At 43.9% G+C, this 288,358-nt stretch overlaps 6 protein-coding genes and 1 non-coding gene across 10 annotated transcripts; 2 read left to right on the top strand and 5 right to left on the bottom strand.

Annotated features, from left to right (window-relative positions):
* Positions 1 to 49,588: 49,588 nt before the first annotated feature.
* Positions 49,589 to 49,778, bottom strand: LOC134400973 (U2 spliceosomal RNA). Its single transcript, XR_010025610.1, has one exon. It is a non-coding gene; the product is annotated as a U2 spliceosomal RNA (small nuclear RNA).
* Positions 49,779 to 95,002: 45,224 nt separating this feature from the next.
* Positions 95,003 to 149,713, top strand: ACO1 (aconitase 1). The gene is made up of 21 exons (XM_063129199.1): positions 95,003 to 95,120; positions 112,998 to 113,115; positions 114,128 to 114,296; positions 119,974 to 120,111; positions 121,841 to 121,910; positions 123,096 to 123,279; positions 125,448 to 125,587; positions 127,703 to 127,874; positions 128,759 to 128,859; positions 131,055 to 131,171; positions 132,286 to 132,445; positions 134,532 to 134,667; positions 136,941 to 137,025; positions 138,709 to 138,865; positions 139,207 to 139,331; positions 140,344 to 140,448; positions 142,753 to 142,895; positions 145,248 to 145,395; positions 147,516 to 147,638; positions 148,319 to 148,504; positions 148,950 to 149,713. Exons 2-21 carry the CDS (start codon positions 113,019 to 113,021, stop codon positions 149,061 to 149,063), a joined length of 2,670 nt encoding a protein of 889 aa, XP_062985269.1. The 5' UTR covers positions 95,003 to 95,120; positions 112,998 to 113,018; the 3' UTR covers positions 149,064 to 149,713.
* Positions 149,714 to 151,573: 1,860 nt separating this feature from the next.
* Positions 151,574 to 219,474, bottom strand: RIGI (RNA sensor RIG-I). 3 transcript variants are annotated; one of them, XM_063129197.1, is made up of 19 exons: positions 180,490 to 180,540; positions 180,194 to 180,404; positions 176,692 to 176,820; positions 173,110 to 173,288; positions 171,283 to 171,433; positions 170,385 to 170,513; positions 169,231 to 169,338; positions 168,861 to 169,014; positions 166,986 to 167,244; positions 164,794 to 164,956; positions 163,841 to 163,942; positions 163,393 to 163,550; positions 162,627 to 162,762; positions 159,941 to 160,089; positions 159,099 to 159,189; positions 158,184 to 158,354; positions 156,433 to 156,584; positions 154,208 to 154,354; positions 151,574 to 152,308 (listed from the first exon to the last, which is right to left on the bottom strand). In XM_063129197.1, exons 2-19 carry the CDS (start codon positions 180,297 to 180,299, stop codon positions 152,009 to 152,011), a joined length of 2,784 nt encoding a protein of 927 aa, XP_062985267.1. In that variant the 5' UTR covers positions 180,300 to 180,404; positions 180,490 to 180,540; the 3' UTR covers positions 151,574 to 152,008. The 3 variants fall into 3 exon arrangements, with proteins under 3 accessions (XP_062985267.1, XP_062985268.1, XP_062985266.1); XM_063129198.1 differs by lacking the exons at positions 171,283 to 171,433; positions 173,110 to 173,288; positions 176,692 to 176,820; positions 180,194 to 180,404; positions 180,490 to 180,540 and adding exons at positions 201,710 to 201,860; positions 202,672 to 202,850; positions 203,348 to 203,476; positions 219,163 to 219,462; XM_063129196.1 differs by lacking the exons at positions 151,574 to 152,308; positions 154,208 to 154,354; positions 156,433 to 156,584; ... (14 more) ...; positions 180,194 to 180,404; positions 180,490 to 180,540 and adding exons at positions 184,501 to 184,926; positions 186,299 to 186,445; positions 187,593 to 187,744; ... (13 more) ...; positions 203,348 to 203,476; positions 219,163 to 219,474.
* Positions 219,475 to 223,609: 4,135 nt separating this feature from the next.
* Positions 223,610 to 229,840, bottom strand: TOPORS (TOP1 binding arginine/serine rich protein, E3 ubiquitin ligase). Its single transcript, XM_063129195.1, has 2 exons — positions 229,764 to 229,840; positions 223,610 to 227,459 (listed from the first exon to the last, which is right to left on the bottom strand). Exons 1-2 carry the CDS (start codon positions 229,833 to 229,835, stop codon positions 224,529 to 224,531), a joined length of 3,003 nt encoding a protein of 1,000 aa, XP_062985265.1. The 5' UTR covers positions 229,836 to 229,840; the 3' UTR covers positions 223,610 to 224,528.
* A 2,539-nt stretch (positions 229,841 to 232,379) lies between these two features.
* On the top strand, positions 232,380 to 234,719 carry SMIM27 (small integral membrane protein 27). The gene is made up of 2 exons (XM_063128539.1): positions 232,380 to 232,442; positions 234,143 to 234,719. The coding sequence occupies exons 1-2, from the start codon at positions 232,398 to 232,400 to the stop codon at positions 234,251 to 234,253; spliced, it is 156 nt and encodes a 51-aa protein (XP_062984609.1). The 5' UTR covers positions 232,380 to 232,397; the 3' UTR covers positions 234,254 to 234,719.
* Positions 234,720 to 235,479: 760 nt separating this feature from the next.
* Positions 235,480 to 247,602, bottom strand: NDUFB6 (NADH:ubiquinone oxidoreductase subunit B6). Of its 2 annotated transcripts, XM_063128537.1 has the most exons (4): positions 247,366 to 247,602; positions 245,555 to 245,647; positions 236,403 to 236,447; positions 235,480 to 235,880 (listed from the first exon to the last, which is right to left on the bottom strand). In XM_063128537.1, the coding sequence occupies exons 1-4, from the start codon at positions 247,600 to 247,602 to the stop codon at positions 235,815 to 235,817; spliced, it is 441 nt and encodes a 146-aa protein (XP_062984607.1). In that variant the 3' UTR covers positions 235,480 to 235,814. The 2 variants fall into 2 exon arrangements, with proteins under 2 accessions (XP_062984607.1, XP_062984608.1); XM_063128538.1 differs by lacking the exon at positions 245,555 to 245,647.
* Positions 247,603 to 254,622: 7,020 nt separating this feature from the next.
* LOC134400401 (SUN domain-containing protein 3-like) lies at positions 254,623 to 277,095 on the bottom strand. Its single transcript, XM_063128732.1, has 13 exons — positions 276,941 to 277,095; positions 274,994 to 275,091; positions 274,376 to 274,480; positions 270,338 to 270,422; positions 269,296 to 269,366; positions 266,319 to 266,374; positions 264,306 to 264,346; positions 263,559 to 263,718; positions 262,204 to 262,288; positions 260,218 to 260,333; positions 258,482 to 258,649; positions 257,152 to 257,241; positions 254,623 to 254,766 (listed from the first exon to the last, which is right to left on the bottom strand). The coding sequence occupies exons 1-13, from the start codon at positions 277,054 to 277,056 to the stop codon at positions 254,623 to 254,625; spliced, it is 1,335 nt and encodes a 444-aa protein (XP_062984802.1). The 5' UTR covers positions 277,057 to 277,095.
* Positions 277,096 to 288,358: the final 11,263 nt, after the last annotated feature.

Below are 288,358 nucleotides of genomic sequence, written 5' to 3'. Positions count from 1 at the left end.
AATTAATCATTACATTTCTCCATAGGCATAATTATATCCATGCTCTTCCATTCCCCCCTTCGACTAACCTCCACATACACACAAAGAATTCTTATGCATGTTTTTAAAGACCAATTAACATCCCGAGGGTGCTATGATTAAAGGCAACATAAACAGATTTACCCAAATAAATAAATAAACCAAATGAGAAAGTGAATGGAAACTTGTTTGGCTAGATCCAAAACGGCTTTCCTTTTCGTTTCCGTAGTTTGAAAACTCCAGTGGATTAGTGCTCTGAGCGTGGCACAAAAGCTGTCGAGTGTGCAAACGAGCATGGTCCCACCGGGTCTTACAGCAGTAAATAATTGAAAATTGGGGACATAAATCAGAAAGGAACATTATACATGACAGACAGAAGGATGAAAGCAAGCCACTAGACAGCTGAGACATGCTCTACACTTTTGTGACCCTGGGGTCTCCTGATAGGAGTCAGAAATATTCCCAAGGATGTCACTTCAGTGGTAAATGATGTGGATCTCACATGAGATGTATACAGCCCCAGAACAACCCTTGTCTCTATACACTAACTCCTAGAGACTTTGAGTTGACTCAGAAGTGTCAATGAATGATTGATATCACTTTTAAGGGTGATTCAGTGGATGGATGCTAATGGATCACCTTGATGCTCCAAGGTGACCCCATGCCACTTTGGAAACATTAGGATGCTGAAACATGGATAAACCATTCCATTCATTTTCTGAATCAGCTTCCTAATATTTGCAAAGGTCTTGTTGTGTTTCTTGACCATTCGGCTTTATAGCTGTGAGGAAGTTTCCAAAGTTTGTGGAGGTCAGATGAAGCATTCCCCCACAGCTCTGACACCATGACAGGAGTCAGAGCATGGTGGATGAGAGGGACTCAATAGTGTTGTATTTCAAACCCATTCTCCTCATGGGTGATGGCCAAAGAAATGTTTGCTGGCTCAATCTGAACTCCCTCCCATCTAGCCCTATATGAAGCTCCAGCAGATGATGAACAGGATTAGGACTAGTACTTCCACTTGTGTCTACTGTTTGATCCTTAGATATAGAGAACGAATGTAGTGCCTAAAAGTAGGAGGTAGGAAGGTCCTAATTCACATTTCACTTCACATCAACTCACTAGGGGCTTTTTCACATGACCTTAGCAATGCGGAAGCCACATGGCCCAGAAGCCCCAAATAACATAGGAGGCATCTATGGCCTAGTTCCTTCCCACTCCCGTTGCTGGAAAGGTTGATGCTGGTTTGAGAAGGAGCTCCATGTGGACTCCTTGTGTCTGGCACATCTGCTTCTGACATTATTGAGCACCACGGGGAGGTCACATGGGGATGGGTGAATTTCATACAAATCCCAAACCAATAAAGATTAGTAAGATATGGCAGTTTATTTATTTATTTATTTATTTATTTATTTATTTATTTATTACATTTCTATACCACCCAATAGCCAGAGCTCTGTGGGCGGTTCACAAAAATTAAAAACATTCAAAGTATAAAACAACAGTATAAAACCTTAATATAAAATACAATATAAAAGCTCAACCAGATAAAAACAGCAGCAATGCAAAATTACAAATTTAAAACACCAAGTTAAAATTTATTTATAGACTGTTAAAATGCCGGGAGAATAAAAAGGTCTTCACCTGGCGTCTAAAAGCATATAACGTAGGTGCCAAGCGAACCTCCTTAGGGAGCTCATTCCACAGCCGGGGTGCCACAGCAGAGAAGGCCCTCCTCCTGGTAACCACCTGCCTCACTTCCTTTGGCAGGGGCTCACGGAGAAGGACCCCTGAGGATGACCTTAGGGTCCGGGCAGGTACATATGGGAGGAGGCGTTCCTTCAGATAGCCTGGCCCCAAGCCGTTTAGGGCTTTAAATGTTAATACCAGCACTTTGAATTGGGCCCGGATTCTTTAACACTCAGTCGTTGTTACTTTTAATTCCCGTCCTTCAATACTTTTGCTTTGGAGAACTTCTGTTAAACAACGCCGGTTATGGACAGAGCTTTCCTATTGTGGCACCACAGCACATCTAGCATCTCAGCAGAGATTGTTCATCATGCAATAACGTTGTTTCAGTGGACCATATGAACTGCCCGTGAGATGGATAAGGATACTGGATATAATTCACCTAGAACCAAACTACAATGTGAAACTCCCTGACCCAGAACGAAGTCCTTTATCTTCTGCAAAACCACATTGAAGTGACTGAAAACAAAGCGAAAGTACATCAAAATTTGGGGTGGGGCAGGAATGTCAATCCTTAGTTTGATGCAATTAAAGTACTTGGATTTACATGAGAAATTTCCCTACAGATGCCAGGAGCACTTCAAATAAATGATTGTGAACTGATCGGGTTTTTGATCCATGTGGTGCTTGTGTGGCTTCTTGAAAACATGCACTTTGTGTACCTTTTTTAAAGGAATGAAACATTATTCTTGAAGTAAGATCTGAAAGGCTTTCAAGTCCTTGCACCTCTGTATTCACATGCCAGCTGGTCATCATCCTGTGTGTAGAGCTGCATGGCATCCCTTCACACACTACATGCTTACCATCTGGCTGGCCATGATGAGAAAACAAGATTTGGGACTGAACCAGCCTTCCCTAACAGGGCTCTCCCCAGATTTGGTGGACTACAACTCTCGTCAGACTCTGCAAGTATGTTGGCTGGGGCTGATGGGAGTTCTAATACAGCACATCTGGAGGATGCCCACTTGGGAAACGTTGGACTAAATTGACACCTGGTCTGAGCACACAAGGCTCAATACAATGCTATTTTCTTACTGTGGCAAACACCAGTGGAACCCAATAGCTGTGGAGAAACGCTACCAAGGCTGAGTCATTTACACCCAAGACTAAGAGCAGTGTTGCCAGGCCAGAGGCAGATCCAGAACACAGCATTTATTTTTGGTAATTAACTGCTCTTTTAGGATTTTTGTTATTGGGCTGTCCAGCCTAACTTAATTTTCCTAGTACCCTTTTCTCTTCTTTTGGTATCCTGCAACACAGGGGCATATTCCACAGAGCCCTGGCTGTTACTTCAAGGAAACAGCAAAATGCCATTTAAGCCTGAAAAGGCAGAAATAAAAGGGAGCCACAGCAAAGGAGATAAACAAAGAGATTCCCAGGAGATCCTCACTTGGAAAAAGAGAAAATCTACCAATGAACTCTCCTTCCCAGGAGCCCTAACATAACTCCAGGGAAGTTATCGTGATCACTCACTCCAGTTTATTGAAAACCTCCTGAGAATATCTGTAGGTGGTTTTTGTTTTCGTTTTTCTGAATTCCTACGTTAAACATACCAACCATGAAAATATACGAGAAGATGAATGGTGGTAAGCCTGGTGCACTAGAGCAAGAAAAGTAAATTTGCTTGTCCTTCTTCCACGCTCTCTTCTCAGCAGTATTTTCCTCAGATTAAGAATTTGGGAGGTTCAAGCTTGTTTGGGATCAATTTATGCAGTTGTTGGATATGGTTTCGGGGTTGCAGGGGAGAGGCTTCCAGATGGTTGCAATGTGTCCGTCTTAGAAGGTAACCCCAATGAGGAAATCCTCCTTCACCACTGAGCTATTTAAGAGATTAAGGCCACAATCTTATGCATGTTTAGACAGGAAAAGCCATACAACTCCCAGCATTCCATGACTTTTTTCCTGTCTAAACATGCATAAGATTGTGCCCTAAGAAACCTTGATACGTTCAGCCCCTAGCTGTGGGAATCAGGCAGTCCTCAGCAAAGCAGGCAGTGGTGTCACTGCCCTCCACCCCGAGCATATCCAAGTAGGGCTGGTTTGGAGCAGGGTTATAGTTTGGAAGGGCTGTAGCAAAGTGGTAGAGGACTTGCTTTGCATGCAGAAGGTCCCAGGTTCAATCCAGAGTACCTCCAGGAAGGGCTGCTTGAAACACCTGGACAGCCACAGCCAGTCAGTGATGACAATACTGGACTAGATGGATCAATGGCCTGGCTCTGTACCAGGCAGCTTCCTAAGTTCCTATCATTACTGTAAGTGGAGTATTGCTAGCACATTTTAATACACATTAATCTGCTGCATCGTTGTATAGTGTTACTGGAATTTTACTGCTTTAAATTTCAGCCTAGCTGAAAGCTAAAGCACCAATCAAATGCACACTGAGAGGAGGAAAGTGAACATTGCATTGCGTTGCACCGCACTGTTGAGCAACACGCCAATTAGAGGGTATAGAAAGTAAATACATTGTTGTCCTCAATTCAGTGGCTTTTTCATTCATATCATGCATGAGAAATCAACTGTTGTGCTCTTTGGGAAATGTTTCTTTCCATTAGCATCTGAATCAATACGTGGTTTTAGCCATGGCGAACTGAAAGCGAATTCATTCTAATACAGAACATGTGGCTTTCTCTGAATATCCCAATAACAATAATGGACGGATAATGTTGTTCTCTTCCTTGAGCATCACCATATAGAAGATCCGTATTTATTTGCAAAACATACTCCAGTGTGAGCCAAATGTAACAAATAATCCTGTTTTCCCTCTGTGTTTAGTGACAGCCCATTTCCCAAAATATAAAGATTGGTTGAAAGGGGCCCACTGGGCTATTCTATTTATCAATAAGAGCCAAACTAGCTGTGATGTTAATCACATGACTGGTCCTTGCATGCTTGTTTTTTTCTTTACCAAATAGCAGCCAGGGGAGGAGGGCAGGTCTGAATTTGGACCATGGTGAGGACAAAGGGTTAGAATGAGTGCTGTGCCAAAGCATTTCCCCAACATTTTCCCCCCAATCACCCTCATTCAATCTGATAGAAAAGAAACTGCTTTGGGGGGGATATAAACTTTGGATAAATTCTCATGGTTTGGATTCGGGATACTAGTGCTTCTTTTACTTAGGAGGTGGTCAAGGAGTGTGCATGAGTGTCCTGTCATTTATTGCACAATCATCTCTCTAGCAACCTATAGCCTCTTTGGCATCCCTGACTTCAATTAAAGCCCAGGGGAAGCCATCATGAAGTCACTGATGTGTTGGTTATCAACTTTAAAGCCCTACATGGTTTGGGTCCAGGTTACCTGTGGGATCATCTGCTCCCATACAATCCACCATACACACTCAGGTCCTCTGGGAAGGGTTTACTCCAGTCAGCCACAACTAGGCTGGCAACTGTTACCCAGAGGACCTTTTCTTCTGCCACCCCCAGACTGTGGAATGGCCTGCCGGAGAAGATTCATCAGCTTAAAGCACTCGCAGAGATTAAGACAGCTGTAAAGACTAGTCTCTTCCAGCAAACCTACCCAGATGAATTTTAAACCTAAGAATTTTAAGATGCTGTGATTGTTATTTTAATATTATATGGTTTTATATGCTCTTTTAACTAATTCTATGTATTATATTGTGTTTGGTGTTGTTCCCCGCCTCAGTCCAGAGGGAGAGGTGGGTAATAAATAAATTTATTATTCCTCTCATAGGGCTTTTTTCAGATCAGGAAGTGTAGGCAGCCTGGGAGGCTGCAGAGCAATGGAGAGATGGGTAATAGAAAGGGAGAAAAAAACAGCACCATCGGCCACCTTGTAGTGATTATTAGGTAAACTTAAAAACATCACAGAAAGAAATTATAAAGCACCCTGAGAATGAGGCAGAGCAAAGGAAGCCTCTTTAATTGGGGAAGAAAACTTTCAGGAAAGTGAAGGCCAGATTTAAGCAGGGCACTAGCTCCACCTCTTCCCTGGAGCTGAACACAGCATGTGTGCACACCCCACACACTCCTTTATTGAAACAGATGGGGGCCAAGCTGCCCACACCATTAATGCTGTTGCTACTTGCAGTGGCAGCACACATACACACAAAACAACCATACAAAACTTTATCAAGAAAGAAGCTGTGCTACATCCCCTGCCAATGGCAAAATGCCTGTTGACAAGTTCTCTTCCCCATTGAGAAATTTGTTGACATTCCCTTCCCAGTTTCTCTGCCCACAAATAGGATATGGAATTTTGAGAGGCTATTGGTTCGCAGCTCTAGTTAAATCCACCCTCCACCCACCTTGAAATCCCAGTCCGGTTCCACACACAACCCTGATGCCCATGGTTGGTGTGTACGTTTTTTTTTAAGGGGAAAAAAGGGTGCAAAGGCAAACCCACATCATGAACATTGCAACTAGTTTGGCCCTGAAGTATAGCAGTGTTGAGATCTTCTGTCAACAAGCATTTGCCACGGATGCCTAGGGCCATAGCTAGACCTAAGGTTTATCCCTGGATCGTCCGGGGTCAAACCCGTTCATCTAGGTGACACACAGGGGATCCAGTGCTCAGGCGGGGGCGAACCCTGGATGATCCCAGGATAAACCTTAGGTCTAGCTGTGGCCTAGGTCTCCAGGATGAGCAAGGGTACCACAAGTGGTGAAGGCAGTGGAAGTTTTTCTTTCTTCTACATTAGAATTGTTAAGATCTCAGGTTCTGCCCATCCCATATATGAAGAACGAGAATGAAATTTTCACCCATCTGCAGCAGTCAAATTCAATAGGTTCAGTTTCTCCCAGCATGCCGAGGAGCATTCACTACCTGCCTGCCATATGAGGAACCTGTTGTGTGGGGGGAAGGGGATGGTCATAACCCTAACTCAGTACCACAAACATGGTGGAATACATGGGGATTCAAACACAGACTTTTAAATGCTAAGCACTGAAAGCCTTGGGCCTGGGTGGATTAATCTGTCAGTTTCAGCTTCTTCCACATTCAAATTTCAAATTCTTTCTGTTCTGTTTTTGAAGAAATTTGCAGATTTGGGTAAATTACCAAAATCCAACAAAATTCTCACACATCCCTAATTTATGACACACCAACACAGGTATGGAGAAGGGATAGGTCACAGGCCTGGCCATGGCACAGGTGAAAGCTGAATTCCTGCCTGTGGCATACTTGCAAAAAGGTTGAGCCTCTCCTGGTCGGTCTTCTCTGTCAAAGGTTCATGGGAGACAGTCATCCTCACTTGCTGTCACCCAAACATGCTATCTTTGGAACCACCTTTTTCATAGCCACCTCAGTGTTAAAGACAGGTAGATAATAATAATAATAATAATAATAATAATAATAATAATAATAATAATAATAATAATGTATTTCTTACCAAACTCTCTGTTTGGATCGAGGCAGGGAACAACAATAAGTATAAAATACATAAAACTGAATAAAAAACATAGTATACATTATTAAAACATCCTAAAAACATCCTAAACGTACCTCAATCAAAATTACCAGTAAAAATCTCACCCCACTTTCACAGGCCCATGTGCAGTCTTCAAAACAGGGGCACCTACAGCAATTTCTCATTGGGGCGGGAGGAAATTGTCAAATGTTTTCACGGCAGGATGCTTACCTGGGTAAGTAGCTCCCAAAACAGTGGGTTTTTTTATTGCCCAGTTTTTAAACTTACTTTGGCCAACTCTAAAAGCCACAACAACGCTTCTATCAGTGGCCCGGTGTTCACCTCCCACCCAATGCCACAATAGGAATGCTACATCAGGACATGGCATTGTTCCAAACAAGGGTGAGCTTCACTGCTGTGAAAGCAAGTAATCCAGGTAAGGCTCCTGCCCCTGGAAAGTTTTGGCCATTTTCTTCCAACCACACACATATATATATATATATATATATATATATATATATATATCTCCCAGTACCCCCTTCCCACCTTCACCATTTTCTCCAGCCTATACTACCTTCCCCATTCTTTGGAGAAAGAAAAGCTGAGGCAACAACTTCAGCTGAGCTCTCATTCGGAATACGAATTTCCCCAGTGCATAATTCCCAGCCGTCTTGAGAATCAAGCACCATTTATCCCAAAAGACCTTCTCCAGCTCAGAATATAAAACAAGGTTCTGTGCAACGTTTAGCAGAACAGGCCCTCAAAGGCAGCTGGAGTGTGTAGGCATATACACAAAGGGGATTTGTTGTTGGCGTTAGTTTAAGTGAAACCTTTACTTTCACGGATTGCTGTACTACAACGCCAGCTGTAGAAGTTCTTTAATGTTTAGGCCGTAGTCTTGAAGAAAGTCTATTTGCTGTTTCAAGGCCACCCAACTAAGCTTCTGCCAGCAGCTGAGAGGGCTAAAACCAGTTCTGTGGGCACCTGCCCCATGTGGTGAGCTTTGGGAACTGCAACTTGGGACATCTTGCTGTCAGGGAACTATTTTCAGGGTCTGGACTAGATCTGCCCCCTGAGGTTGACCTTTGGGCCCTCCTGGGCAAGAAGGGCTGTAAAATCCTTCTTCTTTGGACTGGGAGCAGACTTGAATGATAAGCAAGGGGGGCACTTTTAAATCGCACAAAAGGAGGACATCAATTTGCATGAAATATGCAAGTGCTAATTTATATGTAAATTTAGAAACAATTATTATAATTTGCATAGAAATACATAATATCTCACCATGGTGGGAAAGACTGTGACTAGGTAACAGGCTGTTACCAGTTAACAGGAAAGAACATTTAATTAACAATAAGTAAGGTTATGCAGTTACAAAGCTTATGGTTTCATCAGGTTCAATGCTTGTTTGTTTCACACAGTTTCATTTGCAATCCTACCTCCTCTAACCCTCTAAACTACACTCTCGCCTTCCAATTACTGTTCCCAAAATGATAACAGCCATTGTTTCTACACTCTCACTAGACTAGGGTGGCCATATGAAAAGGAGGACAAGGCTCCTGTATCTTTAACAGTTGTATTGAAAAAGGAATTTCAGCAGGTGTTGTTTGTATATATGGAGAACCTGGAGAAATTCCCTCTTCATCACAACAGTTAAAGCTGCAGGTGCCTTGCCCTCTTTTAAATCTGGTGACTCTAGTATAGCTCCTGCAGCTTTAACTGTTGTGATGAAGAGGAAATTTCACCAGGTTCTCCATATATACAAATGACACCTGCTGAAATTCCCTTTTCTATGCAACTGTTAAAGATACAGGAGCCCTGTCCTCCTTGTACAGACAATCGGAAGGGTACATGTGAAAGCTGAGATACTAGACAGGCAGGCAGGCAAGCAGTGTTCCGAGTTGGTTCAGCTGTTCAGGCTGCAAAGCCAGTTTTGGTTTCTACTGTTAAAACTACCGTTCTGTTTTGCTGTGTCTGCCATGAATTGCTCTAGTCACACTTTAGCATAAATGCAAATGCAGGCTGTAACCCATCATGTTTTATTTTAGAAGAGTCATGGAAATGAATGAAAGGGAAATTGCTGTAAATTAAATGTCCCTGTCTCTTCGGGCATGAGTTGGAGGCTCTGATTTATTCCTGCTAAGGTTAAGAACAGTAGCAGTAACAAAACAACAACAACATTTATTTGGAGGCACTATTCACTAGGAACTGACAATTAAAAGAGGAAGTTATTTTTTAAAATATTGTCACCACAAATCCTGGGTCTTTCTTGCCACAGATGCTACTGACTAAGAGAAAGGAAGATACATGCAACATTCCAGGTTGTTTTAAAGATTTACAACACAGTCCTGTGCATGTTTACTCAGAAGTATGTCCCACTATATTCAATGGATCTTACTCCCAGGAAAGTGTGCTTTAGGATTGCAGCCTGAGTGCTAGTTCACACAAACAACAGAGGTAGTAAAACTGTTCTTGGACTGTACTATGTCAGTCTGCAAGTGAGCGAACACATGACAGAAAGCTTTTTTATATATAAAACATTCCCCCCCCCCCGCTGCACAAAAAATGTGATACCTTAGACAAGAGGTCCAGATGTATAAATTGTTGTTAAGATATGAGACGGAAGATGATTCTATGATTCTATGCTTTAGGGTGGATTCTTGCATTGAGCAGGGGGTTGGACTTGATGGCCTTGTAGGCCCCTTCCAACTCTGCTATTCTATGATTATATGATTCTATGAACAAGTAAAAGATTGTATGATAAAAATGGGCACAAAATTTTGGACATAACATCTTAATGGATGAATAGGAAAATATGTGGGGAAAGGGTTTAAAATGTACATTATGTGCAAAACTTAAAGAGAATTTCTATAAGATGATGTATAGATGGTATATGTCACCTGTAAAAATAGCTAAAATGTTTAAAGGGGCTTCAAGAAATTGTTGGAAATGTAAAAAAGAAGAAGGAACTTTTTATCATCTTTGGTGGATTTGTAAAAAAGCCAAGGGACATTTTGAACTCAAATACATTCCTTAATCCAAAAAATATTAAAGACAAACATAGAAATGAAACCAGAAGCTTTCTTACTTGGACTAATGGACAAACAAATAAAAGAGAAGGGAGGAACTTTATTTTTGTATATGACAACGGCAGCAAGATTGCTATACGCACAGAACTGGAAGAATGAAACAATACCAACAGTGGATGAATGGATGTTGAAGATGTTGGAATTTGCAGAGATGGCAAAACTTACAGTGATAATGAGAGAAAGGACATTATGTTTATGCTGGAATGGAAACCTTTGATAGAACATCTGAAAGAGATAGAGAAAAATGATGTATATGTTTGTGGATTTTAGTATTAAGATGGGGAAAGGAGGAAAGAAAGAGGAATTAGAGAGAAATGAAGTACAACTCTGTGAATCCAATGTATGAGACTCAGATAAATTATAAGAAAGAACTGAATTTGATTGATATATAAATGGTAATTAAGAAATTAGTGGTAATTTTTGGCATGAAGAGAGCTTTAAAAAATGTACTTTAACCTTACTCTTAAATGTTTTTAGTGTAATTGTAGTTGTTTTATGTATACCTTTGTATGTATTATATGTGATGTTTGTGTAGGTGCTGTTAAAAATAAATAAGATCATAAAAGGGGGGAGGAGAAGAGGTCCAGCCTATGCTTCTACATGATATTTTAATGGAATTGTTTTATATGTTATTGTAAAGCGCCTCGATGCCAGAAATGGTGAGGCAGCCCGATAAAAATGCTTTAAATAAATAAGTAATAAATAAATATGTTAATGTTGTCGTGGGGTGGGGGTACCCAGGGAGAAATGTCCAACTCTATGCACCCCACCTTCCAGGTTTGAGATGGTGACATCTATGAACACTTTTGCCACCTTATCAGCTGTTTGTGTGAACTTCAATTAAATCTTTAATAACAGAAATATGATTGGGGTACGACTAAATTGGGGTATAAGTAAATCTTTAATAACAGAAAGATGCCTTGAGTTCCTAGTAGTGATTGACTCTAGCGCTGCATCACCTAGGTGGCTTTCCTACGCTCTACTCACTAGGGCTGTGCACTGACCCCCTACAACCTGCTTCAAAGGCTGGTTTGGAGCTTTTGAATCAGCCCCGATCTGCCTTGGTCTGATTCAGATCTAATCTGACCCACTTCAGATCCAGATACAAATTGTGTCTTGGACATCCAAAATCATATGGATATCCATTTTCCCAGGCCCCCACAAAGCAGGAGGCTGACAGACCTAGGAATGTCGTGGGCACCCAACTGGGAGTCCATCAGACTTTCCCCTCCCCAACTCAACCCCATGAACCCGAAATGGTCCTTTATGGCCGCCGTTGTGCACAACATTAGATCTATAAAAAAAATACCAAGCCCACATCTTCATAAAAATGGTGGCTCACATGGAGGAGCGGGTGGCTGCCTATGCCAAACCAAAGTGAGTCCGTCCAGCCCTATCAGGGCCTCTAAGTCATCTGGATCAGTCCAAATACTCCAAAACATTTTGGATCAATCCGACCTGCTTTGGACTGCTTCGGACTGATCTGGACCCAATTTTGAATTGGAACTGCAACCAAAATGGCACATGGCCCCACAACTCCGGCTATTGGGCAGTATAGAAATGTAATAAATAAATAAATAAATAAATAAACTCTCATTCTAGCCTTCGCGTGATACAAATGAAATGAATAGGGCGGGGATGCTGGTGAGGCATTATTCAGATGCCCTTGCCCGCTAAAGTGAGGCAACGGGTGGGCGAACAGATTATTTTTGCAATTCTCTGAACACCACCTTAAAGGTCATCTCGCCTCATTTCCCATGTTCGATTGTGCTTTGTTTTTGTTTCATTTGAATGGGGAAAGTGTGCATTTCAAAAGGGGGAAATGCACATTTTTAAAAAATGCATGCTGCCAAATGTGTGCTTTCCCCCAAGAATGAAGCATGAAAATGTGCATTTTTTTAAAGTGCACATTTTTCTAATGCAAAGACAAGTTTGGGAATTCAAAGAACATGTGGTTCTGCTCGTGTTCACATTCCAGATTGCCAATGGGACAGGTTCGCGTGATTCGCAAGCATAAACAAAATTCTCATACATATCTAAGGGGGGCAGATGGTAACCGGGGTACAGGCCTGGGTTTCTATGGATGCACCTGTCTAAAGAGGCAGACACACCCTGTTTCAGTATGCCTGGTGCCTACACATAAGGCTTTAGGGCATCAGGAACAACTATTTTTGTTTACCCAAGCATTTCATCTAGTTTGTATGGGTTTCATTGCTTCTGTTTTCAACATGTTTTAAGCTGTCCTTATAACTGGATTTTATTTGATTCATAACCTTCTGTGCTGTCATTTTAGTTGACCGACAATACAAGTCCGTGCAGATTCTACTCAAAACCCTGTACACACTGACCCGGGAGTAAGCCCCACTGAATTCAGTGAGACTGAATTCCAAGTAAACATGCACTTTTTTATTTGCTGTTGTGCTGGCTTTATTTAACTCGCTTGATTCATTTGATTTTATTGATCTTTATTACCATTTTATTGTTATTTCTGTTATACACTGGTTCAAACATGAGGATTTGGAGTACAAATCTATTAAATTAAAAAAAGGGAAAGTACACTATGGTTAAGAAACGCCATCCTCTGCCTGGTCTTTCTTAATCATAGATGGTCTTTCTTAACACTGCTGCAACCACGACCAATTCTCCACGTTGGAAACAGTGTTCAGAAAGGATGCCAAAGTTCCTTTTAAATAATCATTTAAAAAGTCACTGGGACTCAAGGACACTTAGCAATTTTCATGACCTGATTTTTAAAATGAAAACAACACTGCTGGTCCACTTTCCTAATTGTCAGCAGCAGCATATATACTTCACAGTCCTCCGACTCCTCCCATTCTCTCAAACCAATCCAGACGCTCCACACAAATATCCAATCAGTACTCTCCTTCCATCCAGCACTCACTCACCCTCTATAGCCTTATACTTACCATTCTGCTATACATACACAGTAAGTACCTTCTTTAAACTTTTCAAACATTCAACATCACAGGCAGCCATTTGTTTTTGACTCAGTGGAGTTCTGCATCATGTACAACTTGATTTGCATTTGTGAGCCAAGCTCTAGGCTTTTTTTTTTGCAAGTTCTGCAATTTGCACCAATTTCTGAGCAATTGGTGCAAATTCAGCCATAATTTGCACACATGCGGATGTAATTTGCACAAATTGTTCAGAAATTTGCACAAATTGCAGAATCTGCAGGGAGGAAATGTGCAAAATGACTGGGCAATCCATGAACTTGCCCAACTCATATCAGATTAAGTTGGACACTGCAGCAGGAACTGGAATGAAGCAAGAACCAAGGGCTGAACTGAAGAAAATTCATTGAACTCCATTCCCCAAAGGCATTCTCCAACATCCCTCAAATTGCTCCAAACTAAACCTTTGCACAGCCTGGGAAGGACCCTTATATCTCAAGGATCATCTCTTCCACATATGAGTCCCCTCACTTGTTATGATCCAAGTCGCAGGCTTTGTCTATGCCTGGCCTGTCATCATGGCAAGTAACAATGGCAACAGCTTGGAGTCCAGCAGTCACATTGGATAAGCCAAAGATGTGTAGGAAAGCCATAGGTTAGGACAGTTACCTCTTTGCTTTCTTTTTGCCAGGGCTGCATAACCATTTTTCTTTCTTTTTTCTTCTCTTGGTTGAATCTTACTCAGGCCATTCAGTTTGAGTACTTGGATTTTGCTGATGCTGTTTCTGTTTTAATAGTGTTTTCTAGCATTGGCTCATAAACTGCTTTGAGCAACTAGAGGAGTGAGATGCATAATGTGTCACATCAGTTATGAAAGGAGCATTCATGTACAAATGAAACTGCTCCCAACCCGGCTTCCAAATACATACACAGATCAACCAAGAAAGAAACACATGCTTACATGAATATCTGGGCAAGAAAATGCGTAGTTTAATATGCACCCTTTAGCCATAAGAGGCACCTGCATTTTGTACTCAGGTATTTGACACCAAGTACAAAAGGCCACTTCAGAATAATCCCATACTAATCCTGAAGATTTCCTTCTGACATAGATGCAGTTTGTAATTAATACAAAAGCTAAAAAAGCACTTGCTAGCAAGCCCAATATTTTAACTCTGCCTTTACTTATTGAGCCCTTGTTTTTAATTTACAATAAAGACCTGTTATGCATTGGAGTTGATTGAAAATTAATTGCATAGAGATACGGTACTTGAAGAATTAAGGCTGAGTATAGTTGAGATTCATTTAATGTATTATCATAGGTTACTCTAATTTTTGTTTCTGTTATGTTCTTACTTTACACTGTTTCATAATAATGAATTCAAATGGAAATTAATCAAAGATAGTTGCAAAAACAAAGGATACTACTCGACATTGATGCTGGTTTTAGAGCAAGGGTAGGCAACTGATGTTTGACTGCAATGCCCATTAGCCCTGGCTAGTATAGCCAATAGTGAGGGATGTTGGGAATTGCATTCCAACATCTGGATGGCCATACATTGCCCACCCCACTTTTCAAAGGGCTTTACACAGTATCTCAGTAATCATTTCTTACAACAACCTTGTAAGGTAGATTAGTATTATTTTCCCCGTATTTTCTTGGTCACCTTCACCTTCCCTGTGAAGGTGACCAAGAGTGCCTTGCCTAATGCTACCTAATGAGTTCAAGGCAGAAGTGACATTTAAACCCAAAACTTTTCAGTTCATGCCTCACCAATGCAATCCTGTATTACTATTCCAAAGCAATTTATATTCCAAAGTAAGTCCAATAGAGTTCAGTGGCAGTTGCTTCTAGAAAACTGGGAGCTTAACTAGACCTAAAGTTTATCCCGGGATTGTCCCAGGGTCGTCCCTGCCTGCTCCCGGGATATCCTGTGTGTCATTTACATGAACAGGGACGATCCCGGCATAAACCTTAGGTCTAGCTAAGGCCTAGGTATAGAACTGCAGCGTCAGTCTCTTCACCATTGCTCCTAGAGTGGCCTTCTGTCCTACTATACAGATGAGTGTCCTCTATTTGCAGTCATCTTCTCTACTAGCTTGGCCAGTGATTAGGCATGCCGGAAGTTGAAGTTCAAAACATCTGTAGATCTACTTCCTGCTTGTCCCTGCTCTATAGAGCTTCAGCTATTGGGCGGTATAAAAATGAAATAAATAAATTAATATCTGAAGGACTTTTCAATCCAAGTCAGGTTTAGAGATAAAGAACCATAAGACAGGAGAGTAAGGAGGGACCTTGAGTTGCCCATCAAACACTGTCTTCCCCATGACGGAGAGATGTATTTGTATTTACATGATAATATTATCACTTTTTTCTAATTTTAAATCTGTACATAAAGATTGGCACATGCAAAGTAATGCAAATCTGTGTCCTCTTTTATTTTTGTATGTGAATTTAACCCTGTAAACCTAAGAATACTGCTGTAAAAGAGTCTCCTTAGAACATCTGTAGGGGGATAGCCTTGTGGTTTTTAAATCAGTATTGGAATGCTATGTTTATTAACTTTGAAATCTGTGCCTTGATAGTAGCCCACAGGGATGAACAGACCTCCCACTTCTCTAACCTTGAATATAGAATTTATGATCAGCTTTAAACTTACGTTCAGTGCACAGCCATAGTTCTTATGTGCTGTGTTCTCTTATCAGCTAAACTGCAGCCTTTCACCCCCAAGTCATCTTCCTGTTTTCTGTGTCTTTGCGACATGGCTGCCTTTTCTTCCCCACTAACACAAAACAAAGGGGGTGGTTTGCTATTGGTAAGATGGATTCTATTCCCTACTTCATGTCCTATCCACTTAATTGTAAACCAGATGCTGATTGAAAAATCACTCCTTGCTAGTGAAGTTTACAAAATTGTATGAGGAAGAGAAGACGAGGCTAAACTGAATGTTCCAGAGACAGACATTAAAGTCAGGTGAAGTCATAAGAACGTAAGAGCCATGCTGGATCGGACCAAGGTCCATCTAATCCCACACTTTAGCGGCCAACCAAATCAGCCTATGGAAGAATCATAGAATAGCAGAGTTGGAAGGGGCCCACAAGGCCATCGAGTCCAACCCCCTGCTCAATGCAGGAATCCACCCTACAGCATACTTGACAGATGGTTGTCCAGCTGCTCTTGAAGGCCTCTAGTGTGGGAGAGCCCACAACCTCCCTAGGTAACTGATTCCATTGTCGTACCATTGTTCCAAGGTACTGAACTAGGTGCAAGAGGAGAATCCAATCAAAGTGACGTTCATGCATTCCACAGTTGTGACCCGTAGTGCGTTACACGTGAACCTGTTGTGAAGCCTGTTGTACAACCCAATGTGCAGCCTGTTGCGCAACTGATTGCACAGCCCATTGTGCAACCATGGGCATGTCTAGACGAGGGGGGTTGAGGGGGACGATCTCACAATTTTATGATCATGGGATCGTCCCCCTCATCTACACACAACACATGATGTCACGGCCACCATTTTGGATTTTTTTGTTTTAAAGGAAAAGAGCACACAAGTGCTCAAATGAAACGATGAGGTATTTTTTAAAAAAAACTCATGCTCCCCCCACCCCACCACCAATGGGGTGCCCCGTTCCTAGCTCCTTGCAGTTACTCACGAGGAGCCAGGGGGAAACGCAATGGTGGGCAACACCTCCCATGGTCTCAGGATCATCCCGAGACCTTGGGAAAAAGCAGGATGGAAGGGTAGGGTGATATCCCAGGGAAAGGGAGAAATCATCCTTCCCTGTTCCCATGATGCCCTGTACATCACGTGGATGCACAGGGATGATCCCGGGGCGATCCCCGGGATATCGCCCTGTCTAGCCATGCTCCATGTTTGCAATGAAAGATTTGGCAGGACTCCACTACTGCTATTTGTTTTTGCAAAATTACACCATTGGATACTACTGTTTGAGTCCAAGCTTTATGACTGAACAAGTCACCAGGAAACATGGGCAACTATCTGGGGTGCCAAAATCTCAGGAGTGCCTTCCCCAGCAATGCACATTTTTCAAAGACAAATAGACAGACACACACGCACAGAAAGAGAGAGAGAGAGCAGCTGTCTGCAATTTTACAGGAGGCAGCTTAGCAGTTCTTATTGTGTGCGACATCCCATCCATTCCAGGCATACAGAGGGGGCTTTTTTTTAGACAAGGCTGTTTAACCTGCTGTTTCTGGTTTCCTTTCAGAATTTAGATCAGAGCTCTACATTAAATTATTTGCTTTCCTACCTTTCCATACGTTCTCCTACATAACCTCTAGGTGGCACTGTGGTATAGCAGAATAACACAACTACACTGGTGAAGACTGGTGTTTTGTTTTCCCTTGCCCACTCCAACCCCCCCTCCTCTCTGAAAGTGCTCTTTAAAAACAGAAGTGAAACTAGAGCATCACTCCTCATCTAATGCAACTGTAAACAACTGTGAGTGAGGAATGCTGAGTGCACAATGAAAGTCACATTGAGAAAAGTTCACAGTCAAAAGTAAGAGTTGAATGAATCTGTCAATTTCAATTTCTCATTTGAACAGGTGGTATATATGCACTACTTTCAAGTAGATAAATATATGGATTGGTCTGTTTTTCTTGAAACTTATGCGTAATTTCCCAGCCTTTTTTTTAAAAAAAGAATATTGTACTTGATGGAATATTGATATTTTTTTATGGTTGTAATTTTCTGTTCTTTTTTCATTTTTCTTTTCACTATTTGTTTTCTCTCTATTTTTAATTTTTCCAGTCTTGAATTCAGTTCAGCCTGAATGTTGAGAATTTTTCTGTTCATAAGTTCATTTCATTGTGAATTTTGAGGATTTTTTAAATTTTGCATGGAAAAAATGCATTTATGTGCTCATTTAGAGAAATGCATTTTGTATAGAATTTTCCCTAATACACAGTTTTGCAAGCAATTTTTCTACTAGAATGCATTGCTAAATGTTACATTCACTCATGTATGCATTTCTGTATGCATTTTTTCTTCAGGACTCCATTGTAAAGTGCAGAGAAGTGTGAACTTCAAGAGATATTTGAGTTTCAGTATGTGTAGTGGTTTGCAAGTGTGAAATTAGGTAAGTTCACACAAAAGTTCACCATTGCAAACCATTTGTTCACTTCCCTGGCTCTCTGCCTATCAAGCAAGCACATGGTAGCAATGATAAGAAAGAAAATGAGGAGCAATAGCAAACAGATAGTGACAATGGTGGTGAGAAAGTAGACTCATTGGCCCCGTTCAGAAGACACCTTAAACCACGCCTTTAACCATGGTGGTTAAGCCAGAAAGCCAGGCCATTTTCAAAAGACACCTTAAACCATGACTTTAACCATGGTGAATAAGGCTTTTTGCCTCAGAGCTTCATCCCACGTACCTGCTTCCCTCGGATTATCCCCGTAGCGCTAAGCTTTCGCCATTGTTGTTTTTGCAACCAGGTGACACCGATCCTTTGCAAACCAGGAAGTGAGTTTAAGGGGGAAATGTAAAAAAAATCATTAAAAATCAACAGATGACCCAATTCAATTCAAACTTGGTATGCTTAAAGCTCTCTCGAATACGTATTAATGTGCCAATTTTGGCATCTTTATCTTTAACGCTTACGCAGATGTAAGTATTTGTTTAAAATCCTGCTCCACCGCCCCAGCGGCAGCTCAGAAGATACGTTCAGAAAGTAGGGGCTAAATACAGCGAATCTTTTGGCTTTGAAGCACAATTAAGGCAGGATGCATGGGAGTACTTCACAATCAAAGCAGATTCCTTTGCATACAATTCACAGTGATTGCAGAGTATAACGCTGGTGTGATAAAGCTCTTAGTCACCATGGTTAAAGCCATGGTTTAAGGTATCTTCTGAACGAGGCCAATGAGGTAGTGGGCCCACTGAGGGAGTCTTACCCAAACGCCCTCCAAAACCTGGAGCTGGCACTGACCACACCTAGCATATAGGCTGGGGTGGTATCAACAAGCAGGTGGACTGACTAAGGTTGGTTCCAAGCCCTCTCTGCCCCACCAAATTCATTCAAGCATTAATCCCTAAACATCGTGTCCATTTTTTTAACACACTTGACGTCTGGATGTCTGTTATTCCTCCACCCCTGCCTTCTCACCCACACATCAGCTCTGCGCCTCCTGTGCAAATCCAGCTCCATGCTGAAGTCTGAGGAGCTGCAATCCAGGGGCACATTTATTTGTGGGAACTTTTCAGTGTTTATTCTCTGAGCTTATAATGTGGCACTCTCAAATACTCGACAAGAGGCTGGCTGTTTTAGATATTGTTTCACCTCGGCTTTATCCACCAAATAAGACACAGGCGGGCTCATTGTATCTTAAAGCTTTGCCTCTTTTCTGTGTGTGTGTGTGTGTGTGTGTGTGTGTGTGTGTGTGTGTGTGTTTTAAAAAATCAGCAGAAAAACAAATTTAAACCCAGAGCCCCTGAGGTGGTTGAAAGATGGAGGGGGGGTGGATTTTCTATTTTCACTGGAGAAACGATGCCATCTTGTGGAGTCAGGCCATACTAGCTGCTCAGAGGCAGAGGAGGGGGGGTTGGAATTTAAGCATCCGCTGTTTTTGTTTCTTTTTCGTAGGGAGAAGCCAGCTTGCCTTCCTGCTCGATGGATGCCGGATCAATGAGGCCCAGCTGACCTTGCCTGCCTTAAAAACTAAATGCAGAGCGGTGGAAATAAATGTTGGCACATCAGTAGATTTGAACCTTGACAGCACACAAGCTTTATTTAATTTGATCAGCTCACACGAGAGGTTTTAAATTGCCTTCAGCAAAGACACTCTGCCATTCACTCGTTTTCTTGATTTTATTTTTTTGAAGGCTAATGTTATACAGGGAGGGGGGAAAGAAGCTAAGTAGGTTTTATGTGTTTAAATGAAATGAAGCGGAATCTCCGGTGACCAAATGAAAAAGGAAGAGGGATTTGATCATCTTATCCTTGAATTAGCTTCTGCAAAGTTCTTTTGAGTTGGATTATTCATCTCTTGGAAGAAGGAAAAAAGCACACATACAACGAGAGAAGACATGACATTTTCTCACTTTGTAATGTTGAGGCATAGGAGGGCTGCTGCAAACCACTTCTGGACATGAAACACTAGCGCAGCCCTTCCTGACCTCATGCCCAGCATGCTGGGAGTTGTAGTCCAACACATCTGGAGGGCACCCAGTTGGAAGAGGCTATGCTAGGGCCACATAGTGAGGCATAGTGGCTGGGGTACAAATCAGGAAGTCCCTGGTTCAAATCTCACTTCTGCAGTTGATGAACTTGCTCTGTGGTTTTAGGCAAGCTACTCACTCTCAGCCTCAGTTCCTTCAGCTGAACTATGGAAAATGCTAACAGGTGACCCTCTGCTGTGGGTTTGGGAGGGTTCCTTTCTGGCTGCAAATGATGGGAGCTGCAAGCCAATACATCTGCAGGTCTTCAGGATGGGAAAGACAGCCCTTAGGTGAACCAGAATCTCTCTTTCCAGATTGCAGATCTGGGACTTGCTCCATTCCACTCATATTCATAAAACTTCTTTCTTTTTCTTTTTTAAGGAGGGTCAAGTAATAGGCAACCTGACTTGTTGCCTCTCTCTCTCTCTCTCTCTCACACACACACACACAAACACACACACACACACACACACACACACTTAGATGGGTACAAATTCCAAAATTTCTGTCTTGAACAAGCATGTATCTGAAATTAAGGCAAGAGCTTTGTAAAAGAATAGCCATTGCTCTTTTATTCTGTTGACGCTGATACTGCCTGTAATGCTCTGAAAAGAGATAGTTCTGCCTACAGGGGAAACAATTTACAGGTAATGAGGAAAATACCATTGTCATATGTTAATAGCTAGACATGTCATGAATCATCTAGTATGCACGGCATTCTCCTTAGCCTGGTTAATTGTCTTTTTCTCAGAAAGGCTACAACCCAAAAGCCTTTTAAGCCAATTTGTCTTGGAAAACATGTCTTTCTTAGATCATGTTGTGAGTTTGTCTGTCTTCATCATTGTGAATGATCTTGAAAACGGCCTTGAAAAGAAAGCATAATGTTTCTTAATGGCTGTGGATGGTGCCCTGAATGGGTAAATTGTTTCATGGATCAGGTCCAAGAAAAATGCTTGGCTGGTGTGTGTGTGTGTGTGTGTGTGTGTGTGTGTGTGTGTGTGTGTGTGTGTGTGAGAGAGAGAGAGAGAGAGAGAGAGAGAGAGAGAGGGAGAGAGAGGGAGAGAGAGAGAGAGAAATTCTCCCTTTGCACATAGTTCAAAACCTAGTTTCCACTAGGGCAACATTGTTTGTGCAAATGTAGTGACATGGTTTGAAACTGCCCATAATATGCACCCATATCGGATACTGCCCACAATATGTACCCATTTTGGGTACTTCCCATAATATGCACCCAGCCCAAGGAGTTTGCAATCTAAAGCAACCGTCTCCCAATCTGTTGTCCTTCAGATGTTTTGGACTTCATTTTTATCAGCCTGGAGGACACCGGGTTGAGGACACAGGATCTAAAGTTTTACAGGGAAGCTGAAGTATGTGAATGCCTTTTCTATGTGGAGCTCCCTACCCAGAATATGGCAGGTTCAAAACCAGCAACCAGATCAAGGACGAAAAGGCAAGGAAGCTTAATGACACCTACAAGGCCCATCCACCCCACATTCCTCCGTTTCAGCCAAGTTGTGTCCCCTGTAACCTTCTACAACAATATCTGAGGGAGCTATTACAAAGGGTAAATAAGCCAAGCCTCATCTGTTCCCAGGTTCATTTACATCTAGAGCCCTTTCAAGAGGGGGGAGGGATGATCACAGGATTTCTAGGTTCCGAGATCATCCCTCACAGGGCACACATGAGGGAAGTTTCCCAGGAGTAAAGGAGAGCCGTTGCGGGAGGGCGTGTGCCCCGTGATGGCACTTCCGAAAATGTATCGGGAGAAGTGGGCATGACTAGACAGATCGGTACGGGGCACAGAATTTCTTTTTTTAATACCTCCTCCAAGATGTGCACCAGTGCAGACACACAGAAACTCAGAGGGGGATAGGTACTGTGTCAAAGATGCGCTCCTGCGCATTGATATGTTTGTGTTAAAAAAAATACACACGGTCCGCACCAAAATATGCCAATAGCCAATAAAAAAAATGTGCGGAAATGGTGGCCGCCCCCTCCCTTCCACATGTGAAACCGCTGGACACGCCCCTGACAGTGGGTTGGCTGTTCGCCGAGCCAGGAGCTCAAGGCAAACAGCAGTGGCTTCAGGAATCGGGGGCACACCAGCTGCAGACTTCAGGATCATAGCGAGAGAGCTGGGAAAATCATGGCAAAAGCAGTCTGTGATATTCCTGAATAACTGAGCGTTTGTCCCTAGGTCATCGCGGGAGTAGGAAAACATCATGTGGGGCAGTAGGGACGACCTCGATATTATTCCGGCATCATGCCGAGCGTTGCTAACGGTTGTTCTCCCTTTCCACATATTGCTAGTTCAGTATATCTGCCCAACTGTGCTTTGAGCTGCCTTGCGGAAGCAATAGCCCTCCTCCTCCCTCCTGTGCGAACAGAGTGAAGAGGGAATACGCCGAAGAACAGCATTAAGTTATAACAGCAACTGGTGTTCATAAAATTATGCAAATACAAAGGGAAGGAGGCAAAAACCTTCCAAAACAATGTGATCAAAAACACACCGGAGAACAAGAGCGTTAAGTTGTGCTTGTCTCTAAAATATTTAAGCTGAAATGAACTTACGGAGACCTGGGAGATTATCCAGAGAAAGTGAAATAAACATAATGATTGCTCGCTAATTGTGTCATTTATGTTTAGAGCACTTTTACTTCGTTGTTGGGATTTTTTAAAGACTCCTGATCTCATATGCATTTAGCCTCCACTGTCATTTTAATCAGCTCTTTTCAGAATTTGATTGCCGCTCCTTCGAAATTTTGCTTAGTCTGGTAGGATAATTATTACAAGGCACCAGAGAACACAGGCAGGGTTTGCTGTCTCAGACCTACCTGGGAAATAGGAAGAGGAGTTCCAAGCAACTGCTTTATTTATAGAATACAATCAGATCACAGACTTTAGCCTTTTACTCCAAAGAATCCCCGCTGATTTTGGTAGAACTACTATAGATGAAGGGCTTGAGCACACACTACATTTAGCCTCTTGGTTGTTGCTCCAACAGGTAACTTCTGCATGGGACTTTAGCCAAGTTGGATCCACTAAGTGCAGCACCCTAACTGGAACACTACTTTATCCTACCTAAGATGTAGGGCTGCACACGGATCCCCCAATTCGACTGGGGGTGATTCGGGCCCAGGCCAACCCACTTCAGATCTGGATCCGAAGCAAAATCCAGACACCCAAAGTGGGTTGGCCTTTGTGGGTTCCTTGACACCCACTGAGCAGGCCAACCAGGAGTCAAATACAGTATACAATAATGTATTCATTAAAACCATACAATTTTTACAGAAGTATCCATCTAAACGATTACCTAAAGGACAAAAAAATATCCTCCATCCAGCACTGGAGGGAACAATAAAAATAACCATGAAGCCAGGTGATTAAACTACCCAATTGTCTGTGAAAAGAGATAAGTGTTTGCCTGGTTCCTGAAAGATGACAAAGTGGGCACCAGGCAAGCTTCCCTGGGGAAAGCATTCCTTAATCGTGGGATGGGGGCCATCAGCAAAAGAATGTATTACTGTCTATACCTCTAGCATAATATGGGGCAGGTGGCAGGTTAAACTCACTTCCCCAGGGAAAATAAATCAAAAAGACCATAACTGCTGCAATCCATCAAAATGTACAACCTGATTCTTCCAAGTAAAGAAGGCACCAAAATCCAACTTTGGAGGGATGTTTTTTCTTGGGACCCTGGCAGGGAGGAAAGGTTAAAATTCCCCTACCTTCCTGCCACAGTTCTGATCCTGAAAACACACACACACACCAACAGCTGCTGTTAAAGATACATACAACATGTAAAGATACATGCAACATGAGAGCTCCGACTATTGGGCGGTATAGAAATGTAATAAATAAACAAACAAACAAACAAACAAACATTAAACCCTGACTTTAATCTCGGATGTAATTCATCCCTAATGTAGCCAGCTTTTTGGAACTCATAAGTCAGTAGAATATAGAAGTGATCTTCTCTCTTTGGTGTCCATTTACCATTCTCTTCCATTACTGAGACCTGTTTGCAGCTTTCTTTTTTAAAAGCTACTTTCTGCTAAAACCTAATTGCAAAGTAAAAAAAAACTGGAGCATTCAGGAAAGAAAGCAAAGCAGGCTGCTCTGTGTGAGTCGAACACGTGTCTTGCCGGTGTTTCAGGCCAGGTTTCTTGAAAACCTGATCCCAGCGGCAGGTACTTTGCTGCTTTAGATGTCTGAGCTTTAAATGCTGTCCAGCCATTTATGACTGCTACCTGCTTTGCTGGACCAGGGGATTTCTGTTTTGAAGCATGTGGGAGAGCTATGGGATTCTTCCAGAATGGGGCAGAGGAGAACCAGGACAAAGGATGCCACGGCTCTGATATGGAAAGCAGTGCTTTGCTACCACAGGCTTATAGGATTACTGTTCCTAGAGGGCCTTCTCACAGAGCTGTGCTTGGCTGCAGAGATAACAGAATTAAGAGTGGGGGGGTGATGGGGAGTAACTAGCATATCTTTGCACTGCTATGTCTATAAAGAGGCTGAATTTCCCTGTTCGGTTGGAGGCTATCAAATGGTGATTCATTATACCCCCCCCAAAAAAAATGTTTTGAAGACCAAATGCATGATTTAACAATGTAACTGTAAGGTGGATTTTCAGGTGCAAATTCCATTGTGGAAGTTTTACAGGCTACGTTGTTTTTTGTTTGTTTTGATTTTTTATCTAGTAGTAGTCTTTGAGAAAGGAAATGGAGGAGCAGTCCCTGTGTTGCAGTTCAGGTGACCAGCATGTGGAGAAAGGTCGTTCTGTGATTTAGTCGCTATGTGGCGTGATCACACGATGCTGCCGTTTGGCCTGACCTGAAGCTAAGGACGCGGGAGAAATGTGTTGGGTTCATCAATTTGGATGAGCTCATTCAATTGGCAGCTCCCAGAACCAAATGCTGATGCAAATGCAGTTTGCAGTCACAAATCCACATGTTGTGAAGCTTGCAATCTGCTTCATGCACCCCAAAAAAAGTGTTCGAAAAATAAGTACGCTTGAAAAACAAACATGAAATGTGCATACTTTGGGGGAAATGCACGCAAACGCACTTCAATTAATGGCAGAAAAAGGTGTACTTTCCAAAAATGTGCACCCAAAATGCACGCAACAGACAGCGTCCGATCAGACATTAGCGCTAACATAAATTGCATTGCGCTAGCAATGATCACAATGCAAATAGGGTTAGCTGGCAGGTTGAAATTTCTAGGGAAACCCTTCATGGTTTCTAGGGAAATTTCTAGGGAAACTTTATTAACATTGTGCTAGAGGTCCCTTATGCTAGTGCAATGTAATATCGTTGATGTCTGATCGGATATTTTGCAAAAATTCACATGGAAATATTTCAAATTTCCATGTGAGAAATGGCGGGGGGGAGCTTACATATCTGAGTCAGAATGAGCTTCGATGCAGAAATGAGCTTCGAGATGGTTTGCACATCCCTCACCATAGATTCCTCTTGTTCATCCCTGTTCTTTTAAGGCAATGAAGCCAAGGGCCCCCAATTTCAATGCAACTCTGATTTTCAGTTCTGCTAGTAATCCTATGAGTGTGTACACAGAAGTTGATCCCACCAAGCTCATTGGGGATTACTCCCAGGTAAATGTCTAGAGAATTGCAGCCTAAATTGAGCACAATTGCCACTCCAATGGCCAGTAGATGGCAAATCGGGTTTGTTTGTACCATTAAGATGTAGAACAGTGTCCCTAGCAGCGTTTATAGAGCATCAAGGCCAATGACAACGTTTAGGTCAGTACTGGAAGTGTAGGCCTTGTGTCATTCCAGCCTTTTTCTTAGCTCTATGAATGAAGCATTACAAATGTCATTAACCTGTCCACTATATGCAGCTTTAAAAATCTGTAAAAAATACCATATATATTGATAGTGCTGCTGTTGTTGTTGTTGATGGTGTTGATTTGTGATCCACTGGCAAGCATCGCATACCAAGTGCATGTGTGACTATATAGCTTCTAATTTTAACATCAACCCTTCTTCGTGTGTGTGTGTGTGTGTGTGTGTGTGTGTGTGTGTGTCTACACCAGACAGTTATCCTGCAGTTGGCTCGAGATCATCCCTGTGCATCCAAATGATACACAGGTGATCCAGGGGTCAACTAGGGACAAGCTTCAGTTGTCCCGGGATAACTGGGACTGGGTTTTTCATGGTTTTTCCCGCAGTCCTAGGACAACCCCAAGGTCTGCAGGTGGTGTAGCACTTGGTCCCAGGGTTGTCCCTCCTCCCAGCAAGTAGCGGGGCTTACCAAATGAGCATGAAACTCTGCCGGGGGGGGGGGAGTCTGTGTCCATCGGGGGTGACGGGGGAGCATTTTTGCCATCCCTGGGATGGCTCTTGGCGGCTTTTGGAACCAAATTTGCAGGGGGGTTGTTGTTGTTTTAAAAAACTTACTTTTGGTGCAGGGTCATGCCAGAGCCATTGTGCAACGTCTCCTCCCTTTTAAAAAACAACAATGCTGCACCAGAACGTCCCTCTTCAGTTCCGGGATGACATGCTGGCATTTGGACCCTGGTGGATGATCACGGAAGCTGGAAAGCCTGAGATCCTCCCCCCACCCATCCCGGAAGGCCTGCAGGTGTAGATTAGGCCTCAGTCTCTGTCTCTCCCTCTCTCTCTCTCTTTCTCATTCTCTGTCTTTTGCATGCTAGCCCAAATTTTTAAAAAATAAACCATTGTGCCTATATTTGCGATGGACCATGCCTTGGGTATTCACACTAAACCCTTTATCCTTCTGCATTAGCTTAGTGAATACTGAATAGTTGGCAGATGTGAGCATGGATTATTCCTTCGGGCTCTTGTGGAGGATGGATAAGTGTGTGTGTGAGGGGGGACACTTGAAATTGTGTGTGTGTACAATATAAGACAAATTAAGATTCCCAGAACGATTTCAATTTCTGCACTTGCCAGGGCTTTGTGTTGAAATGTTCAGCTTTGGCGTTATCTCAGCAAAGGCATTCATGTCCTTGTCATGCTGTGCCTGCATGTGTATAGCACCCATACACTAGCATGTGTGGCCCTATCAAGTTGTGCGTTCAGTATGAAGCCATTCTTCTTGGCTAGAGGGCAAGTGACATCCAAAGTCCTAAATCTAACTAGAAATTTTATTCCTTTACAGACTGAATCCATGATAGATTTCCATGACAGATATCTGGGCAGCTCCGATCAAAGCAAAGCATAAAAGCCTGGTGAGCCAGTTAGTCATGTAGTATGGGAAATTCATGATGCAGGTCGATAGAGCTTTGCATACCAAAAATACAGCCAACATAGGTAGGTTCCAAAGCCAATTGCCATCTGTTTAACTTCACTAAATACAAAGCACAATGATCATATAGCAGGGGCGGAATGAGGGGAGCATTTTCAGGGGAAGAAGGCAAGACTGAGAAAGGTGTAGATGTTCAACAGAGGAAATTTGCTCAAACCTGCCACGTTTATAATGATATAAAAAAATAGTTGCGACTCTAGGATCAGATCCATACATTGTATCAAATCATTACAATTCCATCACGGTAATTCTATACCCTCTTGTGCATTTATACCTCATAGGACACCCAATGACATTTGTTGTGGTATTTTGGATAATAAAAAAGCAGGAAATAACACTATGAAAGCGGTATATGGGATGTGTAATGTGCCCCAACAGTTATCAGTGCACTTCGATACTGCTATTTTGGTGTCTGTACTAGCCCAGGTGTCTATTCTATTCCTTGCTTTGTATTCGCTTCCCTTCCTACTCACCTGAAAGACCATCAGTGATCTCACAGCAGCAATTTGATCAGATATATATTCACAGGGTCAGTCCCATAGAACTCACTGAGATCACTGAGATCAAGGTCTGCTTCTTACTCTCAGCCAAGGCAAGCCATTGCTGAGGGAGGCCACAGTTTGCGTCTGAACAACCAGACCACCTGGTTTTCTGCTGCCTACCTGATTTCTGTTTCCTGACTGCCATCTGCAGGGCTGGCATCAAGGATATGCATGGTTGGGCACCTGTCAAGAGCCCACACCCCAGCAGAGGCCAACTGAGAAGAACCCCCTCCTCTTCACCACTGCAGCCTGCAGGCTCATCTGCCTCTCTCTCTGGTCCAGTGGTGGTGGTGATGAGAAGAAGGAGCAGCAGATGCTCACTGACTCTGCCATTCAAGTGAAGAAGTGGTAGCAATGATGAGAAAAAGGGCGAGGATGAAGAGCAGCTGGTGGCAATGGTGGTGAGAAGGCAGCTTCACTGAAGGAAGTGGCCCACTGAGGACATCTTGCCCAAGGACCCTCAAAAACTTGGCACAGTGGTCCCCTCCTTTCTTTCCACCTGATATCTATCTGCCACTCTGCCCCAAAGTACTTCCCCATCCTTAGACCTGAGCACACCTATACAACAACCATGAGACATATTTTTAAATAGAAATTTCCCCTAGATCAAACATGATAGTAGAGATAAAGCAGTGAATGGAATTTCAGTTTTACACTTTCACATTTCATGAGTTTTGGCTTTGCCCTCACGCAGCCATGTCAACCAAAGGCCGTTTGGTTTTGGTTGGTCGTTTTGTTATTTACAGCCGCTTGGGTTTATTTAGGACCCTCACAAAACTTCTGAAGTACCACAGCAAGCAACGAACCAAAAGGAACGGTTTCACTCATCAACTGCTAGGCTATATTGGCACAAGGAAATGGTAAGGAAGCCTTGTGACGCCGCTTTCAAAATAAAATGCCTCATTTGTATTCGCCTTTGCATCAGACGGAAGTGTGAACGGCATCACCATAAATTTATAAAGGACAGTTTTAAAGCCATCAGTAATCGAATTTGCAAAATAAAGCTGGGGAGAAGATATGAAGGAGAAAGTGTAAAACCATCCGTCCTGCTCAAGATAAACCTCAGACTGTCCAAAGCTCCGTTAATTATAGGAGAGACTCACTGATATTGTTTGTTGGACGTTGCTGCCTGGAGGAATAGAAAAAGAGGGGCTGCTCCTTTATTAGCAGTGGGTCCCCCTCAAAGCCAACACGCTGAAGGTCACTAGAAAGAAATTAACGGATCAAGCATCAAGCCTAGACCTCGGAGACCAGAGTTCAAATTCTCGCTTCCTTGCAGGCTGACTGGGTGGCCCTGTTTAAATCACCATCTCAGCTTTAATTCCCAGATCTGTAGGACAGGAATGTTAATAACCTGCCTCATAGGATGGCTTGTGAGGATGAGTGAAATAAAGGTTGGAAAACGTTGTGCATACAAAACAGCTGAGTTCCACTGAGTAACAGGAGTCTAGCCTGTTAGGTACACTTCTGGCTTCAGTCTACCAATTGCATAGGCCTTAGGACCATCTAGAGACAGGTGAGAAATCGGTTCCACCAGGGTTTTCTTTTCATTTACAAATTTACGCAATTGGCAGGTGTGAGCCGACAGAAGGTTGCATCCTAAAATCTCCATTTTTGCAAGCTTCCCAATGCAGCTCATCATGGGGATAATGCACACAAAAAAGTGCAGATTAGGGAAACGTGCACACAAAATGTATGTATTTTAGAAATGTGCACACAGAGCAGTAACGGATGATCCCGAGACCGCAGAACGTATGTGCGGGTGTCGTGGTTTATCCCAGTTCCTCATGGTTACTCATGAAAAGCTGGGACCCAGACATGGGGCGCAGAGCTCCTCAGGAGCTCTGTGCCCATCGGGGGTGGGGTGGGGGAGCAGGGAAATTAATTTAAAATTTAAAAAACTCACCTTTTGCGCACAACCGTTCGTGCACTCTTTTTTTTTTTAACAAAAAAAATGGCGGCTGCAACATCCTCTCCCTCCGAGGTCATTGCACGCCACTTGTAAACAGAGGGCAAGATCTCACAATAAAAATATCGTGAGATCTTCACCCCTTCGTAGCGCTAGACCAGGTAGGTCTAGCTGAGAACAGAGAGTGCAGTGGATAGAACAGAAGAGAGCTTTGGGCATTATCCAATTGGCATTAGAAAGGAACACAAACTCTGTTTCTAATGTCTTTGTTCATAGTCTGGATTTCCACTTTATTTTCTAGCAACTTTATTCAGAGAGTAAAACAATAATGAGACATCTACAAAATATTTGACATATTTGTATTCCTTAAAACGTTCCTCCTGCTTTTTTTCCCTTTCTTTCAAAATAGTGTGCTCAGTTATTGCTATTTCATTACACCAAACATCCGGTAACCTTAGCATATCTGTCTGACCATGCTGGGTTTTAATGGAATCTTGTCTATGTAAACACAAGTTGGAAGGTGTCCAGAACATCAAATCCACATTGCTAAGCTACTTACACGGACACGCTCTGGGTTCCTCCCCACCCTTGGGCTGAAATAACAGTGTTCTGGTAATAGCTCACATTTGCTTACCTAGTTTTGAAGATATGCTTTGTTCACATTGTGGTCAACCTCATTTCTTTTAATGGAGTCCTTCATCAATATCATTACAATTCCCTCAGGCTTTCATCAGAGCAAATAACAGTCTGGATCAGGACAATCAAAATCCTTATAACTTTGGGAAGTTGCCAGAGTTAATCGCTTTGGCATCAGCCAAGGTCATCAATTCTTCAGACAACTTTTGCCTGAAGCAAGATTGGGCAACCTCTGCCCTCTAGACAATTTGGCCTTCAATTCCCATGATCCTTCACCATTGTCTATTCTGGCTAGGGCTGATGGGAATTGCAAGCCAAACATGTGGAGGCCCACAAGTTGCCCACAATGTCTTATTTATGTTTGAAATTAGGGGACATGTGAACAAATCGGGACTTTATTCTTCAGAACATTTGCCTGTGAGTGGAGTGGGTGGGTCCATCAGTGGCTAATAGCCATGATGGCTAAATGGAACCTCCATGTTCAAAGCAGAATATCTCTGAACACCAGGTGCAGTGCACAAACAATGCAGTATTGTCTCCTTCAAGTCTGCATGCACTGCTGGAAACAGGAAACCAGACTAGATAGATCCTAGGTCTGATGCAGCAGACCTCTTTGAATGTTCTCAAGAAATAAGAATATTGGATCCAGTGCAGAACTGAAGTACCAGACATTGTACATCAGGGGTGTCAAACAGCTTTCTGCCCAAGAACCGAATTCAATTTTGGAGGAGCTTTGAGGTGCTGCATTTACTCCCCAACCTCTTCCTCATCTTGTTTGAGAATATCCCAGGGGCTCTTGCCAGTAGCCCCTGGTGGCAGGTGTGCCCTCAGCAAGAGCCCAGTTTTGGCCTGCAGTACTGAGCCCATCCCTGCTCTGTTTTGCATTCCCCTCCCTTTATCTCTTGGCCATGTCAGAGCATGACCAAGAGACACCCTGGTTTTAGAAGTGTGATTCTTTTCCATATAGCTCATGTGGGAAAATGAATAACGTTGCCTTAAAGCCTTTGACTCACATGCCTGAAATAATATTTTGGAAGGGGAAGATGTGCTGTGATATTTGGCATTTCTAGAGGGGAGGCAGATTGTCATTCCCCCCTCCCCAAAAATAGGAACTCCACACACACATCCTCTTGGCCTTTCCTTGCCCTCCTGATCTGCCTGCTCGCTGGCTTCCTGACCTCCATCTATGAGTAAAGAGCTGATTAAGCCTCACTTTTGATGGCTTTTTTTTTTTTTAGCCACGTGGAAAAGAGACGGCAAGCAAGTATTGATCTTGAGAGACTCTGACCCAGACGCAGGCAGGCTGAGCAGAATATAATTGTGCCATCAACTAATACTGGGCTGATTTATGCTCTTGAAAAGTCTATTCATTTCAGTGATCTTTTAAAGATCTGTCTGAAAAAGTACTTAAGGAGCCATATGAAATACCTTCCCGCCAACATCCTAGAGAATGCGTCCACCAGTAATTTCCCCCATTTTGTCCTGTTCAACAATTACAGGCTAAAAATACCCAAAGTAGAATGAATGGTCTTTGGGGAGAAGTGTGTGTGTGGTGGTGGGTCTTTCATTAACCTTCCATTTTGGGAACAAGGAGGAGAAATTGTTCGGCTATGGATCTCAGTGTATAACTGGACTTCCCCAGTCACTGAAGTATCTGAAGCATTAGACCATTGGTCTACCTAGCCCAGTGCTGTTTCTTCATCCTGGCAGTAGTAGCTCATCACAGTCTCAGGTGAGGGTCTTTCCCAACCTTGCTATATGAAATCCTTTTCATTTGACAGGCAACCTCAGGACTGTGGGCCAAACCCAGCCCTCCTACAATCCCAAACTGACCCTACAGGGTTCCCCAGAAGATCATGCCTCCTTTCCCTTGATCGCTGATCACTTTGGGTGGTTTTTCAGTTTTTGCACAATTTTTCCCCATTCTAAAAAGTTGAAATGCCCCTTAGGGCTGAGGAAGAACTTTAAGGTACAATATGGTGGCATTTAAAATATTTTGCGCCTGCCTCTTTTGCATTTGGCCCCACCCACCACTGGAATGTGGGCCCCAAGGGCTTTAGTTTGGCCCTCAGGCTGAAATAGGTTCTGCAGCAGCCCTGACACAGACTAAACCTGGGCCTTCCTCCATGCAAGTCCTGTGCTCTAGCACTGAGTTGCGTTCCCATGTTATGAGCAGTTTCCCCACAAGGCCTTTCCCTAGAGCAGCTTTCTCCAACCTGGTGCCTTCCAGATGTTTTGGACTACAACTCCCATAACTCCTAGCCACACCTTGGCCATGCTGGCTGGGGATGATGGGAGTTATAGTCAAATACATCTGGAAGGCACTGAGTTGGGGGAGGCTATGACCTGGAGAGTTATTTGCAAACAGGCCATTTTCCTACCCTAAGTGAAAATGAATCCCCTCTCTATCCCTACGTCTTGTTGTCTACAAGAAGCAGTTCAGATGTGTTTCCTCCTCAAGGATTTCCTGCCATAGAAGCCTCTTTTCTCCTGTTCCATAGAGCTGAATGGAGGGGCCTTCAATTGGGGATGATGATGATGATGATGATGATGATGATGATGATGATAATGATGATGGGGTGCACCTACCTCTACCTCAGAATCCAGGACAATGGAGTGTGAGAAGTGGCTCCTACTCCCCCTTAGAGGACTTTCTCAGTGGCATACCTCTTTCCCCTTTTCATACTAGTAAAACAGACACTTTTATTCCATTCACTTGTATGGCGCAAGGAAAAGGGGGCAGAAATGTGAACAAAGAACAAACAAAAACAGGGAGGTGCGCAGTTTTCTCCAGATCTCAGCCCCTATTCAAGTCTGGGATAATGCTGTGAGGCAAGAGGGGGCTCCTCTACTCAGTCTTCCCAGAACCACTAACATTCGGCCACCCAGGCAGCTGCTTATACTTCCTATCAAGTTGGGCCAGCCATGATTGGAGAAGCGAGGTTTGAACTCCAAGGTTCCTGGGCATTTAGGACCAGTTTCCCTGTGTTGTGCATCTTCCTGGGCATTCCTCCCCCATGGCAATACCTACTATTGTACTCATTTTGGGGTTTAGACTACAGAGACCAGGTCAAAACACAACAAAGCTTTCTGAATTACCTTTGGGCCAGGGCACTATCTCTCCCTTCCCCCCCCCCTTCTCTCTCTCTCTGGCCTTAGCTAGACCTACCTGCTATCCCGTGATAGAGGAGGGAAGATCTCGCATTGTGTTTAATGCGAAATCTCTCCTCTGTCTACATGTGACAACCTCAGCAGTAGAGGCGTTACGTCCACCATTTTTATTTTTAAAAGGATCAGCAGCACACGAACGCTCGTGTGTTAAAGGTAAGTGTTTTTTTTAAATTTAAATTATTTCTCCCACTCCCCCCATCCTACCCCCAATGGGCGCGGTGCTCCTGAGAAGTGCTGCGCCCCATGTGCGGCTCCCGGCTCTGCGTGAGGAATCGTGCAAAGCCGGGTCAACCCACAGCAACAGGCCACACATTCCACGGTCTCAGGGTCAGCCCGGGACCACGGAAAAACCGTGGCCAAAGTGGAGGGCAAGATCCTGGGGCAAGGAAGGGATCATCCCTCCCTGATCCCAGGATCCCCTGTGCATTATGTGGACGCACAGGGACGATCCCGGGGTTCATCCCAGGATAAAGCCCCGTCTAGCTATGGCCTCTGTGTGTGTGTGTGTGTGTGTGATCTACCTCACAGGGCTGTTGTGACAATTTTGTTGCATTAACAAAACCTTTACATGCCATTATGAGACCATAATGTAGAAAAGTAGGCTGTACAATATATTACTTACTTACTCAGTTAATTCATTAATTGAAACAAAGGGGGATGGTGTAGTGCCAAGTGTTCCTTGAAGGAAGGCTGGAATAAAAAAAAAACTAAGATAGTATGTTTTTGCTCACTCTCACTGTCCTCCTGCAATTACAGAACCAGGCTAATAGCAGAAGCTAGCTGTGTGGCTGAATTATAAACTAGGTAGAGTGAGCAAAAGAGACCTTCCAGTGCACACGCGCACACACACACACACACTTTTGTCATTGCTACTTGTTTGTTCACTGACATCCCTATCCTTGCAGTCACCCTTCACTTCTACCCCCATATTCCCCAGCAACTGTAGATCCTCCCCACTCCCACCCCCACCCAAACAGAGCAAATAGAGAATCAATATCAGACAACAGACAATGATCTCCTTTCACTCTTCTAGCCCTGGGTGAGCTAGAATATTATTACATGGTAATGGAGATGCTGGACAAATAAGAGAGTAAAGTCAGCAGTGAGGGGCAAATTGGTTTGTTAGGGACAGGCCATTGATCACGCCTGTTAAGACTGTTCCTGAGACAAGGTACCCATTTCAGCCTGTTCTTGGGAGGGAGGATTCAGTCTGTGATATGATAGATGAAAGGGATATTGTTGCCGATCTTCTCAATGTAGTCCTTGCATCCGTCTTCACTTGAGTGACACTGAATAGGCAGCTGTAAAGCTGCGGAGCTGCACCGAAATGATTCTTTGGAGGTGACAGATCAGAAACCTAAGACAAGTTGAAATGTCCACCAAACAGGCTGAGGGTAGATGGATGAATGGTGCTTGGTCATTAAGGTGGGAGGGCGTTCATCTGAAGCGACTCAAATATGAATGAAACTGTAGGATCCAAGAACTGTATATTTGAGAGGGACTCTGTTGCTTATTGACTTCTATTTCCTACTCCTAATTAGGAATGGATGAGAATTTCAGTTCAGTTCATTTTTTATAAGAACTTACCACACACACACACACACACAAAACACATACATTGTTTTCATATTTGGGACGGAAAGGATTTGAAATTTAAATGATTCAAATGTGAGAGAAACATGGACACATAAATCCATCCAGGCCGAGGGCTTTCAGTGCTTAGCTCTTAAAAATCTGGTTTTGAATCACTTCTATTAGAATTGAATTAGGGGTGCCACTTCTCTCTTCTTCTTTTTTTTACCATCTCTTCATCTTTAAGAGCCGTAGGGCAACCAGATACAACTTTGTTTTCTCCATAGGAATAACTCCAGCTATTGAATTTGCCCTGTCCAGATAGGTGAGAATTTCATTTCAGTTAGTTTTCAATAATATTTTTGTTTTATTTGACACATTTCTTCATATTCAGGATGGAAACAGAGGTCTGAAAACTTTGAATGGGAGAAAAGCTGAAACTGACCATTCCATCCATGCCTATGTCAGAATTTCCTGAATAACTAGGATGTGCAAATCAGCAAAACTCAAGCTTGCCAAAGCTCCCTGAATTCCATCTTGACGCTCATTCCAGCTTGACTCTGTGGGTTCATCTACACTAAGCAGGTTATTGCACTATGAAAGCGGTATATAAAAGGCAGGAGCCACACTACTGCTTTGTAGCGGTATTGAAGTGCACTGCAGGATCTACACTACTGCTTTATAGTGGTACTGAAGTGCACTAACAACTGTTGGGACCCAAGATACATCTACACCAAGCAGGATATAACACTATGAAAGTGGTATGAAATCGGTATATGGTCTGTGTCAGTGGGCCCCAACAGTTGTCAGTGCACTTCAATACCACTATAAAGCAGTAGTATGGCTCCTGCCTTTCATATACCGCTTTCATACCACTTTCATAGTGCAATATCCTGCTTGGTGTAGATGAGCCCTGTATCAGTTTGAGAGCTTCTTCTTTTTTTAATGAAAATCCATGTGTATTTTCCCAAATGTATGCATCAGTTGTGCACATCTTTGAAATGTACACATTCTTCTCCCATTGATGAAACCGTATTTGAGTGCAGTTTGCAAAAGTATGCATTTTTCATGCACATTTTTGAAATGGATTTGAAAGTCCATCAAACACGTTTGCGGGGGTGGGGGACAATGAATCACATCGCAAGCTCAGAAATGTACAGGCTTCAACCACAGTCCCTGTTCAGAAGATGCAAACTGGATAAATCCTGATCAAAAATAAGCTGAAATTTCTTATACATTATATGTATAGTTGAAGCAGACCTGCGTAAAATGTAACCCACCAAGCCTGACACATTCCACACAAGCAAATGGATGGAGGCTTATCGGGAGATTGATAGGTGTCCTGGTTTTGCTGCACACTGGAGTGGGGGGAGGTTTCTTAAGGGCTTGGTGAGATCCACCGTCATTGAAGCATAATGCCTTTAACAGCTTAACCATAACCAGAAATGCAATGCATGCCACTCCTGCCAGGAAAAAGTGGTGAAACAGACAACTCCCTTACACCATTACTGTACATTAGAACAAAGATTGAGAAATGCCCTTCATGTTCCTTGCTCCCTGGATAGAGTCACCAACATCCACATTTTAACACCCTTAGTCTGAACAAGCAGAAAATTCAACCTTACAGTATCTTAAGGAGGACAGACAGAGCCCCTTTCTAATAACTCATTAGTGTTAGGCAGTGCAGTCAGCTGAAACAGAGCACATCCAAGGGCTTAATCATTTCAGGTTCCCAAGTCACGCTGTTTTATTATGGATCCAGGTAAAAGATGTCAGAGGAATAAGAAGTGTCTCTGAAAATAAGCAAGTCGTGGTGTTTGGCTGGTGATGTACAGTCTTCTCCAATCAAATGCCCCCCCAGAAGTTTGGGACTGATGGGATTTGAAGTTCTAAACGCCTAGAGGGCACCGAAACGGGGAAAGCTAGTGCTTTATACTTAGCCTAACTTATTTCTTGTAACTTGCATCTGAAGGTGGAATCCTCTTCAGCGTGCTGCTGGCAGGGCCCTGCCCACAAGGAGGCCAGCACAGTTTTTCCTAGAATGAGGACAAAAGACCTATTAGGCGCAAATAAATTTGTAAGTCTTGGAAAACAGGGGGGAGGGGCTGACAGCAAAAAAAGGGGGACACCGGTCAATGTTGTGAGTCACAGTCAGCAGGGGGTGTTAAGAAAAGGGCAATTAAAGCTAGCAATGCGTTCTTTAAGGCGAGAAATGAAGGTGGTGGATGGATTTTCCTCATCAGACGTTCATTGTGGATTCAGAGGAAACAAATACCGTGTCTACATCAGGGGTAGACAAGTTACTTGGCCCTGAGGGCTACATCGAGCGTATGCTGAGGTGTTGAGGGCTGTACATGATTGTGTGCACACGAACACCCGTTCACATACAACTCTTCCATTGCAATTTTTACCAACAGGCAAGGAAAGACCTATTATGTCCTATTATGCAACGTCTCCCTGGACGCTCCCCTGAGTCACTCCTGATTAGTCTACTTCAGGGCTCCAGTAAATCTACCACTGAGCAGGTGGCCAAATTCCTGAATTTGGCCATCCGCACCAGATCTCTTATGGATGTTGATTGTGCTTAAATCCACAGATTAGCAATTTTATTATCTATATATCCCTCCCTTTTTCACTATGCTAGGCCCCAATAACCCAATTCTGTTCCCTTTTCAGAAAACAACAAATAACAATCTAGTATCTTTAGTGGTTTTGTAACACTCCCCCTTCTTTTTTTATCCCTACTTTGTACTGTTTTATATAATGGTGTATCTTCTTGTTTTATATTGGTCTGTTGACTGTAAATAAAGAAATACAATACAATACAACTCATATCGCAATCAAGACCCTGCCCCTTTGCAATGCACAAATATGGTCTGCTTACTAAGACCAATTAAAATTTGAGGGCCTACCCCAATAATAGATAACAAATGACATCTAATTTCTCCCCAGGAAATGATAACAAAGTCCGAGAGCTTTGGATAGACTCCCAGGGCTTCAGAATAATTCCTGTTGGGAATATACCAGTTTAGACCATATGTGGGGTTCTACATATTTAAAAGCTCCTTGTGGTTTAAAAAACCAGCAAGGACTCCCTGCATATAGAAAACTAGCACATCAATAGGATCTCCTCCTCCCCTCCATTTCCTCCTCCTCTCCATTTTATCCTCATAACAACCTTGTGAGGTAAGTTGAGCTGTGAGTCAGTGACTGGCCCAAGTCACCCAGTGAACACCATGGACCAGTGGGGTCTTCAGCCTGGGTATCCTGAGTTCCAGTCCAAACTCTCACCACTACACAGCACTGGCACTCCTTAGCATACAAGCTTGTCAAAAGCAAACATCTGCAGAGAGGGCCCACAACGCCCTGCCTCGGCTTCTTGCTGCAGAAAGAAGTCACACGGCTGTGCCCTGCTCAAGCTACTGATGCCGAAAGGGCTTGCCGCATTTGCAGCACAATCCAGGCTGCTCTGGATTCCCAAAGAGATATGATTAGAGGTTGCAGGGAGAGAATTAAAGCCAGGGCAAGGAAAGGGGAATTAAGGGCAGAGTGGGGCAGTGCGTGGGGGGGGAGGATGTTAAAAAAAAAAAGCAAAGAGGAGCTTGTTAGCCTGTGGTTGATCTGGCCCTGCCCTTTTCTGGTATCCCTCTTATCGCTGAAATGAAAGGGAGAGAAATTGTAAGCAGCTTTAGGGGGATTCAATCAGCCAAAAGGTGCCAATAACTTGACCAGCAAAGACTGCATCGATGAAAATCTTCCATTTTTGTGCCAGACCCTCCACCCAACCTTGGCACCTTGTCCCTGACCTTCTAAGATTTGAAGGAGGGTTAATTCCCCTTATCGGAGAATTTCTCAGCAGTCACTCTGATGCGGAAAATGAAAGGGGTCAGCATCTGAGGCCATCTGATGGAGAAGGGAGTGAATCCTTTTCTTTTTGTCTATTTTCTCATGCAAATCTCCCCCAAGGCCCTTCCTCTAGTCTCAGCTGGAATCACCCAGTTCTGGTTTTGTGTTGCTCTTTATGTTTTTAAAGTTTAAATAAGTGTCATATAAACGCACACCCCAAAACCCAATTTTGAAGCGGGTTTTTACGATTAAAAATTTTGTATATTGGTTTTTAAATGTTCAGTGTTTTTAATCTTTGTAAACCACCCAGAGCGCTTCGGCTATGGGGTGGGATGATGATGATGATGATGATGATGATGATGATGATGATGATGATGACGATGATCCGTGTCAAGGCAGGACTTTGGGACAAATGCCCAGAGCGTCACTCAGCAAAATGAGCAAAAGGCCTCCCAAATGCTGCAGGTCTGACTCTCCACATTTTGAAGTAAGTAAAATAATATGCATGTACATCTAAAGAGCAGGGCCCTATAAGACCATGGCATCCAGAGTCTAAAATAACCTAACTACACCACTAGGATGACCATAGGAAAGGGAGGACAGGGCTCCTGTATCTTTAACAGTTGCATAGAAAAGGGAATTTCAGCAGGTGTCATTTGTATGCTTGTAACACCTGGTGAAATCCCCTCTTCATCACAAGAGGAGGAGGACTATCATGGAATCTTTGCAAGAGGAAAACAGGAAGGAAATAATAATAATAATAATAATAATAATAATAATAATAATAATAATATGACCCCTGGCATGAAGGAGGCACGGCCAGAGCTGTGAACCACAGGCAACTTTCTCTCTGGATGGACGTATCAGTTTTCATTTCATTTCATTTCATTTCATTTCTATACTGCCCATAGCCAAAGCTCTCAATGCTTTTAATATTCTTTCTTATGGCACACTAGCAGCACTCTCTTGGCACACTTGTGTTTTTGAGCTAGGGATGAGGAAGAATTTCCTTTGGTCCACATTTTTAAGCAAACCAACCTAATTTGCACTTCCCATACTACTGCCTGGTTCGGGGTACAGTCATCCTTCAGACTGCATCCCTTTCAGTTTTACGATGCAGTTCTCTGCTCAAACATTGGGTACAAAAATTCTGTATATTAGGGAAATTTGTGTACAACAATGTGTGTACTGGGAAAAGTTACGTCCCAAAATCTGTATATTGGAGAAAGTCACGTGCGAAAATAAATGTGGATTTTTGTGCAGATTGGTGTGTGTGTATTCACAGTCCGATGCAGAAATTAGACAGAACTGATTTGTCGAACCCTGAGATAAATAGAAATAGTAGCAAACGTTTGCATGAGCAGCTGTTGCATGACTTCATCTTTCTTTCAAATGGTCATCCAAGGACAACGACATTTTTTTACTGGTGATTATACCTATTTGCTCTTGGTTGGAGCCAACATGTCAGTGATCTTTATCTTGAGTCCCAGTGCTTGTAAAGCATCAGTATTTAGCAGCATATAAAATAGAGAAAGGTCTCTGCTAATGGAAGACCTCTGCTAACATAGCTATAAAAAGATATGACCGAAAAGCAGGAACACCATTCAAGGTGCACTCTTGCATATCTTCCCCCACCCCCCCCACCCCCAAAAAAGCCGTGCACTTTGAGAGGATTTGTCAAGGTTACTATTTCATACCTATAATATCTATACCAGAGTTATCAACACACACCAGCCACTCTTTTCTTCATCGAACAAAAGGATTAAGTACATTTTGACCTGCCTAACCCAATGCAATCATTTATCATGTATGCTAATAGCAAAGTCATTCTCCAAGTACCTTTCCCAGGGTGGATGGAAATGGAATGGATTGTGGAAGGAGGGATGTTGATACCTGGAACAGGAGCATTCCATACTGCAACATTTTATTGCAGGTCCTACTTGTAAAAATAGTTGCTCATGGCTAATTAGATGTTTGGTGCAGGCCTTTGGTGCAACTTCCTGCCCTCAGCTGCTGTTCGCCACAAGACCACAGTCATGCATCTCGAACCCTTGGCTGTGGGGTGGAAGGTAGCTGAGGAGAGATGGTTGCAGTGAGAAAGGCATGTGTAGACGGAGGGTAAAGCAGCCTCCCTTTTGCCCATTGCTTCTCTGCCTCAAATCACACTGCTTTGCAGTTATTCAGCAGCAAGACAGGTTCCTGGAAATCTGTTGTGTATAAAGAATGTGCTAGCCATAAATACCTATTATTCTGAGGTGGTCTGAAATACAAGGTTGTGTGCCAGAGAATGGCCATCGTTCCTGTGGAAAATGGACACAAAGATCCGTGGAAGAAGGTTTGTGCAATGTGCAAGATCCCCACATGAGATTTTGCAGAATAGCTATGAACGTAAGGGGTTGAATTCAGGATCAGCCTTCTACGAGAGGAAGGTTTCCACTTATGGGAGGTTCCTCCACCTGATTTTGAGGGTCATACCTCTTCCCCATCACACACATATATCATAGTTCTCCCCATTCAGTTCTCTGTGTAGCATTTTCTGGGGCATGGATGGGCCATCTCAGGTAGGGGGACAAGAAAGTCCCTTTCCACCAGTGTAGATGATCCAATTTAAATCTGGATCCAACCTAAGAATTGCCACGCTAGATCAAACAAAATTTAATTTCAGCTGCAATCCTACCCACACTTGACTAGGGGCTTTGCTAGACCTGCCAGGATAAGCCGGCAGGGAGGCGGGGCCACGGCGCGCTAACGTTAGCGCGCGCTGCCTCAGCTTCCAGACGCCGGACACGCAGGGACGACGCAAGCCCTGCAGCATCCGCCATTTTTTTTTTTAGTTTAAAGGGGCCACGTGTGGCCCGAAGACTCCGGAGAAGGTAAGGGTTTTTTTTAGTTAACCCCCCCATCCGTCCTCCCTCGCCATCTCCCATTCGTCACCCCCCCGTCCTCCCTCGCCATCTCCTGTTCATCGCCCCCATCCTCCCTCGCCATCTCCCGTTTGTCACCCCCCGCCATCCCCTCTCCTGCTGGTCCAGCCTTCCCTCCCCCATCTCCCACCCCCCGGATCACCCCCCCTGGCACGATGGGCACAGCGCTCGTATGAGCGCTGTGCCAGGTCTGTGGCTTTTTGCGGCTACTCGCGAGTAGCCGCAAAAAGCCACGGACCTTCCTAGACGTTTCGCAGCTCCAGCCTGAGGCCGGGGCTGTGAAAAAGGCGCACCATAAGCGACTTTGCTTATGGCGCGTTAGAGGAGGCCTCAGTGCGGCCTGGCACTGGATTCCCCTGTGCGTCATCTGGACGCACAGCAGGGAAACCGGCCCACAAAGCGCGCTAAGGCCTCGTCTAGCAAGGCCCTAGGAGTATGGCCTGCTGAACACAGTGGGGTTTACTTCTGAGTAGACATGCCCCAGATTGTAATGCAAATCCAGAAAGTGGCCTTCAACAATACCCAGCCCAGTGGCCTTGGGAGGCTCACACAAGCCAGACCCAATGAATCATGGCCACTCCTTTGCTGTTTGCCTCCAGCATCTGATCACTAGAGATATACTGCCACTGAGAAGGAGAAAACATCGGGACGGGAATCGAAACCGCAAAGGGCAGCTTTGGGACACAGAGGGAGAAAACGGCGCTTTTGGGAACAGTTTCCATGCAGCCTTCGCTGGGACTTTTGTTTCAGCTGGCTGCCCTCGGGTTACTGTACTTTGAACCACCTTCCCTCCTGTCGCCGATCACGTAACGTCCTTTGGCAGTTGCACCAATTGCCAACATTAAAAAAAAAGAAGACATGTCAGGGAATTAGTCGGCCCATTTAAAAACTATTCTTTTAATGGAATTGTTCCATTTGTAGCTCATTTATCCCATTATGGGCCCTCTGATGAATGCTTACTATTCACCTCGGAGGCCTCAGCTCATTGCTCTATTGATGTTTTCTGTGTTTTAATATGTGCGAGCAACAGAGCATGAGGAGGCTCTCGCCTGGGCAATGAGATCAACCTTCCTGGATTTTTCATTGTTTCAGTATATTTCTACAGATCCTTGACAGCCTTCCTCCTGCCACCCCCAGCCTGCTTTCCCACCACTGCCACCATGTTTTGGCTCGTCCTCCTGAGCTGCAGATAAGAGAGTCCGAAAATTCAGGCTGCTGTGTTGATCCATATCAACAAACCAGTTTCTAGCAGTGTCCAGCTCCACCAGGAACAGATCGTTTGAAAAGCTAATGGGTTTTAATTGCCCAGTCGAGAACAGGACACCCCAAAATACATTGTAGAACAACAGATAGGTGCTGGGAAAATTCACTTCCCTCCAGCTACTGTGGGGATCGCAGCTAAGCTCATAGGGAACAGCGACTTCAGAGGGGGGTGACAGAGAACGTCAGCATCCCTGCTAAGCATAAAGTGCTGGAGCTGCACCCCCGTAAGGCCTGGCTCCATTACCCCACTGAATATTAGTTGACATATTGCAAGCAGTAGAGAGCACAACAGAGCCAGTGTTGAGTTTGCACACATGTGCACACACAGAGAGATAACTCCATAATGTCTAGCTTAATTTACCTTGCGGTCTGGGATCATTATGCTGAATATTGCCCCAATGCAGCAGTGCGGTTCCTTGGAAATGCACACCAGAGGATGTTGAGAAAGTTGGGGAGCTGCACCAGCCTCTCATGTCACATTGGAGGATGTGAACCTTTGAGCTTCAGACCAAGGGATCCTGCAACTTTGGGAGCAGCTTTTTATGGGAGCACAAAGGGCCCCCTGAAACTCTGGTTCAATGGCTCCTTCCAGGTGAAGGTTCCAGTGGTGGTTGGGGAAACTTCAGCTGGTCCAGAATACTGGAGCTGGATACAGGGAGCACATGATCCCCTTTGTTACAACAGCTTCACTGACTACTGGCCCGTTTCTGGACACAATTCAAAAAGGTTGTTACGACTGTAAAACTCTATATGAATTGGGACCAGGCTACCCAAAAGACCAGCTTGTCCCATATGAGCATGATCAGGTTTTAAGACCTTGGAGGGAAGCCCTTTTCTTACTCCCACTGTCATCAGAGACTCACTGGGTGGGAAGGCAAGAAAGGGGCTTCTTTGTGGCTGCCCCCCAGGCTATGGAAGTCCCTGCTAAGAGAGGCTAAATTGGCCCCTTCTCAGTTGTCTTTTATTTAGGCAAGCAGCTGGCATATAAACTAAATATTTATTTATTTAAATCATAAAGAGGGGGGCTAATAATGTGAGCATTTGCAAGTGCAGGGGCTGGGCAGAGATTGCTCACAATTCCTGCCCATTGGTGGCTTCCTCGTAACGTGCGCTCTGGCCTTCACTCATCTGTGTGTACAATAAACGCTGTCACCAATTAGCCCATGGCTAGTTCGGTTTTCCCAACCATTTGCCATCTCTTTGACCTTCTCTGTTGGTATCTAGGAGGATCCCAGCAATGGAGTAATTGAACTGTATCTCAAAACGCAGCTAAAACTTTACGCCTCTGCATGCGTGCAGATTATTCACCCTTAGGCTTTTACGATTCCTTACCTCTGAATATGTCTCTCTTTTATGGAGTGTAAAAATCCCAGGCTTGCCAGTTCAATGGAAGCAAAATTGAGACCGTAAACCATAAGAATCACTCACTTGGCTTCTCCCACAGTCGAAGTGGCTGTCCCCTGAACACCATCCAAATTGCCGTCTTTGCATTGCTTTGTATTAAAAACGCCCTGCTGAGTTTACCTCAGTTGCTTTGAACCCGGCTTCCCCAAACTGGCGCCCTCCACAACTCCCAGTATCCAACACAACTGGAGGGCACTGGGTTAAGGAAGTCTGCTGTGAACTAAGAGATTTGCACAATGACCAAAGAGTGCCAGTGTCATGTCTCTTTGAATCAGGGAACCTGCAGCCTTCAGGCTATGTCTGCGTGAACTGCGGTTCTTTTTCGAACGTTATTAAATTCATTTCTCACTCGGCCTTCGGAAAGCGGAATGAAGGTGCCCCACGCTAACGGTGTCATTGAAACAGAATATCCTCTGTTGTCGTTGTTAAAGCCTCCACTTTGGCCTCCCTGCAAGCTTGTTCTCATTTACGCAGCAGCGTGTGGGCACTTTGGTTTATGTTTGTTTCCTCCCTTGAATGTTTCAATAAAAATAAAAATTAAAAAGATGGAGGAAATCATTTGCATGGAGGGAAGAACGGGGCGGAGGAAGTCTTGTTTTTTCTTGGATTTATGAATGTAGCTGTACATTATACAGAACATTACCTGCATTTGCTAACCCCTGCTATTAGGAGCATTACCCAAATACGGCTTATTTATAAGCATTCACTTTCGACAGTGATGCTATTGCAGGAGTAAGTGTAATGTACATCACTGACAATACCCGAAAGCTTTATGGTGCAATTACCCATTAGCGGAGTGAAGGAAATAATTCAGAAAGGTCTGGTTTATTCCAAGAAATGTCGCCTCTTTTTCAGTGATAGGTCATCATTTTCATATGCTCATTCACTGTCTGGGAGGATTTGTTGAAGAATTTCTGTCCCTCACCAAGGGCTTGGAACTTACTCTCTAGTGAGTGTACATAGGATTTCAATGTTAGTCTCCATTATGCTCATCTATTAGTTGAACTTTTGGGACCACCTTAGACTGGGGGGAATCTACACTATAGGTTAAAACGTTATTGTTAGCCATTGTTCCATTATTAATTCTAACGTTTCTATTTTTAACTGAGCTCACTAACGTTACTTACCTTTTCCTGTAAAGTTATTCCGGAGCACACTGTTTTGTTGCCCAGTTGCCTGATCCTTGATTCCATCCTTTCTATGATCCTTCCAATGCCCAGACTGTCTCTTCTATGATCCTCCCACTTCCATTTTTTAGTGATTTTGGTTGGATGATGGCGCAGAGAGGAAGTTGTCCCAAACAGGAAGGAGAGTGGAGGATCATGTGCCATTGCATTTACAATGTGACAGGGAATACAACGATAGAAGACTGCACATTGAAAGCTAACAACAGTGCAGAAGGGTTATAATGGTAAGGTAAAACGGAATATAATCCACCTATAAAACATTATAACTAATGAGTCATGTGACCAGTGATGCAATCAAAGCCCTATGTACCATTATAGGTACAATAGTGTAGATTCCCCCCAGGACACCTATGTGTCCCTAGCTCACAGCTTAAGAAATATTTTTCTAGGATACACCTTTATGATGACCATTACTGTATTCAGCTACTCCTCCATTCTCGTTTGACTATGCTCTGAAGCCTTCAATCACTGTGGCCATAGCTAGACCTAAGGTTTATCCCAGGATCATCCCGGGTTCATCCCTGCCTGAGCGCTGGATGCCTTGTGTGACACTTAGAGGAACAGGTTTGACCCCAGGACAATCCTGGGATAAACCTTAGGTCTAGCTCTGGCCTGTGTGGCAGACACTGATTTGGATTCAGCAAATACTGATAAATATAATATAGTATGGATATGTATCCATACTGATACATATAATACAGGTTTCTTTTGTTTGTCTTTTAGTTTTGAAGCTTTTAGAATACCCTTCCATCATGATTTCAAGTCTGTTTTGAAAGTGCTGAGGAGTCCTGATTTTTCCTGGGCTTTTTTAAAAAGAAAAGAACACAGACAGAAGGAGGAGGAGGAGGAAGAGGAAGAGGAGGAGGAGGAGGAGGAGGCAAGCCTTCATTCTGCAGTCAGATTTTCTGCTTTTGCTTTGTTTGGTAGGTGGCAGCTAAGCCTCAATGCAAATAATGTTAAAAGTTGCATGCATTTAAATGAATTACCATATAAAAATCAGTGGATCCAAGAAGAGTTGATGTGCTTCATTCCACTAATTCAAAAGGGCTGAAATACGTCTAATTCTGAGCCCAAGCATGGTGCAGGTTAGGGCCAGCTCTACCACCAGGCAGGTGGCAACTTTTGAGGTCCCGTTAAAGGGTAGCAAATTGTCAACGATTTCCTTATTATGATATGTATTTTTATTGCTATGGCAGCTGCCTTGAGTGCCATTTTTCTTAGTAGAAATGCAGGGTACAAATAAAATCAATTAACTAATCGATCAATGGGAGTGCTCCTTGGCTCATTTACGCATTAGTTTACACTTTTGAAAATGCATATCCAACAAAGCATGCATCAGGAGTCTGTTTTGGAATACAGACCTTGAATGCCATCACCTGCATTCCGTTGTTAACTCTTAGAGCTATAAAAATGGGCTCTACTTTTATCTCAAACTAGATGGATTCCTTCATAACACTGGCGGTGAAGTTATATATCTGTCCCAGGATTTACCTTGTATCAAGGTCTGTTGCCGGGCTCTCTGCCAAATCCAGCATGACACACTGAGAAACCAAGGTCATCATCTATGTCACTAGATGACTGCTAATATTTGGTTTTCTGTATCCTGCATGGTTGTATTTCTATAATATATGACTGATACCGAGGGTGCTCCCATCTTTCTACTGCACAGAAAAGATACCTCATCTATGCTTGCTTCTAGAAACTTCCACTGTTGTTCTCGTCGTTTTAAAGTTCTTTTCTCTTTGCGGGCCTGTACTAGTTTTGCAGTGGATCATATGACTCTGCATACAATTCAAGAACATTCCCTTATATTAATTCTAATTTATTTTCTTTTAGTAATTTGGCATCCTTTCCTTTTCATGGGACACAGCCCCTTTATAAGATTGTATTTATATTCGATGTAACTATTTATCCCATTTTTGCTTAAAGAATTTGCTTATATGCGTATAATCGTTATTCTTTAAATACAGGACAATATGAAGAAGGGGGAAGGAAAGCTAAAAGAGAGGGATTGGGGTGAAGAGGGGAGAAGCGATTACTGTTTTATTGTATTGGGAAATGGGGGGGAATCTAAAACTGTTAACAAACAAACAAAAATTATTTACTGGCTGGTCCTTGTGTTTCAGCTGCCAAGTGGAAGCTATTTGGCTGCTCTGTGTGGCTGGTCATTTGTCAACAATGCATTGGGATTTTTTTACTAGGCTACTGCAGACACATTCTCTCTCTGGTTTGTGTTTGTTCATTCATTCTCTTTTGCTATGTGAGAAAATCAGCTGACCACATGGTCAGCCCATGGGACCACTAAAGCACTCTACAAGATCAGCAGCCACATGGAGGGGCTTATTGTGGCTTTCAACAAGTGGTGGCTATCACGCCTGCCCCAGAACTGTCCTCTGTCAAATGAATGGGAACAGGTTTTTTGGATGCTTTGTTGTTTCACAGTACAATGACGTTCCCATCAAATATCACAGATTCAAAAGGATGGGAGAGTTACAATTAGAAATGTATGGCTTTTGTAAAATCTGTTCTGTCTGCATTTCACAGATTGTTAGATGCCTTTCATTCTATCATCCGCTCGTCGAGGGAATCGGGTCTCTTTTTTCCAATTTGTGCAAATGCGCAATGCACAATGCAAATGCATAAATCCACCCCAAAAATGTGCAATTCCCCTCCAAATATGCAAATCCCCCCAAATGCACATTTTCATGCTTTAGCTATGGGGGAAATGCACATTTAGGGCCATTTTTTATTTTTATTTTACGTACTTTTCTACAACTAAATTTACACAAAATTCCAGAAATTAGAAGTAAAATTGGATTGAGAAATCCATGCAATTTGGGAAAAGCTGGTCCATTGCAGCATCTGAGAGTCAGATCCATAGAAATCCGAACTCATTCAATTTCATTGCGGAGATCTCCGCCATCCCTAGTTACGACAAATGAGCAAATTGTGAAGATTGTCCATGGCAAGGGATTATTGTTTTCCACACTGTGAATGAACAACCACCATTCAGAACATACCATCACTTCAACCCCCACCTGTAGTGTACCTGCTGCACCAACAAAATTCATCAGTGCCCCCAAAACATGGTGTTTTGGCAAACTGCAATGGATGTCATTTTAAGCCTCCATTGCAGTTTGCTGCTGAAATCACACCAGTCCTTTTCCAGCTTCATTGGCTGCCAGTTTAGGTCTGGGCCCAATTCAAAATGCTGGCATTAACATTTAAACCCCTAAACAGCTTGGGGCCAGGCTATCTGAAGGAACGCCTCCTCCCGTATGTACCTGCCCGGACCCTAAGGTCATCCTCAGGGGTCCTTCTCCGTGAGCCCCTGCCAAAGGAAGTGAGGCAGGTGGCTACCAGGAGGAGGGCCTTCTCTGATGTGGCACCCCGGCTGTGGAATGAGCTCCCTAAGGAGGTTCACCTGGCACTTACACTATATTCTTTCCGATGCCAGGTGAAGACCTTTTTAGTCTCTCAGTATTTTTTTTGTTTTGTTTTTTGTTTTGTTTTTGTTTTTTTGGTGCACGGTTCCTGGAGGTACTGCAATACCAGGTCGATGCGTGGAGTGGATGGAGCAAGCTCCTATTCCATCTCCCAGTCCCAAAAATCCATTTAATATATAGTCCTCAAATAGAGACATATCAGATATTAAACTGATAAGAATAGATACTACACTTGATCTTAGCCAAAAGGCCGAGAAGCGATAGTCTCTCAGTATTTTAACAGTTTATAAATTTAATTTTAACTTGGCTGTTTTAAATTTGTATTTTAAAATTGTATTTCTGCACTGCTGCTGATTTTATCCTGGTTGTGTTTTTATATTGTATTTTATATCATGTTTTTATACTGTTTGTTTTATGTTTTGAACGGTTTTTAATTTGTGTGAACCGCCCAGAGCGCTTCGGCTATTGGGCGGTATAGAAATGCAATAAATAAATAAAATCCACAGTGGCACAATGATGGCAGTGGCAGGTCTGTAGCTGGCAGACACCCCCACATCCCCGAAGATACACACCCTGATCCTCCTTCCCTTGATTTAGACTTCATCTGTCCAAGTTCTGTATAATGCTTATGAAATCTGATTCCAAGCATGGACAAAAAGAAAAAGGGGGGAAAGGACACGGGGCTTCGTGTGCTGCTACTGATTATGCTCACTAGCATTAGAGTGAGGGAACTAAGGATGTGGGCACTAAGGAGCAAGCCAATGGCTTCCATGGGAGATCTGTTGCACAGTCTGGGGAGCGGAAGCAGCTCTTCTTAATATTATAATTTTGTATTTATTTATTCATTCATTCATTATAGAATTTGTAAACCACTCTCAGCGAAGGATATCGGAGCTGTGTACAGGAAATCAAAGCACAAAATACAAAAAGATACTTTAAAAGCAAATAGATCAAGAAAAGAGTGGCTGCAATGGACTCGCCGGTCAGGAAATGCTCGCCTGAAAAAGAAAACGTCTTCAGCGAATGCTGAAGCAATGCCGGTGCAGGCCTGATCTCAGTAGGGTGGGGGCCGACACACTAAAGACCCTGTTCCTCATGATGTTCAAATAGATCTCTGCCTCATGTGGGACCAACAGGAGTGCCCCTTCAGGAGACCACAGTGATTGGGCAGGATGATACAGGCATTGGCGTGCGCACAGCAGGTTCAAGAGGTTCAAATGAACCCCCTAATCCGCTGCCGCCGCCATGTTTGCCCCGCCTGCACAGTGAGCCACTTGAGGGAGAGAGGACAAGCGAGGCGCCGCTGTTCTGGCCCGAGCTCCTCTAAGCGCGGCCCAGCCCCGCAGCTGCTCTGCAGCCTTGCTTCCCAGCCAACTTTCACAGGAAGTAGGAAGGCTTGCAAGAGTTCCTGCGAGACTTCCCAGCCAGCAGCCGAGATCTCGCGCGATTCAAGAGCGCGCCGAAGACCCCGGCTGCTGGCTGAGCTGCACAGCACGAAGCACGAGGCGCGGCGGCGCGAGGGCCAGAGCTGTGGGCAGCGCGAGGAGGGAGGATGAGAAGCAGCAGCAGCAGCAGCACCTTACAAGGCGGAGGGAGTAGCAGCGGGAGGCCAGCAGCGCTGCCAGGGAAGGTACGTGGCCCCCGTGTCCATTCCCCATCCTCAGCTGCTTGGTTTTCGCCCGCCTCCCCCTCCGCAACCTCTAATAATGCCCAACCCAGATTGCTTCTCCTGCAAAAGCCCCCTAGAACAAACGAAGCTCTACTCCAAGGGAGGCTTTGTGTAGGAAACATGGGCTTTGGATTGTGTTTGTGCCGTATTGCTATCCTGGGGATAAGCACACGTCAGGAGGTTCCCACCATCTGTATCTCTCTCTTTTTCTTTAATGTAAAATGTCTTGTCTTCTGTGAGCTCAGCTTAAATACTTTCCAGAGAATAAAATCTTTGCCTATTCTTCTGTTATATTTTTTTCCCCAAAAGGTTACCGGTGGCTTTCTTTAATATGTTTTGGTAGTCTTCATATGTGGCAATTAGGTTCCCAATTCTGACAAATTTGGGAGAGATAAAAAGCTGTGTTTTATTTTTGTTTTTAATTTGACAAGTATTACTTGGAAGCAAATCCTCTCCAAGGCGGCGGGGAGTTACTTCTGAGTAAGCCTCTTGGTATTGTGGTGTTAAGCACATTTCAGCTGTTGCTGTATTGATATTTTTGAGAACTGGAGGGAGGAAGGGGAGGAATGCCTCCTTGAAAAGCTGAGGCTGTTGATCCAATGGTCTACCCAGTAAGATTGCCCGGAGCTGCAGATTGGAGCCCTCCCCCCTTCGGAGCTGCTGCCCTCCTCTCCCCATCAGCCCTGCAGGTACTGTAATGTTTGGGAGAAAGAGGGAGAAGCTGCATGTTTGCGTGCCTTCTCTCCTCATCGCTGCCCCACCGCCCACCCCAGTCTGGTCTCCAGCAAGAGAAAAGAAAGGGGGAAGAGGGGAGAACTGCAATGCCCCCCCGCCCCCAGGACCTCCTGGCTAAGGAGGGTTCATTCAGCAGCACCTTTTTCAGAATGCATGCAAAAACAATTCCTATCTGTCCTTGCTTATTTTAGGGTGTCCAACCCCCTTCTTTCAAGCCATTCTTTTGGTAAACATTGGATGTGTGCATCTTGTGTCACTTTAAAACAGAGCTGCAGCACAATCCTATGTATGTCTACTCAGAAGTAAGCCCCACTGAGATCAATCAAACTTACTCTGAGGTAAATGTTCACCGGATGCAGCCTGAAAATGAAGAGAGGATGAAGAAAGGACAGGAGAAAAAGAATTGTAGAAATAGAATTGCAAAGTAACTGTGGGATATTTAACCATATTAAGTACATCCCACACTGGGATATTTAACCATATTTAAAGACAATAAGTACAGCAAAATTAGTGCCCCTCTACTTCAGTCCCAATCAAATAATTACAACAGTGAACCAGCCAGGTCTTCCATAGGAAAACTCTGTACATATGTAATAGTCTTATAGACCCCTTTATGTCTTAAAATGCATTGCTTCAGTTCAAATGGCAGATATATCTTCCACACTGACAGCTGCTACATTCCTGATACTAGACCAATAGTATATATATGATTCAACACATGTGAGGAGTTTCACATTTTAAACTCATTTAAGGTGCAAGCCTGTGCATATTAGAATGTAAGCCTATGCGGCGGGGTCTTGCTATTTACTGTCTTACTCTGTACAGCGCCATGTGCATTGATGGTGCTATATAAGTAGATAATGATGATACCAGGTGATAGTTATTTTTAAATTTTAATTAAAAAAATATTATCCTTTCCTATAACAAAATGGTACTTACTCCTAAGTAAGTGTGTCCCACTGAAGAAGGAAATCCTATTTGATTCCTGTATTCCTGTTAGTGTGACATGATAAGTTAAAGGCACAATTTTATGCATGTTTAGACAGAAAAAAGTCCTTCAACTCCTAGAATCCCCTAGCTGGCATGGCTGGCTGGGGTATGCTGAGAATTGTAGGACTTCTTTTCTTTCTAAATATGCACAGGCTTGCACCTTAAATGAGTTTAAAATGTGAAACTCCTCACATTTGCTGAATCATATATATACTATTGGTCTAGTATCAGGAATGTAGCAGCTGTCAGTGTGGAAGATATATCTGCCATTTGAACTGAAGCAATGCATTTTAAGACATAAAGGGGTCTATAAGACTATTACATATGGTTTCTAAAATTGCTTAACACCATTGTAAGCTACTACCTGATTATGCAGAGAGAGATGCCCAGGCAATTACTATACTTTGCCATTATAGGCAGCGTGACTCCTGGCAAGGGGAGGAGTGGGTAGACTGGCTGTTGACATGTTCAGTGGAGTGCCATAGGCCTTCTTTACTTGTTGCTTCTTCCAAGCTGCCCAGGCCCCTTATCTGGGTCAAGGGGGCAGAAGTGGCACTGCAGCAAAAAGGGATATGAGCACCAATGTTTGGACTGGGGCAAAATAATACAGTATGTGGGTATGTGGTGTGGTTTGGCTTGAATTGCTTGTGTCTGGATTTCCTTTCTGGACTGTACTTGCTGGTTACATGACCCACAAGGCCAGGTTGTGGTATAGTCCTCTTCTTCTTTTGTGTTCAAAAGCCGTAAAGTATCCTGTGAGATCTGGAAGACTCACAACTTTATTATGGCACAATAAGCTATTGTCCACTGGCCTCAAGTGCCAAAATGACTTTACTGGCTTTGCACTGTGAGTTTGGGGGTGGGGTGGGGGGTCATGTCATTTGCTATTCCACTTTGGGCAGCAAAATATCTTGGGCCAGCCCTGGCAAGAGCTGGCTATAATTTAGATACTGAACAACATACATTGGGTTTCCTAGGTGTACAGGGCCCAGGTGTCTCAAGCAGGATCTACACTACTGTTTTCATAGAATCATAGAATAATAGAGTTGGGAGAGGTCTATAAGGCCATCAAGTCCAACCCCCCACTCAATGCAGGAATCCAGCTTAAAGCATCTCTGACAGGTGGTTGTCTAGCCGCTTCTTGAATGCCTCTCGTGTGGGAGAGCCCACAACCGTCCTAGGTAACTGGTTCTACTGTCATACTCTAACAGTCAGGAAGTTTTTCCTGATGTCCAGCCGGAATCTGACTTCCTGTAACTTGAGCCCATTATTCCGTGTCCTGCACTCTGGGATGATCGAGAAGAGATCCTGGCCCTCCTGTGTGTGTCAATCTTTCAAGTATTTGAGGAATGTTATCATGTCTCCCCTCAGGCTTCTCCTCAAGGCTAAACATTACCTCTGTTTCCTCTCCCCTCCGGGACACTCCTACCTTTCCTGTCTGCACCCTCTCTCCCTCTTCTACCCCCACACATAGGGGCATTTCTCTCTCTTCTTTCCCCAGGGCTCCCCCTACGCCAATCCTCTTCTTCTGCCCTTATTTTATTTAGAGTATTTTTATTTAGAGTATTTTTATCCCGCACCTCAGCCTAAAAGGCTCCCGGAGCGGCTTACAATTGATCAGTAAAGAAGACTGATGTGCCCTTGTGACGGTTTCCCATCCTCTCTTTTCTCCTTCATCTCCTGTCTTCTGCCAATAGCCCCTTCGCGGCCTTCCAGAGATGTCCCTACTTCCAGATCTCCTACACTCCCACAAGTTCTCCAAATCTTGCCAGCCAGCCCTCTCTTATGCTAGGCTCGCAGCCACCCCTCGTCCTCACTATATTCACCCCAGAAGTCTCTCTCCTGGACCTCATTCCAAATTCTTTGCTCAGCAGCACACAGGGCAATCTTTTAAAATCATTATTAGGGCATTTTATGTATGGTGTATTCTATGTATGGTGCTGGAACTTAAGATGACACTCGTTGTTAATGTGATAGAATCTGTTTTAAATGTGAATCTGTTTTAGAAAGTTTGGATTAGGTCATTATCTGATTAAATTTAAAGATGGTGAAAATTGACTGTGTCTTTATATATGCCTGGTTATCACTACAGCAAAAAAATAGTATTCAGAGTCTCCATTTTAAAATGTGTATTTTTAAAGTACAGATTACTTGTTAATTAAAAAATACAGTTTACTTCAGTTTTCATTTATTTTGTTTGTTTGATGAATGAAAAAAGTCGTTTATTACTGTATATTTAATCAATGTTTACCTTAAAAAAAATCCCTGGCTGAACCCCCTAATGAAATGTGCTGCGCACGCCTATGGATACAGGAGAAAGAGTGCCCTTCAGTATCCTGGTCCCAAGTTGTTCAAGGCTTTAACAACTAGTACAAGAACTTTAAACCTGGCCGGGTAGTGGATGTGCAGCCAAGGTAGAGCCTAAAGCAGAAGTGTAACATGCTGATATGGAGCACCAGCTGACATTTTATGAGCATTATCACATGAGGGGGAAATCACGTTTCCCTAATGTTTCTTTGGCCCTTTCTACACCAAGGATTATCCCAGAAAAATGGAGGGATCATCCCTGCCTGCTCCCGGGATCCCCTGTGTGTCATTTGCATGCACAGGGATGATCCCGGGATGATCCTGTGGGAAAAGGCACGTGTAGAAACAGCCTTTGCCTCCTGTTTTTGTCTCATAATAGGACAAGCAGCTTCCTCTTTCTTCACATGGCCCATTCAGGGAGTGTTCTTATGGCACAACCTCTCCTGCACATAGCAGGAAATAGCACCAATTACAGCCTGAAGAAATGGATTTTCCAGGTGGTATTTTGAAGCAGGAAAAATGTCAGAAGGAGCAGGAGATACATGGGAGGATTCCAGCAGCATCAAAATGTCCCAATATCCATGAGCGGCCGGTCACGAGCATGCCATATAACACTTGTCTGATAACACCCTTCATATTTATATAGGAAGAAATGGAGCAGGACTGCCCCCCCCCCCCAAAAAAAGTACTCAGCTCCGTGGGCCTCCCGTTTCTGGGATGCCAAAAAAGGCAGAGGCAAAGGGGTAGAACCAAGGGTATAGTTTATTCTAAAATCCAATGCATTTCCAACTCCTATGCATAGAGACCATGTGTATGATGGAAGTGATATCTTGTGTCTATGAAATTACCCTGAGGAAGGACCCTTAGGTTCCGGAACGTGTTGGATTTTAGAATAAACCAAATCCTTGGTTCCACCCCTTTGCCTCTGGCTTTTTGGGCATCCCTATTGGGGTTCTCCTTTTGGGGACCTTCGCTCCCTTTTCTGACCAGAAGTTTCTGCCCATTGGCTTGAAAGGACTGCAGTTCCTCACTCTGGCTAGCAATCCTGGCAGGACAAAGCAGAAGAGCCGATACCAGGCTCCACGGTTCAAGGCCTGTGGCGCCTGATGCAAATCAAATCAAAAGCACAGGGTCTCCAGGGAAGGCATACCTGAAGCAAGCCTTTCCTCCTCCTCCTCCTCCCCCCCCCCCCGGTTTTCTGCATGGGAGGAGGCCGCCGGGCGTCTCGGGGAAAAATACATGCATTGCAAATGCATTAAAAAGCCCCTGGGAGAAATTTGCTCCCGACAGGAGTGCGATTTCCAACATGCTAACCTGCATGTAACCTGCTGGGTGATACGGTTTGCAAAAGAAATGATGAAATATTCATGGAGACCTAACAGCAGCAAATAGGCATGGCAAAGGGGGAATACAAGGAGGGCGCCGATCAAATCATTCCCCATACCAATCAAGGAGTTGCAGCCTCTGGGAAACTTCTGGATAATGTTACAGCTCTCAGTTACACCTACTCACTTAAATTGGCTCCTCTAACTTCTCCTTCTTCGCACTACATCAAATTACATTGCTTGCCTCAGTTCATTCCTCAGCGAAGGTGCAACTATCATTAAGAGATCTACCTCTGTCAGGGGAGAAAATGGACAATTATCTGCACAGATAAGTCCGCATAGTAGCTGACTGCAAGAGAACCTATTCCCTTGAAGTGATAAGGAGTGTGTGCGTGTGCGTGTGTGTGTTGTGGGGGATGGACACAGAGATGTTGTTGCCATGATGTTGCCGGTCCTGGACTTCCCTAAAATTTTAGCACAAGATAATGTATTATGATGAGTATTTATTAATATATTCAAATTATAGCCTGCTTTTCTCTCAGTGGCTGTAGAGGTCTCACACACTGGACAAGGAGTAAATTTCCCATTTTTTATGTGTAAACACTGGGAACAAATGCTGGGGGTACATGTTGTATGAGAAAAACATGAGGTTCTCAGCCCTGTGTTTTTCTTGGCCATCCTAATCCAAGACAGTGGGCCATTTGCAGCATAGGACCAGTGAGGCAGGCAAGAGAGTACTTAACTCTTCCTTTGCCCATCAATTCTTCCCTGTCAACCAGGGGTGTTGAACCAGTGGTGGGCAAAAGAGGTGGTCCCAAAGGCAAAGGGGGAGGGTCCATCAGCATATTTTAGCTTAAAGCACTTACAGCCAGTAATGAAGCCCTAGGAGAGAAATTTAAATCTTTTAGAATGGGAGGTAAAAGCTGGGCAGAAGCCAGGAAGCTACCAGGAAGCCAGGGGGTGGGTCCATGGGTAGGGGGCAGGTAATCTGTGGAACCCTGGAGGGCCCAGTCGCAACTGCAGGTGGGCTGGATTTGGCTCCTGGGCCTGAGGTTCTGTACCCCTGCTGTAATTGCTACCCTAGCATTTTTATTTAAACTGTTCCCCTTCTCCATATGGTTTCAGAGACTGGAGATTTTGCTGCTGATTTTAAAAAAATGAATTGGTATGGAGGAAGCATTTTGAAGGCAAAATTGGATTTCCAATCCTATCCCACAAAAGCCTTCTCCCATCCCCATATTAGCATTGCCCAGGCGCGATGGGATGCCAGAGGTTGGATCTATGGTGCTGCATAACATCTCCAGCAAGAGCTCAGATTTTCGGCGTGAACGTTGTAATAAATGCAGTGGGGGCTCGTGTCTCCGATGCAAAGGAGGCAAGGAAGCTAAAGGAGCTATCCAAGGTACTGAACCCTGTCCCCAAAATAGGTTCAGTATCTAGGCAGCACCTTGGATAGCTGCTTTAGCATTCAGACTACCACCTCGAGCAGCTTCACCACCCCACAGCAACGGAGCCACCAGCCTCCACTAAGTAAATGCACATTTGTAGCCAAATGCAGAAGCTGCACATCCAGCTGCACATTCCCTCCTGGTATGGAAACCTGTAAGTATAGAAGCTCTGGCACCAAGTCTACTTTTCAAGATTGGGAAATGGCATTTTGATTCTTCCAGTGGGTTTCATGCAAGCTTAAGTAGAATCGCACTTCTCAGATGTTGTCAGGAAACCAAGAATTTCTCCTTTGCCTTGTCCGATGAAAATGCTAATTCATTTGAACGCATGATCCTGGAGAATCGGGCTACAGTAAGTCAGTCCCTCCTGCCGTGTTAGTTTAAAATGGAACCATACTCTTTGCCCACTCATTTCTACAAATGGCTACATTTTGTAATGGCTCCAGGCTAAAGGACGGTGGGGGGGTGGGGAGAGAGAAAGTCATGAGGCATTGCTTCCAAACTTACAATCTGTTATATCTGTGCATTGCATCCCTTCCCATTTCAAACCATAGCAGCGCTGTGCTCCTTTATATGTCCTGTTCAAGAACTTGAAGGACAAAGTCTCCAGTCAGTATTCCTGGAGCCTGATGTAATTGCTGAGTGGAGGAGTAGAGGCAGAGAGAGAATCCAGTAACATTTTCTGCGATTCAGAACATTAGATTATAAGTAAATATTCATCACAGCCCTGAATAATATAGCAATTACCATCAAAGTGTCCATTCACAGAACTGCGAAGGCTTAAACACCCACTTAAAAAACAAAACCTCCTCCCCTCTCTGCCTATAGAGACGTTATTTCTCAAGATTTACACTTCATCTAATCAGAATCGGCTTTGTCACATCAATCCTTCTTCCTTATTTTGACTGCAATGCATACTGTAGCTTTATCGCACCTCTTCTTTCATTCACTCGAGATCCCCAGAGATATTTTACTATGAGATTGCCACACTTAAAGCTTGATGTTCCTAGGAAAGCACACATCAACCTAACATTTCTGAAAGGCCAAGTTGTTTCCTATTGTCCCTTAGGAGCCAATATCAGTTCGTCCTATCGTTATTTAAATGTACCCGGCACCGTCTGGCAACGCGCCTGAGCAGAGCTGTCAAGATTGTAAATTTAGGTTATAACCTCCGGAGCACTCACAATCTCAGCTTATCCCGAGTCGCCTAACGTCAAAAGAAATATTGAGAACAGAACCGGCTTCATGAATCTCTGGAATGTGAAGTTGCAGAGGACCCTAAAGTGATAGGGGAGGGGGGGAGGAAGAGAGCAGAACAACTATTTGAAAGGGTCAATAAACCGCAGCGTTTTTTCCACCATCAGTTATCAGGAGCCAATATGTCTGTGGTTTTGCAGTGTGTGAGATATAGGGAGTGAAGTCGCTCTGAAGGTCACTTTGACAAGCTGCAGTTTGCACCTTTCACCCAAGTGTAGTAAGTCAATGGGCTTGAGAAATTCAATTTCTGCAAATTCCACATTGAAATAAAGGATGGGCAAATTAGCAAAACTCTCGCTCGTTTAGGTTCTCCAATTTCCACCTCAGCCTTCGTTCTGACTCATGTTTGTATCAGATGGCAAACTTGGGAGTTATTACCTGTCAGTTTCTTTTTTCTTTTTTTTTAATTTTTTTTTATTTTCTACAATACTTAAACATACACCATTACAATTAAGAAAAAATAACAACATACTACATAAATGTTGATTAACATTAATATCATATCTATATAACATAATCAAACTTAACATATAAGTGCACCCCCCACCTCGGGATCTCATTCCTGATTCCAAAATCTCATATTTTCTTCTGCTGGTGGTTACCTGTCAGTTTCAACTATAGATGGGTGAGAAATTGACTAGAATTTACCCAAATTGCAGATCTAGGACCAAAACATAGACCTGAATGCAACCTGTAGTCTGGAGATTGTACATCTTCAGTAGCGTGAATCATGTGATTCATACAACAAAATGCATAAGAAAAATGTGTATATTTGAAAATGTGCATGAAAAATAGCATAATTTGACAAATGCACACAGCCATGCTTTGGTCAATGGGAGAAAAATGAGGACATTTCAAAAATGCACACAGTGGATGCATACATTTGGGGAAACACACACAATACTATGCACGGATCTTTGTGCAGAAATGCTCACCCTTTACTCACAGTACAACCCTATACGTGTCTACTCAGAAGTAAACCCCATTGAGTTCAATGGGCTTACTCTCAGGTAAGTGGGTATAGGGTTGCAGCCTAGATCTCGTATCAGAATTTTGCTGCCTGTTGTCTATATCAGTTCTCTGATTGCAGCAACACTTTTCTTCACCTTAAAATGATTTTTTTTAAATGCAGGTTTCCAATAAATAGAAAACATAACCACATATGTGATTTCTCTCCCTGCATACACAGCTATACTTCTTTAGATGCAAGAATGCTTAAAATAAAACAAGGCATCTCCTTCTCATCTCAACTCACAAAATTCACATTCCTAAATGTGTGGGTTTTTGTGTGTGTGAAAGTTTCTAACCATATTCTAACCAAAACGGTGTTGTTTTGAGTTAAGAACTTTGCAATGCCAATGTCAGAAAAGTGCAAAATCCAGAGGATAAATATGTTCCAATCCACACATGAATGAATGAACGCATGGATGGATGGATGGATTAATATTGTTCTTACATTGTTTTTATACTGGTTTCATACTTTATTATATATGTATACCAAGAAGGAATGTGATGGGAAAGATGGGCAGAGCAATCCTATAGTCCCTAGAAAGTGTCCCAAGTATCATAGGATTTTTCAGATTCCCCCTTCCTGAAGCCAAAGACACTGCCATAACTTTGAGAGGGGAACTTGAAGATCCCATTCTGGCCCTCCTGGATTCCCCTGGTCCCACCCCCCTTTTCCCTTCCACTGATTATTTGGTAGTTTCTGGGATTTGGGGCAGTTCCCCCCTCCCCATTCAAAACAGCTGAAATGCCTCTCCTAAGGCTCAGCTACTGAGAGTAACAGCTTTAAGCTAAAATATACCAGGGATTTTTGGTAGTTTGGCCCACCCCCTTTTGCCTTCAGTACCACTCATCACTGGAATTGCGCCTCCAAGTGCTTCTCCAAAATAAAATTCAGCCCTCCAGGCTGAAAGAGGTTTCAGGTGAGCACCAAAACTATCCACACTGAATGGGATGCCCTTTCTCATGTACATTCTCAACATGTTCTTGCACAAATCCTGCAGGAATAACTGGACACCCCTTCATGAAACCCTCCATGTTAAACACCAGCATCAGGCCTCTTGCCATGCTCCTGGTCACCTAAGTTATGGTCTCCCTGTGTGGGGGTTCATATACTGGTGGTGGTGTGCTATGATTGTGTGCTGTGTTATTAAACCATATCCAACACTCTGTCAGGGTGACACAGGCAAGGTAGTCATCATGGTGGGGCAGGCTATTTTCTAAGTTTTGGCCCACCTACTGGAGTCAATGGGAGTGAAATTTCTTGCACCAGATCTGGGTGATTCGCTCCTGAGCTGCACACAGTGGCACCCCATTTTATCCATTCCACTGACGTATCTTTGTAGTGAAACAGCTACACCAGAAGGGTGTTCCATCGACATATCCATCATGGTGGCAGCACTTCTTCCATTCTAAAGTGGGTCTTCCACCAGATTCTATTGTCCTTCAGTTGCTGTAAATTAAATGTAGGATTGTGATGATGATGATGATGATGATGATGATGATGATGATGATAATGATGATGATTTTCATGGGGAATGTTATCTAGATTTGTTACCTTGGGCAGCAAAATGCCCTGGTCAGGCCCAGTTTTGTTTTAATGTGGTTATCAAAGGAGATTCATGATCAATATTGTACAGTCTTAAGGAAGACCACTCGGTATATCGTACCATCTGCTGTCAACCACTGACCTGGTGTTTTTGCCTTTCATCGAGTGCATTGAATGCAGAGCTAGTTCTCCTGCTAAGTTGAAAAGCCATGCTGATGTCAAGTCAAGCAATTCTGAGAAAGAGTAGGAACAATAGAAAAAAATGTCAAGCCAGGAAAATTTGTCTTCAGTACGGAGGAGCACTTTGTTATGTATAACCCTGAGTGATATGGCTAAGTGCCCTGGTATAGCTTAGTCATTTTACACTGATCACAGAAATCATAACTATGCTGTGAGTTATGTATTCTTATGTATTATGCAAGTTAGCACTCAGCCAGTAGCAAAGAGCCAACTGCAAAGAGTTCTCCGCGTAATTTTTAAAACCTTCCGGGGAAAGGGAGGTGGTGGTGGAGTTCTGTAGGTAATATTGGAAGTGAATTTTCTATTGCAGGTCTTGATCATATAAATCAGTGTAGCCCTGTTGAATATATTTCCATAAATCACTTAGAGTGTTTTAGGAAAGTGACAAATACATGTAAATAGATAAATGCCATATACCCCTAGTAGCTGAGCACAAATAGGTCTTTCATGCAAAAGGATAAAAGAGGAGGTTATCCCTCAAGAACTGCATGTAGCAAGACACCAGAAATAGTAAAACTGATATTGTGCAGACTAATAATCCCCAAATTTTGGGCCAGAAGATACTAGTGTGCTAGACATCCATAATTCCTCTCAGCAGCTCTCCAGAAGCAAGCAAGCAAGACTCCCAGCAGCCTCCAGACATGTCTTCTTCCCTCCTCTGAACTGCATCACAACTGAGAGAAAATGCCGTCTTCACCTGAGGGAGAGAAATAACTTTTCTTCACTTGCACAAAGGCTTGAAAAGACCCTGGGGTTAGAACTGGGAACCTTCAGATCTCTCTGCGACTGCCCATGTGATGTACTGTCAGAACCACAGATTTGATTATTATAGGGTGACCATATGAAAAGGCGGACAGGGCTCCTGTATCTTTAACAGTTGTATTGAAAGGGAAATTTCAGCAGGTGTCATTTGTATATGTGGGGAACCTGGGGAAATTTCATCTTCATGACAACAGTTGAAGCTGCAGTTGCCCTGTCCTCTTTTAAATCTGGTCACTCTAGTATAGCTCCTGCAGCTATAACTGTGGTGATGAAGAGGGAATTTCAGCAGGTTCTCCATATATACAAATGACACCTGCTGAAATCCCCCTTTCTATGCAACTGTTAAAGATACAGGAGCCCTGTCCTCCTTTTCCTATGGTCACCCTAATTATTATCTTGGCTGAGAAGTACTCAGACTGTGACCTGGCCCCACCCACTTTGGCCAGCCATTGGGCCCTCTTGGACAGGAAGAGCTAAAGTCTGGGATCTTAGTTAGCAATAAGGTTTTCCTGGCTCTAGTGTGTGACACTGTTCTGATTCCCCAGCTCAAGTCCTGGTTCCCTAGCTCCTGCCTCCCTTTGGACTGGTCAAGGTAAGATACATTGGAGAATGTTTTGCAATGGTGTCCCAGCACTTCGGCACATATTTAAAAAGCAAGCCACCTTTCCTACATTTGATGAGTGGTAAGTGTGTTGTCTGTATTCACCCAAAGTTCACTGGGTCGAAGAATTCTGAAGTCTCACCTGCTATCTTTCCTCCATAAAGACTGTGCATGAAAATAAAAGCACCACCATGTGCCTTTCTGCCTGAAATCACACTAAAATATTGGGTGAATCCTAAAGTAAGCTAGTGGCTTCTATACCCAAGAAGATGAATAAAAGTTCAGAAAATTAAAGTGAAGAAATACGAAAAATTATGCTAGATCATTCACTCCACCTTGGGGCTCGAATAAGAATTGCAGCTGCTCACTAAGCCTTTACAGGTGTACTAGTCATGATTGTAGTGCTATCGGCATGCATGACAATTAATGGAGAATCCTATGCATTAAGACAAATCCTATGCATTTTAGACAGAAAAAAAAGACTTACAACCCCCAGTATTTTCCAGCCAACATGGCTAGCTGGGGAATGTTGAGAATTGTAGACTAACAATTGTTGAGACAAACTTTTTTTGTCTAAACATCCATAGGATTGTGACCTTACAGAGTAACAAACAAAAAGCCAAATCCCTTCCCCAGAAGAGAGAGTCCTTACTCAGGACTTACTAGTTCCTGAGTAAGTCGCCTTTGCTCATCCACCTTCTGCCTAAATCCTGGCAGTTCCTGGATGAAGCCTTCTTGGGTGAATGAAATTAGGGCAGATTGTGCCAAATAGTATATTGGAAAAGGGAGTGTGGGTGTGGGTGTGTGATGCATTTGCCATAAGCCATTTCCTATGTTCTGTCAAAGTCCTCCAGAACATGGCACCGGAGGCACTTTTCTGTGAATGAATTGGGGCTGCCCTTGCACTCCCCATTAGTACTGCTTTTGTCACAGAGCTCTTATCGAGATTCTCCTAACTCCATTTCAAATCTCAATGTGCATCGCTTCTGTTTTTGTTTGTGACTTATTTTCCATTTTGTCCGATTAGGAAAAGTGTGCATTTATCTGCACTTTATTTAAAAATTATGCATTTTTCCCCATTGACTAAAGCATTGAAATGCAGAGAGAGAGAATGTGCATTTCAAAGTGCAAGAGAACTTCAGCTATTTTTTAAAATAAAAAATATTTTAAAAATAAAAATAAATAAAAAATATTTTAAAAATAGACATTTTTTTAATGTGATTGCAAGTTTGGGAAAGTGTGAGCTTTTTCTTTAAAAAAAATGCACTCCTGTTCACATTCAGGAGCAAGTTCTGAAGATGTGTAAACTGAAATTCTTCCCTCCTGCCTCCCAATCCACAGGTCAAGATTGCAATCATTGTTGCCACACAATTTGGTCATATCTGGAATTCAGCAGCAAATTGAGTAGAGCCTGTTAGCGATGTGTGAGCTTCCCTCAGCTCAAATTGTATTTGGTTGCAAATGGCAAATGCTTTTTTACAGCACTTTTTATGCATTCTGAATCTCAAGCATTCTTGGATTGTCACTTGGGCATTGCAGTTGGTGAAGCCTGGCTGTTTGTGAGGGGAAGTTGAAGGGGAATTTTTCTCTGGTTCGAATTAAAATCCAAATTCTAGAAAAATGAGGGTGCTTTTTAAAATAATAAGAACATTCCAGATACTGAAAAGATAAAGAAACAGAAATGTGTCAAAGGGCATGGCTAGACAGGGGGTTAAGGGGGATGAACTCACGATATGATGATCGCGAGATCCTCCTCCTCACTCTACATGCAGGGCGTGATGTCCTGGGAGGACAGAGGACGTCGTGCCCGCCACTCTTTTAAAACAAAAAACTGGAGCTCAAGTGCCTGAGCGCTCCAGCGAAAAAATGAGTTTTTTTAAAAAAGCCCCAACTCCGCTTTCCCCCCCTCCCAATGGGCACAGAGCACTTGAAGAGCTCTGTACCCTGTGCCTGCTTCCCATGAAGAGACGGGAAGAAACCAGGATGGCTACCCACACATCCTGCAGTCTTGGGACAATCCCGAGAAAGTGGGAAAAGCCAGGATTAAAGCCATCCCGGCTATCCCGGGGAAAGAGAGGGATCATCCCTGCCTGCTCCCGGTATCCCTGTGTGTCATGTGGACGCACAGGGGTGACCCCGGGGCAATCCCCCGGATAAGGCATCATCTAGACATGCCCAAAGTCTAGGTAGTAACAGAGCTCTCCTCTTCTTTGAGGGAAGTCTTGGGAGCTCCTCAAATGTATTTCTGAGCCTGTGCTAATTTTAGACCCTGGACCTCCTAGTCTTGGAGCCCCCGCCACACACACACACACACACACACATTTAGATGGCCATGTGATTTCATTCACACAACTAACATGTCTCATTCCTCCCCTCCAACTGCCATTCCATGTTTTAAAACTGCTTCTATATTATGAATATGTTAGAACAGCAACCAAATTGTTTGGCAACCCTGATTTAAAAAAACAAAATACCCTGCGTACATGCAGTTTTTGCATTTTAAACTCACTTAAATCGTCGCACCATCATGGCTACAGGAATAAAATGGAATTTGCTTCTGCGCCTACATCTCCTTCGTCATCATTTGGCATCTGCACCACTGGTCTCAGCACAATCACTATCATTAGGATGCTATTGTTGTGTAAACCTGCTTTTTTCCCCAACAGCTATAGCTAGTGTTAGACCCAGGCTGCTGGTAACCATTTAGAAGCAACAGCTTCATTCAATTTTTCAATAATTTGCGCATATATATACATATATATATATATATATATATATATATATATATATATATATATAAGAACTGAGCCCTCAATAACCTTGAGCCCTTGAGAACAGGACAAATTACAAATCATAGTTAGATCATTTGAACACTTGCCCCTGGGCTTTGCTAGATCTACCAGGTGTTCCGTCGTTGAGGAGTGATGAAAGCGGATTTTCCCGTTCAGTCGTGACGCCTCATGATCCACACCTTCCTTAGATTTGTGGTGGAAGTTTGCGCCGTTTGTGCTGCTGCCGCCTCGAGCACGGCTGCACAGCCACACCGGCCTGATTTCCGTGGGGGGGGGGTTTTTCGCTTGCCGCACGGTTTGCGCAAGTCCGAAAGACCGCAAACAGCGTAGATCGCTTGCGCAGCCATCAGCGATGCCACGGCGGCGGCGGCGGCACCGGCAGTGGCAGTGCCAGCTGAAGTGCTGCTGCTGCTGCTGCTGCTGCGTACCAGCCCCCTCAGGCACCAGCGAGTGCCGGTGTTGAGGGTCAACATTGATGCGGTCACTTCCTGATGGGGGTCGTGGCGGGTGTAATATGACCCGAGGTCAGTCGTCCGCATGGGCACTCTGTGCCTACATCTCCCATCATGCCTCTGAAGTGTCAGTGGCAATGACCGCCTCTGTGGCCTCCCCCCCATCCCACGGACCCAACCCACATCTGGGCGTAGGCATGGCAGCAGCCCAGAAACAGCTGTGCCCTCTTCCAGCCACGTACCCACACCAACAGGCACACAGCCCTTCATGCCTGGACCGTCCCCCTCAGTCCCCACTAGCCTTTACATCTTCGGTGCAGCGTACAGCACCGCCATTATGCGGCTGCTGTGGCTGCCCACCGTGAGGAGTTACCAACTTCCCATGACTGTGGGATGCCAGCCTTTCTGAAAAGTGACCCACGCAGAGGTTGAAGTAGAAAAAACAGGCGCACATCCCCCACCCATCCCCAGCAGCACACCAGCCACTTTTCCATTCCTCCGTTCCTGCGCAAACTGTCACTGTGGGAATAAAAAAAAAGCCGCTCAGCTGCGCTGCCCCAGCTGCGGGCTGGGCGCAAATGGCGGAGGCGGCTTGACCGAAGCCGCTGGCCACTCCCCTTAGCACACCTTTTCCTGCCCAGTGCGGACCACAGTGACCTCACATCCTCCCACACCTACTCTGAATTAGCGCGGGCCGGTAGGAAAAGGCGCACCAGAACTCACTTTTTTAAAGACAGGATAAAGAGGCTTCACCGCAGGATAACGACGGATCCTGGTGAACGTCATCTGGAAGCCTCGACACGACTGCGGAAGGTAACGCGCGCTACAGCCTCGTCTAGTAACGCCCCCTGTGTGTAATCTGTATTAATACACAAAGGTAAATGTTACAGTATGAGTAAACTAAGCTTTGCTGTCATTGAGTTTCTCATATATTTACAGGAAATATATTCCCATTGCAAGGTGGGTGGGTGGTGTTTTTTAGAAACTATCTTTAAAGCTTGGAAGCAAACATTTTTTAAAAAAACACACCAGTATTTCCTAGCGGTGTGTCAAGAAAAATCTCATTACTAGTCACACGACATGAGAATTTGGAAATAACCTTGAACATCTTATGAGATACTGTGGCATGAATAAGAAGTGGTGTGGGGAGAGAAACATGGGTTTCTCCCTGGAATGGGGAAAATATTTCCCTGGATCCACAAGTGGAATAAATCATTTTCCTCTTTCATCTCTTCCTGAGCAGTAACCAGGGAAAAAAGATCAACAGGAGCATAGCCCATTTGTCTGTATTTTCGCAGTCCATTCACAGTGTTCGCTATATAAGTCTGCATTGGTTTATTACTGAAAAATGGACTAGCATTTCATAAGTATTAGTTTATATCTGTAAGCCATTCCCTACCTGTAAAGCTTAGAGTTGGTAACAGCATTTTCTGATTTCATCCCTCAGGGCCTGCCCTATCATGAGGCAGAGTGAGGCAGCCACCTCAGATAGCAGCATTTCAGCATTTATTAAAGGATGGCAATTGTCACTTCCTTATTATTACTGAGCCACAGTTCAACACATGTTTTAATCTCTCACATTGAAAGCAACACATCTCAAAACACAGGCAGAATGGATTTTGCACTATCCGTACAGTATATCCCTAATTGGCACTAATACAAATTTGTACAAATCCCCTCAAAATGATTTTTTTTAAAACCATGCAACTTGGAAAAAGCTGGCCTCCTGCAGAAACTGCAGGTTGGATTCATAGAAATCCAAATTCATTTGAATCCATCACAGCTATTTCTGACATCCCTGGTTTGAAGTGTTTGTCCATCTTCATGGTTCTGCTCATTCCACAGGGTCTGTAGAAGAAGGGCCGGCACTGCCATAGAGGCCAGTCAGGCGGTCGCCTAGAGCGCCAAGGTAAGGGGTCGCTGAACGCCGTGCCCGGAAGTCACCCTCCCACTCCCAGAGCCGCTCTAGCTGAGAATGAGGGCAGCTTCCAGGTGCACCATTCTGAAGCCGCCCTTCCGTCCCCCCACCCCAGCGTCCTTGGCTTGGCTTCGGCTGGGTGCCCGCCCAGCCAAAGCCAAGCCGGGACACTGGGGAGGTCAGCTCCATGTTCTGACATCCAGCGCGCACTGGAAGTCAGAACGTGGAGCTGTCCACCCCCCGCCCCCTACCCCAGCATCCCGCCCAGCCAAAGCCAAGCCGGGACACTGGGGAGGTCGGCTCCATGTTCTGACATCCAGCGCGCACTGGAAGTCAGAACGTGGAGCCGTCCGCCGTCCGCCCCCTACCCCAGCGTCCCACCCAGCCAAAGCTAAGCCGGGACGCACATTCTGACTTCAGGCGAGGGAAAGGTAACACAGCCTCCATCCCCGCCTAGTGGGGGGGGGGGTACGCTGGGGTGGGGGTGGGGGTGAAAGCAGTTCACCTTGCCTAGGGTGCAAAATAGCCTGGCACCGGCCCTGTGTAGAAGATAAATTGCTCAGTGGAGTGGGGTGATGAAAAATGTACTTAGTCTGGAACATATATATATGTAACAACTTAACTACACATAACACTAATGATGTGATGAGCAATTACTGTATTGTGGTTTGTTGGTTTGGTTGGGTTTTTTTAAAAAAGAAATTAAATACAAAGTGCAGGGAGGGTGATAGTCATTGACATGACAATGCAGGGGGATTGGAAGTTTAAGAGCAGCGGTTCTACAGCTAAATAATAAATGGCTTCAGAATCAAGGATTTCCTTAATGATAACCAGGTTCCTGCGATGTGAGTTTTCTGCTGCTTCTACCTAGACAATGAAATTCCTCAATATACACAAGACTCAGAGTCCAGAAAGCAGCAATTCCGTGCGATGTGTGAATCTCATTTTTAAAACCACCGAAGGGCCTAAGCTAGGCTTGTCTTTTGTTTACTGGTTTTGACAAAGGAGCGCAAAATCTTGATCTTTTTTTTATTATTGTTGTTTTCTTTTCACCCACATCTGTTAACACAGTCATGCAGCAAATAGGCCTAACGCTTGTCTTTGGCAGCCCTGAGACAATTTCATTTGTTTGTTTTCTGTTTTTTGTGGGGGGGGTGTAGTTTTTGCTTTTAAGGCATAACAAGCAAAAAGAAATAGAACTTAAAATGAAATAACATTAATTGACTGATTAAAGCCATGGAAATCGAGTTAGAATTTTCCGTTTCAGAAAAAAGGGCACCCTAAAAATGATCAAACTTGAGATATTTCTTAAAGAGACACGGTTTATATACAGAGCAATCAATGTATGTGGTGATGACAACTCTGGCCCGCCTAGGAATCCAGTCCAATCCATCCCTCTGGGCTTTCCCAGATGCCACACCTCCTTCCCTTGACCTCACCTCCTTTTCCCTGACTACCAATCGTTTGCTGGTCCCCCAGATTTTATGCAGGTATTTTCCCCATACTAAAAGCTTGCAATGCCTCCCCTAAGACCTAGGCCATGATTGGAGGGTGATGATCTTGCAATTTTATGATTGTGAGATGGTTGCCCTCATCTACATGCAGTGCATGACATTGCAGATGCCATTTTGGTGGGGGGGGGGGTTAAAGGAAAAGGAACGCACGAGTGCTCGAAAGAAAGGTAAGGTTTTCAGCTCCTTGCAGTTACTCGCAAGGAGCCGGGACAACCCACAATCCGGCCACACTTTCTGCTGTCTCGGGATCATCCCGAGACCATGGAAACAGCAGGAAAAAAGGGCTGGCCGATATCCCAGGCCAAGGGAGGGATCATCTCTCCCTGCTCCCAGGATCCCCTGTGCATCATGTGGATGCACAGGGATGATCCTGGGGCAATCACTGGGATATCGCCTGGTCTAGCCATGGGCCTAGTTAATGGCTGTAAGCGCTTCAAGCTAAAAAATAATAATGCTGGTATTTTTTGTACTGCCCAATTTCACTCCCCCACCCCCGCTGCAATGTGGCACCCAAGAGCTTCTCCAAAATTAAATTCAGTCCTTAGGATGAAAGAGTTTGGTTCCCCCTGCAATACAGCTTTTTAATGGAAGTGACAGAGGCGTAATGCTAGTATCTGTTCAATTCAGACCACCATTCTGCTGTAACAAAATCCCTGTCAAAAACACAGCAATAAAAAACACAAAGCAGAAAGCCAGTATTTTACTCATGCCTGTGATCCCGTTCTTTGTCCAACTTATCTTTGCCAAATTTAAAGGTCTATTTCCTGTCATCTTGTGGATTTCTCACTTCTCCTGCTCTGGGCAGATGCCATTGTTGGTTTGCCACTTTAAGTGGTAGAATTTCATATATATATATATATATATATATATATATATATATATATATTCATCTAATATGTCAGGGAGATTAGATTCCTGCGGCAGATTTTACAAAAGGTCAATTCCCGTATGTATTTCAGCGACTGTTTCTCTGTTTGTGTTTATACACAATCACGCCTTTTTACGCCGTCGGTGAGGGCAAAGGTGATTGTCGGCTGAGAGCAGCAACTCAGACACACACCTGAAAGGGAGAAGAGGAGATTCTCCCTGTAGGGTTCTGCAAATCAAGACAGTTCAGGCTCATGAGAACTCTCAAAGATCAGCGGAATAACCTGCAGTAAATACCGGAGCCGGTTTGTGTCCCATTAAACACAATGAATAAAACATGACAGAAACAATGCAGACGCCGAAACCCTGGCATTTTTGTTTCAAAAAAGCCACCCCCACCCCCTGCCACCCACCCATCCCAGCTTCCGGCTAGCGGGCCCTCATTGCTAGTCAGCCATTACTCTGATGAATCACTGCAGATAGCTGTCAGTATCCTTGTCAGTATGATAAATGAGGCCACTAGCTACAACGTTCACAAGCAATGTATTCAGCTCATATTGCGTTGAAGCGTGTAGCGTGGCTCTCCTGAGGCTCTTCTCTGGCTTCTCTGGCAACGGCCTCTTTACTTTCGCTCCCTGGGAATTTCTTTGCCTGCCCCCCCCCTTTGTCCTCCCCCAAGTTAAAAAGAAAAAAGTCAGGGTTTGCCTCCCAGATTTCAGAAGCCTATTCAACAGCTGATCTGTGCATTCAGAAAGGAGCCGGTATAGCCCTTCAGGGGGGTTGTACCACTTTAGAATTCAAGTGTTGGGAGAGGGAACATATTGAATTCCTAATTTAAAGAACAAAAAAACTGGGCATGGAAAACAAGTGTGTCAGAGTTAAGCCTAGGGTGAAACCTTTTTCCCAAATAGGTGAATGTGCAGGAAGAGCATCCAGTCCTGTAACTTCCCCACCTGTATTCTGAAGTAGTAACTGCCCTGGAGGGCTGCACCATTCCCCCCCACCCCCGGAACATATACTCCAGCCCACAGTAAAAGCTGGTCTACATTGCAAATAGATTGCCTCTTGGGCCCTTTCTACACCTAAGGATTATCCCAGGAAAATGGAGGGAACATCCCTGCCTGCTCCCGGGATCCCCTGTGTGTCATTTGAATGCACAGGGATGATCCCAGGATGATCCCGGGGCAGGGGGAGAGCAGATGTAGAAACAGCCTTAAATTCAGATCAGACTTCATGGCTCAATGTGGCCCAGCAAATCATATTTGTGTGTTTGCTTAGTCTCTCATTACATCAGTCCTTTGAAAAGGTGTGTGTGTGTGTTTTAAAAACATCTTCGTTTAAATGAGTTTTCATAAGGACATGAGAATAATAACACAGCTGAATGAGAGAAAAGGCCTATCTAATCCAACATCCCATTTCTCACAATGGCCAATGGGGGAGACTATTTATTTATTTATTTATTTATTTATTACATTTTTATACCGCCCAATAGCCGAAGCTCTCTGGGCAGTTCACTAGCTTTTTCCTACTGTTGTTCCACAGTGGCGGAACACCCTGGCAGTGGTGGGGTGAGGAGGTAGGAAGGAAATGGTGCTGCGGATGGTGGCGGGGAAGTAGAAGGGGGTCTGGCAGGCACATTTGAAATTCTTGGTGGGCACCACATTGCTAACCCCCGTTCCACAGCACCTAATATTCAGAAGCATGCTGCCTTTGATTCTGAAGGTAATGTATAGCTGCCATAACTAGTAGCCATTGATAGCCTTGTCCTCTGTGAATGTATTTGCCTAATCTCTTTTCAAAGCCATTCAAGTTGGCGGACATCATAACATCTTGTGTCAGCAAATTCCATAATTTAGCTATGGACTCTATAAAGAAGCTCTTCCTTTTGGCTTTCCCGTATCTCCCACTAGTCAGATCCAGTAGATGATCCCAGGTTTTTGTATTATGGGAAACTATTCACTATCCACATTCTTTGTATCTCTCCCCCTTACACCTCAGAAAACATCCTCAGCAACCTTCTCCTGATTTATCTCATGTATCTAAAGGGTGGTTCACACATACAACCTCTTCACTTGAGGACTGAAGTGATGACTCGTATGTGTGAATAAGCCACCAGAGTGGAAATATCACAGACAGAACCTTTGCAGCATTTCAACACAGTCATAAATAAATTACAAAAGAAACACTGTGCTTTTCCAATGGGGTGGGTGAAAGGAGTGTCAATCAAGTGACAGGAAATGAAGTGATGTACATCATGTGTGAACCTCCCTAAGGTGACGTTGAGTTCCACCACCTTATGCCTGAAAAGTGCCTTTTCACTTTTCTCTTCATATACTTCTAATGCTACCTTTCATCCGTGCATATCCGCACGTATCTTAAGGCACTTCCCTTAAAACCCTTGACAAAGTCACTTTTGATCAGCCAGATGCATGTCAGCTTTATATCAAGTCTTGAGACAAGTGGAAGCTCATCTGACGAAACTACAACTGAGGAAAATGTCACTTGCACCAAAGTGACATTACTATAAAACTAAAATGTTTAATTAAGGCTGTTTCTACATGAGCCTGGAAATGCGGTCTGGTCACAACCGAGTGATTTTCCCCCCCTCTTCTTTTACTGTAATTATGGCTAAAACCTACACAGTTTGCCTAATAAACATATTTGATTTGATAAGTACTCCATGGGAAAATCCCATTCTTCCCGCGGTCTCGGGATTGTCCCGACACCGCAGGAGGTGTGGCCTCCCATCCCGTCTTCTTCCCTCCTCCCCGCAAGTAGCAGGGAGCAGTCGAGGGAAGGAACCAGGCCGGGAGGAATCGGGGGGAGCAGGCTTGGGGCCTTTTTTAAAAAAACTCACTTTTCGTTGGAGCGCATGTGCGCTAATCCCCTTTTTAAAAAAAACAACTTAAAAATGGTGGGCGCAACACCCTCCTTCCTCCCGGGATGTCGCACCCACATGTCAACTAAGGGGAGGATCTCGCAATCAGGGTATCGCGAGATCCTCCCCCCTCCCTCCCTCTACACCGGGCTGGTGTAGAAATGGCCTAAGACTGCAATTCTGTACAGACTCACCTGGGAGTTAATCCCACTGAAATAAGTGGGGCTTACTTCTGAGTAAACATGTAAATTATTGAACCTATTGATGAAGGAAATCCAATCATTTGAAGAGGTACATACTACAGATGAGCTGAAATTCCATAGTTCGTGGGAAATGTTTTCAGCACTGCCGAAAAGCATCATGTATTTTCAGCAGGCCCTGAGACAACGTTTCTCATTCATTTTCATTGGCCCCATTTGCCCTCACCCTCTATTGCCTTCACTTATGTTCATGGTTATGATTGCGATTAGAATATGATTGGCTACAGAGTATTGTGATGTCATCCCATTACTTGAAACATGAAGCGACGCTAGGAAAGCAGCATGTGGGACGTGTAGTGTGCCCCAACAATTATCAGTGCACATCACTACTGATAAAAAGCACTAGCGTAGATCTAGCCCAAGCGAGGTTATGGTGTAACCAAGTAGTCCAGAAGCTTAGCTTTGTTATTGTGTATTGAGCAAAAGACAGTCACTGTCTTGGTTACAGCTGCTATGAAAAAGAGACTTCAAGCTGACACTTTGAAGATGACTAGGCGGAGGAGCAGTCTTTGTTTGGATTGGTTAGGATAGTCAACGCATTGGACTGGTAGTTAGAAAGTCCATAAAGTACAGGATTGGTCAGATGTTCTGGCCAGGAGATTTGAAATAGGTTAGTTAGTCAGCAGACCGGCAAGTAAGTCAGTGTAGTTGGTTGGCAGAGAGCTGGGGCATGTCTACACCATGCCTTATCTTGGGGATCGTCCCGGGATCATCCCTGTGCATCCTCATGATCCACAGGGGATCCCGGGGGCAGGGAGGGATGATCCCTCCATTTCCCCAGGATAACTGGGACGGCTTTTAGCCTGATTTTTCTCACAGTCTCGGGATCGTTGCAGGAGGTGTGGGCTGCCATCCCAGCTTCATCCCACCTCCTCGTGAATCAACTTGAGGAGGCAGGAACTGGCATAGGGGATGGAGCTCTTCAGGCGATCCATGCCCATCAGGGGTGGGAGGGGGAAGCGGGATTAGGTTTGTTTTTTAAAAAAAAAAATTGTGTTGGAGCAGTCATGCGCTCATCTTCAGTAAAAAAATAAATAAATGGTGGGCTCAACATCCTTTCTTCTTCCCGGGATGTCGTGTGCGTGTCTGTCCAAAGGGGAGGATCTCACAAGCAGAATATTACAAGATCCTCCCCCTTCCCTCCCAGAATGCCGGGAGGTGTAGACATGCCCCTAGTGGCTGAAGAGAGCATTGCTGGAAAAGGAGCAAAGCTTAAAGTCTGAAAGAAATCTACTGGAAGATCTGAAGACCTGAGCTAGTTGATGGAAGGAGTTGGAAGGCATGCAATGAGATTGTGGTGAAGCTTCAAGCATGCAGCAAAGCCCAGTACCAGAAGGTCTCAGGAAGAGGTCTGACCAGAGGGAACTTCAGCAAGTAGTCCTTCAAACAGAATCATCCTAGAAAGCAGAGCTGCTTCTGGTTGTGATGGATTGTCTGGGGCAGAGTTTACAAAAAAAATTGTCTGAGGGAAAACTATAGGAGCTTAACTGGTTGGGATGGAGTTTAGAGAAATCTGGTCTGAGGGGAAAGCTGTTGAAAACTTATCTGGCTGAGGAAAACTCTTTTACATATTAGGTATTGTAGTGAAGCATTTTTAATCTAAGTACCTTTGAGCAATCTTAACCTATTATTTGAAGAATTACATTTTATTCCTTTTTGTAAACAAGTCCCTTAATAAACATCTTAATTTTGTTCATCCTGAAAGGTTGTATCTAGTAGTAATATCAATCCCATGCCCTCATTATAGAAACTAGGCTAATGAGTTTCTTTTAGGTATACAGGGTTCATTTTGGTGGCAGTAGTTAAAAGTTTTATAGTTGAGGCAGCATTTCCTAAAGCTGAAGTCTGTTTGGGACTTGTATTTAAAAAAAAAAAAAAAAAACCTATGCCAGGGAGTTTTATAGGTCCAGACCTCAACATTTACTTTTGTTTTAAAGGTTACATAGGTGGGATAACCAACAATGTCCCATCACATGTGGTGGCAAAGACAGGATGGCCTATGTTGTAATGTTACACAATGGTACGAAAAGGCAGGTAGATTTTTAAGCCCCTAGGTTGGCTCAGAAAAGTTATCTAAGGGCACAATCCTATGCATGTCTAGAGAGAGAAAAAGTAATACAACTCCCAGCATCGCCCAAGGCAGCCACGCTTTGATGCAAGAAGAGCCTACGTTCTCCTTGCATTAAATCCATACGGATTTCACAGATATCATGGCAGATGAGGCTTAGAAGTCCAGAAATGAGATATAGAGGTGGGGTTTCTACAGGGTATTTACATCTGAAATATCAAATAAATAAATAAATAAATACTAACATCCAAATTGGCCCTCTAGGAAAATGTTCTATATCCTGAAATATAGAATAAATGTGTTTGCTCCAAAAAAAAATCTTATGAGGTGAGAGGTACAAAGAGGAAAGTGACATTCTAGGTTGAAACAAAAACAAACATAAAACAACCACGGCCGTTCTGCTGTCCCTGTTAAAGCTGACACCAGTGCTGATAGCTGCTGAGACATAGATGAATTAGTTCATTAATTCCTACACTGCCCTCAGTAACTGGTACAAAAGATAGGAGGTCCACTCCTCAACTAATATAGACTGACCGAGCTCTGTTGGATTCAGCAGAGCAATACAAATTAATAACAGCTGGAAAGCTGGTAAAAAAAAAAAAAAACCTGAGAAGTTCTTATTTCCCTCAACTTTTTATCTCTTTGGGTCCAAACTCTCCCAATACTGGACAGGTGAATACTGAGATATTTGTTCACCCGTATTTGTTTCTATTAAAGCTGTCTTTTTGAGGGCCCCAACAACAGATGTGTACACTATTATCCACAGCTAGAACTTCTTCTCCATCTGCCTTCTGAAGCAGTCAGGTTTGTAAATCAGCCATTACAGTTTCCGTTTCTATTACTTGAAGTGCAGCCCCCCTGCAAGCCTACTCAGAAGTAGGGAGTGGAGAAATGCATTCTGTTCGGATTGTTCTGCCAATTTGCCGAAGTTGCACAATTCAAACCAATGAGCAAACTAGAACAGAATTGTGCACTTTTTTTTTCCAATTTAGCACTACAGTTCTCCACTTTTTAAAAAAAATGCATGCAAAAATACACAATATGGGGAAAGGTGCATACAAAAATCCATGCACTATGAAAAGGTGTACAGAAAAATGCACACCATAATGAAAATTACACAGAAACATGCATTATTGAAGGGAGAAAACGGTAGGCTTACTAGAATGTGCACATTTGCAAAACATGGGCAGAAAAATGTGTTCCTTTGGAAGAGTACGTACAACAATATTAGGAGAAATATGTACAAGATTGCATATTAACTTTTAAGAGGACTTTAAAGAAATAAAATGCATACATTGATGTCGAATTTAGTCAAACTGCATATAAGGCCAGCAAAATGATAAACTGAACAGAACCAAATTCCATCCCTACTCAAAAGTAAGCCCCATTGAATCCATCCCAGGTAAGTGTGTATAAAACCCTCCCCCAAACTGGCACCTCTGGATATGTAAAACTGCAAGTCCCATAATTCCCAGCCAGCATGACCAATGGCCATGGAACTATGGGAGTTGCAATCCAACAAATTTTGGGGATGGCCAGTTGGAGAAAGCTGGGCCCTTTCTACACCTAAGGGTTATCCCAGGAAAATGGAGGGATTGTCCCTGCCTGCTCCTGGGATCCCCTGTGGCCTCATCTACATCAAGCAGGATATTGCAGTATGAAAGTGGTATATAAAAGGCAGGAGCCACACTGCTACTTTATAGCGGTATTGAAGTGCGATGACAACTGTTGGGGCCCATTGACACAGACCAAATACCACTTTCATAGTACTATATCCTGTTTGGTGTGGCTCCTTCCTTTTATATACCGCTTTCATAGTGGAATATCCTGCTTGGTGTAGATGAGGCCTGTGTGTCATTTGGAGGCACAGGGATGATCCCGAGACAATCCTGGGATAAATGCCTGGTGTAGACATGCCCCTTGTGTAAAGGATTGCAATCTAAGGAAGTTTAGATGGATGAATATTTAAACTTGCAATGATTCTCTTAACGGGGCGGGATGGGGTAAACACAACCTCTCCACGTATTGAATGAATGTGTGGAGGGGCTGTATTATTATTATTATTATTATTATTTATATAGCACCATCAATGTACATGGTGCTGTACAGAGTAAAACAGTAAATAGCAGGACCCTGCCGCATAGGCTTACAATCTAATAAAATCATAGTAAAACAATAAGGAGGGGAAGAGAATGCAAACAGGCACAGGGTAGGGTAAGCACTGTCATAGCCACTGCCATAGCCACACAGTGCCGCCACATTCCCTCTACAAACATAATTTGTTCTACATAGAGATTACCTGGGATCCCTTCTTGTATGTAGGTGCATACATCAGTACATGCAGCAGTAACTCTCAGCATTCCTGACCATTAGCCATGCTGTCTGGAGCTGTTAGTCCAGCCAGCAAGTCCAGCCAGCAAGTCCAAAACATTAGGAGGTCACCAGGTTGGAGAAGGCTGAGCTAAGGGGTGGGTTAGAAGAGAAATAATTCAACTGGCATTTTAGAGGACAAAAACAACCCAGAAAGAATCATCTCACATTTGCAGAGTCCCAGATCTAAGAAGTCTGGTGCTTCTGAACATCAACTTATTTAATGTAAAAATAAATAAGTGGCAAATAACAATATAATAATATAATCCACAATATGAAAAACCCAAATAAGCAATATGGAACTACATCTAAAAATGGCAGCCAGTTAAGACATCATTACATCAAAACATAAAGCAGCACGCAAAAACAAATTGCTACTGTTTAAATAAGAAGGATTTTTTAAATTTATTTTTTGCTGGCCAAATGCAGGCCATCAAGACGGGGACTAGATGTACAGAGTCAGCAGAACTCATTCCTGAGTAAAGTTGTTTAGGATTGTGCTGTAAGTTGTTCTTCCATGCTGTACTTGTGGAGCCATAAGGAGATCCAGAATTTTTGGTGAGTGGAAACAGGGAAGAGAGGAAGGGGGCTCCTACCCTGAAAGGCAGCCAAGAAGAAAGAAAAGAAGGGATAAAAAAAAAAACGTTTGTCCTGTTCATTTGTTCCTGCTCCTTGACTCTTAGCTCACATTTGCATCCTTCCTAATGCACCACGAGGGTTGTATTGCTTGTTTTGCAAAATCTTTCACACTGACATCTCACAGAGCATCGCACATCACGGCAAATTACTGTTTGTAAATGCAAACGGGAATAACGCATGGAAAAAGATTAGACTATATCCTTAAGGTATCGTTGGGCGTCGTATCTGCTTAGATTGCTTGACAATGGAGGAGATATTTATCACTGCTCCTGATGCATCTCCCGCCTTCTGTCTGAAAAATTAAGCTGTGCACCATCTACTTTGGAAATCATTGCCAGCGGTAATGAGCCTGGAATCAGAACTTAAATGGAAGGGTTTATTGATGATCTAGGAAGCAGAGAAGCTCCTCCATTGCATTAATTCTACAGGGTTGAGCTGTTGTTATTTTTTAGTTAATTGGCTGGGTAGTTAGTTTTATCAGCCAAAAGGGTTTGAACACGTACTTAAATTTTGACAATTCTGATAGGGATGAGGGAATACAGTTCTGGGTCATAAATAATCTAAGGACATAGCTAGAAAGGGTTTTTATATTATTATTTTTTAACTTTTTTAAACTGCTTTGTTAAATAGAGTTTAATAAATATTTAATATTTTATTTAAAAATAAAAAAAATAAAAAATGTAATAAAATAAATAAATAAATAGAATAATACTTATTAGCAATCAAGTCAAATACAAGGGTATATAAAGCCCTGAACAGTTTGGGATCACATTACCCGGCAGATCACCTTCCCTAATACAGACCTGTGTGTAACCCTTGGGTCGGTACCCAGGGCCGGGTTCTATGTCTAGGGGTTGTTTGTTTTTCCCTTAAGGTTAGCTCAGGCTCAAGCCCCTACCCAGGAAACCTGGGACACCAATTTAGAGATGTCTGAGTAGGAACCTCACCCACACACCTGAGGTATAAGTACTGGTATTTATTCAGTTTGACAACAAGCAACAAAAATAGAACATGGGAAACAACCTTTTGATTAACACATTTCCCTCCCAAGGTCTAGGTAGGCCGATGGAGGCCTGTGTCCTTTAGCCTTATTCACAAGCCCAGGAGACAGTGAATGAATAGGGATCCTCCAGGCATGCAATAAGGTGGATGGTAGGTGGCAGCAACCGGAACTGGGGTGCGCTGCAAAGAGAGCTGATTCAGCAGCAGCAGGAACTGGGGTGCGCTGTAAAGAGAACTGATTCAGTAGGCCCAAACCAGGAACTGGGGTGCACTGCAAAAGAGAGCTGATTCAGCAGGCCCAAACCAGGAACTGGGGTGCGCTGCAAAAGAGAGCTGATTCAGCAGGCCCAAACCGGGAACTGGGGTGCGCTGCAAAGAGAGCTGATTCAGCAGCAGCAGGAACTGGGGTGCGCTGAAAAAGAGAGCTGATTCAGTAGGCCCAAACCGGGAACTGGGGTGCGCTGCAAAGAGAGCTGATTCAGCAGCAGCAGGAACTGGGGTGCGCTGAAAAAGAGAGCTGATTCAGTAGGCCCAAACCAGGAACTGGGGTGCACTGCAAAAGAGAGCTGATTCAGTAGGCCCAAACCAGGAACTGGGGTGCGCTGCAAAAGAGAGCTGATTCAGCAGGCCCAAACCAGGAACCACCTCCAACACTAACAATGTCAAAGTTCAGCTCCTCCTTCTGCAGCCAGAGACTGTTGCATGCACAACACTGTATGCAAATGAGCTCCTTCATGTTAGGGCATGTTTTCCCTGCTCCCCCCAACCGGGTGGCGTGTACTCATTTCTCTACTGCTTTACATGTGGAGGAGGCCTTGCTGGTGGCATCACGGCCTGCAGTCTGCCATCTTGCAGCAACCAGAAAGTGAGCCTTCTCTGTGGTGGCAGCCAATTTATGGAACGATCTCCCCCCTGGTATCCATGAGGCACCAACCATAACATATTTTAGGCACCAGCTAAAGTCCCACTTCTTTTCCAAGGCTTCCCTGAGTGAGTGTGGTGCCCACTCTGTGATGTTTGTTAATTAAGCACTGAAGTGGTTTAAAATCAATGTTAATGTTCATATTCATGCTTTTTATTAATGTTTTAGTATTACGCATTTTAAATGTAGTTGAATGTGTATCATGATGTGTTTCAATCTTTTTAATTTTATTGTAAAGTGCTTAGAAATATTTTAAAAGATGGACAGTGGTATATAAATCTATTAAATAACTAATTTAGAAAAAAATATATAGTTAGACAGGGAGATATCCCACTGTTCGCCAGGGATCATCCCTGTGTGTCCAAATGACATGCAGGGCATCCCGGGAACAGGGAGGGATGATCCCTCTCTTGGCCCAGGATATCACTCTACAGTTGTAGTCCACTTTTTCCACGGTCTCGGGATGATCCCAAGACTGTGGAACATGTGGCCTGGCGTCGCAGTTTGGCCCGGCTCCTCGTGAATAACCACAAGGAGCTGGGAACTGGGCATGGGGCACAGAGCCCCTCAGGAGTTCTGTGCCCATTGGGGGTGGGGTGGGGGGAGTGGGGAAAATTAGTTTTTTTAAAAAAATACTTACAATTTGCGCTCGTGCGCTCTGTCCCCTTTAACAAACAAAAACAAAATGGCGAGTGTGTTGTCATATGCCGCGTGTGAACCAGGGCAACAATCTCACGATCATAAAATGACAAGATCACCTCCCTCCGACCCACCTCATCTAGCTGAGGCCTAAGACTACCAGATTATATTTCTTGATGCCAGCTAGATATTCAGTGGCGGGAGGGAAACAACACTTGAACCTGAATGGCTGCGTATCATTTCTGGATTGAACTCCTGCTGCATGGCCCAGGCTGAAGCCTAGGACGCCAACGAAGGCCAATGATGTCATTAAAGTGAGCAGACACACCAGCCTGGGCCCAGAGCTAGGAAAGCATAACATAAGAACCTAAGAGGAGGCACGCTGGATCAAACCATTGGCCTATCTAATCCAGCATTCTGTTCCCTCAGTGGCCAACCAGCTGCCTATAGGAAGCCCTCAAGCAGGACATAAGTGCAATAGCAACCCCCCACTTGTATTTCCTCATTTGCATTGAGAGTAGGGATGTAAGGATCTTGTACAATCCGCTCTGTTCGTGTTTTGCAGATTGTCAGGTGTCATCCACTCCATCATCCTCTTATTGATGGATGTGGTTTTGTTTTCTCCCTCTGGAAAATTATGCCAAACAAATCTATCAGAATTTATGGAACTTGTATTAGTAGGTAACATTTTGCCCATGTTTCTTCAATCAGCGTAAAATCAATGAGCAGAGCACACACAAAAAGGCTGCTATGCAAAGGCTGAAGAAAGATCAGAGATGTGAAAAATGATGGGGGGGGGGTTACACCAAAATGATGTCTGCCTTTCTTTATTTTAATGCACATTTCTTCATTTTGTACAATAGACGTTGCATACAATTTTGGAATGTTGACAACAATTTTGGAACTGGTCCAGAAATTCAGATGACATTATGGATTCAGTGGGGCAGATTCATAGAAAATTGGTGTCATTTTGGTCTGTTGCAGATTTCGAACAGTCCTGAAAGATAAATGGGGTAAAACAGGAGTGGGCAACTGGTGACCCTCCAAATGATTTGGTCTACAATTCACAGCGTGTCCCCCCCTTATTGGCTATGCTGACTGGGATTATAGGCCAGCCTTCTGGTAAAAGATCACGTGCTCTTACTTCTAAGTGAGGTTTCCAGCCTAAGTCCAATGGAGGCTGGAAGGTCTGATTTCAGTGGAGCTGTGAATTCATTCTGAGATTCAGTCAGAACCATCCAGAACTCTAAAGGAGCTGTCCAAGGTGCTGAAACAATTTTGGGAGTTGGGTTTAGCACCTTGGATAGCTCCTTTAGCATTCTGGTTGGTTCTGATGGAAACCCAGAATGGCTTCACAGCCCCACCAAAATCACAGCCACCAGCCTCCACTTTTGAATTGTAAGAAAGACCAAGTCGTTGTGATAGGAGCGGCTGTGGGTTCAGATGGAACATGGTTGCCATCGCATCTTAACAGACTATTTAATCATAACATAACAACAACAAAAATCTGGATCAAGACCATGGTGCAGAAACAATTTCATTTCAGTTTTGAAATCCATAAAAACTATTCTCTCTCTCCCTCCGCCCCTCTCTCCTCTACACACACACACATATTGGTCAGGTTTCCTTTTAGAACTATTTTTTGGAATAATCTGCTAAAGTTAAGTAACCTCCAACCTCTCCGTTTGCTTTTCTGCTGGAACTGCCAGAGTTTAGGACAGACTGGCAGATAAGCTCACTAAAATCACTAGCCTATAAACATTTTTATTAGCCCACACATACTTATCTTTGTCATTTGTGGCACATTAATGTCTGATAAGAGAGAGGGGAGGAGGAAGGAGGGAAGAATGAACTCTCTTCCAATTTATAAAAGCTCCCCTATCTGATGGCCAGGAGGTGAAACGTACTTGCTAGATGTGAAACAAATGGCTACTTATAAACCTAGTTTAGGATCATGGAGGGAGATATACAGGGGAGGGAGGTGTCTTCTAGGATGTGACAATAAAATCTCATCTCCGCAGAAAGCAAAGTGGTACAGGCGTTGATGTTTCAAAACTGTGGGGGCATCATTTAGGGAAGGGAAGGAAACCTTCCCCCCCCTCCTCTCGCACATTTCAGACCACAGGTAATGGCTCCTAAGGGCACCTCTATTTCTGCCCCAATCACTGGTTCTCCCCCAGCCTCCCCCAGCACCAGTTTGAAGGCTGCCAGTTTGGGGAAGGCTGTTCTACACACTGGATGACCACTGTTACCAGCTATTAACTGGGCCTGAGTACTAAGTATAAATGCCAAAGCCGCAGGTGCCTTTGCTTAAAAGGGACGCTTGTGTCAGTCATATTCTGTCAAGGGTTCACAGCCAATGGTTGGTAAGCAGCACAGAGGGCAGCCTCAACCTGCCCAGACTGTAAAAAAGACACCCAGTTGAGGCTTCCAAAGAGCAAATCCTCGACCTGCAGTCCTTCCTGCTTCAGCCATATGAAGCTGGGATTATTGTGAGGCTGTAATGTGCCAGGATGCCTTGAATGGGGGCAATTTGCAGACAGGACCAGCGTAATTGTCTTTATGTTTGCCTTGGCTGCTGCCACCACTACCACCACCACTGCCAACAACCACCTCTCCTCTCAAAGAGCTGCAGTGCGAGGATACCATGTAATCATCAGCTGACCCCAATGGCCAATCCCTGCTCACCTATGCTTATAAAGCCCCAGCCTCTTGGCCATCCTATCACTCTGAGCTGCCTGTTGCTATAAGCAGCTGCACAGCGTCTCAGCATCCAATACCCAAGTGCAGGCTCCTGCTGGGGCCTAACAGAGGTATATATTAAAGAACACATTAATGAGCGCTCTTGACATTCACAACAAGTGCTCGTGACATTCACTGCTCTTTTGCAATTTCCTCTTGACTTAAGAGTGGCCATTTAAACTTTGCTGAGACCACACACCCTCACCCAACCCTGGAGCAGACAAGTGAGCGGGGGAAAGATTGACAGCTGAGACCAGAGTGGAATGATGGGTGGGATTCGTGGCAGTTGGAGAAAGTCAGTTAGAAAAAGAATAGAGACGGTGCCATGATTCCAAGCTCTGTGAAACAATAAAGAGGTCTGCTGAGCAATCCACAAAGCTTTATTCAGTAAATAGAGGTCTTTTCACAGCTCAAAGGAGTGTGAAGGCTAGGAGCTCACCTCTAAACTTAATTAGCCTAACAAAGCAAAGCAGTTGCTTATGGACTGTTTCCTGCAATGCCCAACAGGCTTTTACTGAATCTCTCCTTCAGGGAGGGTCTTCAAAGTGAAGCTTCTGCTGAGTGGCCAACCTAGTGGACCGCCTCCCAGCTCCTCTCATGTCCACCCATTTGAAACTGTGGCAAACCCTGGGGTCTGTCCACTCTGATGTTCCCTCCCTCACCGATAAAGACTGAGTTCCTCAGGCAGGGGGTGATCTCTGAGCCTGAGCATCCAGTCTGATAAGGTCCTGGGAAGATTCCTCCTTGACTCCTGGAGAGTCTACTGTCTTGACTAGTATACTGTACATCTCCTCCTTCAGCCTCAGAGTCTGATTGAGGCTCTTAAAACCCGTCCCCTACACCAGGGAGAATGGGCCTGATCCTGACACCCAGTGAATGAGAGGCCTCAGGAAGGAAATGAGTGGGTTGAGTTAAGATGGAGGGGGGGAATTAGGGGCCAGTGAAATTTGACTGAGTTAGCGAGTAGAATCTGAGATAAGCTGAGAATGAGAAAGGAGGGAGAGAAGGTACTGAAAGCAGAGGGGTGTGTTAGGTTTTTAGAACCACTATGATTACTATTTATCAGTTATTGTTTGTTCTGAATGTTGACCTGTTAAATATATGTTTATTCTTTTTAATGCCTATACTTTTTGTCTGTGTGAATTTGAAGACTGGCATATTTCACTTTGGGTGCTAAGGATTTAAAAAGAAGAAGTCCTACTGCTCTTTATAACCTAGTAGATGGTGACAACTGAACTTCTAGGGAATCCAAGAAAACGTCCAGACTTGGTGACTTCTAGGTGATGGGGCCTTATAAGGGTGCCCTAGATATATCTCAGCGCCCCTGTTTGATTGACTCTGAGACAGTGCTGGGAGGGTTAACAGGTGATGAACAGACCAACTGCTGACTGCAAGCTCCTAGCAACCTATTAGTTTTCCTTTCAAGCATAACCTCAGACATGGGCTCTTCTTCTTCTGCGCGCCAGTGCCGCGGACATCACACAGAGGATAACATTTGAACAAACTGACTTCAAATAGCTTTGATGCCTGTTTCTCAGCACCAGTCTCCGGCTTCAGAGTAAATGATAGTGGTGTGACGGTTGCATGTCGAGCATTCACTTACTGCATGAGGCTTATTTGCATGATGATAGGAGCACAACAGCAGTGTCAGGAGACGTAAGGGGGTGGGTGGGGTGGGATTCCAGTGTAAGGCTGAAGTGATCATTATTGAAAGTAAAGTGAGAAAGAGGGCAGAAAACGAGGGCTGTGCAACAGCCCTCCTGGTTCAACTCAGAGGCCGATTCACAGCTTCCAAATTGGCCCCGATGCGACTCCAGCCCAGCCCATTTCGGATTCAGTTCTGAATCCAAAGCAGGCCAGCTGTTGCAGTTTCCTGGGTGCCCAGGAAAGCCAAGCACAAGTCCATAAGACTCCCCTCCTGCCCGCCCACTTGCCCCTGAACCCAGCAAGCTGCTCCCTCCCCCTCTTCCTCCCCCAAACCCAGTGAGCTGTAGGACTTACCTTAAGCCTCCAGATGCTGTAATTTAGAACAGTAGATCTCTGGCAGGCCAGAGCACCTCTCCTGGAGAACAGGTAGCTCGCCAGCACCACAGAGGCTTCAGGTAAGTTCCACAGACAGACGGGAAAGGTGGAGGGGTGAGCGTGACTTACCTGAAACTGCTTCAGGCCGAAGGAGTAGTGAATGGTGAAATGATCTCAGTTGCTGTGTTCACCACAAGTGGAAAACCTGTCACCCTCAAGATGTCAGATTCCATCATCCCTGACCGTAGGCCATGCTGGCTGGATCTGGTGGGACAACAACATCTGGAGGACAACAGCTTCCCCACCCCATGTCAGAGCAAAAACAAAAGACTCCTTGGACATCATAAAGACTGATTAAGTTATTGTGCTATGGGTGTGCATAGGCAACGCCAGCATGGTTGGGCACTTGTCTGGGGGTCAGGAGGGCCCACTGTAGGTCCTGCAAACCATGCTAGTCACTCACCTTCCTCCTCCTCCCCACGAACACATTGACCCTGCTGCTCTCAGCACTACCACCATTCACTCACCACCTCCCTTTCCCCTCCTCCTCATGGTTACAACAGGCATGGTGATAATTATGGTGAGGTGCTGCCATTTAGCGCCATATTAGATTCCCCAAGAAGCAATGCCCAACTGGGGTCCTGATGGCAGGAGTGGTGGGGTCCTGCACCATCAGGGCCAGTGAGGGGAGGTTGGTGCTAGGCATGGTGGAGTCCACTGGCAGCACAATGGTAAAGGCCCACTAAATTCTGGCACCGGTCCCACCAGGTAGGACTGGAAAATACTTCTTTTGGAAAGCCTGGACAGCCTTTGCCGATCAGTAGAGACCATGGCCCTTTCTACACCTAAGGATTATCTCAGGAAAATGGAGGGATCGTCCCTGCCTGCTCCCGGGTTCCTGTGTGTCATTTTGATGCACAGGGATGATCCCCGGATGATCCCAGGAAAGAAGGCAGGTGTAGAAATGGCCCATGGGTAGACAACCTGTACCCTCCCAATGACTTGGACTACATCTTCCATAATTCTGACCATAATCCTGAAGTTTATGGGAGCTGTAGTCCAATGCATCAGGAAGCACCAGGTTGCCTACCCCTAGTGTAGAAAATACTGAGCTCGGTGGATTAAGGCACCTTCCTTTGAAACCCTGGTGAGCCACTATAAATCAGAGTAAGCAGTACCAGGCAAGATGGACAATCATCTGATTCCACATTTGGCAGCTTCATATGTTAATGTGCTTAAATGATTACGTATCCTATTCCTACACACAAATCAGGCGACTCGCTTGTTCTGAGACTCTGCTAATGGCACAGCATGTTTCCTAGCTATACATCCAGTTATCGTGTACAAAAAGGGCCAGATGTTGCTGGAATCAGACAGAAAGTAAATAGATGCTAAAACGTGAATCGTAAGTAGATGTTAAAATAACCTGGTAATCAAAGGGCTCAGCTCTTTCCTTCCCACTCCGCACTTTTTTTTCAAAGGAAATGTTCATTACACGGTGGCTTTAAGATGCAAAGTTGCCACACTGGGTGGCTAAATGAAGAATACTCTGACTCTAGAGCCTGAAATCACTAGTTTTGACCTGAAGATTGAAAATGGAAAATACTCTGCACCAAAGCTGAGTAACTTTGGAAGGTTGGGAGGCTGCATTGGATTTCCCAGAACCCTCTGGGGGCCCACATGGCTACATTCCCAACAGTGTCACAGGTGGGGAACCCGGGGAGGGTGGAAAAGTTACCCTGAGGTCACATGCCACATGTGACCCACCCTGCTCTGCACTCATGAAAAAGCAGCAACTCACTTGGTTCGTTATATAAACCTATATTTCTTTCTTTCTTGGCAAGTAAATTACCAGGTCAAACAATGAAGCTGCTACATCATGCATGCAGGTGGATGGACAGGCGAAGAACATTTTTGAAGGTTGATAAACCTTCTCTAGTTATCCACAAGCATGCACACACAGAGAGATTCAGGATAATGAGACAAGAGGGTGGAATTGCCTGTGTTTGGGGTTCTCATTTCATATCCTTTGCTCTTAAAAGCCTCTAACTACCTTGGTTTCCTTCCCCGTATTATTTTTATTAGGTAAATCAATTTCCAGCTTTCCTATAATGCCTTTCCCATGATCCCTCAGTCAGCCTTGGCTGTGTTTAATGCAACAATAGTCCCACCTATAGGATGAAGGCGAGACTGCAACTTGGCATCTTGGCAACGCCAGAACACTGAAGCGCTCTTTAATTTTTACTGGCCAGTTTTGAACAGGTTTTTGACAAGATTTGGTTTTGCATAATTAAGCAAGTCAACTGTGCAGCAAAGGCATTTCATTGAACGCCTGCAGGAGCCGGCCGCAGACATGCAGGGCTGCGAGCCTTCACCTGGGGAAACAATCCTGCTGCTGCTTGTCTACATATGTTTGCTGAATGAATGGGTGTATTTTCAATCTTGCACATTGCCTGACTTCAGTGCTCATCCTAAAAATAAGCAGAAACATGTTGACTCAAGAAAAAATCAAATGGATACAATGTTTTCAAATGAGCCATGCCCCATATTTTCAGACACTGGGCCTGTTCAGACAACACACTAAGCCATGGATTGGCTGCTAACCCTTTAGCAACAAACTATTAGTGAGTGTGCTTAGACAGTTATGTAGCCATTATGGTTAAGAATGGTTCACACGACACGTTAAGCCATAATGTTTTGCTTAAACAAAAGCTTAGTGTGTCATCTGAACAGGGTCACTCTATGCATTGTGCATGGGACTCATTATTCTAGTTTTTATTTCTATATTTTATTTATTTATTCCATTTATATACGGCCCCGTAGCTGAAGCTCTCTGGGTGGTTTACAAAGATTAAAAAGATTGGATTAAAAAGAATGAACATTAAAAATCAATATACAAAATTTAAAAACATAAAAACATAAAAAAAAAAACAGTTAACATTTAAAACAAATTTTAAACACTCACCCAGACCAAAGCTATTGGGGTCAGTTAAAACTCAGCATATGCTATTGAATGCCTAGGAGAAAAGGAAAGCCTAAACTTGGCATCGAAAAGATAACAATGTTGGAGTCAGGCGGGCCTCATCGGGGAGATAGTTCCATAATGGGGGGGGGCACCACAGAAAAGGCTCTCTCCCTTGTTGTCACCCTCTGAGCTGCCATCAGAGTAGGCACCCAGAGGAGGGCCTTAGATGTTTTAAAATATGGAGCAAGACGGAAGGAGGTGGGCCCGAGGCCTGGTGGGGGTAGGAGAGAAGCAAATGTTGTTCAGCAATGATGGGTGTGAGGAAGTAAGGGCCAAAAGTCCTCAGCTGCGTTGAAGGAAAGAAACTTCCACACAGCTTCTGGAGGACTGACTTAGCAGGAATCAAGGGACACACTACTAGCACCCAGGACAACATTAGGGTGACCATATTTTGGAAACCAAAAAGGAGGACAACATGCCTGCCCCCAAAGGGGAGTGCTCACCAACATGTTCAGCCCCCAAGAGGTGTGCCCACCCAAACATGGCCTTGGTCACATGTCTGATTTCACAGCGCACAATTAAGACAAACCTGTTCTACATAACATCTTAATGTTAAAATCACTGGAATAAAAAGCAAGTGAGACATTCAATGTATCTGAAATTAAGGTCGCTCATTCCTACTTTTGTAGCTTTTGCTGCACTTTGACGCTTTTGCTATACTCTGAGTGATACAGTCTGCTGTTCCCTCAAATATCTTTTCTGACAGCAAGTCCTTCACTGGAAGTCTAACCTTTCCTAACATTTAACACTCTTTCCCCATCACCTTTCTCATATCCATACTCACAGATTCAGTATACTGCAACCACTGAACAAACGAAGTAGCTGACAAGTACAGAAAAATCTCTTACAACAAACAACCAAACAAGCATTCAGAAAGAGTATAAATAAATACTATTACCCTGCAAACATTAGCCATGGAACAAAATGTACTAAAGGCTAGCACCTCTTAGCTTGTTTCAACTTCAACCAGACATAACAGTTAAAAACAACAAAGAAAAACACACCTACGTCATTGACATAGCAATATCTAACAACAAAAATGTTTCAGGAAAAGAGAGGAAAATATACACCACTAGCTATGGAAGTTAAAGAGCTATGGCAACAGGAAAAAGTTACAATTATTCCAATAGTCACATCAGTCACCAGTATCACATCATTTTTTTTTATTTTTTACAGAGAACCTTCAGAAATTAGGCCTACCAAAATACATGCACGCCAATATCCAGAAAGCAGTCATACTGAAAACATGTTCAATAGTCAGAAACTTTCTGAACCAATAAAAGACAGCAAAGCCCATCGTGTTCATCTAGAAAAACCACGAGCAAGAAAAGAGAGATAAATGATGATGTTGATGATAGCAACCCTGTTAATTTTTTAAAAGATTTTTAAGAAGGATGAACAATTATTAGCCATTGTTACAAAATATACGTCATGCCAATTATATCAAACAAATTGGAGAGGAAGGTCTATGGGTCAAAATGCATTATTTAATAGGAATTTCACCTCCAAATCATCCCCCAACTCACACACAAAAGACTACAGCCCTCCCCGCCACACACACTGCAAACATGCACATGCATCCAATCACTCAAACAACCCATGCACCCTATTCAGATATCAATACGCTCACTGCCAGCATGTGCACACATGCACACACAATCAGGATCACCCACTCCAAAACATACATCCATTCACTCAAACACCCCATGCACCCCATGCACCCATACACGCTCTCACACACACACACCTTACTCCTTGCTCCTCCTTCTCCTCCTCCTCCTGCTGGTGCTGCTGCTGCTGGGACAGTGCTGGGGGCAGGGCTAGAGGACCCATTCCCGGAAGTCCAGGAACGTGTCTTCCAGCCCTCCCAGGGCCGATCATGGCGCCAGCCCAACAAAAGGCTTCATTGGCGCTGGGGGGAGCTTAAACCGTGCATTTCCAAAATGCAGAAATGCACAGTTTAAGGCCCTCCAGGCTTCCATCCGGGGATGGAAGCGTTGATGAAGGAGAGCCCTGGATGGAAGCGTGGGTGGGGCTTAAACCACGTTACAGCATCGACACTGTAATGTCAATGAAGGAGAGCCCCGGATGGAAGCCTGGAGGGCCTTAAACTGAGCTTTTTTCTTTTTTAAAAAAAAATCCGCTTTTTCCCCAGACAAAATGGGGGAAACGGGGATTTTCCCCCAGACACAGTTTGCCTCCCCCATGTCTGGACATGTCCAGGGAAAACTGGATGTATGGTCACCCTAGCAACATGAGCTTTACACTAGTAACTGCAGAATGCAGTTAGAGTAATGGGACTGCCAAGAGGAAAGCCACACCAAAAAATCCATGTCTGCCTGAGTTTTCAATCCTAGACAGACCTAACCAGGAGTAAAACCCATTGAACTCAATGGGACTTACTACCGCAGGGTTGCAGAACTTTGAGCCTGGGGATCAAATGCAGCCCTCCAGGTTTCCCCAGGTGGCCCCACCTACTTCCCCTGGCCCCATCCCTTTCCCCTGACAACTGATCATTTGATGGCTTCCCAACTTTTGCATGGTTTCCCCCCATTTTAAAAGGTTGAAATGCCTCTTGTAAGGCATAGTTAATGGCAGTAAGAGATTTAACCTAAAATATGCTGGAATTTCTGGATTATTTATTATTATTATTATTATTATTATTATTATTATTATTATTTTGAGCCTTTTGCTCTATGAATCACTGAACTGCAGCCATCTGAAATGGAATTCGGCCCTCTGGCTTAAAGAGGTTCAACACCCCCATACTACTACTGAGTTAGAGTAGGTTTTCATAGAATTGCAACCTACTGTATGTCCTTAGTCTTTATTCCGACTATACATATTTAACCACTAGGGGGCAATATCCACTTAGGTATATTGTTTACTATCAGGGCCCTGTACTATATAAAGCTATAGGTAGATATGTCTTTCCAGATATTTTATTCATTTTTTAATAAATGGCATCTGAATGAATTAAGATAAACAGATTTGGGGATAAAAATGAAGGCACAACATAAATATTAAAGTAGTTACCTAAGATAACATCTTCCCCAGTAAAGGGGATGGGGGGTGTTTCTATAAAGTTCCCAGTTACATGAATCTGTGAGGGAACAATTTACATCATATTGTCTAGAGTTGCTAGAATCTGACCATCGCAGGAGGAGATGAATCTGAAAAACTGCTCTACATTGAATTGGAAGATGGACAAGGACCTGATAAAATGGTGTGGTTCCCTTTCTTTCCCTTTAGACACCTCCCGCCCCCAATCAGTTAAACCTGGGCAAACTTGTTTGAGCCTGTCTAAACCAGTTCACAACAGCTGAGTAATTCTGAACCAGTTTGAACCAGAAGGAAACACTGCAATGTAAGCCACTATGCTGTGCCAAAAAATGATCTTAAGGGCTACCTCTTGGCCAGGTCATCACTGGAACTTTTGTTTCCATTAATATGTTTCTTTGCTCTTAAGATATTACAGTACCAGTGTGGTGTAGTGATGGGGTGTTGGATTGCATCCAGGAAGACCCAAGTTCAAGTCCCTACTCAGCCATGAAGCTCACTGAGTGATTTTGAGCCAGTCAATGATGCTCAACCTAACCTACCTCACAGGGTTATTGTGAGGATAAAATGGAAGGGACAAGGATCATGTATACCACATTGGGCAACTTTAGTTTGTAACCCATCCATGCTGTTCCACAGCTACTTCTGTCTTCTTTCCACACACACAATAAGGAGGGAACGATGGAATAGTTGCCTTTTGATTGGTAGTCCCAGGAGCGTTTTAAATTTGGCTGGATTTGTATCTTCCAATTTTGGCAACAGGACAATTGGATGAAATTCTGGTTAGATCACCTGGCTAACACAGTTAGCTCCATCTGTGGCTACTTTAAAGAGAGCTATAAAAGGTACCTGTTCCTTTTAACTTTTACTTAAAAGTATTATATTATTTGCTGTTGTTATATATTTGAAATTGTCTATTTTGAACTGGCTTATTTTAAAATTGTTTAAATGTAGTTGCTTTTATAATGTATTGGATTCTGAAAGACCCCAGAAGAAAAAATGATAAAGTGCGTCTACATTAGCAGGGGAGGGGACGCACTTTATCATTTTTTCTTCTGGGGTCTTTCCGTGTTGACTACGGCTCCTATAGCTGGCGACCAATGGCAGCCACGTGATTTTTAATTGAAAATCCCCCTCTTGGCAATGCTCCATAAAGTTAATTGAAACAGCACCATCTAGTGGCCTGCAATATTCTGCAATAATTTTAAATAGTGCATTATCTCTAATCTTTTTAAAAATGAGATTACTGAGGGAAAGCACGGGAGTCATCCTGGAGGATGACGACATCATGTAAAGGACGTGCAAACTTCCATGAGTGTCCAATTATGAGTGTTGGCACCTGCCTGACCTCCTGGGGCAGGGAGTTCCAAAGAAAGGGGGCCGCCACACTGAAGGCTATTCTTCTGGTGGACTCCAATCAAGCCATAGGTCCATGTGGAACTACCAGGAGCACGGCTAGATTTTCTTTAATCTCCTCAACTTCCTCAAATGTTAGCAGTGCTCTCAAGGCTACTTCTGTGCATTTGTGGTGCTGTTTTTATTTTCAGTCTTTCTTTTTTAACACAACTTTTAAGGGCACAATCCTATGCACATTGAAATAGAAAATAAGTCCTACAACTCCCAGCATTCCTCAGTAATCTATGCTTGTAGGACTTTTTTTGCACCCTTAGTCATCTAATAAAGTTTGTATCTTTTGCCAAACTCCTGCCTCTCCCTCTGGATCAAGGCGGGGAACAACATTAAATACAATATAATACATAAAACTAGTTAAAAGAGTATATAAAACCAATACAATATTAAAATAACAATCACAACATCTTAAAATTCTTAGGTTTAAAATTTATCTGGGTAGGCCTGCTGGAAGAGACTAGTCTGTTTTGGCTTCCATCCTCATCAGTAGCTGTGATGTTAAATTGAGAGAGAGAGAGAGAGAGAGAGAGAGAGAGAGAGAGAGAGAGAGAAATACAGTGGAGTATTGTGGCTTTTAGTTAAGTGGGGCAGTAAATCTGCTCTGGCTTTCAGTCAGACCTAGTCGGAACTCTAAAGAAGCTCTCCAAAGTTCTGAACCTTATCCCCAAAACGGTTTCAGCACCTTGGATAGCTCTTGTAGCGTCCTGGCTGAAACCCATGGGGATTTCACGCCCTACTGAAATCGGAGCCCCAGCCTCCAGTGGAGAAATAAAAATCGAGGATTTGGAAGGCTCCCGCGAATTGACGATCCGGCCATCGCGTTGCAACTCTCAGATCCGCCCAAGAGAGGGCGCAAGAGGAGAAACCTAGCGGTGATCCTGTAGCCTGCAGGGAGGAGGAAGAGGAGGGCGTGTTTTGAGCTCAGCCCCTTTCCCTGAAGGGGAGGAGGGAAAGCCGCTGCCTTCCTTTACCCTCCTCTTCTTCCTTGACCCGGAGGGGTGGAGCCTGGGAACTGGGGGGGCGGAGAAAAGGTGGCGGCCACGGCTGCTGCTGCTTCTCCTCGTCCTCCCCCCGGTGCTGCTCTGCAGTCGCTGCACACGCGCCCCGCGGCTGCTTCTTGCCCCAGTCCCAGCCTGGTAAGTGTCCGCAGGGTGTCGTCTTTCCCCTCGGCGATCGCGCGTGTTCTCCTCGGATCGGTGCCTGTCTCCTGGCCGGCGCTCTCGGCTCCAGCAGCCTCGAAACGGCCTCTTCTCCTTTTCCCCGCCCTCCCGCGGATCGACCTTCTCCCCTCCCCGCACGCCGCTTCCTGCGCCTACTCCCGAGTAGCCCCGCTGACGTGCAGCCCAAAGCCGCGCCGCGCCAGCCTTTTCCTCCAAAGTCAGCTCCGTTGGAAGTTCAGCGGGATTTCAGGGCGTTGTATATCCACTGTGACTACAGTCTAATCAATTTCAGTGGGTCTACTCTAAGTAGGGCTAGCCTGGGACCACAGGTCCCGGGGTCGTCCCGGGCACACTTTTGTCTGTAGGTTAGCACCCACTGAACTTGATGGGGGGGGGGGGGTTAGATCTGGCCACACAAGCCAGATTGAACTGTCTCTCCGTATTTAGGGATTGGGTGTTTAGAATCAAAGCCGTGCGGCCCGATCCTGCGCGTGTTTGACTGAGAGTTGAGCCCAATTCACGCTCAATCGGACCTCCGCCCTAACAAGTGCGTGCTTATAGGATGGCCAGTCTCGACTTCCAAATCTCTTCCTCCGCATTCACGGCTGATCCTCTTCTTCCCATCTATAACTTGCTTCCTTCAAAGTAGTCCTATTGACTCCAGAGGAGTCACTGATAATACGCCTTGAAGCCCTTTCTCCCTCTCCCCAGCCCTGTTCCAGAAATAATCCTCTCTCTTCTGCAACTTTCAAGGCCTTTTGATTTTGCATTCATTCTTTTGAGCTCATGGAGGAAGGGTCTTTGGGGTTGTTGTTGTTATATATTTCCTGTTAGAAAACTTTTCAGATCTCGGTAGAAAAAATGGTTTCCACAACCCCCTTCTTACCATATTTAATGAAATGTCCCATTCATTTTAATGTTATGTACATATGCTTAAAATTGCAACCTTCAGTCTTTACCCTGTAGCTTGGGAATGTAACGTTTCCCACCATTTCCCCATATATATGGGAAGATGCAGCATCGTTTTAAAGGTTTTCTCATTTCCCCGAGCTGCCTTCTTGCAGTCTTGTAATGATGTTCATTTCAAATTTTCTTCCCCTGCTTTTGATATCACACTAATCCTTTTGAGCTCACTGGAGGAAGGGTTTTTGGGAAAGGCTTTAGTGAGGATTTTTTCTTTTCTGTGTTGGAAAACTCTTCAGATCTCCCATGAAAAATAGTTTGCGGTTCCATTGGAAACCTTAATGGAAAGTAGGCCCCATTAATTTTACTCTTATTTCCTTCTGAGTAAGTATGCTTAAAACTGCAACCTTACTTCTCAGTAAGATCCACTGAAAGTAACTTTGCCCATCATTTCCCCATATGGGAATCATGGGAAAATGCACTTTCCCTAAGCTGCCTTTTGCTCAACCACCTAACTGTGCCTGCTCTCTAGTAAGAATATTCATTCCAGATTCCTTCTCCCATTACTAATCCAGTTTGTCAGCAGGAGCAAAGTTCAGTGTTGCTTATGCTTACATATGACTGAGAGTTTTAATTCTGAAGCTGCAAGTTTGGGTTGTGTGGCCCCATCTGCTTGTATCAAAATGAATTTCGGTCACAATCCTATGCATGTTTAGACAGAAAAAAAAAGTCCTACAACTCCCAGCATTCCCCAGCCAGAGTTGTAGGACTTTTTTTCTGTCTAAATATGCATAGAGTTGTGATCAAAATGTGATGCAGGCTTTGCCATGTTGAGTGTTAAGCTTGTAGAACCTTGTGGATTTCCTCCTAACTGCAGAGTGTGTGCTAAGACTGTTATGTGTGTGTAGGGCGGGGTGAGGGGAGCTGTCTGTAAGTGTGGCTTCTTGCTGACTACAAGTGTGGCTTCTTTGTGGGAGGGCCAGTCACATGAGCTCTGTTCCCAGGAGTGTTAAAAGAGCAGGCGTCAAATTGATTTATGATAGTCGTGCCGGGTGGAGTTGGAATAAAAAAATCAGTTGGGCAATACCTTCCATAGGACCAAACAATTTCACAAAAATGTGCAAGCTTTTGAATTCCTTTTATACCCTGATGAAGGTTTCTGGAGAAGTTGAAAGCTTGCACATTTTTGTGGAATTTTGGATGATCTGAAGAAAAGTCTTTCCCAACTGTGGATGAAAAATCTAGTTGCTGGTGCTTTAAAGTTTTTATAGGAGGAGAGGCTTGTGTTTCTCCTTGTTCCCACCCCCAACTTGAGGTCTGTGGCATAAAATCTTGACTTGCACTGGTATTGACCCTTTTCCCTGTGCATGTTCCTTAACACTTCGAAGCAGAATGCCAAATTACTTTTTATTCCCCTGCATGGTTGTAGGATGTTTTATCTGATATCTTTATTACATTTCTAATCCCACTCACCCTCCAAGGCTCTCAGGATTTCATATTTAGTTCCCCCTCTCCCTTATCCTCACAACAACCCTGTGAGGTAGGTTGGGGCTGAGGGTTCCCCAGTGAGTTTCAATGGTTCAGTGAGGATCCAAAGCCAGGTCTTCTCAACCTGTACTCTTAACAACTGCACCAGTTAATTTGTTTTTAATTAACTGAAGCTTGTCGTCTTGTCCAACAAACTGGTCCTTCTTAACTATGTTTGGTTTTAAACAAACCAACTTCCAACCATCGGGTTATAAAGCTGATTTGTTTCCCAGAATTATAGCTGTGATTAACCACAGGCTAGAGTTCAGAGATAACACAATTAGGACACAATCTTATGCATGTTTAGAAAGAGAAAAAAGGTCCCATAACTCCCAGCAGTTGCGAGACTTTCTTTTCATGGGGGGGGGGGGGGAAATAGGAGTGAATGCTTCCAATGTCATCCTCACAGCTGCACCAAAGGAAAAGGTGGCTGCAGCTCGTTCTCATCATGATAAACCGTGGCTTGTCGGACAATCTGAACTGGTGCCATGCAAGTTCCATTTTGCTGTGCTACGGTGCTCAGCAGTTCCCAAACTGTGCACAATCATGTCAAAATAAGCACATTTGAGTTTTTCATGTCATGGGTGGGTGGAAATGGCATGTGTGGACTGCTCTTAAAGATGGTGCTGTCTAAGGAATTAAGCCCCCATGAAATTAAGTCATAGTTCTGTGTAAGCAAGAAGTTTCGTTTATTTAAACCTGTGAAAATTCCACTAATTTCTTTTCTTTCTTCCTTTGGTAACGTGAAACCAATTAAATGTCTGATACTGCGACTGGGCAAGGTGGTGATGATGGAGGGACCAACAATTTCTTGGACCAGGGATAGGGAATGCGTGGCCCTGCAGATGCTGTTGGACTACAGTTCCCATGATCCCTCACCAATGGCTATGCTGGCAAGCGTAGATGATCGCTGCAGCCCAACTACATCTGGAGGGCCACCTATCCTATTCCCTAACCTATTCCCTATCCCTGGAATAGATGCATTGCTTCCCTGGGCGGACCCATGTTAATGAGAGCCAGGTGTCAAGGAAGGGGAGAGCCTGCCTCTATCACAATGGTGTTTCCAAGAGTAGCCCTTTAAAGAGGTGGGGCTTGGGGCTAAAACTGCCCCATATGTCCTCAATTCTCTGGGGCAAGGGACTTGTGCAATGCATATGAAAAGAAATCTAGGCTAAGACTTGAGTGTTGTCCATCACAGCAGTTAAAGCTGCAGGAGCCCTGTCCTCTTTTGCAACTGGTCACTCTAGTATAGCTCCTGAAGCTTTAACTGTTGTGATGAAGAGGGAATTTCACCAGATGCTGCATGTGTCAAAATGTCACCTGCTAAAATTCCCTTTCCTATTCAACTGTTAAAGATACAGGAGCCCTGTGTTCTTTTTTATATGATCACGCTACAGAAACCAGAGAGGGGACTGACAGTGCAATCCTATGCATGTCTACTCAGAAGTAATTCCCATTGAGTCCAATGGGGCTTACTTCCAGGTAAATGTGGATAGGATTGCAGCTTGTATAAGATTTCTACAGTTCTGGGAACAGAGCTTTGGAGCTGTGTGGTTCCCCCTGCTAAGAAAGGCAGATCTGCAAAATCTGCTTCACTAACATAGTTTATATAGGGTGACCATATGGAAAGGAGGACAGGGCTCCTGTATCTTTAACAGTTGTATTGAAAAGGGGATTTCAGCAGGTGCCATTTGTATATATGGAGAACCTGGTGAAATTTCCTCTTCATCATAACAGTTAAAGCTGCAGGTGCCCTGCTCTCTTTTAAATCTGGTCACAGTATAGCTGCAGTATAGCTCCTGCACCCTTAACTGTTGTGATGAAGAGGGAATTTCACCAGGTGTGACATGCATACAAATGACACCTGCTGAAATTGCCTTTTCTATGCAACTGTTAAAGATACAGGAGCCCTGTCCTCCTTTCCATAGGGTCACCCTAGTTTATACATGTTGTAGAATTCCATTTTCTTGGTACACAATTTGGATATACATTAACACAGAGAGTCCTGGCAATGTGATATCAATGACAGGGGAGCCCCTCTGTTCTCTCCCCCGCCATACACACACGCCTATCCCACTTTGGGAAACAATATACTTCTCATATATGTTGTTGTTGTTTTTAAAAACCCATTATTGAAGGAACCTTTGTTCTTAAACAAAGGATGAGAGGAGAATTTGATGCACCAAGGTGATTCATTCAAGTTGGGCCAAGGGGGATTCTACATGCCGTACTAAGGGCGCTTCCATGGTTTTAGCAGGATTCTGCAGCAAAGTGAAATGGGGTATAACTCCTTCCTCTGATCTCTTTGGGGGATTCTACATGCTGTACTGAGGGCACTTCCATGCGCCCCCAGTGCAGCCCCAAAGCGATCGTGTAACTTGCCTGGAGAAGCGACGAGGAAGAGGCGTCCTTGCCGCCGCCACCGCCACCCACCGGCCGGGTCGGAGAGCTCGGCGGAAGAAGGTGGGGTAGAGAGCGGAAGAAGCTCTCCACCCTGCCTTCTTCCGCCAAGCTTTCCGTCCCGGCCGGTGAGGAAGTAGGTGGGTGGCAGCGGCGGCGGCAAGGACGCCTCTTCCTCGTCGCTTCTCCAGGCGAGTTACATGATCGCTTTGGGGCTGCACTGGGGGCGCATGGAAGTGCCCTCAGTACGGCATGTAGAATCCCCCAAAGAGATCAGAGGAAGGAGTTATACCCCATTTCACTTTGCTGCAGAATCCTGCTAAAACCACTTAGGTTTTAGCCACTTAGTAATATAGGAATAGATATAGTACTCTATCTTGAAAATCACAGAATTTCAAGTTCATTTCATCTGGTATAAATGATGGACACTCCAACAAAAAACTGCTTATTATTGTTGTTGTTGTTGTTGTTGTTGTTGTGATTATTATTATTTGATAATGATGATGTAGCCTATGTTGTCCTGCGTTAATGCTAATGATGTTGCGTTAGTTAGCATAAAGCAATGTTTGCATGATGTAACCAGAGCAATGGGGAAAGGCAATTTGGTGCAGCAGAAAATCACCAGTTTTCCCAGTCATGCCTTTTCAGTGGTGGCCCCCCAATTATGGAATAATCTCCCCAACGAGGCTCACCTGGCACCAACATCGTTACCTTTTTGGCGCCAGGTCAAAACTTTTCTCTTCTCCCAAGCAGTTAACATATGCTGAGTTGTTGTTTTTTAACTGACCCCAGAATAGTTGTTTTAAATGGATATTGTTGTTTTTATGCTTTTGATGGTTTAAATTTTTTGTATATTTGTTTTTATTGTTCACTGTTTTTAACTTTTGTAAACCACCCAGAGAACTTCGGCTATGGGGCGGTATATAAAAGTAATAAATTAATAAGTAAATATGCCAGTCACATCCTGTAAACTTGGTTTATGGTAGGACAACATCATTAACACTAGCACCAGATACTATCAATTGTCGTCGTTGCTGCTGCTGTTAAGGTTATTTTCATAGCCATTTCTGAAAAGTATCTGCTGCCATTGGCTAGTATCAGTGGATTGTAGTAAACATATCTAGAGTTTGAAGATCACGTTGGCAAGCTTTTACAATAGAGGGACAGCTTAGCACCCTTCATTTAGCAGGGGGTTGGACTCGATGGCCTTATAGGCCCCTTCCAACTCTACTATTCGATGATTCTATGAAATCCTCTTTGATGTGGTGTCAGGATGTTGCCTTCGCGTTGTCGTTGCAACAGTGCTTATCTCTAGAGTGGACCCACCCTTTGAGAGTGGATTGAGAATAAAAGATTAGTGTTGGGATGTACTCTGATCAAAGTTCTCATGCGGATGGCATGCTTGCTAGCATCCATGGCAGTAATCTCCAAGAGGTGTGTAGGGACGTGCTGGTGTGCCCTGAGAAATAAAGTAATGCCTCCCACAAGCCCAATGTACCCATTCACAAAAGAGGTTGCCTGCTGTGTCTCTGTATGATATACTGCTCTGGTCATGCGTCCTTTTAACCAGCTTATTCTGTGGGGAGATGGTTCTACTGTGTCTCTGCATTTTGCCAGTTAGTTTCATTCACTCTGTCACGATGCAGAAGACTTCGCCTCCATTGTAGAGGCTCTCCTGTGTGTTTCTGTATGAGCCATTGTTCTGAGCTTTCCTCCTTCCATTTAGTAGGGATGCCCAGAACAATGATTTGTGCAGCTACGTGGCAGTTGGGCTAATCAAAGGGTAAGCATCTAAAACAGGAGTAGGAACCAGTGGTCTTTCAGATGTTGTTGGATACCAATTCCAGCCAACATGGCCAGAGGCCAGGGATGGTGGGGGTTGTAGTCCAACAGCATCCTTACCACTGGCCCAAAAAGGCTGGAGACACCTGATCAAGGTGAGATCAGACAAGCTCACAACCTGGAGGCTTGCAGACTGCAGCAACCCATTGTGGAATTTGGGATTTGAGCATTTGCCACTGAGATCAAGGTGTTGAAATGCTTCTGAAATGCATTTAAATATGCATCTGGTGTAGCGGTTCGAGTGTTGATCTAGGACTCCGGTTCTAAATCCCCACCCAGCCATGGAAGCTCACTGGGTAACTTTGGGCCTGTCACAGACTCTCAGCCCAACCTACCTCAGAGGGTTGTTGTTGTGAGGATAAAATGGAGAGGAGGAGGAGGAGGATCCTGTAATTTACTTTAGGTTTTTTGCAAGAGAAAAAGGGTGGGATTTAAATGTCATAAAAGAATAAAATAAAGATAGAAAATGGAACTAAGGCTGCAATCCTATACGTACTTTCCTGTGGGGTAAGTCCCATTGAACTCAGTTGGACTTAATTCTGAATAAGGCATGCTTAGGATTGCACTGTAAACTGTAAATTCCAGCTGGACATCAGGAAAAACTTCCTGACTGTTAGAGCAGTGCGACAATGGAATCAGTTATCGGGCTAGTTGTGGGCTCTCCCACACTAGAGGCCTTCAAGAGGCAGCTGGGCAACCATCTGTCAGGGATGCTTTAGGGTGGATTCCTGCATTGAGCAGGGGGTTGGACTCGATGGCCTTGTAGGCCCATTCCAACTCTGCTATTCTATTCTACTTTTTTTATGCCCTTTCACTCCACATAGGCATCACTCCTTCTTGTGGCAATATACCTGCTTAGGGTTTTGCATTTGAAACCCAGCAGCACTCACATGCTTCATTAGAAAAGGCTGAAACTAGGGCAAGGTTCAGAGTTTGTGTGAGCTGGATTAAATGAATTAATTGGTAGCTGCCAAATTTCTAACCTTCTGTTGCTATTTTCTCTGAAAACGCAGGGAGTGAATGTTACTTGCTTGAGACATTTCCCCCCACCCCACCCCCAAATGCTCAAAGTTGTGTAATGGATTTTTAAAACATATATAATGAGATGCTTTCCTGGTTCTGCCTAGATGTTGAGCCTTTGGAGGAAACATAACATTTAGTATAATCAGAACACTTAGCCATGTGCTATACTCCTTCCCCATCACAACTGTCTTTTCTTGGGAGCAATTTCATTTTATTTCGTTAGGGATCCTATGTGGACAAGTAGGACCTGCTACAATTTGCTGCAGTGAAGAGTGCACCTCTTCACGGTTCCAGTCAGTTGTACCCTCCTCCATGACAACTCCATTCTTTTCCCACCTACCCCGACAGTCAGTCAATTTTCAGTGGACACTGATCACGCTCAGTTCTCAAAGGGCTGATTGTGGAGTACCTCCCCACTTTAGAGACTATTCCCTTTCTTTTAATAATAAAAAAGTACTTCTCCAAATCTTTGGGTTTCCCTGAATCGGCTGATGCTTCCTTCTTGAGTGTGTGTGGGGCTGTTTTGGCTACACGAATAAGTATTGGCATGCATCCCTGAACATCAGAAATAAAGGGAATGATTAAATGATAGCTCGCTGGTTCTGCAGGGTTTTACCCATCTCATGGTAAGATCAGGAAAGGGCCTTATTTCTTCTGTGGTTCCCATTGTTGACTTAGGGTGCAATCCTGTACATGTTTAGACAGAAAAAAGTCCTACAATTCCCAGCATTCCTGGCTGGGGAATGCTGGGGGTTGTAGGACATTTTGCTGTTTCTAGATGCATAGGATCGCACACTTAGAATGGGAGACCCTGTGTCCAATCAGCAAGGGATCTCCCTGCTCAGTTGTTCATTCTTACTCATAGGAAAGTGGAAAAGGGAGCAGAATGCCTCTTCCTGGTCCTAGTGTCCTGGTCCTGGTCCTGGGTAGAGAGTAAGAAGTGGGCATACATGCATGCATACAAACACACACAAACACACACACACACACACACACCCCTTCGGATTATGGTGTATGATGTAAAAGTAAATTCTACTTTTAAGATCTCTTTATTAGCTGTCCATTACAATGAGGCAAATCCAGATCACTTCCCCTCAAAAAAAGGTCCCGTGCAGTAGGGCTGTGCTCCGTTCCGATTCGGATAGCGAATCCAGAGCGGACCGACCTGATCTGCCTCTGCAAAAGGCGGATCCGGATCGGGTCGGGGGAGCTGTGGATCGAGGCGAAGCGATTCGCCTCCATTCAGAGCTCCGAACTCAGGTAAGGGGGGAGGGGGCTCACGTGGCGGCGGCGGCGGCACTGCCACAGTCCGTGCGGCGCTGGCAGTGGTGCCAGGTAAGGGGGGTTTACTTGTCTCTGTCATGGTCTGGCGCAGGCTTCAACCGGGCCTCAGTTGAAGCCTGCGACGGAGGCAGGTAAGTGGGGGGAGAGGGACTTATCTGGCGACGAGTGGCGGAGTCAGGGGAGGGGGGCTTACCTGCCTCCATTGTAGTCCGGCGCCAGCTTCAACTGAGGGCCAGGCCTCAAGCTGGAAGAGCAGGCCGCGGCCTGCTCTTCTGGTTTGAGCCCTTGCCCTCAGTTTAAGCCTGCGCTGGACCGCGACAGAGGCAAGTAAGTGGGGGGAGGGGGGCTTACCTGGCAACGGGTGGCGGAGTCAGGGGAGGGGGGCTTACCTGCCTCCATTGCAGTCCGGCGCCAGCTTCAACTGAGGGCCAGGCCTCAAGCTGGAAGAGCAGGCCGCGGCCTGCTCTTCCGGTTTGAGCCCTAGCCCTCAGTTTAAGCCTGTGATGGACTGCGACGGAGGCAAGTAAGTGGGGGGAGGGGGGCTTACCTGGCTCCACTGCTGCCGCAGTCCATGCAGCAACGGTGGCAGAGCCAGGTAAGGAGGGAGGGGGGCTTATTCGGCTCCATTTTGCCTCCCTTTCCCCACTTACCTGCTTCCTCCGCCCACTGCGGAGGCAAGTAAGTAGGGAAGGGGGGGCAAAATGTCAATCTGCCCCTCTGGATCTCACTCCGTGGAACGGGGGAGGGTCGGATTGGCCCGAAGCGGATCGGACCAATCTGAAAGTTGCGGATTGGGCCACGAAGCGGTTGGGGGGTGTCTGTGCACAACCCTACCATGTAGTGTTGCTAATAGTGCCCTCCCCAACCTGGTGCCCACCAGGTGATTGGATTACAACTCCCAGCTTTTCCGACCATTGGACAGGTTGGCTGGGGCTGATGGGAGTTGAAGTCCAACACAGCTGGAGGGCACCAGGTTGGAGAAAGCCAGTCTTAAGCAGAGTAATCTTCAATCCTGAGTGCTCACCTGACCAGCCCATCAATTACTTCAGCTCTTGTGGTGGCAGTTGAAATTTACAGACTTGCCAGCTTACAAAATCCTGCCAAAAATGCTAGGATAAACTTCTTGCCTTTGCTTCAGGACCACAAAGCTAGTGTTCTATATTTGAAGCTCTAGGATCTGTAGGGAAAAGATGCAGATAGATGAGCTCAAGATTACCCTTTCCCCCTTTCTTCTTTTTTTAACCCTGCAAAATGTTAATTCTCTGCCAGGATGCTTCCTTCTATTTCTTCATTAGATCATGTGCACCCTTAATGCTTCTTTTTCTCTGTTGGTTCACTTGGCTTTAGAATAAGCCTCAGCACTGAATGGCATCCATTTACTGCAAAGCAACTGTTTACTGAGCAGGCTATCTGCAATGTAAATGGCCTGACTTGTTGAGAACAGGGTGAGTATGATCGCAAGAGTGAATAATCAAAGGCATCATTCTCCTTCGCCTATAATGGGGCCGTCACCCCCTCTCTGCTTGAAAATTGGGAAATGTATGGGACTTATTTCCATACAGTGAGTGTTTATGACCCAAATGTTAGGACATACTGGGTCGGATTCACACACCCTTTGACGCTGATGACAAAATGCCAATTGTTTTTGTAGATCTACATGGCAGCCTTTATAAAACCCAAGGCGATGTGTTGTGAAAAAGTATTGCAGGCAGTGAACTTTACTCCAGATAGCCTTATCTTAGTTGCCCTGATGTTTGCGCTTTGTGGAATATAACTGTCTCCTTTTACGCAAATACCTTGAAGCAGAGATGCACGTTCGTGCCCTCGACTGAAGCATGTTACAAGGTTATTGTTAAAATGTTGCTGTTACAATGTTTAAAAAAAAAGTTTCTTTTAAAAAGGTGGGGGACCCAGTTCTTCAGTAGTTGATTATTATTATTTTAAATAAGGTATCTCATAAAGGTGGTTTAGGGAAGGGAATCTATAATTCAACATATTGTCTCTACTCCAGGTTCTGTTTCACTGGGGATTCACAGCATGCAATGAATATCCTGTAAGCAAAGTACCCCCTTCCTTGGTATTGGGTTAAACAATACGTAAAGTCTACATTGACTTGTCTGCTGTGTTTAATCTTCAGAGGATGCCGTGCTACAATTATACTTCACCAGCATAATAACAAAATATGTAAAAACTGCAACCACAGCCAGATTTTTTTTTAATCTTAATTCTATGGTTAAAAGAAACAGTTCCCCTTTGAAAGAAACAACGCAATTGCTGAAAAGTGTCTTTCTGAAGACACCTTTCAGTTTTTTTTTCTTTTTTCCCTTAGTGGATGGGCTTCTCAGTTGACAATTTTTGTGAAACTTGAGGTTGACTAAGCCCCATCAGCTGTTCTGCAAAGGCATTCATTCAGTTCAATGGGAGTTGCACAAAAGCATTAGTATAAATCCAGTAGAGCTTGTGCAAGAGCACTTGTTGGTGGGTTGTGTTCTTAGATTTCTAATTCATAGAATCATAGAGTAGTAGAGTTGGAAGGAGCCTATAAGGCCATCGAGTCCAACCCCCCCGCTCAGTGCAGGAATCCACCCTACTGGTAAATCTGGGAGTAACAAGTCTTAACAATAAAAACTAAGTGCATATTCAACTAAGTATCATTCCCTTTATTTCTAATGTTCAGGTGTGAGTGCCATTCCTTATATAGCCCAAATGACACCACACACACAAGAACAGACTCAGGGAAATTCTAAGATTTACAGAAGTACCCCTCCCCTCCAAATATCTTTCGAACTGCCCCACCTCAAAAAAAAAAAAAGCCTAATGAAAACTGAGCATGCTCAGTAGCTCAGGCTAAAAAAAAAACAGGTGAGAGGAAGAATGGAATAGAGTATCATGTAAATGGGCATAGATTGACTGGCACCTTGAAGCAGGGCACACTGCAAGATTTTGTAGCAGGTCCCACTTGTCAAATGCTGTATCTACTTAAAATTATTTTGTACTAAACTTTATCCACCGAAAGCTCAGCTGAATGAGAAAATATTCGGACTTTAAGGAATTATTCAAGGTATGGATAAGCTATCAAGGCCCACTCCTCTACGTTTCCATGTATAGCCAATACCACACCCGTGAAATAACTCAATTTATCCCCTTGGGTCAACAGGTTTATTATTGGGGATTCAACAGTAACAACTAGCGCTGTGCTGAAAATTTCGACCATTCCATTTTTGGCATTTTGCCTGAAAACTCAGGCAAAAGAGGCTGGGAGAGGTGAAATTTTGGAGAATGTTCTCCTTGGGCAGGGGAACATGTTTTCCACATCCCTTTTTAAATGTAGCCAGTTGTGGAAAGGGTTTCTTTCTTTCTTTCTTTTAAACACCCTTGGCATTTTCAGGAGCCCAGGGGCATGTCTAGATGAGGGCTTATCCTGGGGATCACCCCGGTATCATCCCTGTGTGTCCACATGACACACAGGGGATCCCGGGGGCAGGGAGGGATGATCCCTCCGTTGTTATTATTATTATTATTATTATTATTATTATTATTATTTATTTATTTATTTATATAGCACCATCAATGTACATGGTGCTGTACAGAGTAAAACAGTAAATAGCAAGACCCTGCCGCATAGGCTTACAATCTAATAAAATCATAATAAAACAATAAGGAGGGGAAGAGAATGCCAACAGGCACAGGGTAGGGTAAACAGGCACTCAGTAGGGTAAAACTAACAGTATAAAGTCAGAACAAAATCAGGTTTTAAAAGCTTTAGGAAAAAGAAAAGTTTTTAGCTGAGCTTTAAAAGCTGAGGTTGAACTTGTAGTTCTCAAATGTTCTGGAAGAGCGTTCCAGGCATAAGGGGCAGCAGAAGAAAATGGACGAAGCCGAGCAAGGGAAGTAGAGACCCTTGGGCAGGTGAGAAACATGGCATCAGAGGAGCGAAGAACACAAGCAGGGCGATAGTGTGAGAGCGGGACGGCTTTAATCCTGACTTTTCCCACGGTCTCGGGATCCCGAGACCATGGGAGGTGTGGGCAGACGTCCCAGTTTCTTCCTGGCTCCTCGCAAGTAAAAGCGAGGAGCTGGGAACTGGGCATGGGGCTCCGAGCTCCTCAGGAGCTCTGTGCCCATTGGGGTAGGAGGGTGGAGGGGGGGTTTTATAAAAAAAAAAGAAGCCTACCTTTTCGATGGAGTGCTCGAGTGCTCATTTTTGATTAAAAAAACAAAATGGGCACAACGTCTTCTTCCTCCCGGGATGTCACGCGCCGCGTGTGGACTGAGGGGGAGGATCTCATGATCACCATATCGCAAGATCCTCCCGCCTCCCCTGGTAGGTCTAGCCATGCTCCAGGACTGCTTATTGGATGCTTTTTGGAGAAGCAGCCTGAGGTCCAAATTCAATGAAGAAGAAGCTCTCCAGGGCCACCATCCACTGGTGGACAGGGCAAAAGGAAGAAGGGTTAGAAATACACAGCGCCTTGTAACTTAAAGCGTTTACTGCCACTAAGTAAGCCTTAGGGACTTTAGAAACCACACCAACCTCTTGGCGGTTGGAGGCAAAGGGATGGACCTCTGCGGAAACCCGAAGGGCTGGATGGGAACCCCATCCAGGCCAGATTTGGCCTGGGGGCCCTGAGGTTTAACACCCCTGAAATAGAGGAAGACCTTACAAATGTGCACATTGCTGGCCAATTAATTCAATTCACACTTTTTTGTCACAAGAGCCTAAAAAGTTGTGAAATTCTGTGCTGACAAAGCTGGGGGCGGTATTTGTACGCTTCGTTTTGTTACTGCTCCAGTCCTTCTCCTAGATTCGTGAGTCATGGGGAACGTTTCTACAGTTAAAAGAGAAAGGCGCTCCGTAGCAGAGGGCTGGGCTCTGGCTTTCAACCATCTAGCACCGTTGTTTGCGTCTTACATAGTGTTTGAATAACAACCGGTATAGCTGACAAGCAAGAAGAACCCCAGGAGAGCAGCAGTCTGGTGAAATAAAGCTAAACTGGGTGAACTGTTTAGCTATGATGCATTTTCCCCACCTGAGGCTGTACATCAGGAAAGACTGGTACATGTTAGGAATGCAATCGGATGCAGCCTGTTTATCGGTGTGTCTCTTAACTCTTCTTTCTCCAAAGGACTGTTGCAAAGTGTGGCAATCACGTATGATACAGGAATACATTCTAAGTGCAAGCTCACCCTTGCAATTGGCTCCCGTGTTTATGACTTTAGGATGGGGGTGGGCCCCGGCTGTTTTTGTGGCCACCACCACCAACGAATTTGCCACCACGGCAGCAGCAAAAAAAACCCTATGATTTTCCTTTAAAATGACATTGGTGCGGAATCACACACCCAGAAGCTCCCCGCTCACTGCGGTTTTAAAGGGACATTGCCGCTTCTTCCTTCTGCCGCCACACGGCCAACTTTGGGTTTGCCAAACAGGGCCATGCTCCCATCGAGGCAGAGGTTTGCACAAGTAACACTTCCACATAGGCTGTTGTTTTATACCAGTTGCAACTGGCGTGGCAGTGGCTCAAGTAGGTGCGACGGGAATCACGAGAATGTGGCAGCAGTGACATCTATAGCCTCTCGGAGTCTCCTTTTTGATGTTCTTCTTCACATGATCATTCTACAAGCAAACTCCTTGAGATGCACAGCTGAGAATCAGTACAGATTTTCAGGGATGTGACCCAAAAGCTTGCTTGCTTTTCTTCCTCTTTGATTGGTTTCTGGACACTCGTTTTCGGATAACAGCCAATGTAACTGATGTTGTTCCAACCGAAACCGTTACGTAAAATGAGCATTTGGCAAACAGCGAGCAGCGAAATGTGCATTGATGGGAGCTGTCAATAGCTGCCGCTTCTTTGAGGCTGGGATGCTTCCTCTCTTCTTCCAAAAATCGGGCCGGGATCTAGAGGGAGATGCATGCGTGGCATACCCATTTCCCCCCTTGAAAGTTTTCTTTTCAAAAGATGCTCCCCGGAACCCCGAACAGCTAATCCCATTGCCACGCAGCTCTGGCTCTTTGCGATTGCTTCCCTGCGTCCTTTTCATGTTCACGGATCCTTCCCATTTGGGCATTTGAAGAAAGGTCTCTTGTATAAATCCCTTTAGCAGTGACGCAGCTTTGAAAATTGCATTGCAAACATGATTAAGGCCGCAAAAGGGCTTTGCATAGGCAAAAGAACTAAGCAAATGGCTAATCCAGTAACATGAGGAAAGCAAGGAAAGAAGTGGCAGATGGGGACGGATGCAGGAAGAAAGAGAGAGAGAAGACCTCAGAAGGTGAAAAAAATGATATAGTCCAGGTGTAGGCAAGCTGGTCCCTTCCCAGTCTTTTGGACTACAATTCCCATAATTCCTGACCACTGGCCATGCTTTTGGGAATTGTAGTCCAGAACAGCTGGAGGATACTAAGGTTTTCTGCTCCTGATTCAGTCCATTGCTGTTCAAGGCCTACAACTCTCCTTTGGAGGCACATTAAAAGTAAAATAGCTGGTTTAGCATAGCAACTATGAATTCCCGAGTTCAAATCTTGCTTCTGCCATGAAGTCTTGAGGTAGCTTTAGGTAGGGTGACCATATGAAAAGGAGGACAGGGCTCCTGTAGCTTTAACAGTTGTATTGAAAAGGGAATTTCAGCAGGTGTCATTTGTATATATGGAGAACCTGGTGAAATTTCCTCTTCATCACACCAGTTAAAGCTGCAGGTGCCCTGCCCTCTTTTAAATCTGGTCACTCTAGTATAGCTCCTGCAGCTTTAACTGTTGTGATGAAGAGGGAATTTCACCAGGTGCTGCATGCATACAAATGACACCTGCTGAAATTCCCTTTTCTATGCAGCTGTTAAAGATACAGGAGCCCTGTCCTCCTTTTCATATGGTCACCCTACTTTAGGCAAACCACTCTGTCTCAGCCTCAGTCCCCACCCACCCCAACTGCAGTATGGGGGATAATAATAGTGGTTTACCGTACAGGGTTGTTGTAAGGATGGCAGGTAGATAATGCATGGGAAGCACTTAGGACATTTCAAAGAGCTATAGAAATTGTAAGCATTATTATTTTGATACAATCTATTGTAATTTTTCTAACTATTTACTGTTGTTGTTGTTGTTGTTGTTGTTGTTGTTTTAAAATAGGACAAAAGGACATAAAATATATAGAATATTTCCCAAAATGATACTGAACTTCAAGGTAAATCGAAGTCGCAAAACTATAGTAATCAATTTAAATAATATTGCGTCAGTTTCAATTTTCACCAAGGAAGGAAATGGGCAAATTGACAGATTCAGGGTGAACCCTTATTGGGTTCAATGGGACTTACTTCCAGGTGACTGGGTATAATGGGGATGGGGTAGGTTCCCCCGTCCGGCCTGTGAGGGCCTCCATGTTGGGTTTGTCCACTTTTCACTGCTACACGCCTTCGCCTTTGACCTGTTCCTTGCTTTGGGACCTCCTTTTTGCTTCCCAGCCCTTCCATTTGCCAGAATGCTGTGCTGTGCTATTAAACACACTGTCCTGGCCTCAAATGCTTCTCTTCGTCTTTCCCGTCCTGCATTTCCAGAGCGCCTGTGAAGACTGAAAGAACTGGGCATGTTTAGCCTGGAGAAGAGAAGATTGAGGGGAGACATGATAGCACTCTTCAAATACTTCAAAGGTTGTCACACAGAGGAGGGCCAGGATCTCTTCTCGATCCTCCCAGAGTGCAGGACACAGAATAACAGGCTCAAAGCCAGATTCCAGCTAGACATCAGGAAAAACTTCCTGACTGTTAGAGCAATAGAATGACAATGGAATCAGTTACTTAGGGAGGTTGTGGGCTCTCCCACACTAGAGGCCTTCAAGAGGCAGCTGGACAAGCATCTGTCAGGGATGCTTTAGGGTGGATTCCTGCATTGAGCAGTGGGTTGGACTCGATGGCCTTAGAGGCCCCTTCCAACTCTGCTATTCTATGATTCCAGTGTGTAGGATTGCAGCCTAATTATCCTACTTCATTTCATTACCTTAATTTTAAAGGGAGAAAGTTCACTATTCTGTTGACACTTTTCTTTTATAACAATAATTTCTCCAATCAGATATTTTGGTGGGACTATCTGTTCTGAAACTGGTTCCAAAACCACAGAAAAGAGACGAATCCTTGAGCATCATCAGATGAGCTTTTTATAGCACGGTTACTCGCGGATCCTATTCACAATGCTGTCCACCTCCCGCTCCTTCTGAATCGTTTTCCCGTTTCAAAAAAAGACACAGCAAAATCTGGATTTTTTTTCCTGTAGCGAAACAAGCCGCCATTTCCTGCTATGTGCAAGAAAAGCAACGCAAAAAAACAACCCACCCACTGAATGGGCCATGTGGTCTTTGATTACTTCCTCTTAATACTACCTCCTCCTCCTCAGTCTGAAGAAAGAGGAAGTACTTGGCTCTATTGTGGGGCAACAGTGTGATTCTCTTTTTTTTTTCCCACCCCCGGTCTGAAGAAGCTCCTTATATGTGTGACTATGTACATACAAGGCATTCCAGATCCTTCTAAATAAAAATATTTTAATACTTCTTTTATTTTTCTTTATTTCTTATCTACATCTCATCTTTCTTCCTCTTGCCAAGAACCGTCTTACGTGATCCACGTAACCGTCTTACGTGCTTGTAAGAAACGTCTTACCAGCTCCCCATATTATCCTCACAACAACCCTGTGAGGTTGGTTAGGCTGAGAGTCAGTGACTGGCCCAAAATCACCCAGTGAGCTTCACAGCCCAAGTGGAGAGTAGAACCCGGATCTCCCGGGTCCCAGTCCAACACTCTAGCTATTACACCACACTAGCTCTCTTAACTTGCGTCTTAAAAGTGTAGAACTTACTCCAGTGATGTGACCGTGCCTTGTATTTCCAGCAACATCAGGACTTTACAGCCATGAGTAACCCGTTTGCACATGCCGTGGAGCCGCTGGACCCGAGCCAGTCGACAAAGGAATTCTTCAATTTGAACCGTTTGGGAGACCCAAGATATGGTACGTTGGCTACGTTGATGGGTGCATGAGCATCAGCTGATCCAGCCTTTCCCAGCCTGCACCCTCCAGATGGGTCAGACTAGAACTCCGATAGTTCCCAGCCATTGGCTCTTCTGACTGGGAATTATGGGAGTTGCGGTTTCACACATCTGGAGGGCACCAGGGTGGGGAAGGCTGGCTTAATCTCTCCTTCCTTGATTATGGAGCATTTGAGGAGATTCGATGCTCATTTGAGGAAATTCACAAAACAGTGTTTGTACTATATGTTGTTTCCCCTAACTGAAGGAAGTTTATCACCCAGTGGATGTTCAAGACCAGCTGCCTGCAATTAAAGAGTTAAGAGTGATTTGAGGAAGAAACAAAATTATTATATAAATATAATAATAATTCATTAAACAATTACCTACGGTTTACAAAACAACGTTAAGGCTCTACAGTTTTCAACCAAACACCAAAAAGCAGGGAAATTGGGAGTTAAAGCTCACAGGCCTATAACGCCACATCCTCCCTAAGAAGGCAGAAAGTGCCAGTGAAATTCTCATTCTCGCAAAGCAGATATAAACCATGAGGACAGGATGGAGAATAGGATATGCAGAGGTGACTGTGGAGTTGTGGAAAACTGATGACGAACAACTTAGGGCCACCTACTTCTCTTTTTTTGTTTAGAGCAGCCCTTCCCCACCCTGGTGCCCTCCCAGTGATCCTGATACAGATCATTCTTTCACCACTGCTATTAGCATGTCTGTGCATGCGTGTGCACATGTTTGTATGTGTCCAGATGTGCTCATGTATGCACTGAGCCAGGGTTACATTCGATCGTCGGGACCAAAAAGTTCTATATGTGTCCCCCTGTGTCCTATATGTTGTATGGGTTTTGCCTCTACATGTTATCGATCGAGATGCTCTCTGCTTGGCATAGCACAAGCTTCTGAAAACCTCGGCTGTGTTTTGGCGACGTAGAGGGAAAGGGTTCCATTCTTCAGCCTCTTCTGACTTTTCATCTCCTTTGCAGCACGCTTGCCATTTTCGATCAGAGTCTTGCTGGAGGCTGCGGTCCGGAATTGTGATGAGTTCCTGGTCAAGAGGAGTGATGTTGAAAATATCCTAAACTGGAATGCGATGCAGCACAAGAGCATTGAAGTTCCGTTTAAGCCCGCACGAGTGATTCTGCAAGACTTTACGTGAGTTACAGAGTTTTGTTTTGTTTTGTTTGTTTTTAAACTTGGGTGTTATCATAGCTCCTCCTCATTTAATGATTTAATGAAATTATAATTATTATTATTATTATTATTATTATTATTATTATTATTATTATTATTATTTACATTTATATCCCACCTTTTTTCCTCTAAGGAACCCAAGGCAGTGTACATAACCCTCTTTCTCTACATTTTATCCTCACAACAACAACCCTGTGAGGTGAGTTGGGCTAAGAGTCTGTGACTGGCCCAAAGTTACCCAGTGGGTTTCCATGGCTGAGAGGGGACTAGAACCCGGATCTCACGACTCCCAGTCCAACACCTTAGCCACTACACCACACTGGCTCTCCCATTTTTATCCTGTGCCTGGAGCAGCACGCATATGAACAATAAAAACAAGACAGCCCCCGCCCACAGGCTTTCAGTCTAAAAGGAGGTAACACAAAAGGAAAAGGGGAGGCAGACAGAAGAGGAGAAAAGCAAGTGGAGTTTCAGCAATGCTGGTGGGATGGCCCTGCTTCCCATATCAAAATTGTTTAAACCATAGTCATTTTCTGGAGAGACCGGAGGTCTCTGGAAAAGAACATCAGACACTACTTGTGGCTTTATATTAGGCTGAGTGCAAACCAACTTGAGGTGCTAGACCTTGCCGGCACTAGGATGCTCCTGAAAAGAAAAGAAAAGAAAAATGTTGGTGCTGCAGCAGCATGTGCTGAGGGTGTCGTGTGACTGCCACATCATGTGCACAGATTAGTCTTTCAGCAGGCCACCACAGCCGGATGTCATCAGGAAGTTGTGGCATGCACATAACGCATGCTGTCAGCCAGAGCTGATGTCTGCAGAGCAATAGCTCGGCACAACTTGGCCAAGTGTTTAGGCAGCAGCAGCCATGCGCTGAGGGGATCATGTGACGTAGCCACAAGAGGACTCTTTTAGACGAAGCCGTTGTGGAAAATCTACTACCTTTTTTTGCACACTTGAACCAACCGTCTTCAATTGGTGGGTTGTGATCTAAAATCAGTCAAGATCTGTGTGCATGACACCGTCAGCATCTTTGCCGTGCAGGGCCAAGCCAGTGAGAACTCCCGCTGGCATTTTTGTGCTGCACTCTGGGAGCAGGGAGCAGGACATTGTCCCTAAGCTCGTGCAGGGCCACAGCATGGAGGTCAGTGACACGGGTTGGGGCAGAGTCCTGACAACTTCAGTTTTTGGCTGGGTTATCCAGGCCCCAAATTGTGGAGATTTAAACATGCTTTCCTTTGCAGAAGCATCTTTATTTTCCAGATTAGTGGCACTGATTGCAGGTCTCATTGTATTATTTATTATTATTATTATTATTATTATTATTATTATTATTATTATTATTATTATTTATAACTTCTCTGTGACATACGTGTGTCTGTTTGCATGTGTTTGTGTGTTTATATAGATATGTTATTTATTTATTTGTGTTCATGAGACACCTATCAAATATTTCCCTAGGAGTCGTACAATCCTGGTTTTTTTAAAAAGAAGAAGAAAGAAAAGACCAGACAATAATACAATAAAAACTAACAAATCTAAATCTAAAAAGTCAGCAAACATCATTGTCAAACCAGGAGAAAAACATTGCTAACCCTAACCCTCGCCCTGCCCCCGCCCAAGAGTACAAAAGCCAACTTGATCAAATAACATACCAACGAAGAGCTAACACTGCTTCATAAATACAGGAATAAATAAAATTTAGATCTCCTGGAGCACTAGCGAAGAACTGTTTCAGAGCGGGAGGCTGGATTATCCCATCCCCAGAATGCCCAATCAGGCCAGGTGGTGTTGGGAGGTGGGGCTCTGCTCCTTGACGTCATCAGGTCCTTGGCTGGCATTTCAGTTGGTGAAAATGCTTTGCTCCCCCCTCACGTTCCGCAGGTGGGGAACATGGGGGAGGAGTGAAGACAAGCCTGCTCACTCTGCTTCACTCTTTCTTCATAAGGCAATGGAGGAATGAAGGGGGCTGTGACTTAGTTGCTCTCCTGGCCCTCTCCTTTCTGAGGGGGTGGGGCTTTGGAGAAGGGCCTTGCCCATGGCCCTGCAGGCCAGAAGGGCTGATCTGGCAGGCCAAATGGTTCCCTTTCCTTGTCCTAGAAGAAGCAGTAATGAAAAAAAACAAACCCTGCAGGATGCCTTTTACTAGAGAAAACAATTGTCCCGAGATTACGATTGTGTTTCCCTACCGTGGCTCTGCTCCCCGGTTCACTTCTGCATTGGGGATGAGCTCAAATTACACGGTGGAGTGTGCAGAAACCACTTGGCCCCTACAGAACAATGGGAACAGCGCCCTTTACAGTGGAACTTTGCTTTACAGGGCAGGAAATCCTGACAAATCCCAACTTATTTCAGAAAAGTCAGGTTTTCTGTGACTTATTTTAAAACACGAAAACTGGGAAACGGAGCGGGAGACACAGGGCAGGGTCACTGTGTCATTGACATGACACGCGAAGATGCGTGATTGGCCAGTTGCGAACTTGGGATAAAACACTTGTCTGATGACGTTGTATCTGTTTTCTGAATTTTTGTGATAAAAATAATTTTGACATATTAAAAAGCAAATCTGATGTGAACAAATCAGTTCCTTTGCATTGCCGTCTGCCCCCTCAAACGGAGTTTGCAGCAGACTACCCTGAGTTGGTTAAACAGACGTTCAGGTAAAAAAGTAACTCGTCACGTCATTTGAAGTTTGCTGTTCTTTGAACTTTAGACCTGTAAAATGTCAGGAAATGGCGCATTTATGGTGTTCGTTTCAAACTCAAACCATATTTCCCAAGCGATGCTTAAATCAGGTTTGAAGGCCGGCTGGTCGGCTTTGTTCATTTGTAATTCACACGTAAACCTACAATTGGCCTCCCGTACCTACAAGCACAATGTGCTGGCTAGCGACAGTTTGTATGAAGCTTTCCAGAAAATAGTGAAACCTGTTTGTTTTCCAAAAAGCCTCTGAGGGTATCTCTTTGGGATAAAAGTAAATACAAAAACCTATTGTATTGTTAGAAAAAAAGGGAGAGGGTGCCAGAATAACTAGTTTCTGCTCCAAGTCTGGCTTAACATGTTGTGTGGTCTTAAGGAGACTGATAATAAACTTTTTGAAACTATTCCAGGTGAGTGTGGGGTGCTTTACCTGATCCTAGCCAGATGCTTGACAGATATGCACAACTTCTCTTGCAGATATTTTGTCCAGTTGTTACTGTACCCTAGTAACGATACTGGTAGTAAGAGTAATTCTTCAAATAATGAAATTTTTTAATGGTTGGTTTGGAAGCTGTAATAGTGGAGCGATAAAATTCCTCCAATTTCCCATTAGAGCAGGTGTGGTTGAAGGTAGATCTCCAGATGTTTGGGAATTCAATTCCCAGATGCCCCTGCCATTGCGGCCAAGGGTCAGGAATGCTGGGAGTTGAAGTCCAAAAACATCTGGAGACCTACTTTTCCGCCCATCCCTGCTTTAGAGGAATGGGTTTATATGTGGGGCACCTTTGGGGGCAGGGTTAGAATAACCCCACGTAACTCCACCCCAAGAAGTTGCCTTCATAGAATTGACAGTGGTGTCACTCAATATCTAAAATGTGTGGATTCCTGGTTAGTTAGAGTGGATTTTTGACAGGTTATGAAATATAACTTTCTGGATTAATGCTATAAGAGATCTAACTGGTTCCCCTTCTATACCAGATTGGATTTAGATGGGAGCCTTTCTTTGCCCAAGTTTAATTTTTACCCAGAACTTCTTTGTGATCTAGCTCTCAAGAATTTCCCAATAATGAGCCTGCTGTATTCCGTGAAATCCATAGTAACTGTTTAATTCTTTCTCTAAACATGGCTTTGTATCATCTTTTGACCAGCAGTGATTGTTTTGCACTTTTGATGGCCGCAGCCTGCAAATTACAAAAAAAAGCACCGCCATTATTTCAGCCTACAGATATTTTACTATTTCCATAACGAGAGCCTTTCTGTGTGTGTTCCAACCCTCTTACAAGCTCTTTATAGTTATAGAAACTGAGGTGACATTTTTTTCCATGTAAGGTTACATAGAAAGCATATGAAAATGTGTTCCTATTTGGGGTGTCCATTGGTGTCATTTGTTTGATCACCTGCATCTTTACCTACATTTGTATGGACTGTCTGCAGGAATTGTACCTTGCATTTGGCTTCATAGAATCAAGCCCCACTGTAGTTCAGGATCCAGTCTGGAGAATTAAAAACAAGCTATAAACCTGTGGATTCAGTCTTCCCCTCTTCTCTTGCAGTTTCATTTTTGGATTGTATTCAATGTATACATTTGGTTGATTGGGTTGTATCCAGTATAGAGTTGCGAAGAGCCAGGAAAAGAAATGGAAAAATGGGGGTGGAGGCACATTTTTTTCCAAAGCCGCTTTTTTCTGGGGGGAGAAATGGGAAAAATGAAGAAAAAGTGGAGTATGGAATGTTTTATTTTAGCATGATGAATAAAATGTATAAGATAAGGTGTTGATATATTTCCTTCTCCAAATGCTTTCTAAAAACTGTGTACAGTATCAGATTATTACAATTTCTGTGCACTGAGGACAAGCAAGTCCTAGGTTGCAAACTGAGACTACAGCTCTCAAATTCAAGAGCAAGATGCCTTTCTGCCTCTAGGGGGCACTGCCACTGAAGCAGAGACTGAAACTGATAGTGATAGCTATAGCTCAGGAAATGAGTCTGATTAAAGTTCATGCATATTGATTGAATCTTGCCCCCCCTTTTTTTTTCTCAGTTCTTTTTATGCCTGCTTGACACTGTGGAGGACTAGCGGAGACATAAATATTTTTCTTTGTTACACATGTTGATGGTTTCTTCTGTTGTTGTTTTAAATTGTTTTTTTACCTGCTCCTCGTAAACTGGCAAAACCAAAAAGGTCCCGTACAGTACAGGCGTTCCTTACAGTTCAGGAGCTTGTAGATCCATTTGTTACAAAAAAAGGTAAAAAATTTAAAAGAGTAAATTCAATTTGTAATAATTGCTTGAATACACTGTACTTTTAATATATCAAATGTAATAATTTTATGCTAAACCAACTTCTGCATAATTACATTTTATGTTCCTAAAGTAACAAAGCGAGTTTCAATCTGTAAAAAGTGCTAATATTGCATTTTTTTCAATTTTTCCAAAAAGTCCAGGGTTTTTTTGGGGGGGGGCAGGATGTTTTTTATTCATGGCTTCAAAATTCCAGAATGTTTACACCTCTAATCCAGTGTAAGTCTAACTCATATCCCATTAATTTCAATAGATCTACTCTCTAGAGGTAACACTGGATACAACCCAATGTCTGAGTCTGCAAACTATCTTCTTGGCTTTGGGTTCTCCTTCTGGTTTGGAGAGCAAATGCCAACCAGAGTTTGGTGATTCAGACAACTGCAGCACATTATGGTTAACTGAAAGCGAAAGTGTGAAAGATCAGGAGGAAGGGAGAGTGAACATGTGACTTGTTTGATTGGGAAAGCATTTGTACAGAGCCAATACAGATGTCCTCTTCACAGTACCAACTCTGGATCGCTAGCGGGCCCATTGCTCTTTGTGCATTGTGGCTTCAGGATCTCATTTGCAAACCAACACAGCACCTGGGCTGCTAGTTTATAAATCGGCCTTCTTTTCTTTGTCTCTTCCCTTGCAGAGGTGTTCCTGCGGTAGTTGACTTTGCTGCTATGCGCGACGCTGTGAAGCTACTGAACGGAGACCCAGAAAAAATCAACCCCGTCTGTCCTGCCGATTTAGTAATTGATCATTCCATCCAAGTTGACTTTAATAAAAGGTAAAGCATGGCAAAGGATCTTGCCTCCAGCGGGTTAAAATATATATATAAAATCTCACAAAGCAGCTAGCATTCATTAGAATTCTTGCATTAAATTAACTTGCAACTACAACTACAGTGTAAGCACTTGGGGCTGCTTACATCATTAAAAATATATCATAAAAAACAAGAACAGCAAACAACAAGACAGCTAAGCCTTCATGTACACATTCTAAAGATGAATGAAGTGCTGTAAGTATAGCATAAAGGTATGCTAAAAGCCAGGGCCGGCTCGATATTTTGATCATGGAATTGAAGCAACTCCTCTAACAAGGAAAGGTTACAATTTGGGGGGACCATTTAGCTTAAAGTGGCCTTTGCCACCTGGTGCCCTCCAGATGTGTTGGACACACAACATGGCTGCCTAGGGGATACTGGGAGTTGTAGTCCCAACACATCTGTAAGGCACCAGGTTCGGGAAGGCTGGTTTAGAGAAAAGGTAAGTAGAGCCAGGGGGGACACGATAGAGGTATAAAAAGTGATACATGGTGTGGAGAAAGTTGATAGGGAAATATTTTTCTCCCTCTCTCACAATACTAGAATGCGGGATCATCCAGTGAAACTGAACGGTAGGAGATTCAGAGCACACAAACAGAAGGGCTTCTTCACAGCATGTAATTAAACTATGGAATTTGCTGCCACAAGATATAGTGATAGTCTCCTTTTGACTTAAACGAGGCATTTATTGTGTACTCATGATTGTTCACTCACAGAAGTCCATGTGTCCTTTTCATGACGTTATCAACCTCCAGTGCCTCTCCCTTCATCTCCATCTCCAAGCGGGAATCAGCCACTTTATAAATCGCTAAAAGTGCGGTAATAAATATAGTAAATCACACAATATAGCAGCACCATCTACTGGTGGTACAAATGAAACATATGGAAAGAAACTGGCAAAAACAAAGGGTAGTGTGGGGGATGTGTGTATTGTGCAATTGTAAACCCACAAAAACTCTGGAAGACAAAGCCCCGGTGAGGCTACTGGATTTTTGATGAATGTAAAGAAGGCCTTAGGCAGCTTTAAAAAGGGATTAAATGGATTCATGGAGGAGAAGGTTATCGATGTCTGTATGCTACATCTAGAATCAGAGGGAGGCAGCGAAGCTCTGAATACCAGTTGCCGGGTAACATGAGCAGCAGGTGCTCATACCCTTGTGTCCTGCTTGGGGCCTTCCCATAAGTTGGCTACTGTGGCTAACAGGAAGCTGGACTGGTTGTAGGTCTTTGATCTAATCCAGCACAGCTCTTCTTATGTTCTTATCATAAGATAACTGGACTGTGTCTCTGGACTACATGGTACATTTTCAAAGCATGGAGCAAATTTTGCCAGCTCAACAATATAATATCCCCCATCCCTGCCCCACAACCCCCGGGATGCTTACCACTTATATAATTAAGGTTTTAGAAAAACTTTCCATTGCTTTTACATTCGGGCTAGACTCTGCCAATGTGCCAGCATTCAGTATGGAATTAGCACTCAAGCCAGACAGTAGGAATTACTGCAAAAGCTACTTAAGCTCAATTCACCGCTTCTCTCTCTAGCTCCCCGGTGCAAGGTAATTAAAGTGCATGAAACAGCTAAGCTCAGTAAATACAAGCCTTTCTTTCTTTTTGCCCACACACGTTGATCCTCATGCTGCATCCTATCGAAGGTTTACCATGTCGATAATCCATGTATTTTTATTTGCAGGCCAGACAGTTTGCAGAAAAATCAAGACCTGGAGTTCGAAAGGAACAAAGAAAGATTTGAGTTCTTAAAGGTAGAGGAAGAATTCCTCCATTTCATGCATGTGTGTGCAGCAGGGCAGAGCTTGGCCTCCTAAGGGGTGGGCAGGCAGCAAAATCACATTTTTTTTGGTGGGCCAAACTCCATCCTCGGAGGTGCAGCCAGAGAAGGAAGGAAGCTAAGAGAGCGATACTATGGCCCTTAGACAGAATCTGGGGGGCATAGGAGAGTTCGGATTTCAAGATCCAAGGTTGGAGTTAGTGCTTGACCTCGGAGCCAGACGTCCAAGCTCCTAGCCCTCTCGCCCCTTTACAGCCAGCTTGGAAAGAACCATGCCAGCTTTCTTTCCGAGCTTGCAAAAACAACCTTGGAGAGGAGGGAAAGGAAGAGGTTCTATGTTCCTTCCCACTTCGCAGAGCCCCAGCTGGACGGGCGAAAATGCCCATCTAGCTAAAATGCAAAGCAGGAGGAGTGCAGTGAGAAAATTGCTTCCACGCTTCTGCTCTGCATAGGATGCCCATCAACATCTGACTTCAGAAATGGACCCGAATCCTGAAGGAATTACGCCCTAAACCTATACAGCAGGGGTCAATAATTTGTAGCTCTCCTGATGTTGGACTGCAACTCCCATCAGTCTTTGCCAGCATAGCCTGCAGTGAGGGAACCTGCAGCCCAGCAACATCTGGGAGGCCACAAATTGCCCACACTACAATAACTGCTTTAATCTTAAAAAAAAAAAAAAGAGAGAGAGAGCCAGATAGCCATGGGGAAGAACAGAAAGAAACATGTGCTATCTGGCCTGCACTGTCGAATTTTGTTGGTTTTGAGCTTGACAGCTTTCTTTTGTTAAAAAAGGGAAAGGAAAGAAAGCAGACACACAGGTTTTTGACTTCGTAACTTCTGCTTGATTTTGGAGTCCAACATAACTGCAGGCCATCCACTACATGACTCTGCTGTCCTGCTTTTGCTTGCTTCTCAAGTTTTGATTTAAGAAATAGCAGGGCCTGAGGTAGGACCCTCCAGGTTGGACAGTGGGGCCCGGGGGAAACCTTAGAGTTTCAGAGGTGAGGCCAGGGGCAGAATTTCACGTTTGCTGACTCCTCATGTCCCAAGACCAGGTGACAGAACGTGGTTGTAAGGTTAGACAAGTAAAATACTGGCTAGATCGTACTTTGTCCTGCCTCTAAGAGATGACGCTTTTTTCCACGTTGTGTTTTAGTGGGGCTCTCAAGCCTTCCAGAACATGAGGATTATTCCCCCAGGCTCTGGGATTATCCATCAAGTGAATTTAGAGTACTTGGCAAGAGTCGTCTTTGATCAGAATGGATACTATTATCCCGATAGTGTGGTGGGCACAGACTCGCATACCACAATGATCAATGGCTTGGGAGTTCTTGGCTGGGGTAAGTGCTCTTAAGCTTCAGCTACCTGTTCTCTGGGTAGCATTTTAGTTGTGTTTGGCAGAATTCTAGAAAGGTAGTCCATTTAGGTTGAATTGCAGGTAAACAAAGACTATATGTTCTTCTTGTTTTCCCAGTAAATAAGTATTAGAGCTAAGTGATATTCAGAAAGTTTGAGAAAGGTGGGATTGGTTGATTGGTTGGATTTTAGTAATAAACCTTTTTGGGAGCCAATCTGGCTGAAAGGGGTATAAATATAATGCATTGTCTCTATGCATTCCCTCAGTAAGTTTTTTTGGGGGGGTAATTAATGCTGTCAATGTGTCCCTTGATGACGGCGAAGGTCAGAGGATTGGAATTAGCAGTGGTTAAGAGAGGCCTGACATCACATCTGCAAAGTTAGGATAGTTGTGTGTTCATTGTAAGAAAGAAAAAGAGAGAAATGTTTTTCAACTAGATCCCTTAAGCTCCAAGTGTTCGACAAATCATTTAAAAACAGGCTTTAAAGATAAAACTATATGCAGCCCTAACAACATCAAACCCCTGTCTCTCTATTTTCCAAAAGATTAAAAGCTAATAAAAAAAAGCCACCTAATATCAGTCTAATCGCTCCCATTTAAAGAAAGCCCCAGCAGTAATGTCTTTCATGTTTCTGGAGACTCAGCACGTACCAATAACCCAAAGGTTTGACTCTCTTCCAGTTCTAAACAAAGGTCCTTTCCTTTTTGCACGTCCCCCACATGGGCCATAAAAGGATTGCCCGATCAGCTGATAGAACCCTATGTTAAGGCTTTGCAGTTTTGTCTTTGACTGCCTGATCAAAGTCATGCTGGCTGGAGATGATGGGAATTGTAGTCATACACATCTGGAAGACATTAAGTTAGGGAAATCTGTCTTAGATGAGAGCCAGTGTGGTATAGTAGTTAGAGTGTTGGACTGGGACATGGGAGATCTGGTTCTAGTCCCCTCTTCGGCCGTGAAGCTAGGGTGACCATATGAAAAGGAGGACAGGGCTCCTATATCTATAACAGTTGTATTGAAAGGGGAATTTCAGCAGGTGTCATTTGTATATATGGAGAACCTGGTGAAATTCCCTCTTCATCACAACAGTTAAAGCTGCAGGAGCTATACTAGAGTGACCGGATTTAAAAGAAAAGAAATCTAGGCTAAGACTTGAATGTTGTCCATCACAGCAGTTAAAGCTGCAGGAGCCCTGTCCTCTTTTGTAACTGGCCACTCCAGTATAGCTCCTGCAGCTTTGACTGTTGTGATGAAGAGGGAATTTCACCAGGTGCTGCATGCATACAAATGACACCTGCTGAAATTCCCTTTTCTATGCAACTGTTAAAGATACAGGAGCCCTGTCCTCCTTTTCATATGGTCACCCTAGTGAAGCTCACTGGGTAACTTTGGGCCCATTGCTGAGTCTCAGCCTGACCTACCTCACAGGGCTGGTGTGAGATAAAATAGAGAGGAGGAGGTCCATATAAGCCGCCTTGGGTTCCTTGCAAGAGGAACAAAGGCAGGATGTCAATGTTGTTGTAGTAGTAATACAGTACATTGGACTACAGGTAAATTCAGCTGTTGCTTTCAAGGGCACGCGAGAGGAACTGTAGTAATGCCCAGTATGAATTGCCTCTAGGCAGCTAGGCAGCCAGTTTTTCTAATGTGGTAGTGTAGGTGATTTTTCCCACTCACGCACGCGCAGACATGCACACACTTCGGAAGAGAGTAAGATATCAAGGATATTTGCAAGACTTTCATTTCTCTTGAATCATCTTTGTTCTGACAGGGTGACCATATGGAAAGGAGATTAGGGCTCCTGTATCTTTAACAGTTGTATAAAAAAGGGAATTTCAGCAGATGTCATTTATATGCATGCAGCCTGTGGTGAAATTCTTTTGTATCTGGTCACTCTAGCTATAGAGAGTAGGGCTCCTGCAGCTTTAACTGATGTGATGAAGAGGGAATTCATGCATACAAATGACATCTGCTGAAATTCCCTTCTCTATACAACTGTTAAAAGATTCAGGAGCCCTGCCCTCCTTTTCATATGGTCAGCCTAGAAGTTCTGATCTCTTCCTCTCTGTAATGTTGCTTATCAGCCATTATCCTCTGGTTTGGTGAGAAGAAGACAGTTTTGTTCTAACATCCTTCTTGTCATTGACCAGGTGTGGGTGGCATTGAAGCGGAAGCAGTGATGCTGGGCCAGCCAATCAGCATGGTGCTTCCTGAAGTGATCGGTTACAAGTTGATAGGAAGCCCTCAGCCGCTCGTCACATCCACAGACATCGTGCTCACAGTGACCAAGGTAAGAACAGGACATGACAGTTTATAAGAATAAAGTCTTCCCATAATCACAGAGATTTTCCTCTTAACAGAGGGGTTCAGAGCTACAGTGTCTCTCCATTCTGTAGCGTGGCTAAGAGTGTGAGCTGTGAAATCCTGTATTCAAATTTCACCTCATTCCCTAATTCATGAGATGTCCTAGGACAGGGGTCCCCAACATGGCACCCACTGGTGCCATGATACCTCTGGACACTTCCAGTGATGCCCACAAAGCTCTTCATTCCCTGTCCCCTTAAATAAATAAATAAATAAATAAATAAATAAATAAATATAAAGTCACTGGGGCACCAGGTTCTTCTTCCTGTTCCTGAACCTGCTGATGATCAGCTATTCAGCAGGCAAGAGGAGAAAGCAAGTCAAAGGGGTAGAGGAGAGAGAAAGGGCTAGGAGGGGGAAGAAATAGTGAGGTTAAAAAGTGGGGGGGGGAGAAAGGGGAAGGCTAGGGGCTAGGAAGGGAGAAAAATAGCGAGGAAAGAGAAATGGTGAGAAGCTAGAAGCAAGGAGTGGAAAGACAGAGAGAGGGAATCAAAGGAGAAAGGTATGTGTACATGGAAGAAGATTGAGCAGGGCAGGAAGCAACTCTTTCCATTTCTTCCACACTCTCAGCCTCTAGCCTCACTGTTTCTCACCTACCCCCACCTCTTGACTAGCCAGGCCCCCAGGGCAGCCATTATCGGACTAGCCACTTCCTCCATGGACATGGCCCCATGGGTTTTGAGATGGTGACCGCAGCAGTTTCTCAAATTCCCAAATGTGCCCATGGGTCAAAAAGGTTGAGGGCCTCTGGCCTAAGGGAAAGCCATGCTCTGATTCTGTGGCTTAGATCCATCGTTGTACAAGTGGACATCCACTTGTGTGACAAGACATCCCCATCCACTCCTCCCCGCTACAGACAGACAGACAGACAGACACACACACACACCAGATCTGCTCCAGAGGGTCTCCCAAACCTACGTATCAGATTTGGGGCACTGCAAGGGAGAGGAGAAATCCCTTCCATCAGAAGTATCCATCCTGGTGGCAGAAGGACACCATTGGCAACAAGCTTCAATCTGCACTGTTGGGTTAATTATACTGGCCTACCTTATAGGGTTGTTTGTAGTGGTTACTGAGATAAGCTATATGAAGCCCTTTGAACACGTGAAATGTGCTAGAAAATGGTGGCGAAATATTTTTCCTCATTTACAGCCAGTGCTTAAATTACACAGGGAGCCTGAACCCTTATTTCTGAACTTAATGGCTACAAGGGGGCATGATTGGGTTAATGGTGGATGTAATCAGGGACTTGTGAATTTCATTAGGGGCCCTCCCATTATTTAAGCCCTACATACCACAGTTTTGTTTTTTGATACCCTGTTGGAGAAATGCTGTCATTCAGTGTGCTTATTTGAAAGAAGAAGAAGAAAGTCTTGCCAATATTTACATGTGGATATGGATACATAAATACGTATGTATTTTATTGTTGTATAGCTAAAAGCCAGTGCAATCCATAAGTAAAAGAAACAGAACATCTGGAACAAAAATGAACAGATCTATTATAATGCTGAAATAAATATCTTCCCTCTAGGTTGATACCAAATGAAATAGACCGTCTAGCAAGGAATTACAGTAAAGTATTTACCACTGCAAAAATAGTTGACAATGTTGCAAATAAATCATAGTTAATGTGAGAGGCAATTGGTCAGCATGTTTAAAAATCAGTATAGGTGCATCAATATTGCTGGCAAGGAAAGATAACAAAATGTTGTAGGACAACAAGGCTGTTCTGAATGCCTTGACCTGTGTGTTTTAAATTCAAATCAATTCATGGGCAAGCATCTAATGCACAAAAGGCATAATAAGGATACAGTCCGAAACATGGTTAAGCAGGAAGCCTCACTGACGTCGGTGAGACTTACCTCCAATTAAACAGGTTTCAGATCAGGCTGTAAGTGTGGTTCTGTTCAGATAGAAAGCTCAGATTCTCATTTGCAATCGGTGATCACAGCTTAGGCATATGCAAGTTTGGCCTTTTCTCATATCCCGTATAGTAAGTCTATGTCAAATAGTACTGACCACCATTTTTAATCTGTTGCAGCATCTACGCCAGGTGGGGGTCGTGGGTAAATTTGTAGAGTTCTTTGGGCCTGGGGTTGCTCAGCTGTCCATTGCCGATCGAGCCACCATTGCCAATATGTGCCCGGAGTATGGCGCAACCGCTGCCTTCTTCCCGGTGGATGAAGTGAGCATCAAGTACCTGGTCCAAACAGGTGAGTGGCAGGAAACCAATTCATAGCTAGAGAGCCAGTGTGGTGTAGTGGCTAGAGTCCTAGACTGGGAGTCGGGAGATCCGGGTTCTAGTCCCCACTCAGCCATGGAAGCGCACTGGGTCATTTTTGGCCAGTCACAGATCTCCGCCCAACCTACCTCATAGGGTTGTTGTAAGGATAAAATGGAGACAAGGATTAGGTTCCTTTGAGGAAAAATAGTGGGATATAAATGCAACCAATGAATAAATAGCTTTGCTTAAAAAGTTCAGTCCAGAACATCTTTCCATATTATCTGTGTAAACATGTTTCTTGAAGACCAGTATGATGATTCAGAAATACATTTCTGAATCTAAATTTTTAGATATGATCAGAATTTTCTCGAAGTGTATTTAAGTATTTTGATATTTAGTACCCGATGTAATTCTGGGCATGGCTTAATTGCTAAGATCTTCTTTTAAAATCTTACATAGTATGCTAAACATTCTATTCAATAAGATTTGGGGGCTGTTCACACAGTGCACTAACATCAAAACGCTGATGTTGAACTGTGGGTTGTTTGTTGAACCATGGGTTAACGTATTGTCTGAACCCAGGACATTTTCTGCAAGGTGGTTTGTTAAGCATGTAGTTTAGCTTGTTAGCCACTTTGAACAACCCAACAACAAATCATGGGTTCTCAAGGTGTCTTGTTTGAGAAAAATAAGCCACACTGCATGGTTAATAAGCCACCCTGTGGAACAACACACTAACCCACGGTTTGGTTCAACAACAACCCACACTCAACCACTGAGTGTGGGTTAGTTTGTTGTGTGAACAGCTCCATTGTCCTCATGTATGCTTGAAACATTGCAACTTAACTGAGAGGTTATTTCTGTCTGTTACAGGCCGTGATCAAGAAAAGATTAAGCATATAAGAAAATACCTTGAGGCTGTAGGAATGTTCAGAGATTTCACTAACTCGTCTCAGGATCCAGATTTTACTCAGGTCGGTTTTACTTCATTCTGTACCTTCCTCAAAAGAACATTCAGGCTGCGGGCCTCTTAAGAGTCTGTAAGAGGTCCTGCATAGGCTACAATGGGTTTAGAGATTTAAATGCACTGTTGTGTCCGGAGCATCATAGCATTTTCAGAACTCAAAAAATGACTGTGTGGGTGGCATGAGAAGACAGGAGATGGATAGTTATTTAATTTATTATTATTATTGTATTTGGACTACCAGGGAGGGAGGGAGGGAGGCAGTCATGGGATTTTTTACCTCAAGTGCCAAAATAACTTGGCTGGCCTTGAGTATTCTGCACATTGATTGTGCGGGGAGGGAAGGCACCATTTGCTGCTCTGCCTTATGTGAGGATAAACTAAGATTTCTGTGTCTCATTTCTCACTTCAAAGTGTCTCTAAAGACTTTGAAACATGTTGGTTCAGGCAAACTCAGGTGTGTGTGTAGGGGGTGAGTTGGGGGGGGGTCTACCAAGCCAGATTGAGGCCACCATCCATGCATGGCAGACCACCAAGCGCTTGATAAAACCTCCTGTTCATGTTGCCTACCTGTGGCTTCATAAAAAAGAGAGGGCTACTGAGCACCTGACGAGGCTGGTGGGTGCAGGCCTGCCTTGGAGTAAATCCTTGACATTGTGCTATTAATCCTGTGGGCCTTGTCATAAATGGTGAATTACAATGAAATGAGGCCCAGGATTTTTCAATAAATAGTAAACATATCGAGGTAAGAAGCAATCTAACCTTCTGTATAAAGCTTCCTGTGGGAGATCCCAGCTCTATAAGAACTGCCCTTGCATCTAACCCAGCATTCTGCCAAAGTTCCAGGGAGCTCCCAAGTGGGGCATGGAAGATGATGGCCATCACTTGTCCCAAGCATCTGGCCATCAGAGAGACCCGATCTGCAAATATGACAATTCCATTTAGGCATCATGGCTAATCGATGTAGATTACTCGGTCTTCTTCTCCTCCACTTGTGGCCCTCCAGATGTTGTTGCATTCCAACTCCCATAATCTCTGACTGTTGACCATGCTGGCTGGGACTGATGGGCATTGGAGTCTAAAACATCTGGAGGGCCAAAGGCTTCCCACCCCATCCTATCCAAAAGTAATGTTTCCTGCAGTCTGTAGAGAAGAGAACTCATTTAACATGGCTGGCTGAGGTGGATGTTGGGAACAGGAGGTTTTATCAAGCTCTTGGTGGTCTGCCATGCATGGCTGGTAGCCTTCTTCTAGCTTGGTGGACCACACACACACCCCACCCCCTATCCACCCCCTGAGTTCACCTGCACCAACAGGTTTCAAAGTCTTTGGAAGAACTTTGAAGTGAGGAATGAGGGATTTTAGTTTATCCTCACATAAAGCAGAACAGCGAATGGTGCTTCCCTCACAATCAACATGCAGAATACTCAAGGCCGGCCAGGTTATTTTTTGGCACCTGAGGTAGAAAATCCCACAAGTAGTCCAACACATCTAGAAGGCATCAGGTTGAGGAAAGCTGCTTTAGAGGATATAAAACTGACATCGCTACGATTACAAGTGTCATATACTAAATGTATATAACTACTAAACGTAGTTCTAAATGTACCATTTTAGTAGGACCAAGAAACAGCACCCAGGTTTGTGGCTCAGTGGCTCAGATCAGGCCAGGGCAGAGAGGGATGCCAGTGGTGTTCCCAAGCTACACCTTTTACTTTTGCCCATGTGAATGAATGGAACGGGAGCCCAGGTCAGGGGAAGGGCCAGAGCCGTGCTCTGTTTTGCACGCAGAGGTCCCAGGCTCCATCGCTGGTTAGGGCTGGGAAAGCTTCCTGCTGAAACCCTGGAGAGCCACTGCTGGTGAGTAGACCAGCCTTCCCCAACCTAACGCCCTCCAGATGTGTTGGACTACAACTCCCATTACACCCAGTCAGCATGACCAGTGTTTGGGGTGATGGGAGTTTGGGGTCCAACATATCTGGAGCCTGCCAGATTGGGGAATGCTGGGATAGACAATACTGAGCTAGACAGACCAGTGCACGTATGGACCTACTCAGGTAGGAGGCTGATCCCAATGTCCCTATGATGCCGTTCATTCCATTGGTGGCCTGGGAATAAAGTATCATGTAGCAGTTGGGATCACCGTATCTTGCTTCTCTTGTTGTATATCCAAGAAGGCTAGTGTCTCTCTCTCTCTCTTTTACATAGGTTATAGAGCTGGATCTGCAAACTGTTGTGCCGTGCTGCAGTGGCCCTAAAAGGCCACAGGACAAAGTTGTGGTCTCTGACATGAAGAAGGATTTTGAGACCTGCTTGGGAGCCAAGGTAAATGGTTTCTCCTTTGATACCTAAGATTCATCTTCTTTTCTTTCTCATTTTTTCTCCCTTTTCTTTAGAATCATAGAATAGCAGAGTTGGAAGGGGCCTACAAGGCCATCGAGTCCAACCCCCTGCTCAATGCAGGAATCCACCCTAAAGCATCCCTGACAGATGCTTGTCCAGCTGCCTCTTGAATGCCTCTAGTGTGGGAGAACCTACAACCTCCCTAAGTAACTGATTCCATTGTCGTACTGCTCTAACAGTCAGGAAGTTTTTCCTGATGTCCAGCTGGAATCTGGCTTCCTTTAACTTGAGCCCGTTATTCCATGTCCTGGGTCCAGAAAGTTCAGGAATCCAGAACTTTCTATACCCTTAGACTAGTATTCCCCAAGTACTTCCATTTGAGGAACCCCACTCACTGAGTTCTCTGTCTGGGGTTCTTTCTGAGGCCTGAACATGCTCATCAGCTGTGAAATGCTGGCTGAGAGTTGGGAGGAAAATATGTGAAATCAAGGGGGAGTAGAATGTAATCTAATGGAGTATCCTGGAAGAAGGCTTGGCTGATTGGCTGGAATACTGCTCAGGAGCACTCTACACTGACATTTTGGGATTCATCAGACGAGCATTTTATCGCATGCTCACTATTGTGGTTTACGCATGTCCTTTAGATAACGCTGTCTACCTCATGCTTCTTCTTGCCTTTTTTCCATCACATAATGGACCCCTTTTAATCTGACTTTTTTGAGGGGGAAATGGAATGTGCTGCCGTTCCCTGCAGGAAAAGTGGCGCAATAAAAACAGCCCCGGAATAGGTCACATGGTCTTTGTTTACCTCCTCTTTCTTCTCCAGGAAGAAAGAGGAAGTAATGTGGGACAGGAGCAGGGACAGAGAAGCGATGGTAGGGAACCGCGATTTTCTCCCGTCTGATGATGCTCGTTGTTGCAGATCCCACTTGTTCTCTTTCTATTCATTGGCAAGACAAATCTGCCTCTGTTATCTTTCACTGACCGCAATGGCTGACCCAGAACTATCTGTTCTGCTCTCTTTGCCTTTTCTCTGTTGAGCATCAGTTATTGTAATTCAAAATATTTCTGTTTCCCTGTTTGCTCTTTCTTGTAGCAAGGGTTTAAAGGTTTCCAAATTGCCCCTGAACATCACAGCAACCATGTGAAATTTGCTTACAATGATCAGGAGTTTGAGCTTACACATGGGTCAGTTGTGATTGCTGCCATTACCAGCTGTACCAACACAAGTAATCCTTCTGTTATGCTAGGAGCTGGTAAGTGTGTCTAGTCACTTTGTGTATCATTTAACTATGCTTGTGTGTCATTTAACTACAAATTTGTATTTTGGAGTTGAGTTTGGGAAGATGCAGTCAGGAGTTCCTTGAAGAAGCTGGCAGAACTGACTTTCATCACTGTCATGCCACTGTTTTAGGTCTATGCAGCAAAAGATCCTGGGCTGGAGGATGGATTTAGTAAATTCTTTCATTCAATTGCTTGTCTACCTTTAGGTCTATGCAGCAATCCTCCTGGGTTGGAGGATGGAATTTGTCATTGCTTTTAGTTAATTCCCTTTAGGTCTATGCAGCAAGGGATCCTGGGATGGAGGATGGAATTTGTCACTGCTTTTAGTCAATTACCTTTAGGTCTATATGCAGCAAGGGATCCTGGGGTGGAGGGCAGTATTAGTCAATTACTTGTTTATCTTGGTGAACAACAGATGCCTCCAAGTAGATAGGCACAGCCCTATTTCCACCACATGTGAGCTCCCTTTCTTAGTCTCGTATTGAGAGAATGAGGGTATATTCAGCACCCTGCAGACTAAGTGGAGCAAACTGTAGTTTTAAAAACACAGAAAACAATGAAAACATAAATATGATAGAGGTCCAGCATGATAACTCCAAAGGAACTTGGTCCAGATCTAGTAGTGGCTTCAAGTTACGTTCTTTGTGTTTGCTCATCTATTTCAGGGGTAGGCAAATTTAGAGGGCCCGGGGGCCAGTTTTCCACCCCCTGAAACCACCGGGGGTTGTACAAATTTGGAGGTGGCAAAAAGCCACATTTTCACTTGAAACTTTTAACTTGAATGCAAAATTGTGCTCCCCAGGAGAACACGAAGTTGCACTCAGACATGTAATGCAACATCCACATGCCTTGTTTTAAAGTGAAAATGCGGCTTTCTTTTTTTTTATGCACCCTCCACCTGCATGCCACCAGAAATTGGCAGCAATCCAGCAGCAGCAACTTGCAGGGGGGTGGCAAGGGCTGCACAAAAGACCGGGGGTTGCACGCAAGATGCTCACTGCCCACCTCTGATCCGTTTCCTTGCAAGTTAATGCTTGCCCCGAAGATTCTGCGTTTATTTCAATGTTTTAAGCAGTCTCCAATGCAAAGCTCTACAGCCTCAAAACAGGGAGTGCTGTTGCATTCATGTCCTGCTGTGGGCTTCCCATAGGTTGGCTGCTCAGCAAACAGCATGCCTGTCTAAATAGGTCTTTGCTATGGTCCAGCAGGGCTCTTCTCTTCTTATTTGCTCAACTTATATCTTTTGTTTTCTTTTTGCCACTTGAACTGCAAGGGTTCGGCCCAACCCCTTGGGAATTGTAGTTTAATGAGGGTGCCACACATTTTGTTAGAGATCTTTAGACCTCCCTCCTCAGGACTAGTTGAAGGTTCAAAACCCTGTCATTGATATAGTGGAGTCAGGGTTCACAGTGCCAACATTTTTTGATTAGCAGGGTCAGTGATGTCACTGGCCACCCCCCTCAGAGTTACCTGTTTCCTCACAGTAGCGAGGAATTTTCCCAGCAGCAATATACTGGCTGCATTCAGAAGACCCCTTAAACCTCGACTTTAACCACAGTGGTTAAGCCAGTAAGTCAGGCTGTGTTCAGAAGACACAAAAAACCTTAGTCACCGTGGTTAAAGTCATGGTTTAAGATGTCTTCTGAACACGGCCTGGCATTCTGGCTTAACCACTGTGGTTAAAGCCGTGGTTTAAGGTGTCTTCTGAATGGGGCCACAGTACCCTGTTGGAATGCCGTGTATTCTGGGGTAGCCTGGTTTTGAATGGGCAGTTGAGACCTATTTACCTTACAGAAGATCTGTTCCCAGTGCAGACGATACCTCTAGAACTGGTTTGTAGATACGGATCAGTGCAACTGCCTGCATGTTTGGTCTCTCCTTGGGGGTGTGGCTATGGGGACTGTCACGATGAACACCTGCCTTTCAAAATTTCCCACTACACTCCTGGCCGCTATCAGTGAGAGTGGACAGTAATGCGTTACATGTACAAGTCTTCTGATTCGAGAAAAGGTCGCTTCATACCTTTATTAACATGCCTGGCTGTGGATGTTTTTCCAGGCTTGCTGGCGAAGAAAGCTGTGGAAGCCGGCCTGACTGTGAAGCCATACATTAAAACCAGCCTGTCCCCAGGAAGCGGAGTAGTCACGTATTATCTGAGAGAAAGCGGAGTGATGCCTTACCTTGCTCAACTCGGGTAAGAGGTTATTTTCACGCTTTTTTTATTGTCTGGGAGGTCAAGTGGAGATTCTTCCAATCCTACTCTAACATCAAACACTGTTCCTCAATTTATTTTATTTTATTTATTTCATTTCTATACCGCCCAATAGTCGAAGCTCTCTGGGCGGTTCACAAAAATTAAAACCATGAAGAGCATAATAAAACAACCAACAATTTAAAAACACAAATACAAAATACAATATAAAAACCACGACCAGGATAAAACCACACAGCAAAAATTGATATAGGTTAGAATATGAAATTAAAACAGCAGAGTTTAAATTTAAGTTAAATTAGGTGTTAAAATACTGAGAAAATAAAAAGGTCTTCAGCTGGTGACGAAAGGAAAACAATGTAGGCGCCAAGCGGACCTCTCTGGGGAGCTCGTTCCACAGCCGGGGTGCCACAGCAGAGAAAGCCCTCCTCCTAGTAGCCACCTGCCTCACTTCCTTTGGCAGGGGCTCACGGAGAAGGACAGTTGAAGAAGCTTACGTTTAAATATTCTTATATTTGAATAATATTATACAATTTATATCTTTTTTTTAAAAAAAAAGTTTCCTTAACGGTCATTATTTGTTTTATCCATTGGCGGTAACTAGAAGATAAACAAAATCACAGCTAAAAATAACGAAGAAAACAAAGCAGCTGAAAACAGAGATGCCAGGAGTGTTGAGCCTCTTTCTGCCTGAGGGACGTATTCAATTTCAGAAAAACTGTTGGGGGGGCCGCCTGACAGTGGTGGGCAGGGCTGAAGGAAAAGGGGGCAGGGCCAAAAAATACAAAAAAATGTCAGCATATTTTATGCTGGAGGACTGGATTGGATCTCCAGGCAGGCCTGAGGCTCAGCACAACTAAAGTGCGCTATGAAGCGGGGGCCCTTAATGTGGCACCCGTGGGCATCAACGTGTGCCTATGTAGACCTCTGTTTGTGCCCACCAGGCTCCCGGCCTCTCTTGATTTTTATTTTACTCCGTAATTTTTTAAAAATTTTTTAAAGAAGGTTCTTTAACGAGGGGGTTTTCATGCTGTGTGCTGCAGCGCTTCCTTCCATCACCATCTTTATTTGGGTTCATAAAAAGAGTGGTTTTGTGTTTTGGCTCTCAGAAGCCTCTTCTAGTTTGTACTTAGGTTCTTGGGCAAGTTGCTGTTCTTTTAGCCTTACTGGCTTGCTTTATGGGAAATGAGTGTTTAGTGACAGGGCCATGCCCATTGTGGCAACCATTTTATAGATGGGCCAGCCCCGCCTCTTGGCAGCCATTTTGTGGGAGTGCCCATGGCACTCAAAAGTCCAACGGTGCCCTCCCACCCAAAAGGGTTGGGGACTCCTGCTATAAAATGATGACTACAAAGATCTACATAAGTCCTATGTTCAGCTGAAGGAGTGAGGGCATGAAGCATGTAGGCAGCGCATGTGCTGGCCCCAGCCCTTTCATTCCTAGCCTTCACACAGTCAGAGTGAAGGTTGGAGTTCCATGAGCCCTACACAGTTTATTCCCTCATCGATTAAGCTGAATGCCTGAATAGGGCTATAGTTAAAATTGTAGGTGTTAAAACGTCGTTCAACAGATTAATTAAAATGGAGAAAGGAGGACTAGGCTTCAGTGGGGATAGATTTCATCTGCTTCTTTTCCATCATGTGTATAAATTTGTTCCATTTCACTTCAGCTGGGATGTATTCTTGACTAAGCTCCGCTTTCCAAAAATCGCACATGTGGTGATGGAAGTATTTCTGGACTGTACCATTCCAGACTGTAGGCTGGGGATCGATCATATGATGAAATATTCATCTGTATTAAACAACAACAACAAAAACACCCCTCCCTGCTCATTCAAAGTTAGCATATCAGAGAGGACACTAGGCTAGAAAACACCTTGCAGATTCATTCAAGCTCCGCCCACCCCCTGTCAAATTGAAGTGGTCCAGTCCAGAGATGGTTTTCCTGTTATGTGAACTAGGCCTGAAGTGGACCTGTATGACAGTTGCGATTTTTCCAGCAGAAACTGTCAGCACAGTACGTCTAAATGCAGTTTCCTTCTTGCCTCCCCCCCTTCACGGTGACTATTAAAATACAAAGGGCCCCTCGCCTGTAAAGTAACATTCCAGTCTAGGAGGGAAATTGTTTTGTGTACCCATATGATTGATGTCGTTCTCTGCTTGGCAAATGGTATACTTTGCAATGATGCACTTCAATTTATTTATTTATTTATAGAATTTCCCTGTTAACGTCATCTATTTCATGTTCTCCGCAGGTTTGATGTGGTAGGTTATGGATGCATGACCTGCATTGGTAACAGTGGACCACTACCAGAGCCTGTCGTTGACGCCATTACTCAGGTACAGATCCACGGCTGCTCACTCAAGTCTTCTGGCCTCTGTTCTACTGACAGCTATCTCAGTACCGTTTTGGATAGGAATATCTGGAACCAAACACCTGTGCAGGATTTGTGACCATGGGATTTATACCAGGTGTGGGGAACCTGTGGCTCTTCCCATCAGCCCTAGCTAACGTGGCCAGGGGTGATGGGTGTTGGAGTCCAGGAACATCTGGTGACAACAGGTCACCACCCCTTCTTTAAGAAATCTAAATGCAGTAGCGATGGCTCCACATGAGCAACTGCATGTCTTACCTGCTCCACAACACAGGAAGCCAGAGCCATCTCCTAATGAATTAGCCCTTTCCTTTTTAATTAGCAGTTCCCAGCCCAAAAGGTCGGAGCTGGGTCTGTCTAGGTGCAACTTTTGCGGTTGGTGAAACAGGTTAGGAAGTCACACCTGCCTGCCCCCTTGAAAACTCATTAAAAAACAGATTAGGCTCCCTTTAGTCCAGGGGTGCACAACCTGAGGCCCGGGGGCCAAATCCGGCCTTCCTGAAGACCAACCTGGCCCTCAGGAGTTCACCCATCATATGGTTCCAAGCAACTGGGGTTCATAATTTGTTCTGTGATTTTTTGGCTTTTGTGCCATTTCCCCCCCCCCCCCCATTCTGAAAGGTCGAAACACCTCTCCTAAGGCTCAATCACTGGCAGGAAGGGCTTTGAGCCAAAATATCCTGGTATTTTTGGCTCCCCCCCTTTTGCCTTTGGCCTCGCCTCATTGCCTTTAGCCTCTCCCACCATGGAATTCAGCCTTGGGCTGAAAGCGATTCAATACTCCTGCTTTAGTCCTTGGACACCTTACGGTTTGTAGAACGCAGAAGCACCTTCACCCCGGAATCAGGATGACCTAAAATGTGTGGCGACCATTTTAAAAAATGGTGGGGGACCAATTGCCACGTTCTGCCTTAAAGGGTTGGTGCTGGAGCGGGTATTGCTCCCTCATCATAGTGAGTCTGGGAACGCAGTTTAAATGTGACGTTGAGTTATCGTGTCAAAATCAAACGTAGCATTAACATCCTCCACATTTGTTTTAAATCGTGTCAACATACTATTGATTTGTATCTGAATGCATTGGCAAGTAAAATAGCATCATGTAGTTTGCACTTAAAGAATTACCACGCCTAGATTACCTAATACAGTTTAATGAACTAGAGTCAAGCTCAGTGAACACTGTGTGATGTGAGAAATCTGGATTAATGAGACGGTGGTGTAATATAAGGTACTTTGGCTACATTGAACCAGTTGTGCAATTCCAGAATATCTTGGGAAACTTGGCCGTGGGTTATTTTAAAGAAACTGATTCATTGAAACCAGTTCAGGAATCGGTGTTGTAACTTATAATTGTTAAGGGCCTGTGTGTTTACAATATGGCAGTCAGCCATTGGGGTAATCATTCTAAGCAGGGATACTAGGGGTTCTAGGGGTGTGGAGCCTCTTTCAGCCTGACGGCCAAGTTCCATTTTGGAGAAGCTCTGAGGGAGAGGATTCGAGGTTCATTGGAGGCTTTTCTAAAGGGAAATAGAAGGTGTATGAGCCTCACTGATGGTCTTTCTCCCATTGGCCATGTCTTCTGGGTGTGTGTAATGCAAAATGGTTTCCCCTTTCAGTGTGTGTGTTCCCTTTTATCCTTCCCCTTGCACAGGGAGACCTCGTAGCTGTGGGCGTGCTCTCTGGAAACAGGAACTTTGAGGGCCGGGTCCATCCAAACACTCGTGCCAATTATCTGGCCTCCCCGCCATTGGTAATAGCCTATGCCATTGCAGGAACTATCCGGATTGACTTTGAGAAGGAACCTCTAGGTAAGATATGTCAGAATGCAGGAAGTGTGTGTAATCAGAAAGGCTCACTTTCCATAATCCTATGGCTCTTCCCCTAAGGCAGGACTAGGTAACCCAGTGTCCTCTAGTTGCTGTTGGGCTCAAACTCCCATCAGCCTAAGCCAGCAAGGGTCAGGGATGATGGGGGCTGAAGTCCCACAACATCTAGAATGCTGCAGGTTACCCATCTGTGCCATATTGCCAAACATACTGTATGTTTTATGAATTTAACTATAGTAGTCTGGGCGTGTGACCTGAACTTAGACGTTTTTCAAAGGTGCTTTTCGCCATGGTGTAGAGCCTGTGTATTCAATTTATTGCAGGCATAAATGCGCAAGGGAAGAAGGTCTTTCTAAAAGACATTTGGCCCATGAGAGATGAGATCCAAGCTGTTGAGCGACAATATGTCATTCCAGGGATGTTTAAAGAGGTCTACCAGAAAATAGAGGTAATGCTTTATGTTAAAACTTACAGTAAGGGTAGGCAATCTTTTGGGGCCCTTGGGCACCTTTGGCAATTTGAGGAATTGTCCTAGGCACCACCCCAATACGGGCGCACTGTAGATGAAAGCCTTGATCTGCAGCCCCCTGCCATCTTCATTTCCTAGGAATGTCTCTGAGCCCCATGTGTGGCCTACAGGTATTCATGGGGAAAGGAGATGGAAGCCGCTAGAGGTCCTCACTTTCTTTTGAAGCGATCCCAGCTGCCAGGAAGACAAAACTGGCCATCAAATTCAACCTCATCAAACAACCTGCATCATACTATACATACTTACCTGAAACAAGCTTGGAAAATGCAGATCATAAAATATACTGGGACAGAACAATTCATACGGAAAAGACAATGCATTGCAATCGACCAGCATAACACTTATAGACAAAAAAGAAAAACACACCTACCTCATTAACATAGTTAAAGCTACAGGAGCCCTGCCCTCTTTAGCTGGAATGACCAGATACAAGAGAGGGCAGGGCTCCTGCAGCTTTAACTGTTGTGCTGAAGAGGGAATTTCAACAGGTGCTGTATGCATTGAAATGACACCTGCTGAAATTCCCTTTTCAATACAACTGCTAAAGATACAGGAGCCCGGTCCTCCTTTCCATATGGTCACCTTATGTTTACTCTCCATGCAAGTGTGTCTCGGAATAGTTTGGGCTGCTTTTGAGTAGGAGAGAAGCTTCTCTTTGTGAATCAAGGAACTTACTTTGTGAGCAGGTTTTCCCTCAAGCAGTTCACTTCGAAAGGAAGGCACGAAGGCGGCATTTCCTCAGATATGTAGAGCACAGCACTGTGTTTGTTGCGCTCTCTGCTGAGCCACAGAGGGCAAATTGCACAGCATCTCACCACTTCAAGATTGCCACTGCATAAAGCAGTGTCTGCCTGCCAAGAGCTCCAAGAGGTGTGTATTTTTTTTAAAAAAATGTTACATTTGTATATTGTGCTCTTCCTTTTTTCTCTAGACAATAAACAAATCTTGGAATGACTTAGATGTCCCATCAGACAAGCTATATGCTTGGAATCCAAAATCTACATATATTAAATCTCCCCCATTTTTTGAAAATCTGGTAAGTGCTTTTTTCATTTCTCTCTTCCTGCTTCGTTTAGATTGTCTGTTTGCTCCCCACCCTACGATGTATGTATGCATATGCATGATATATGTGTATGTGTGTGTGTGTTGTATGCACACGCGTATGCATTCTGGCTTGTTTTGACTGTTACATAAGCCTTAAGGAAGCTCTCCTCCAAGCATGGTCAGAAAGCTGAAGTTAGCAATAGGATTCTGTGACATCATTATTTTTTATTCTGAAATGCACCTTGAAATTAATGTTTATTAATTATATATACATACACATACACACACACAAATGTCACCCCGTAGACGAATTGTTACCTGACAGACTCTCTTTTAGTATCACTAGGGAGGAAGGAGAAGTTAGTTCAGTCCTCATTTTAATGCATACTTACCTAACTTTGCACTTTTGAAACAACATGTAAATTGATACGCAGCTATCCTTAGAAATTTGCCCTTCAAATTTTGCAATGGAGATCTCCAATCAAAATCGTGTATATTACAGGAAAGCACACCCCAAAATGCACATAGTAGTGAAAATAATATTTAAAATCCGTTATATTAGGGAAATTGCTCACAAACAGATGTGCATATTAGGCCAAAGTGTCTATGTATTAGGAAAAATGAGCACAAAAATATGCATGAATTTTCATGTGAACTTTTTTATCAAAGGATGAAACAAGGGGGATATCTACATGGGGTGATATCCCCGGGATCGTCCTGGGATCGTCCCTGTGTGTCCATATGACGCACAGGGCATCCCTGGAGCAGGGAGGGATGATCCCTCCCTTGGCCCGGGATATTGCCTTATCCTTTAATTCCGATTTTTCCCACAGTCTCAGGATGATCCCGAGACCACAGGACATGAGGGCAGCCATCCCGGTTTGTCCCAGCTCCTTGCAAGTAACCGCGAGGAGCTGGGAGCCAGGCATGGGGCACGAAGCTCTTCAAGAGCTCTGTGCCCATCAAGGGTGGGGTGGTGGGAGCAGGAGGGTTTTTTCTTTTTTAAAAAAAAAAATTATCTTTTCGAAGGAGCGCTCATCTTGAATAAAAAATAATAATCCAAAATGGCGGGTGCGACATCCTCCATCCTCCCGGGACGTCGCGTGCCACGTGTAGACTGAGGGGGAGGATCTCGCGATCATCTTATCGCGAGATCATCCCCCTTCGTCTAGCCATGACCCAGAACCATATTTGCAGATGGAGAAATAGCCAAGGTTAGGCATGAAATGTAATTAAGATTGGAAAAATGAGAAGCTACAAGAAACTGGAATTGGCAGATTTGTCCACCTCGCTCTACTTTGGGATTGTGTCGGGGTGTTTCCTCCACCCTATTCCTCAAAATGTAGCCAACTTGGAACTAGCAGGAACTAGGTTTGGGCAGTTGCTAGCCTCAGCATCTCACATCTCCAGATGCTTTCACTGTTATCTTACAAGGTCAGCCCTGGCTGAGCAGAGGTGTTCTTTTGCACGTACGCTTTGTCTGCCGGAGAGGCGCCTCTTTATCAATTCCTCTCACAACTTCCTTCTCATCTTGGTGCTTGATGGATGCCTTCACACACCCCTTACAGTCCCGGCCTCATGCTGGAAACAAAACCACACACACACTCATTCTCACATGCCTAAGCAATGGAGTACTTCTAACTGGAGAGACAGAAAGACAGAGTCACAGATATACTGCGAGAGCCAGTGTGGTGTAGTGGCTAAGTTATTGGACTGGGAGTTGGGAGATGCGGGTTCTAGTCCTCACTCGGCCATGGAAACCTACTGGGTGACTTTGGGCCAGTCACAGCCTCTCCGCCCAGCCTACCTCACAGGGTTGTTGTTGTGAGGATAAAAAATGGAGAGGAGGAGGATTATGTACGCTGCCTTGGGTTCCTTGGAGGAAAAAAGGCGGGACATAAATGTAATAAATAAATAAATATACTAGCATTGCTTCATCACAATGGGGCCCACACACTCCCCCTGCTTGGGTGTATGCTGTACCCAGCTTGCAGACGCACGAATAGGTTTATACCAGGGTGTTCAACCTCTTTCAACCCAAGGGCCAAATTCCATAAATACGTATTTTGTACAAATCTCTTTCTGAAAAATATTATGGGCAGGAAAAAAAGCAAGTGATCCCACCTAGTTAGACTTCCCGGATTTGATTAAGGCTGTCCAGGCATTTGTTTTGTTTCTCTGTAATGTGGGTGAAGGCAGCATTTGCACCTTGGTCTCTCCATACGCCTTCTGGCTCTCCTCCATTTGCACCACGGATGCTTTCCAAACGATGCTCATGTGTGTGGTGTTCTTTCAGACTTTGGAGCTTCAGCCCCCTAAATCCATAGTTGATGCCTACGTCCTGCTCAATTTTGCCGATTCAGTGACCACTGACCATATATCTCCGGCTGGGAATATAGCAAGAAACAGCCCAGCTGCCCGTTACTTAACCAGCAGAGGGTGAGTCAAAAAGTATGTGGGAAGGAGGGGGGAATCTTTTTGGATGTTGATTTTGCCCTCTCCCATCCAGTTTGCTATATTTTACATACAATATTTATTTTATTTTATTTATTTATTTAAGGATTTTTATGCCGCCATTCAGCCAAAAAAGGCTCTCATGGCAGCTTACAAAAGTATTTCTTACAGTCCCTGCCCACAGGCTTACAATCTAAAAGACATGACACAAAAGGAAAAGGGATTGGGAGGGAGGAGGAGGGGGGGGAAAGGAAAGCAAATTCAGGCACTACAATCTTAGTTGCAAAGTTCAGCAGTTACAGTTGACAGCAGGAGGGAGGGGGCTCTCAGCTGGAGCTGGACCCAGGCACGGTGGAGAGGTGCCTGGCTGCTGCTTCCTCCCTCCCTCATATAATGGGGGATACTTGGCTCAGCAATACTACAAACAAAAAAGATCTTGGAATTGTTGTAGATCGCAAGCTTAATATGAGCCAATAGTGCGATATGGCTGCAAGAAAGGCAAATGCTATTTTGGGCTGCATTAAGAGAAGTATGGCTTCCAAATCACGTGAGGTACTGGTTCCTCTCTATTCGGCCCTGGTTAGGCCTCATCTAGAGTATTGTCTCCAGTTCTGGGCTCTACAATTCAAGAAGGATGCAGTCAAGCTGGAGCGTCTTCAGAGGAGGGCAACTAGGATGATCAGGGGTCTAGAAACAAAGCCTTATGAAGAAAGACTGAAAGAACTGGGCATGTTTAGCCTGGAGAAGAGAAGATTGAGGGGAGACATGATAGCACTCTTCAAATACTTCAAAGGTTGTCACACGGAAGAGGGCCAGGATCTCTTCTCGATCCTCCCAGAGTGCAGGACACGGAATAACGGGCTCAAGTTAAAGGAAGCCAGATTCCGGCTGGACATCAGGAAAAACTTCCTGACTGTTAGAGCAGTGCGACAATGGAATCAGTTACCTAGGGAGGTTGTGGGCTCTCGCACACTAGAGGCATTCAAGAGGCAGCTGGACAAGCACCTGTCGGGGATGCTTTAGGGTGGATTCCTGCATTGAGTAGGGGGTTGGACTAGATGGCCTTGTAGGACCCTTCCAACTCTGCTATTCTATGATTCTATGACTTAGGGCCCATATAGCACTACCACATTGTGTATCTTGGTCTGGATCCAGTTTTAGGCATGTTCAAGTGGGTTGTCAAAAGGGGACTTCGAATCATAGAATTGTTGAGTTGGAAGGGACCACAAGGATCATCTAGTCCAACCCTCTGCAATGGGCAGGAAAGCCAATTAAACCACCCATGAGAGGTGGCTGTCCAGTCTCTTGTTGAAAACCTCCAGAGGTGGAGCACCCACAACCTCCGTAGGTAGTTTGACTTCCCCATCCCCTCCTCACTTGCAGTCCCTCCAGCCCCCTGAAAATGTTGCATAGAGGGTCAGGGGACCCTGCTAAATGGGGCGAGCTGTGGTGTAGGTAGAGACACCTTCTGGGAGCAGAGCCCTTTCATCCACAGAAGGCAGATCCTGCATCCAACCCATCATCAAAATACTCTCCTCTGCAAATACACACACTGATCACAGTGTGATTTTCAGCTGCATCAACAAAATGAAAGAATGGGAGGGTGAGCAACAGGAAGGGGAATCACCCTGTTGGCCTAATCTACACCAAACAGGATATTGCACTATGAAAGTGCTATATAAGAGGCAGGAGCCACACAACTGCTTTATAGCCATATTGAAGTGGCCATATGCCGTATTCATATCACTTTCATAGTGCTAGATCCTGCTTGGTTTGGCTCCTGCCTTTTATATACTGCTTTCATAGTGCAGTATCTTGCTTGGTGTAGATTAGGCCGTTATCTCCCATCACAGATTGGAGATAATAAAGGGATTCCAGCTCAGTGTGCACTGCTCATCCCTCACCTGCCCTATGCAAAGGCAGCTGCTCACTCAGCCAGGGCTTTCGGGCATCGCTGAATGGGGAATGTGAAGGGACAGGCAAGGCCATTGGTACACTGAGCTGGCACTCTCAGGGCTCAGCCAGGCCATGATAGCCCCAGCTGAGTGCCCTCTGCTCCTCCCTCACCCTCCTTGCATGGGGAAAGCAAAGGACAACTGAAGCCAGCTCATTGGCCTTTGGCCAAAGACCCAATGACGTCGGGAGGCAGGGGCCCTGCCTGCTGACATCATCCAGCTCATTAGGAGGGGGGACGATACACACCCCTAACCCATAGGTCCCCAATATGTGCTGACTCACCTGAATGACAGCTCTGTTCTTTTTCAGTTAAGGCAAAAGCCTTTTAGTTTTTAAAACTGAGAGTTGCCTCTTCTCTCCTTTTTCTTTTTGTCTCGGTAGCCTGACTCCTCGAGAGTTCAACTCATATGGCTCACGCCGGGGCAATGATGCTGTCATGGCGAGAGGAACATTTGCAAACATTCGCCTGTTGAACAAGTTCCTCAAGAAGCAGGCCCCACAAACCATCCACTTCCCATCCGACGAAACCGTGAGTGTTCGTCCCGTCTGCATTGGGCTTAGGTCTTTGGGCAGCGAAATGGTCTCCTTTCAGGCAGGGCTTCAAGGTATGCTTCTTCAGATGGGCTAGAGGGACATATATTGGCTTGCAAGAGCTATTAGGGCTGTCGCTATTTAGGTGCGAATAGTTGTCAATCGGCTTTAATAGCTGTTGCAGGCAGCTATGGCTTTTATTTTGGAGGAATCTGTCCCCCAAGTTTCTGCCTTGCAGCAGTTGGAAAAGGACAGTTTTCCCTTTCCCAGCTTCCCCTCACCTGGACTCCCGACACCATCATCCTTGGGCAGCATGGCTGGGGGGCGATGGGAGTTGTAATAGAACACATTCAGAGGGAGCGCCAGATTGGGAAAGTCTTCCACGCATATTGAATTCTTAGCCAAACAGAGGAATTGGAATTTCGCTTCCTTTTCTCCAGAGTTTTAAAACCAGGATGGAAAACTTGTTGGACTCCCATCAGCCAGCATGGACAATGGTCAGGGATGATGGGAGTTGTAGGCCAGCAACATCTGGAGGGCCATGGGTTCCCCACCCCTACTCTTCATGGTTCCGTGGCTTGGCCTGCACTGTTGTGGGATTGTGCAGAGAGCATATCTTGAGAATTGTAGCTAGTTGAGCCTGGACTGGGTGCTGCTTGTGGGTCAACAGCTGGTCAGCCAGTGTGCAAACAGAATGCTGGACTAGATGGACGCTTGGTCTGATCCAGCGTGGCTCTTCTTATGTTCACATGGTAGAGCAGAATCTGAGGAGTCTTTTTCCAGCCAGTATATTTGCAGCACATAGTAACGCTAGCATGTTAACTGCTAAACATCATCAAAACTCAGAAAATAGCTGTGCCAGGAGCTACGCATGGTGCAAAGAGTCACACTTCACATTTTTTGAGTGTAGAAGGTTCTCCTGCATCAGTATAAACCCACTACCAAAAGCCTCAAAGAGCATTCCATACATCGGTCTTGATTTACGTATTAGAGCTGGATACTAGGAGGATTTTGTATAATGAAAAATAAGGCAGTGGGGTGGCCAGTGACACTGATTAGGCCGAGCTGCACGTTACATTAGGAGTAATGTAAGAATGAAAGGGGAAACGCCTGGCCAATAATTCCTCTTCTGGGATCATGACACGGCTGGAGCTCTCTGGGACCACAGTGAGAAGGCTGAGGGTTAATGCGTATTTCAAGCAGATGAGAACTAACCTCCTGGCATGCTCACCCCTGACATTGTCAACACATTGATCGGGTTATGCTTCCATTTGCACATGGTTCCCAATTGGAGGCCTGTGTGCATACGCCTCTATGCTCATGTGTAGTCAGACATTTGTGGTCAATGTGTGGATGTTGGGGTTGGAGCCAGTAGGAAAAGGGGGTCCTTTCACTCTGAGGACTGACCCCTACGAAGGACGTTTGTTTGTTTGCCATTTGTGATACTACTTAAGCCTAGTAGGGAATTTGTTTTAACTGGGCAAACAAGTTTATGGACGCTATGCAAAGGAGAGTTCCTACACAATCGTTGTGTTGTGTGTTGTGTGGAGGGCTCCATGGAGTTTCCTGTTGCGTTGAGTGGACTTATACCACTGGCTACAGAGTTCTCTAGCAAGAGTGGCAAAAGAAGGAAGTGCCGCTCTAGGAGAGCCGCAGGGATTTTTTTTGCAGCAATGGCTGATGGGATACCATCAGGAGGACTGGGGGAAGGAGAGAGGGTGTAGGAACTGTCAAATGTCACGTTGCCTTTTACTCAACTCCAGGGTAGCCCACAGTCACACAACGGTAGAGTTAGAAAATGTTGTGTGATGAGAACCCCCTACAAACTCAACTGTTGAGTGGAGTTTTCCCACTGCATAGAGAAACATGTTGTCTGAACTGACTGTACTTACTAAAAAAATAAAAAAATCTGGTAGGAAAAAAAAAAGACTGAAAAAGTGACAAGAAAACATGGGAGGGTCACAACTGAAAGACGACGTTGTCTGGACCTCCCCATAAAGTTCCATAAACGAGGCAGTGCGATTTCACCATAAGAGACTTGTCTGGAAGCAACTCAGGTTCTCTTTATGTGTTTCATTGCTCTTGCTAACTGTCATCAATTCTACCATCTGCTTACAGCTTGATGTGTTTGATGCTTCTGAGAGGTACCAGCAAGCAGGTCACCCACTCATCGTGCTGGCTGGTAAAGAATATGGCTCAGGGAGTTCCCGGGACTGGGCTGCCAAGGGCCCATTTCTGCTGGTGAGTGCAGGGGGGGGGGTTTGCTCTTTTTAGCCATGGGGGCTTTTCGGGTGTCCTACTACCAGTTGGCTTTATATTGCAACCAGGTCTTACAGCGGCTGAAGATCACACCCAAGTTAAGCGCGTTTGAATTTCTTTGAAAATGGCAGGCTTCCACTCCACAAATAGTTATTACAGTGTCTTTCTTTGGGATGTATGTGTGTCTCTTGTTTGTGCATTTGTGTGTTGGGGCGGTCATTTTTTGGGTAGAGAGTTCCGTTTAAGCCAAGCTTTGCAACTTTATTTTGAGAAGGAGATTGTAAATGTGTTTGAGGCAAGTTGTGCTTCTTTTTGAACTGATAGGACAGGGGTGCAGAACCTGAGGTCCATGGGTGAAATCCAGCCTGCCTGGGGCTCCTGTCCAGTCCTCGGGGTGCCCCAGGTGCCATGCGTCCCTCTCCTAGCCCCACCCACTTTCCCCCTTACTACCAATTGTTTGCTGGTTTCCCCAGGTTTTGTGCATTTTCCCACTCATTCTAAAAGTTTGAGACGCCCCTCCTAAGGATTAAAAGCTTTAAACTAAAAACTTTAAACCCCCACAACTGGAATGTGGCAACCGAGAATGGAATTTGGCTGAAAGAGGTTATGGTTTTGGCCTAATGCTTATGCAATTGTTAATACTGCATTTTTGTCTTTCTCAGGGCATCAAAGCAGTCCTGGCAGAGAGCTACGAGCGGATCCACCGCAGTAATCTGGTGGGAATGGGAGTGATTCCCCTGCAGTATTTGCCTGGCCAGGATGCTGAGAGTCTAGGGCTGACAGGGCGGGAGCGGTACACAATCATCATTCCTGAGCAGCTCGTGCCCAGAATGAATGTTCAGATCAAAGTAAGAGATTCCACCAGTGTAGTAAAGTGGGGTGGAGTGTTCTTCATGTCAAGGGTCCCATTCCTTGGGTGATGGGAGCATGGAGTTGGCAATGGACTGAGCCTAAGTAAAAGTGGGGAGCATGGTATGGAGGGAGCCCTTCAAAGCCACAGTTTCCCAGTTCAAATGTCACAAGAAACTGTGGTCTGTGAACTCAGGAAAGCTTTTCTGAAGCTGAGCACACAAGGGGTGTGTGGCAAGGAGAGAGGTTGTGGGCACATGACTCATTCCTAGTCTGATCAACTATAGTTTATGTTGGACTGGGGTTGTTATGTTTGCCTAAAGAAACACTTTTAGTCCTCACCATAATCTCTTAAAATAAGTGTTTTGGCTACATAGCCAACTGCCTTTCTTTTGAGAGCAAGAGTGCTTGCTGAAGTTCTAATCCTTTTTGTCTTCTCACCAGCTGGATACAGGGAAGACCTTCCAAGCCATCATGAGGTTTGACACAGACGTGGAGCTCACTTATTTCCATAATGGCGGCATCTTGAACTACATGATTCGCAAAATGGCATCCTAGTACAAAATGTGACTGTGCCAGTGACCGGTTCTTATGAAACCTGCCTTTTTTGTGATGAAAATGCACAGTAATCAAGAGAATTGCACGCTGATGATGGAAAACTATACATATAGTGTCTAAATCCTAAAGTGAATTAAGTGTGTGGGGGTTGTATTACTCAAGTGTATGTTTATGCTATTAGAATGCAAGTCTAGGCACCTTACCCATCAAAGAACCTGGTTGTGTGTCTGTTTTTAACTCATCCTGCCCACAGTACCTTATTTCGTCATTCTATTTTTGTGGGTAGATGAAACGGGAAATTTTGGTTAATGCAACGCTGCAGTATGTGCAGTCCAGGCATCATGTGACCCTTTTCAAGACTTTTTTTACAGCAACTGACATTACCGGGTTTTCCTACATGTCTGAGAAATTAATACGCAAGTGCTATTGCCTCCTCCATATTAAAACAGTTAATCAGAATCCTTCCTTGAACAACTAATACTGCTGAAATGATTAAATGGCTTAGCTCTTCTCTCTTAGAGGGTGAATGTTCTCTCTTGTGCTCTATCCTTGTTTTTCATTGCCTTCATTGTGGGGAAAGAAGTCACTGGGGGTGGGGAAGCTTAAAGACCATTTATAATAAAAATTAATCTATTTTCAAAAAAGAAAAATGGCTTGGCTTTTTTTTTAAGACTGAATTGTGAATTTTATTGGTGTATATGCAGGTCTCTTAGAGGAGCCACCCAACGCTCCCAGGGAAGGCACCTTAAGCCATGGTGCAAAATTCTCTCTGTCTGCAGAGATGGCGATCCTCCACCGGAAACTTCTCTGGTGTCTGCTGCCATCAATGTGCAGAAAAGGTATCTGGTTGGAGAGGGGAGGCTTTCCCCCAGGGCATCCGTAAATCAGGCCCAGAACTATGCCAGCCCTGGAGATAACTAGTAAATTTTCTCCCTTTGGAGTCTAGGGGAGCAAGGGAGCGACCACCAGCCCTCCCTGGCCACAGCTACCAGGCTTTGAGTGTGGCAAAGTAACCACCACAGATTCTATCTCCTCCTTCCCCAAATTGCTCTGCCCAAATATTAAAGCAGCTCTTCTGTGGCATAAAAATGAAATGGAACTGGGGTTCCCACCACAGGTTCTCTCTTCCAACTGTATGCCCATGAAATTGTCTATCCCTGTATGTCAGCTGTGTGGGATAAAACACAGACAAAACGAGCAATTAGGAGTTGTGCATCCCTTTTGCCTAAGAACGATGTCGGACACTACCCAGGCAACAAGCTGCACAAGTATTATTATGCCTCCCACTGTCCTGCTTCTCAACAATGTTGCTGATTAATGCTGAGCAGCCCAGGGCTAGAAAGAGAAGATGAGGTGCATTTTCTAGGCAGGATAAAGTTGGAGGGTCCAGAACAAAAGTGGGACAATGTAGTGACAAGGTAGATAGAAAGATGAGACATTTACAGGATTGCAGAGGTATGCAGGAAGATGTGCTAGATTACAGCCACCACTAAAGCAGATTATAGGCTAGATGAAATTATTGAATGGTAGAAAAAGACTAAGGCCTTAGCTAGACCTAAGGTTTATCCTGGGATCGTCCCTGCCTGCTCCCGGGATATCCTGTGTGTCATTTACATGAACAGGGATGACCCCGGGACAATCCCGGGATAAACTTTAGGTCTAGCTAAGGCCTAAATCAATGTTCCTCAATCTGGTGCCCTCCAGATGTTTTGGCTACAACTCTCATCAGCCCAAATGAGCATGGTTAATGGACAGTGTTGGGAGTTGTAGTCCAAACTCTGGAATGCACCAAATTAGGGAAACCTGGACTAAATGATGAAAATCCAGTAACCCAAATTAATGCTGATTTTTTTCCACCAAATATACCACCAATCTGCAATTGCTTCCGTTCACATGATCTTAAACCATGATAGTTTGTTAAGCAACCTGTACGTATTGGTTGCGTTTCGGGGAGGGTCTGCATAATTACCCTCAGAAGCACAGCTTGCCATGTCGTTCGACGCCAGCCCAGGTGGCTTGTTGCGGCAATTAACAAACAACCCAGAACCCACGGGCTTATTTCCCCAGCCACAATTGTGTGAACCAGGCCAGCTTATGGTATGAATTTTAGCAATTGCCACCATGTCATATTGGACAGCTTAATCAAAATGGCCAAGAGTACTAAAACTGACCCTAACTCTCTACCGTGAAGAAAACATACCGGCAACCCAGCATTCCCAGAACAATACTGAAGTTGTGCCACAGTGACAGGTGGAAGTTGCTTCATTCTTTCCCCATATTTCTTTTATTTGATAACTCACATCAGCTGGCATAGCAGCTTGAGTACTGAATTCTTATTCAACTATAACTGTTATAGGTGATCATGGGCAAGCCAGTATCTTTCAACCTAACTTCCCTTATAGGTTTGATAAAAGAATATCCCTATTTGCATCACACTGAGCTTCTTCATACAGATATATTAACAAAGCTCTTTCTTCCTGCCTCTCACAAACAACTGATGAAGCTTCAGCTTTCAAGTAAACATTTAATGTCAAACCACACAGTCAAAGGATGCCCTCCAGAGCAATAACAATCTCAAACCCAACTGCAGAAGTCAAAGCTATAGACAGTTTAATAATGACATCAATTTTATTGGTGTCAAGTACTGTAAGATTGTCAAGCTCCCAAGTGGGTATTCATTTTTAAAATAAAGGCTTTCAGAATGGAATTTCATGAAGCTGTACTGACTAATATGCAGCTAACACTACTAAAAGTTAAATGGATGTCAATGCTATTTTATACTGGATTTGCAATCACTGAAATCCAGAATTTAATACTCCCCAAGTGGAAAAAGTGCATAATGTTTTAGCCTTTTTCTATGTAAGCCAGCAAGTGACTTTTAAAATAGCAGGATCGGTTTGTACATTCAGGACTCAGTTAAACAGCAGATCAGACAGTTCTGCATTTCAATCAGACATTTCTTCAATATCAAATTCTTTCATGGCAAAATTAGCATCTTTCCATTTCCGGAAATATGACCTCCTCCCTGTGGCAACATCCTCCACTGAAAAGCTATCGATTTTGATGATGGGCAAGTCCTCAAATGCCTTGTACTTCACCGTGATTCCCCAGTCATGATGGCATTTGTCAGCATTGCAGTACACCTTGCATCTTTTCTCAAAATTGCCGTAGTGGATTGGTTTGTTGTGAGGCTCTGTTCTATACCGTTTCCTGAAATTCTCATCTACGACAGTATGGTGGGATCCCTAGATCAAACACAGCAGAGTTAAACCCACATTCTTCATATTTAGGCCTGGTTCACACATACAAGTTTGTCAAGTGATACTTTGAATGTGGAAATAAGTTAAGAGTTCTAAAACTACACAGGACTTTCATAACCGCTCAAATCTTGAGTCTCTCAAGAGTCAGTTCACACATTCTGTGGCCAATTCATGCATGAGGTAACCAACCCTACCCTTTCCCAGTTCCCACATTCACTTACGACACGGTAAAGTCCATTTCACCTTATGTGGAAAGTAAGCATTTGCCTCCACATAGTGAAAGATGGCATTTACCACACATAGTGGCTTTTCTGGGAAATTTCTAAGATAATTTGATTCAGGGAATTTTAAGTTTGCATCAAAAATAATTTGGATGTCCTAGAGCTGAAGTGCACAACCATACTGGGGTGGTCGCTAATGAATCTCACCCAACCAGCCCTCAGCAGGCTGCATGTTGTCAGGTGGACATGGCCACACCCACTTGACATAATTTGATCCTTGGCAGAAGCATCAGGTGGATCCTCCACCTGGCAATAGGTATGTTCATGGTTTGAAAATCGCCCTATTTGCGCTCGATGGATTTCCACCAGCTGCTGGACTTGGCTTGCGTTCGGTTTTCTCCAAACTCTGAGGACTTTTTGCAGGGTGGGGAATGGTCGGGGTGCAATTTGCGCAAATGCAGATTTGCAGCTGTAATTTGTTTAAATTGAAAAATACAGAAAACCCACTAAGGTCATAGCTAGACAGGGTTTTATCCCGGGGTGATCCCCGGGATCATCCCTGTGCATCCACACGATGCACAGGAGATCCCAGGATCAGGGAGGGATCATCCCTCCCTTGCCCCGGGATATAGCCCTCCCCTTTGGTCCCAGTTTTTCCACTGTCCCGGGCTGAACCCGAGACCGGTTGCCACGGGTTGACCCAGCTCCGTGCGATGCCTCACAAGGAGCTGGGAGCTGCGCCCATCCGGGGTAGGAGAAAGTAACTTAAATTTAAAAAAGGACTTACCTTTTGCGCACAAGCGTTCGTACGCTGCTGGCCCTTTAATCTAAAAAAAAATGGCGGGCGCAACGCCTCTCCTTCTGAGGGCTTCACACATTGTGTGTAAACAGAGGAAGGATCTCGCATTAAACACAACACGAGATCTTCCTTTCTCAGTAGCAGGATAACAGGTAGGTCTAGCTAAGGCCTATGTGGCCTAACTCACTGCAGATCAAGTCAGGGTAGTTAACAGGAAACTAATCAAAGTTTGGGGGGGAGGAGCCAACTAAAGCTCCTCCAGCTCCACCCCCAAAAGGATTCCTCCAACATCCCTAGCTGGGGACCAGGCTTTCCTGCACACAGGTTTTCCCAGTCAATGAAGCAAAGCCAGGTGCAATCCCTCAGCACCTTGGCAGCTTAACCTACCCTGTGCTTTCCCCCATTGGGATGCAGGGCAGGCAAAGCCAAGCTGGCCCAATCCCCTTTGCTCCTCCAGTTCTCCATCTGATGATAAATTCACAGAAGCATCCCAGAGGTAAGATTTCTCTCACTGCTTGATAAGGCAATATAGACGAGCTATGAGTCATATACCCGCTGTGACAACTTCGTCTCTTGTTAGAACGGGCATCTGTGTTTACCCCTATGGGCAGAAAGATTCTGAATCTCCACCGATAAACTCTGCTTTTGAACAAGATGGTCCTCAATGGATCCAGGCTATAGGCTGCATAATTTATCAGGAGCACAAAATTTTACCAGCGCTGCTGTAGAATTTAGAGCAGAAACATCACTACTAATTCCCACCACCAACCCTCAAATATAAATGACCTGTTGGTCAAGGAGGAGTGTGCCCCACACCAAAACAAAGCACAGTGTAACTGTCAAAATGCTCCACTATAACTTTACCTCGATCACTCTGATGTGCTCTGTGTCGCAAGCATACGTTTTGCATTTCACACACAACAATCTTCTATTACCCTTCAGGGGCTTTGGCTGGGGTTCTTTTTTCTTAGAATCTTGCATCTTCTTTTGTATCTTTTGGAAGTCATTTATCTAAGGGGGGGAAGTAATCAGAGTAAGAGGCAAAAGACACCAAAAGAATATCTGAAAAGCAAGCTCCTCCCATCTAAACCTGCCCTTAGGTTAACATCATCTTTGGAGGCTCTGTTATACGTACCACCAAAGGAGGTTAGGTTGGTGGGAGCGCAAAACAAAACATTGATACTTACTGAGAATGTTTCTTCTGGATTGCTGTGTGAAAGGCATCCTTAGAATGAGTTAACTCCCTCTATCAGCCAGGAAAAGCAGAGACCATGTGACAGAGTTTTGGGTAGTGTGCCAGTCCTAGACTCCGCCATGCCAGTTCTGTGTGTCGACACAGCTCAGTAATAGAGATTAGGAAAATACATTCCCAGTAGAAATGGAAAACATTAAGGATCACAGAAAGAAAGGAACTTTCCAGGGAGACAGATACATAATGTAAATGAAAATTAGATCAAGAGGTGAAGGGCCTGACCCAGAAGATGCAGAGGAAGGTGATCATGGTGGGTAACACAAGACTCAGGGATGATGATGATGATTGGGATGCCTTCTGCACACCAGTCCAGAAGGAACCTTCTTGGTAAGTACCAAGGTTGCATTATTCAGGCTGATGCAGGAGAAAGAGAACTGCCCCACCCTCTTTTGTCAGCAAGACCTCCCTTCAAGCACATGCCCCCAACAAAGAACATAGCACTAGGGTGGCAATACAATAAGCCGGACTTGCCCCACTCTAGGAAAACACTAAAATAGAGGGGAAGAAGTGTGATGTCATGTGATTACCGTGCTGCAAAACAGGCATGTTGAGAGCACAATAAAACACTGGTGTGATGGAGCCCTTTCTGTCCTCTTTCCTCCCAAGTCCTAACACTCCACGAGAAAGGAATAAGTTCCAGGGCAAGCACAATTGGGGAACAAAGATAAGCAGAGAGACACTGCAGCTCTGTTTCTCACAATCTCACTCTCACATTCTCTCTTCCGAACGCTCCATGAACTAGCAATGGAATGAGTTCCAGGGCAAGGTCAAATGGGATATATCATTTGCAATCCCTCCCCCTAAGCACTGTGATTGGAGGGGGGCAGGGAGGAGAGTGTGGCTATTGGTTTGCCACAGATGTCAATCTCAAAACTACCCCCCCTTCACCCCTCAGTGTCTTCCTAATATGGACGTGTGTTCAGTTAGCTGTCCATCAACATGAAATGTACCCTCACGTCACTACGGATCCATTCAGGGCTCCAAACAATCTTCTAATTGCACTGTGGGTTTCTGACGGTTTCAAAACCGTCCCCTAACCGCACCGCGATTTTGGAGGTCCTTCAGAGGCCCATGGAACCCCTGGATTTTGGGTTCGGAGTGCACACCCCTAGTAAGCAGTATAATAAGAACAGTTGAAAAAACGTCAAGTTGCAGGAAATTGTAGCAGTTAGGAGACAAGCTCTATTCTGGGTGAAAAGCAGGTACAAACTGGCAGGGAGAAGTCTAGGACTGGTAGACAACATAAAACTCTGTCGCATGGTCTCTGCTTTTCCTGGGCAGTAGAGTTAATCCATTGTAGGACTGCCTTCCTCACACCAACCTGGACAACAGGACCTTTTCTGTGGCAGCACCCTCTTACAGAATTCCGTAACAAAGGAGGCAAACCCAAACCCAACCTTGATTCTTATTCCACTTGCCTTTTAATTGTTTCAATATATAATTGAAGTTTTAAATTCTGCTCCTTTTGATTTTAAGTTTTCCATTTTCCATTTTTGTTTGGTGATATTTTGTTCTGTTACGTAAACTACTTTGGGAAGCCTTCTTAAGGCTGAAAAGTGCTATAAGTAATCCAAACTAAACTAACTTCTCAGGAGTCGTGATACTTCTGAGTGTTGGTTTTAATGGCCTAAACCCAGATCAACACAGGGAATGCTCTGAAGACATGAAAGCTTGGGCTGGAATGAGTAAACAGAAAGTCAGGGGCAAACAGCATCTTACAGCCTGCCCTTGAACATGCTGCTGCTCACCTCTTTCACAAAAGGGCTCCAGTTTTCAGCTACAGAATTCAGCTTCATAGACCAAATGGAATAAAGACAGAGACATAAATGGGAGTCACCTTCTGTGCAAATGTTTCCTCCTTCAAATTCTGCACAATCACAATGGCTTCGTTCATCATCTTCTCCTTAATCATGTTACTTTTCTCATTCTCCTCCTGTTCTTTTTTGCTAGTCACAAGGATGCACTTGCTGTCTTTTGCCCTTCCGCGACCTGGAGGTGGCACATAACAGGTTTAAGGCCATAAAGCTAAGACAGATAACAACCAGCACTCACTTCTGGCTCTCATTCACATGTGGAGCAGGAATACAATGAAGAGCAACGCAGAAAAGTGAGCATGACCTTTGAGCAAAGCAAATGACACTTATTAAACCCTACATTTCTGCCCCCATCTTATTCCTATTTCTAATTGGACACAATTCTCTCTTTCATTCTCTCTATCCCTCTCTCACACACTACTTACAAGACTCTGTATTGCATTTTAATATATTGCTTTAATCAATTTCAGTTGGTTCTGTAAACCAGCTTGAGTACCATTTTTTGACAGAAAGGTGGACTAGAAATGAAATAAATAAAATGTATGTGTCGTATGCACGTGTGTATAATACAGTGATGACAAAATTAAAAATAACTATCGGACCTTTAACAGTGCAATTCTTTGGTCCCTAGAAAGGTGTCCCAGGAGTGATGGGCTTTAGCTAGACCTAAGGTTTATCCCAGGATGGTCCCGGGGTCATCCCTATTCATGTAAATGACACACAGGATATCCTGGCAGCAGGCAGGGACGATCCCGGGATAAACCTTAGGTCTAGCTAAGGCCATAGGATACTACAGACCTCCCGCTCCATGGATGGAGGGAATTCTGCCTGCGGAGATCCTCTCTGGACAATGGCAGAGCTTTGTATCACAGTGTCTGCTCCATTAGCAGTGTTTTACCATCAGTATGGGCAAAGAGGCAGGAGGCTTTGAATTCCCCAGACATTCCCCCAGCATAGGGGCAGAGAGACTACAGCCTGTAGCTAGCTCAATTTTATTTCCCAAATAAATAAAGGCAAAAAGGTGAGGAAACAGCTAAGAACCTTCCCCACTCTTAACCTTGGCTGGCATAAGTCTGTCAGGATTCAGGAAGTAGTGGTTCTCCTGCCACAGATGCTCTCTTCCCCAGTCACATACCATTGTTCTGTCTATTTCAACTTATGGCAAAAACTGACAAACGCAACTTTTTAGAGAAGTCACTTGAGAGACAGAAATGGTAGGCTACTATCCAGTAACTCCACACTCCCATCCAGTTGTCTCCAACATACATGGGACCAGTAGAAATCGAGTCCAAAATATAAAGTTTGCAAGGTTACTCAATGTGGTCCTTTGTAAAGTGATCATGCATTTACATAAGAAACTTGCTTGTTTCATCTTCCCTACTCCATGTCTTCATGCTGCATCATGTCTATTGGACTGTAAGCCGTTCTGGACCCAATTATGTCAGTTTCTGTTTTGAGCATTTCATAAATAATTTTACTTATTGATATTTATAAGCCACTTCATATAATAAAATTTCTAATCTCTAACATCAAACAAACAAACCATCAGCAACAACAACTCTGGCCTGTTATGGGTCCATAAACCCTTTTCCATCCTCAGGGAAGCACATCTACAAATTGAATCCTGAAATGCCCATTTCCAAACTCACATAACCTAACACAAACTGGACAACAACACATTTGATAGTGTACTCTCAGCCTAGGCTGCAACAGAATGACCATCAGCCACTACAATTAAACACCTACACCTTGTTCTCATGGTTTGCCAACCTACCTCTGACTTGTATCATTTTGGTGACGTTGCCCGTATATTCGTACAGCAGGACAAGGTTGCACTGGGCAATGTCAATCCCTTCATCAGCAACAGAAGTAGCTATGAGCATCTTGCTGTCCCCATCAGTTTTGAAGGAGTCCAAGACGCCCTTTTGATTTGGGAGGGTCATGCCTAAAATAGGGTTGGCAGAGGAGAATCTAGGTTATCAACAGAATGGAAGCTATTAATGCAGGCATTAACTTTCATCACAGCTCTGAGTATGACACAAGAGCACATAAAAGGCACATCATGGTAGTGGAGGAATCCAACTTCTGAAAACCTGAGCTCCATTAAAACACATTAACCACGCACCTATTCTTCCATGCCTCTTCCAGCATGGGGAAAGGGATTAGGCCAGCGCTGGGAGTAGTGGCTTCTCCCAGGCCTGGCAGAGTCAGGTGATTGGGAGGAGTGGCGCCTCCTAGCAGCGGTAGAATTGGGAACCTGCATTGTGCACCTCCTACTATCCCCCATCAAGAGAAGTGAAAGGCATGCGACGAAAGACTCAGCTGATGCTGGGAGGCTCTGTTCCTCCCAACACTGACCAAGCTGGGTTCCTCCTTTGGCCACCTTTTACAATCTCCACTGAGGGTGGCAAGAGATGCACGAAGGATGAGGCTCCTCCCAGTGCTGGCCAAGCCTAACACAGCCACATCCCCACTGTTTTCTCCAATTTCAGATCAGAGGTAACACTGTGGATTCCTCCAGAGCCAAGCCCAGCCACTGGAGGAATCCAAGGAGGCTCCACATGCCAGATGCAGAACCTCTGCAGGGTACGTTAGGCATATGGACTGGAGGATCCACATCCCTGTTGTAGATACTGCAATGTTCATAATAACTCCCCCTCATCTACAATACAGTGCAAAGTTTCTTTACCTGTGTCTTGATTTCTTTTCCCACGTCCCATCAGCACATCTGGCTTTAGGTGTCGGAGTTGAGGGCTTTCTTCTATCCAATTCTTCAATGCCTGTAAAATTCATTTGGTCTCAAAATGTTGTGATTATAGAACTACAAACTTCTTCCTTTTTTTTTCACCATATACCTAGCCTTTTGGGATCTATGATGGTTCACTTGCTTCATTACAGAATTGGCCTGTGGTTCTTTTCTGCCAAATTTGGCCCGATTGGTGGAATATAGGTTTTGGAAACATTCCCTACATATGCACTCAGAAACTATTCTGCAAAAAATCTGCAGTGATCCTACCTACTCATCAGCCAGCTACCTTCTTAATGAATTAGAGTACTGAGTATACATGATATGAAGCCTGTTCTAGGACTAAATGTAATTATGCTTTGAAGCACAAATTCTCTGGGTAAATTGAGAGTAGTCACTCCCCGCAATAGATGGTGTTGGTGATTCTAAAATAACCCAACATCTTCAACACACTCAGAGGCACAATGTCTACCAGTAAGGTTGGCAGCTATCTTTTTGACTGAGGGATACAGGCAGGTACTTAAATTCCAACCACCCCCAAAATGTATTACTCTTGGTTAAAACTAAGGAATAGAACAATCTTGTTCTTGGATTGTAAGTTTTTATGTTGACATTATATGTCATTTTATTGAACAGATGTTCTAAATTATTTTTGTAAATTGTGTAAACTTTATTAGTTAGGAAACCAATATTATTTATTTATATTTTAACTCAAATAAAAGAGAAAACAGATTGGATTTTTTTTTTTAAATGCCCATCTTAGATGTTAGAAGAAGTTCTCTTACAGCCGCTAGTGCTCTTGTCTTAACAAATAGAATAGTGCGAGTATGCGGTTTGCAGCGGTATTCTTCTTCCAAGATAAATGTAACATCTTCCAATTTGGGATTTTCATAGGATTCATCTTGAGAAGCTGCATTCAGCTCTGGCAAGTTAGCTGGAAAAAAGTTCTTATTTAAGTGTGCGTGTGAGAGAGAGAGGGAAACAACCCCCTCTCCCCCCCACCAAAAAAAGCAGAAATCTAGCTCTACACATGTATTTTATTTTACTTATTTAAAGTGTTTATTAATTACTTCTCTAAAACAACCCTACCTGAACTGACGTACAATAGGCCATTTCTAACATAATGGCAATCAGTGGTTAATTAACCCCCCAATTGCTAAAATCTAGTGGGAAATAGCAAACTAACTCCAGTCCACTCATCTCTTTCTCTTTCAGTTAATAACCTACATTTCCCCATTCATAGTTTGTTAGTGTGATGTACAAACCCAGGCATTCTCGGTTAAAGGGAACTGTCATTCCTTTATGCTTCTGTCATAAGTGACAAATAGCGGGAGGAGTTGAAGCAGCGCCTTTAAGAAACAGATGTGGAGAAAGTGCATTTGAAGAATAACCCAGAGTTAACCCAACAATAAACCAATAAACCAATAAACCACTCTGAACAATCAAGAGTGTTCAGGTTTCAACATTACATTAACAACATCATGGGTTCTTACTTGAATGTGAAGAGAGAAATGTGTCATATACAATGCACTTGCTTACTCCTACTACATTTTGGCAATTCTTGGGTTAATTAATCTATGGTTGCGGGTACATGTGAATCAGGTCAATGCAATATTTGCATCTCACCCTTAACCTCATGGATGCTGAACCATTTGGGTGACCTTGTTTCATTCTCACAGCAACCCCGTGAGTGAGTTTCACCACCTAAGGGCCAAGCCAGCTTTGCATCTCCCTGGTTCTCTTGCGGTTATTTTTCTCCTCTGCCTATACTCCATACCAGAGCCATTCAGAAGGGTGCAAATGCCAAAATTGCATCAGGTGTTCCAGAAGTTTATCACCTCATTCTCAGCGATCCTGTTCAGATGACACACTAAGCCACAGTGGTGAAGTGCTTTGAGCTAAACATGTTCCCCGCTCTAAGCATTGGGTGCAAAAGGGCGCGTGGCCTAACCTGGGTTAGCATGTTATCTGAACAGGCCCACTGAGAAACATCTGGACCAGGTTGCACCACTTCAGGCTGTAGGTAAGGACTCGCGTAACAATCCCCCATCATACCAAAAACCAAAAAAAAAAAAGAAAAAAGCAACAGAAGTTTCCTTATTGAAAGAAGTTACAGGAAGCCAGCCTTCTCCCCAATGTGCTATCTTCTTATATGCAGGGAAATATCCTGGTATACAGGAGCAGCCAGTCATGTGGGTCTACACCTGCAGTCTGAAATGGTACAAGCCAGACACAGTTTACTACCTCAATGAGAACTAGTCCTTTGTTTCCAACTTATACTCCAAATTCACCTTTTCCACATCTCTGGCCTTAGCTAGACTTACCTGTTAGCACGCGACAGAGGAGGAAAGATCTCACGATGTGTTTATCGCGAGATCCCTCCTCTGTTTACACGCGATGACGTCAGACGGAGAGGCGTCACGCCTGCCATTTCTTTTATTTTATTAAACGGCCAGCAGCGCACGAATAGTGTAAATTTAAATTATTTTCCCTGCTCCCCCCACCCTACCTCCGATGGGCGCAGCTCACAGCTCCTCACGAGGAATCGCGAGGATCTGGGTCAACCTGCGGCGCCCGGCCACACATTCCGCAGTCTCGGGCCAAGACCGGAAAAAAAAATGGGGCAAGGGAGGGATTATCCCTCTCTGATTCCAAGATCCCCTCTGCATGATGGGGACACACCGGGACGATCCTGGGGATCGCCCCGGGATAAAGCCCCATCTAACTATGGCCTAAGTCTCTAAAATGCACTGCTTCATATCACATCTGACAGAAAAGTAAAGGAACAGCAGCTCACATTACAAGTCTATAAAGTTAAAATTTACATTTATTAATGTTGATTGTATCCTTAACATTAGATTTCATGGAGCTTTATACAAACTACTGCGAAAGAAAGAAAGAAAGAAAGAAAGACCGTCTATTCCACATGCACATTGGTTTAAATAAACACAGATTTTATACTAGACTTTGAAAGTAATGTTTATATTCAAAGCATTTATATGACACCTGAGCTGTTTGCATCTGTTTTGTTGCCATGTTTCTTGTTTAACTATAGTTTTATGGAGTTGCACTGCACTTTTTGTAAATCACTTTGAGCCAGGGAAAGACAATATATAAATATATTTTTTAAAAATTAAAAATGTCAGCTGCCCCCCAAAATGAAATCTATACTGTTTACTCCAGGAATGAGAATCTGTGGCCCTGCAGATGTTGCTGGACTACAACTCCCGTCATATCGATCACTGGAGTTGGAGTTGGGAGTCCAGCAACATCTGGAGGTTCACAGGTTATGCAACCTTTGTTTACTTTTGGCGTTTTACGCTTAAATTTTGCCATTTGTCACAATCAAACTATTTAAGTATTGTGAGAATACAAATGCTATTGTGCTGCTTATTGTAGGAATTATTATTATTACTCTTATATACTTTTTTGGCATAACATTTTGAATAGGGATCTCTTTCTATGAAATACCTTCAAAATTTGACGCCAACTGCTTTTCAATTTCATCAAGTACCCAACTTTGCATGTTCTCAAAGAATTCCTTCAGATAAGCCACTGCATCCTTGGTACGTGCATCTTCATTAATAATGAGGGCGTCGTTATATTTCTGGGTATAAAGAAAATTCCAAATGCTTTTTATAGTACACACCCAACTGATGGGTTCAGCAACACATACATTTCATTCTGAAAACAGACAGCAACAGGTGCTCCTAAGGAAAGAGGGAAGAAACCTTCAAATGTATAATTACGGGCCTCTGAAATAATCAACATTTTATTGGTGTCCCCCAAGTATGAAATGAAAAGCAGCTACACACAAAATGGCTGCCAAGCAAGTCCCTCTTTAAACCACTCTTACAGAAAGCAGTTTGTGCACATCAGCTCACCACAAAATTTAGGCAAATTTTCTCAGGAGATCTCCCATTTATAGTTGGAGATGGCATGGAGAAAGCTGCCTGATCACACGCTAAAGCTGGTTCACAGAAACATCTGCCACAGAGAGCAGCAAAATTCTTTCTAAGGCCTGGTTTGTAGTCTGTATACTGATCCTTAGCCCTTCCATCCCACACAGATGAAGATGTGGTCTTGTTCGAGACGCTGGAAGTATGGAATTCCATTGGTGACCATAGTAATGTTAAGTCAAAGTAATGGGGCAAGCAAAACACGTCCTTCTCTGTTCACTCCACGAAGCACAGTGGAGGAAAAAGTGCTAATTCCTGAGGAGAAGGAAGCTACTCACCCGGAGGTGCTCTGTGTAAATAAAAAGAGCCCTGCAAACCCGGCTTTCTTCGTCTTTATTTGACAGCTCTAACACACAGCATTTCTTCTGTACTTCAACTATCCACTGCTCATATTTTTGGGTTCCAAAAATCCTATTCTTGATGTGAGACAAAGTATCTAATAGGAGAAGAAAAACAGGTCTACAGTCACTAAAACTAGAGCTACATATAACCATGAGATCTATGAAATACAATTTGTAAATAGAAGCTAAACAGAAAAAGTGAGTGGAAAAGACAAAGAAAATGGTAGTTAAAATGCTGGTGTTGATGGAGACGGTGGTACTAAGACTGAAAGGATAGAGAGGTCATTCCTACTCAGGACATTGGAAGAACAATGGCTACCTCAACAAAGACATTATAGAGATGTAACAAAAGAATGGCATCACCAAGCCTTCTCCATAGTCTTACCTATAGCATACAGTTTTCTTGCCAATCCTTCAGTTTCAAACATCATGTGCCAAATAATCTCCACAAAGCGATTTTGGGGACGTTTCCTAACAAGGCTAATTGCTGAAGTAAGGGGGAGGGAGAACAATCATTAGCAATACTTTATTACCTGGAACCTGATAATCAATCGCTATTAGAGGTCCTCAAGCCAAAATAAGATGCAGCCTTTATGAAGTGGGAGGAGCTGCTCTTATATTGACATTGCAGCTACAATCAACTGAAATTTCCCCATGCTGAATAGGTACTCTGCTTGAAGGATGGTGTCTTTTCAAATGACAATTGTAACAATGGCACAGTAGCTTGGTTTATGAACCTATTATCACAGGTAAGTCAACTTATCAAAACCATGGGGCAAGTCTGTACTGCTGCCTCAATTGCTAGGATCCTTGTGGGCTTCCTGGAAGCATCTGGCAAGTCATAGGTGAAACCAGGAAACCAGACTAGTTGGACCTTTGGTCTAATCATCAGAGCTTTTAAGTTCTTATCAAGTTGGTCCACATATGGTGGGAAGTGGAACAGGCCCCACAGAACCATGTAGCAGAGTTAGTTGAAGTTACGAAGACAGAGATGCCATCTATAATGATACTGTGCAAATGGTGCATGTGGGCTGCTACAAATAAGACTGCAGGTTAACATTAAAAAAAGGCACCTAGGGCAGTTCATCCCCAACATAGAGTCCCAGTAGAACCATTAAATTGGCATGCCTGGAGAACAACCCAACTTGAAACACAAGTGTACAGAAGGAGGTGATCCCCATGCCAAAAACATCACTCACCCCACAGTGGGCCACTTCTATTTATGGTGCAGATAGATGTGGGTCAGGCATGGGGGGCACTGTACATTCTAATTGTGATGAGCCAAAATCACGGCAAGCTCCGTCCTTCCGAAAGATCGCAACTGGAATGCACACTTACATTTTTGAGGCTTGTAGACAATTTCCTCCAGTTCCTTTGTGTTCTCTCGGACTGTTGATATGGCTTCAGCATTGAGCGATGCACAAATCTTACAAATGTATTCTATGGTCTCCCCCAGGTTCTTGGCACTGCCCACTCCAAGAGAAGCTGTCAATCCTACAATCTGAGCACACACGGAATGCATTTATTCGCTTACAGCTTAAACTAAAGCTCAGTGCTGCCCATGAATTAAGAGAAATACTTGATTGAGGAGACAAAAGCTAAGGGCTTGTCTATACACCCTATATACCCTGTCATGGCTATGCAGTTGCACCCCACTGTTTAAATAATGTAGACACCAATTCATAGCCACATTGGGGTTTTCCCCACCAAACTATGCTTTTCGAAGTGTCGTTTTACCGCAACTTTTTCAATTGCTCCTATGTCACCAAATTGCTTCTTCATCTGTCAGTGGTGGCTTCCGTCTGGGCTAATAAAGTGGGTGTAGCTCTGGGCGGATCCCAGTGTGGGATAACTACGGGAATGCAGGGCAGGGGAAGGGTTTGACAAGCCAAATGGCTACCATGGCGATGTGAAAGGAGAAGGGGAGTAATGGCAGATCATATTAAACGAAGGTCCTGTCCCATCAAATAAACTTTCAAAGCTGCACAGAGTTGCAAGCAAAAAATGTCTTGAGAGTTTTTGCAGCCCCTCAGTTTGCTCCCAATCCCTGCCGTCTGACAACAGCGCTGCCGTTTTCCCCGGCCAGATTGCCCTCCCTCTGTCCTGCAATATAATTCTATCGATTCCGCCTCAAAGCAGAGATGCTGCGGTGTTTTGAGGAAATCAGCAAGCAAAGCATTATCTTACAGACACCCCCTAAATGCTCAGGCACAAAATAAGTAAGAGTGACGAGGACAGAAAGGGCCACTGCCACACAAGGGAGCACATGAGAGTTTGCCACCCCACCCATAAAGAAAGACCAGGCACCTCCTAAAATTTTCACTTTAGATCTTTTACTTACAAAGAAATCATTAGAGCTGTGTAAACCATGATCCCAAAGAAAACAAAAAAGCCACAGGAATGGGTTTGAGGTACAGAAAACTCAGGTTCTTAAGAATCTTAGCTATCACTTTTTAAAAAGAGTGTTTCTAGCCCTTATTGTCATCATTAAGTTGATATTCATTCTTTTATTTCTTACCCAAAAAAATTGTGTGTGTGTTTGTGTATTTTAAAATGTGTGGCAAAAGCTGCCCAAAATCTCAGAAGCCAGAGGGAATCCCAGCAAGATTTCACTGGTATAGCTCCATGCCATTCCCAATTACTATGGCCACAGCTAGACCGATGGTTTATCCTGGGATCATCCAGGGTTCACCCCTGCCTGAGCACTGGATCCCCTGTGTGTCACCTAGATGAACAGGTTTGACCCCTGGACGATCCAGGGATAAACCTTAGGTCTAGCTATGGCCTATGACATGGTACATATATGCAAAGCAGGAATCAGTCTACAAAAGCGCTTTATCTGCCCCATTTACACTAAAATAATGCTTTTTCTGTAGGCCAAGTATGGCTTGTCTTGGTACAGACTTACCAGCCACCACCACCACCACCACCACCATCACACACACACACACACACACACACACACACACACACAGAGAGAGAGAGAGAGAGAGAGAGAGAGAGAGAGAGAGAGAGAGAGAGAGAGAGAGATTTAAAGGTAAGACATGCAAGCAATAATCTACCTGGTTACAAAACTCTGGCATTTGGCAATATTTTGAATATTATCATTGCTTTTCATTAAAGTTATTTAGTAAGTGACATATTGTTAAAGCATATATGATTTCCATTTAGCCTGTTGCTATTTTGCGCTGCCTTAAAACTGCTCCCTGTGTAAACTTAGTGCAGGGTTGAGGAACCTGTGGCCTTCCAGCTGAAGGGAGTTGAAGTCCAACATCTGAAGGTTCATAAGTTCCCCACTCCTGGTTTAAAATCCCCTTATCTAGATTTCTGGGTACAGTCAGCATCTGGAGCTCATATATACACACACTTTCTCCTTGGGAAGTGCAAAAAGGGGGCCCAGCTGCTTTCACATGTCAAAGGGAAATGACACTGCTCACGCACACTTTTCTGATGTTTTTTAAAAGACATGAAAAAGCGCCCAGTGGGCTTCCCCTATTCCCAACCCTGTCCATGACAGAGCCAGGGCCTACCTGAGGTAGCGGGGTGCCAGGTTGTTCAAATTTAGTGTCCAAGTACCTGGACATCAATACACTGTAGGGGTGATTCCCAATAGTGTTGTGGCACTCGTCAAAAATCATCAGCGTTAATAATGAAAGGGAAGAGAGTGTTCCATCCTTGAGACAATTCAAAAGAATCTGCGGCGTCATGACCGTGATATCACTGCCCTCAATAATCATAGCTGCAGGGCAGTTCGCAGCTATTTCCCCACATATCCCTGCAACAGTATAGCTGGAAAGAAAAAGAGAGACATTGTTCATAACAGGAACAGCTCACTTTGAACATTCAATTAGTCAAAAACTCTGGGAAGAAAAAAAATCAAAATTCTGTGAAATTAATCATGAAACATGAAAAGTATCGATATCTAGTTCTATCTAAATCCTTCTCTATCTCTCCTAGCATTTGTGTCTCCAGGAGTGCAAAAAATAATTAGCGAGGAAGGAATAATGGGTTGAAAGACATATTGAAAGGTAATAAGTATTTTGAAGGGAAGACACTGTACAATTAAGTTTCATATGAAGGTGTGTGGGTTTTTTACATGGTAGTGAGTGCACCTGCTTCTACATTACAAGAAAATGTTCACCGGAAGAGTGAATATCTGAATTGAGTCACAGATAGGGCAGGTCTATACCTAAGGGTGTTGATGGAGGGAGGGGCGAGGATCACGGACTTCCCTGCTTCCGTGATCTTCCCCCCAGCATCTTGACAGCCGTGCGACATCTCGGAAGGGAAGAGGGACGTCACAGCCGCCATTTTTCCCTGCTGGAATGGAGACGGAGCACCACTGCATTCCAGTGCATGTAAGTTTTTTTGTTTGTTTTTTAAAAAAACACCTTTGAAATGTTCCCCCCCCCCACTCCCGATGGGCACAGACTGCCCTTGCACAGCTCCACACTCGTTTTAAGAGCCTCGCTACTTGCAACGAGGAAGGGAGAAGCCGGAAGCAGGCACCACACCTCCCACGGTCCTTGGGATGGTCCTGGGACAGCGAGGAAAATTGGGATAACAGAATAAATTCACATAAATTAAGGGAAAGTTTTAAAAAATCCAGAAGTCTGCAAACTCTGCGTGGCCTGGGGAGGCTGGTCTGCAGCAGATTCCACAGGTCAGATTCTTAGAAATCTGAACTCATTTTAGTCCGTCCCAAATTTCTACAGCATCCCTAGACGTGAGAGTGTTCCCTCTTCCTTTCCATGTGGCCGCCCTGTTTGCCAGGGAGAACTGACTGAGGAGGGAATCTCCCTCTGCTCCAGTTTCCCTGCACATCATTACCATGTCAGGTTGGGGCAGGGGGTGGTGGACCTCACAAATGTGAGTCTTCTGGAGTCTGCCAGACCACAACAAAGGCAGGTGGGGCTTGAGAGAAAAAGGGCCCTCCTCCTCCAGAAATGAGATCAGGATAAGGTCAGCCTTTCCAGCCCTAGAATAGCGGCCTATTGCCATCCTAGTTGCCCTCCGTCATGTGAATGCATGTGTCAATCAGCCCATAGTAATGAATAAAGGACTGCACTGAAATGATTTTAACTGATAAGTGCAAAAATGGGCTCTGCTGCTCAAAAGCAGTTTTGGATTTTATCTGGAGAACAAACTGCTAATTTTTTACAAGGTAATTTTTAAGGCATCATCATTTAGATTCTTATAACCCAGTCCTACGCCTCTTTAAATCCAACAGGGTTTTCAAGGGGCTTACTTCAAAGTAACTGCTTCAATTGGAAGGTACCTTAATAAAATACAGTGCATCTTTCTGTATAGGATCTGCTTTAAGTAAATACTAAAAAGCACATTCTTGCTGTTATTTGAGACCAAGCAAGCAAATTGACAGCTACGTGGGAGGACTCAGATCATACTCGCTTCTTTTGAAATACTCCTGGAAAACTTTCTTCTGCTGCTCATATACTGGGACTTTGGTAGCGAGGAAGACCACTTTCCCTCTCTGTCCGGCAGGCCTGTTACGGAGGTGATGGTCACATATCATAACAGACACAAAAGTCTTCCCAGATCCTGTGAAAATAAATGCAGAGGAAAGGACTGGTTGAACACGTTTGTAAAGCAAACATACTTCTCCCAGAGTGAAACAAAGTGCTTTTGTGTATTTCTGCATCTTCCATACAATCAATAAGATGGATAATGTTTCTATATAAAGTGTAAAACCACATACAACATTTTTAAAAGCCCACTTCCAACTTTCATTATAATTCACAAACAATATGGTCTTACCAGTAGGGGCGCAAATTATGGTATGTTTGCCATTGAGTGCAGGCTGGGCAAGTTCAGTCTGGTAGCTTCTAGCCTCTTTTGGAACATAAATGGCTTGCTGAGAGGCACCTAGAAATACAAACATCAAAAGTCATTTTGAGCGGCCACTGCCTAAATGTTACATTTTAAATGGATTACCAACTACCATAAACAGTGACCCAGGAACATAGGATGTTGCCTTACTTGGGTCAGACAATTGGTTCATCTAGTTCAGTCTTGTCAACCCTGATTGGTAGCAGCTCACCTGGGGTTCAGGCAAGGTTCTTTCCCAATCCCACTTAGAGATACCATGTATTGAACCTGGGGCATTTTCTTCCAAAACATGTGGTGGTTTACCATTGAGCTATGGGGCCCGCCAATGATGCGCAAAGTAAACAAACATATTAGGCCTTAGCTAGACCTAAGGTTTATCCCTGGGTCATTCCAGGGCCATCCCTGCCTGCTCCCGGGATATCCTGTGTGTCATTTACATGAACAGGGATGACCCCGGGATGATCCTGGGATAAACCTTAGGTCTAGCTAAGGCCTAAGTCCCAATCCAGTGACTGTGAGTATGGAAATTCAAATGGATGCATGAAAAAGCAGGGCATAAATTGCTAAATAAATTAAAATCCATCCAATGGAGTAATAGAACAGATTCAAGTTCTATTTCAAGGGTTTTCTCTTGTAATTGTAACCTGTTATTTCTCATGGGTATTAAAGGAAAAGTCTGGGGCCTTTTGCGCTAAAAACAGGATGACAGGGTGTGCATCTGAAGAGCAACGAGCAGAAGGGCTATGGAAACAAAGACTAATTTAGAGAGCCTTATGTTCACTGTTAAATTCGCAATTCACCTCCCCTTCCTGAGTTCTGTCCCAGAAATAAAAGATGATTTCAAATACTTGGTTGGAAAACTAAACACCTCAGATTGGCACAGAACTGAGAGTATCTTATTAGCACAAAATGCCACACAGTGGAATAGCATTAATTAATCAGAAATACTAAATACTAAATCCTTGATGCCCCCAACCTGTGATTTGGTCATCTGGTTGTGTACATACTGTACAAAACATGATTTTGCAAAGTTTATTAGAATACAGAATGCTAATACTAACACCACTTTTAGATGGTCTTACTTGAAGGTGAACGCGGAGTTTCACTGAGATCGTCAAACTCTGCCTCTTCAGAGTATTGTAACTGTATGTCAACGACACTGTTGTCCTCATCTTCATTTGACATTTCAACATCTGTGTCATTATCATTACCTGAATACAATATAAAGAAGCATATTTAATATTTGCATTATAATTTGCATTATTTGGGGGGCGTAGCAGAGCAAACTAAATCATTTCTCCCAGTAAGTCGACTACGTAAGCAACTCTCAAATAAAATTCCTGTCGTCGCATCATCAGTTTAGGATAAAACATGAGTAGTACAAAACTAGTAATCTGGTGTGGAATTTGGGCTTCCCACTAACGGGACTGTCTCATAGCATACCAACGGCAGCACAACATCTCGGAAACAAACAGGGATGTCGCTGGCGCCATTTTTAAAAAAACAGGAGCCGGGAGCACAATTGTGCTCCACCGAAAAAGAAAGGTTTTTTATTTTTTTTAAAAAAAAGCCCCGCCCCCAGTGTCCCTGGACTCCCCCCTCCCTCTTTGCTGACCCCCACTACTTGTGGGGAGGAGGGACAAAGCCAGGATGGTTGCCCACACCGCCCACGGTCCTCGGGATGGTCCCAGGACCGCGGGAAAAATCGGGATAACTGCAGAAGCAGTTATCCCAGAGAAATGGAGGGGTCGTCCCTGTCCCTTCACATTTCCCTCTACGTTCCATACTTTGTATGCCAGCCTTCGCTAAATGTGCCCTCCAAATGTGTTCAACTACAATTCCCATCATCCTGAGGATTCTGAGGATGATGGGAGTTGTAGCCTAAGACATCTGGAGGGCACCATCAGGGAAGGCTCCTGTATGTCTTCTTTAAACTCCCAAGATAATGGTGCAGAAAGAGAAACCAAGGCGTGGCAGTACCTCCTTTCAAGTCCCACAGTTTGCTTTCATTGTAGTATTCAGCCTGCTCCAGGGCCAGCTGGAAGGTTTTAGGCCAGTTCTCCTTATCTGACCTAGACAGGCATTCTAACAGTTTCTCTGCACCTCCTCCTTTGCCACGGTTTGTTTTAGCCTGCAAGTAAGACCACAACTCCAAATTATTAGAACGAAAGGGAGAGAAATATATACTCATCACAGTGAAACATTAATGCTTTGAGGCTAGTTTTGGCTCAAAACTACAACTGTAACTAAATTTATTAACTGAAATGAACATAGTTACTGTGTGCAGGAAATCTATTTTGCAGACTGAACTCATTGCTTAGTCTGGTTTAAATATTATAATTCCCCTTTATTAATCTAAAAATAAAAATCTGCATTTTTTTGCTTTTGTTCAAGGTCCACTTATCCTTTGGCTTGGAAGAAACATGTATATTAGTAGCTTGAATGTACTACAGACCTTGTTCAGACAACAGGCTAAGCATTTTGACCTAAACATTATGGCTTAGTGTGTCATATGAACCATGACTAAGGTCTCATCTACACCAAGCAGACTGCTGTAGTATGAAAGCGGTATATAAAAGGCAGGAGCCACACCAAGCAGGATATAGAAAGAACTATGAAAGTGGTATATGGTCTCTGTCAGTGGGCCCGAACAGTTGTCAGCGCACTTCAATACTGCTATAAAGCAGTAGTGTGGCTCCTGCTTTTTATATACCACTTTCATACTGCAATATCCTGCTTGGTGTAGATGAGGCCTTAGTGTGTCATATGAACCATTCCTAACCATGGTGGCTACATAACCACGGTTTAAACACATTCACTAACCATTTGCTGCGAAAGGATTAGCGGCCTAACCATGGCTTAGCGTGTTGTCTGAACAAGCCCATAGTTTTTCATTGCTTCTGTGCAGCCACAAGAGGGAAGGCACTGCAAGTTTAGATGGTGTTTCAGATAAACAAACTCTGCATAACAAGTTACTGTACTCATTTTTATTTTTTAAAAAAAACGTTCAAGTTTACAAATGCCACTTTAGCATTATATGTGCAATCCTGTGAATTTTAGCCTACTGTGGCATATCTGGGGCTTAACACTTTTTGGCCCCAAGGAGCTGCCGTAGGGATATGAAGCGTTCTCTTGAGGGTCAAACCTCACAAGATGTGAAATATGTAGCATAATGTAGAAAACTGGTTATAACAGAGAGACGCACCCTGAGAGACGGGTGGAGTTCGGGTGGCAGGAGATACTGTCAAGAACAGAGGACTCCATACACTCATTTCAAAGATTTATCTGATTATGCTGAGGTAGCCATGAATTTAAGGATGCTGATTGCTACCAGAGCATGTTTAAAACCAAGGGGATGATTTTAAAAATCCTATCATCAATAACCTAAGTTAAAGTCAAAAACCTACTCTTGTAAAGTCTAAGAGAATATAAGCTGCAAGGCCAAAATAATAATTTAAAATCCATCTGATGTATCTTCTTTTCTTTACAACTTCATGAATGTAATTCCTTTGCTTACTTATTCAATAGTTGTAGTAACAGCGTGTCCTCAGAACAACTGAAGTGGGGAAAGTGTCCCTGGGATTGCAACCTTGATGTCCGAAACAAGAGGTTCTGTGACTCAAACCCAGTGGCTCTGTCCTGGAAGCCCAGATCCCAAATTCATTATGGCTATATTTTAATATAGACATAAGAACACCCACGGCTAACATGATTATTGAAGCAAGAGATACAACTGGGATATAAAGATAGTTTGGTAAAACCATACATCCTGCCCACCAAACGCTTTGAGTTCTGAAACAGTCATACCTGACGAATTTCTTGCCACTCCTGGTCTATTAAACAGTCCGTCATGTAGCAAAATATGTGGTCAGGATCAATGTTCCGCAAAGACGGTTCAATTCGTTTCAGAAATATTCTGTGAGGCTCCAGATTTTCAATCATCTGGAAATCCCAGTTTTCAATTGCTTGATGAAGGCCAGTGTAACCTTGAGAAACAAGATGGCATATATATGATCAAATAAAACTTACTTTAAAAATGTGCATTGACCAAGCAAACTTATGTTTTTTCTTAGTCAGGACCAAGCCAAGTTGGACACTTTGTTCCAGTTTGGCCACCTACAACTGGCCAATGGCCAAACTATGAGGGATCAGGGTTTTTTTACTCCACAAGACTGAATGTGGAAAAGAAAAGATGAACTGATCCTTGTGTGTTTACATAATGCAGTCTACTTATACTAGGGATAAAGAGCCTCGTGTGGCGCACAGCGGTTAAGCAGCAGTTTCTGCAGCTGAAACTCTGCAGCCGGCTTGGGTCAACTCAGCCTTCCATCCTCCCGAGGTCGTTAAAATGAGTACTCAGTTAGCTGGGGGGAAGGTAATAATGGCCGGGGAAGGCAATGGCAAACCACCCAGCTATAAGGCCTGCCAAGAAAACGTCAGCGAAAGCTGGGGTCCCTCCAAGAGTCAGTAATGACTCAGTGCTTGCATGAGAGGTTCCTTTCCTTCCTATACTAGGGATAGCCAACATCTATGTCCCTGAGGTCACTCTGGGCCAAAGTAGGCATTACTTTAAATGTCATTTTTGCTTTAGAGTAAGTGCGGGGAGGATGCAGATTTGGGATAGGGACTTTAACACACACACACTCCCTGCACACACACTCCAGATCAGGGGAGGGGGCTGCATCTGCCATTTACATTGTAGAAAATGTGTGTGGAGGGGGGGCGGGTTTTGATCTGAATCAAGACCATATCAGGGGAAAGGGTCAAACCCCCTTCCTGCCAACTTAGGGTCCTAATCCAAATCAGGACCCCTACACTAGAGTAAAAATGGGGGATGTAACTGCTAGTTATGTCTTTTTTAAAAATGTATCTCCGCCCTCTGTTCTTCAAAGGCAAGCTGAAACTCTCTGAACCCCTCATAGTGTCCTTGTTTTACAATGAAGTTAGCATCACCTAGCAAGAAAGGCTTCATCAGAGATGCCAACTGACCAAAAAAATAGCCTGGCCTGCTTTGGAGCAGAAATGAGCAAGTAAAACGTTTTGCAATATCAACATAAAATGTTTATCAACTGCCAATACCTGAAGAAAAAATGGCTGTTAAAGGTATAGGAGCAACCCTAATTGTTACCCCAAGTTCATAGGTAGAGCAGTACATGCACTAGGATGGGAAGAGGTCACTGACTTGAGAAGAGACTAAAGAATGAATGTGCTTCCTGAGAGATGCCCTCAAGAGGCAGAAGGGCAGTGGTGCTTTGCTGTTCTCTATCCCCAAGAAGCCAATCTACCTTGGGGCTGGCCTTGAGGGCAGAGACTGCACACAGGGTGTGCCGGGTGTGCCCAGGCACACCCTAATTTCCCAGAGCTACTTCCGCTTTTCCCCCACCCCACCCCACTGCTTAAGGAGGGTGGGAAAGTGTGGCCATCATTAGCATCCCGGGGGAAGTACACACTTTCTGGAGGCCCTGGAAAGCATGCTTTTCAGCACCCCATTGCTCCAATTGGGGCCTGGGGGTGGGCAAGAAAGTGTGCTTTCCTCCCCTCTGCTCCAGTCATAGCCTTTAAAGTGCATACCCTAATGAAATGATCTGTGCACATCTATGCTTGAGGGATTGCACCTGGCTTTTGATGCCATCGACCATGGTATCCTCCTGGATTGACTCCGTGGGATGGGTATCGGAGGCGCTGTGCTACAGTGATTCCAGTCCTACCTACGGGGTCATTTTCAAAGAGTAGTGTTGGGTGACCATACCTCAGCCCCTTTGCAATTAAGCTATGGTGTGCCACTGGGCACCTTCTTGTCGCCCGTATTGTTTAACATGTACATGAAGCCGTTAGGAGCATTCATTAGGGGTTTGGAGCAAAATGCCATCAGTATGCTGATGACGCATAGTTCCATCTCTCTGTGGCATCTGAATCAGCAGAGGCTGTGCAAGTCTGGGATCAGTGCCTAAACTCAGTAATGGTCTGGATGAGGCCGATAGCTAAATCCTGGAAAGACGGAAGCCCTGCGAGTGAGTGGTTCCCGAGCCCAGGAGTTAGGCTCATTGCCTGTTCTGGATGGATTTCACTTTCTCTGAAAGATCGGGTTCGTAGTTTGGGGCATACTCCTAGATCCATCATTGTTGCTTGAGGCCCAAAAGCCTTTTGCCAGCTTCAGCTGGCTCACCAGCAACAGCTTCTTCTGGACACGGATAGCATGACCACAGTGGTACAGGTATTAGTAACCTCAAGACTGGATTACTGCAAAGCACTTCATGTGGGGCTGCCCTTATGGCTGCTCCAGAAGCTGGAGCTAGTGCAGAAAACTGCAGCTCAGCTGGTGTTGTGAGCTGCCTCTTTTTAGCAAGTAACTCCTTCGCTAAGGGAACTTCACAGGCTGCCTATCCACTACTGGGCCAGGTTTAAGGTTTTGAAACTAGTGTACAAAGCCCTAAACTAGGGACCAGGAAACTTGAGAGAGTGCCTTCTCCCTTACCAAACTACCCCATCTCTGAGGTCATTGGAGGGCATTCTATTGGTTCCACATGGACCTTTGGCACAACTGAAGAGACCACCCAGAGAAGAGCCTTTAGTGTGGTGGCCCCTTCTCTTTGGAACTCCCTGCCCCTGGAGGCCAGGCAGGCACCAGCACTATTCTGCTTCTGGTGCCTCCTGAAAGCAACTCTTTTCCAGGAAGCATTCCTCAACTGACCAGCCACTGTATTTATTGGTACTGTTTTAAATTGAACAATTTTAATTTCCTGTTTTAAACCTTCTTTCTTTTTACTGTTTTATTACCTTTTCACTGCTCTGGAATCTGTTTTAGATATGAAGTGGTATTTAAATATAGTACATAAATAAATAATGAACAGATGTGACATATTATTTATTTATTTCACTAATACAATTTATATAAAATACACCTTGGAAATGATTGCTTCTTTGAGTCAAAGTGTGAGCCATTTTTTTAAAATCACATTTTGATGAACATTTGGTAAGACCAGTGGGAGTGGGATAGGATGGTGTTAGGGCTATCAGGATTCACCACCCTGATTCATATCATCCTTTTTTAAATCAGCTGATTCTCTCCAACCTATCTGAGCTAGTTTCCTACTTCCAAAGGATTTTGGGAGAAGTCTTTTTGACTAACATATCTGACCTAAGCCTCCTCTGATAGAATTTTATGTTGTTAAAAATGTTTCCTACTTTGTTGATGAATTCCACTTTTTTAACCATATCTAATTTTCCCTTAATCTCAGCTACTAGGTGCTACCCTCATACAGAACCCCACAATGTTTTAGCAAAGTGGTGGCTGTTTATCTGTTTTTAATGTCAGACACAGAAGGGCTAAAGACTTTAACAGATACATCCTTCACAAGAAATCTATTAAATTGTGGAGCACACTCCAACCTGCTGCATTCAACGCATCCAAAAATCCACGGAACCATCCCTCCGACGTCAGCTCTAGAATGGATTGAAGAAACAGCTCTGTGGCAGCAATAGGTTTCTCCTTAAGTGCTTGGATATTCTCCACAGTCTCTACAATGAAGTCAGAAGAAAATTAAGTCGCTATTGCAGTCAATTTCCTATCTTGAATAGAAAAAAATGGAATTTGCTTAGGGCCTTCAGTTCAGAAGCCTTTCAAGGACCCACAGGCTAATTCAAATTAGCCATCATCTCCAAACGCAAATAATGAGAACCTCAAAACAGTGTCATGTTTCTCAAGGGGAAACCCTGATTGAGTCATTGTTTTAAAGGTGGCTTACAGTAAATAAACATTAAAAGAATATCTCAAATGTTAAAAATGAAAAGAGCAAGACTAACACCTGTTGTTTGAGAAGGTTAGGATGTTGTGTAGATTCCCACAGCTGGCCTCTGCCAGTGCAGGAGCTCCACTGATTCAGAGCCATGGCCGACGGAGTTAAAAAGTGGGCCACCAGAAGGTACTTTGACTCACATTTGGAGCTTCCTCTTCATTCATAGATAAAACCCTTGGCTTTCTGAGGCTGGACCACAGCCTCTGTTCTATAGCCAACTATGCCAGAATCTGAAAGCCACTGCGGATCATAAAAAGGGAGCTTTGAAGGCTACCCAACTTCTAGAGTGCAAGGGCTCCCACGTGACCGTCTGGATACACTAACGCCTCTCTTCATCAAAGACTGAGAAGGAACTAGGGGTGGGGGGACTACTACATTTTAAGTTTTCTGGCCAGTAGACTCCCAACCGCAGGTGGAATGCTAAAGTGCAAGCAATGTACAACACAAAGTTCCACAAGTCAGTGGCCAAAGCGGACACTGAAGGCCACTTCTTACTATACATTTGTACTTGGACCACAAATATGAAAGTACAAAAGGTGTCAGTGGAGGAGGGTGCATAGGCCTTCCTTTCCTGGTCACCGATTCAATGTATTTCATTAAGCAAGGTGCCAGAGCACACATTATAGCTTTATGGGGACGCTACCAAAAGCAAAAGCAAGCAATGTCTGCCCCTGTTCCACAAACAGGAGAAGAAGAAAAAACACAACTTGTTGCCTTACACCACGAGGGAGGGAGCAGGAACATAATTCTGTCTCTCAGCCTACTGAATGGTCCGTAATTTGATACAACATGTCCTTCAGGCAGACCTATGCCGATGTCAGAGAGCTGACTATGATGCTGTGCTCACCACAATGGGAGTAAAACTATGACTGCTGGCACCCCTGAAGCCCCTGAATGGAGGGATCTGTCTGTCCACGGACTCCACTCCGTTCCGCTGAGGAGAGCTACCCTACAGCAGGGGCAAGCAAATAACATTGTCTCTCAGCCCACTTCAAACGCTTGGCTTCCAACCGTATGGACTGCAAAGCTATGTGCTGGGTAAGGAAGTCTGGGTAAGGAAGTCTGATGATGTTATTGCAGGTTTCAACCACATCGCCCTTTACAGGCGTAATCTTATGCATACCCAGATAAGAAAAAGTCCTACAATTCCCAGCATGCCTGGCTAGAGGGATATTGGGAAATGTAGGACCTTTTTTCCTGTCTAAACATGCATGGGCTAGTATCCTCAATTAATTAAAATTAACCTATGCGTTTTAAAAAGAAAGTAACTGTGGGCATTTTATACATAGGACCAAGCTGCTAATCTGATATCATGGGAGGAAGAAATCGATAGACACAAGCAGCAGAAGGGAAATGGCGTTAGCAGTGGAGGCTGGTGGCTCCAATTTCAGTGGGGCTGAGAACCTGCACTTGGCTTCAGTCAGAATTCTATTGGAGCTATCCAAGGTGCTGAACCTATTTGGAGAGTGGGGCTGTACCACTTCAGAGGGCGAGTGACTTGTGGGTGCTCTCTCGTGAAGAAGGCGAGAGAAGAGCAATAAATATATGGGCGTTAAAAAAAAAAACTTTTTAGAAAAAGTCGTGCCTGGGAGAAAACTGGCTTCACTGTGAAGCTCTGGGTTTTGAAACACACTAGTACAGAACCACCCAAGTGAGGGAGGACGTATACTCATGGGTGCGCGCGCGCACACACATCAACTCCTCCCCGTTTCCTTTCCAGCTACTCTTCCCCTCGGCTGGAAAACTCGCGCAGCCCTCTCGTTTCTCCGCAGTTGCAAGGGAGCCAGATCCCCCCTTCTGCAGGCTCGGGGGATCCTCTGGCATCTGCCGAGCCTCTCCCAGCTCAGAGCTCTGCTCCCATTGGCGGGCCCTAAAAACCGCACGGAGAGCACAAGCCGGACCAAGGGGGCTTCGCCCCTCCATCAATGCCTGTCCAAGAATAGACAAGAAGACAAGCGAGTAAGCATTAAAAGGCAGCATGCAACGGGCCGGGAGCAGCAGCAGTACCGCACCGCTCCACAACGCTCGCGGGAAGGAAGGAAGGATGGATAGCCATTCCGGACTGAACAGTGGTTGAGGACGCCCATTTGTCGAATTTGTTATGAAAACCGAATATTAATGCCACCCCCGCGAGCATTTCTAGGTCAAGGAGAAAAATTGCTTGATCCGGTAACCACCTGCCCTCGCTCCCTGCATCTACCTGGGACACAGTCCCACAGTGAGCCCAATGAAACTTTTCCCTGAGTAAACATGCGCAGAATTGTACCCATCTTGAACCGAGTGGGTTTTAGTAGTATACGCTTTACACGTCGTGTGGCGCAGAGTGGTAAGCGGCAGTTACTGCAGCCGAAACTCTCCCCAGGGCCTGAGTTCGATCCCAGCGGAAGCTGGTTCTCAGGCAGCCGGCTCAGCCTTCCAAGGTCAGTAAAATGAGTACCCAGCTGGAGGGGGGGGGGAGGTAACTGCGACTGGGGAAGGCAATGGCAAACCACCCCACTATAAAGTCTGCCAAGAAAATGTCAGCGAAAGCAGGCGTCCCTCTAGGAGTCAGCAATGACTCAAGTGCTTCCACGAGAGGTTCCTTTCCTTTCCTTCCTTGCGTTTTAGCCACCAGTAGCTCAATGGGGCTAACCAGCTGGTAAGAGTGCAGCCTTCATTGCACAAAAGGCGGTGGGGAAACAGAACCAGCTGCATTTACACGAACCAGGTGGCGTAATAGAATGCTGTGATGTTGCCATTCTTACAGCAGCCAATGAGAATTCAGGCTCGTTCCAGAAATACATTGGCCCCGTTCAGACAACACGCTAAACCATGCTGCTTAACCACAAAATGGTTAACGGCATTCCATTAACCATTTTGTGGTTAAGCAGCATGGTTTAGCCTGTTGTCTGAACAGGGCCACTGTTGTGGTTGCTTTAAAAAAAATCGACCCCCCCCCTTTTTTTAAAGTGATATAAAAGTATCCTGGGCTAGCAAACCGGGTTGGTTGGGTACTGTCAAATAACACCCACCCCGTTGCAAAGTATAATCGCTATTTCCCGCGAGGCAGCTATGTAGCGACTTCATCAGGAAAGGAGGATCACGGTTCCACTCACCATCGGGGAGCCAGTCCTTCATGTAGCTCAGTATATAAGCAGGATTCAGCGTCTTCACGATATAACGCTCGAAGCGACGCAGGCTCTCCTTCTCCTCCGCGGTCATCTCGACTCCTTCCTTCTGCCGAGCCCTCCGTTTGCAAGGGTCTTTCTCCGCCGGCTTAGCGGTCGCCCTGGGTCCTCTGTAGCAATCCCCTTGCAGCAAGCTAGCCTGCGGGGCAGAGAACTATAACGTCCCGACTGCCCCATAGGCAGGCTGAGCCCCTCAATGAGTTTCCCCCGCCCCCGCTAGTTACCGGGGGAGCGGCGGAGTGCCTCGATTTCTTCAACGTCACGGGGTGTGAGAAGCCGAAAAGCAGCCGAGGGAGAAAGGAGCAGAATGCAGGAAACGAAACTGACTGATTCGAAACCGAAAGCTGCCAGGATAGCGGCTGGTCTCAGGAAATCGGAACCGGGCGGGGAAGGGGGAAGAACGTGGTCTTGGGAGAGAAACAACAACGAGGGTTTGCGCTTTTCAAAATTTCACTGAGCGTCTTACATGGTGGCAAAGAGACTAATCAGGCAGCCAAGCAAGTCGAGATCTCACCTATATGCCTGCCCCGCCCCATATTAGCCAAGAATCTGCCCCCCCCAAATGTTGGAACCAGCCCCCTCAAACAGTGGTGGGCAACTCCGAGGACAATTATTAATAAAAGGTCTTATCTTAAACCAAAGTCAGTGCATAGATTCTTCACATGCAGAGCTTTTGAAAGCCTGGTTCATATTTTGATTTGGTTTATACGTGCTTCAGTTACACATGATCAGCTATGAGACAGGAAGGGATGCTAGATTCCCCTTCCCCTTTTGATGCATCCATAAAACTGACCGAAACAGATGAACTTTGCAAGAGTGACTTTCTGATCTTAATTGGACAAATAACTTAAACAATTTTTTTTGACAATTAACTTAAAGTAAAACCTCTTCCTCCTCCCAATGATCATAGTCCCAAATTTCTGGGATCAAGGGGGACGTTTTAATCTCACCCCACCCCCATCCCAGCAACTTGGCTCTTGATCACTAGAAGGAAGGGGCTTTAACCTCCCCTTCTCCCAGGGATCAGGATCTGTTCCTTTCCACCAACCCGACTAACAGCTGTCAGGCAGGACTGGTTGGAGCCCACAGAACCATTTCCTAGCAGAATAAGGTCTCCCCGACCCCAGCAGCTGGTGCATCTTAGAGTACAAACAGCCAAGGCTGGCCATCTAGAAAATATGGTTGACCATCCAAGATCCACATTAAGGAAGTACCTTTTCAGGGCCAAATGGTAGGTAAGGCTGAGCACCTGCAAAGGACCCACACCCCAGCAGGAGCCAACTGTCTTCTTCCTTTCTTCATTGCAATCTGCTTGTTCACCTGCCTCTCCCTCTGGTCCAGACAACAGAGGTGGTGAGAAGGAGCAGCAGTAGATGCCAAGACCTACTTGCTCACTGGCTCTCTGCCAGACAACAAGCAAGTGGTAGCAATGGTGAGAAAGAGGAGGACGATCAAGATTAGCTGGTGACAATGGCAATGACAACGTAGACTCACCGAGGGAGGAGTCCCACCAAAAATGGCTTGCCCAAGGGGCTACCAAAGCTGGTGCTGTACATTTTCTAGGCCAACTCAACGGTCACAACATAGCATGCAAGCTTTTGAGTTCTCCAGATTACAGCTTTGCCCAACCTGGTGCCCTCCAGATATTTTGCACTGCAACTCCCAGCATTCCTAACCATTGGCCAAGCTGAGTGGAACTGATGGGAGTTGAAGTCCAAAACATCTGGAGGGCACAAGCTTGGGGTATCCTGGGCTAGGTGATAAAGCAAAAGGAGATGGGGGTTGGGGAGGAAGAAAAGGGGCTGATGGAGTTTGGATCCACGGAGTTTGCATTTAGTCAAAGTCTTAAAGGGGAGTGTAGGAAGTGGTTACAGACATTCCAGTTTTAGGCTCTACCACATAGGAGGGCAACCTGGAAAGGTTCCACACATCGTCTGCAATTTGTAGGCTGCCTATTTTCCCAAACATTCTCATTCCTTATAAGAAAAAAATGTTAAAAGAGAAAAAGGTGGAATAGCTACATTTTGCCTTTCAATTAGTAGCGCTAGGAGCCCTCTGTCTGGAAGCGCCCCACACCTACGACATTATCTAAACGTTTTCAAAATATTTTTCTAAACCTTTTCAAAATAGTTCAGTGTTCCTAAAGGGTTTGTGTTTCCTCTAAAAGCAGGCCAGAAAAGATATGGGGGGTGGGGGGTAGGGCCTCTATTGCTTTCAATCTGACTGGCAGGGCTTCAGGGGGCATCAAAGCAGTCCTCACAAAGAACTATGAGTCAATCCACCACAGTAATCTGATGGGAATGGGAGTGATTCCCCTGCAGTATTTGCTTGGCAACGATGCCGAGAGTCTAGGGCTGATAGGATGGGAACGTTACACGATCATCATTCATGAGCAGCTCATGCCCAGAATGGAACATTGGCACCCCAACCACACTCTACAATGTTTACTGAACCTCTTACCTCATCGTCATGTGTATCTGCCTCTGCATTAACTGGTCAGACCTTCTTATGGAACATCAATAACTATGCAAACATATATATATATGTTCCACTTTGCATATCAGGAGATCAACCTGTATTCTTTTCTTCTGAGCTATAGGATGGATGGAACCGGCAAGGAGGAGCCTGGGATCAATAGAACGCTCAAAAGTTTTAATGACGTGGTCCCTACTTTTTCCTGGGCAATAGGGGGAGATAACCCATTGTGAGATGCCTTCCTCACACCAACCTAGAGAATGAACTTCGGATCAAAGTAAGAGATTCCACCTGTGGTGTTACAGTGATGTAGTAAGGTGGGGTGGGGAGCCTTCTTCATGTTAAAGGTCCCATTCCAGGGGTGGTGGGGGCATGGATTTGCCAATGGGCTGAGCCTAAGTAAAAGTGGGGAGAAAGGTATGGAGGGAGCTCTTAAAAATATAGTTTCCCAGTTCAGATGCCACAGGAAGCTGCAGTCAAAGAAATCAGGAAAACTTTCCTGAAGCTGAGCACACAAGGGTGGTGGTGGAAGGAGTAAAGCTCTGGGCACAAGGCTAATTCCTAGTCCAATAACCTGGCTTCAAATATTTGTTTCTGGAGGTTATCTTGCTACATTGGACTGGGGATTCCCTTGAACTGGCGTTCAAACCTCCAATTGATGGGAGTTACAGCCCATTATAAACATATTTACTCAGAAGTAAGGTTGCTTCAAAAATTCAGAAGAGGATATATGATGACCATGAGGGGTGGGGATAGGGGATGTAATGAACAACAAAGGGCCTGTTCAGACAACACGCTAAGCCATGATTAAGCTGCTAACCCTTTGCAGCAAATAGTGACCATGTTTAAACCATGGTTAGCCACCATTGTTAGGAAATGCTTAACCGCCTTGGGTTGGTGTGTTGTCTGAACAGGGGTCACTGAGATACAACAACAAAACTTCCTTCCGGTCCCTCAAACACAACTGATGGAAGCTTCAGGTTTTAGGTAAAACATTTGTTGTGTCAATTTAATAATGTAACAACAATTGTATCAGTGTCAAGTACTATAAAATTCAGTCCCGCTAGCCTGTTGTTGGGTTTTCTGTGTGTTTGTTAAGTCTTTGCGGAAAGGAATCTGATCAAGGAATGCTGACTAATGGGTTCAGTTCAGACAACATGTTTCTCAGTGGTGGTTTTAGAACTCTACAGTGGAGTTTTTACACCACCATTGATTAATGTGTTGTCTGGCTGGAAAACTCCACCCCACAATGGAGGGTGTGTGTTTTTTTTTTAAAAAAAATACTCCACACTGAATACGCCATGCTGTGCAGGGTTCCTGCACAACTGTTGTGTTATGTGGAGAGCATGGAGTTTTCTGTTGCGTTGAGCTGACTTTTCCCACTGGCTACAGAGTTCCCTGGCAAGAGCAGTGAAAGGAGGAAGTGCTGCTCTAGGAGAGCCGCTGGGATTATTATTATTTTTTGCAGCAATGGCTGATGGGATACCATCGGAAGGACTGGCGGAAGAGAGAGGGTGGAGGAACTGTCAATCAAACATCGCAATGGATTTTACTCCACTCCATGGCAGCCCACAGTCACACAACGGTGGAGTTAGAATGTGTTGTGTGGGGAGTACCTCCTAAAAACTCAACCGTTGAGTGGAGTTTTCACAGTGCGTTGACTAACGTGTTGTCTGAACTGAGCCATGGACAGCTAATAGTCCTAAAACTCAAATGGTTGTGTTACCTTGGATTTGCAATCACTGAACTTCAAAGATTAATACTCTTAACTGGAAAAGTGCTTTATTTTAATCTTCTCTTATATAAACCAGCATTTAACTTTTAAAATAGGATGTATTTTTTTCATTCAGGACTAAGTTAAATAGCACATTAGACAATTCTGCATTTTAATCAGACATTTCTTCAATATCAAATTCTTTCACTGCAAAATTAACATCTTTCCATTTCCGGAAAGGAAATTGTTCCCCTGTGGCAACGTCCTCCACTGAAAAGCTCTCGATTTTGATGATGGGCAGGTCCTCAAATGCCTTGTACTTCACCGTGATTCCCCAGTCATGATGGCATCTCTCAGCATTGCAGTACACCTTGCATCTCTTCTCAAAATTGCCGTAGCGATTTGGTTTTTTGTGAGGCTCTGTTCTATACCGTTGCCTGAAATCCTCATCGACGACTGTGTGGTGGAACCCCTAGAACAAACGCAGTGAAGTTACACCAACATTCTCCATACATTCAGGTGTGGTTCACACATACATGTTTGCCAAGTGATGCTTTTGTATGTGGGGAACAGGTCAGAGATATAAAACCATACCAGACTTTCATATCAGGTCAAATGCAGAACCTCCCAAAGCTTGTTTATACACATTCAATTGCCACTTAACAAATATACAGCAGCCAAATGACACCTGTGTATGTGGGAACCAAACGCCAACCTTCCCATGTGCACTTCTGTCATATGGCAGAAGTGCACATGGACCTTTATATGGTGAATGATGGCATTTACCAGGGCAAATTCCTTTTGGTTGGGTAAATGCGAAGTGGTAACGCACCGCATGTCCATACAGCCAAATGGTAAGCTGGTCACTGAATTTGTCCTGTTGATGAATTGTACCCCCATACATTTACAGAAGTAGCAAAGTAGTAATGCTCCCCATACCACTTGATAGAGGAATATTAATGAGACACATCCCCCTTGTGATACTTTTATCACTTCATAAACAGGGCACCTGTGTTTACCTGGACGTAAGATAATTTTGGGGATTGCTTGGATTTGATACCTACAACTCATTTGCACACATAGAATCTCTCTTTATATGTTGAGTGATGGCATTTACAACGGCAAGTTATTTCCTGAGCTTTTCTCTTGGCTGGCTAAATGCGAAGTGGTTTTGCACCACAAACTGCCCTAGGCTAGAGCTTGCATAATTCCTTTGGAGTGCAAAATTGCTGTTGAATTTGGAGCAGAAAATAAGCAATAATATTACTAATCCCTACCACCGACCCTCAACTATAGATGACAACATTTGAAGGAACGCCTCCTCCCATATGTACCTGCCCAGACCTTAAGATCATCTACAGGGGCCCTTCTCCATGAGCCTCTGCCAAAGGAAGTGAGGCAGGTGGCTACTAGGAGCAGGGCTTTCTCCACTGTGGCACCCCGGATGTGGAATGAGCTCCCCAGAGAGGTCCGCCTGGCACCTACACTGTACTCTTTTCCTCGCCAACTGAAGACCTTTTTATTCTCTCAGTATTTTAACACTTAATTTTAACTTAAATTTAAATTTTACTGTTCTAACTCTGTATTTTAATCTTATATCAATTTTGCTGCGTGGTTTTATCCTGGTTGTGCTTTTTATACTGCATTTTGTATTTGTGCTTTTAACCTGTTGGTTGTTTTATTATGGTTTTAATTTTTGTGAACCGCCCAGAGAGCTTCAGCTATTGGGCGGTATAAAAATGTAATAAATAAATAAATAATAAATAAACACTCAAGGAAGAATGTGCTTCACAACACAACATTATGCACAGTGTAACTGTCGGAATGCTCTGCTGCAAGCTTACCTCGATCGCTCTGATGTGCTCTGTGTCGCAAGCATACTTTTTGCATTTCCCACACAACAATCTCCGATTCCCCATCAGGGGCTTGGGCTGGGGTTCTTTTTTCTTGGAATCTTGCAACTTCTTTTGCTTTTTTTGCAAGTCACTTATCTAAGGGGGAAAAGTAATCAGAGTAAGAGGCAAAAAATATCCATTGGATATCTGAAAAGCAGCGTCCTCTCATATAGACCCTGTCTAGAGGGCCATAGGACTGTTTGGTTTCTGAGAACCGAGGTCAGAACCAGGGCTCTGACCTCAGAGTCCACAAACCACACTCCCTGCTTCCTCGTAGCTGGCATGGTTCTCACTGCACCAGCTACATCTCTGTGCTCAGAAAAAGAGCACAGAGAAGGCAAAAAGGGATCCCCTCCGTGCTCCAGCCACCTTGCATGGGATAATCCGAGTTCACACACTAAACTAACTTCTCAGCAATCATGATTCTTCTGGGTGTAGGCTTTTAATAGTTTGCACTCAGATCATCATAGGGAATGATCCAACGGCATGCAAACTTAGGCAGGAATGAGAAAATCAAGAGTAAGGAGAGTCCTCCAACCTTCCTTTGAATGTGCTCCTGCTGCTGACCTCTTTCTCAAAAGAGCTCCAAGTTTCTACCTGATTGCTGGGAGATTCAGGACAGATAAAATGAAGGACTTCTTCACACAGCACATAGCTAAACTATGGAATTCACTTCCACAAGATGTAGTGATGGCCACCATTTTGGATGGCTTTAAAAGGGCATTGTACAAATTCATGGAGGATAACGTTATCAATAGCTAGTAGTCTGATGGCTATATGCTACCTTCAGTATTAGAGGCAGTATGCCTATCTAAACCACTTGCTGGGGAACATCAGTGGGAGGGTGCTGTTGCACTCAGGTCCTGCTTGTGGGTTTTCCATAGGCAGCCGGTTAGCCACTGTATAAGGCTGGACTAGATGGACCGTTGGTCTGATCCAATATGGCTCTTCTTCTGCTCTTCTGAGGCTGTGGAATGGCCTGCCGGAGGAGATTCGTCAACTTAACGGTCCTTTAGCATTTAAGAAAGCTATAAAGACTGATCTCTTCTGGCAGGCCTATCCAGTGGAATTTTAGGATGTTTTTAGTACGTTTTTTAGGAGGTTTTAACATTGCATACTATGTTTTTAATCAATATTTTATGTATTTTACACTTATTGTTGTTCCCTGTCTCGATCAGGATGGAGAGGCAGGTAAGAATTATTATTATTATTAATTATTATTATGACAAAAAAAGGGACTTGCCTCCTGTACAAACGTTTCCTCCGTCCAATCCTGCACAATCTCAATGGCTTCGTTCATCATCTTCTCCTTAATCATGTTACTTTTCTCATTCTCCTCCTGTTCTTTCTTGCTAGTCACAAGGATGCACTTGCTGTCTTTTGCCCTTCCGCGACCTGGAGGTGGCACATAAGAACAGGTTTAAGGCCATAAAGCTAAGACAGATAACAACCAGCACTCACTTCTGGCTCTCGTTTGTATGAGGATAAAAGCCACCACATGTGGAACAGGGGCACAACGTAGAGTAATACACAAAAGTGAGCATGATATTTGAGCCAAACAAATTTAGGCAAATCAGTTCAATTATGTAGCTCTTGTTGAAGCCTACATTTCTGCACCCCCTCCCCATTCCAGTTTCTGAATGTATATTATTTGCTCCCTACACATTAATCATTTTCTACAAGTTAATAATTATTCTACTAGAAAAGGTCAAGTAAATCAAAATCTATTGCAGAAATAGTAAAGATAATAATAGTAAATAGATTAGTATATTCACAGTTATTTATCAATGTATATATACAATACACATTGGTAAATACGCATTCGGATTAATGTAACTTGTTGGTTTCTATAGCATTATGTAGAACTTTAAACGCTTAATAAAAATAAACGAGCTATCCCACCTCCTCTGGCTGGCCCATTACTGGTCCATAAACCCATTTTCTTTCAGAGGAAAGTATGTCTACAAATCCAATTCTGAAATGCCCAAATCCACATAACGTAACACAAACTGGATAGCCACACATTTGATAGTGTACACTCAGCCTCGGTTGCAACAGCATCACCTGTGGCCCTAGAATTAAACACCTTGTTCTCATGGAAGATTTTTTGCCAACCTACCTCTGACTTGTATCATTTTGGTGACGTTGCCCGTATATTCATACAGCAGGACAAGGTTACACTGGGCAATGTCAATCCCTTCATCAGCAACAGAAGTAGCTATGAGCATCTTGCTGTCCCCATCAGTTTTGAAGGAGTCCAAGACGCCCTTTTGATTTGGGAGGGTCATGCCTAAAATAGGGTTGACAGAGGAGTATCTAGGTTATCAACAGAATGACAGGCCTTAATTAACAGAGTTATTACCTTTCATCACAGCTCCAAGTATGTCATAGGAGCACATAAACAGCAGAGGGCCTGGTGAGAGGCAATTTGGCCCCACACCAGGCCCTGGATGGACCAGATGACATCAGTGGGCATGGCTAGGCCCAGTGATATCAACACCCCTTCCACCTGTCTTGTCTCCATGCTGACTAAGATACAGAGTTCCATGCCTCTCCCAGCATTGAGAAAAGGACTTCACTGGTCCTGGGAGAAGCAGCTCTTCATGCACTTCTTGTCGTCCCCATCAGCAAGAGAAAATGGCATGAAGAGGAAGACTCAGCCAGGACTGGAAGGAGCAGCCACTTCTCCCAGTACTGATCGAGTCCTCCAGGACAGATTGGGGGGTCACAGTGGAATTCCTCCAGGACCAAGCCCAGGAGGAACTGAAGGAGGCTCCATGAGCCAGATGTGGAACCTCCACGGGCTAGAATAGGCCCACAGGCTGGAGGTTCCACATCTCTGTTCGTAATCAACATCCTAACATCTACAGTGCAATGCAAAGTTCCCTTACCTGTGTCCTGATTTCTCTTCCCACGTCCCATCAATGCATCTGGCTTTAGGTATTGAAGTTGGGGGCTTTCTTCTATCCAGTTCTTCAATGCCTGTAAAATTTATGGTCTTAGAATTTTGTGATAATACAGCTCCCAAGATCCTTCCTTACCCATCACCCCCCCCCCCATCATGTGCCTAGCCCTTTGGGATCTGTGGTGGTTCACATGCTTCATTTCAGAGGTGTCGAGTTCTTTCAGCCAAACTTTGCCCCAGATTGGTGCAACTAGACATCTTTCTGAATGAAGTATGGAAATATTTCAGCCCCAGCTCTTTTACTCTTGGTTTAAACTAAGACACATAATGATCTTGTTTTGGATTGCATGTTTTCTGTTGACACTGTATGTTATTTTATCAAACAAATGTTCTAGATTATTTTTGTAAATCGTATAAGCCTTATTGGCTTGAAAGCCAGTATTATTATTTTTAGATTTTAACTCAAAAAGAACAGAAAACAGACTGGATTTTTTAAAACAACAACACTGCCCCATTTGGGCTATTAGGAAAAGTTCTCTTACAGCTACTAGCGCTCTTGTCTTAACAAAGAGAATAGTGCGAGTCTGGGGTTTAAGGCGGTATTCCTCTTCCAGGATAAATGTAACATCTTCCAATTTGGGATTTTGATTGGATTCATCTTCAGAAGCTGCATTCAGCTCTGGCAATTTAGCTGAAAAAATATAAATATTTTCATCTAATTGTATATCTGTGTGACAGAAACACTGCCCCCCCCCCCCCACAAAAAACAACAGATGAGATCTAGCATTTCCCATGTATATTATTACATTTTATTTTACTTATTTAAAATGTTTGTTATTCTTTTTAAAAAAACAACCAATACCTGAAGTGATTGCAAAAGAACATTTGTATTTCATCCTTAATCTCATAGATTCTGAACAGTGTGGGTGAACTTGTTTCATTCTCACAGCAACCATGCGAGCGAGTTTCACCAGCTAAGGACCAAGCCAGCTTTGCATCTCCCTGATTCTCTTGCTGTTGTTTTTCTCCCCTGCATGTACTCAAAACTAGAGTCTCTCATAAGGCTGCAAAAACCGAATTCTCATTGAGATGTAAACTTATATAAATATAAATATATAAATAAATATATTTATATAAATGTAAATTGGAAACAAGGGACCAGTTCTTATGGAGGTATTAAACTGTGTCTGACTTGTACCATTTCAGACTGCAGTTGTAGATCCACATGACTGACAGCTCCTCTATACGAAGAAGTTTCCCTGCACATAGGAAAATAGCATGTTAAGGAGAAGGCTGGCTTCCTGTAACTTTTAGTTTTCAGCAAGGAAGCTTTTTCTTTTCTTTTTGGTATGGTGGAACATTGTTTTCAAGTCCCTACCAACAGCCTGAAGTGGTGCAACCCAGACACAAGTTTACATCTCAATGAGAATTCACTTCCTCCACATCTCTGAGCATCTCTACATTAAGGGAAATCACATTGTTTAGCCCTGGCTGTTGTGTTTCCTGGTTCTTTAGTGCGATTGAAACTGGATAGATTATATGGGAAGAGAGAAGCGACAGGGTGGAAGATCTTGCTGTTTTCCAGGGCTCTTTAAATGGCAGAAACTTATCACAACTAGTAGCCTCTGGGAATTTATCTACCCCCCCCCCCTTTAAAGCCATCCAAATTGGTGGCCATCACTACATCTTGTGTAGTGAATCCCATAGTTTAATTATGCGCTGTGTGAAGAAAAGCTTCCTTTTATCTGTCCTCAATGTCCCATCACTCAGCTTCATGGGATGACCCCCCAGGTTCTAGCATTATGAGAAAGGGAGAAAAATGCCTCCCTTTCCACATTCTCTACACCATACATAATTATGTACACCTCCATCAGGTCTCCCCTTAGCCTCCTTTTTTCCCCCAAGATAAACAATCCCAGCTGTTATAACCTTCCCTCATAGGTAAGATGCTCCAGTCCTTGATTGTTTTAGTTGCCCTTTTCTGCACTTTTCCCAGCTCTACAATACCATTTTTTAGGTGTGGTGACCAGAACTGTACACAGTATTCTAAGTGTGGCTGCATCATAGATTTGTATAAAGGCAGTAGGATACTGGCAGTTTTATTAATTCTTTTTCTAATAAATGCCTAGCATGGTGTTTGCCTTCTTTACAGCGGCCGCACACTGGGTTGACATTTTTATTGATCTGTCCGCTACAACGCAAAGATCTCTTTCTTGGTCAGTAACAGCCAGCTCAGATCCCATCAGGTTATACTTGAAGTTGGGATTTTTTGAATATTGAATAAGGATCTCTTTCTATGAAATACCTTCGAAGTTTGATGCCAACTGCTCTTCAATTTCATCAAGTCCCCAACTTCGCATGTTCTCAAAGAATTCCTTCAAATAAGCCACTGCATCCTTGGTACGTGCATCTTCATTAATAATGAGGGCATCATTATATTTCTGGGTATAAAGAAAATTTCAAATGCTTTTTATAGTACACACTGAGCTTATGGGCTCAGCAACAACATACATTTCATTCTGAAAACAGGCAGCAATAGCTGCTTATGAGGAAAAAGGAAAGAAATTTCCAAATGAATAATTATGGGCATCTGAGAGAATTGATGTAGTGGTATCCTTCAAGTACCAAGTGAAAAGCACCTAGTTGATACACGCAAAATGGCCGCCCAACAAGACCCTCTTTAAATCATTCTCACGGAAAGAATTGTACAGGTCAGCTGACCACAAGTTTTAGACAATTTTCTCCGTATACCTCCAATCCACTTTAAAAAAAAGTGGTTGGAGATGGCATGGAGAAAACTGCCTGGCCACATGGTAAAGCTGGCTCATAGAAACATCTGCCACAGAGAGCAGCAACATTCTCTCTAAGGCCTGGTTGTACTCTTGTGTGCTGATTCTTAGCCCTTCCATCCCACACAGATGAAGATGTGGTCTTGTTCCAGACGCTGGAAGTATGGAATTCCATTGGTGACCATAGTAATGTCAAGTCAAAGTAATGGGGCAAGCAAAACACGTCCTTCACCATTCACTCCACGAAGCACAGTGGAGGAAGGAAGCTACTCACCCGGAGGTGGTCTGTGTAAATAAAAAGACCCCTGCAAACCCTGCTTTCTTCCTCCTTATTTGTCAGTTGTAATACTCGGCATTTCCTCTGTACTTCAACTATCCACTGTTCATATTTCTGGGTTCCAAAACTCCTACTCGTGATGTGGGACAAAGTATCTAATGGTGGAGAACAAAAGATTTACAGTCAGCAAAGTCTACAAGAGGTCCATGCAGCAATGGAATCTATGCAAGAAATTCAAGTTGTAAACAGAAACTATATGCATATAATTCATTTATAAACTAAATTTCATACACAGGTCTCATTGCTCTCTCAGTGCACGCGAGCACACATGTATCTGTGCACATACATGCAACTGCAGCCTAGACCACGAATGGCACCAAGCGCCTTGTGCACCGCATCTGCTAGAAAGCTGGGATATATATTTAATTAATTGATTCATTACAGAAACTAATTGCATGGCCAAGTCAGGGGCAAAATGGCTCCCATCCAGGTGTTACAAAGACAGCCACACTGCCTGTGCCACTTTGAGCAGCTGTATTCCAGGTTGGCCACCCACAACATTGATCTAATCCAGATAAGCAAACATTCCTGGCTGACATATCCTAGATACCAGCAAAATTTGACATGGTTTTAGTCTCAGCCTTGCCTTATACCCTGATTTCCTCTTACTGCTCCATTTGACCTCAACAAAGACATTATAGAGATGCAACGTAAGAATGGCATCATCAAGCCTGCTTCATGGTCTTACCTATAGCATACAGTTTTCTTGCCAATCCTTCAGTTTCAGACATCATGTGCGAAATAATCTCCACAAAGCGATTTTGGGGACGTTTCCTAACAAGCCTAATTGCTGAAGTAAAGAGGGGGGTGGGGAAGAAATAATTGTTAGCAATGCCACCTATAATGATACTGTGCAATGGCGCATGTGGGCTGCCACATGTAAGACTGCAAATAAGACTGCAGGTTAACATAAAAAAAATGGCACCTAGGGCAGTTCATCCCCAACATAAGAGTCCCACTAGTACCATTAACTTGGCATGCCTGGAGAACAACCCAACTTGAAACACAAGTGCATAGAAGGAGGTGATCCCATGCCAACAACATCACTCACTCCACAGTGGGCCACTTCTATTTATGGTGCAGATAGATGTGCGTCAGTCATGGGGGGCACTGTACATTCCAGCACAGACGAGTAAAAATGACGGCAAGCTCCCTCCTTCCGAAAGATCGCAACTGGAATGCACACTTACATTTTTGAGGCTTGTAGACAATTTCCTCCAGTTCCTTTGTGTTCTCTCGGACTGTTGATATGGCTTCAGCATTGAGCGATGCACAAATCTTACAAATGTGCTCTATGGTCTCCCCCAAGTTCTTGGCACTGCCAACTCCAAGAGAAGCTGTCAATCCTACAATCTGAGCACACATGGAATGCATTTATTCGCTTACTGCTTAAACTAAAGCTCAGTGCTGCCCATGAATTAAGAAAATACACAGAAAAGAACAGAAAGGGAGTGTATCACCTATACAGCGTCAATTATGTCTTTTCCTGGCAGAGTCTTGTGAAATAAAAGCCACTGTCACACAAGGGAGCACATGAGAAGTTGCCCTACACCCATAAAGAAATACAATACCACCCCCTCGAACTTTCACTTTTCTTACAAAGAAATAATCAGAGCTCTGTGTATGCCATGATTCCCACAGGAGACTGGAAAAGCTGCAGAAATGAGTTTGGGGTGTCACGAGTGGATTTTAGGTTGGGTTAGTGAATGACCCCAAATTGGAAACGTGTGTTTACCTATGTGCTGCTTAGGCTCTGGAAATTCTCCTTTTCTTTAAAAATCTTTCTTTACTATCAGTAACGGTTGTTTTCCCTCTCTTTCCCACTCAACTTGCCATTCCACCCCTATTCCTCTTCTCCCTTCCTATCGATGAAGTTGCTAGTTTTATGGCCTCGTGAAAATTCCCCCTCGGATGTAAATACTGGCGCCGCTGTGTATTTTAGATCTCATTTGAAATGTGCCCAATGTGAAATGAAATGAAGAAATGTATGCCAGCATGACCTCAGATGTAACTGAATTGTAAATAAGCTGATTGTCTCTGTATTACCAAAATATGTAGATGTCAATGGGATATCTCAAGAGAGGAGGATGACAGAGGCAGAGTCGCTGATCCCATGTGCCCTGGTGGGAGGGAAGGTGCGAAAGAATGTCTAAGGCCTTAAGATTCTGGGAAGACAGGTGAAGGGAGGAAATAGGATATGTGGCAGGCACCCTGAAGTCTGTGAGGTAACGGGACAGAGATGTCCCCACACAGGGGCGGGGCAAGGGTGCCAAATGTTCCCAATAACAACAGACAAAAGGCGCCTAATGCCTAAACCAACCTTGGGAACTAATGGGAGGTCAGGATGCTGTCGAGAGATGCTGTCAATCTATCAAAACAAAGCATTCCATCCCAAAGACTGAACATGATGCATTATCAACAATGAGCACCCTGGCATCTTCCCCTGCGGCCATAAGCCCCAGTGAGGAACCAAGGGTATAAAACCCCTGTGCTCTCTTTGCTCTGGGGGTCTGTGGCATTTGGGGGATGGTTCCAGGTGCAACACTACCTCCATTCGAACATTTTCAGCACTGGCTCCCTCTTTAGCCAAGAGGGGTGTTAACTGAAAACCCATCTGTGTGGGTGAATTTCATGGGTGGAATTCATCGTTCAGGGCAAAGATAGGGTGGGCCATCTTGCCTCTGTCATACTACACAATTATTATACCAGTTTATACATCCAGTTGGGGGATGGGGGGGGCGCCAATCTTCTGGCATGAATTCTCCTGTTATATGGTGGTCAGGATCCAAAAGGGCACCACCCCAAGACTCAGCTGGCAGAGACTGTATACACCAACAGGGACAACTGTATAAAACAGTGCCACGGTAACCGGGAGTAAACAAGGTCCTTAGCAGCCACACTACCAACTAAGGGACGAGGAAGCGGTTGTTTCTGGTGTGACTCACTTCCTTGCCCATTGAAAGCAAGAGGTGATCCAGTGAGCTCTGTTTCCCACTTCCTGATTGGCTGGGCTTGCACAGTTTCAAAGCGTTCTCGCCCTCAGAGGGTAAGTGAGTAGCTCTGTGAGTGATGAATCTAAGATTTCTTTGCCCAGAGGGGATGTGAGACTCTCTGTGAAATACTTGCGCTTGCTTTTCTTGTCTTGTTATATTCATTGCTATTCCCCTTCACCAATTCCCCCAAATAAATCCTTTTGCTAGCTTCACAAACTGGTTGCGTTTCCTGTCTCCCTCTCATAAGATCCAAGCTGTTCCAGCCTCATCAACTGGGCAGATTAGGGGGTTATTCAAATCCCTTTTTCTAACCCTTATTGCCTTCCTTGTGTTGATATTTGTTGTTTTAGTTCTTACAATTTTTTTTTAGTAAAAATATGTTTTTGAAAATGTGTGGCCAAAGCCTGATGAAATCTCAGAAGCCAGAGGGGATAGGTGATTTAGATTTCCCAGTTCTTAGGGGCACAGCTTGAGCGCCTTGTATTGTTCCTTGGCCTTCCCAATAACTACCAAATGATATAAATACGCTAAGCAAGAATACGTCTACAAATGTGCCTAATTTGCACAATTTATAAAGAATCGTGCTTTCTCTGGAGGCCAAGCCTAGACTGTCTGTTCTCTCCTCATCTCACCCACACACCCCTTCCAGCCTTTCCTTTTTAAAGTTTTGAAGCACAGAATATGAACTATCTGGATACATATAAACCATGCAGGCAACAATCTACCTGGTTCCTCAGTATGAGGTACGCCTACTTTCCAGAGGTAAATGCGTGAAAAGGCCCAAGGATAGCAGGCAAGAACTCTGGCATTTGCCACCATTTTGAAAGCATCCTTGTATTTCATTAATGTTTTAGAATAAGTGACATTATGTTAAAGCATATATGAGTTCTATTTAGCCTTTTTGCCATTTTCCACAGCCTGAAAATCATTCCCCGTGTAACCTTAGTGCCAGAGTGGAGAACCTCTGGCCTTCCAGATTTTGTTGGCTACAATTCCCATCATCCCTGACCATTAGCCAGGCTGATTGGAGCTGAAGGGAGTTGAAGTCCAACAACATCTAAAGGGCCAAGATGTTGGAGATGATCCCACCTCAATTTGAAATCCCCTTATCCAGATTTTTGGATACAGGCCTGGTTACAATATACCTGGACTGCCAGTATCTAGAGCTCATACACACACACACTTTCTCCTTGGGAAGTGCAAAAAGGGGCCCCAGCTGCTTTCACATGTCAAAGGGAAACGGCACTGCTCACGCACACTTTTCTGATATTTTTTTAAAAGACATGAAAAGTGCCCAGTGGGCTTCCCCTATTCCCAACCCTGTCCATGACAGAGCCAGGGCTTACCTGAGGTAGCGGGGTGCCAGGTTGTTCAAATTTAATGTCAAAGTACCTGGACATCAATACACTGTAGGGGTGATTCCCAATAGTGTTGTGGCACTCGTCAAAAATCATCAGCGTTAATAATGAAAGGGAAGAGAGTGTTCCATCCTTGAGACAATTCAAAAGAATCTGCGGCGTCATGACCGTGATATCACTGTCCTCAATAATCATAGCTGCAGGGCAGTTCGCAGCTATTTCCCCACATATCCCTGCAACAGTATAGCTGGAAAGAAAAAGAGAGACATTGTTCATAACAGAAATAGCTCACTTTGACCATTCAATTAGTCTAAAACTGTGAGAAGAAATTAAAAACTGCAAAATAGGCAAGTCTTGTGAACGTCACTTGTTCTCACTGCATCCTTTTCTTTCTCTCTTGTGCACATTTTCTCTCTCTTAGTGATTTGGCCGACCAAGAGTGTAAAAAATAATTTGTGAGGAAGGAATAATGGGATGTATGGAATAGTGAGACTTAATAAGTATTTTGAAGAAATTGTGCAACTGAATGCCATGGGTGGTATTATCTACTGGGTGATGGGTGTACTTACTCCTCCACTACAGAAAGGCTCTACTCAAAGCAGTGAATATCTAAACTGGGCCACAAGTTCTATCAGAACACAAGATTGGACATGATTGGTCAAAGAGAGATTTGATCAATTGGGCAGTCAAATATTGTCAAGTATTTTTGGCTTTGTATGTAAATAATTTACATATGTAACCAAAATACCTTAAACTGTAACATTAAGTCGTCCCTAACATTATGTATGGCTCTATGTACCTTGAACTTTATTATTCCAAGAAAATACCTTTTTTACATAATTTTATATAAGCTTATTCATCCTTCTCTAACTTTTTCCTGGTTTGACAGCTAAATCATATAGATCATAACCCATTGTCTGTTTAGCGATTCTCTAACCAGCAGTGATTCACCTTTTTCCCAGTTACGGGAGATAGTTTGTGGGTTACCATTAGTAGATGTATAACTATTTCAGCATTTCCATTATGGACTAAGCTGCTAACAAAACCAACAATGGACTTTGCTGCTCAAAAGCAGCTTTTGATTTTATCTGGAAAAAAGATCGCTACTTTTTGATAGGGTAATTTTTAAGGCATCATCATTTAGATGCTTATAATCCAGTCCTATGCCTGTTAAAAGTCCAACTGAGTTTCCAAAGTAACTTACTTCAAAGTAACTGCTTCAATTCGAATGTAACTTAATACAGTACAGTACATCTTTCTGTATAGGAACTGCTTAAAGTAAATACTAAAAAGCACATTCTTGCTATTATTTGGGAATAAGGAAGCAAATTGACAGCTACGCAGGAGGACTCAGACCGTACTCGCTTCTTTTGAAATACTCCTGGAAGACTTTCTTCTGCTGCTCATATACTGGGACTTTGGTAGCAAGGAAGACCACTTTCCCTCTCTGTCCGGCAGGCCTGTTACGGAGGTGATGGTCACATATCATAACAGACACAAAAGTCTTCCCAGATCCTGTGAAAATAAATGCAGAGGAAAGGACTGGTTGGACACGTTTGTAAAGCAAGCATACTTCTCCTAGAGTGAAACAAAGTGCTTTTGTGTATTTCTGCAAAACCTCTGGAGATCCACCTCTGCCCACCCTTGCCCTAAAGTATGAAAATAGTAATAAAAAAATAAGAGGCTGGGGGTAGCACATATATTTGGTTCTAAGCACATATTTGGATATTTGCAACATTCAAAGTGGCATTGCCAAATACGTTTGCCTTGTCTCTGTCAAGTCCATCAGCATGTGAAGCACAGGTGAGACTTTACAATGAGGAAGAGAAAATGAAAGATATGAACACACATGAAGCTGCCTGATATGATATCGCACCACTGATCCCTCTAGTCCAGTCTGACCAACTGGCAGCAGCTACTTGGGGTCTCAGGCAGAGGTGTCCAAGTCTGCTATCTAAGATCCTTTTTAACTGGAGATGCCAGGAATTGAAACTGGGACGTTGTGCATGTAAAACATGTGCTCTGCTCTCCAGGCTATTGATCCTCCCCAGAAAGGGACACCAGAGGCAGGATTATGCGATCAACTCTTCAGAGCACTGCCATGGAAAGAACAACAACAACAACAAAAAGGATATCTGATGGCTTTCTCTAGAAATCTTCCCCATGCCCCTTCTCATCAGAACCCAAAATAAATTGTAACATCACACATCACACTTTAAAAAGCCCACTTCCAAGTATCCTTGTAATTCAGAAGTAATATCATCCTACCAGTAGGGGCACAAATTACAGTATGTTTGCCATTGAGCGCAGGCTGGGCAAGTTCAGTCTGGTAGCTTCTAGCCTCCTTTGGGACATAAATGGATTGCTGAGAGGCATCTGGAAATACAAACAAGCAAAAGCCTCAATGTTTTAAATGGATTACCGACTACAATAAATAGTGACATAGGATGCTGCCTTATCCACTAGCCCATTTAACTCAGTATTGTCTAAAATTTATTGGCAGTGGCCCTCCAGGGTCTCAGGCATGGATCTTGCCCAGCTCTATCTGAAAATCATGGGGATTAAGCCTGGGAGCCTTTTCCTTGCAAAACATGTGCTTTACCAGTGACCTATGGGCCCTTCCAATGATATGTAAGATCAAACAGCGACTGTTTGTGGGTTGGGGGACTCAGATGCATGCACTGTACTCCCCTGCTGCAAGAGCTGCATCATTTAGAGGGCATTAAGCCATACACACAAAGATCCTTTCCGCAGACATTAAGGTAGAAATGTGACAGAGGTCTGCGTTCTCATTCAGCCATCTATGACAAGCTGCACTTTCTAAAATTCTGTGTTCTATGCAAATCCCTCAGAGTTCAACAGGACTTACTCTCCAGGTACTCTCCAGGGAAGGCTGCCCTAGGGTAAGGGAATGACTGTTAAAACCATGCATAATGTAGATCTATTCCACGAGATTTGCACTTCGTTTGGGAATCACGTCATTCACACCGAAAGGCTGAAATCCCATGCACACTTCTTTTTACAAGGTAAGCACTGCTGAATTTCAGTGGGACTTACCTTCTGTGTAAGTATGCATAGAACTGTGAGAATAATAAATCCCCTTGACTACCCACATGAGCCTACTGTCTTGAACTCTGGACAAGTTAGTAAAACGCTATTGACAAGTGCCCCCTGACACACATGAACACCTTGCACTCCAGCAGTTCACTCAGGATCTATTTCGTGTCATTGGGTTTGAGCTGTCTAATTAAAATCCCAGTGATTCTAAAAGCTCCATCCGACGACTGTTTTATTGCACACTTGCTACTGGGCACTTATGGAGTCTGCTCAGGTCCTGCACATGATTTTGTCTACCTCCCACGCGCCTTCCGCCCCTTCTGGTCTTCCTTGCACGACAAAAAAAACCTCCTTAAGTCTGAGGGGTTTTTTAAATTCGGAATTGCTGCTCTTTTCTGCTGTGTGCAGGAGAAGCAGTGCCATTAGAACAGCGGACTCAATGGGCCTCGTGCTCATTCTGTACTTCCTCTTTTGAAAAGAGGAAGTAAGCGAGGAATGAAAACTTGAAGGTAGGGAGCGTGTTAACCCCCGGTGTGATGGAGTTTTAACTATGACTAAGGCCTTAGCTAGACCTAAGGATTATCCCAGGCAAATGGAGTCATTTGGATGAACAGGGATGATCCCGGGATATAGGCCTGGTCTAGCTATCGCCTATGTCTGGATCTATACCTATGTCTCCTGATTTGTCCCATCTACAAACTTTCAGGGAGGTTTGTCGTTTTGCATAAAGGCCGGGCAGCTGCAGTTCTGCCTCCTGAGCCAGTTTTAACCACGTCACATCCATTCTCCCTGCCAGGCAGGAACACTGGAAAACCCTGAGACAACTGATCCTTAGCATACTAGAATATCCTTGATACCTCCAACCCATGATTTGGAGATGACATTTTGTACGGACAGCCATTTAAAGTTTATTAGAATACAGAATGCGAAAGCTAACACCATTATAAGATGGTCTTACTTGAAGGTGAACGCGGAGTTTCACGGAGATCGTCAGACTCTGCTCCTTCAGAGTATTGCAACTGTATGTCAACGACACTGCTGTCCTCATCGTCTCCTGACATTTCAACATTTGTGCCACTATCATTATCTGAATACAATATAAAGAAGCATATTTAATATTTGCATTATACTTTTCATATTTATATATTTGGGCACAGCGGGGCAAAAATAATCTGCTTCTAATAGCAAGTCTACTATGTAAGCACCCTCTAATAGGATTCCTGTCATCCCATTATCAATTTAGGATAAAACAGTAGCACAAGAATTTGGGTATCCTACTCACATCAGTAAGGACAAGTTGATTACCTGAAACTGTAATTCTTCAAGTGGTCACCTGTGAATTCAACAAATGAGTTATGTACCTGGACAGGACACTCTAAAGCTGAGCAAAGATTTAGTGTCTAACCCACTATGCGCATTCCCCCAGGGTGTGGCTCCCATTTTCTGCTCAGTTCCCAGTCCGCCACAGCGGAGGAACAAGTTAAGGATAAGGATGAGGCATCGAAGCAAGGAGAAGGGAGGGTTGTACAAGTTCACAGAAGGCCACTCAAAGAACTACAGTTACAGGTAAGCAACCTGTCCTCCTTCTTTATGGTCTCTGTGACTCACACACATGGGTGACGGATAAGGAAGGAAATTACTGGAGGGGGTAGATGTCACACCAGAATTGTAGGGAGGACCGCAATTCTCCTGCAGGGAGACTCAATATGAGCATGTGGAGGACCCCTTACATGCATTCCACAACTCTCGAGGGTTACAAGACATCTGATCGTATACTGGAGCCCCTGCAAAATTCATGGCTGGGGATGATGAGAGTTGTAGTCCAAGACATCTGGAAGGCACCATCAGGGAAGGCTCCTGTATGTCTTCTTTAAACTCCCAAAATAATGGTGCAGAAAGAGAAACCAAGGCGTGGCAGTACCTCCTTTCAAGTCCCACAGTTTGCTTTCATTGTAGTATTCGGCCTGCTCCAGGGCCAGCTGGAAGGTTTTAGGCCAGTTCTCCTTATCTGACCTAGACAGGCATTCTAACAGTTTCGTTGCACCTCCTCTTCTGCCACGGTTTGTTTTAGCCTGCAAGACAAACCACAAGTGAAAATTATGAGCATGCGAGGGAGAGATACACCCTTCTCAGTGAAACCCTAATGCTTTGAGGCTATTTTCAGCTCAAAAACTCCACAACTGTAACAGGCAGGATCTACGTAAGGATGGTACAAGGATGGTAGTGCACGTGGTGGTAACTTCAAGGCTCAGCTTCTGCACTGCGCTCTACATAGGGCTACCTTTGTGCCTAGTCCAGAAACTTCAACTAGTTCAAAATTTGGCAGCCAGGTTGGTCACCGGTAAATCTAGAGGTGACCACATTACACAAGTCTTAAAATCTCTTCACTGGCTGCCAATTAGTTTCCGGGCAAAGTATAAAGTGTTGGTTATCATATTTAAAGCCCTACATAGTTTGGGTCCAGGCTACCTGCGGGATGGCCTTCTCCCGTATGCTTTTAGCATGCTTTTAGGATCCAACCGGAGAGGCGGGTAAGAAATATATTACTACTATTACTACTACTACTACTACTATTATTATTATTATTATTATTATTATTGTTATTATTATTATTATACTACAGCTTTATAACAGTTTTAAAGTGCACTGACAACTGTTGGAGCCCATGACACATTCCATACATGGTTTTCAAACAGCTTTCAAAGTTTTATATCCTCCTTGGTGTAGATCTGGATTAAATTAACTGACTTTATCTGAAATAAACAGAGTCACTGTGTGCAGGAGATCCACTTTGCAGACGGAACCCATCGTTCGCTCCGTATATTAGTAGCTTGGCTCATTTGTCTTGCCCACCAAGTGCTTTGAATTCTGAAATGGTCATACCTGCCGAATTTCTTGCCACTCCTGGTCTATGAAACAGTCCTTCATGTAGGGAAGTACTTGGTCAGGATCAATGTCCCACAAAGACGGCTCAATCCGTTTCAACAACTCTCTGTGGAGTTCCAAATTTTCAATCATCTGGAAATCCCAGTTTTTAATTGCTTGATGAAGGCCAGTGTAACCTTTAGAAACAAGATGGAAAAAATGCATAAGATCAAATAAAATTATGAGCACGAAGAGCTTATTGCTGTTTGAAATGTTTCTTGCTTTGTTGATGAATTCTGCTTTGTAACCATTTCTCACTTTCTTGTAGTGTTCTTCCAGATGAGGCTTTTATGGTGCCATTGCCATAACATTTGATGGGAGGTCCAGATGATGATGTCTTCTACTTGTAACCCTCCTGTGCTTCCTACCACTTCTTCTGTCTTTTCTCTTACCACATATAATTCATTAAACCGCAATAAAACAGAATAGCTGCAAAATGCCTTCTTGTTGGTAGCACTAGAAACCCGTTTTTTAGAAGCATCTTTAATTTCATCTGCTGGGTGCTACCCTCATACAAAGTTTTAGCAAAATGGTGGCTGTCTGTCTGTTTTTAAAGTCAGACAAAGAAAGGCTAAATGCTTAAACAAATGCATCCTACACAATAAAGCTATTAAATTGTGGAGCACACTCCAACCTGCTGCATTCAACGCATCCAGAAACCCACGGAACCATCCCTGCGTCGAAAGTTCAAGAATAGATTGTAGAAACAGCTCTGCGGCAGTGGTGGGCGTCTCCTTAAACACTTGGATCTTCTCCACGGTCTCTAGAATGAAGTCAAATAAGAGTTATGTTTCTATTGGAGTAAATTTCTTATCTCAAGTAGAAAAAGTAGGATTTGCTGGGTCCTTTCAGTTTGGAAGCCTCTCAATGATCTAACAGGCAATTCAAATTTGCCATCGTCTCCAAAGGCAAAGGAAAGAATGAGAACAATGATAACAAGTTTCTCAAAAGTGAATCCTGATTGAGTAGCAATTCATGGGAAATCACGAACAAGTTGCAGGCACATGGGGGTAAATTCTAGCACACTGTAGTGCTAGAAAGTGTGTTTTTCATTTTGGAATGCTGCAACACAATTATTTATTTATTATTGACACTTTTATGCCATCTTTCAAACAGGTAATTATTTCAAGGCAGTAAATAACACGTAAGCAAAAAAAAAAGAGAGACCAACTAAAACATTTAAACACTTCAGGGGGATGCTAAGAGAGCAATCCTAATCTCTCACAAACACATGCACACATCTTGAGGGGGTTAGGATGGTGGGGAGGTTGCCCTTACTGCTAGTAGAGAAGCACTTACGGCATGCCTGAAGGACAGCAATGTTACCATTGCTAGGGAAGATGTCGAAGGCGAGACTTCAAATGCAGTTCCACAACTGCAGGAAACAGCCGGTAGGCACACACCAGCTGTGACAGACATTGGCATGTCATTTAACACAGCAAATCAGCCGAGCGCTGTAGAAACCGAACGTTTCAGTGAGTTGCCAACAGTAAGAACCTCTTTGCTGCTAAGGCTGTCAAAGAAACTTGGAGAATTGATGCATCGGTAGGACTCACCGAAGCAGGACGTGTAACTTTTGAAACAAAATTGATTTTAAATGAATTGGAGTTTTTTTGTTTGTTTGTTTTTGTCATTCAACTTTTCCTGAAAGCAAAAGGCCTTCTGGTTTCTGCGCTAAAAGTTACAAAATGACTTCTCTATGAAGTAAATCCCATTCCCAATTTTTTATGCTAGTCTGCACCATCTCCTTTTCTTCAGAGTACGTGTTATATGTTTATCAGGTCACAGAAAGACATTGTATTTTAGCTCTGTAATATATGTCTACAGATATTTCATTGCTTTTTTAAAAATGTAAAATTAGAAAAAATTGGTGGATTGCTGTTAATTTGTGAAAAGGATTCCCCCCCCCTCTAGTTTTAATGTTGCCATATCCTTGTTTTCTGTAGTTCACTTTGCTCTGTGCCTGAATGGGGAAGCGTTTTTGTTTTTACCAGTAGGAACCACTGATTATTACTTTGGGGGGTGGGTCAATTGGGAGTGAGAGTAGGTGGTACAACTACGAAAGACGTCGATTGAGAAGTCGATCCAGCAGCAGATCTCAGACTCCTTCCAGGGGGCCTGATAGAATGCGATCTGAAAAGTCCAGCGGCTGAAAACTCCTGGCCCATCTTACTCCAGTTCAGAGCAGGTACATGCTGCCGTAACGACTGCTTTAGACACTTCAGAAAGTTCTGATGAGGACCCCTCCACAAACACCACTGAGCTACAAAACTGGAAGAAGGACTTCCTTGTCACATAAATAGTTATATTCATTAACAGTATAAGCTGTACTTCCTTCATCCATTCATTAATTGCTGGCCATTTTCTCTCTTCCTGACTCCCACCCTATTTGAACCCCTGTTCAGGATCTGATTAATGGCCTGGTTCTAAAGAACCACACAATGAGTTATGCATATCTATAGGAGATTTGGAATTGTCTTTGTCAAGCAACAGTATGCGCCATGGCAAACCTCTCTTGAATCTGAAGGGAGCTTCAGAAGCACTTTGTCATGTAGCATTATGCTCTTAAAACAGCTCTTTGGGTCCTAGCAGCTGTGCCCCAACATTACCTAGCTTGAACTCTTTGTGGCAAGGCTAAAACACTTAAATAAATAAATAGCCCTCAACCTAGAAGAATACACAGCCTTTTCTTTCAATCCCAATTTGTCAAGGCATGATCCAGCCAGTACTAAGTACTTTTAAGTCTACACATTGCCTGAGAAATAGGCAGTGTCTGAAAAGAGTCAGCATCTGTTGTGCCAGTGGATGCAGCAGACAAGGAAAGTGTACTCTGTTTGCTTTGCTACAATTCTGGTGGGCACTTCCAATTCAGTCCTATTCATGTTTACTCAGAAGTGAATTCAACTGAGTTTATGAAAAACGTATGTCCAAATAAGTGTGTTTAGGATTGCATTCCTTGTTTTAAATCACTTCCACCTCAGTCCTACACATATTTATTCAAAGTTTTCATTCATTTCAATAGAGCTAACTGCCAAGTGGATATGATTAGAGTTGCAGCCTTAATCTTTCTCAGTCTTGAAAGTGTATCATTTGCCATTGCCTGAATTTTCAGTAGTGGAGAGGATGTCACTGCAAGAGGAAATGCCGGCTTGAAGGAAGTACATGAATTTGACCTGGAAAATTGATCGATATTTGTATAGATTCATTTCTGGTTCTATGGAAAAGCTAATTTAGTGATGGGTTGGATCAGCAGGAATTGTCAAGCATACATTTAGGATGTCTCTCTTTTTCATTTTCAGAACATAGCATCAGTGATGGACAACTTTTCACCCAAGCCTGGCACGAACAAGCTGCATCAGACAATGCCAGCAGATGCATCTCCTGATTCCAAATGCCCAATCTGCCTGGACAAGTTTGATAATGTGGCCTACTTGGACCGTTGTTTGCATAGATTCTGTTTCCGATGTGTGCAGGAGTGGTCCAAAAACAAAGCAGAGTGCCCACTCTGTAAACAGCCTTTTCACTCCATCCTGCACAGTATGAGGTCTGAAGATAACTTTAAGGTCTATAGAGTAAAGCCTTTAGACACAGAATCTTTGGCTAATCCTGGTGGGACGCGATTCTGTTACCGGACTACGTTGACAAGAGAACGTCGTACGTCTGTTCATCCCCGAAGGAGTTCCTCTGCTCGAAGGACTGTCTCCCCTCCTGATAATGGAATCCTGTTTGAAGGGTTGTCGGGCCAGCCAACAAGACAAAGAGATGCCGAAATGCATCAAATGATCAGACGGCTTGCATCAAGGCGGCAAGCTAGCTTAGAAGGCAGATCTATGCGACAAATTCAAGAGCAAGATATAATCAACTTTCGAAGAGCTCTGTATCGTTCTGGGACCCGCGTTAGAAGCATTGAAGATGGAGGGCGCTATAGAGACATAGCGGCTGAATTTTTCCGTCGGAATCCTGCCTGTCTTCATAGGCTAGTTCCATGGCTGAAGCGTGAGCTCACAGTTCTGTTTGGCGCTCATGGGTCTCTAGTCAATATTGTGCAGCATATCATCATGAGTAATGTGACTAGGTATGATCTGGAGAGCCAGGTGTTTGCTGATGATTTAAAACCTTTCTTACTCCATCGCACAGAACACTTTTTACATGAGTTTATCAACTTCGCCAGATGCCCTTTTAACATAGAGGCATATGATCAGCATGCAAATTATGATTGTCCTGCTCCGTCATATGAAGAAGGAAGCCGGTCTGAATCCTCCATTATTACAATCTCTCCAGATGAGGGAGAGACACAGGAATCTGGATATAATGCCTTCACAGGTGGTACCAATCAGGCCCCATGGGATGATGAAACTCCTGGACCATCTTACTCCAGTTCAGAGCAGGTACATGCTGCCGTAACGACTGCTTTAGACACTTCAGAAAGTTCTGATGAGGACCCATCCACAAACACCACTGAGCTACAGACCGAGCTACCAGCTAGCATAGACATGAATGGGAACAGTTGCGATTCCTCTGACAACTGTGTTATCGTTGGCTATGTGAAACCGCTAGCAGAGCGAACGCCTGAACTTGTTGAGCTATCTTCAGACTCCGAGGAATCAGCTGATGGTGGGAAAATAGAAGACGTGAAGAAAGTGCAGCCCATCCAGTATCACAGTTTCAGTGATACGGACGCTAGTGGATACACATCACCATTCTCCATTGGCTCCAGAGACGGTAGTGCCAGTTATAAGACCAATGTATCCCTATCAAGTAGAAAAAGAAAATCCAAAAGGAGCGAAAAAGGCAAAAGTAAAACAAGGGAGCCTGCTTGGTTACAAAGCTCACCTACAAGAAGAGATGATTATGGGTGCAGTTTACCCAAAAGAAGGAAACCTGAAACTTCTGCACAGCATTCTCACAGAGAGCGCCATAGCCTGAAAAGTAAGAGGAAGCATCGTAGCCTTGAAAAAAGGAAAAGGAAAAGAGATAGCAGCCGCCATAAGCACCGGAAGGACAAAAAGAGGTCGAGAACCCGAGACAAGAGTCTGTCTCGAAAAAGCCAGACTCTTTCTCTCAGTAGCGAGAGCATTGAATCTAGAGAGGTCATAGTGAGAGCAGGCGTCGATCGAGAAGTCGATCCAGCAGCAGATCTCAGACTCCTTCCAGGGGGCCTGAGAGAATGCGATCCGAAAAGCCCAGCGGGAAAAGGAAATACAAAACTCGTCACTTGGAAAGTGCGCACAGAGCGGGTGAAGAAGCCTCCTCTACAAAGGAAGGTAGTGCCTTTGGAAAAGCATTGACCAAGTGCCAGGGCTTGTACAAAAAGGCAGCAACCTTCTCGGACAGGCAAGCAGAGGCAGAGAATCAGCAGAAGAAGCAGAAAAAAAGGTCGAGAAGCCCCAGCGTTGAGATCATTTATGAAGGGAAAGCCAGTGACACGACAAGGCATCACAAAAAGAAACGGAAAAGGGAGAAGAAACCCCACAAAAGCCATGCGAGCTTCTCCCCCTTCTCTTCTCCGGTTGTAATTACAATTGATAGCGACAGTGATAAAGACACTGCGATCCAGGATAATACTGACTGCAAAAGTAGCTCTGTGCTTTAATGGGGAAGCTTTTTTGTTTATACCAGTAGAAACCATTGATTATTATTTTGGGGGGTGGGTCAATTGGGAGCTGATCTAGGGTGACCATATGAAAAGGAGGACAGGGCTCCTGTATCTTTAACAGTTGCATAGAAAAGGGAATTTCAGCAGGGGTCATTTGTATGCATGAAGAACCTGGTGAAATTCTCTCTTCATCACAACAGTTAAAGCTGCAGGAACCCTGCCCTATTGACCAGATACAAAAGAGGACAGGGCTCCTGTAGCTTTAACTGTTGTGATGAAGAGGGGATTTCACCAGGTGCTGCCTGCATACAAACGACATCTGCTGAAATGCCCTTTTCTATGTAACTGCTAAAGATACAAGAGCCTGTCCTCCTTTTCATATGGTCACCCTAGCTGATCTCTCTCTCTCTCTCTCCTCCCCTCTCCTTTCTTTTCGCACACTCTTGCTTGCCCTCTCTGTAGTCCCTGCCTCTCTTATATAATGTTGATCCAGGCTGCCATTTAAGCAAATGTTTCACAAGAGTTTCAAAATAAATACTTTCTTGAGTTTTGTTTGAAATTCATTCTCTAATAAGATTGATTTGGGAAAGGTGAATGTTGGAGGAAGTAGACGGGAGCATATGGTCACATTAGCCAACGGCCGAAACCGGTCAGTGTTTGGTTTTGTACGGCGAAGGGCGTTCGTTAGAAGGCTGGGTCATCCGGGCACTTCCCCACCACCACCCCCACCTCTCCGGCAGTTAACTGCTGCGAGTTCTCCCCTGCCCTGGCTTCGTTCGGCGAGCGCCTGGCTGCTCGCGGCGGGGACGAGCAGACGCGAGACGGACTTTCCCTGCGCTCGTGGCTCTGGGCGCTCGCTTAGCCGCGTTTGCCCAGAAGCGCCTGGCTGGGTGCTGTTTCCTCCCCGCTCCGCCCCCTGGTATTGGTAGGTTCGGGAGGCAGAGGCGCTTCCCCTTTGGGGAGAAAGGCAACGCGGGGATCGATTGCTAAACTAATCCCGAATATTTATAAACCGCTTGCAGCTTCTGACTTCAAAGGCCGGGGGGAGGGGCGAGGGTAGACAAATCACGCAAACATAAACATAAGCCTAAAACTACTACTACTAACAAATGTACTTACTCATTACCCGCCTCTCCCTCTGGATCGAGGCGGGGAACACCTCCAAACACATGACTTAAGGACCGAGCATGAGGACTAGAAGATGCACCCAGGGGACTGCAAACTCTTTCCTCTTTTTTTTCCCGGGGGGGGGGGGGGACCAATTTAAGGCTCTAGTCTTCTTAAAACACACACACACACGCTCCTCCAACCGTCAGATAGAGTCTGGCTCTACTGAGACATTAGCGCTTTGTATAGGCTCAGGGGCATGATTTCAAGGACCACCTATATTAGTCATCATGTGAGCAATGGATATTGTTACTTAACGCTACATTGAGGGTTTGTGAGGATGGGGCAGGGATCAGCCCCTTCCTTCCACTTCCTCACATCTCCTTTCCTCTTCATTCTCACCAGCAACTGGTGGTCTTTGGACACTGAGCAGCTGCCAAGCTGAATATTAGAATGGAGTGGGAGGCACTAGGTTGAGAGGGGACAATTGGACATTTTCTTCCTCCCTCTCGCAATTATTGCCTCTTTTCTTCATTGCTGTCAGGTTGGTGTTACTAAACAAACTATTGTCTATTAATAAAGCTATGTAGCACGATTCTGATGCAATGAACTCCAAGGATACAGATCCTCCCTGTGTAAATTATATTATTATTATCATCATCATCATCCCAACAGCAATCCACTGCATCCCTTTGAGCCTTCACATCCCCTAGCTATTTTTTATTCAGCTGCATATGATGGGAAATCAATAGTCCTTTCTGAACTTAATTTAAGGTGGACAGTTTTTTTTAATGTTTTTTCTTTTATTTATCTTAAGTAAAAAAGGGAAGGCAATCATGAAGACATGAGCAACCAGAATATGCAGTTATATATTTAGAAATGGAATATGCTGGATAAGATAGGATTGCCACAAAACTGGAAGAAGGACTTCCTTGTCACATGAATAGTTATATTCATTAACAGTATAAGCTGTACTTCCTTCATCCATTCATTAATTGCTGGCCATTTTCTCTCTTCCTGACTCCCACCCTATTTGAACCCCTGTTCAGGATCTGATTAATGGCCTGGTTCTAAAGAACCACACAATGAGTTATGCATATCTATAGGAGATTTGGAATTGTCTTTGTCAAGCAACAGTAAGCGCCATGGCAAACCTCTCTTGAATCTGAAGGGAGCTTCAGAAGCACTTTGTCATGTAGCATTATGCTCTTAAACCTGCTCTTTGGGTCCTAGCAGCTGTGCACCAACATTTCCTAGCTTGAACTCTTTGTGGCAAGGCTAAAACACTTAAATAAATAAATAGCCCTCAACCTAGTAGAATACACAGCCTTTTCTTTCAATCCCAATTTGTCAAGGCATGATCCAGCCAGTAGTAAGTACTTTTAAGTCTACACATTGCCTGAGAAATAGGCAGTGTCTGAAAAGAGTCAGCATCTGTTGTGCCAGTGGATGCAGCAGACAAGGAAAGTGTACTCTGTTTGCTTTGCTACAATTCTGGTGGGCACTTCCAATTCAGTCTTATTCATGTTTACTCAGAAGTGAATACAACTGAGTTTATGAAAAATGTATGTCCAAATAAGTGTGTTTAGGATTGCATTCCTCGTGTTAAATCACTTGCACCTCAGTCCTACACATATTTATTCAAAGTTTTCATTCATTTCAATAGAGCTAACTACCAAGTGGATATGATTAGAGTTGCAGCCTTAATCTTTCTCAGTCTTGAAAGTGTATCATTTGCCATTGCCTGAATTTTCAGTAGTGGAGAGGATGTCACTGCAAGAGGAAATGCAGGCCTGTAGGAAGTACATGAATTTGACCTGGAAAATTGATCGATATTTGTATAGATTCATTTCTGGTTCTATGGAAAAGCTAATTTAGTGATGGGTTGGATCAGCAGGAATTGTCAAGCATACATTTAGGATGTCTCTCTTTTTCATTTTCAGAACATAGCATCAGTGATGGACAACTTTTCACCCAAGCCTGGCACGAACAAGCTGCATCAGACAATGCCAGCAGATGCATCTCCTGATTCCAAATGCCCAATCTGCCTGGACAAGTTTGATAATGTGGCCTACTTGGACCGTTGTTTGCATAGATTCTGTTTCCGATGTGTGCAGGAGTGGTCCAAAAACAAAGCAGAGTGCCCACTCTGTAAACAGCCTTTTCACTCCATCCTGCACAGTATGAGGTCTGAAGATAACTTTAAGGTCTATAGAGTAAAGCCTTTAGACACAGAATCTTTGGCTAATCCTGGTGGGACGCGATTCCGTTACCGGACTACGTTGACAAGAGAACGTCGTACGTCTGTTCACCCCCGAAGGAGTTCCTCCGCTCGAAGGACTGTCTCCCCTCCTGATAATGGAATCCTGTTTGAAGGGTTGTCGGGCCAGCCAACAAGACAAAGAGATGCCGAAATGCATCAAATGATCAGACGGCTTGCATCGAGGCGGCAAGCTAGCTTAGAAGGCAGATCTATGCGACAAATTCAAGAGCAAGATATAATCAACTTTCGAAGAGCTCTGTATCATTCTGGGACCCGCGTTAGAAGCATTGAAGATGGAGGGCGCTATAGAGACATAGCGGTTGAATTTTTCCGTTGGAATCCTGCCTGTCTTCATAGGCTAGTTCCATGGCTGAAGCGTGAGCTCACAGTTCTGTTTGGCGCTCATGGGTCTCTAGTCAATATTGTGCAGCATATCATCATGAGTAATGTGACTAGGTATGATCTGGAGAGCCAGGCGTTTGCTGATGATTTAAAACCTTTCTTACTCCATCGCACAGAACACTTTTTACATGAGTTTATCAACTTCGCCAGATGCCCTTTTAACATAGAGGCATATGATCAGCATGCAAATTATGATTGTCCTGCTCCGTCATATGAAGAAGGAAGCCGGTCTGAATCCTCCATTATTACAATCTCTCCAGATGAGGGAGAGACACAGGAATCTGGATATAATGCCTTCACAGGTGGTACCAATCAGGCCCCATGGGATGATGAAACTCCTGGCCCATCTTACTCCAGTTCAGAGCAGGTACATGCTGCCGTAACGACTGCTTTAGACACTTCAGAAAGTTCTGATGAGGACCCATCCACAAACACCACTGAGCTACAGACCGAGCTACCAGCTAGCACAGACATGAATGGGAACAGTTGCGACTCCTCTGACAACTGTGTTATCGTTGGCTATGTGAAACCGCTAGCAGAGCGAACACCTGAACTTGTTGAGCTATCTTCAGACTCCGAGGAATCAGCTGATGGTGGGAAAATAGAAGACGTGAAGAAAGTGCAGCCCATCCAGTATCACAGTTTCAGTGATACGGATGCTAGTGGATACACGGGTGGCTCTTTCGCCGGCAACAGGAGGCCGGCGGGCAGGTGGGCGGCGCCAAGGACGCAGCCGATTCCCCGGCGAAGCCACCGGGCATGGCAACTCTTCACCCCATCCCCGCGAGGGGCGATGCGGGGCCGCCACCTCCTCCTCCTCCACCTCCACTTCTTCTTGGAACGCTTAAGGTACTGTCTACATCATCGATTTCGGGGCGCACTCCAGGCCCCCCGAAGACTCTGTGTAGACAGGCCCTTCATCACTACAGTTAAAGCTGCAGGAACCCTGCCCTATTGACCAGATACAAAAGAGGACAGGGCTCCTGTAGCTTTAACTGTTGTGATGAAGAGGGGATTTCACCAGGTGCTGCCTGCATACAAACGACATCTGTTGAAATGCCCTTTTCTATGTAACTGCTAAAGCTACAAGAGCCTGCCCTCCTTTTCATATGGTCATCCTAGCTGATCTATCTCTTTCTCTCTCTCTCTCTTTCTCCTCCCCTCTCCTTTCTTTTCGCACATTCTTGCTTGCACTCTCTGTAGTCCCTGCCTCTCTTATATAATGTTGATCCAGGCTGCCATTTAAGCAAATGTTTCACAAGAGTTTCAAAATAAATACTTTCTTGAGTTTTGTTTGAAATTCAGTCTCTAATAAGATTGATTTGGGAAAGGTGAATGCTGGAGGAAGTAGATGGGAGCAAGCAAAAAGACTATCCAGGATTGCCCCTCCCCTGACCAGCTGACACGCAGCAAGGAAGATCAGATTCTGCTTCAGTGAGCTGGGTTGTATTGATTAGGTTTGCGGGGGGAGGATCTGATTATGGCTGTATGTATTGTAAACCACTTTGTAGACTGTGGGATAGGAATCTACCAAAATAAATAAAATGTTTGGAGGCCCAAGATCAAAAAGAAAGCTTTCCAGCTCTATCCGATACATCTTCATTAGGAAGTAAGGTTCGCTGAATTGAGCAAGTGTTGGTTCTAGGCAAGTAGGCTTGGAGTTACAGTGGTGTGCTGAAGGTAGATCTGTTTTGGACTTCAGCTGCCAGCACGCCGGATCATTGGCTGTGCTAGTAAGCTTTAATTATATTTATGTTTAGCACTCCAGCTGTCAATAGGAGATTGATCCAGATTTGGTCATATTGACAATAAACTTGTTGAAATCAGTGGGATTTAGGTTTGTCATGAGTAATTTAAGTCCCATTTATTTCAATGGGTCTATGCTTTTAACTAAATCTGAATCCAACCCGTTGTGTTTTGTGTTTCTGGTGTCTTTAGCTCTCCCTTTGATTACTAGTTTCTCTTCAAGATGCAGCTGGACAGCCATCTGTCAGGTATGCTTTGATGTGGATAGCTGATACACCCTGTGTTGCCCGAGTCCCTGAATAACGTTAGAAACTTGAATTTGGAACCTAACAATGATCTTTGTAGTCCACTCAACTGTCCCAACTGTCCCAAGAGCATTTTGAAATGAAAAGGAGCAACTGAAAATTCAGCTGGAATTCAGAGCATTGTTATGTAGGCATTATTGTGGCCTCAGAGATTCATACATGTCTTCATTTTAAAGGGATACACCATTTTTCTGCTGCAACAGCCTGCAGTCTAGTTTACAATCATAAAGTAAAAATTACAGCAATAGATACCTGATGCTGGCTGGTTTGGCTTTTGGTTGCCTCCAATGCCAAACCAGTGTTTTCTATCTTGCAATGGCCGCCAAAGGCCGGTCAGACTGGCCTCCCGCCCAAGGCATGCTTGGAGTTGTAGGCATAAGCCCATGTTTTTTAATTTAATTCTTAAAAAATACTTGTACAGCCAGACCTATCAGTGTGCCAAAGTTCAAGTTTCTAACCCATCTGGAAGTGGTAAACATTTCCAGACCTATAAACCCACATACATACTTTCAGCTTTATAGGGTTGGACTCGATGGCCTTATAGGCTCCTTCCAACTCTACTCTTCTATGATTTTGTACCTTTTTAAAAAAAGAAGAGGAAAGAAAGCGGAGTAAGTCATGACTGACTTGAGCCCCATTGCTTTCAATGGGAGTCACTGCTAAATTTTAGTTGGATTGGTACCATGCTATGGGAGCCGTTTCCACCAGGGAAAACTTGCATGATTGCACTATGTATCAAGTCACTACTGGCAGGTGACACTACAGTGTTTTCATTTGATTCTGGAATATTTAACTTCAGATGTGAAAAACTTTAGTTAGGCTATCAAAAATATTGAAAATAGCTTTATAACAATGCCTTAATAACGGCCAGCTCAGTTATTTTGGCACCTGAGGCAGAAAATCCCACAAACAACCTCTACCCCTCCTTGGCGTGAAAACAATAACGGCTACCTCACAGGGACTAATGGTAGGGCCAGCCTTTGGCTTTAGTACTTAAAATCCCTGTGTTCCAGCCAATACTCTTATAAATGTCCTTACTACATACGTTTGTGATGGGACTGGGTGGAAAGAAGGAACTCCGCATTTATCGGTGGTGTATATACTTGAATCCTTTCTTGCCATTCCTAAATATCAACATTGTAATGACGCGTATTTATCACTGGACAAAATCTGCTATTTAAACAGACTATCAGTGATAGCAGAGTAACAACGGTCTTAACTATGAAACTAGCAGAAGTCTCAATAAATTGTAAGGCAGAGAATTTAGGTTTGTAGTGTACAAAAATAAATACTTTACTGGCAGTTCATTATGGCATAAACAATGTACAAAAATACTCACACATGATCAGATAGAAATACATCAGACAGCAGTCTTCACAGGAACAGAGTGATTATTTGAGCTGGTTACAGAGATATCAAACACTCCTTACATACACTTTACTGTACAACTGATGCAACACATAATTGGCACTCATAGAAAACTTCACACTATGTCACAGTCCAATTATACAATTAAGCACATCTGCAAATTTGACCTTTCCAGTAATTGTCTCTTGCTGACTCAAGACTTTTATCCGGGTTTTGCAGATCAGTCCAGAAATATGGAAAAAGAAAAAATCTGAATCCTGTTCCAGGATCTCAACATGTAAGATGTATGCAAGAGTGCTTGACGGCACTGATGGGACTGTCCTATGCTGTAGCCAGATATAACTGTTGACAGTGCTGCAGTGGTGATGCTTTTACATGGTGGTGAGACTCACAGAACTGCCTGTACAAGAGTGGGGCAACACTAGCATACTTGTACCTAGCTCCTTTCAACTTTCCTTTCACATGTGGGGAGGTTGCCCTTACTGCTAGAAGAGAAGCACTATCATGGAGGCACAAAGCTTGCACTAGTGGTTCCTTCATTAGCCATAGGAGGCAGGAAGTCCCCAAATAAGCTGTTCTGGAAGAGGGAAAAGCTGGCTTTGAATCTGTTGGATGCAAAGGAAGGCCTACTTTATGCCTCTCACCTACACCTGTCTGGAGCTGGTGTAGGAACATTCCTTTCCGTTGTGACCAACATATCTCAAAACCTCATTCTGTTTCTCCCCTCAGCCACATACTGGGGTGGTGGTGGCTCAGTTGAAAGCTTGAGGAGCCCTCTCACTTCTCCACAGCCCCAAGGGAGCCAGAGAGATTCCCCAACCCTCTGCTGGCTCAGGGAAACCTCTGGCATCTGCTGAGCCTCTCCCAGCTTAGAGCTCTGCTCCCATTGGTGAGCCCTCCACCCCGGACAGGCACGCACGCACCTCAATGCCAGTCCAAGAATAGAAAAGAAGCCAAAAATCAGACACGGCGTGCAACTTGTTGGGAGCAACATCGTCTCAATGTCCTCCCTTGGGGCTTTCCAGAGCTGCTGCCTGCTGAGGGCTGATAGCCGAGGGAAGAGTTCTCCTTCTCCTCATTAAAAGGAATGAATAACAACAAAGCAGAACCAAAAGTGCCTGGCTCCACTTTCAGGCAGCAGCACAAGGAATCCCCCAAGGGAGGAATTCCTGCTTAAGTCCTCTAGGAGATTTTCAGAAAGCTCAAGCAAACAGAGCAGCTACAAAGACAGAACCGGGGTGGGGAGGATGTTAAAAGAAAGAGTGCACACACCCCTCCAGCCACCTCCTTGCAATAAGTATTGAAGCTCTGCACCTAGGGAAAATTCTCCAAAATTCTCCAAAGCACACCTGTGAAAGAGGCAGAAATCTGACTGCTGCTTTTGCAGGGTAACGAAGAGGTTGCGAAAGGGCAGTGTTGCCAGACAAACCAATATTCTGCTGATTTTGACATAGAAAGGAAGGTTTCATTCCGGCTTAGGAACGCATAAGAGAAATCTGCCATTCTGAAGGCCAGGCCTGGCACTCAAAGCAGAACAGTGTATGTGATACAAAGCCATCAATGCCCACTGGCATGACCATGATGCTTCAGATTTGACCCCGTGTCTTCTTACCCTCCTTTAATCCTATTTTCAATTTACATTACGGCTCCAAAACGTCAGCCTAAGAGAGTCACCAGGAAAATCCACTCATCATGTGCTAATGTTTACCTGTTTGTCCCTGCTCAGAGGAAGGAAAGATTGTCAGTCTGATTCCCAAATAGCACACATTCTAGCTTCAATGAGCCATTCTGGCCACTGTTTATATTTTAGTGATTAAACTCAATTTTGAGGCATATAACCAGTTCCAGGACAGCCCAATGGTCTCTTTGAGCTCTTTCTCACAAGAGAAACCCAATCAACTTTCCCTACTTCTTTCTTCAGAGATAGGCAACTTTCTAGCTGCCTCTCTTTGTTCCCCAACTCTTATCAGCCTGTATTTCCTTCCCCTGCCAGTCCGAAGATCCATTCCCATCCACACCTCTCCACCACCAAAACTCCTTCTCCTCTCCTCAGCTAGTCAATAAACACCAAACCATTTGCTAACAATGTCTTAATCGTTAGAACTAGAATTCTGTACAAAAGAGCAGTGATCCTTTAAAAAGCCTATCGCTATGATCTGATGATCTCTTGATTCTTTTCAGTAGATTACTCCTGGGTTAAGCAATTGTGTCTTCAGTCTCTAAAATTCTCCTTAAACTGTGTAGCTTTGAGACAATCAGTGCTCAATGTTAAAAGATCCCTTCGAGTGTCAAAGTTGCATGTCTGAAAGCTCACTCAGGCATCCAGGCAACAAGGATGCTTGCTAACAGCAGGTAGGGTTTCAGCACAACACTAACACACATAGCGCAGATTCATGTGCGCATAGAAATACAGAGAAGGGGGGTGCTCCCAAAAGTTTTGTGATTAGCCCCTCTCTCTACTACAGCAGTTAATTTGTGGTGGTGCCCAGGGCACGTCTTCAAAATGCCAAACAGTCCCCCAAAGGTTGGAAGACCTCTAACCCAAGTGAAAGAAAATAGCTGTTCCAGACTAAGCAGTTATTGTGGATACCTGTAGGAATCATTTGTCATATTTGTTATGAAAAATGTGAATACTAAGGCCTCCAATCGAACAGCGTGAGCATTGCCACATCAAGGAGAAACTCTGTTCTATCCAGTAACCCCCAGCCCTTGCTCCCTGGGCACTTAGGCTGCATCTACCTGGGAAAGACCTCCAGTGAACACAACTGGGCTTTTTCTCCATTTAGATCACCCAGGAGCATAATAAAATTATGTCATGTTTTAATTCTTACGGGAATCAACGAATATGAGTGCTCATTCAGAAAAAATGTTGTTGTTGTTCTAACAAATGGCCTCCCTTTTGGGGTTATAATCATAGGGTGACCATATGAAAAGGAGGACAGGGCTCCTGTATCTTTAACAGTTGTATTGAAAGGGAAATTTCAGCAGGTGTCATTTGTATATATGGGGAACCTGGTGAAATTTCTTCTTCATCACAACAGTTAAAGCTGCAGGTGCCCTGCCCTCTTTTAAATCTGGTCACTCTAGTATAGCTCCTGCAGCTTTAACTGTTGTGATGAAGAGGGAATTTCACCAGGTTCTTCATATATACAAATGACACCTGCTGAAATTCCCTTTTCTGTGCAACTGTTAAAGATACAGGAGCCCTGCCTTCCTTTTCATATGGTCACCCTAAAGCAGGAGTTAAATTATTATTTTCAAGTCTGTCTACTCACAATGGCTGCGAGCAGTAGGGGCTGGTGGCTCTGATTTCAGTGGGGCTGTGGATCCATTCTGGGTTTCAGCCAGAACTTTAAAGCAACTATTCAAGATGCTGAACCACAACCCTAAAATAGGCAGCCCCTTCGGAGTGCTGAGTGGAACCCAGAATGGGTGCATAGCCCCAGCGAAATCGGAGCACCAGCCGATTTCATACAAGCATCCTGGGCTAGAAGACCCGCATGGCTGCTGTCAGATAAAAACACCACCCCCATCACCTCCATTGCAAAGTATAATCGCGATTTCCCACGGGGCTGCTATCTAGCGACTCCATCAGGAAAGGCGGACCAATCCGGAGCAAACTGTGCGGCGTTGCCAGAAAACGCTCCCACGGTTCCACTCACCCTCGGTGAACCAGGCCTTCATGTAGCTCAGTATATAAGTAGGATTCAGCGTCTTCACGATATAACGCTCGAAGCGACGCAGGCTCTCCTTCTCCTCCGCGGTCATCTCGACTTATTCCTTTGCACGGGTCTCTCCCCTCTAGCTTAACTCTGCAGAAATCCTCCCTTGCAGCAAATTCTCTCAGGCAGAGCAATACGACTTCCCGACCGACCGACCCAATAGGCCGGCTGAGTCCTCCCCTGAGTCTCCTTCCCCGCGCCGGCGCCACCCCTTAGTTATAGCATGAGCGCGTCGATGGGCCTCGGTTTCCTCAAGATCAGCTGACGGCCAGAGGAGCAAAGGAGCGTCCTTGGAACAGAGCAGAGAGGAGGAAACGAAACTGAATTGGAAAACGAAAGCTGGCAGGCTGAGCCGCCGCTTTGAGCAGGAATTGAGGTGGGGGAGTAACGTCCGCCTGGGAGAGACACAACACATCTATATCCCTGCCCCACCATTCCCAACGCTAGATCGGACAAGAGTCGCCCTTCAAATGTTGGAACCAGCCCCCTCTAACCTACTAAGACCACAAACGTCAGCGGCGGCCGGTTTGGCCATATAGACAATTCCAAAATTCGTTTTAGGATAGTACCTTTTCTAAGCCAATTTATAGGTGACAAAAGAGCATGCAAGCGTTTGAGATCTCCAGAATTATTCTTCAGGCTAGGTGGTAAACAAAGCGAAAGGAGGGGGGGAGCGGCTAATGGGGAAGGCATTTGGGGGCCGCTTGGTCGCTGCTGCAAGCTGCTAATCCCAACGCCATGCAGCTCACGGCCTGCAGCAGAGAAAGTCCTCTGCCCGGGCTTCCAGCGACCAATCAGGGGTTATCATTCACCCAGGAACACCCCTGCATCGACGTGGAGCGAGGTCCATGCAACCACGGTGGGGCTTTCAGAGCGTTTAGACAGCCCCCTCAGGTCACAAGTGGAATGTGGAAGGCGGTTGCAGCAGACATTCAATATGTAGGCTCTAACTCTACCAGGGGACAGTTGATGGACTATCCCCAAGCCTGCTGGGATAAAGAAATATACAATGATCCCCACCCCCACCCCAATTTTTGAAAATATAAAATCTTGCTTTTTTAAAATAGGACAACACATTTCAGTTTGACCCACTATTGGAAGATGTCTAGCCTTCAAATCAGCATGAAAGTTTTAAAAAGTAAATAAATGCACTAGAACCAGGGTCGACATTAAGGGTAGGGATGGTCAGGCACCTGCCAAGGACCGACACCTACAGCCTTCCTCAACCTGGGGCGCTCCAGATGTGTTGGACTACAACTCCCAGAATGCCCCAGCCAGCTGGCTGGGGCATTCTGGGAGATGCAGTCCAACACATCTGGAGTGCCCCAGGTTGAGGAAGGCTGCCTAGGAGGTGCCCACAGACAAGAACTCCTGGAGTCAGCATTGCAACTTGCAGCATTGCAGCATTGTTGACTTATCCCTTGCTCTGGCCTAGATAGTGGTGGTGGTGGTAAGAAAAGTAGATGCCACTGCCTACTTGCTCGCTGGGTCTCTCCCTGTCAAGCAAGCGGTAGCAATGATAAGAGGATGAGGATCAAGAGCAGCTGGTGACAATAGTGGTGAGAAGGTAGATTCACTGAGGGAGGGGCCCATGGAGGGTGTCTTGCCCAAGGACCCTCAAAATCTCGAGCTGGCACTGAATTCACCCAATATTCCAGTGGGTGCCTGCACAGTGCCTGAAGTGCTTCTGTTACATGGGAGCTGGAGGGAGGGGCTTTCCTCATACCTCTCATGACATCACTCTCCACTTAGTTTTTGTTGTTAGAAGGCTGTGGGGAAATGGGATTTGGGATTATAGAGCGAGTTTGGTGGATTTTATTGAGGGACATCTACCTTGTCCTTCACAATTGAAGCACGAAAAAAGAAGCCCAACTTTAACTGAAATGCTGTAGTAGCATGTAAGCGGTTCTTCACCTTACATAGTAAGGTGAACTGCCCAGAGAGCACCGGCTATTGGGCGGTATAGAAATGTGATAAATAAATAAATAATAGTAAAAAAAATATGCCTGACTTGCTCTTTCTCTCAATTACTACTTTAATAAAAGGGAACAGGTACCACAAGGGCTTCCGGAGGAAGCTTTTATTGTGAAATGGCACTGCTTCGTTCATAGAATTGTACGCAGTCTACACACAGTTGTCTTCAATTTGTACCTACCACTTCTTGCGCATTGTTTCTTAACAGGAAAAAAAATAGAGGGAAAGACAGAATAGTTGCATAATGCCTTTTGATTAGTAGCTGTAGGGTTCCTCTGTCTAGAAGCACCCCACAACACAAAATGATATCCCAACATGTTCAAAATATGGCCAGGATCAGAAAACAAACTCATTACTATGCCCATGCTCCCAAAGGCAATTTGGCTCAACAGCTCCCCGCAATAGCATGTCACAAAAGATTATGGATGGGGGCAGGCCTTTTATGGCTTCCTGTAATTCAGCCTTCCTCAACCTGGGGCGCTCCAGTTGTGTTGGACTGCACCTCCCAGAATGCCCCAGCCAGCCGAGCTGGCTGGGGCATTCTGGGAGTTTAGTCCAACACATCTAGAGCGCCCCAAGTTGAGGAAGGCTGCTTAATTCAATCGCTGGTTTATTGGTGGCAGAATGAGGTATACATAGCACAAGGATTTAATAATTATATAGTATCATTATATAGCATTTGAATAACATTTTAAATTCTTTAAAGTGCTTCCCCGACACATTCTCAGTTGTTCAAGGCCCTGTAACTCAAGCAGTAACTGCCCTTATATTAGGAGATGGGGTGAGGTTTGCCTGAGGCCACTTACAGCACAATCCCTACACATTTACTCAGAAATTAGTAGTGCAGAGAAGGCTCACTCCCAAGTAAACATGCGTTGGATTACAGCCAGTGAGCTAATGATTAATGTGAGCTTTGCCCACATAGCATAATGGGCTTATAAAACAGAAGCAGGGTATTTTCCTTTTCTTTTCTTACCGAATATTTATCCTGGATGCTGGGCATTCCCCTTCCTTGCTTTGCTTGAGAAATGGAAACTAAACCTACTTTCAGTTATCCACGCTGAGTGCAGTTATAGGACCACATAGAAAACTAAGTGGGACCTTAAAGATGATATTGCAGCATGGAGCGTTCCCTGTTCAGGATTCAGCCACTCCATTCCCTTTCCCCTCACAGTTTTCTGTGCCCCACAAGTCAGCCTTCTGTGGCCACTAAGCACCCCTCCCTTTTAGGGTTTCTTTGACTATTTTTTTAACTTCTGCAAATCTGTATTCCCCCAAGCCTGCTGTTATCTCCTTCATACTATTTTGACTATATAAGGAACAGCACGCACAACCTGAACATGGGAAATAGAGGGAATGATAGTACACTATTGAGTACAAACAGACACAACACTTAGCAACTTTGGCTTATCCACATAGAAAAAGTAGTTGATTCGAATGTTTAATTTTTGCATGATCCTCAGCAGGAACAAAATAATGCAGCTGCAAAGGCAGCTTAGCCCAAGGAAAGTTGAAAGGAGCTAGGTACAAGTATGCTAGTGTTGCCCCACTCTTGTACAGGCAGTTCTGTGAGTCTCACCGCCATGTAAAAGCATCGCCACTGCAGCACTGTCAACAGTTATATCTGGCTAAAACATAGGACAGTCCCATCAGTGCCGTCAAGCACTCTTGCATACATCTTACAATGCTGATCTTTAGGAATGGCAAGAAAGGATTCAAGTATATACACCACCGATAAATGCGGAGTTCCTTCTTTCCACCCAGTCCCATCACAAACGTATGTAGTAAGGACATTTATAAGAGTATTGGCTGGAACACAGGGATTTTAAGTACTAAAGCCAAAGGCTGGCCCTACCATTAGTCCCTGTGAGGTAGCCGTTATTGTTTTCACGCCAAGGAGGGGTAGAGGTTGTTTGTGGGACCCGAGCCGGCTGCCTGAAACCAGTTTCCGCTGGGATCAAACTCAGGCCGTGGGGAGTTTCAGCTGCAGAAACTGCTGCTTTACCGCTCTGCGCCACACGAGGCTCTTGCCTAGAACCAACACTTGCTCAATTCAGGGAACCTTACTTCCTAATGAAGATGTATCGGATAGAGCTGGAAAGCTTTCTTTTTGATCTTGGGCCTCCAAACATTTTATTTATTTTGGTAGATTCCTATCCCACAGTCTACAAAGTGGTTTACAATACATACAGCCATAATCAGATCCTCCCCCCGCAAACCTAATCAATACAACCCAGCTCACTGAAGCAGAATCTGATCTTCCTTGCTGTGTGGCAGCTGGTCAGGGGAGGGGCAATCCCTGATAGTTTCTTTGCTTGCTCCCATCTACTTCCTCCTACATTCACCTTTCCCAAATCAACCTTATTAGAAAATGAATTTCAAACAAAACTCAAGAAAGTATTTATTTTGAAACTCTTGTGAAACATTTGCTTAAATGGCAGCCTGGATCAACATTATATAAGAGAGGCAGGGACTACAGAGAGGGCAAGCAAGAGTGTGCGAAAAGAAAGGAGAGGGGAAGAGAGAGAGAGAGAGAGAGAGAGAGAGAGATCAGCTAGGGTGACCATATGAAAAGGAGGACAGGCTCTTGTATCTTTAACAGTTACATAGAAAAGGGCATTTCAGCAGATGTCGTTTGTATGCAGGCAGCACCTGGTGAAATCCCCTCTTCATCACAACAGTTAAAGCTACAGGAGCCCTGTCCTCTTTTGTATCTGGTCAATAGGGCAGGGTTCCTGCAGCTTTAACTGTTGTGATGAAGAGAGAATTTCACCAGGTTCTTCATGCATACAAATGACACTTGCTGAAATTCCCTTTTCTATGCAACTGTTACAAGATACAGGAGCCCTGTCCTCCTTTTCATATGGTCACCCTAGATCAGCTCCCAATTGACCCACCCCCCAAAATAAGAAGCAATGGTTCCTACTGGTAAAAACAAAAACGCTTCCCCATTCAGGCACAGAGCAAAGTGAACTACAGAAAACAAGGATATGGCAACATTAAAACTAGAGGGGGGGGAATCCTTTTCACAAATTAACAGCAATCCACCAATTTTTTCTAATTTTACATTTTTAAAAAAGCAATGAAATATCTGTAGACATATATTACAGAGCTAAAATACAATGTCTTTCTGTGACGTGATAAACATATAACACGTACTCTGAAGAAAAGGAGATGGTGCAGACTAGCATAAAAAATTGGGAATGGGATTTATTTCATAGAGAAGTCATTTTGTAACTCTTAGCACAGAAACAAGAAGGCCTTTTGCTTTCAGGAAAAGCTGAATAGCAAAAAAAACTCCAATTCATTTAAAAACCATTTTGTTTCAAAAGTTACACGTCCTGCTTCGGTGAGTCCTGCCGATGTATGAATTCTCCAAGTTTCTTTGACAGCCTTAGCAGCAAAGAGGTTCTGACTGTTGGCAACTCACTGAAACGTTCGGTTTCTACAGCGCTCGGCTGATTTGCTGTGTTAAATGACATGCCAATGTCTGTCACAGCTGGTGTGTGTCCACCGGCTGTTTCCTGCAGCTGTGGAACTGCATTTGAAGTCTCGCCTTCGACATCTTCCATAGCAATGGTAACATTGCTGTCCTTGTCCACATTTTCTCTTTCACCCAAGCTGTCGTAACTACAGTCTCTGGCTTCCAAGAGCGGCGAAAGAGACTCTGTCTCTCTCTCATTGGGCTGAAGTGTAGAACTCCAGGAAATGCTACTGTTGCAGTCAGTATTATCCTGAATCGCAGTGTCTTTATCACTGTCGCTATCAATTGTAATTACAACCGGAGAAGAGAAGGGGGAGAAGCCCGCATGGCTTTTGTGGGGTTTCTTCTCCCTTTTCCGTTTCTTTTTGTGATGCCTTGTCGTGTCACTGGCTTTCCCTTCATAAATGATCTCAACGCTGGGGCTTCTTGACCTTTTTTTCTGCTTCTTCTGCTGATTCTCTGCCTCTGCTTGCCTGTCCGAGAAGCTTGCTGCCTTTTTGTACAAGCCCTGGCACTTGGTCAATGCTTTTCCAAAGGCACTACCTTCCTTTGTGGAGGAGGCTTCTTCACCCGCTCTGCGCGCGCTTTCCAAGTGACGAGTTTTGTATTTCCTTTTCCCGCTGGGCTTTTCGGATCGCATTCTCTCAGGCCCCCTGGAAGGAGTCTGAGATCTGCTGCTGGATCGACTTCTCGATCGACGTCTTTCGTAGTAGTACCACCTGCTCTCACTATGACCTCTCGGATTTCGACTACGTGTCCGTTCGGAAAGGGACTGCACTCCATAATCTGGGCTAGCAGATGAGTACTGAGCTCTAGCATGAGTCTGCCTCCTGTATGATGATTCATAACCATCTCGGGTGGTATTGCGACGGTAAAAACTGTATTCCCATTTGTACTTGTTTTGGAAACTGTCTCTCAAGTAATAATCATCGTCTCTGCTCTTTGATATCCTGCTGTACTCATTGCTGCGAGATCTTGACCTGCTCAGATCTCTAGATTCAATGCTCTCGCTACTGAGAGAAAGAGTCTGGCTTTTTCGAGACAGACTCTTGTCTCGGGTTCTCGACCTCTTTTTGTCCTTCCGGTGCTTATGGCGGCTGCTATCTCTTTTCCTTTTCCTTTTTTCAAGGCTTCGATGCTTCCTCTTACTTTTCAGGCTATGGCGCTCTCTGTGAGAATGCTGTGCAGAAGTTTCAGGTTTCCTTCTTTTGGGTAAACTGCACCCATAATCATCTCTTCTTGTAGGTGAGCTTTGTAACCAAGCAGGCTCCCTTGTTTTACTTTTGCCTTTTTCGCTCCTTTTGGATTTTCTTTTTCTACTTGATAGGGATACATTGGTCTTATAACTGGCACTACCGTCTCTGGAGCCAATGGAGAATGGTGATGTGTATCCACTAGCGTCCGTATCACTGAAACTGTGATACTGGATGGGCTGCACTTTCTTCACGTCTTCTATTTTCCCACCATCAGCTGATTCCTCGGAGTCTGAAGATAGCTCAACAAGTTCAGGCGTTCGCTCTGCTAGCGGTTTCACATAGCCAACGATAACACAGTTGTCAGAGGAATCGCAACTGTTCCCATTCATGTCTATGCTAGCTGGTAGCTCGGTCTGTAGCTCAGTGGTGTTTGTGGATGGGTCCTCATCAGAACTTTCTGAAGTGTCTAAAGCAGTCGTTACGGCAGCATGTACCTGCTCTGAACTGGAGTAAGATGGGCCAGGAGTTTCATCATCCCATGGGGCCTGATTGGTACCACCTGTGAAGGCATTATATCCAGATTCCTGTGTCTCTCCCTCATCTGGAGAGATTGTAATAATGGAGGATTCAGACCGGCTTCCTTCTTCATATGACGGAGCAGGACAATCATAATTTGCATGCTGATCATATGCCTCTATGTTAAAAGGGCATCTGGCGAAGTTGATAAACTCATGTAAAAAGTGTTCTGTGCGATGGAGTAAGAAAGGTTTTAAATCATCAGCAAACGCTTGGCTCTCCAGATCATATCTAGTCACATTACTCATGATGATATGCTGCACAATATTGACTAGAGACCCATGAGCGCCAAACAGAACTGTGAGCTCACGCTTCAGCCATGGAACTAGCCTATGAAGACAGGCAGGATTCCGACGGAAAAATTCAGCCGCTATGTCTCTATAGCGCCCTCCATCTTCAATGCTTCTAACGCGGGTCCCAGAACGATACAGAGCTCTTCGAAAGTTGATTATATCTTGCTCTTGAATTTGTCGCATAGATCTGCCTTCTAAGCTAGCTTGCCGTCTCGATGCAAGCCGTCTGATCATTTGATGCATTTCGGCATCTCTTTGTCTTGTTGGCTGGCCCGACAACCCTTCAAACAGGATTCCATTATCAGGAGGGGAGACAGTCCTTCGAGCGGAGGAACTCCTTCGGGGGTGAACAGACGTACGACGTTCTCTTGTCAACGTAGTTCGGTAACGGAATCGCGTCCCACCAGGATTAGCAAAAGATTCTGTGTCTAAAGGCTTTACTCTATAGACCTTAAAGTTATCTTCAGACCTCATACTGTGCAGGATGGAGTGAAAAGGCTGTTTACAGAGTGGGCACTCTGCTTTGTTTTTGGACCACTCCTGCACACATCGGAAACAGAATCTATGCAAACAACGGTCCAAGTAGGCCACATTATCAAACTTGTCCAGGCAGATTGGGCATTTGGAATCAGGAGATGCATCTGCTGGCATTGTCTGATGCAGCTTGTTCGTGCCAGGCTTGGGTGAAAAGTTGTCCATCACTGATGCTATGTTCTGAAAATGAAAAAGAGAGACATCATAAATGTATGCTTGACAATTCCTGCTGATCCAACCCATCACTAAATTAGCTTTTCCATAGAACCAGAAATGAATCTATACAAATATCGATCAATTTTCCAGGTCAAATTCATGTACTTCCTACAGGCCTGCATTTCCTCTTGCAGTGACATCCTCTCCACTACTGAAAATTCAGGCAATGGCAAATGATACACTTTCAAGACTGAGAAAGATTAAGGCTGCAACTCTAATCATATCCACTTGGCAGTTAGCTCTATTGAAATGAATGAAAACTTTGAATAAATATGTGTAGGACTGAGGTGCAAGTGATTTAACACGAGGAATGCAATCCTAAACACACTTATTTGGACATACATTTTTCATAAACTCAGTTGAATTCACTTCTGAGTAAACATGAATAGGACTGAATTGGAAGTGCCCACCAGAATTGTAGCAAAGCAAACAGAGTACACTTTCTTTGTCTGCTGCATCCACTGGCACAACAGATGCTGACTCTTTTCAGACACTGCCTATTTCTCAGGCAATGTGTAGACTTAAAAGTACTTAGTACTGGCTGGATCATGCCTTGACAAATTGGGATTAAAAGAAAAGGCTGTGTATTCTACTAGGTTGAGAGCTATTTATTTATTTAAGTGTTTTAGCCTTGCCACAAAGAGTTCAAGCTAGGTAATGTTGGGGCACAGCTGCTAGGACCCAAAGAGCTGGTTTAAGAGCATAATGCTACATGACAAAGTGCTTATGAAGCTCCCTTCAGATTCAAGAGAGGTTTGCCATGGCGCATACTGTTGCTTGACAAAGACAATTCCAAATCTCCTATAGATATGCATAACTCATTGTGTGGTTCTTTAGAACCAGGCCATTAATCAGATCCTCAACAGGGGTTCAAATAGGGTGGGAGTCAGGAAGAGAAAATGGCCAGCAATTAATGAATGGATGAAGGAAGTACAGCTTATACTGTTAATGAATATAACTATTTATGTGACAAGGAAGTCCTTCTACCAGTTTTGTGGTAATCCTATCTTATCCAGCATATTCCATTTCTAAATATATAACTGCATATTCTGGTTGCTCATGTCTTCATGATTGCCTTCCCTTTTTTACTTAAGATAAATATAAGGAAAAACATAAAAAACTGTCCACCTTAAATTAAGTTCAGAAAGGACTATTGATTTCCCATCATATGCAGCTGAATGAAAAATAGCTAGGGGATGTGAAGGCTCAAAGGGATGCAGTGAATAATAATAATAATAATAATAATATAATTTACACGAGGATCTGTATCCTTGGAGTTCATTGCATCAGAATCGTGCTACATAGCTTTATTAATAGACAATAGTTTGTTTAGTAACACCAACCTGACAGCAATGAAAAAAAGAGGCAATAAATGCGAGAGGGAGGAAGAAAATGTCCAATTGTCCCCTCTCAACCCAGTGCCTCCCACACCATTCTAATATTCAGCTTGGCAGCTGTTCAGTGTCCAAGGACCACCAGTTGCTGGTGAGAATGAAGAGGAAAGGAGATGTGAGGAAGAGGAAGGAAGGGGCTGATCCCTGCCCCATCCTCACAAACCCAAAATGTAGCATTAAGTAACAACATCCATTGCTCACATAATGACTAACATAGGTGGTCCTTGGGGTCCATGGCAGTCCTTGAAATCATGCCCCTGAGCCTATACAAAGCACTAATGTCTCAGTAGAGCCAGACTCTATCTGACGGTTGGAGGAGCGTGCGTGTGTGTGTGTGTGTTTTAAGAAGACTAGAGCCTTAAATTGGTTTCCCCCCCCCCCCCGGGAAAAAAAGGAAAGAGTTTGCAGTCCCCTGGGTGCATCTTCTAGTCCTCATACTCGGTCTTTAAGTCATGTGTTTGGTGGTGTTCCCCGCCTCGATCCAGAGGGAGAGGCGGGTAATAAGTAAGTACATTTGTTAGTAGTAGTAGTAGTTTTAGGCTTATGTTTATGTTTGCGTGATTTGTCTACCTTCGCCCCCCCCCCTTTTGAAGTCGGAAGCTGCAAGCGGTTTATAAATATTCGGGAACAGCTTAGCAATCGATTCCCGCGTTGTCTTTCTCCCCAAGGGGGAAGCGCCTCTGCCTCCCGACCTACCATTACCAGGGGGCGGAGAGAGGAGGAAACAGCACGAAGCCAGGCTCTCGGCGAACGAAACCAGGGCAGGGGAGAACTCGCAGCAGTTAACCGCCGGAGAGTTGGGGGTGGGGGGGAAGTGCCCGGATGACCCAGCGTTCTAACGAACGCCCTTCGCCGTACAAAACCAAACACTCACCGGTTTCGGCCGTTGGCGCCGGCGGCCGTTGGCGGCGCCAGCTCGGCTGCGCAGCTCCCGTGGGTCACACATTGGCGGCAGCCCCGACCCGCAATACCGGTGGCGACGGGGCAACAACGGTTTCTCGCTGTACTCCGGCCGAACCGGATACACAGTCTATAGAGGGGGGGGCAAAAACAATTCCGTTTCCGGGTTAACAGGAAAACGGGGAGAGGCGTTGAGTAAAACAATAAAAAAAGGGCAACTTGGTTTTGGTTACTTGCCAGATTTCTTCCGCTTGGTGACGTTTCAGCTCCTCCCCTTTGACGTCAGTCAAACGAAAAGACCCACACACACTTACCTTCCAACCTTCACAGACATGGTGTCCTCCAGATGCGTTGGACTACAAGGCCCAGCATCCCTCTGCCAGCATGAGGGGTGGCGATAATACATGCTCGGTTCCCCGCCCCCCTTCAGCCTTAAGGTCGTCCGCATCTATCTTTCACCCGCTTAGGGCACATGTCTGTTTTAGAATGGGCGGCCTGCTCTCAATCCAGTCTGCAAACATATTCCCCGTCGTTAATTGCGACGATGGCCGTTTCTACACCTGCCTTTTTTTCTAGGGATCGTCTCGGGATCATCCCTGTGCAGGCAAATAACACACACGGGATCCCGGGAGCAGGCAGGGACGATCCCTCCATTTTTCTGGGATAATCCTCAGGTGTAGAAAGGGCCAATATCTCCATCCATCTCGTACCCAAAGGGGGAGGAAAACAAAGGCTCCTTCAGAAACCTTGCCCGAGATGGCGTCCTCTTGGAACTGGGATCAGCGCCCCCCAACAGGGAGCAAGCAAGGCGTCTGACCAGCGCGATCATCTTTTTACCCAGAAGGAAGCCAGAGTTCAGAAGGATTTCCTCTGTACATTGCATTATTGCATTTCCATACCGCCCAATACCAAAGTTAGTATCCAGTGTTAGTCCTACTTCCCAGTTGACCAAACGTATATATTTTAATTTTGGAAAACTGCCTTGAGGCCTAGCATTGGGCAAAAGGCGGGATACAAATAAATTAAATAAATAAATAAATAAATATAGAAGATATGAATGGGCCCTAAGTTAGTTACATTGGATACCATGCTGGGCTGTCATCTTAGCTAGGAATAAGTCCTGTGGAACATAGGGACTGGCAGCGAACTCCTCTGCTTTGCCCAAGGAAAATTGAAAGAAGCTGATCACTAGGATGCTGGTGTTGCCCCACTCTTGTCCAAGAGGTTCAGTGAGCTGTTGCAAAGTCTCACTACCAGAAACATGGCAGCACTCAGCCACAGTGGAGGCTGGTGGCTGTGATTTCGGTGAATCCATTCTGGATTTCAGCCAGAGCCAGCCAGAATGTTTCAACACCTTGGAGAACGTCTTTAGAGTTCTGGTTCCTTCTCACTGAAACTCAGAATGGATTCACAGTCCCACCAAAATCAGAACCACCAGCCTCCACTGGTCAATTTACAGAGCCTGTTGCTAATGGAAAATCTGGCTAACAGTGCAGTCAAGCACTCTTGCACGTAATACTTCACATTACAATTCTGACATTTAGGAATGGCAAGAACCATATAGATCAGAGATAAATGCATGTTTTCCCCCCTGGATCATCCCTGTGCATCTAAATGCACAAGGGATCCCGGGAGCAGGCAGGGACGATCCCTCCAATTCCCCGGGATTTCTGGGACCGCTAATATTTCGGTTTTACTCGCAGTCTCGGAACAATCCCAAGGACAGTGGGTGGTGTGGGCGCCCTTTTTAGCTTCTTCCCTCCTCTCTGTGAGTAGCGGGGTCCAGCAGAGGGAAGGAGCTGGACTGGGGGGAGTCCAGGGACATTGGGTAGGAGCAGGGTCAGGCTTTTTGGTTTTTGGTTTTACTCACTTTGCGCTGGAGCACAAGTGAGCTCCCGGGTCCTGGCTTTCAATTGTTAGATACTTATGATACTTATCAATAACTGTTCTACTGCTAAGGATGGGTAAAAGTATTTGTGGGATTTTCTGCCTAAGCTGCTATAATAACTTGGCTGGCCAAGTTATAATGCCTCATTTTAAAGCTGTTTTAAGTATTTTTGATCACTTAACCCAACTTTTTAACATCTGAAATATTTCAGAACAGAACACTACAGTGTAACCTACCCGTGGTACTTGATATCTAGAGCAATCATACAAACATTTCATTGGTGGAAACAGCTCCCATATTCCTGGCAGCGAACTCCTAAGCCTATACTCGGAATTTAGGAAAGGAATATCTCCACCTTCCCCAGCCTGGTGCCTTGCAGGTGTCCCCAAACATCTGGAAGGCAGAGATATCGTAAACCGGCTGCCAAACCTACGCCTCTTTTCTGGGAAGTAAGTCCACTATCAATGGGGCTGAATCTTAAATAAATTTGTATAGGATGGCACCCTACATCCATGCACTCTTAATTGGGAGTAAGCCCAAGGATACTTTGAATCTACTTGCCTAAAAAGTATGCCTGAGCCCGGAAAGTTAGTGAAAACTATTCTCGAACGATGGTTCCCTTAACAAAGATGGCTCCCACTTCTACAGCTCTTCCTGTGTAGCTTTTTACGTCATTTCCGGAGACTCCGTGTCGTTGTAACTAAGAGATACAGCAGAGGAATGGCTCACGTGAGCCGGCGGACGCTGGAGTGGATATACTCACTGGTAAGGTGCCTGTCGCTTTCTTAGCCTCTTGCACCTCTTTTCCATAACAGGTCAAGAACACAGAGGTGTCTGGATTCATAGCAACAACCTTGGTAAACGCCGATTCACACAGCAGCCCTATACACGTGTGTTCAAAAGTCCTATTGACTTCATTGGGGATAGGATTACAGTCGTATGCATGTTTACTGGAAAGTAAGTCCTGCTATGTTCAGTGGGGCTTATGCAGGTAAGCGGGTATAGGCTACAATCCTAAACACCACTTATTGGGGAAGCTTGAAAGCCCAGAGGGCATGAAGGAAATAGCCAGTATCTGAGAGGTTAAAAAAAGGTATACTGAATCTAAAGATGGGGATTCCATTTTTAGGAATCAGTTTATAGTTAAAATCAAGGGTGCATTTGAATAATCTGACTAACATCGCTTCCAACCACCTTTTAGCCTTGCCCATTTGGACAGCAGCCAGCCTTTTAGTAAGGGGCCCCAACCATGAAATTCCTTTGCTCAAAAATCATATTATGCCCGTTCTCGTTTGCCTTTGCTGTCTCACCCAATTACTAGCCAGAGTACAGTATTGGCATTGTCCGTGGTAATCTCCCCAAGACTCCTGCTCCATCCGTTTAGTATGTTAACGCTAGAAGAGCTATACCAAAACTGCTTTCAGATCCAAAGAAATGAAAATTTACAAATTTGTCAAGATGGAAATCAGTGTTTGGAGACAGCGCAAACAAGCCCATTTCAGGACATAGCCTCTTGCTTTTCTTCCTGCTTCCTTCACACAATACTAGGTCACACATTAGACCTCTAACAGAACTTGTGTAGTAAATAACTGCATTTGATAGAATCTTGGGTTGACAGAATCCGGGAGATATGGGGAGGAAGGGAAAATACAGGAGGCAGCAGGGAGAAGAAATTTAGTAGTTAGAAGCACTTCCTCCTGCTTGATGACTGAGTGACACATTTTTTGAATCTATCCCTGTGACCTTGTTTTACTGCCACAGTCTGAAACCAGCACGTTTTACTGTACATAGAAGCAATGTCAAGGCATTAATGATGCAGTGAAATAAATAAGAATGACTTCCAATTATGCATGCTTAGGACTGGACTGCCAGTCTTTCTGCGTGGTTTTTGTTACCAAGGGGAACTGTGTAAGGCTGACTGGTGCAGCAAGAATTCTCGGACACCTCTGCTGCACACTTAACTACTTTCCACTGCAATCCTAACAGCTCAAGGAGGAATAAAGCGGTGAATCTGCAGCTGGACAGCCGAGGGGATGGGTGGCAGTTTGGCTGGGCTTTCCAGCCTGACAGATGATTTTCATTTCTCTCCCTCTCCCCTGCCGCCTCCCATTGAAAGCAATAAGAGGAAATTAGCTATGCCAGTTCCAGGCTGGCATACATGAGGTGGAACTGGGGCAGACAGTGTTTTCTACCCCGATGCTCTTTTCTGCTTGCCAAAGAGCTCCTCTACCCCATCCAACCCTAGTTCCAATTGGCAGATGGGGCTTGGGGTATAAGTTAGGATTGTTCTGACTTATTTCCAGAATAAATCCTATTTTGTACCAGTTTTCAGCACTCCCCACCCCCAAACATTGCAGTTCCCAGAACTCCTTGAGAGAAGCCATTGTATCCTGCTCGGTGACAGACTTTACATGTCCAATGTAACTTTATATGAATTGTCGTTTTGTGCTGCCTTCCTTTAACAGATTCTTCTCACCATTGTATTGCTTTCATGGGGATATGTCATTTATGCAACGCGAATAGCAGCCAAATGGCAACTGAAGGAGGACTACCCCACAGAAACACAGAACCTTTGAGATGTGCCAAAGCAGAAAGGCATTCCACATCCATCCACAGTAATGTGTAAAAAAATTCAGAGGTTCAAGATTTGCAGAGCTGCGATAGCAAATATTCAAATGTCAAAAATACGGATTAGACAGGTATTTGCAAGAATTTCATATGTCACAGCCCTGTCAAGATAATGTTAAGGGTACTAAACTTTGCAATCATCGGCTATGAAGAAAACTTCAAAAGTTTGACTTTCACTTCACTGATTATGCCGGTACAAATTCAGAGGAATGAGGTCTGAGGTTGGCATCCTAAATAAGCCACTACTAAGAAAACACCGCCAAACTTGTACATCTAGGATTGTGGTTCAAGTGACAAAGCCGGTATACCTTTGAGGTGGAGAGGCCACTCATTATTTCCATGTTTTAAAAATATTGTGCAATTTTGTAATTTTACTGTTAAAAGAAATAATAAAACTATTAAATGAACAATCAATTGTAGCTTTCATTAGAATTTATTTCAAGGGAGTTGCACTCATACATTATGTGTTTAATGGTACAGAAGCAAGAGCATTTGGATACCTAGAAGTATAATGATTTTGGGTGCAATCCTATTGGTTCTGCCCTCAGTTTTCATAAACCTCCAAACTTGAAGGCTTAGGAGTATCCAGTGGAGAGTGGCAGATGCATCGTGCCTCCTAGTCTGCATTTTAGCTAGATGGGTGTTTCCACCTGTCTAGCAAAGTCTTTAGGGATGGAGATGGGAGGAGCCTGGAATGACTGGGGATAGCTTAGATCCCAATGTCCTTAGTCTCCTCTCAAGTTCAAGGTCAGAGCGTGGTTTCCAGCCTCAAATGCAAGAATCCAAAATATCCTATGTCCCCCAAATGCTAACTAGTGCCATAAGATTGCTGTCTGACAGACTGAAGTTGAGTAGTGATGAAATGAGAAACTAGAGTTTGCCCAATCATAAGCTTTATAGGGTCGTTATTGAATTTTATGAAATTGCAGTTTTTGTGGAAATTCAGGCATAACCAGTTTCTTTCCTCCTTGGTACTCTTCTGCTGCTTACAACACTACATTCTGTTATGTGTGTAAATACATGGCTTGGTATCCAATTTACGTCACTGATAATAATTTACATTTGCTGACTTGACTAATTTTTACTGATTATTAGCCTGCTGTTATTATAAGATACAAGGCCAGTTACAATCTCTCTTGACGAAATCAGAAATGTTAAAAATCGGATTCAATAATTGTTTATGCTTTAGAACTTTATTGCGACAGTATGCCTGCCATCCATTTTCTTTGACTGTAGCAGGTAGTTAAGCTATTAAGCCTGATTAACTTTCATTTCAGTATTACACTGTCAGCAAATATTTGCTTGGCAATTGTCCACTGTTATGTAGAGTCTGCGTTTCATTACTGTTCTAACAGAAAATCTGGCAAGACTACAACATATGTTTAGTTCAATAAAAAAAGTCTTAATTGTAATCTTGAAATCTTTTATTGTTAGATTATTTAGAATTAAGTAATACATTTTCTAGGAAACAAGCCAGATGTCTGCAGCTTTTCTGAGTTCTTGAGCCTCTTAATGATGACTGCTTGGTACTTCCAATGGGGGAACTACTTCATCCGTCTCCAGGATTTTGTCACCCTAAGAAATTAAAGAAATTGTAAGTGTATTCACAACACTATTTTAAGACATCAAATTAAGCACACATCTTTCTTACAAGGCAAGATTCAGTATTAATTATGCTACTATTAATGGAGATATTCTGTCTGCTAGGAAAGAGGAATTCAGTACTCACTTTAGAACAGATAATGGCTGTCATAATGTGTTTATTGATATGTACTTTATTTATTTATTGCATTTCTATACCGCCCAATAGCCGAAGCTCTCTGGGTGATTCACAAAAGTTAAAGCCATCAAATACAATTCAAATTATAAAACAAACAACATTATAAAAACACAATATAAGAGTACAATATGTATTTAGGTCCCACTGGAACAATGAAACAACATACCCACTATTTACAGGAAATCTACACAGCCATTTGGGTAAGTAAACCTGAGTAGGTGCTACTGGTCTCCTACTTGCTTATATACAATTTTCAAAGTTGTTTTATTTCTTTGTTAAATCAACATTCACAGGGAATAAAAATAAGATTAACTCACTGGAAATAACATGCGCTTTGACTCAACAATTCCGTATGGCTGAGCCTGTAAAAGAAAACAGTAAATCATAAGGGTTGTAAGGAATGTAGTCATCTTGGAAGCTTCTTCAATATTCAGTATCCTACATCTCCCCATCTCAATATTTTTTCATTCACTTATAATCTTCCACTATTTCATGACATTGTCCTCTCTAAGAAGATCAAAGTCCTCCACAGCTAAAAAAACCTCCCACTTGCAACTGAATGCGTCATTTCCACAAATAGGGAGAAGCAATTGCTTGAATTTTTGGCAGTATTATTAGTACCATGGTTTCTGGAAAGCATCTCTGAGTTTCTGGTTCAAGAGTAATAGCTCATATGCGTAAAGGAACAAAAATATTTTAATGTAATCTGTCCGCAATATACAAGCCTCCATGTGCAGCACTGAACTGCATGCATAAGCACGAGTCATTTTTACTAGTGAGATCAGATCTGACAATTCTACAAACTGAGGGTGAGGGAAGGTTGCAGAGAAAGGGAAGCACGGGTTGCCTTGCCTGCCAAGCTGGGGACTGGTATGGTCAAAAGCTCATCATGCTGAAACTTTATTTGCACCCAGTGAAACCTGCCAACGTATTCTCTTGGGGTTTTGTTGCTGGTTGGTTGTTTCTTTGTTTAGTGCCCTTTTGCAGGCCTGGGACCCTATCCAGAAGTAACTAAAAAAACAGAATTGCTGGAAGGGGCACTTGAGTTTATACAATGTGAATAGTTTATTATATCTGAGATCCTAATTTATGTGAGCAGAGTACTCTTCATGGAACAGGTCTTCCCTAGAGATGTCAAATTTCCAGAAATTGTAAGCCATGTGGTGGGGGGAACCAACTCTCTCCCCCCCCCAACCCGGTTTCTTTCAGGAAAAAAATTTTTTAATGTATGTTGAGAAAGATCATTATAAATTTGCACTGCTTTGCCTTTATATTGTAACTGGGTCAAAGATCTCAATTCTTTCATGATTTGCTCTTTTTTATAATAGTTACCAAATTTCACCAAAATATCTCTAGTCCCTTTGTAGTTTTGCCCCCCCCCACGCGGTGGACTCGGTCCAGATCCGATCCATCTATTGGTATGTCAGGCATCAGCTCTTTGAACCAGTTCAGAATGATTTCTCTAAGATCTTCTCCTTGTATCTGCTTCAGCTGCTTTATTCGAATTGAAGATCTACGAGATTGGTCTTCCAAGGCGATCAGACGTAATTCCCATTCCTTAAATTGAATATTTGTTGATTTTTCAAAAGCCTCTTGCTTCTTCTACATTAAATTGGAGACGGAGTATTAAACCAATAACTGGAATGTTAATGCAGAACAAAATTCCATACGCATGGGGTTACCCGGTTTTCTTAAGATTTACATATGGGAGGAGGGAACACAGAGTAACCTCATTGGATCAAGGTAAAGAATTGCTGAAGAGGCTGGGTCTGGATGGGGAAGCAAATGGGGCTGGAGTGGGTGGGGGAGGGAATGAGGCTGGGACATCTGGAGAGTAAGAGAATTGTTAATTATGTTTGGAGATAATTGCAAATAGAAATGCTAATATAGAAACCTGCCGGCCAGGCGCAGCACTGCCTCCCCCCCCCTTTAAAGTAGATGGCTGGAGTACTAGACTCACGGGGATATGGGGGGGGGATTAGAGTGGGGGGGTGGGGAGGGGGGGAAGGTAGGAGAGGAGGGATTGGGGTAGGAGGGTGGGGGTTTTATGTATGGAGTTTGTTTTTTTATGTAAGCAAGTTTGAACTGCTGAGCACAAGGGATCGGAAGAGATTTCAAAAGGGTGATTATGGATAAAAAGATAAAGGTATCAACACTCAATGTTAAAGGTTTGGGGGCAGTCGTGAAAAGGAAGAGAATAGAACAAATGCTTAATAAAGAGGGATCAGATATTATAATGGTCCAAGAGACACACCAAGGCTCCGAGAATTCGAATATGATAAAATTAAAGTGGTTAGCCTATTATGAAAAGTCATTAGGGACATCGAAAAAAAATGGAGTGGCCACTTTGATTTCAAAAAAAAGTGGGTTTATATTAGAAGAAGTAAAAAAGGATGATAAGGGCAGATATCTTATGTTAAAAGGTAAAATTGAGGGAAAGGTCTATACTTTGATTAATGTTTATGCCCCAAATGAGAGGCATAGAGAGTTTTTTATAAAGTTGTTTAAAGAAATAGAAGAATTTAAGGAGGGGTATGCTATATTAGCTGGGGATTTTAATATGGTTATGGATAATAAACGGGACAGGTCAAATCCCACTAATGCTGAAAAGAGGAACAATATGACTATATTGAATAAATTAGTAAAAGAAAATGATTATTTAGATTCGTGGCGTTTACTTAACGGGAATAGGCCTGGATTTTCATACTTTTCCCCAGTTCATCATACATACTCCAGGATAGATTATATATTTGTTTCAAAAGATTTTGCAACGAGGATTTGTAAAATGGAAATGGGGGTAATAAAAGTAACTGATCATGCCTTGTTAAGTCTAGAATTTACAGTTAAGAAAGATTATAAAGAGGCATATAGATGGAAGCTGAATACAAAGATATTGAAATATAATAAAATAGTAGATAAAATTCGGAAGGAACTGTCGGAGTCATGGGAAATTAATGAAAAAGGAGGAACAGCTGGGTCAGTCATTTGGGACACCATGAAGGCTGTAGCAAGAGGAATCTGTATTAGAGAAACATGTAGTTTAAAAAGACAACAACGTGCAGAACAGGAAAAGTTAGAGATAGAAATTAAAAACTTGGAGGAAAGATATTGGCGAGTTAAAGATAAATATAAATTAGTGGAAATACAAGCTAAGAAGAAACAATTAGAAAATTTAAATATAGAAGAGATTCAAAAGAATTTAATGTATATGAAAAGGGAATATTTTGAAAACAGTGATAAGAACTCGAGGTTGCTTGCCAAGCTCACACAAAAAGAAAAAGGGAGGAATGGGATAGAAACGTTGAAAGATAGCCGAGGGAATTATTGTCATGCAATGAAAGCTAAAATAAAAATTTTTCAGGAATTCTATCAGGAATTGTATAAGGGTAAAGAAAGTCAACAAGAAAAGGTGGAGGAGTATATTGGAAGGTTTATAAAGAAGGGAATAAAATTAGAATATAAGGAGTTAATGGAGTCAGTAATAACTCAAAGAGAAGTTGAAGAGGTTATTGATAAGTTAAAAGTTGGTAAATCACCGGGAGCAGATGGTTTGGGTCCAGAATATTATAAGGTCTTCAAAGACTGTTTAGTTCCAAAATTAATGGAACTTTATAATAGGATATTATCAGGAGAGAAGATACCTGAATCATGGGAACATTCAGTGATAATTCTGATCCCAAAACCAGATAAAGATTTGACTAATCCCGATTCTTATAGACCTATTTCTTTAATAAATCAGGATGCTAAAATTTTTACATCTATTATGGCCAAACGGCTAAATAAATTTTTGGCAGAATATATAGGAGCAGATCAATGTGGGTTTGTGGTAGGAAGGCATATGCATAATTTAGTGGGTAGAGTTTTAAATGTAATAAATGTAATAAAAAAAGCAAATATTAAGGCAGGTATTATGGCATTAGATATTTTTAAAGCTTTTGATTGTGTGAGCTGGCAGGCACTAAAGAGTATTATAGATAAATTGGGATTTGGAAATAATTTTAAAAATGTAATAGAACAGCTATATTCCCAAAATACGGCGGTAGTGGTGGTAAATGACGGACTTACTGAAAAGATACGACTAGCCAGAGGAACAAGACAAGGATGTCCGCTCTCGCCGGTCCTGTTTGTAATGGTTATGGAAGTTTTGGCGAAGGCACTAAGGGAGGATGAAGAGTTAGAAGGAATTGGAGAGGTAAGGGAAATAAAGTTAAACATGTTTGCGGATGACACTTTATTGACCATTAAGAATCCATTAAGAAAGTTAGAAAGAATTAAATATCAGTTGAGGGAATTTGAGGAAATTACAGGGTTAAAAATAAATTGGTCTAAATCAGAGATGATGTTGTTTAACTATACCAAGAAGGAAGAAAAGGATTGGGAATTTAAGGGAATGGAATTGAAAGTTAAGAATGAGATTAAATATTTGGGAATTAAAATTACAAAAAATTTAGAGAATCTTGAAAAGGAAAATTTAACGAGGTTAAAGAAAGAGGTATTAGAGAAATTGGAGAAATATAAAAGATTAAATTTATCTTGGTTCGGAAGAATAGCCTTAATAAAAATGAAGATATTAGCTAAAATTAATTTTGTATTTAGAATGTTACCTATAAAAATATCAGAAACCGAGATAAAAAGTTGGCAAAATATTATTAATAAATATTGTAATGGAGAAAAGAGAGCAAGAGTGAATAAAAATAATTGGTACCTAAGCCAAAAAAAGGGGGGAATGGGTCTCCCAAACATAAAATTATACTACGTAGCAAATAGATTAAGACATGTTGTAGAAGCAATTATGGGAGTAGGAGATTTATATTGGATGGAAGAAAAAACCATAAATAAGGTAGAGATGAATTTGGAGAATGTTTTTTTTAAAGACGGAGGAAGAAAGTGGGTTGGAAGTATAGATAATCCACTCCTGAGGACTCAATGGGAAATTTGGAGTAAATTTAAAGGGAAGCTGCTTCCGAGCAACTCTCCCTTAGCACCGATAATAATGTTAAAGAATTTCCCAGAGGATCTAAAGGGTAGATTATGTAAAATATTAAAAGAGAAAAATAAAATAAGATTAAAGGATTGGGTAAGAGATATTAAAACAAGAGAGGATATGGAAAATTTGTTAAAGGAGAAGAAGCTATCTTGGCTAGAATATGGTCAATTAGAGCAATGGAATAAAAAGTGGATTAAAGATAATAGAATGTGCAGAAAGATGACGAGGTTTGAAGAATTAGTAGTAAGTAAGGAGGAAGGGAAAGGAGGGAGTATAGTTTCAAAAGGATTAATGAGTGAAATATATAAAATATTGTTAGAGAAGGAGTTTAGAGAGAATACAGAGAAAATGGTTTGGGAATCAGATTTGAAGATACAAATAGGGCGACAGAGCTGGGAGGGACTATGGAAACAAAGAGTGTTGAGAAGTTTATCAGTAAGAATAAAGGAGAATTATTTTAAAATCCTATGGAGGTGGTACCTAACCCCGGTTAGATTGAATAAGATAAGTGATCAACATTCAGCAAATTGTTGGAGAGGTTGTGGGGAAAAAGGAACGTATTTACATATGTGGTGGCAATGCAAATATGTACAAAGATTATGGAAGATGGTGTTTTCAGAAATTGAAGAAATAGTGGGAATGAAAATAGAACAAACACCAAAAATAGCATTGCTGTCACTATTTGAAGATATAAAGTGTGGAAAAGGAACTATAGAGCTGATATCGAATTTGTTGGTTGCAGCACGACTGATGGTAGCTAGGAACTGGAAGGTCCAAGGGGAATATACTATTGAGGAATGGTACAAAGAAGTATGGGACATAGCCATTAATGATAAACTGACATGTAAGATTAAGTGGAGAAAAGGCGTAACTAAAATAAATGAGTTCGAAGGAATTTGGAAACAGTTCCTAGTGTTTGTGTTTACTAAGGGAAGTGGGAAACCACCAGCAGAAGAAACGATTAGATTTTGGACTCAAGAATGATCCCGAGGTGGGGGGTGCACTTTTATGTTAAGAACGAAGATGTTGTAGTATGATAAGGTATATGTAATAGTTTTTGATATTTGTACTCAACAATCATTCAATATGTATGCAGCAGATATTTGATGTTTTTCTTTTTCTTATTGTGTTTTGTTTCAGTTATATTTTGGTAATGTTTATCTATGTTTATATAGTGTTGAAAAGGAATAAAAAAAAAATTTTTTTTTAAAAAAAAAAAAGGAAAAAAAATTTTTTTGGGGGGGGGGAATGGAAAAATAAGTAATACCTATTTTTTTTAAGCACTAAAGTCACTTTGTTGCTTTAGGACAACACTTCTCCAACCTGGTGCCCTTCAGATATTTTGGACTTCAGCTCCCATCCACGATAGCCAGTGGTAAGGAACACTGGCCCCTGCAGTCAAAAACACCTGGAGGACACTAGGTTAAAGAAGGCTGCTTTAGGAACATAAATGCTGCTTTATGTTTCTAAAGTTATCTTATGCACAACTTGGTTCGCACATTATTATATTTGAAAACTTTAAAAAGTGAACTCACGTAAACTGATAATTATTGTCTAAATAAATGATACTTTTGAAATTTAATATACTAAACATTAATTTTATGAGAAAAGCAAGTTATACATAACATATTCCTAATTTATATCTGACCAAAAGGGACCTCAGCAAGTAGACCCTGAAACATCTGAATCATCCTAGAAGCAAAAAAGAACTGGTCCTGATGGCTATGTGTTACCTCCATATCAGAGGGAGAAAGCCTATGTACCCGATTGCTGGGGAACATGGGAGAGAGGGTGCTACTGCACTCATGTCCTGCTTGTGGGTTCCTAGTCAATTGCTGGTTGCCCACTGTGTGAACAGAGTGCTAAACTAGATGGTCCCTTGGTCTGATTCAGCATGGCTCTTATCTTATATTTTTATGAGCCAGAGGGAGACAGCCCAGAAACACAGGACTCTGGAGAACAAAAGGCAGCTGGACAACCATCTGTCAGGGATGCTTTAGGGTGGATTCCTGCATTGAGCATGGGGTTGGACTCGATGGCCTTGTAGGCCCCTTCCAACTCTGCTATTCTATGATTCTAAAAGCCAAACTGCCAAAAATGTGCATTTTCTTCTATATTATGAAATGATGACTTTGTTCACATTTTGAGCAACTGAGCATGTATTGGACCATCCCAAAATGCCTATCAGAAAGAAACATGGACCAATAATTTTAATAAGAAATGGAAGAAAAAGTATGCTAAGAATCTTACGGAAGGATTAAAGAACATTTTCATTATTTCCATACATTTTATATCTCTAGTCTTTCTATGAAGGTCTTCATATTACATAGGGAGGAGTAAAGGCTTGGTTACAATATATAAATACTTTGTCTTAAATTCTAAAAGAAAATATTTCATAACCCAAATCTATTCAATTTTTCGGGGGGCGGGGGGGACAGACAATGGAAAACAATAGAAAAGAAAACCCTGAGGGGGTGGGGTCCTGATTCTGTCTGGGGTTTTTCCCAGGCATTCACATCTTTAGTCTTCTCCCTCTCAATATAGCCCCAGCCCACTATGAAAACTGCCCGAGAGCTGTAAGGCCCTCCAGAGCTGCATGATTATGGCACAGGTGGAGGGAGGATTCAACAAAAGATTACAATTAACTTTCTGGTAGGGCTACCAAAACAGAAAAAATACTCCCTGTATGAAAACACAAGTATTTACTAGGAGATCCACAATATCTATTTGGACACTCTGCTATTTTCTCACCAATACCATTAGACTAAACAGGGTTTTCCCTCCCCACATTAAATATATGTCACTTTAAATGGCTATGGGTTTAATTCTAAGCAAGTTTAGACTGAAAAAAATCCATGTTGGCTGGGAGATGCTGGAAGTTGTAGAACTTTATTTTGTCTAAACTTGCATCATATTGCACCCTAAAACGATGTCTGATGTGTGAGCCTGGGCAGTCCCAATATTCTTTTCCTGCCCTATTCTAAAGTTATTTACATAAATTTCATTTACCTCAGAACTCTGTACAGCACCATGTACATTGATGGTGCTATACAAATAATAATAATAATAATAATAATAATAATAATAATAATAATAATAATAATAATTACTAGCTTCATAAGCTAGAACAACTATTAGTTTAACTATGAAAATACAGATCTTTTATATCAAAGTTGGGCAACTGGTCGCTTGCAGAGACCCCAAAGTGATGTGAACAGATTTGAAACATGAGATGCAATACCAGTTTCTACCCAGCAGTTACTCTTCCGATTTTCCAGGGGAAGGGGTGCCAATTGTTGACCGGGGCTGGTTACAGGGAGCATACAACTCCCCTGTTAAAACAGCTCCACTGGCTTCCAGTCTGTTTCCGGGCACAATTCAAAGTGCTGGTTATGACTTATAAAGCTCTATATGGTTCGGGTCCAGGTTATTTGAAAGAACATATTCTCCCTTATGAGCCTGCCCGTGCTTTGAGATCTTCTGGAGAGGCCCTTCTTTCAGTCCCACCTTCTTCACAAGCACGCTTGGTGGGAACATGGGAGAGGGCCTTCTCAGTGGCTGCTCCGGTGCTCTGGAACTCTCTTCCCGGGGAAGCTAGGCTGGCTCCCTCCTTGATGGGCTTTCGGAAGCAGGCTAAAACTTTTTTGTTCAAGCAGGCCTTTGGAGAATAATCCAGCCCTCTATCTACGTTAATGTCTTATAATTTTGTTGTGTATTTTTTAATTGTTTATGGTTTTGTTACCCTCCCCCCGCCCGCATGTATATTTTAAACTTTGTAAGGCCGCCTTGAGGCCCAGCATTGGGCAAAAGGCGGGATACAAATAAATATAATAATAATAATAATATTTTGTGATAATAATCTAGTGCAAGAAAGCAGGATGGGATCTGAGTAAGAGGAAAATGCTCCTTTTTCCATGTAGGTATGTCTCCTATGAGAGAAGAGATTACCCAAGGTACCTCTGCAATGTCACAAATTTCTCCTGGATGACCTCTCATTACCAAAAGAGACACACATTTGCTGCTGGGTTGAAAACAGTGCATGTTTGTCTCCCAAACTTCTCTGCCACACACCCAGTTATGAGTGAAAGTTTGGTGATGCTGCTTCCCTTGTGGGCACGGCTCTGATCAAGAAATGACATCAACTGTAAGGTCTCTCTTCATCAGAAAGGCCTCTGGAGTAACCTCTCATTTGCAAAAGGAGAGGGCGCATTTCAACTCCTTGATCATGAGCAAAGGGAGTAATACTCTTCCACCAAGCTGCTGGAGGAAGAAAATGGTCAACGGCAGGGAGCTCAACCTTTTCTGGCTTCCGTTGGTCATCCTTTTCTATACCGCAAATTAAAATCTTCAACAAGGGACAGATGGGCGACATGGAGAATACTAACAGAGCAAAGGGGAATATGCTGTATGTTTCTATATACATATATCGCTAGGTCCTTGAGTTGTATTACCCAAGTTGTTGCATACTTTGTGCATACATACCGTTATATGATATTTAACATAGTAGTGGACAAGCCAAAGAGGAATAAGTAACCGAACTGTAAAAAATTTCCCAGCGTTGTAGGTTTTGAATACCTAAAAATAAGAGATTTTTCTTATTAGTTCTCTAAATCTTAATACCTTTATATGCCACTTTCTCACATTTTTAATTAAAATAATTATTTCATGTTGAATTTAGGTTGTAGATGTTGGGCCAGTTAGAACATAATGAAAATCCTGGTTTATTGTGATGGGAACAAGCCGCAGCAAGCTTTCGGCTCATATATACCCCCCACCCCTTCCCTCTCTTCTCCTGAAATAGCTGCAACGAGACTGGAAGCTTTTGTTTCGGTTTTTGATTAACTGGTGTTTAGCATTATGCTGAAATACTAAAGTGTGGCTAATTTTAACTATAGTTTGTTGAAACAAGCCAATTTCATAAGTGTGGCTTCAAACAAACCACAGTTAAAGTTAATCAGTTTGTCAGATTCAGATGAAATCTGAAGCAGTTCAAAGCCTCTCTGTAAATTCAGCATTAGGACCAACTTTCCCCCAGATCAATCAAGCCCAAGAGTAGACCATTTCCCTCTTTGGCTCTACAAGAGCACCATGAAATACATAAGTAAAAAAGAATTGTAAAGTAGTTTGAACGTGTAAACAATACTGTAGTAAAGAAGAAAAAATAACAGTCTGATTCACTCTTGAAATGTGAGAAACACAGTTTGTGCTCATACTAATATTTCACTATGGTTTTGCTGCCCCTTGTGAACGCAGTACGTGCCACAGAATACATCCCACGATCCTCACCGATGTCCACGGATTCTATGACAGATGTGAATGGGTTTCTCAGCAAACAAATAAAAATGGAATCATTTCTTTGAAGGCAGGAAACCGCTTGAGTATCTTTTTTCCAATTTGTTGCAGGGAGCAGCATTGAGGCTGTAGAAGTATAAACAGCTGCATTTCCCCCCCAGGATGAAGTATACATATTAACTAGTCCCAAGTATTAGTTCAACGGGCCATATCTCCAGGTAAACTGGCATCGGATTGTAGCTTTAATCCCAAGTAACTGTGAATAGGATTACAACCTTACTTGAACATTCAGTAGATTAATAGTAGCTGCACAATTAAATAAATCCATTAAATCCAGATAGTGCTGCCTTCCAACCACTCTTACGCCTCTGCACTAGAGCAGCCTCCCCCCACCTGGGGCTCTCCAGGAGTGTTGGAGCTGGGGCATGATGGGAACTGTAGTCCAGCACATCATCTCCCACCATCCCAGGTCAGCATGCCCAGCAGCCATGACAGCTGGGGCATGACGGGAACTGTATTCCAACACAACTGAAAAACACCAGATGGGGGAAGGTTGCTTTAGAGTAGGGTGCCCATATGAAAAAGAGGACAGGGCTCCTGTATCTTTAACAGTTGTATTGAAAAGGAAATTTCAGCAGGTATCATTTGTATATATGGAGAACCTGGTGAAATTTCCTCTTCATCACAACAGTTAAAGCTGCAGGTGCCCAGCCCTCTTTTAAATTTGGTCACTCTAGAATAGCTCCTGCAGAATTAACTGGTGTGATGAAGAGGGAATTTCACCAGGTTCTCCATATAGAGACAAATGACACCTGCTGAAATTGCCTTTTCTATGCAACTGTTAAAGATACAGGAGCCCTGTCCTCCTTTCCATAGGGTCACCCTACTTTAGAGGTAACCCTGGGGAGGCCCAAAGCAGCAGCAGCAGCAGCAGCAGCAGCTCCGGGAGGGGAGGGGAGGTGAGGGCTGCCCGCTTGCTGGAGCTCCTTCTCCCCGCTCACCTGATTCCTCCAGAACCCGCCAGGCTGCAGGAAGCGCTCCCAGAAGCCTTCCACCAGTCCAGGCTTGCGCGGGGGCAGCACCGGCTCGCGCGGGCTCAGCTCCTGGTCCTTGAGCCACCGGCGCCGGAGCACGCGCAGCTGCTGGAGCCGGAGCCTCTCGTCCGGCGAATACCCCAGCGCCGCGCGGGGCGCCCCGCCGCTCACCAGCCCCGACCCCTGTCCCGACCCCTCCGGCATCTTCGGGCCCTTCCGCTCACTTCTGCGGGCCCCGCCTCCCTCCGGCGGGCGCGCGACCTTGCCGAGGAGGAGGCAGGACGCCCAGCGGCCGGCAGACGGGGAATGACGTCACTTCCGCGCCACGGCCAAAGCCCATAGAGATATGATTAAAAGAAGAGACGCACAGTGCTAACATCCGGTAATACCGGGACCCGCTATCGGCTTTATTTGGAGGATCCCCCCCACACACACCGCCTATGGGCGGCCCTATAGAGATACTTTTCCCTCTACCTTTTTAAATAGCTTCGGCTATTGGGAGGTACAGAAACGTAATAAATGAATAATAAATCTAATTTTAAATATCTTTTGTTTTGGAGGACGCAGCGCATCTTGCATCTCCCCTGTGTACTTTGCATAGGAGGTTAAATCTTTTGGTACCTGCGAATTATTTTTTATTTTATTTTATTATTATTGCATTATCCCGCCTTTTTTCCTGCAAGGAACCCAAGGCAGTGTATATAGAGCTTTATCACAACAGAGTTATGTATTTAACATATTTATATCCCGCCCTATATCACTAAGATCTCAGATAAAAACACACAGAATAAAACAATAAATATACACAGTTAAAAACAAATTAAACCATGATCCAAGTTAAAACAATATATAATTTAAAAGCAATAGATACAGTTAAAACAATGTGCCAGTGAGTTTAACCATCAAAGGCTTTGTTAAAAAGCCATGTTTTTACTTGGCGTCGAAATGCAATCAATGGTGGCACCAATCGGGCCTCCAAAGGGAGGGCATTCCACCGCAGAGAAAGCCCTCTCCCTTGTCCCATCATAACGTATATGTTGCATTGATGGGATGCAGAGAAGGGCTTCTCTAACATATCTAAAGGACTCCGAAGTTTTCCAGTTTATAATCTGCTTTTATTGTGAAGTACTCTGAAGTTTTCCAGTTTATAATCTGCCATGCATCCTGCTTTAATTGTGCTATAAAGTCTACTAGTTTTGGAGCGAATCATTTGTGGTTTTCCAAATGATATGATATGTTTAAAGTACAAATTAAACAAATGCTTACATCTGCGTAACTGTTAAAGATAAAGACATCAAAATTGCCACAGTAATATTAAGGAGAGCTTTAAGCATAGCAAATTTGAATTGGATTGGGTCATCTGTTGATTTTTTATGATTTTTTTTTTTTTACATTTCCCCCCTTAAACCCTTTTCCTGGTATGCAAAGGATCTTAGGAGCACTGCCACCGGGGGTGTGATTTTAGCTAACAACAACTACAGCTTAGCACTGAAGGGGAAAATTCGAGGGAAACAGGTACATGGGATGAAGCTAATAATCCTCCTCTCCACCTCATCCTCGCAACAACAACAACAACCCTGCGAGGTAGGTTGGGCTGAGAGTCTGTGGCCATAGCTAGACCTAAGGTTTATCCCAAGATTGTCCTGGAGTCAAACCTGTTCATCTAAGTGCCACACAGGGCATCCAGCACTCAGGCAGGGACGAACCCGGGATGATCCTGAGATAAACCTTAGGTCTAGCTACAGCCTGTGACTGGCCCAAAGTCATCCAGTGGGTTTCCATGGCCTAGTGGGAACTAGAACCCAGATCTCCTGACTCCCAGTCCAATACTTTAGCCACTACACCACACTGGCTCAGAATACCAAACTTGGGAAGGGTGGTGGGTCAAAAATACACCATGCTGTCAGATCTACACTAAGCGGGATATAACACCTTGAAAATGTTTTGAAGACTGTATAGGGAGTGTGTCCTGGGCCCCAACTGTTGTCACTACTGTTATAAACCGTTCTGAAGCAGTAGTGTAGATCCTGTCCCGGTTCACCTTTAGCCAGTGAGCACTGACATGCTGAATCCACCATAGATAAGAGAAATAGGAAGATTAGTTTCCAGCACCGGAAAGTTGTCTGTATAGTTCAGTCTCTCCCAATTGGATGTGTTAGACTATACTCCCCATCATCCCCAATCATGCATGGCTAGCTGGGGAAAACTTGGAATTGTAGAACAACATATCTGGAAGACATCAGGTTGGGAAAGGCTGGTTTAGAGCACAATCCTATGCATGTTTAGGAAGAAAAAAAGTCCTACAATTCTTCCTAAATATGCATAGCATTGCTCCTTTAGTTATTTGTTGAAATATCTCCACCTGCTGGCAGAAACTCTTATTGTGTTTAAGAACCAAATATGGGCTAATCTGTAGTTACTTTACTGTACAGATGGAAGAACATTTTCCTCTAGGAAAATGTTAAAATAATCAGGATGAGATAGCAGTTTTCGTTGCAGAAAGCAGGCAAGCAGCACCCCTAATTCAGCCAGTTTAAAGAGTTTCCACTCCTTGTTTAGCTGGAATCTGCCATATGTTTAATTCCTTTCTGTCTTGGTTATTTGTACATTTATCTTCTTATTTTATTTCATTTTAATAAGTATTTTGTGATAGCTTTTAACTGTTACAAGACACTTTGGGAGCCATTTTTTGGCTGAACTGAAAACGGATATATGGTATATAATCATTCAATGAATAGGTATGTAGTACATTGAATATAATCTAAAATAAAATGTGGATAACCCCAAGTGCATCACCCTGTAGTTCTTGGGAAAGGGGTGGAATGCAATTGGTAGTTTATGAGCCAGCACTTAAAATAGTGTTTCCACAGTGCCACCTTCCCCTCATTATTTGGCAAACAATATTTCCCCTATCTTTGACTTTCTGTATCTTTTGTAGTTATAGAAAAGCACATTGGAATTAATATTCGCTCTTGTTCCCGGGCAGCTGAACGCCTTTGGCGTAAGACCAGGGACCGGGCGGACTTTGTCCATTACAAATTTGTACTCTCCTCTTTCTCTTCTGCCATCTCACTGGCCAAACAGCAGTACTACTCAACGCTGATCCAGTCAAATGCTAGGCATCCTCAGCGGCTCTTTGCGTCCTTCAATTCTCTTCTGAAGCCTAATCCGCCATCTCTCCCTGCCTCTCTGTCTGCTAATAACTTTGCCTCTTTTTTCAATGCTAAAATCCAAACTATCCGCTCTGATCTGGCCAGCTCTGCTCCTCTTCCAGTTCCTGTTCCTCATCTGTCAGCTCCTCCTGCAAATTTCTCTGCGTTTCCTTCGGTCTCTGCGGATGAACTGTCTACAATACTGCGCTCTTCGAAGCCTTCCACTTGTTCTCGTGATCCGATTCCTTCTCGCGTCTTTATTAATCTTATTCCTGCTATCCTCCCTTCCTTGCTACATATTATTAATCTTTCTCTGTCCTCTGGTTCATTTCCTCCTGCTTTTAAACATGCTACAGTCTCTCCCATTCTCAAGAAACCTACTCTTGATAGGCTATCTCTGTCTAACTACCGACCTGTCTCTTTGTTGCCGTTTGTTTCAAAGATCCTGGAGCGTGCGGTCTACTCTCGCTGTCTTGACTTTCTTTCTAGTAACTCTGCTTTGGATCCATTTCAATCTGGATTCCGTCCTCTGCATTCCACCGAAACAGCCCTTACTAAGATCACCAATGATCTCCTTACTGCCAAGTCTAAAGGCCATTATTCCGTTCTTATTCTCCTTGATCTAACTGCAGCCTTTGACACGGTTGATCATGATCTTCTCTTAGATTCCCTTCATGACCTTGGATTTTGTGGCTCTGTCTATAACTGGTTTGCCTCCTACCTAGCGGGTCGCTCTTTCAGCGTGTTGACTAATGGCAGCTCGTCTTCCTCCTTTCCCCTTTCAGTAGGGGTTCCGCAAGGCTCGGTGCTTGGCCCGTTGTTGTTTTCCTTATACATGTTGCCCTTGGGCAAGCTTATTCAATCTCATGGTCTCCAATATCATCTGTACGCCGATGATACACAACTATATCTGTCATCTCCGGAACTTTCTCCTGATGTTCACGATCGTATCTCGGCATGTCTTTCAGATATCTCAGCTTGGCTGCTTCATCGTCGCTTGAAGCTTAACATGGCAAAGACTGAATTGCTTGTTTTTCCTCCTAAACCTTCTCCTCATCTCTCATTCTCTCTTACTGTCAATGATGTTACGCTTACTCCGGTCAAGGAAGCTCGTAGCCTTGGCTTTATCTTCGACTCCTCGCTCTCCTTTATTCCTCATATTGAGGCAGTAGCTAAATCTTGTCGATTTGTCCTGTATAATATTGCCAGGATTCGATCATTTTTGTCTGTCTCTTCTGCCAAGACGCTTGTTCATGCACTGGTTATTTCACGGTTGGACTACTGCAACCTTCTTCTCTCTGGCCTTCCTTCTTCTCACATCAGCCCGTTGGTTTCTGTTCACCACTCTGCCGCAAAGATCATCTTCTTAGCACGCCGCTCCGACCATGTTACTCCGCTTCTGAAATCTCTTCATTGGCTTCCAATTCACTTCAGAATCCAATATAAACTTCTCCTGTTAACCTTCAAAGCTTTTCACGGTCTAGCTCCTTCCTAGCTCTCCTCTCTCATCTCACACTATTGCCCCGCTCGTGCTCTTCGCTCCTCTGATGCCATGTTTCTCGCCTGCCCAAGGGCCTCTACTTCCCTTGCTCGGCTTCGTCCATTTTCGTCTGCTGCCCCTTACGCCTGGAACGCTCTTCCAGAACATTTGAGAACTACAAGTTCAACCACAGCTTTTAAAGCTCAACTAAAAACTTTTCTTTTTCCTAAAGCTTTTAAAACTTGATGTTGTGCAGACTTCTACTGTTACTTTCTACTGTTAGTTTTTCCCTACCCTGTGCCTGCTTACCCTTCCCTGTACCTGTTGGCATTCTCTTCCCCTCCTTATTGTTTTACTATGATTTTATTAGATTGTAAGCCTATGCGGCAGGGTCTTGCTATTTACTGTTTTACTCTGTACAGCACCATGTACATTGATGGTGCTATATAAATAAATAAATAATAATAATAATAATAATATACTAGCCCATGTGCTCAGGAGTGGGTATACTAACCATACCATTTGTCTCTTCTGAAAATAATGTGCATTTGTTTGTATGTGTTTGAGAACAAAAGTCTGTATATATAAAAAAAAGTCTGTGCTTTGGGATTTTGACCCAGCAGTTGTGCTAGGGCTTGTCTTCGCGGCGCCAGGTTGGCACAGCCTCCCTCATCAATCCCACGCTTTCCCTCTCCTGTGGCAGCTTCATGTAATCCCAATGCTGAGGAGAGAGCACGTGGTTTCTGGGCAGCCATCTAAGTCCCAGAGTCGCCCCCCACCCTCTTCCTGGTGGCCACCAGGCTCTGCCCCTGGGTTGACCCCAGATTGGCTGCAAAGTGCCATGTTGACATCACTCCCTTTGAAAAAGTCATGATAAATGCCTGACTTTTTCATGTCGCAGCATCACAGGGAAGCCCCACAGTGGCTGTGAAGCTGCGCTTGCATCATCTAACCAACACGGCACGGATCCACACGACCGCGGGGCTTTCGCCACATATAAACAGCCCTCTAGTTTCCCCATTTTAGAAGTAGCTCTTCCCCACTTCGGTAAGAGTACATAAACCCACTGTTTCGGCAATACACTTCTGGGTAAATGCACCCTTACACCTGTGTTGTGGTCATTACACTTGTATATGTGTGACTTGTGTATCTGTCTGAATAAGGGTGTGTGGCAACAGAGAGCAGGGGATTTTGGATATCTACGGTGTCTCCACTTATGCTCAACCTGTATAGGTGTAACTAAACTCAAGTAATACAAAAACATCATAGGCGTCCAGTGATCTCCTTCCACAGGAAACCAAATCTGGATAAGTGCTGCATCCCTGGAGCTTATCACCAAAGTGGATTAAACCTAGCAATATGTTACAGTATCACACAAAATGCTGGCAAGTATGGAAGAGGCGACTCTATTACATATAGCCATAATATGCATGATCTGAGAGTTGCCTTTATCATTGCCTGGAACAATGTATGGGTCCTTGTGTGCACCACTTAGCTTGTGCAGAGAACCTGGTTGGGACAACAGAAGGTTTCTGTATAGCCCACCTCTCTGTGATACTTTAGTTCTAGTGTTTTTCTTCCTAGCCTAATACAGCATTAAACCAACTTCAGCTATTTTGTAGTCGTCTAGTTTTTCGATACCATCCCCCTCTCCCCGCAAACCTACATCAGCGGTAGACAAACTGGTGTCCTCCAGATGTTTTGGACTACAACACCCATCATCCCTGACTGTTGTCCATGCTGGCCGGAGCTGATGAGAATTTGTAAACTGAAACATCTGGAAAGCAGTAGCTTACTGGTGTACCTATTGTTGTGGGAGCAGAGCTTTGGGGCCTCCAAGGTTTATATGGGATGTCACAGAGGCAGAGATACACCTTACACAAACTGGGTGTGTGTCTGTGTGCCAAACATAAATGGCAAGCTTAAGCTACGATCCTATACACAGTCCAACAGGACATTTCTGAGCAAGCATGCATAGAATTGCGCTGGTAGTGATGTGCGTTTTGGGGGCTCAACTGACTGGGCATATGCTTGGCATGAAAGAAATTACTTAACTCCCACCAAGAAAAAAAGAGGAACATTCTAGAACACAGCACAACCTGTGCTTGTTGCTGTGAAAGGCGGCTATTAGAATAATGACTTCACACAAGGCTATCTTGAATAAGTTAAGGCCACCTTATTCATGTATACTGCTCTTGCCTATACACACATAAGTCTGGACAGAAATCTTTATTGGCAGATCACCTACTTCCATATATTTTTTCTCCACAGAGGGCTGGACATGATCAAAAAAATCCATGTGCCTAAGATCAATGTGCCAATATCACGACTTTGCATTGACCTAACTGAACTTCCACCTGCCATTCTTGTCTTTGTCTAATTTCTTCAACAGACCACAGAGGACGTCTCCACTGGATCAAGATCTGCCAGACTCTATATATCTTGGCATACTTACAATTCCTCTCCCTCCAAACTTCCCTCCCCACCCAACCCTGGGACCAATCAGATTGAGCGCCATGCGCTCTTCACAGTTTGCTCGGTATAGGATGGGGATTTGTATTCCTGTTTTCTTTTATTCATCTTGCAAGATTTTCACCCCCTGCCTTCATCCAAAGGGCTCGAGTAGTTGACCATCTTCCCATGCACCCGGACTCGATAAATGCAGGTGAATTCCGGATGGCCCCAATTGCTCTGCACCTTGAACTTTATGTACAGAAACTGGTTTGCATGTTCATTCTGAAATGTAGAGCAGGAAGAAGAACAAACCAAATCAACAAACTAAATCAAAACCTGTATCACATCTCTGTGCTTCACTAGTCCTCTGGTCATAATCCCCAATTGTTTAAACAGATTAAATGCCACGGTTCAACAGGAATGTGCCATGCCTGTCCCCTTATTTCTCCAAGTATTTCCAGCTTTTCCCCGAGCATTGCATGTTTGGGATTCATATCTACTGAAAAGCTAAGGTATTACTATTTTCACAATTCTGATCCAAACCATCGCTGATGGTCACAAGAATTATTATCCACAACTTCACATCAAACTCTCAGCTCAAAATCACAATCTCCATAAGCAAGATAAAACAGATGGAATTGCTGATGGTGCATCACACGCACGGTTTGGTTCATTATGCATCATTGTGCACAAACAGTTGTTGCTATTTTTGTTTTGTCTGTTTGCACCCACTGGGCGACAACTAACATTGCACTGGTAAAAGGGAATTTCAGAAACCTATAGGGTGACCATATGGAAAGGAGGACGGGGCTCCTGTATCTTTAACAGTTGTATTGAAAAGGGATTTTCAGCAGGTGTCATTTGTATGCATGCAGCACCTGATGAAATTCCCTCTTCATCACAACAGTTAAAGATGCAGGAGGCCTGCCCTCGTTTGTATCTGGTCAAGAGGACAGGGATGCTGCCGCTTTAACTGATGAAGAGGGAATTTCACCAGGTGCTGTATGCAGACAAATGACATCTGCTGAAATCTGCTTTTCAATGCAATTGTTAAAGATACAGGAGCCCTGTCCTCCTTTCCACATGGTCACTCTAGGAACCTAACTTCTCTGCTCCACCTTTCTCCAGCAGCCCTTATAGCCTCCTGCCCCCAAATGCTACTCTCAGGGCCATGGGACACTCCAGAATACAATGGGTCTGGCATGCAGGGAAAGAGGAGATACCCAAAATAGGGCAGAGGCACCTTCCATTGTTAGAGTTCCCACTTGCGTGGAGTACCTCTTCCCAAATTTGAGAGTTTTTTTTAAAACAACAACACAACCATGGATATTTGTGGCATCTGTAATTCTAGGATCTCCAGTAATACATTAACACAAACAAGTTTACAGGTGACTGGTGCTTCTAGTACAAGTATCAATCATCCACATAGCATGTTTTTGGGTGGACAGTCTCCATTCTGATCATTGCTAGTCCAGATGGACCTGCCAGATCCACGCAGGTGGGCAGGCTATCATTGTCCCAGTGATGGTAGTAATAATAACTCCGTTATAGGAAGTATCTCTTCAGGCAGGTACTTCCTGTTGTGCTTCTTGTTTTCCCACTAGTGTCCCCAATCCTAGAGACATCTGGGAGCCATCCATGACAGCCTTTCCAAGTAGCAGGGGCAGGACTTGTAGATGCAGAAAAAGCTGGTGTCATTGTGGTGCCCCCACAGCCCGCTCCATTGCTCAAGAAAAACAATTTCTTCATTGGCATGAAGATTGTCACTGAGTCCACTACAATCATGGAAATGGCACATTCATTACCTGGTGCTCCTTATGCTGTCCTTACATCTCATTGACAATATGTTAACATAAGCACACTGGCAATATCGTAGGTGGAAAGACAACATTGCCTATCTCCTGCAGTGCCTAGAAGGGGCCTTCCGGGAGAGGAGCAGGACCGGGGAAACACTCACCTACCTCACACTCTGATTGAGGCCTTTTTTGTAAAGCTGGAACTGGCAATTTTTTCTCAGGCCAGAGTTCCTTCCAGTTAGGTCACTAAGGACCTAATTGTACTATGTGGCTTTTAACAAGTGACTTGAGGAATCCCTCTGAAGATCAAGTACAGGCTGAAGGACTCTGGGCTGTCGGATGTCACTCTAATCCAGGGATGGGGAACCTGTGGCCTTTCAGGTATTAGATTCCAACTCCCAGCAACTCCAACCAGGATGGCAAAGGGTAATAAGGAATGATGTACTCCAACAACGTCCGGAAGGCCACAAGCAGGGGAGGCTGGAAGCTCTAATTTCGGTGGGGCGGTGATTCCATTCTGAGTTTTAGTTACAACCTAGCCAGAAGTCTAAAGGAGGTATCCAAGGTGCTGGGCCCATTTGGGGGATGGGACAGCTCCTTTAGACTTCTGGCTGGTTCTAACTAAAACCCAGAATGGAATTGCAGCTCCCCTGAAACTAGAGCCACCATCTCCCCTGGCCACAAGTTCCCCATCCCTGCCTTAATCCACTGAACCACAATAATGAATTGAAACAGGTCTAACCCCTAGGAGGAACAGAGGAGCAACCTGCCCCTTTCCTTGAACCGCCATGTTTAATACCCCTTTCAAAGCAGCCCATCAAAAATGCCTGCTTCTGGCCTTGCTGCCCCACTGCTCTCGTTCTCAGGGTACCTTCAGCTGGAACGTCTGAATGGCTTCCTTCTCGATATCATACATGAATGTCCCCAGTAGAGTTTCTTCTTCTGTTTCCTCGTTTAGGCCCTAGAATTGAAGGGAAGTGGGAAATAGCTGGAATTGGTGACAACTCATAGAGATTATAACCACAGGATGGAACACTGCCTACAAAGGCCTGAGGACAGCCTAGGAAGCAATTCTTGAAGGAGCGCAAGAGGTCCATTTCAGGGGCAGCCATGGGTCTAGCCCTTAAGAGTCCAATCAAAACAAACTGGAATAAGGATGTAGCAATACAGGAGTGCATATAGATAAGGAGGCTGGTGGCCAGACAAGCAGGCAGACTACAGGATGGATCGGCAGAGAGACCTAGGGGGTGTCTATACAAGGGGAAAGCCCCTGGGTGGCTCCGCAGTGGCACTGTGTTGTTTATATGACACAGAAGCCATTGCGGAGCCATCCCAGGGCTTTCCCCTGAAGATCCAAAATAAAAAAGTCAGGGACTTAGCCTGACTTTTTCCTCTGCAGCGAGGTGACGATGGCACGTCTGCATCTATCGCTGCTATGGACATACGGCAGAGAGCATGGTTGAGCAGATGGAGACCCCTGATTGGTCACCATCTGCCCAGACATGGGAGAGGGGGTGGGCCAAAAAGCCAAATGGCTGTTGGAATGCCTCCACACTTCTCTGGCATGGGGAGAAGGATGCTTGGCAGAGAAGGTGAAAAGAAAAGGTTAAGAAAAACCATGGAGGGGTGTGCAGTGGTGCAGTGGTGCACGGGCACAACGGTGGCTCCTTTGAAGCAAAGCCTGTGCTTGCTCCTTAGTGTGGGGACAACCCACAGGAACACAATCGCGGGGCCTGGGGGATTCGCAGCATCAATGCGTCATCATGAAGACAGCCCCCTAGTCAGAGCCTAGAGAACCACACAGAATAGGCTAGAGTCTGGGAGTTGCCCAAACTGAGACCTCAGCTTGGTTAGAAGTATTTATAGTTAGGTTAAGAAGAACCCATGAGCTACCCTAAATGGTGTGGGAGGGGCTGCTGGGTGTGGGAGGACAATACTGCCCCTTCTTCCTCCACACAGCATGCTGGAGTAGCTGATCACAAAGGGGAAAGAATCATAGACAAGGAGACTCCCAATTCAAGTCCTGGCTGAACCACGCCATGTGGCTTGTGCTAAGTCCCCTTTAGCCAGTAGACTGTCAGGTGTTAACGAGCATTCTGCACATCTGGACTGAATGGTCCTCCTACTTCCCCAAATTCTCTGAGCGAACCTTTGAGGAGCAGGTATACAAGTTCAATGCTGAGTTAGAAGTCAATACTCACATAAATCAAGAAGTCCTTCAAGGCACTGGTGACTCCTCCCGAAGGAGAGATTGCTTTGGAGATGTGCTGAACTGTAACTGCTGTTGGTTGTATTTTTTCAGGCAACTTAACTACTACTTGGCCCTCAGATCCTTGGAAAGCCCAGCAGTTTCCAGGATAAACATCTGGCTAGAAACAGGAAGCAACTCAAGTGAATCAAATGTGGCCCCAAAACCCAGAAACAGCAATTCACATTGTATACAAGCAAATTTACTTCTTTGGGTTGAGTACAGCTGACCACATTGGTGCTTCAACAAATTTCTAATCGGGTGTATTATAGAAGTGCAGCAAACACTCCTCACCACTTGGCAGGATGAATGACCAAGGGGTCAGATACACACCAAGGTAAATGGTTGCTTAACCAATGCGTATTCGCCCAGAATTATTTTCAAATAAGTGTAAGCCTACAAATCTTTGTGACTAAGCATATGTTGCCCTTCCCCTATCCCCCCACCCCACCCAAAACACACCTTTGGAATCAAATGAAAGGACACCATGGCCCTATTCAGGCATTCTGTATCTGTGTATGAGGAAGGGGAGCTCTGTAGCCTCACCCACTTGCCTTGCATGATTCTCCTGTCATGGAGGGTGAACAGGGCCGGATCTACACTATTGCTTTAAAGCGCTTTATAACAGTTTTATAGCGCTTTAAAGCAGTTAAAGCGCTTTATAACTGTTATAAAGCGCTTTAAAGCAGTAGTGTAGATCCAGCCCAGGACAGCTTCTGTATCTGTGGTGGTTCCCTACTCAATTGAGAACCCTGACTTTCCTCCATGAAACCCTCCATGAGAACAGGGTGATGGAAATGCACAAGGAGGGGTGGGAGGATAGAGGAACTGTTTGCAGTTCCTCAACTGTACACAGATAAAGAATGGCTGAATAGGGCTGGTGTCACTTGATTATGTGATATTTAAGAGCACATCTGGAAATGTCCTATTTTTGTTTTGTATATGTGTGTTTGCACAGTAATGGTGGTGGTGGTGGTGGTGGTGAGGGTGAGTAAGACAGAAGGGACACCAGGCTTTGGCTTCCATCTTCCTGGACTGCCAATGGGATCTGAGATAAACCCCCAGTTCCTGTCTTCCCACCCCTGAGAGACATTACAAAGGAGGGCTTGGCTTTTGCAATATCCATTTTCCTGGGATGAAGACAGAAGGGATCAGATATTTGGGCCACCTGCTTATTTCCCTCAACAGAAGCACTGGTCAGGAAATCTGGCAAACCCAATCCACCCACTATTGCTGAGACTCGTCTGCCTCCCACTTTCCATCTGCATCTTCAGTATGCAAGTGCTGTGCTCCTCTCTCCCTTACAATCACCTACCTTTGTGCATTGCGTTGTCAGGCAAAATTTCTAAGATTAACAGAAAGGAAGGGATCAAGGGAGAGCAAATGAGTGGGTGGGAACTCTTGTCCAACCGTATCATCCTGCAATGCCACCTATGAAAATTCATGTGATTAGATCTTTAACGCCCTAAGTAATCTGTGGTAATCTGAGGCACAGTTTGGGCTGAAATTAACAATAATGCTTAATGTGATACAATATAAAAGGTGGTGGCGGTGGCACTGGAGGATACAATCACAGGAGTTTTCAAAGCCGTACAAGAGTATTTAGAGAACAGAGAGTTGAGGAATATACTGCTGTGCTCAACTTATTTCTTTAGTACTAACAATGGAAATGAAAGTATTGTACAGTACCTGTAGAACGGTATCAGGGGGCTTTGCTGAAGACATAAACAATGACCTAAACCAGCAGTTCTCCAGATTATCAGGATCGTAACTCTTAGATGTCCTGCCTTTATCAATGGTGGCACCTAGAGTTAACAAAGAGCGTCAACAGATGAGTGTTTTATCGCACACACATTACTGCCCACTCTTTTTTTTTTTTTGCATGTCCTTTAGATGAAGATGTCTGCCTCCTGGTCCTTCCACTCATTTTTCTGTCCAAAAAAACACCTGGAAAATCCGACTTATTTCTTTAAAATGAAACTTGCCGCCATGTCCTGCTGTGTGCAGGAAAAGCAGGGTGATAAAAATGGCTCCTGAATGGGCCACGTGGTCGTTGCTGCTTCCTCTTTCTCTCCCCGGGTAAAGAGATTGTCGCTGTTGTGGGACAGCAGCAGGAAGCCATAGTGATGGTAGTGAAATGCAAAAATCCCACCCACCCCACCCCTGTCTGATGACAGCCAGAGAAAGTAAGCTCTATTAACCAGTAATGCAAAAGAAAGCTTCCTAGCAGATCGTGCACCACTGTCCGTGCCACAGTTTCTCAGTGTCAAATCAGCTTCTTGGAGAGCTCTTTGCTGAAACTAAAGTGGAGAAAGAAGGCAGCTCCATTCTCCTGAAGGCTGAGACAGCAATTGTTGCTCAGGAGCACAGCCAGCCCTCACTTATCTCTCTGCCATGCCTGTGCTTTAGGGAGCCATCAAGGCTTCAGTGGAGGACAGCAGCAGAAGCCTCTAGTCTCATTTCCTCCTCTTTTACGGGCCACCCCCCACCTCCACCCTTCAGTCCTCCTGTCAGGGGAAAGCAGATGCTTCCAGAGTTAACAAGCTATTGAGAGTGGGAAGGGAAGAAAAAGGTCTTCAGAAGGACTGTATGTGGTGGCAGCAGTGGGTCCCTTAGCACAAGTGTGACAAAAATGGACATAAACAAACACCTGAAGTGCTTTCAAGACACATGGCTTGTTTGGCCTCCAGTGGGGAAGAGACAGTAGAAGCTGAGAAGGGCATCTGAACCTATGGGATGCCTCCCATAGACCTATTTAACGTTACCCAGTGGTCTCTGCCTACTATAGGAAACTTGATAGGCTGTTGACAGGATCATCTGAAGACCAAACTGCATGCTATTTCAACAAATGCACACTCTGAAGACCACACTGACTGAGCGAACGTTAATGAAATTGCACGGGGGAACATTTATAGGGAAGAGCGGCTAGGTGAGAGAAGGGAGTGCTTAATGCTTCTCATGCTGACTTCTGCACTCAAGGGCTCTCTGGAGTTTGTGGAAGAGGCAAAAATGGCAGAACTCAGCTGGCAGGGGGAGCTCTAAGCATCCATCTGACGAGCGTTTTATTGCACGTTCATTACTGGGCACTCACGGAGTTTGCTCAGGTCCCTCACATGACGTTGTCTGCCTCCCGCGCCCCTTCTGGCCTTCCGTGCATGACAAAAGAAAAAACAAAACACCCTCGTTAAGTCCGATGTATTTTTAAACACGGAATTGCTGCTCTCTCCTGCTGTGTGCAGGAGAAGCAGCGCCATTAGAACAGCGGACTCAATGGGCCTCGTGCTTGTTGGGTACTTCCTCTGTTTGAAAGAGGAAGTAACTTGAGGAAGGAAAACCCTGACGGAGAAGTGAAGGTAGGGAGCATGTTAACCCCTGGTGTGACGGAGCTTTTACTAATCTCTCTGGCTTCCACGTTAGCATTATGAGGCAACCCTGTTTAATCAACTACACTGGGCTGTGAGTATAGCTCCAGCCAGCTGAAACAACTTACAGCACAATCCTACATGTACTCAGAGGTAAGTTCTGTTTACTCTGGTGTAAATTCCACTTCTAAGAAAGAAGTTAGGTTAGTTGTGTTAATAGGTTGCGTAAGATATCAGAAAGGAAGGGAAAATAGATAGATGTAATCTTATTTATTCCTGTAGAGCATAAGAATAGATGACAGGCCATCATTACCTATTGTTTTTTGAGCCCAATCAGCCATTTGTACGTGATCCTCATATATCTTCTTAAAAGTCAGGTTGATCATTGCAAGCACTTGCTGTGAAGGAGGCGAAAAATCCATCAGGCGAATCTTAAGGAATGGTTATTGTAAGGATCATGACATACAGTCTGCAATTGAGATTTTGAATGGTCCAAAGGCCTTAAGAAGAAGAGCGTAAGGATTTACCTATAACCACTTCAGGTTTGGATTAGAGGCCAAACCCACGCCAGTCTATAGGGTGCACAGATGGCTACATATACTATAGGGCACCTTAAGAATGTCATACTTTAGACATGATCTTGTGAAACACACTGGCCCTAAAGGTTAACCTCCAGTGCAAGCTAAAAACACACGCACCGATCTACCTTTTAGCTGTAACATTTAGAAATATAAAGCATCCTCTAGCCCGTTGTGCAAGGACAAAACCTGGTAGGATTAAGGACAAGAGCCCATGTGGCATTGCACCAGTAGTGCTGAACACTTAGGACAGTGGTTTTCAAACCACAATACAGAGAACTCTGCAGGCTGCAGAAGCTTATTAGGGGTTCCTCAATGAAAAGACAGTAGACAAGGTTGCCTGCCACTACTTCCTACACACACACACACACACACACACACACACACACACACACACACTGCAATGCATGGCTGCAAGGGAGGTCTGGGTGTCTTTTAGGGCTGGGATGGACAAAAGATGGATTGTGATCTACTGGTGAACAACAAGGCAATTTCCAGTATGCTGCTGGTGTCTGCTGACTGCTCTGATTCTTGCAAAGTTTACTAGACTTTGGTCTGAGGCAGGAAAGAATGTCCTATGTTCTTAAGCATGAGTGCATACTTCAGTTTAGAAGTTATTACCTTAATTGTTAAAACACCCAGAGGATATGGTCTTACTTTATCAATTTAAAACACATTAAAAACAACAACCCATGACAACCATACACCTGAAGCCAGCCTTCCTGTGTTCTAAGGGTGCATTCTCAGTTCACCTGGAGTGATCAGTGATGCCCTGTACCCTATCTGTAATTAGTATGCAACCTAGAATACTTCTCAGAGTCCTCTGCAGTAGGCAAGCGTTCCTCAATGTGGGAGGAGTTCCCTGATGTTAAAAAGTATGAAAACCACTGAGCTAGGAAATTGAGTTTAAATGACTTTTCTTTTCTTTAAGTACTGATGGTCAGGGAAGGATCAAGCCTAAATCTACCTTTTTGCAGTTTTAAAAATCAGCAGGTTATGAGAGCAACATAAGCTTGTAATGGGGTATGGTATGGAAAGCAGGAATGAATGGGGTGCAGAGGGCTCTAATGATCCGTTTCCAGCTCCCTACATCTTTGTTCTCTCCCGGGATGTTGCTGTCCTCGAGGATTTGCTTTGCAGAAAGCAGGATGCCTTCATTGATGCCACTGATCTCGGCCCACAGCTTATCCATCTCCTTTTTAAAGCCTTGCATTTCATGGATTTTTTCTTCAAGCTGATTTTGAGACTTCCTTGGAATGTGAAAAGTGAAAATATGAATATTAGAAACAGTTGTTTGCCAGTCCAGTCCCAGGTCCCCAACCTGCAGCAATGCAGCAGTTATAAAAGAGAAATTCAGCGCATGTTGGAAGACTACGACTTCTCTAGATGACCATAAAGAGTGGATTTATATATGCAGATAGATCACATGGTACAGGCTTCCTGGAAGTATAGTGTTAAGCATATCTTAGAGCGCAGTAGTGTTAAGGATGGGTGAATCTGTCAAGGTCAGTTATGCTCAGATTCTTATTTTCCACTGATGGAAAAATTGCACTGCAACCTTTTTTTTAGTCTGCATGAAAATTAATATATATTGTGCGCATTTTGAAAAATATATGTTTTCATACATTTTGGCAAGCAATTTCCCCATTTATTAAAGTATTTTTGGGTGCATTATCCTGAATATACACATATTTTGTATGCACTTTTTCAAATGTACACATTTTTGTGCATTTTTTTTTAAATGAACTGCATCACAAACTTCAGGAAAACACATACTAATGCTTAGCCTAGTGACGCTAGCATTGAATTAAGGTCCCTATCGAAAGAAATCACTTACCACAGTGATTTCAGCTCAGTTTCATATAGCTGTGTGAGCTCCTATAAGAGGAAAAACAAACAGGTATTCCTCAACATTAATAATATCTACAGGCCTTTCCAAGCAAGATATTCTTAGGCAAGGTTGCCACCTAGCCAGAATTGTACTTTCTGGCTAGAATTGGAAGAACTATTCTTGCTGTTAGTGTGCATGAGTTTACTCTGTCATAGAGCACACTGGTATGTCACTGAGGGTGCTGTGGATGCATTTGTAGGGCATTCATGGCTGGCCCTATCATTAGGTAAAGTGAAGTGGCCTCCTCAGGTGACAGATGATAGGGAGAAGGGATTGGCAACAAAGTGTTGGAAGTCAGGGGGGGGGGTGTCCTATGTGGCTGGCCTGCTGCCTTCATGTTCAGAGGAAGAAGCTGTCCCATTACCAGTGTTGAAAAAAGATTCAACTGCCAGCAACAGGATTGCTTCTTATTGACTATAAACCAGATTTTTTGTTGATTTGACTCTAGGTAAAGATCATCACACTGCAGCAGCAACAGCGATTTATGTCCTGAATTTTTTTTGTAGTGCAGTTATAAATGTGCATATATACATATATGATGAAACAAAGCTATGGAGTAGAAATGAGGGAAGCTATACATTTTATATGTGGAGCTCCACAGATTCATATAACAGACAAACTGGAGCGGGGGGTGGGGAGAGGAAGGGAACGAGGCAGCAGAGGAGGATTCGAGAGGGGTCTGAACACGAATATGCACATTATCGCATTAAAGAACCAGCGCTGCGACGAATAGGCGGCTGCGTCATGTGTCCTAAAACGTGAATATGCGCATTTAGGTCGGGGTAAAGAACCCATATAGACATGCCCCCAGTCTCTTTAGGTGTAAATGGGAGGGGATGCGCCATCTTCTCTCTCACCTCAATGTAATGGGCTGGCCCTTATTGCACGCTATGCTGCCCCATGAAATTTTGCCCTTTATTGAAGGGATCACAGAAAAAGCAGGTGCCATATTACCAGATATGTTTGGTGGAACTGCTTGTGTGTGTGTATGTTGATCAGAGTGCAGATGAATTAGCAAGCTCAAAGTACAGTTCAAGGCCTTAGCTAGACCTAAGGTTTATCCTGGGATCGTCCCGGGGTCATCCCTGCCTGCTCCCGGGGTATCCTGTGTGTCATTTACATGAACAGTGTAAATTTACATGAACTGTGTGTCATTTACATGAACAGGGATCACCCTGGGATGATCCTGGGATAAACCTTAGGTCTAGCTAAGGCCCAAGCCTCAATCCCTCAGTTGGGTGGCTGCCTACCACTTCACCCCATGCCACCTCTCAGCATCAATACAGTATCTGTGGTGTCAGTACAATCCTAGGCAGGCTGGCAGGTTGAAGCAGGGGCTCAGAAGACCTGCTTTTACAGCAGACCGATAGCTTAGGCAGCATTCTCTTATCAAAACAGCCCAGAACAAAAAACACACGCTCTGCAAGCTAAGGGGATCTTTGCTCTCTGGAATATTGTTCAGATGTTTTTCTGTGTGGGGGAAGAAAAGCTCCGCACATGCTCAGAGGTACTCTGGAATTCATGCCAGAATTTTTATGAAGCTGAAGTGGCAAAATTCTACCTTTAAGTCATGTCTATAGAGTAAACATAAACTAGTATAGGCAGCGTACCCACCCACCTGGCTTTCCTTTTGCCATGGGTACTAGATACACTGGGAATAAACACGGCTAATAAACACTGCTATTTTTTTTAAAAAAGTAAATAAACAAACTGTACTTCTCTGCCATGGTTTGACTGTTTTGAAGTTGACCAAAATGATCTGTCCTCCTTGAAGGGTGGTTTTTTTGGCATCTCTAAGCTAAATCTCACTGGTGGGTTCTCTTTTTAACTGCTTGGACAAGACATAATGCACAATCCACCAACCAAGCTGCTCATATCTTTGCCTAGAAGAACACCTACAATAGCTTCTCCTCACTTTGACAGACTTCAGTTTAGTTTCCATTCCAGAAGGGTGCTCACCTTGGATGACAAACCATCTGACAATTTCATGTATAGACACAAGCAGTAAATGGCACCTGTGAGAAATAAGCAAATAACTCTTATTAATAATAGGCAACCCTTATCTCAGTAGCACCAAGGTGTTTAGCGAAGAACAAGAATTTTGAAATATCCTTTGATATATCCTACAGCTCATTAAACCTGAAGTGCTTTCACAAGTAACTCTAAAATGCCTTTCCAGTACTTCATGTCCAATATATCGCTAATGTGTTACAGAAAGTGTGAGAAAGCCACGTAAAAACCAGATGTAAGATGAACTCAGCATGGTTCCTTCACTCACTTTGCAAATATAGGAAATTAAATGACAATGCTTAGCATCACCTTCAGATTTCACACTCTGGGGTCATCTACACCAAGCAGGATATTCTACTATGAAAGTGGTATATAAAAGGCAGAAGCCACACTACTGCTTTATAGCGGTACTGAAGTGCACTGACAACTGTTGGGGCCCATTGACACAAACTATATACTGCTTTCATACCATTTTCATAGTGTTATATCCCGCTTGGTGCAGATGTGTCATGGGTCCCAACAGTTGTGAGTAAACTTCAGTACCACTATAAAGCAGTAGTGTAGATCCTGCAGTGCACTTCAATACTGCTATAAAGCAGTAGTGTGGCTCCTGCCTTTTATATACTGCTTTCATACCACTTTCATAGTGGAATATCCTTCTTGGTGTAGATGAGCCTTCAGTAACACTAGTGCAAGACACAATAGCCTAGATTTGAAACTACATAAATGACTAAACAAACATTGTTCTCCAAGATCTGTTTTCTGAATTGGTTCCCTACTGAACAAATAGTTCAGTTGAAGGCCATTCCTTTTTTTAGACCCAATTTACTGGAGAGTAATTGGTTTAGATTTATAGCTCATCTTACCCCCAGGGTTCAAGCCACAATTAAGGAATATACTTCTCTTGCTATCAAAATCACAAATTTCAGTATTCATATGTCTTAACACTGCAGTAGTGCCTATTGTGTTTGGTATCAGTAAAGTGTTCATAGGTAAAGATAGTTTTTAAATGTTACAATATTGTGTTTTTATTGGCCTAATATATTGTGTATTTGTTTCCATTGATGTGTGTGTGACTATGTTTTAACTAGACTGAAAAATTAAATATATTTTTTTAAAATGATTACTATTGTAATTACTATTGTTATTGTTATTGTATATTTGATTCCCTACTGAACAGAAAGTTCAGTTGAAGGCCATTTCTTTTTTTAGATCCAATTTACTGGAGAGTAATTGGTTTAGATTTACAGCTCATGTTACCCCCAGGGGTTCAAGCCACAATTAATGAATATACTTCTCTTGCTATCAAAATCTCAGATCTCAGTTGTGCAACATCTCAACCATTCAATTTGTTGTACCACAACTGAGCTCCCTCTAGGCCTCCTGGTGTACAGCATAGGATTCTTCTGAGGACAAGGCATAGGCTGCTTCCTCGGGGAAAGGTAAGTCTGTACCTTATTCAAGACCTTCTTGGCCAGAAGACACAGCCCTGCCATCATGCTCTGGCTCTGGGGATAAGTCCCTGGCTGAACCTTCTTCTCCCCAACTTCACAGAAGTTTCAGGCTATAAAATCAGATGAGGGTCCAGTCAGCTCCTCCAGGGGAGGGGGCAGAAGAACTGGTCACACATTAGGTTTCATCAGCCTACTTAAGATTTCAGTTAACTTTTGCTCCCTGCTGAAACAACATCCTCCTATTGTTGTGGTAGGAGAGAATTCCAGTCAGCAAGATCCATTTGAAGCTACCTTGTTCTGACTGCCATTGGAAGCTACCTGTGAAACTCAAAGGACTACAGAATGGAATAAATATCACCAGTCCCATCAGACTAAGCATGAGTGCCATTCTCCTTCTCTTTCAATACATCTTATATTAAAATAAAGTTTCCATCCTTTCCCAAGTTGCTACCTGACCTCGATTCTCCTCACCTCCCCATAACACATCCCTGCAAGATCTGCAAAATACAAATCTTGACTCCCAATCCACTTCTGTTCTTACCCTTTCCTAATTCATTCCATCCCCAGTTTACTATGGTCACTAGCTACAGACTGCCTGTTGCTTTCACCAACTCCAGAGATGTAATACTGATTTCTATCCTAGTATTGCAGAAGTCTATTCTCCTGCCCTCTTTTCATAGCTGCTTCAGCCTGCAGAGCTTCAATGCTGTTTCAGAGGATGCAAAGGGCTTGAAAAGTGCTGAGGTAGGAGGTCTCCTACATGTTCTTCTCCCAAAGCTCTTAGAAGAACCAATGTTGCCCAAATCAAGATCTGGCAACTCTACCAAACTTTCTCATTTCCTTATCGGATTGTTAGGTCCAGCTTAGAAGTATCTCTCTCATTTTTTTTTAGATTAAAAACTCTTTACATATAGTAAACTAAAACATCAGAGAGAAAGATTTTTGTCACTGTACGTAACTGTCTCCGTCACTTATTTAGTATATGCAGGGAGCTTTTTACTCTGGAGAGCATTCAAAATTATGAATCTCCCATCACCATTTATAATCTGAAGTCCCAACTTCTACCATCTCAATCTTCAACCCAAATCTGCTGTTATACTGATTGATTACTCTCTGACTGATGTGCAGGAATCTGTGTTTGGACACAAAAGGGTTACTGGTGCCAGAAGGACTCTGGAAGTGAGAATGCATAACAAGGCGTAATGGCTACTATTGTATTATTTACTATACTGCTGATTCAAAAGTGGTGGCCAGTGCTATAGTACTCATTACACCCTGTGATACTCTCTTCATTTCCACAGTCCTTGTGTAGTTGATTGAGGGGGTAGAAGTTGGATCTCCACCACTTCAGATCACAAGTGATGGAAGGAGGTTCATAATTTTGTATCATTTGTGCATATAGTACATAAGTGAATGAACCAACACACCTGAGCGATCTCTGAAATTAAGATCAGGAGAGAAGGAATGCTCACCATAGATGAATGGGACTGCTATTAACAAGAACTTGAAAGACTTCGTACAGTTTGCCATAGTGAACTGGTTTCTGAAGAGGAAACAAGGCAGCATTGTCAAAACATTGACACAGATGGAACAATGACTGGGAACCAGCAATAGCTATGGAAGGAATCCTGATAGTAGTATAGGGCACCCGCTGGCATCGCTGACTCCTTCCCTAAAGGAATGACCACTGACCAGAGAGAGGAGAAGCATACAGCATCCCTGATCATTCACTAGATGTTACAAGAGCTATCACTACTTCATGTTTCTCTCTCCTCTCTTCCTTGCACTGTGCAGTATCAGACAATGCATGATGTGACATCATCACTCTCTGTGTTGCCCCATCCTCACTGCTAATTATGTAAAGGTGAGAGCAGGAAAATGCACAGTGTAGTGAAGTCACATTGATGATGTCACTAGATGATACAGGGAAGAAGGGACAAAGAGCCATGGTGCTGAAGCAGTTAGGAAGCTACTTCATGTTTCAGATGGTTAATCCAGCTAGCTCAGTCTTGTCTAGTTTGACTGGAAGCACCTACCTAGGGTTTCAGAAAGGGATCTGAGGGTGCTTTACTACTGAGGGCCAAACTCTAGATATGGCGTTATTATTCACATTGTTTCCGCTTGCGTGTTTGACTTTGATTTTGAATAAATAGCTGGCCTGGGGTGGGTGAGCCAGATTGGGACTGAGGCATGGAACAAGGCTGTGTGTGTTGTGTTAACAGTTCCCCCACCCACCCCACACACAGTGGCCCTGTTCAGAAGACACCTTAAGCCATGGCTTTAACCACGGTGGTTAATCCACAAAGCCAGGCTGTGTTCAGAAGACACTTATAACCACAGTGAATAAGGCTTTTTGCTTTATTCACCATGGTTAAAGCCATGGTTTAAGGTGTCTTCAGAATGGGGCCAGTATGTTTCTGATCCAAATATGGGCCCCTCCATCTGCTAGTCACAATTGGATGAAAGTTCATATTGGATGAAAGCAGCCTTGAAAACCTTCACGCTCATATCTACCTTACACAGATGCAAGCCTCCAAGAGGTTTTCTAGGAGGCAGATAACAGGCAGCATCACAAGGCAAGGAACATTGCATACACATCCTAGGAGGGAAAACAAAGCACAAAGGAGTTACTTCTGAACATTCCTATGGATTGTGGGGTAGCTATGGGCTCAATTCCTCATTTGAAAACGCAGTTCTTTGGCTGTTTACAATAGCATTCAAGTGTTCAAAGAACCAGACATGCATTATCTGAGGATCCTGAATCTTTATGGGATTGTGGGCACATCTGGTTGGAGAAGGCTGCTCAAAAGATCCTTCAGCATAAACTTATTTAGTAGTAATAAGGTGTGTTTAGCAGGTAGGTTTAAGCAAATGATATGTATTTAAATATGGTGTGTTTAGCAGGTAGGTTTAAGCAAATGAGAGGTATTTTTAGGGTGCATTCCTAAGTATGTGTTTAGACAGAAGAAAGTCTTACAGCTCCAAGCATTCACCCATTATTAATCATAATTAATAATTAAGCAAGGCAGGTGGCTACCAGGAGGAGGGCCTTCTCTGCTGTGGCACCCCAACTGTGGAATGAGCTCCCTAAAGAGTTTCGCCTGGCACCTACCATTCACCCCACACACTCAGGTCCTCTGGGAAGAATCTACTTCAGTCAGCAAAAACTAGATTGACAGAGGATCTTCTCTTCTTCTGCTCCCAGACTGTGGAATGGCCTGCTGGAGGAGACTCGTCAACTTAACAGTCTATCAGCATTTAAGAAAGCTATTAAGACTGATCTCTTCTGGCAGGTCTATCCAGTGGAATTTTAGAATGTTTTTAAAATGATTTTAGGATGTTTTATCAATGTATATTCTATTTTAATTCAGTTATATGTATTTATAGTTACTGTTGTTCCCTGCCTCAATCAGAATGGAGAGGCGGGTAAGAAAATTATTATTATTATTATTATTATTATTATTATTATTATTATTATTATTATTATTCTCTACTCTTTTAGATGCCAGGTGAAGAACTTTTTATTTTCGCAGCATTTTAACTTTGCTGTTTTAAATTCGTATTTTAAATCGGTATTCATTTCTGCATTGCCGCTCAATTTTATCCTGGCTGTGTTTTTATATTGTATTTTATATTATGCTTTTATACTGTTTGTGTTATATTTTGAATGGTTTCTATGGTTTTAACTTTTTTAACCCACAGAGAGCTTTGGCTATTGGGCGGTATCAAAATGCAATAAATAAATAAATAAATAAAATTTATTCTATGTATGAGCCCCTACCCCCCCCCCCCCATTCTAGCTATCTTCTGCTCCCAGTGCCTCAAACGATGCAGACCTCCTCTAAGAAGGAAGCTGGACTCCTTCCTTCCTGCTAGGCAAGTAGCGGCCGAACCAGACTTACTTGACATCTGGGTCTAGCTGCTACATCTTTTATTTGTTTTTTGTTTTTTGGGGTGTGTGTGTTTTCACACCAAGCCCTGTTTTTGTGGTTAGGGTTTTGTTACCTGTGGTTTTGCAGCCCACAACCCACACCAACCCCCATATAAGGTGGGGGGCAGGCCACGACAGAATGTGTCCCAGGGAATGTGTATATTTGGAAGAGGATCAGCTCAAAAGCCCACAGCATCACTGCTGTGAGGCTAAATCAATAAAGCTAGACAGGGCAGGAGGGAACATGGGCTATACGGCTGGGGGGGGGGGAAGCGGTGCCAGCAGCCACTGTGTTGTCAAGCCCGCCCCCTGCCCTGCATTCCCACGCTTCCCTAAGCTACACCCACTGGTAGGGTGACCATGTGGAAAGGAGAACAGGGCTCCTGTATCTTTAACAGTTGTATAGAAAAGGGAAGTTCAGCAGGTGCCATTTGTATGCGTGCAGCACTTGGTGAAATTCCCTCTTCATCACAACAGTTAAAGCTGCAGGAGCCCTGCCCTCTTTTGTATTTGGTCACTCTTGTATAGCTATCTCAGTACTGTGTTCCAGGAGTGAAGGAGCTATTCTGCTCTTTCCCTCCTTAAAAGATTTTCTGCATTAAGCAAAAAGTCGGGAGAATTGTTGGGACAACATGGGTGGATTACAAAAGGACATCATAATTTCAAGCACCCCTGTGTCATATGAGTGATTCATCACTAAATCCTTTTCTGGAAAAGCCTTTACTGTAAAGTAGGCACAGTGGGAGTGATCCAGATTTTAAAAGCCCCTTGGTCTGAATCAGGGGTCCTGTCCCTACTCTAGAGTAAATATGGTTAAAAAAAGGAGACATAGATGCTAGACACAGATTCAAAGTAATGTTTTGGCTCCCAAGTTAGTTAACAACAATATTAAAAATAATAAAATAATTAAACCTGATTAAAACAATATCATCTAGTGTTGCACTATAGAGTAACAAGCATATCAGCCAATAAGGAAGAATGCTTTTCAATGCATTGTTATTTGGCATAGGACAGAAATCAAGGATTGACAGATTTCCTTTGCCAGGAGAATCCATGAGGAAGGCACTACTATGAAGCTCCCTCCCTTTGCTATTTACTTTACTCTGTCCCTGTTTACTGAAGTAAACAGAAAGACGAAGGCTATGTCTCCTCATCTCAATGGGCAGCAATTAGTCCTAATAAAATCACATAATTTTAAGGGCTTCTCTAAACAAGCTATTTATAGCATGCTCATTTCTGGCCACTCATGGAAGTTTCCGGGTCAATTAAATGATGCTGTAAACAAGCAGGACATCTCCTGTGGTTTCCCCCATTCATTCCATTGTAAAATAGTTCAGAGAGAAACTGGAAGAAACCCTTAATGGCACGAAATCGGCAGCATGTAAAGCTGGCATTGTGCTATGAAGTTGCCAAGGAAGGGAAGAAGGACTTTAAATGGAGAGAGAAGAGGATAAAATCCCTCCCTGCAACAAAGGGAGGCAGATCTGATCTCCATGTGTCTACTCAGAAGAAAATCCCAGCTTACTCTCAAGTAAGTGTGACAAGGGTTGCAAACTTACAGCACAATCTTACTCAGGAGTAAGTCCTGGCTTTCCTGGGGGCTGCGAGGAAACAGGCGAAAACAAGACACCCCTCACACCATTGCACACATGCCAGGGAGGGAGGTGCTCCCTCGATTCAACCATTTAAAGGAGCCCAAGGAAGCAGCAGGATCTTCTGCCTTGTCATGCCTCTCCTCCCATGTAGTCCAACTCATATCAATCACGTCAAAGAACCACGGAGCACAACAGCACCGGGTAAACAATTTCTTAATGTAGAGATGCCCTAAGAGTTGGAATGGATCTTGGAAGTCATCTATCCCAGCGCTTTGCTCAGTGCAAGTACAACATCCCTGAGAGATGGCCTTCCTGCAGCCTCTGCTTAAATAAAATAAAGGAAATCCCACCGCCTCCCAGGGTAGTCTTCCCCACTGTGGAACAGCTCTTAGTATTCGGAAGTTTCTTCCATATGGAGGGCTGCCAGTGCTACCAATCAAAAGACATGGTGCAGCAATTCCAACTTTTCCTTCCTAATGGATTCCTTGTAGAAAGACAGAAAAAACATGGAAGGAGCAGTGGGAAAACCTGGGAGGGTTACAAGTAGAGGATGAATCCTCTGCAATCCCCATAAAATGTGTTGCAGGGTGGTTTTAGGATAAAAGCCTACAGTTGCATTGAGCTCAACAGATCAGGTCCTCAATGGGTTGTTCCACTGCCTGCACAGGTACATCTGATGGCAAGGGGGGGGCTTTTTCATTGGGGTGCCTCCCACCTCTGAAATCTTCCCCACACACACACACACACACAAATACTCAGTGCAACAGGCACCAATCCTGATGGGGTTTCAGTGCCTGCTAAAAATGTACCCATTTAAACCAGGCATTTGCTGACTTTTAATACTTCACTTTGTCGATTTTCCATTTTTATTCATGTTCTGTTTATTTTAACTGTTGTTTTAATGAATTCTGTTCACTGTCCTGCGATTTTGTAATGAAGGGTGGGAAACAAATATTTTAAATAAAAATAAATAAAGACATAAATAAGATACTTGTCGTAGTGTCAGAATGCTTAAGGGAGCCGTACTTAGCACACTCCGCTGAGAACTGGCAGATGGCAAGGTACTAGAGCTGTCCTGCCTTCGAACGACTTCTCGGGTAAACATCACTTGTCCTCTTTCTGATGCATGTCCTGCCAAAGAAATGTCATCTAGTTAGCCGGAAATCACCAACACCCAGTGTATCATGTGTTTCTGTCTGGAGTTTTAAGTGTGTCGAGTCTGAAAAATGGACTAGCTGCTGCTTCTGCTTCCATCTGTGTCTTGCTCATTCCTTTCACTGTTGTTACAGCTGGACATCTGTGACCAAAGGACCTCTGGATTAGATCAACTGTTGGGTAGGAGACATGGGGTTGGTGGTGGGAACTGCACAGTAATGCCGTTCATTTGTAGAGTGAGAGCTGGTGCAGCACAGGGTCGAAGCGATTCCACATACGCTGAAGTGAATGCAAGTTAACGCTTTCAGTGCATCTGTTCGTGTTGAACCAGGCTCGTGATTGGTTCAATACACAATCTTCATTCAATGTTTCCGGTAGATCTTTCAAAAGTGGGATTAACCAGCCGTGTAGAACATCTCATGCTGCATTTTTATCCCAAGCCTCCACCCACAAGTTGTTAAAAAATTGATAAATGTTTCTTGAGCTTACCCTCACGTTCTTGTCCCTCTTCATTATTTGAAGTCACTTGGCTAGAGGAGCTAATAGAGTTTCTGGGGCAATTTCCCACGGAATTGTGCAAGTACCAGCTGAAAGAAGAAAAGCTATACATTATCTCAATGTTCTTCCTGAGTTGTTGTTGTTGTTGTTTGGAAAAGTCCTTCAAGAACAGTGGTCTAGTGGTAAACTTTGAAGTGCAGATGCTCATCATGACAGTACTCATAGGCGTGCCCCCAAGAAGAGCCTATAATCCAGGCAGCTGTGTTGATCCATATTTATAAATCAGTTCTTAGGAGTTTTCATCTCCACTAAGAGCAGGTCTTTTTTAAAAAAAGCTAATGGGCCTTAGTTGCCCATTAAGACCAAGCCACCCCAAAACACATTGTATTACAAAAAGGACCAATATATTGTTGCTGGAAACATGCACACACCCTACCCAGCTACTGGGAGGATTGCAGCTAAGCTCAGATAGAACAGGGACATCCGAGGGGGGTGGCAGATGATGTCAGCATCCCTGCTAATCAAAAAGTGCTGGTGCTGTGCCCCCGTGAGCCCTGGTTCCACTACACCACTGTTCACAAACACAAAGACTTTCAAGAAATGTGGGATACATCTCCAACAGGAAAAAAGATGCCCTTCAAATTATTTAGGTGTTGTGTGGGGCACTCTGGGTTGGCCCTACAGTCAATACTGAGATCTTATCTATGTGTTATGTTTATCATGTGGTGCTATGCCATTTAATGGGTTTTTTCAGTCTGGCACAGAGAAGGTGCATGCTTCCATTCATGGTAGCCGAAAACTAGGAACAGTTGTACTGTATCACAAGGTAGCCCTCATTTCAGCATATCATCACTTGGTGAAGCAGCTCCACAGGTTAACAGTTGTAAAATATTGTTCCAAGTATCTGCTATGCCTAAGCTAGGGTGACCATATGGAAAGGAGGACAGGGCTCCTGTGTCTTTAACAGTTGCATAGAAAAGGGAATTTCAGCAGGTGTCATTTGTATGCATGCAGCACCTGGTGAAATTCCCTCTTCATCACGACCATTAAAGCTGCAAGACCTATATGAGAGTGACCAGATACAAAAGAGGGTGGGGCTCCTGCAGCTTTAACTGTTGTGATGAAGGAATTTCATCAGGTGCTGTATGCATACAAATGACACCTGCTGAAATTCCCTATTCTATGCAGCTGTTAAAGATACAGGAGCCCTGTCCTCCTTTTCATATGGTCACCCTACCTAAGCCAATGGTTGTTGTTTTTAAATTACCTACTCCCAGGGAACCCTCTCCACATCACTTTGTCTCCTAAGCAACTTTTATGCAATGCCTGCAAGATCCTTGCTTATGGCAGAGGATTCTGTGGGTACCTAGGCTTGTACGTTGCACTGGAGATCTGGGCTGGATAGTTGAGCCCAGGCGTCAACCTGTGCAAACTGAAAGTGCTTCCTAAAAGCAACCAACATTCCCCTGCAACTGTACATGGCAAAGGAAAATTGGTAATAGGAGACAAACCCTTTTGGGCAGTTTGTCTGCCATTACTGATCTTCTAAACAAGGGATTCTTGACTAGGTTCTGAGGTACTCCAGAGTTCAATGAATACAGTTTTCAAAACCACTGATTTATGAAGTGGCAACTCACTATGGCATGTGTGTTACCGCACGAGAAACTGATATTTGATAATATTCTCCCAATTTGTGAAGGACTCTACTGTACACAACCACAATGGTTAAGAAATTTGGATAAGCAAAGGATTGGTAAAATTCCCCTCAGCAATTAACAGAACATTTCTCCCTTCATAAATGATAGTCTATAGTAACGCAGTGTTGGAAATGTTAGCATTATCTTTTAAATTCATTTTAGGGACATTTTTATTATTCTGTCACTTTGCCAGAATACACACACACACACACACACACACACACACACAGAGTTTTTATACTTCCTTGGCTGCTCCCTGCCTGATCCTCTTGACCCACTGGGAGTATTGTCACAAGCATTTGGGTTATCTTCAAAGTCTTGGTCTGGACTTCTTCGCAGAGAGCGTCTTCCGTTCATTGTTGAGAAGTTGAAGTGACAACTGGATGTGTTCTGAGAAAAATCTGTTTGTTTCTTCCTCTAATTGTATCATGGACACCAAAAACCAGTACCAAATTATTATTTTTTGCACACACACAAAAAGCCCTGTTTTCAATAGGGCAGCATCAGAGTGGCATACATTCTGTCTTTTCCAACGCGCTTCTGTGGTATGTCGAGATTATCTGCCTGACGTCCAGTAAGTGATGTCATAACAGGAACTCTAGAGTGGTATAAACACAATGGCTTCATGACATCATAATAGCAGAGTATCTATGATTAGATTGGCTGAGCGCTATCCATAAATAATTGCCCCGAAGGACTCAAGGCTTCTTTAGATTAAGGGGAAATCGCATTACCTTCCAGCTTCTCTTGCACAATTGTAATGGGGATGCATTCCACAGGCAGAGATGGGTTACAACGTGGTCTATAATTGAAAACTTCTCCTCATCTTGGTGCTCATAGCTTGAATGGAACAGCACCCTCTAGTGGGTGCTTTGTAGTGCAACTTCAAAGCTTGTGATATTTCAGAAGAATCAGGATATTTAGTTGGTTTTTCTTTTTTAAAGAATGTAATAATCAGGGAAAGGCACGGGAGATGTGCAGGAGGTTGATGAGGTCATCAAAAGGACCATCAAACTTCCGTGACTAGCCAGTCACGAGCGTGCCTTATTTTGCTCATGTGAAGAGGCCATTGTTCTATTGGGCACTCAAGTTGGGCAATGATGGCCATTGCAATCCAACACTTATGGAGGAAACAAGTTTGGGTAAGGCTGATATACACAGTCATGCACTCCTGTTTCATAGTCATGAAAGCATAGTTGTGTTGGCCAAAGTGCAGCTGGGGTTCAACATTTTGCTCATCACTGCATTCCATCTCCTTTCCAACGCGTTGTTTAAGGTGAATATGGTAGAGCACATATTCTGCATGTACAAAGCACCAGTTTAAATTTCTGGCATTTTTAGGTAGTGCTCCTGCCTTAACTCCTGCTATAGCCAGTAGAAGTATAGAGAATACTAATGTAGATGGATTAGTATATGTGGCAGCCTTCTATGTTCTTAACCAGTTTCTTTCCCCCACCAAGGGTGGGTGGATTAGAATCACTTTTTGGGCAGAATTCGGAGGAAATTTGCTCTTGTGAAAGGGTCCAGTATACATTGGAATTCTTAACTCACTAGAGAATAACAGTCCAGGCTTGAAAAACAAAACAAACCCTTCCTACTATTGGTGTGAGACAGCCACAGGAAATGACATCACTAGCTTTCCATCTTTAGCTCTTTTAAAAAATATGGTCTAGCCTGAATCCACATGTATCTCACCCATAGGGTACTTGCATATGGTCACACAGTGAAGGTAATATGCAAATACATTGTAATCCTCCTGAGAACTTAGATCCTCAACTGTTTATAGTGGTGGTAGCACTACCCAGGGATGTTAAGAGGGAAATTGTAAGACTGAAGTGGGCAGAAGGTGAACATGAATCTACTGGTAGAACTCTGGGTGATTTGCAGTACATTGGCAGGGATTTCTGACTCCTAATTAATTAACAACAGCAGAAACAAAATACCACAACAAGCCTTAAATTATACTGCTGGAATGAAGAAAACTTGGATTTTTGTGTGGAAGGGGTATGAGTTCCATTCAGTTCTGGTATTCAATACAAATTCTTGAGCTCAGAATTCTTTACTTAAGTTTATGTCTTTTGCACTGGGCTCTGGTTGGTGGATCTCAGGGTTCTAGTATTAAAGTCAAGTAGATCCCACAAGCTTGAAGTCTGCTCACCCTTGTTGTAAATATTACAGGGAAACATGGGAGTGTTTCCCTGTGTTATAGGCGATCAGTGAATAGAGCATTCCACCATGTTACGGCCGTAATTGGGGGGCGGGTCATTCTAGCGTTCATAAAATGGAAAATGTTTCACCAATCTTTCTGAAAATGAGACCTGCCAGAAAGAAATGCTGGTTTTACATATCCTGGAATTTTCAAGAAGTTTGGTGAAATATTAAGGGAAGGATGCCAGTTTAGAGAACAAAAGGGGGAAAACCTCTCTGAATGAAAATGACACTCAAAACTGCTATTGGCAACAGTTTTTTGTGCACAAAAAGCTCCAAATTGGGACCCTTACCCTTCAATCCAGTGGTGGGATCTTGTCCCTCTGTCCTTCTAGTTGGTGGAATGGCTTTTCTTTTTTCAAAATTCACTTCCGTTGATTTTTAATGAACATTTCTTTGCCCCATTAAAGTCAATGGAGGCCTCATAGAGCAGAGCATGCTCAGTAGCATCGCTCTCCCCCTCCCTCCTGTCTCAGATTGGAATGTTGGAAATAAGATCGCCGCCTGGCTCATCTAGCAGCCATTTGCTTATGCAGTTGAGCCAAGGCCCTGTCTGGGCCCTCTCCTTCCCCCACAATGCTGTGGAGTCCAGGGAGGGAGAGAGAAATGATCTGCCTTGCTTGGAGAGAGGCCCTTCCCTGGCTTCCAAGGAAAAAGAAAACCTGGCTGGCTCAGGCAGGGGTTTGATAGAGGGATTGACTTTGCTGTGTGTCTGTGAGTGTGAAGAGGGAGGGGTGTGTGTGTGTGTTTGAAGTGCTGGTGCATCCTTCTTAATTCAAAGTAAAGAATACATGGCAAACTTTCCTTTGGGGTGGCAGCTCCTCACCCAAGCGTCTTAAAGTTTAAACTTTATGGAAAGAAATATTGACAGACTAGGAATGACTAGGGTGACCATATGAAAAGGAGGACAGGGCTCCTGTATCTTTAACCATTGCATTGAAAAGGGAATTTCAGCAGGTATCATTTGTATATATGGAGAAACTGGGGGAATTTCCTCTTCATCACAGCAGTTAAAGCTGCAGTGCCCTGCCTTCTTTTAAATCTGGTCACTCTAGTATAGCTCCTGTACCTTTAACTGTTGTGATGAAGAGGGAATTTCACCAGGTTCTCCATATATACAAATGACAGCTGCTGAAATTGCCTTTCCTATGCAACTGTTAAAGATACAGGAGCCCTGTCCTCCTTTTCATATGGTCACCCTAGGAATGACTTTCATCAAGACCACAAGGAGGAGGAGGTTAACCCTGGCCTATCTGCCATGCATGGTCCTGATTAAAATAATTTCTAGTCTCTCTTAATATTTCTTTCCATAAAGTTTAAACTTCTTCAGGTAGTGTGTGTTTCTTTAAAAGATGCTGAACTACATTTTAAGCTTTCTTTTATAGATTTGTGTGTGTGTGTGTATTTTGAATTTGAACACAGATATAGGTCTCTTCAAAAATCTCTGGTGTGAAGGAAGGTGAATGGTTTTGGTGTGAAGGAAGGTGAATGGTTTGGGTTGTACATACAAAATATTTTCCTTTCTCTGTGTACCTGCTTCTTATAAGCTAAATCTGCTGCTTTATGTTTGTATATGCTTTTTATTCTCCCAGTATTTTAACTAGGGATGTGCTCCGCTTCTCCTCGAACTGGAGAAGCAGGAGCGGAGCGGGGGGCTTTGCCTACCCTTAAGGCGGAGGCAAAGAGGATTGGGGGGCCGGCGGAGCGTGGCAAAGAGGATCGAGGTGAAGGCGGATCCTTTGCCTCGATCCAGAGCTCCGCCAGAAAGGTAAGTGGGGTTTACCGGGCCCTGCTGCTGTCGCTGTCGCCCATGCGGCGACAGCGGCAAGGCCCAGTAACCCCCCCTCCCTCCTCTCCCTTACCTGTGTCCGTCCGCGGCCCCTCGGCTTCTTCAATTGAGCCCACAGCTCAACCAGGAAGTCTAGGCCGCACTTGCGGCCCAGACTTCCTGGTTGAGGCATGGGCTCAATTGAAGAAGCCAAGGGACCGCGGACGGATGCAGGTAAGGCCCCCCTCCCCCTTGGTCTCTGCAGGTAAGGGAGTGGAGGGAGGGGGCTTACCTGGCGCCACTCCTCTCCACTGCGGAGCTCCGATTCGGAGCCGGAGCTCCACTGCGAAGAGGAGCGGACTATGGGCGGAGTGGCGCGGAGCGGAGTGGGCCGATCCGAAATTTTCGGATCGACCCGCGGGACGGATCGGGGGGTCCGTGCACACCCCTAATTTTAACAGTCTATAAATTAATTTGAACTTGCTGTTTTAAATTTTTATTTTAAAATTTTATTTTGCATTGCTTCTGTTTTTATCTTGATTGTGCTTTTATATTGTATTTTATATTATGGTTTTATACTGTTGTTTTATACTTGAATTGTCTTAATTTTGTAAACCGCCCAGAGAGCTTTGACTATTGGGCGGTATAGAAATGCAATAAATAAATAAATAAATAAATAAATAAAATGTTTTCTAAAATGTACATCCATGAATCTTATACCCAAAGCATTACTTCACACCAGAGAAATGGCTAAGGGACTTAGTTTTTGCTACAACCTGGCACCCTCCAGTTGCTGTAGACTTAGATTCATAGAATCATAGAATTCAACACCTCTCAGTAGTTGCAGTAGTCCAGGGCATGTAATCCTCTTCATCCTCCTCTTCATTTTATCCTCACAACAACCCTGTGAGGTGGTGTAGGCTGAGGGAAAGCAGGGAGGGGGTATAAGGAAAAGAGCAGGGGCAGGATACAAGGGTAGGGTTGTGAGGGCCGGTGAGGGAAGGAATTTGCCTGGGTTGAGTAATTACATTTATAGACCGCCCCATAGCCTGGGTGTATTTATTTATTACATTGATATACCACCCCATAGCCAAAGGTCTGCAATAAATACCTAAATGTGTTGTTAACAATGATCTCCAGTTATTGACATAGCAAGAAAATACGACCAAGGAAGCAACATTTGGTGATGCCTTTCATCTGGAAGTTATGTGATATGTGGGTTATCAAGCAGTTATATGAAAAATGCTAGATACTCTGATCTGTACTTCATTCAAGTGGATTCTTTAATGTCAATATAGTAAAAATTATAAATTTTAGTGTAATTTTTTAAAATAATTACACTATAGTGTAATAATTTAAAATTTTTAAATAGTGTAATTTTTAAATAGTGTAATAATTTAAATTTTTAAAATTAAATTAAACTAAAAATTATAAATTTTAGTGTAATTTTTTTTGAAAAATTGTCCTAGAGCCTCAACGTTAAGATTCATGAGTGTATTAGTGGTAAGTTAGTTAGAAAACAAATGTATTAGCTAGTGTAAAAGCTGAGTTTGTTGCATTTTTTGTCACGGACTTTCGTGTTCGGGTGTAGTTACTATATGCAGAAAGTAATTTTAATAAATAACACACACACTCCAAAAAAATCTGAACTTGATTTTCCACAAGGCACAGATGTGACTTTATATTAGGCATGTGCTCCGGTCCGATTAGAAGCGTAGAAGCAGGAGCGAATTGGCCTGCTCCGCCTTGCCCAGAGGCGGAGTAGAAGCGGACCGCGGACCCCTAGAAGCAAAGCAAAGAGAAGCGCCCATTTTCGGAGCGCTCCGGTTTCCGCGGTCCGATCCGATCGCCATCTTGAAACATTTCGCCCATAGGATTGCATTGCGGAAAAGGAAGGGGGATAACTGGGTTGTTTTTTAAGCTATCTTTCTGAAAATTCTTGTGCTTGGAGAGTCGTGGATGGGGGTCATTTTGAGACTACTCTCAGCTCTCTGCGTGCTGCGGTTCGTGAGCTAGAATTTTTTAAAAAACCGGTGGGAAAATACCTTTTCCAAAGGGCTGAGGGGCAGAGTCAACTCCCGGTCATGATCACATGATCCCAAAGTTGGTGGAGGGGATAGGCAAAACGGGTAACTTGGGATTCCGGGAACTTCTCTTTCTTAGTCTGAACGGACTTTTCCCAGTGTTTTTTAAAACAGTAGCCCCACCAAATGCACAAACACAACCTGAAATCATATACTAAGCCAATAATAAGAGAGCACTGCTACCCACCCTAACTTTGGGGAACAACTGAAAAGATGTGGTGCAAGGGGATGAGCTCCCCTAGGGCATCCCATGTGGACGTGCCCCCACTCTCTCCTGTACTTGGAGGGCAATTAGAGCCCTCCAAAGAGAGTAACCCAGTGGAGCAATGCCTATCATGAGTTGAAGTGAGAGCTCTACTCCTCAGCTCTCGTGGTGAAGCAATGGCTTTCATGAGTTGAACTGGCAGCTGCTTCCCCCTCCCCTGGGCACGTCCCCCTATTGCTGGTAAAAGACAGATATAGCCTTTTTAAAAAAGTTCTTCTTGTTGTTTATTCAGCAACACTGCTGCTTTTAATTCCACCCCTCCTTTGTTTATTTATTTATTTATTCCATTTTATATGCATTACTGGCTTATCCTTGGCTCACTTCCTTATGCCCCCAGAAATGTCTGCTGCCTGCCTGCCTTCTCTCCCTCCTCCCCTGCCCACCTCGCAGGGATGTTGTGTGTGTCTGGCTTTGACTCAGGGGAGAAGTCCTTCCTGCTCTCATTTGGAGTTTTGGAAGTTCCAAATCCATTTTTCAAGTGTGGAAGAAGATTCATATAGGTTTATCTCTACTCCCCAATTCATGGCATGTTGGGATTTCCTTTGAAATGGCCCCATTGAGATGTCTGCAGGTTTAAGCCCCGCCAAAAATCAGGGGATGATGGGACTGCCTTGAGTCTGGGCATGCGTGTGTGTCCCTGGATAAGCTATCATGGTGGCGAGTTTGAGGTTTTTAACGTGCAAATTGACAGAGCTATCGAAAGGGGTGTGAATGGGGTGTTGGATTTTCATAAATTCCCCAAAAATCAGGGGATGATGGGACTGCCTTGAGTCTGGGCGTGCGTGTGTGTCCCTGGATAAGCTATCATGGTGGCGAGTTTGAGGTTTTTAACGTGCAAATTGACGGAGCTATGGAAAGGGGTGTGAATGGGGTGCCCAATTTTCATAAATTCCCCAAAATTCAGGGGATGATGGGATTGCCTTGAGTCTTGGCGTGCGTGTGTATACCTCCATGAGGTGTCATGGTGCCAAACATGACATTTTTAACTTTCACAGAAAAAAAGTTGTATACTTTTTTAGCTTAATGCAAGCCTATGGGGGGGGGAAACGGAGCTCCGATCCGGATCTCCGCAGCGGAGCGAAGCGGGCATGGGCGGAGCGGGGGCAGAGCGAAGTGGCCCGATCCGCAAATCACGGATCTGGAAGTGAAGCGGAGCGGGGGGTCCGTGCACACCCCTACTTTATATACCCATCTATTTTATGGTAATACAAGAAAATGCTCATCTGGAAGTAAACATGTTCAGCATCAGGGTAGCAGATGTAAATTTCAATTTATTTCTACAGCTGTAGTTACAGTATGGATTGTTGGGACAGGGGTGGGAACTTGTTCCTGTATTCCAAAGCCTGCTTTTTGTTGTGGCTTTCAGACTATTACAACTTATTTTATTTATTATCATTATTTTGGCTGTGTGGATTCTTTGCTCCCACTCATCATCTCAAAGTCACTTTATTCTTTGTGGAATGGCAGAATGCAGGTCCAAAGGAGTAGTTTTGTGTCGCTTTTATTCCTGTGCGTCCTTTATTACATACTGACCCTGTTCAGATGGCATGTTAAACCAGTGTTAAGAATTTTGAGCTAAACTTTATGGTTTAGAGTGTCATGTGAACCATAAAAATTGACGGAATGAGCCCCTTACTCATTAATCCAGTGGTGGTGTCTTCTTCCTCCATTGTAGTTGGTGGAATGACTTTTCTTTAAAAACAAAACAAAACAAAAACCCTTCGGTTGATTTTTTTTAAAAAAAATTGCCCTAGAGCCTCAATGTTGTTATGTAAATCGTAGGGTTTTTGTTTATTGAATATAATATATAGGGTGGCCATCTTAATTTGTTAGCATGCTCAATAGTGCCTCCTCCATCTCCCTCCTGCCTCAGCTATCTTGGAACATTGAGAGAAAATGGCTGCCTCCTCTACCAAATACTTACTGTCAGTGTTTTCTCAGAAGTACGTTCCATTGAATGTAATGGTCTTACTCCCTGGTAAGTGTGTAGGGGATTGTAGCTTTTTCCACACGCCGTACACAGAAATATTTTTCACCTCTGTGAATTCCTTGATGTAAAGTAAGGGTGAACGTACGACTGAAGCTTTTCCACACTCCACACATTTGTATAGTTTCTCCCCTGTGTGGGTTCTTTAATGTCTACTCAAGGTCCCACTATGGCTGAAACTTTCCCCACATCCCATACATTTATATGGCTTCTTTCTTGTGTGGTCATCCGTTACACAAAGCCATGAAATTAAATAAACAAAAAAACTACGGTTTACAAAACAACGTTAAGGCTCTACAGTTTTCAACCAAACTCCAAAAAGCAGGGAAATTGGGAGGTAAGGCTCACAAGCCTTTAACGCCGCATCCTCCCTAAGGAGGCAGAAAGTGCCAGTGAAATTCTCATTCTCCCAAAACAGATATAAACCATGAGGACAGGATGAAGAATAGGATATGTAGAGGTGACTGTGGGGTTGTGGAAAACTGATGACCAACAACTTAGGGCCACCTACTTATTTTTTTTTGTTTAGCAGCCCTTCCCCAACCTGGTGCCCTTCAAAGGTGTTGGACTACAACTCCCATCATTGCAAGTCAGTATGTCCCATGGTCAGGAATGCTGCGACTTATACTCTCAAACATGTGGAGGGCAGCAGGCTATCATATGCAGAGGTGACTGTGGGGTTCTGGAAAACTGATCGGGGAATGCTGTTCTAGAGCAAGGGCAGGCAAAATGTAGATCTCTAGATGTTTTGGCATTCAACTCATAAAAGTCCCTGTCAGCATGGACAGTGATCAGGAATGCTGCAAATGATGTGACCACAGAGGATTTTTCTTACATGTTCAGCAGTGTGAGATCAAAGGCAGAGCTACCACGTAATAGATTCATGTGTAAGGATTATTTTAAAAACTATTGATGAAAATGATTTTTGTCCTCACCATAACATGGGAGTTGCAGCGCAGCACATTTAGAGAGCACCAGGCTGGAGAAGGATGGTTTATACTTGGATCCTATACATGTCTTCTCAGAAGCCAGTGCCACTGAGTTTACTAGGACTTCCCCCCAAGTGGTTTAGGATTGCAAACTAATCTCAACTGAAAGGAGTTCAAGACACCCAAACTAATCCTTTTCTGTTCCTCTGTCACTCTGATGACATGATGTATTGTGGAGGGATTGTAGAGAGTGAACAGTATATTTTGTATAAACACATTTTAAGAAAAAAACCATTGGTTCTTTGAAGGGCAGGGTATTTACCAAAAGCTGAAAGTGCCAGCCCTTGCTCTGGTTCTACATCTCCAACAAATAGTGCCCCTTCTGTTATCAATCGTGCTGCTCTATGCGAGATGTGTGTGAGAAAAAAAAATATTGCGCAGCCCCTGTATTTAGTAAGGATATAGAACAGCATTCCCTATTCTGCTGTCCCAGCTTTCCTGACCATGGGACATACTGACTTGCAGTTATGGGAGTTGTAGTCCAACACCTTTGGAGGGCACCAGGTTGGGGAAGGGCTGCTCTAAACAAAAAAAGATAAGTAGGTGGCCCTAAGATGTTGGTCATCAGTTTTCCACAACCCCACAGTCACCCCTGCATATCCTATTCTCCATCCTGTCCTCATGGTTTACATCTGCTTTGGGAGAATGAGAATTTCACTGGCACTTTCTGCCTCCTTAGGGAGGATGTGGCGTTAAAGGCTTGTGAGCCTTACCTCCCAATTTCCCTGCTTCTTGGAGCTTGGTTGAAAACTGTAGAGCCTTAACGTTGTTTTGTAAACCGTAGGTTTTTTGTTTATTGAATATATATTACAGATGAGTAGATATATTAGCAGAACCAACAAAGAAACGTGTGGCACCTTTAAAAGTATTTTGTAGCATAAACTTCTTTGGACTAGAGCTCACTTCATCACATGCACGAAGTGCTACTTTCAGTTAAATAATTGGACTCAGTAGGGACCAAGTGTTAAATTAGCATAGCCATTTTTATCACCATTACTGTCTTTGTGAATGGTCACTCATCTAACCTTGCATACCTTTTTGTCTTGTATGGAAATGAATATCTCTTCCGTTTGGGGGTATTTTGGCCCTGTGATTAGACTGTTGTTTTCTCTGTAGAAATACCTGTCAACTAAGGATAACACTTCATGCATCGGATGAAGTGAGCTGTAGTTCACAAACACTGATGCCACATGAATATATTCTTTAAATTAGAGGAATAGAGGAGCTGTACCAGGGGAACCATAGCAAGAAAATACAGGGTTAGAAACGTGACTAAAAACTCCATCACCCCTACTTTTTCTCATGGTAAGCACCCACGATTTCGACCTCCATTTCAATAGCATGGCAAGCACTGATACTTTTCATGATTGCTGCTTATACTTGCTTTCCTGCTATTGCGCCTGCCTGCCCTACCCCGCCCCTTCTCTTTCCCCCTCCAGTTCATTGGTTCTTGTTGGGTGATGGACGTGGTTGCCTTCACCTCCCTTGGTCTGGTTTTATCTAGGGTTTTACCAATTCAGTGTTTAATTGGAGCCATTTCTGTGGACAATGAGGGTGAGGTAACAGCAAAAGTCGGTTTGACTGGCTCAGCACAAGTCTGTTCATTCGACCAACAGATTCAGCAAGCTGGAGGAGAACCGCCCTGCCCTCCTCTTTCATCAAGACAGCCCCCAACAAAAGCAACATACCGCAAGGACAGCAATACATGAGGATGGAAGGGCGCTTTTATTTTGCATGGAGAAAACAAATCGCACTTTCCCCGTTCTAGAAAATGATGGGAAACGGAGGGGGGAAAGCGAGGCAAGTGCAGGATAGGGACATCGTATGCGTGTTGCGGGGCAAAACGATAAACAAGGCAGAATGACAGTGTGATAAAACACTGGTGTGATGGAGCTCTAAGTGAAAAAGCATTTAACAAAAGCTGTTCTCAGGCTGACAATGAGAACAACAATCAGGTGAAATGCTGGCTACTTCCACTAGAGGTCAGTAATAGTTTATGTCTTGACCACATCCCCACGGGGAAATTAGAGAATTACTTTTTCCAGAAGCAGAATATGACAGTGTCTTTGTCATTTCCCACCTCTTCTGCTACTCCTACTTAGCAATGATCAGCCCATTTGCCAAACAAGCCTGAAAGATCACATACATAGATATCATAAGATTGGATGCTGCCATTTCTTATTTTCTCAAACAACGAAGGTTGCTTCCAGGCAGAGGGTTCCTTGTGAAGGAATTCTACAGCTATTCCACTGTTTTTCTTAACAGATGATTCTGGTGGTAAGAAAAGTGGTGGAAGAAGCAGTGGGAAAACATGGGAGAGTTACAAGTTGAAGACGTCATTGTCTGGATGCCCAAGCA

This window comes from Elgaria multicarinata, chromosome 6, assembly GCF_023053635.1.
Source record: "Elgaria multicarinata webbii isolate HBS135686 ecotype San Diego chromosome 6, rElgMul1.1.pri, whole genome shotgun sequence".
NCBI classification, from domain to species: domain Eukaryota; kingdom Metazoa; phylum Chordata; class Lepidosauria; order Squamata; family Anguidae; genus Elgaria; species Elgaria multicarinata.
The sequence above is the reverse complement of the archived record's forward strand: the minus strand, read 5'-3'. Positions and strand labels throughout refer to the sequence as shown.

Coding starts and splice junctions, on each gene's coding strand:
- NDUFB6 (XM_063128537.1), bottom strand. CDS start 247,602: ATGCCGGAGGGGTCGGGACAGGGGTCGGGGCTGGTGAGCGGCGGGGCG. Junction 236,448..245,554: donor ATGTTAAATATCATATAACG/GTATGTATGCAC, acceptor TTTCTTTTACAG/GCTCAGCCATACGGAATTGT. Junction 235,881..236,402: donor CAAAGCGCATGTTATTTCCA/GTGAGTTAATCT, acceptor TTAATTTCTTAG/GGTGACAAAATCCTGGAGAC.
- TOPORS (XM_063129195.1), bottom strand. CDS start 229,835: ATGTGTGACCCACGGGAGCTGCGCAGCCGAGCTGGCGCCGCCAACGGC. Junction 227,460..229,763: donor GGCGCCAACGGCCGAAACCG/GTGAGTGTTTGG, acceptor TTTCATTTTCAG/AACATAGCATCAGTGATGGA.
- SMIM27 (XM_063128539.1), top strand. CDS start 232,398: ATGGCTCACGTGAGCCGGCGGACGCTGGAGTGGATATACTCACTG. Junction 232,443..234,142: donor TGGAGTGGATATACTCACTG/GTAAGGTGCCTG, acceptor TTCCTTTAACAG/ATTCTTCTCACCATTGTATT.
- ACO1 (XM_063129199.1), top strand. CDS start 113,019: ATGAGTAACCCGTTTGCACATGCCGTGGAGCCGCTGGACCCGAGCCAG. Junction 134,668..136,940: donor CCTTACCTTGCTCAACTCGG/GTAAGAGGTTAT, acceptor TGTTCTCCGCAG/GTTTGATGTGGTAGGTTATG. Junction 139,332..140,343: donor AGGTCTACCAGAAAATAGAG/GTAATGCTTTAT, acceptor TTTTTTCTCTAG/ACAATAAACAAATCTTGGAA.
- RIGI (XM_063129196.1), bottom strand. CDS start 219,268: ATGACCGCGGAGGAGAAGGAGAGCCTGCGTCGCTTCGAGCGTTATATC. Junction 203,477..219,162: donor GAAGGCCTGGTTCACCGAGG/GTGAGTGGAACC, acceptor ACTTCATTCTAG/AGACCGTGGAGAAGATCCAA. Junction 198,247..198,999: donor TGTAATTTGTGCCCCTACTG/GTAGGATGATAT, acceptor TTATTTTCACAG/GATCTGGGAAGACTTTTGTG.
- LOC134400401 (XM_063128732.1), bottom strand. CDS start 277,056: ATGAACGGAAGACGCTCTCTGCGAAGAAGTCCAGACCAAGACTTTGAA. Junction 263,719..264,305: donor ACTGAGCTGAAATCACTGTG/GTAAGTGATTTC, acceptor TCACATTCCAAG/GAAGTCTCAAAATCAGCTTG. Junction 254,767..257,151: donor TTCAGACGTTCCAGCTGAAG/GTACCCTGAGAA, acceptor TCTACATTTCAG/AATGAACATGCAAACCAGTT.